Source organism: Bos taurus, chromosome 22 (assembly GCF_002263795.3).
Source record: "Bos taurus isolate L1 Dominette 01449 registration number 42190680 breed Hereford chromosome 22, ARS-UCD2.0, whole genome shotgun sequence".
NCBI classification, from domain to species: domain Eukaryota; kingdom Metazoa; phylum Chordata; class Mammalia; order Artiodactyla; family Bovidae; genus Bos; species Bos taurus.
Window position 1 is genome coordinate 54,074,788 of NC_037349.1, and position 246,650 is coordinate 54,321,437.

The 246,650-nt window shown below is 49.3% G+C and overlaps 6 protein-coding genes, 1 long non-coding RNA gene and 2 pseudogenes across 18 annotated transcripts; 4 read left to right on the plus strand and 5 right to left on the minus strand.

Moving 5' to 3' along the window:
* Positions 1-10,848: 10,848 nt before the first annotated feature.
* On the plus strand, positions 10,849-114,129 carry CDCP1 (CUB domain containing protein 1). The gene is made up of 15 exons (XM_002697118.7): positions 10,849-11,010; positions 36,826-37,029; positions 45,348-45,713; positions 46,923-47,291; positions 54,896-55,117; positions 56,095-56,475; positions 58,303-58,668; positions 60,969-61,056; positions 63,688-73,597; positions 75,770-76,331; positions 77,285-80,014; positions 90,112-90,200; positions 95,192-95,369; positions 97,593-97,673; positions 111,768-114,129. The coding sequence occupies exons 1-9, from the start codon at positions 10,929-10,931 to the stop codon at positions 64,118-64,120; spliced, it is 2,511 nt and encodes an 836-aa protein (XP_002697164.3). The 5' UTR covers positions 10,849-10,928; the 3' UTR covers positions 64,121-73,597; positions 75,770-76,331; positions 77,285-80,014; positions 90,112-90,200; positions 95,192-95,369; positions 97,593-97,673; positions 111,768-114,129.
* LOC614114 (cytochrome c oxidase subunit 6B1) lies at positions 16,122-16,559 on the minus strand (annotated as a pseudogene).
* On the plus strand, positions 23,364-24,127 carry LOC132343522 (large ribosomal subunit protein eL29-like; annotated as a pseudogene).
* CLEC3B (C-type lectin domain family 3 member B) lies at positions 84,624-90,746 on the minus strand. The gene is given in 3 exon segments (NM_001046212.1): positions 84,624-85,140; positions 88,290-88,388; positions 90,490-90,746. Coding segments are annotated over 3 exon segments (609 nt in total). The 5' UTR covers positions 90,599-90,746; the 3' UTR covers positions 84,624-84,739.
* Positions 102,391-129,616, minus strand: EXOSC7 (exosome component 7). The gene is made up of 8 exons (XM_003587655.6): positions 129,537-129,616; positions 120,352-120,453; positions 119,962-120,056; positions 113,403-113,568; positions 110,293-110,363; positions 105,792-105,915; positions 104,608-104,763; positions 102,391-102,633 (listed from the first exon to the last, which is right to left on the minus strand). Exons 1-8 carry the CDS (start codon positions 129,591-129,593, stop codon positions 102,529-102,531), a joined length of 876 nt encoding a protein of 291 aa, XP_003587703.1. The 5' UTR covers positions 129,594-129,616; the 3' UTR covers positions 102,391-102,528.
* A 69-nt stretch (positions 129,617-129,685) lies between these two features.
* On the plus strand, positions 129,686-189,256 carry ZDHHC3 (zinc finger DHHC-type palmitoyltransferase 3). 8 transcript variants are annotated; one of them, XM_059879544.1, is made up of 8 exons: positions 129,689-129,949; positions 149,803-150,132; positions 161,413-161,537; positions 167,485-167,581; positions 168,154-168,235; positions 168,346-168,441; positions 171,448-171,578; positions 186,778-189,256. In XM_059879544.1, exons 2-8 carry the CDS (start codon positions 149,827-149,829, stop codon positions 187,045-187,047), a joined length of 1,107 nt encoding a protein of 368 aa, XP_059735527.1. In that variant the 5' UTR covers positions 129,689-129,949; positions 149,803-149,826; the 3' UTR covers positions 187,048-189,256.
* A 6,935-nt stretch (positions 189,257-196,191) lies between these two features.
* TMEM42 (transmembrane protein 42) lies at positions 196,192-199,678 on the minus strand. Of its 4 annotated transcripts, none has more exons than NM_001076298.2 (3): positions 199,443-199,678; positions 197,450-197,596; positions 196,192-196,854 (listed from the first exon to the last, which is right to left on the minus strand). In NM_001076298.2, the coding sequence occupies exons 1-3, from the start codon at positions 199,632-199,634 to the stop codon at positions 196,714-196,716; spliced, it is 480 nt and encodes a 159-aa protein (NP_001069766.1). In that variant the 5' UTR covers positions 199,635-199,678; the 3' UTR covers positions 196,192-196,713. The 4 variants fall into 4 exon arrangements, with proteins under 4 accessions (NP_001069766.1, XP_010816232.1, XP_010816231.1 ...); XM_010817930.4 differs by having other exon boundaries at positions 196,197-196,427; positions 199,443-199,673; XM_010817929.4 differs by having other exon boundaries at positions 196,197-196,430; positions 199,443-199,673.
* Positions 199,679-214,808: 15,130 nt separating this feature from the next.
* LOC132343524 (uncharacterized) lies at positions 214,809-227,495 on the plus strand. Its single transcript, XR_009492406.1, has 4 exons — positions 214,809-215,098; positions 216,756-216,976; positions 224,868-224,995; positions 227,142-227,495. It is a non-coding gene; the product is annotated as an uncharacterized lncRNA (long non-coding RNA).
* A 10,842-nt stretch (positions 227,496-238,337) lies between these two features.
* Positions 238,338-242,419, minus strand: GHRL (ghrelin and obestatin prepropeptide). Of its 2 annotated transcripts, none has more exons than NM_174067.2 (4): positions 242,238-242,348; positions 241,922-242,035; positions 238,973-239,081; positions 238,338-238,491 (listed from the first exon to the last, which is right to left on the minus strand). In NM_174067.2, the coding sequence occupies exons 1-4, from the start codon at positions 242,343-242,345 to the stop codon at positions 238,472-238,474; spliced, it is 351 nt and encodes a 116-aa protein (NP_776492.1). In that variant the 5' UTR covers positions 242,346-242,348; the 3' UTR covers positions 238,338-238,471. The 2 variants fall into 2 exon arrangements, with proteins under 2 accessions (NP_776492.1, XP_005223078.2); XM_005223021.5 differs by lacking the exon at positions 238,338-238,491 and adding an exon at positions 238,648-238,733 and having other exon boundaries at positions 242,238-242,419.
* Positions 242,420-246,650: the final 4,231 nt, after the last annotated feature.

Genomic DNA, 246,650 nt, shown 5'->3' on the forward strand with positions numbered 1-246,650 from the left:
ATGTAATGAAAAATGTTAATGTTAGAGCTACTTAGGTGTGGAGTACATGGGATGTCTCTGTACTGACTTTGCAACTTTTCTGTAAATATAAAATTATTCCAAAATAAAGTTTATTTTATTTTAAACAAAAGGCACACTGATCAACTGCAATACATGAACCTACATGAACCATGTTTTGATTTTGAATCAAACTAAAACAGTAAAAACGATTTTGATGAGACGATTGTAAATTTGAACACTGACTAGATTTTTGATGCTATTGAGGCCCCATCATCCATTTAGTTGGAGGTGTGATGACGGCATTGGTTGTTGTCTTTGTTGTTGTTGTTGTTCAGGCACTCAGTCAAGTCCCGACCCTTTTCGACCCCCTGGACTATAGCCCAGCAGTTCCTCTGTCCATGGGACTTCCCAGGCAAGAATACTGGAGTGGGTTGCCTTTTCCTTCTCTAGGGGGATCGTCCTGACCCAGGGATCTAACCCGAATTTCCTGCATTAGCAGGTACATTATTTACCGCTGAGCCACCAGGGAGGTGCTGATGTTACCTTGAAAGTGAAAATGAAAGTTGCTCAGTCATGTCCAACTCTATGAGATTGTGTGGACTATACAGTCCATGGAATTCTCCAGGCCAGAATACTGGAGTGGGTAGCCTTTCCCTTCTCCAGGGGATCTTCCCAACCCAGAGATCGAACCCAGGTCTCCCACATTGGAGGCAGATTCTTTACCAGCTGAGCCACCAGGGAATCCCCTTACAATCCAGAAATTTTGCTCTGGCTATGTAAACAAAAGGACCGAAAACAGATCCAAACAGATACTTGTACCCCCATGTTCATAGCAGCATTATTCACTGTAACTAAAAGGCAGAAACAATGCAAATGTCCACTGATGAACAAAGAGATAAACAAAATGTGGTGTATCTACACAGTGGAATACTAGTCAACTATGAAAAGGAAGGAAATTCTGACACACGCTACAACATAGATTGACTTTGGAGACATTAAGCTAAGTGAAATGAGCCAGACACAGAAAGACAAATGCTGTATGATCCCATTTATATGAGGTACCTAAAATAATAAAGTCACAGAGACAGAAAGTAGAATAATTGTTGCTCAGGGGCTGTGGGGAGGGAGACTAGGAAGCTGTTTAGTGAGTACAGTAAGTACCTTACACATGAACCTTCAAGTTGCAAGCTTCAAAGACACGATCGTGCCTTCACATGTCCAATCGCATAAGCAAGTTCAGGTGTCTGGCGTACACTGTCATGTGTCATGGTTGTGCTTTTGTGTTCTTTACTGTACAGAACTATATAGAGTACAGTAGGGTAATATTTTTATTTCAAGCCCAGGATGTCTGGAAGCAAGCATAAAAGCAGTGGTGTAGCAGGTCCTGACGTGAAGAGAAAAAAAGAGCTTTTAATACTATCCAGACATCACTGGATTGTTTTTTCAAGAAGGTAGATAGAGTTGAATCCAGCAAGGAACCAGAACCTGTGACATCAACGTCAGGCATGAGTGAAACTGCAGCTTGCCTTTTGTCTCCTATTGCTGATGATCCTTCAGCTCTACCATCTCTCACCTTCTCTCCCTCCTCCAATCAGTAACTCTTCTTGCATGTTCAATTCCGGCCCCTGTATGCCAGTTCTTGTACTTTTCAAGGTAATGTACTGTAGGATTTTAAATGCTTTATTTTTTGTGTGTTTGCTTTCTATGTATTATTTGTGTGAAAAGTATTATAAATCTATTACGGTACAGTACTACATAGTCAACTGTGTTAGTTGAGTACCTCGGCTAACTTCGGTGGACTCACGAACCACTTGGACTTAGGAACACACTCCTGGAGCAGAACTTATTCTTATGTAGGGGACTTTCTGAACAGAGTTTCAGTTTGGGAAGATGAAAATGCTCTGGCGGCAGATGGTAGTGACGGTTGCACAAGTGAAGCGTGAGTCTCCTGAGGATACGGATTGGATTCTCAGTGGTGTGGGAGGGCACTGCAGGCAAAGTCTGTGACCAATGGCTCCAGGCTTGCTGAGTTAGCTGTGTCTTTGCCCATCCAGCTCCAGAACCAGTCCTAGACTACGGGAGTCTCAGAGCCTTAGCCCACGCTGCTTCCCCATCCCCTCCTCCTTCTGAAGCCATCTTCCCATCACCAGACCTGGTGTGACCACGGGGAGGGGCTTTGGCTATTCTGGAGAGAAACATTTCAGCAGAGCACTGAGAGTGGAGGCCAAGCGGCCAAGGAAGAGGGTCAGAGCGGGTGAATGAGTGGTGGGAATGAGGATGCTGGCAGAGTTAGACCAGGATTTTTTAAGAAGGAGAGCTCACGGGCTCCTGGCTGGACGCCTGGCTTCCTTCTGCCCTGAACACCACATGTTGGGTGGCTTGATGTTGTCACGTCCCCTCTCTGTGACTCCATCTATCAAGAGGTAACAACGAGATGAGCTCCAAGCCTTCAGCTCAATGGTTATGACTCAATTCCCTCTCCTGGGGGAAGAACAATCTCTGAAGGTATTCTAAAGACCATCTTCCTCCCACACTCCAAGTGAAAATATAGAAAAGAAAGAAGCAAGGCTGGCAGGCTCAGGCCTGATGTGGATATGGGTCATATCCAGGGAGGGGCAGGGTCTGGATTTCTTCACCCTGTGGGCCAGACTTACAGGGAGCTGACTACACAGGCTTGAAGAGGCAGGAGGGGAGAGCTCTGTCTCCTGCTCCTCATTTTTCTCCCTCTGTCGTTCTACCTTGACCTCCTAGGTGCCATGATCCGGGGAGGTGATGGAGCCTGGGAACTCCATGGCTTCAAGGCACCGTGCGGCGAGCACATAGGTGCTTGGCAGCCTGCTGGCGACTTCCTGAGTCACTCGGATTCAAATTCACTCAGCCCCAGTCTGCAGCAGCTGACTAGCTACTTCTGGAGGATCTTCCTTATTTTGTCATCCCAGGACTGAAATTGTACCAGGTGGCTCCCCCTTTGGGCAAATGACTTGGCAAACCAGGAACACCCATCTTATCCCCAGACCACAGCCAGCTCCTCTGTTTCAATGCTCACAAAGGGGCCTCTGCCCCAGCTGTGACTGGGAGGTTTTCTCTCTGAAACAGTGGTTGGCATTAAAGTGACAGTTAAGGGCTGTTTGTGCTCCCAAAGAATCTCCACTTTGTTAATTTGCTTAATCGCCTGGAAAGCAAAGTCTCAGAGAAGCTGCCTGATGCAGACAGATTCTTTCCACCCCTCTGTTCAAACCAGATGAAGTCTTGGCCCACCAGACACTGGCCAGTCCCATAAGACCAGGGTTGCTGCCAGACACCTGGCCTGGGCCATAATGACCTCTTTCTAGAAGCTGCCCCCCGCCCCTTTTAAAAATGAACAACTTGCATTCATCTTTTCAGGGTCCCAAGTTTTAATAAGATCCCCAGGCTCAGCTGGATAGATTAGCAGGGCCATCCACACATTCATCAGCTTGATGAATCCATTCATTGCCCAACTATCTGCTGAGCAGTGACTGTGTACCAAGCACCGTTTTTAGCACTGAGAACATCCAGATGAGTAAAGCAGAGGCAACTTCCTGTCTTGGGGAACTGATGCTTTCATGCATGAATGAGATCATGAAGATGTTGGTCTCCAGACCTCTCCAGAGCTCTCCCTCCACCCCAACCAAGCTGAAACCCTCTCATTTCACACCAACCCCCATGGCAAAAGCAATCTTGGCCACATTTATTGTGCATTTACTACATGCCAAGCACTATGCACATATTATCTCATGAATCTCTACAACACCCTCTGAAGGTCATCCTCTCATAGCCCTGGTTTGTGGCTGAGGAAACCAAGGCACATATAGAGTTGCACAAGCTGGTAAGTTGCAGAGCCAGTATTTGAATCTAGGACATCTGACTGCAGAATCACAGTGGTAGTCATTAAGCCATTCCACCATGCTCATTTAGGTTAAATTCCTTTTTGCAGCAAATCACTGGGTCTGCTTTCCCTTAACATTCCACGGCACGAGAAAAATCTCTAGTGCTGGCCTAAGGACGAGGTTCCGCTACAAGTGACTGGAAGCTGCAAATCACAGAAGCTTGAAAAGGGAGTATGTTCCTTGAGGCTGGTGTGTCACTCCATGGTCAGGCTCCTTGTCTCTGGTTGCTTAGCCATGTGTGGCTCAAGTGCATCTGAAGAACACAGGTGTGCTGAGGTGTGGATTATGTACATCTTGGCCAAACACCGCTGAGGATCTCATCAATAAAATGTATGTCTCCATTTGATTTTATTCTGTCCATGGGTTCACCTGGAAGGGGCTCCCATAATCCTTGGCCATACATTTTACAACTTGACTAAATCTGGACTCCCGTCTCTCTAAGCACAGTGCATGTCAGCCTGGGCATTCCTTACCTCTCCCTTGAGGTGGATTTTGTGCTTCTTGTGTCCAGAAGCAAATAAATCATGAAGATAAGAAAGCTTAAATAACACTGCAATCCTTCTAAAGGCACATGCTCATCTACTCCTGTTTTTTGTAATAGTCGCAAAGGCATTTATTTCAATTGCAAAAGAGTTTTTCCTCCACCTCCCCTCCATCCCACCTCCCTTTATGCAATGCAGCACTGAGTGGCTATGAGCAATTTGGGATCCGGCTAAGGAGAAGCTGAACTGGAAATACATTTAATTGGGAGTTAGTGGGATATCTTAGTGGGACATAATTCATAGTCACTTTTGGGTCATTGCTTGCACTCATGCTGTACTAGTGTCTTCTAGAAATACTCCTCAGACCCACTGGGCTGACTCATCAGATGAGGTGACCAAAAGGAGCAAGGTCAGAAGTGGTATCATATGATGAATCTGTCCTATAGTACCCAACCAGAAGCATGCGGATAGTGGAGGAGGAAGAATCAAAGAAGCTAGTCTGGAAAATTCTTTCAACTATCAAAACTAAAATATTAAGCATAACATGCAGTTCGAATGTCTTATAAAAAATGAAGGATTTTTTTCTGCCAGAAATAAATTAATAATGCAGCATATACAATTATAAATGTATCACACTACTTTGCTCTTTAGTAAGAATCACACATAGAATTTGTAAGAATTTCTGTACTCTGCATGGCACAACATTATGTTTCTAGAGACACTGCATTTCTGTGTATGAATTCATATGCTGAATGCATCCCAATACATCAAGATTGTATCTTACCTTATCTGATGCATTTTGTCATGAAATTTGACAGTTCCAGAAGAAATGATACATATATCAGTGACGTAGTATGACCTGAAGAAATGAACAAATGAAGGATATAGTGTTATGAAAAGTCAAAGCATTAGTTGCTCAGCTGTGTTCAACTCTTTGCCACCCTATGGACTATAGTCCTCCAGGCTCCTCTGTCCATGGACTTCCTCAGGCAAGAATACTGGACCAGTGACCAACCTAGATAGCATATTGAAAAGCAGAGACATTACTTTGCCAACAAAGGTCCGTCTAGTCAAGGCTATGGTTTTTCCTGTGGTCATGTATGGATGTGAGAGTTGGACTGTGAAGAAGGCTGAGCGCCGAAGAATTGATGCTTTTGAACTGTGGTGTTGGAGAAGACTCTTGAGAGTCCCTTGGACTGCAAGGAGATCCAACCAGTCCCTTCTGAAGGAGATCAGCCCTGGGATTTCTTTGGAAGGAATGATGTTAAAGCTGAAACTCCAGTACTTTGGCCACCTCATGCAAAGAGTTGACTCATTGGAAAAAACTCTGATGCTGGGAGGGATTTGGGGCAGGAGGAGAAGGGGATGACAGAGGATGAGATGGCTGGATGGCATCACTGACTCGATGGACGTGAGTCTGAGTGAACTGAGTGCGATTCATGGGGTTGCAAAGAGTCTGACACAACTGAGCGACTGAACTGAACTCATATTAGAGATATCACACTGCTTCCTAGATTTAGTGACATTTATGGCATTTTTCCGAAGGCAATGGCAACCCACTCCAGTACTCTTGCCTGAGGTATAGCGTGGGCGGAGGAGCCTGGTGGGCTGCAGTCCATGGGGTCGCTAAGAGTCAGATACAACAGAGCGACTTCACTTTCACTTTTCACTTTCATACATTGGAGACGGAAATGGCAACCTGCTCCAGTGTTCTTGCCTGGAGAATCCCAGGGACGGGGGAGCCTGGTGGGCTGTCGTCTATGGGGTCGCACAGAGTCGGACACGACTGAAGTGACTTAGCAGCAGCAGCAGGGCATTTTTCAACTTTTTCAAGTTTGTGATTTGTTGTCATCTCTTTCCTTATTATAAATAAATACTCACTTTTCACATTTGACTTTCTATTTGTAATTCTGTATTCTTTTTCTTAAGGTAATTAAGTTCAGCCCCACAAACCTGTATCCACTCCTCTCTGTGTCTCACGCATTTCCTGTTTTAATGGAATACATTCTCCAGTATTTGAGAAAAGGTGTGTGGGAGTTTGTTGTTTGGAGGTTTTATTGGTTTTCTTTCTGTTTTAGATGTTGAATGTCTAAAAGTGCTCTTTTTCTACTTTATCACTTAATTGGTAGCTTGGATATAGAATTCTTAGTTGGAAATTATTATACCTTCACAATTTTGAAGGTATTGCTTCATTGTCTTCCAGCTTCCAGTGCTGCTACTGGGAAATCCAAAGCCAGTTTGATTTTTGTTTCTTTGCATAAGACCCTGGAAATTATAAAATGTTCTCTTTGTTTATAGGCTCCCGAAATTTTGCTGTGATGTGCCTTGATGTGAGCCTGTTTTATCCATTGTACTGGACACACCATGAGTCTTTAAATCGGGAAACTCATGTCATTCCAGACCTGGGGAATTTCTTGAATTATATTACTGATGATGATATCTCTGCTTAATCTGCTATTTCTATCTGTGAAACCCACTATCCACGTTACAGCCCCTGAACTAGACCCCTAATTTTCTTACCTTTTCTCTCCTACTTTTTATCTTTATCTTTTTGCTTTACTTTCTGGGAAATCTTTCAATTTTTCTATTTACTTTTTAATATTTACTGTCATTTACAATTTTTTCTAAGAACTCTTGTAGGTCCCTGAATATTCATTTTTTTATTACTCCTTATCCCTACAGCATAAATACACTGTTGTCTGCTATTTTTCTAAAGAAGGTAGCAATTGTTTTGTTTTATTCTCTGTCTTTTCTCCAAGTGCCTTTTTCTGTTTGGTTGGTTGGTTGGTTTTGACTCTATCATGTTAGCTGCTTTCCTCAGATGTCATAAACTCCTACTGTCTGGTCATATTTAAAAGTGAGAGATCAAAAAGTTTAACTGGTGGGGCTTATCAGCTGTGAATGTCATGGGAAGAATCTGGTTAGCTTCTTGATGGGGATAAATGTCTGTGTCTTTAGGTGTTTCTCTTCAAGCTTGTCAGATTCTCCAGAAGACTCCTTCCATCTCTAGTATGAATTGAGACTACTGGCGTCTGAGGGGCAAACCGGGGCCAGGCACCTAGGGAACTAAGCATAAGGAATACATTTGTTCCTTTTATCTACCTATTTTCCAGAATGTCTCCTAAGCCTACAGCTATGCCCAGCACTCCTCAGCCCAGTTTCCTCAGTTGCAACCTCTTCAGAAAACAATGCTTCAGATTTCTGCTTAGGGGCAGTTGCCCAGCCAGGAGAAATGGAGAACAGTTTCCAGAGATCGAACTATAGTTTTTCAGCTTTCTCCCAGGTTTCATTGTTTTAGCCCCTTCTTCACTCTCCCATTACACAATACCTTCTGCTGCCAGTTCCTTAGTGGTGGTTGTTTGTTTTTTATTTCTCAACTTTCCCCTCCAGTGGCTTCCAGTTTCTACTTACCCATCTGCTTTCCAGTTTCTAAGAGGCTGTTGTCTTCTGTCTGCTCCCCTCATCTTTGTAGGCTTATGTTTTTTACCAAAGGGGGGAAAAAAGTCCCTGCTTTGTAGCTTTTGTTGGGTTTCCAGACGGGTCAAAAATGCTTAAAAGACGCTTGCTCCTTGGAAGAAAAGTTATGACCAACCTAGACAGCATATTCAAAAGCAGAGACATTACTTTGCCAACAAAGGTCCATCTAGTCAAAGCTATGGTTTTTCTAGTAGTCATGTATGGATGTGAGAGTTGGACTATAAAGAAAGCTGAGGGCCAAAGAATTGATGCTTTTGAACTGTGGTGTTGGAGAAGACTCTTGAGAGTCCCTTGGACTGCAAGGAGATCCAACCAGTCCATCTTAAAGGAAATCAGTCCTGAATATTCATTGGAAGGACTGATGCTGAGGCTGAAGCTCCAATACTTTGGCCACCTGATGCGAAGACCTGACTCATTGGAAAAGACCCTGATGCTGGGAAAGATTGAAGGTGGGGGGAGAAGGGGACGACAGAGGATGAGATAGTTGGATAGCATCAGTGGCTCAATGGACTTGAGTTTGAGAGAGCTCCAGGAGTTGGTGATGGACAGGGAAGCCTGGCATGCTGCAGTCCATGGGGTCGCAAAGAATTGGACATGACTGAGCAACTAAACTGAACTGAACTGAACAGAGGGTTCAAAATTAAATACAACAGCTTTAAAACTCATCTTTCAATGTCATTTTTCTCTGGCAACGGACTGCAGCTGCCTGGATTTCTTTCAGTTCAGAAATAACTTTTAAAAATTGATTCCTTCCATTCAGGCAAGTTTGTAAAGAGAAGACATTTCCAAAATTTGGCAAAGCTTTGCTTACATTCTTCCATGAACCAAACCATTGCCTCAAGACATCTTGATTTCAACTACAGAGGTGGGTTGTCTTGCAAAGGGTGCTGAAATGCCTCCTCATTTCCTTGACTCTTTCTCACTTGCCATTATCTGGAACTACTACCAATCCTTCACATCTGAGACTTAGTGACTCTTGTGTCATTTATGGAAAGTTCATTTAGGACTTCCCTGGTGGTCCAGCGGTTAAAAATCTGCCTGTCAATGTAGGCAACATGTATTCAGCCCCTGATCTGGGAGGATCCCACATGCCTCAGAACAACTAAGTTGGTGTGCCACAACTACTCAGCCCACACCCTAGAGCCCGTGAGTTACAACTACTGAGCCCACGTGCTGCAACTGGAGAGTAGCCCCCTCTTGCCTCAAAGAAGAAATGTCCATGAGCAGCAACGAAGACCCAGCGCAGCCAGTTTCACTCTTCCAGAGAGTTCAGTTAAACTTCGGAGAAATGAGACAGTAAAAAGATAACTTGTTGCTTAGGCTTAAACTTATCACAAAATATTTCTAGTATTTTCAATTCAACTCATTGCCACTCCATTATTATTATCAATATTATCATCATCATCACCATCATCATATATAAAAAACAATGGAGTTAGGGACGCTATGAAAAGATGCTGGGGTATATATGCCTGCTTACAATTAGGAAAACAGACAAAATCTGCTTTACTCTCCTGTCAGCATAAACATATTTAAAGGATGTTTAGATTTTCTGATAATTTTTTTCTCTTGATGAGTCTGCCTTCAATTTCTTGGGGAGAACCAAGAGCCTCCCTACTTTTCTCATCCTCTTCCTTCCCTCTAGGCCTCAGCTTCCTCATTGGTCTTCTAAGTAACTGGAAGGTAAACTCATGTTCCCTCAGCTCACAGTCCATAGGTGGAGGAGGGGCAGAGCAGTCATGTCCACAGCCCGGACAACCCTGCATCCCTCATGAACTGTGGGCTCCCTGTAGACAGAGGCTGCTTTATTCTCATCACTGAAGACACACAGAAGGAAGGGGATGACTCTCCTAAGAGATGGTTTCTCACCCCTGTTCCTGATAAGAGTAGAATCAGCCTGGAGAAGCTGTTTCCCAAGAATAAAAAAAAAAGTGGGAACTGGACACAGACCAATGCTCTTGCATGTACTCTGCTTCCAGGTTATTCTGGGTGACCCTGGCCAAGTTGCTAGCTGCCCACCGGCACAGGCAGGCCCACGGGGGCCTTTGGAGTCATTCTGATAGAACCCTGGTCTGCTAGCTGAGAGTCCCTGAACCATCCACTGTCTCTCCTTGTGACACTGTGACCCTGGACTTGGTGTGTGGCCTGCAGAGGGGAAGGAGAATCCACAGGACCTCAGAAACCAAAGAAAGGCAGCTGGGAGGAGGGAAAGAGGCCCAGGGTCATTCATTTACAGCCCAATAATTGCAGAAAATGCCTCAGGCCATACTGTTCAGAATTCAAGGAAGGGGCCCCACGGCAGGTTTCTCCTCAGGGCCCTCTCCAGCCTCCAGTATTCACTCATTTCATTCAGTCTTCAGAAATGAAACGAAGCAACTCCGGTTGTGCACACCCCTTCCAGGGGTATCAAATTCTGCCTCCGCAAGTTACTAACTGGCCCGGGGACCTTCGGAAGGTTGCGTAACTGGGTGTCTGTTTCATCTGTTCTGCGGAAGGGTTACTGTGAGCATTAGAAACACTGTCCGTGAAGTGCCTGGGGTTGGCTGCGGGCTCATCATTCTGAAAAGAGTACCAGAAGCATCGGCCTTAAAAGTCCAAAGCCTGCAGCCCAAATCTGGAAGCAGAGGCGGAAGCCACGGCTTGGGTGTTCCACAGACTTGATTTCCCCGGAAAAAGGGCTGCACAGTGGCCTCCGTTCAGTGTCTCCCAGACAGTGAAAGGAGGGCAAGTGTCTTCCCCAAGGGCGACTTTGGCCCCTATAGAGAAAGTCAGGAGAGGGACGGCGGCTAGACCCCGGGAAGGTGGCTACCGGTCCCAGTGCTCCAGGCGAGAGGCGGGAGTGGAGGCAGGAAGGGGAGGAGGACAGGGAGGAGGGGACTGAGCCGGCCAGCTCGTGCTCCCGCGGCGCTGGGCGGAGCCTGGGCGGGCCCGCCCCGCGCGCAGGTGAGCGAGCTGGGGTGGAGCGCAGCGCCTCGGATGCCAGGCTCCGGGGCCCGCGGCCGCCACTCTGCACCACGGGCCACAGTCGCTTTCCCCGCCGAGGCCCAGGCGCCTCGGAGCCATGGCCAGCCTCAACTGCGGGGTCGCGGTCGCACTGCTGGGGATCTTACTGCTGGGCGCCGCGCGCCTGCCCCGCGGAGTGGGTGAGTGCGGCGCTGAAGGGGCGCTGAGTGCTGAGGGTCGCGACCGCCCGCCAGCCGGCGCCTGGCGGAGAGGGGCGCGGGTTGCCGAGGGTGCAGGGTGGGGCGGGGGCGGCGCGGTCCCGGGGGGTCCCCGGGACTGCCCGGCGCCGGAGCGGGGTGGGCGCGGTGGCCGTGCCCTCCTGGATTCCGCGCCACCTCGCCCAGGACGCAGGCCTTGCTTGGCACGCGGGGAGCCCCGCGGTCGGGCGCCCGATTCGGGCGCCGAGGGAGAAGGAGGGAAGGGCGCGCGGAAGTCGGGCGCGGGGACCTCGCTGAGGCGGCGCGCCGCGCGCTCGCTCTACCTGGGCTGTTGGTGGCGCCGGGCGGGCCGTGAGGAGGGAAACTTCCCTCTCGGGTGCACCCTCCTACCTCAGCGCCCCGGCCACAGACGCGGGCGAGGAAACGAAACAGTGGTTTAAGCGTCACCATCTCCTAGCTTTCGCCTCGTTTCCCCCCTGTCCGCCCGGAATTTTCTCGCTGTCCCGAAGTTCGGGAACACGAATTCCACAAGGAAAGCGCTTCTGCGCCGCGGAGGCTGGGCAGCCCGGGCCCTCGCACCTGTGGGCGGTGGACCCTGACGGCGGAAGGGGGTCGGCGGAGGGGAGGGTCCAGCGCTGTGGGGGAATCCGGAGTTCCGGTGGGGGCGGGGCGGGGGCGCGCAGGGACGCCCCCATCCCGGCTGCCCGCGGGGAGGTGCCCTGCGGGTCCTGGAAGTATTTACACCATGAATACCTGGTCTCCTCACGTAAGGACTTGATTTGAAGCCTTCCCTGAGACTACTACAGGTTTTGTGTAGTGGGGCTTTTTTTCCCCCTTTGGAAAGAACTACCCAGGAAGCGATCTTTAATTATTACCCTTTGCTGCATCTAAGGGGACGTTTGCGTTTGGCAGGCAGACAAATTAGAGGAAATTAAAAAGAATGGAACTAAGCGGATGAGTTGAACTTGGGCGTTCCGGCAACTGCCATCATGACAAATCCGAGACGGGAAAGCTTCCTGGTTCTTTTCCTCAGCGGCGTCAGGCGACATATTACTGCACAGTAGATGGGATATTGAACATACTGTGCGCGTATTGACTGTATTTAAGTTAGGACTGAGTTTTCAAGATTTCCGTTGAAAAAAGTCTGCTTAAGAATAAAGAGTAACTTAGCAAATGAATAGGTGTAAATGTATGTGTGAGAAAAAAAGTGTGCCCACCAGACTTGGGAGCCCTCTTGAAACTCGGGGGAATTGTCTGAGATGTTTCTGGTTGTGTGTGATAACAGTTGAGAACTCCAGTAAGAATATGATGTAAATCAAGGCATCAGTACATTACTGATCACAATGACAGACTGCCCTGAACTGGCTTCTGTTAACGTGTCTGATTCCTACTTGTGGCCTGCGGAGGCTGCCATTTTGGTCTCCAGTGGAGCCTGTTCTTTCCAGGAAGTTATTCACTGTTGGAGCAGTGTCTCACCGTTCATTGTCTAAATACAAGGAAGCCCAGGAACTTGCCCCTTTCACTTTCTTAAATCCCTCCTGTGTTCTCAGGAACTAGACCTGTGAGGCCACATCACTGGGCTGAACTAATGGTTGTGTCTTTTTGGTTGAAGCAGGCAGAGTACATTTGCTTTGCCCAGAAGTTTCTAGAGTCTGTCCTGAAAAGACGGAGAAAATCAGAGAGCCTGGCATAGTGGATTTATTTTATAAATCCCTGAACTCTCGTAATACTCTTCTGAATGAAAATGAAGTTGGTGTCACTGCACAGATGGAACTGTAAAGGAAAGTTGACATCGCCGTGGGGTGTGTTTGAGTTCAGTATTCTTACAAGTTCCCCCACTTCTAAGAATGAAGGGCTGATTAAGTCAAAATAATCCTGTTAAAACCTCAACTTAGTGGCTTTCCAAGAACCACTCAGGTACCAGAATCTAGGTCGGTGACCCCATTCTCGCTACCATTGATTCTTGCCATAAGTATGAGTAGACATCAAATGATGTGTTCTCTTACCCTGGGTGAGTGTGTGAGTTCGTCGTTCTTCAGATTCAAATGAGGAGCTGGTGCCTGTTGTCTGGAATGTGTAACTGGCAGAACTGCTGGGTCCTCCCCGGAGCCTCCCTAACACCCACACAGATTTGTGTGAGACAGTCAGAGACCGCTGCTCTGCTGGTTGTATGATGTGCCCAGGTGCTCACCTCAGCCTCAAGCTTCACCTCAGATGCCAGCGTTTTGTCTGTGATGACCGGACTGTGCTCCTCCTCAACATTCTTCTAGGGGTTCTCCCAAGCTATCAATGTGGGGAAAGGAAGTTGAAATTATTTACATGTTTTAAGTACTATATATATTGTTGTTATTGTTTAGTCGATAAGTTGTGTCCAACTCTTGGCAACTCCATGGACTGTAATAGCCCACCAGGCTCCTCTGTCCATGGGATTTTCCCAGTAAAAATACTGGAATGGGTTGCCATTTGTTTCTTTAGGGGATCTTCCCACCCCAGGGGTCAAACCATGTCTCCTGCTTGGCAGGCAGATTCTTATACCCCATGCCTCAGCTTTGATTTTGCTCAGTGGGGCTGGCTTTGGTTTGGATTGAGGAGAAGGGGAGTTTGCTGGTCAGAAGGACCCATGATTGAGGTCAAGATGGGTGGAATGCTAGGGAATGATACAGTGCTAAGGCTCTCCACCTGGGTGATTAAGAAAAGTTCACACCCTTTCATTATCATTCTAAATTGTAAAAATTATTCCACAATCAAATTATTTCAAACCTCTTCCTACCACCTTGTAATTAACCCATTACTTTCTCCGGGGCATCTGGCAGTATTCCAGAGAAACAGGCAAGGAGAGCCAAGTTCCCTCCCTCACCTCTTTGTAACCTTGGGTTTGTATTCAGTACATCAGTGTTGTTTTTCTTTTTTAAATTACTAAGTGCTACTTGTAGTAACTAACACACATTGAGCTTCTACTCTGTGCTGGTCATTCTTCTGAGTATTTTATGTGTAAGCATGTCCCATTACTTAACATCAGTAATTCATCCCTAAAAACCAGACATTCTATGTGAAAACACTCACTGATGCCCTATGTCTCATTATTTCTTGTGGGACAAACTGTAACATCCCATTGCACAAAACCCAAACCCCCGACAGTTTCTGAAAGCATAATGAAACACTGGGAGATACCAATATATAATTAACAGCCAATTCTATTAAATGTAAAACGTGTAAGACATCCTTTCCAAATTGCAAGACGTTTATGTGGCTCTTTGTAGACAGTTACTTTGTGTGTAATAACTTCTTGCACCCCCATTTGTTGGCACTCAGAGAATCTCCACTAGATCCTGACATTCTGCCTCTGTGTACAACATATATTTTGTTTAAGGTGTTGTGTTATGTTTCGAGATGTAAATATACATGTTTCCTAAATAGACATTGGCCAAAAATAACTATGATGGATGACACAGTGTTTGCGTAATAAAAGCTCAGCTGTTTCCTCTTGAGAAAATATAAATCAAGAGTCATTTAGCTCTCCTTCTTCAAGCATGTACTCCTAGAACCCTGGGAATAGAGGAGCACAGAGAGGTGAAGTAACTTGCCCAGGGTTACCCAGCAGGTATGTAGTGATGCTGAGATGCTACATCACCAGTGCACCATGCCCGCTATGTGCAGTGGGACTCAAGACAGCATTTGCTGGTCATCTTAGAGACTGTCTGCATGCCAGACATTTTTTAAAAATGTACATATTTCTTTATTTGGCTGTGCTTGGTCTTAGTTACAACATGTAGGATCTAGTTCCCTAACCGGGGTTTGAACTGGGACCTCCTGCATATGAAGCATGGAGTCTTAGCCAATGGATCACCAGGGAAGTCCCTCTTTCATTTTTTAAAAAATCAGCACTTACTGAGTGCTGTGTTCATATCTGTTCTAGAAATGTGTATGTGGTATTTTTTTATTGAGATCACATTTGTTTATAGCATGTAAATTTCATGTATACAGCATTGTATTTCAACTTATGTATATCCTATAGCATGTGAAAGTCACTCAGTCATGTCCGACTCTTTGCAACCCCATGGACTATACAGTCCATGGAATTCTCCAGGCCAGAATACTGGAGTGGGTACCCTTTCCCTTCTGCAGGGGATCTTCCCAACCCAGGGATTGAACCCAGGTCTCATGTGTTGCAGGTGGATTCTTTACCAGCTGAGCCACCAGGGAAGCCCATGCTACAGCATGCTTACCACTAAAAGTTTATTTTCTATCCCTCCTTGTAAAATCGACCCCCTTTTCCACATTTGTGTCCCCACCCCTCATCCCTTCCTCTCTGCTAACCACTACTCTGTTCTTTGAATGTATGTTTTTGTTTGATTTGTTCATTTATTTTGGTTTTTTGTTTGTTTTTTATATTCCATATATGCATGAAATCATAGAGTATTTGTCTTCCTCCATCTGACTTATTTCACTTAGCATAATGTCCTCAAGATCCATCCATGTTATCACAAATGGCAAAATGTTTCATCTTTTTTATGGCTGAGTAGTATTCCAGTGTGTGTGTGTCTGTCTGTCTCACATCTTCTTTATCCATTCATCCATGGATGGGCCCTTGGGTTGTTTCTGTATCTTAGCTACTGTTAATAATGCTGCTGTAAACATTTGGTACATGTGTCAAATTAGTGTGTTTGTATTCTGTGGATAAATACCCAGAAGTGGAATAGCTGGATCATATGGTAATGTGTATTACTGTTAATATTTAAAAGCTGTGCTTAGAAACATAATTGTCTGTTCCTGGTAACATAATTTCAAATAGCACAAAATGGTCTGTGGGAGGAAAGAAGTATGTCCCCTTCTACGTCTGACCCCAGGCCTCCTCCCAGAGGCAGTTGTGATTTCTTATGCATTGTTCCTGAGCATGTAGAAGTTAACAAATGTATATACTGCCCTTCTTTGCACAAAGAGGAGCATAAATACAGTATATAGTGGAGGATGTATCCCATATGTTTCCTGATTTTTTTTCACTGGGCAATCCATTTTGGTGCTCACTATATAGCAAAACATACAGAGCTATCATATGCTTTTTTTTTTTTTTTCACATTTCCAATGAGCATTTATTATTAGTTATACCATGATTCAGGATCCCAGGGTGGGGATCACCATGTACCCAGGTCCCCCTTCACCACCCTGGGGAGAAGGACGGAGGACAGAGGAGGTGGGATGGAGCCAGTTCAGATCTTCCCAGGAAACGTGCCTTCTGCCTGGCGATTGTCCCAAGTTGACACCCAGGATGTGGAGCAGAGGGACTTGTACACACGCCGGTACCATTCGCACACGGAGACGTCACCCCCTTTAGCGGTCATTGCCTTCTCACAGCGGTGGAAGTCCAGGTAGTTCTGCCAGCAGTTCCTGGTCTGGTTCTGGTTGGGGAAGCGGCTGTCAAAAGGAGCAGACTGGTAGTTCTTGATTTTGGTCTTGATGTATTCTGCCATAGTGCTGACTCCTAAAGATGCCCCTGAAGTTGCTGGACGCTCAATGTGACCCTCAGCAAAGACTATCATATGCTTTTTGAGAGCTGTACAGAGGTCCTCGTCATGGAAATACCATATTATATTTAATCAGCAGCTTATAATGGATTGTTCCCAATCTTTTGTCTCTATAAACTGAGCGTCAGTGACCATCTTTGCAGTTGATTTGGTTGGATATATGGACAAGTTTATCTGTAGTTGAAATTCCTGGATGAGGAGCTACTGGGGTTTGTACAGAAAGTGAAAGTTGCTCAGTAATGTCCAACTCTTTGCAACCCCATGGACTATATATAGTCCATGGAATTCTCCAGGCTGGAATACTGGAGTCGGTAACCATTCCCTTCTCCAGGGGATCTTCCCAACACAGGGATCAAACCCAGGTCTCCCACATTGCAGGCAGATTCTTTACCAGCTGAGCCACCAGGGAAGCCCAAGAATACTGGAGTGGGTAGCCTATCCCTTCTCCAGGGAATCTTCCTGACCCGGGAATCGAACCGGGGTCTCCTGCATTGCAGGCAGATTCTTTACTAGCATATCTAGAAAACGTCAGAGCAAATGGAAGAAAGTAAGTAACAGTGGAGTAAGTTAATAAGTGGTGGTGCCATCTGTGAATCTGGGCAGTTTAATTTCAGAATACAAGCTCTTAACCGCCCCCAGCCTGCAATTTATTCCTTTCTTTATTCTTTCCAGTTGAAACTAATTATAAACTTTAGACAAGGGAAATATTTTGAATCTCCTTTCAAATATTCACTTCTGGTTATGTGATCAGAATGCCATGAGCGCTGTGTATCAAGAAGGCTGAAGATGCGCCTGGGCTCTGACAGCTTCCAGGTGAAGTGTTTGCACTGAGGGCTGATGGATCCTTAGTGACTTTTTACCTGATAAGTCTAATAGTTAAGGTGTGACGCACTTCCAGCTGCTGTAACACAAACCCAAATGTGTCTAATGGCTCAAACACAATAGATGTTTATTTCCTGCTCATAGGAGGCTGTAAACACCAGTGTGCTCTCTACACCTGCATCTCCACGTCTTCTCTGGAAACAGGTTCATCAGTACTATTTTTCTAGATTCCATGTATAGGCATTAATATATGGTATTTGTTTTTCTCTTTCTGACTTACTTCACTCTGTGACATACATACATTATCATATGTAAAATAAATAGCTGGTGGGAATCTGCTTTATAACATAGGGAGCCCAGCCTGGGACTCTGTGATGACCTACAGGGTGGGATAGGCAGGGCAGGGAGGCCCAAGAGGGAGGAGATATAGGTATAATTATGACTGATTCACGTTGATGTATGGCAAAGACCACCACAGCATTATAAAGCAGTTATCCTCCAATAAAAAAAATTACATAAATAAATAAAAAGGCCCTAAATGGGATCTCCTCCAAGCAGTGATATGGGGACACAGGCGTCTTCCACTTTAACTCTAGCATCTTCAACAAGTGTGGCCTCTGTCCATCTATATCAAACCTATGGTCATGACGAGGACTTTGTACTGTCCTACATGTTCTCTCCTGTGACCTACCTGGCTTCACAGTATCCCAGCCTGGTTTGTTTCATTTGGAATTTTCTAAACAGCAATACTGAATTTGTGATAGAATGCAGTAGAAAATCAGAATTTGTTTTACTGACTTGCACTTCACACAAACATTTGTAAAACTTAAAGTTGTTTCTTCAGATACTGTACTTAAAAAATATCTGCACTTTTCACTTCTCTCCTGAGTACAGCCCAAGCCAAGGGCACCACTGAAAGCCTTGTTGGTCTGACTTTGCCAGGGAGGGGCTGTCCTCTTGAACGGGCCGTCCATTCTGCCAGAGGGAAATACAGTATTCTTTGTGGGTTTCCTCAGTGGCTCAGTGATAAAGAATTCACCTGCAGTTTAAGAGATGCAGGTTCAATCCCTGGTCGGGAAGATCCCCTGGAGAAGGAAATGGTGACCCACTCCAGTATTCTTGCCTGAAAAATCCCATGGACAGGGGAGCCTGGGGAGCTACAGTCCAAAGGGTCGCAAAAAGTCAGACCTGACTGAGCGACCAAGTACAATATTCTCTGAGGCCATTAACCACCTCCCCTGAGAGTCTGAACATCTTTAAATACTATTTAATATTTGGAAAATATTTTGGAAATATTTTGAAAAAATACAACTGTTCCATGAGCACAAATGGGAAGCTTTCTTTGTTTTTAACAAAGTGTAAGTATTCCCTACCCTCAATGACAAAAAATCAAAGCCTTCTGGGGGAAATGTGCCATTTCTGCAACAATGAATGGGTGCGAACCTGCTGCCTTTGGCTGGGACAATGAAAGACAATCTCCAGGTTTAAGTTAATCAACTTTCCAAGTCCAAAAATCACATGGAGTTCAAGTCAAGCTGTTGTTTTTGTTTTGAGGTCTGCCCACTTGGCCACGTTCAGTGTCACACAATGCTTGGAGCCACGAGGGCGACTTCTCAATACTTGACAATGTGTGGTCCAGCCGGAGCTGGGCTAGGATGGTGTATGTCCAGGCATGTGCCAGATTCCTTCAAGCAGATGCTTTGTCTTCCATCACTGAGCTGGTCATGGGGACAGCAAGTCATTTCCAACAAGGATGTATAGCAAAAACATTTTTTAACCTGAAGACAACTCACAAGCATTTGTGAGAAGTCTCAGGACATCGGGCTTCCCTGACGGCTTAGACAGTAAAGGATCCGCCTGCAATGAGGGAGACCTGGGTTCAATCCCTGGGTTGGGAAGGTTGCCTAGAGAAGGGCATGGCAACCCCCTCCAGTATTCTTGCCTGGAGAATCCCATGGACAGAGGAGCCTGGTGAGCTACAGTCCATGGGGTTGCAAAGAAACATGAGGATGCAGAGGTGATGAGATGAAGCCCCTGCATGTGATGGGCTCAGGGCATCTCCTGGACGCATACAGACGCTTGACTCTGGTGCAGGGTGGCACTCGGCCACGGCAGGGAAGCGACGAGCCAGCAGCACAGCGGGTGAAGTTACCATATATTGCTGCCCCTGCTGGAAGTCTGCCCTATGCTGGAAGTCCGGGGCAGCAGGAGACACTGTCTCAGGAGGAGTCAGTCTGGGGCGATGGGTCATCTTCACCACCAGCCGTCTGGCTGACAAGTCTCACTGGAGAGCAGGGCCTCGGAGCATCTTCCAGGCATGGACCCAGTGAAAACAACATCCGTAAATCACTCAGCACAGTGTCTGCCCTCAAACGGATTCCTCGCTTAAGAATTGATACTACTTTGATTATCTAAATTGAGCCCAAAAAGAACACCGAGATTTTTTTTAGCAGCAGACCATCTGGACCAAACTGCCAGGCCAGGTTGCTTTGGGGAGACGTTTTGGTTGTTTCAGCCTAACTACACAGCGTGCTTCAGGCAGTATCGCAGTAGTCAGCTTTGGGCCCTTAGGAGAACATCTGGGGAAGCTCCTGGATTAAAATCTGCAAGAAATCAGTGACACAGGAACATGTTTTGCTTTTGTGTGTGTGTGTGTTTTCATCATGTGTTAAAAAAATTTTTTTTTGCTTGCACTGGATCTTCACTGCTGCACGCGGGCTTTCTCTCATTGCAATGAGTGGGGACTAATCTCCAGTTGGAGGTGCAGGGCTTCTCACTGCGGTGACTTCTCTTGTTAGCACAGGCTCCAGGTGTGCAGGCTTCAGGAGCTGCAGCACACAGGCTCAGTAGTCGTGGCTGCTGCCCCACAGCATGTGGGATCTTCCCAGACCAGGGATCATACCTGTGTCCCCTGCATTGGCAGGCGGATTCCTAGCCACTGTGCTGCCAGGGGGTCCTAGAACATGTTTTAAAAAATTGTTTTCAAGTGAGCAGCTGTGCGCGCGCGCGCACACACACACACACACACGCATACACACAAGCACGCATATTTTCTTTTAACCAAGGAACTGACCAGACCAGTTTTATATAATGTAAACATCATACCCAGTTACACATGAGAAGTGAAGAGAATGCCTCAGTGGGCTTCTGAAGTTTACAGCCATCCTTGTGAGCAGGTGTCAAAACTAAACCGAGTCTGAGCTGCAGTGTGCCAGGCCATGAAACCAGAGCCGAGTTTTCCGTGGAACCTGGCAGGGCCGCCACCTTTCACCACTGCTGAGAGGAGGAAGATTGCCCAACTGCTCTGAAGTTGCTGACAGTCTTATCAGGCACTCCAGCCGTAGGCTGTCAGGAGCAAGTTCTCAACTTACCACGACAAGGAAGATGTTTTTCAAATAGTAAACAGTGCTCGGGTCATCTTGCAGAAGCCCATGTCAACGTGGTGCAGCCAAACCCTGGAAATAACGTCTTCCAGCTTCCCTGATCTCAGCCTCTGTGGGAATACAATTCAAGTTCCAGCCAGGAACCTGACACACCCAAGAAGGTGTGTCCAGCTGGCACCTTGAAACTCCAAATAAACATCTTCTGCTCCTTCCTCTGGTCACTGGAGACTGGAAACAGCCCAAATATCCGTCCTTAGAAGACTGGTTACATTAATGATGGTGCATTTAAACAGGGGAATGCTGCACAGCCATTTAAAAGAATGGGATGTACAGATATGGTGTGGACCCCCCACTCCAACCAAGATACATTCTGGAGGGGAAAACACAAGACTCAGAACAATGAGGGTGGTATGCGACCTTTTGGCAAAATGAAATAAAACAGGAATGCCTTATGCGCACGTGTTTTATTTTGTGCTTCATGTATCATTTATCTAAAAGTAAAATACATTTTTCAGCTTTATTGAGATTTGATGTATATACCATGAGATTCTCCTCTCAGCAGCACTCTTTGATGGGCCCTGTCAGCTGATACAACGTTTCAGTCCCCCTGTGAAGTTCCTCCAGACCCCTTTGCAGACAGTCCCTGCCCCTTGGCCCCTAGCAACCATTTGTTTGCCTTCTATCAACATAGTTTTGCCTTAAAAATAGTTTTAAATTTAAAAAGAATTTAGAGACTTCCCTGGTGGTCCAGTGGTTAAGAGTCCGCCTTGCAATGTGGGGGACCCAGGTTCAATCTCTGACAGGGATCTAAGATCCCACATGCCACAGGGCGACTAAGTCTACTTAGCCACAAGTACAGAGTCCGCACGCCACAGCTAAAGTTCCCGCAGGAGGCAACAAAGATTCTGTGTGCTGTAGCTAAGCCCCAGCCAAGTAAATAAGCAAAGATAAATAAAAAAGGATTTAAAGCCAGGTAATGAACATCTCACATGCTAGTAAAGTAATGCTCAAAATTCTCCAAGCCAGGCTTCAGCAATATGTGAACCGTGAACTTCCTGATGTTCAAGCTGATTTTAAGGCAGAGGAACCAGAGGTCAAATTGCCAACATCCACTGGATCATGGAAAAAGCAAGAGAGTTCCAGAAAAACATCTACTTCTGCTTTATTGACTATGCCAAAGCCTTTGACTGTGTGGATCACAATAAACTGTGGAAAATTCTGAAAGAGATGGGAATACCAGACCACCTGACCTGCCTCTTGAGAAATCTGTATGCAGGTCAGGAAGCAACAGTTAGAACTGGACATGGAACAACAGACTGGTTCCAAATAGGAAAAGGAGTACGTCAAGGCTGTATATTGTCACCCTGCTTATTTAACTTATATGCAGAGTACATCATGAAAAACACTGGACTGGAAGAAACACAAGCTGGAATCAAGATTGCCGGGAGAAATATCAATAACCTCAGATATGCAGATGACACCACCCTTATGGCAGAAAGTGAAGAGGAACTAAAAAGCCTCTTGATGACAGTGAAAGTGGAGAGTGAAAAAGTTGGCTTAAAGCTCAACATTCAGAAAACGAAGATCATGGCATCCGGTCCCATCACTTCATGGCAAATAGATGGGGAAACAGTGGAAACAGTGTCAGACTTTCTTTTTGGGGGCTCCAAAATCACTGCAGATGGTGACTGCAACCATGAAATTAAAAGACAATTACTCCTTGGAAGGAAAGTTATGACCAACCTAGATAGCATATTCAAAAGCAGAGACATTACTTTGCCAACAAAGGTCTGTCTAGTCAAGGCTATGGTTTTTCCTGTGGCCATGTATGGATGTGAGAGTTGGACTGTGAAGAAAGCTGAGCGCTGAAGAATTGATGCTTTTGAACTGTGGTGTTGGAGAAGACTTTTGAGAGTCCCTTGGACAGCAGGGAGATCCAACCAGTCCATTCTAAAGGAGATCAGCCCTGGGATTTCTTTGAAGGAATGATGCTAAAGCTGAAACTCCAGTACTTTGGCCACCTCATGTGAAGAGTTGACTCATTGGAAAAGACTCTGATGCTGGGAGGGATTGGGGGCAGGAGGAGAAGGGGATGACAGAGGATGAGATGGCTGGATGGCATCACTGACTCGATGGATATGAGTTTGAGTGAACTCCGGGAGTTGGTGATGGACAGGGAGGCCTGGCATGCTGCGATTCATGGGGTTGCAAAGAGTCAGACACAACTGAGCGACTGAACTGAACTGAACTGAACTGCAAACCCATCATCACTTAAAAACATAAATAATTCAAAGCACAAGCCCTGGAAACAGCCTATCGCTAGTATCTACATTGGAGAATCATTTAGTTACTTTAGACAATGAACGTGCATCACTGAATATAAACTTCTCTCCTAAGGAATTCAGGAATTAAGAGGAGGAAATGAATGCGTGGACACCACGGTCCTCTGTTTTGCTAAACAATTCAACAAGTATTGACCGAGAATGCACAAGGTTCCTTTTAACATTGCTCTTTGAGGTTTATTTTATTGTGTCCATGATTGTTCTAAGAGATATGAAAATAGTAAAGTGGTTTATAATGGGAACTGTGGGTCTCTTTCACTGAGCAGATGAGAACATGATGTCCTTTGAGCTCTGAAGTCTGTGGATGTGACTCCACAGGCTGGGCCCAGCCTTGTGCATCTCTGTATGCCTGCACCTGGCCTGGACCGAGCTCACCATTCCCTGGAGGCACACGGCCACAGTCAGCCTTCTTACAAAGGCAGCACCGCCCTTCCAGTCCCAGATGCTTTGGGATCCCTGGGCCCCGGTGCGGACGTGGCTAAGTGTAAGAACTATACCACCCACAACCAGTCCTGAAAACGGCACAGAAATAGCATCAAGCAGCCCCGATCACAATGATGTGAATCTCTTAAGGGGGTGGACCCCAGCTTCCTGAGGAACATGCACTTGGCCAAGAAGCACAGGAAGAAGGGCCTGAAGAAGATGCTGGCCCACAGTGCCAAGGCCATGAGTGCATGTGCTGAGGCTGTGGAGGCTCTCACGAAGTCCAAGGAGGTCAAGTCCAAGACCCCAAAGGGTGGCTGCTGCACGCTTAGTCAGCTTACCTACATTGCTCACCCCTAGCCCAGGAAACATGCTTGTGCCCACATTGCCAAGAGTCTCAGGCTCTGCCGGCCAAAGTCCCGGGCCAAGGCTCACACCAACGCCCAGTCACTGGCAGCTGCGCCTGCGGCTCATACTCTGGTTCCCAAAGGTGCCCAGGCACCCACAAAGGTTCCAGAGTAGAGGCCTGGAGAAGGAAATGGCAACCTGCCCCAGTAGCTTGCCCAGAGAATCCCATGGACGGAGGAGCCTGGTGGGCCACAGCCCACGGGTTCCCAAAGAGTCGGGCATGACTGCAGCGACATAGCACAGCACAGAGGCCTTTATCTGCCAGTGTGAGGACAGGAGGGCGGGTGTGATCCCCCTGCTGCTGCTGTCTGCATGTCACCGCTCCTCTGCTGTTTGTACAAATGAACCCGAGGCAGGATCTGTCAAAGAACAAAACGGCTGCAGCACCAGTTGTCTTTGGGCCTTCCGCGTCTCTTGTGTGTGCCCTGGCCCTCCTCCTGCGGCTTCTTCATTGCCCTGACCCCTGCCGCCGCCCCACACCAGGGCAGTTCCACCCTGGAGTGAGGTTGTTCTTGGTCACCCCCAGGCCCTTTGTTTATAACTGTGGTCGATGTCCAGTCCTTCCTGGTGTACTGACTGATGATTGCAGTGTTTAGTGTATGGGCTTAAAGTGTGGCCCTGTTCTTTAAGGAGTCTGGGAAGCTCCTGTGCTGGCATTGAAACCATCTGTGTCGTTCCAGGAGCTCCAGAGAGCTCTGGTTCCATAGTCCTTTATGTCTCATCGCAGAGAAGAATTCGGGGAGAGCAAAGTGATAGGTGAGTGAAAGTGTTAGGCGCTCAGTTGTGTCTGATTCTTTGCGACTCTACGGACTGTAACCCTCCTTCTCCAGGAGATCTTCCCAACCCAGGGATCGAACCCCGGTCTCTTGCATTGTAGGCAGATTCTTGAGCATCTGAGCCACCAGAGAAGCACAAAAAGTGATAAATAAGAAGTGATTTGTTAGAACAGGATGTGAGGTTTACAAGGGGATGGGCGAGAAATGCGTGCCCTGAGAACTTACTGGGCTACGGTTTTTTATAATCAAAAGAAAAGCGGGGAGGAGGAGAACTTCTTTATCTTTCTTGAGTAGACATTATGCTTCCATCATCAGCTCCTCCTCCAAGTTGAGCAGGGGAGTTTTCTTGTCCCTACATGGTCAAGCTCGGTCCACAAATTGTTTTTGTGTGTGTGTGTGCAAAGAGCGTGTCCTAACTTACTGAGCTCACTGGGCAGGATGTGGGGCTCCCTGGCGCCATTGTTTCATTGTCTGGGGGCACGTCTTATGCTTCTGCTGAATGGTTCTGCTGCCAAGCAAGCCTGCTTGGTTTTGTGGTTAAGCAAACCAGCTCTCTTGAGTCATCATTAACTCACAGGGGTCTCCATATTTTTCCTACTTATAATCCCCTAGTGGGAGTAACTATTTAATAACCGGTTTTGTCCCTTCACTCTTTCCCTGTCAGAATGGCTGGCGAATTCTTCATTTGCTTTTGGGGGCTGAAATGAGGCCCTGTCCTGTGGCCTCCCGTCCCTCCAGACTTCCAACAATAGCCTGAAGCATTCCCCAGCCCCGGCCCGACCACCACGTGTGTGCTCAGCCACTCATTTGTGTCTGACTCTGCGACCCCAATGGCACCCCACTCCAGTACTCTTGCCTGGAAAATCCCATGGATGGAGGAGCCTGGTAGGCTGCAATCCATGGGGTCGCTAAGAGTCGGACACGACTGAGCGACTTCACTTTCACTTTTCACTTTCATGCACTGGAGAAGGAAATGGCAACCCACTCCAGTGTTCTTGCCTAGAGAATCCCAGGGACGGGGGATCCTGGTGGGCTGCCGTCTATGGGGTCGCACAGAGTCGGACACAACTGAAGCGACTTACCAGCAGCTGCGACCTCCATGGACTGTAGCCCATCAGGCTCCTCTGTCCATGGGATTTTTCAGGCAAGAATACTGGCGTGTGTTGCCATTGCCTTCTCCAGGGGATCTTCCCAACCCAGGGATCAAACCCATATCTCCTGTGTTGCAGGCAGATCCTTTACTGCTGAGCCACGTGGGAGGACCCACTCAGCCTCTCCGTGGGGATGCTGTGTGTGTGGGCACTCCGAGAAAGAGGATGAGGAAAGATTTGCCCTCTACTGTAAGAGGCTGGTTTTCCCACACCAACCCAGGGAATAAGGTGGGTGGGGTGGCGAGGGGGACAGGGTTGCGGTGGGGCGGGGGGTGCCTTCTCCATCAGGCCCTGCCTGGTTTCTGAGCCAGTGCATGAGGGAGCAGCTTTACAGCTCTGATGCCTGGAAGGACAGGTGGGAGTCTCCTACCAGGAGAAGGTATTTCCTCCCTAGCTAACCAGAGGTCTGGGTTGAGATTTGAAGGCCAAATAAAGAGGAAGGAGATTCGGTAGCGGGGGTTTGGGGAACTCTCCTTAAACATAGGTGTGATTTCGCCCATGAGTCCCACTGACAGTGGCCTGCAGAAGTGAGCCTCTCCAGCCTGGGTTTCTGCAGATGCTTTTCTTCCAAGACCTGGCACTAGCCCTGTACACCCAGTGCTTCATTCCAGAATGATGGCTGCTTTTTGTCTGCCACTAACTCAGCCACTAGCCTCCCATGCCCACGGCCCCTGGGCAAGCCTCACAAAGCCACCCACGTCTCAACACGCCAGGTTCCCTTTTCTCAGGTCCTTGTCTAGAGTCACTGCCAAAAAAAAAAAAATCACACAGAAGAACCGCACCCCAAACATTTTGAATTCCGGGGAACTGTCAACTTTCAGTTTAAATCCAGAGCCACATTTGCAAATGATTTTGAAACAAAGTGCCTGTTTAACTATTTTAAAGAAATGCCTGTCCCTTTTGATAGCCTGAAGAGTCTCTAGCAAGCCAGCCACTGAAAAATGTTTCATTCCGTTTCGCTTGGAGAGAGTAGACTGTGCCCATCACCAGGCCCCTGGCTGGCCGTGTGTGGAATTCTCTGGGCAGGGCTGGGTCTGCCATGAGCCAGTGTTCATGTGCTAGGCTCTGATGTCAGGCTGCAACCTGGCCCTGCCTCTTACTAATCACACGTGCCTGGGCAAGTTCCTTGACCTCTCTGAGCCTCGGCTTTGTCATCGTTAAAATGCGGGTTAACGTTCGAACCTGCTCCGTGGGGTGGCTGTGGGCATTTTATCAAGTGCAAGCACAGATCCTGCGTGTATTAAGTACTCATTGTTATTCTGAAGGCTGGCCTGGTATCTAGACTCCAAAGGCTTCTCATCCAAGGAAGACTGGTTAGTTTGTGAAACAGCAACTTCCCTTGCACTCCTTTTGGATGTGAATGTGGGAAATTAACTATTTCCAGGCCGGAAGATGGCTGATCTTCCTGCCGTTGGTGAGACTTTCCCCTTGGTTTGCCAGTCCGTGAACAGACCTGGCCAAGGCCACGCCAAAGAGATTTAGGGTGGCTACACCAGTTCTTCCTCCACAGCCTGCAGGCCGTGCAGCCCCAGGTCCACTGGATTAATAACACTTTAACTTTGGTGGTGTGAGAGTCTGGCACTCGCTCCCAAAACAGGCCCTGTTCTGATGGGTTATGTTGGTACCCATGCTCAGGCCCTTGGTGTCAGCCAACAGCTACACGTACTTGATCACAAGTACTTCCTCCCCTCCTGCTGGTTGATTCCGCCAGCTTTGGCAACTTCCCGAAGGACAGCTCAATGTGGTACCTGGGGGGTGGGGAGGGCAAGTGTGCGGAGGTCAAACCAGAATCTCCCAGTTGCCTCCTGAGCTCAGCAGACAGGGACATGAGGTCACTTCTCTGAGCCTCAAAGGGATGCTGAATTCGAATGAATCAACACACGTGGAAGGACCTTAATAATAGCTGGGCAGGGCTAGGCCAGGGCAGGGGAGGTGTGGAAAATGTAAGGAAGCACTCACCCTTGCACAACCCTGAGTGTGATGGTTTGCCCCTAGGCACCTTACCTGCGCTGCCCTCTCCCAGCCCAGCCCCACCAGGACTCTGGGCTCTAGACTGAGAGCCAAGCTGCTGCGACAGTTGTTTCTCTACTTCTCACCCTCAACAACGCCCCACGAGTACTACCCCGGTGGTTATAATGTGCTAGCTATCATTACTAATATCAACAATAACATCATTGGTTGACTACCTGGCACCGTTCTAAGCAATTCGCAGGTACTTTCTCATTTAATCCTTACAACTATTCCATTATTGTGCCCCTTTGCAGGGAGGAAAAGTAAGACACAGAGAAAGTAAGGATTTGTCTAGCGGGACACAGCTGGTAAATGGTACCAAGCCAGGAATTGATCCCAGGCAGTCAGATTCTAGCATCCAAGCTTTTCACCACGACACTGCCAAGGTATCCTAGTCCCACTGGGTGAAGCCCGAACTCCATGGCAACAACCAAGCCTGGCCCCTGCCTCTGTCTCCAGCCTCCTCGACCCACTCTCTAGGCAAACCAGACTCCCTGGAGTGGCTCCAAGGAAGGCCTTCTTCACACCTGTGGCCCTGCACCTGCCTTTCCCTCCACTGTCTTTCCTGACACCCGTTTCTCTGCAAGCAAACCCCTTACTCATTTTTCTAGACCCCACTCTTGAGTCTGCTCCGTGAAGTCTTCCTTGACCACCCCGAGACAGTTCATAGCTGACCTCAGCATCTTCAGAGTACCTTGACCTTCCTTGGTGCCCTCAAGTTGCTGACTATCCGGTGGGGTCACATGGGGCAGACAGACAGGCAAACGTACACTCAGTTCTGTGAATTCAGCAATCGCCTCCCATAAGGCAGGGGTCCTCAACCTCCAATATCCAATGCCTGATGACCCGAGGGGGAGCTGATATAATAATAATAGAAATAAAGTGCACAATAAGTGTAACACACTGGAAGTATCCCAAAACCATCCCCCTCCCCTCACCCGCAGCCGTAGGAAAATGGTCTTCCACGGAGCTGGTCCCCCATGTGTAAAAAGGTTGAGGACTGCGGCCCTGAGGAGTAGAGGCGGGAGGAATCGGGATGGTGTGACCTGTGGGGTGGGTGCGGGGTGGGAGGGTGAACCCCCTGCCTTCTGCTGGTGTCTCTTCCTCTGCCTCTTGTGCTGTGAGCATCTACAGTCTAACAAGCTGAATTTTGTAAACCTGGCTCTAAAATCAAATCATCACTTTATTTGATGCTCAGCCAGCAAAGCATGGGTCTGCTCTGTGGAGGAGCAAACTCCAGCCATCGGCCCCGTGGACTCACTGAGAGAAGGATGTGGGTCTGCAGTGGGATATCTTCCCGAAAGAGGACAGGGCTGTTTCCCCAGAAGCAATTATTTCCTTATGGGCTTGCCTGGGAATCTGACTCCCACACGGGCTGCAACTGATCAGTCACGCTGATTCGTAGTCGTACCGCCTGGCTCCTGTGTTCAAGTTCTCAACCTCCCGGGCATTCGTCCCGTGGGTCTTCGTATGTGTCTCCTGGCGCCCGGGCTGAGCCCAGACCCTGGCCGGGAGCCGTTCTGTTCATTTTCTTTGGACAGAGAGAGTGGATGAGAGCAGAGTCTCCCAGGAAACCACACCCAGAGGCAGCAGATTCTGACCCATCTAAGAAACTGTCAATCATATTTGGCAGTCTTGTAACCTGTACTGGCCACATCTGGGAACAGATAACTTCCTGGTGTTTCCCGGGTGAATCCCCTTCCTTGCATCTGCCTCCCTTACAAAGACAGACACCGGCACGGAGAAGGAGTAACAGGGGCATCTGTATAATATCCTGTGATAGGTGACTAATGAATGGTGAATAATGAATGGTGGTGATTAAAACAATTGGAAATTCCCGCCTGAGGAGCTCCTGGGGAGGCAGAAACTCCGCAAGGCATCCTAATAAGGAGAGGTCAGAAGGCAGGGGAGCGGAGGATGAGAGCTGTGACTCACGTGCCCACGTGTGGCGCCTGCAAGCTCTCCAGCCGGCAGCCCACGCACTGCTAACGTAAGGGTCGCCTTGGATTTCTTTCAGCCCCTGAGCCCTCGAAATCGTGCCGGAATCTGGAGCTTTGTCTGGGTTCCTGTGAACTTGGGTAATAGATCTTCAAAAATAACCAGACCAACGAAATACCAAGTTCCTGGGGAGACAAAAGAAAGAGATGCTGAAGAAGAAGATGCCTATCCATTTTATTTAAATTACAGTGCATTTATCAAGCGCTCAGATGTGCCAGCGTGACTGGTGGGAGTGGGCTGGGGGTTGTGGTAGGAGGTTGAGATTGCTTCTGCTGCTGCTGCTGCTGCTGCTAAGTTGCTTCAGTCATGTCCGACTCTGTGCGACCCCATAGATGGCAGCCCACCAGGCTCCCCTGTCCCTGGGATTCTCCAGGCAAGAACACTGGAGTGGGTTGCCATTTCCTTCTCCAATGCATGAAAGCAAAAAGTGAAAGTGAAGTCGCTCAGTCGTGTCCGACTCGTAGCGACCCCTTGGACTGCAGCCTACCAGGCTCCTCCGTCCATGGGATCCTCCAGGCAAGAGTACTGGAGTGGGGTGAGATTGCTTCTACAGGGTTGAAATTTTCATTTCAAGGGGTGATGAATGGTGGGGAGTGGGCAAGAGGGAAGATGTGCAAACAAGGTGTCCTTCTCAAACTCCAAGCATTTGTGATAAATGAGTTATAAGTTATTTTACTCAAGCAGTGGCAGGGGTCGGGGTCTCTCTGCTACTTTTATTATAGTGAAATAAAAGTGAAAATTGGAAGTTAGCTGCACAGTCCTGTCCAACTCTTTGTGATCCCATGGACTATAGCCTGCCTGGCTCCTCTGTCCATGGCATTCTCCAGGCAAGAGTACTGGAATGGGTTGCCATTAAAAATGCCACGGACAGAGGAGCCTGGCGGGCTACAGTCCAAAGGATGGCAAAGAGTCGGACATGGCTGAGTGATTGGGCACACATGCAAGGGGTTAGCATTGGTGGGGGGCTGGGTAAAGAGGGTCCAGGTTTCAAGTATATATATGGTTGAATCATTGTCTTCTCCCTCTGGCTGTGCCCCTCCAGCTGGTATGTTAATCATTGAGGATGAGGGGGGGAGCAGTTGAAAATGACAGTCCAGTGGGTGATGTGGCCTTGCCTTTATTATATGCTATGAAAACAGCATATAATAAAAGATCCCCTCCTTGTGCAAAGGCAGGTAGGCCTTCAGTGCTGCCTGGGCTCCGGACCCACGGTTGGATGGCATCACTGACTTGATAGGCATGAGTTTGAGTAAGCTCCGGGAGTTGGTGATAGACAGGGAAGCACGGCATGCTGCAGTCTATGGGGTCGCAAAGAGTTGGACACGACTGGACTGAACTGAACTGGGCTCTGGACCAGGGGGATACTCTGGTCTGGGGCACTGAAGGAGAGAGATGAACTAGGGCCTGACCGTAGAGCATTCCAGGTTGTTCATCTCAAAGTCAGAGTGAAGAAACATGGTTAGATGTTAAAAGTCCACCCGAGTGAGTCATTTAACTCATCTGACAAGGCTCCATCTGCTGTATTTCCGAAATGAATTTGGATGAAAATCTGGGTTATTTAGACCCCAAAATAAAGCAACAACAGAAGTAGCATGAGCAATTCATTAAGGAAGAACTGGCATACTCAATCATTAGCCTTGGGACATTTGGCTTTCCATCTGGAGAAAAACGAAAGGGAATCCCTACCTCCTACTGTAGGGATTTTAAAAAAACACAAAAGTTTCCAGTTCGGACTCCCAGGTCCCACAGAGGCCCTATTCTGACTTAGAACTTTATCATTTTTACAGCCCGTCACAGATCATTTAGTCTAGACTGTTAACCCCCACGGGACACGGACTCTGCTGCTTCTATTACATCATTTGCACCCAGGATGGTCCCTGGAACACAGTTGTTGTTGTTGTTCAGTCACTCAGTCATGCCCGACTCTCTGCCACCCCGTGGACTGCAGCACGACAGGCCTTCCTGTCCATCGCCAACTCCGGGAGCTCGCTCACACTCATGTGATGAGTCGGTGATGCTGTCCAACCATCTCATCCTCTGTCACCCCCTTCTCTTCTGCCCTCAATCTTTCCCAGCATCAGGGTCTTTTCCAATGAGTCAGCTCTTTGCATCAGGTGGCCAATGTATTGGAGCTTCAGCTTCAGCATCAGTCCTTCCAATGAATATTCAGGGTTGATTTCCTTTAGGATGGACTGGTTGGATCTCCTTGCAGTCCAAGGGACTCTCAAGAGTCTTCTCCAACACCAGTTCAAAAGCATCTGTTCTTTGGCACTCAGCCTTCTTTATGGTCCAACTCTCACATCCGTACATGACTAATGGAAAAACCATAGCTTTGACTATATGGACCTTTGTCATATGACTCTAAAAACTGTTGGAATGAATAGGTGACTTCAAAGAATTTAAAAGAAAAAACAGATGTATGGCAAAACCAATACAATATTGTAAAGTAATTAACCTCCAATTAAAATAAATAAATTTATATTTAAAAAAAAAAGAAAAAACAATGAACTTCTGAAAGAGCTCATACTTTTTTTTTTGGCTGTCATTGATAATGAGATAGATGGTCATACATGCAGAGTTATTTGGGGTACTGCTGAAAAGCAGGAGAGAGGATTTGAGTAGAGACATGTTAGTGAGATCAGCCTTTTCGTCTCAAGATTTAATTTAAAGCTATATGAAATTATTACACTTACCTTGGGAGAAACTCAGCCCACTTCAAAATATTATTAAACCATATTTTAACTGTGGTCATGATTATTCTTCTTTTCATTTATTAAGTGCCTACTTTGTGCAGAAACACAGTCTTTCTAACACAAGTTTTCCCTCTTTTTTTTCTAATTTATTAAGGCATAGCTTACACATAATAAACGTTACCAATTTCAAGTGCCCAGTTTGATGACTTTGGGCATTTGTGTGCCGCCTATAATCACCATCATGGTCAAGATACAGAACGGTTGTTTCACCCTACGCTGTCTCCTCTGCCCTCTTTGTTTCCATCCCCTCCTCCCACCTCCAATCTTAGGGAACCACTGATCTGCTTAGGGTCTAACAGTCAGTTAAAGTAACAGTAATCAGGAATTCCCTGGAGGTCCAGTGGTTAGGACACTGCCCTCCACTGCAGGGGGCCCCAAGTTCAATCCCTGGTCAGGGAACTGAGATCCCACAAGCTTCAAGGCATGGTAAAAAAAAAAAAACCCAAAAAACAGTAATTGTAAGAGTCAAGAATTTTTGAATATTTTTACCAAAGAGGAGAAATGAGAAAGAAATTGGTAACCTAGCCAGCCAGACTGCAGCCCTGAGACAAATTGCAGCTTCACTGGACAACGAGTTAGCCCCCCTGGAGACCCAGGGTAGGGGGCCACAAAGAACTGGGTGCTCCAAGAATTTTTTTTTTATACAAATAATGTGGTGAAACCTTTTTTTGTGATTACAGAAAAAGAAGGCAAGGGTTTACATATTCAGTTCAGATATACATCTGCCCACTGAGTTTCTGATCATGCATCTGGACTTATTTTTTTAAATATTTCTTTTTAAAAATTTTGTTTATTTGGCTGTACCAGATCTTCATTGTGGTTTGTGGGATCTAGTTCTCCAACCAGGGATTGAACCCAGACCCGCTGTGTTGAGAGCATGGAGCCCTAGCCACTGGACCACCAGGCAAGTCCTTGGACTCATTTTTAATCTAGTATCTTAAAGAACCCCTGGACCTTCCCCCTCTCAGAAGAGTCTCAAAGGCCATGCTGCTTGAAGATGAAGCAGTAAGTAAAGAAACTTCTGCCTCAGAGGATGTTTTCTTTTTCTGAAGCTATTAATTATAAAGCTCAGAGTCCCTGATTTATAAGAAACTAAAGAGTCCCACTAAGATTTATAGCCCAAACTGAAACACAGGAATGGTGGTAAGTCTATGAGAAATTACATGGTGCAAAGACAAGAATGTGGAGATTTTATGTGGTGCTGTCAGGCGGGTCAATTCTGCCTCCATGAGGGCACCCAGCAGGCACTGTTTGGGTCCCAAGGCTGTCACTGAGGAAGACAGGCAAACTCCTGCTGCCCTCTGGGAGGCAGCGGCTCGCGTTCTGGTCTCGGGAGGTGGGAATGAGTAACATGGGTCCTCCAGAGGATGAACAAACAGCAGGGGCAGGACAGCTGGGTTGGGGTGGGGTGAACACTTTGGGTAATGGTCAGGGACGGCTCTGAGGAGGTGATCTTTGAGCTAAGACCCCCCAAAACAAAAAGGAACCAGTTTTTGCTAGAGAAAGAGCATTATAAAAACCAGGACCAGCACATGCAAAGGCCCTGAGGTAGCAAAGAGGCTTGTGTTCAGAAAAAAGGGCAAAGGTAGCCGTAGGGCTCAGTGGCCAAGGTGGAGACGGACGCGAGCTGAGGGTAGAGAGATAAGCCCTGCTCCAGAATATGCAACACCTGAGCCCTCTTGGAAACCAAGTAGCAAAGCCAGCTGTGCCGGTGCCCCCTGAGCTGCTAGTCGCGTGTCACGGCGGGGCGGTAGTACGGAATGCTTACATTGGCAAAATGGCTTCTTATTTCCTTGGATACTGTTCATAGATGAGCTGCCTGGGAAGGTAGAGCTAGTCTAGCCCAACCTCCTCATTTTACAAAGGAAGGAACAGAGGCCCAGAGGGTAAAGTTCTTCCCTCATAACCTGGAGGAAATATTTGCAGTTCATTATTGTTACCGAAAGGAGGAGGGGTGTGCGGGGAGTCCAGCTGCTTGCTGCTCAAAAGGCAATAAACAGGCCAGGTTGGTGGAAAGGAAAGTTTGTTTTATTTCAGGTGGCAGCAACTGTAGGGGGAGGGTGGCAGACATCTGTGCAAAGGCCAACCCCCCACCCGGCCGCCACCGACAAGCGGGGGGTGAGAGCATTTACAGACAGATTCGGGGGTGGGGGGCACATGCAGAAACAGCACAGTCATCTCTAACAGCCAGCTTCAAATCGGTCATCAGTGGTCTGACCAGCACCATCTTGGTTGTTGTACGTACAGTTAATCTTCAGGTGCGGGGTGTGCTTGTTCCCATTTCTTTGCGGTCAGTTCTCAGAATTGAGGCAGCTCAAGTCCTGGGAACAGTCTGGTCAGCATGTAGTTAACTTCGCCACCTGGTGCTTTGGTATCTGTAAGACAGCTCACAGGATACACTCAGAATATTATCCCCAGCCCTTGAGAAAGAACTAAAGGTCCTTGACTGTGCTTAATGACTACGTTATTATTATTTAGTCTTCTTTGACTGTTTTCCTTTGTTTCCACATTTCTCATTTCTCTGATGAAACTTGTTCTTTGACTCTAGTTTGACTAAAGGCAAAAGGCAGGCAGAGGCCATGGTGGGGGCGGGCACAAGGACCATATGGTTCTGCTCTGTTTCATTATGTCAGATTGAGACATCAGTTTCCACCCCGTATAAAGAGCTGCTGGCGGGTGGGGCTGGCATAGAGCGAATGAGGGGGAGGGGTTCAGAGGAGGTTGACAAAAATCCAGATGTTTGATGGCACACAGCAACTGGCAGGTGGGAACACGGGCACATGTGTGCCCTGAGTGGGAGAAGTGAGCACAGCTCTTGAGCAGGCTTGCAGCTCTGGGAAAATGAAGTCACACGGTTGGTCAAAAACTGGAAAGAACTCAGTTGTCATCGAATGGGTGCCCAGATGAATAGATTGCAGTCTCTCCAGACAGTGGAATACTATGCAGCAATGAAAAGGAACAAACTGCAGACCCATGCAGTAACGTGGGTGACCCTCAGACATGCTGAGCAAAAGCAGCCAGCTGCTGTTTTGCAGGAAAGTCTAAGTCAGGCAAAACTAATTGATAGTTTTCTGGGGCCAGGAGTGGAGGTCGGTGGCTAAGTGCACTGAGGGAGCTTCTGTGGATGATGAACATTTTTATATTTAATCGCGGTGGTATACACACGTATACACATTTGTCAAAAGTCTTTTAGGTCTTTCTTAATGTCTGTAAATTATATCTCAATAAATTTGATTCTAAAAATTTTGAAAAGGAAAGGGGAAAGTAAAGCTTTTGGTTAAACTGCTGTTCACTGGCTAGGTGGTTACGGAGCACCTCTTGTGCATATGAGCAAGGTGCCATAACAGGTGCCAAGCGGCTGTTTGTGCCAAACACGGTGGGGAGAGGACTGACAAGCCCCGTGGTTCCCTCCTCCAGAAGACCGTCCCCCCATTCTCTGTACCCAGCCCATCAGCCACCCAGAGACCACAGTCAGCACCCAAATCCAGGAAGGAACAGGGATCACTAAGGAGAAAAACAGCTCTTCCTTTTGGCCTGGGAGGACCCCAAAATCCCTCAAGCAGAGGGAATGGGAAGGAGATGGGACTGGTTCATCCTGACCCAATGCACCCACCTCTCTGTTTAGTAACCAATCCCCGTCTGTCTGGCTTGATACAGTTTGCTCACGTAATTTTGCTGAGCGCCGGTCTGAGGTCTGAGCCATGTTTGGCTCTGACTCGCCAAGTTCATCGATCAGTATGTTTATATCTAATTTCTGCAAGTTTACCCAGCCTCCACTACTGCATATATGTGTGCACAGGGCAAATGAGGCATCACAGATAAATGTGTGTCTCTACAGAATGACAGTTTCTATGAGTGGACTTTTACCTACAGTCGTACTGTGAAGAGATATGGCAGTTTCTGTTTAATATTGCACAGATAGGGGTATCTGGACGCATACTGCTCTGGACATCTAGAACATGGTGCAGTGCTTTTAATTTTTCGAGAAATGAATAAGCCATATCAGAGATGAACATCAGGGCCTAGCCCTCAGTGGCCGGGTTCTGTCCACAGGTAAGGATGATGCTGTCATTTGGTATCACCCCGCTCCTCAGACCTGGAGGAAGGAATAAAAGGGTTCAGAAGACCATCCTTCTGGACCAGCTGAGGGGACGGCAGCAGGCAGGCAGCCCTAGTTCATTCTATTATTTTTCTTCCTTCTTTCTGAAGCTTATGAGATTGATCTGCCACGTGGAAGCGGCATCACAGTCCTCCTGAAGCCTGCGACCCAGGCTCTGCCAGTGAAACTCTGTTACATCATGTCTAAAAGATGGGAAACCACCCTGTCCATCAAAGCCGGAGAGAAAAAGGTCTTTTCCTTTAGCTGCCAGGATCCACATAATTACTTCGTTATCGAGATCCAGAAGAATATTGGTAAGTACTCACTCATGGACTCTTTGGCCTCCCTGTCTCTTCTTTCCAAGCTAACCCGGCCTGTTAGAGAGGTGAGACCTGTTCTGAAATTCTGCACTCTCTTTAGCTTGTATGTGGCCAGTCACAGTCCTAAGCGTTTTGCATGGTTTCAGGTTTGTTTTTTCATTTAATCCTCAAAGCAGCCCTAAGAGAAGTTCTCAAAGGAAGTCACTTGCCTAAGATGGCACAGTGGGTATGTCTCAGCAAGACAGGAACCCCAAGTATTCGGGAATTCTGGATCCAGAGTGTCTGCCTGTGACCACCATGCAACACTGTCTCATAGCAGAGCTACGGATCCTCGGGTAATGCTCTGTCTGATGTGCTAGAAACATCTGGCCGAGCAGGAGCGGAAGTCAAGGGAGCTGGAGGACAGAAGAATTGGAAGATTGAGGAGATAAGAGTGGGGTAGTGGATCCACTAGTTACAATGGGAAAAAAACAGCAGCTTTGCAGGCTGAGGGACCTGGTTTGACTTCAAGTGCCAGGGCGACTGATCATGTGCCTTGATTGCATGGCTTCATATAAGTTACTTACCTGCTTTGCGATTTCGTTTTCTAGTCTGTAAAACAAGAGTCATTGTACCAACCAATAGGGATGTTTTCGGGATGAAATAAAATAATGGATTGAGGTGTATAACATACTGGCATTCAATAAACTACAGATACTTGGCATTATTAATGATAACTTGAGTTTGGGATAGGAGATTGATGTAAGAAATACTAATCAGGCAGAGAGAATTAAAGGTATACTTTCCCAGTTATTTTAAGGTGGCATGCCAATGAGGAACTAATAGATATATTAACAACAATGAGAACACTATTTTGACTTTGTAATCAAAGTCATACTCAGAAAATTTCTTCACCTTTAACTGAAAATAGATCATGAAGGGAGAAGAAGAATAAAATAAACCTTGAGAAGAAGGAATTCATAAAAATAAAAAGAGAAATTAAAGTACGTAAAAGCAGTTTTAAAAATTGTGTTTATGGACTTCCCTGGTGGTCCAGTGGTTAAGAATCCGCCTGCCAATGCAGGGGACACGGGTTCAATCTCTAGTTCAACTGAGCCCATGCGCCACAACTACTGAGCCCGGGCTCCACAACAAGAGCAGAGCCTGCAGTGAGAAGCCTGTGCGCTGCAGCCAGAGAGCAGCCCCCACTCCACACAACTACAGAAGACCCGCACACAGCAGTGAAGGCCCCGTGCAGCCAAAAAGAAGTGTTCGTAACCAAAGCCAAAACCTGGTTCTTTGTAAAGGCCAATTAAAAAGACAAATCTCTGACTAGTCTCCAGGCAAGAAGAGAAATTGCAAATATATAACATTGAATGTATACATGTGGATTTAATGACATATAGAAAGCAGATTGCTGAACTGTAAGAGACTGGTAATAATTGTGAAAATCTGAATGACAAAATGATTTCCAGGGAAAATTTACTGGGCCAGATTGACTCAAAGAAAGGGAGGAAATATGAATAAGTATATGATCAAGGAGGAGACTGGAAAAAATGTCCAGTATGAAGGAGAAAGGGTTTGGGTTTGTCAGAGATGGTTTCACAGAAGTGCCCTATGAAACTCCAAGTAGCAGATAATTTCTGTGATATTTAAACAATTCCAGAGGAAGGTTGACAAACCTTTTTTTTGTAAAAGGCCAGAGAGTAAATATCTTAGACGTTCTATGCCAGATGGTGTCTGTCACAACTCCTTTGCTCTGCTATGATAGCACAAAATCAGCCATAGACAATAGATAAACAAATGGGCAATGAACATCCCGTGTTTATTTACAAGAACAGATGTTTGACTGGATTGGGCCTATGAGCTGTGGTTTGTCAAACCCCATTCTAGAACGTTGAAAGAGGTGAAGTTTCATAGTTCATTTTCTAAGGTCCTTAAAACCCTGATGTCAGACTCTTCCCCTGCATAAAAAGAAAATAGACTAATCTCTTATGAATATGCTCTGCCCCCCAAATCCTAAGTAAAATAGAAGTATATCAGATCCAAAAATTTCATGGAAAGACCAAAGCAACAAGAGCAAGAGGACTTGTTGGAAGACAGGATAGTTCTAACCATTAGCCAATCAGCTCAATGAACTGCAGCATGTGAGTATGTGAAAGGGAAGAACTGCAGTCGATTTTTTTTTTTCAATTGTGTTTATTTTTGACTGTGCCGGGTCCTCGTTGCTGAGCATGGGTTATCTCAAGTTTCAGAGTGTGGGGGCCACTCTTGATTGCGATGTTCGGGCTTCTCATTGCAGTGTCTTCTCTTGTTGCGGAGCACAGGCTGTAGGCGCACGGGCTCAGTAGTTTTGGCTCATGGGTTAGTTGCCTTGTAGCATGTAGGATCTTCCTAGACTAGGGTTCAAACCTGTGTCCCCTGCATTGGCAGATGGATTCTTAACCACTGGACCACCAAGGAGGCCCACACTTGATCATCTTAATAGATGATTTTAAATGATTTTAATAAAATGCTCTGGCATGAATGCTCAGTCACTTCAGTCATGTCCGACTCTGCAGTGCTATGGACTATAACCTACCAGGCTCCTCTGTCCATGGATTCTCCAGGCAAGAATACTGGAGTGGGTTGCCATGCCCTCCTCCAGGGGATCTTCCCAACCCCGGGATCAAACCTGCATCTTTTGCATTGCAGGCTTCTTTACCGCTGAGCCAACGGGGAAGCCCAAAAACACTCTTAGTAAACCAGAAATAGAGGAATGTTTTCTTAATCCAATAAATTGTATTCATCAAAAACCAATAGCAGAGACTTCCCTGGCGATCCAGTGGTTAAGACTCCATGCTTCCACTGCAGAGGGCATGGATTTGATCCCTGATAGGGGAAGTTCCGCTTGCTGCACAGTGTGGCCAAAAAAAAGCAATAACAAGTATATTTAACCATCAGACATAGAAGCATTACCAGAAAAACAAGGAACAACATAAGGATTCCCACTGTGCATGCTTTTGGGCGCCAGTATTCAAAGGTTCTGTTTAACTATTTAGAGATAATCTTAATAAATACATAGGATGTATATGAAGCAAAATATACAATTTTCCTGAAAGACCGAAGAGAAGACATAAGTAAATGGAGAGATGTTCCCATGTTACCTGATGAAAATCTCAGTATTTTTTGTGTCGTTTCTCCCCAAAATTAATTTATGAGTTTAAGTCAATTACAGTTAAAATGTCAGTGAAGCTTTTACATAGGTGAGGAGTCTAAATATACTTAGAATTCAAAGGAATGGTGTATTGCTATTACAGAAAGAAGGAAATCTATGTATTAATGTTTGACATGGAAAGATCCCCCTGGTCGTTTTGTTCCATGCAAAACAATGCAGCTTTCAGTAGGAGAAGAGTTTGTATAGTTGGTTGCTGTTATTTAGTCGCTAGGTTGTATCTGACTCTTTTTGGACCCCACGGGCTGTAGCCCGCCAGTCTCCTCTGTCCATGGGATTTTCCAGGCTAGAATTCTGGAGTGGGTTGCCACTTCCTGTTCCAGGGGATCTTCCCGAACCAGGGATCGAACCCGTGTCTCCTGCTTGACAGGCAGATTCTTTCCCACTAACCTATACAAGGAAGCCCTTGTATAGCTTAATTTCACTTTATTAAGTACACAGAATCATACAGAGCCTCAAGTCTGGAGGGTTAAACACCAAAATGCTATCCTTATATTATTTCTCTAGTGAATAGGGGAGGGGCACAGGTGGCATCCATGGTCTTCTTTCTGTTCCTCTGTACTGTCATTTTTTTACAAGCAGGCATTACTTTTATAACCAGTTAGGTCAAGAAAATGACTGCCATCTTGAAAAAAGGAAAAAGATACCACAATCGTATCTCACAAGACACATCTCATGAGCCCCATCTCACACAGTTTCCCAACTAATAAAAACCCATGCTCGCAGTTTCTGAAAATGATATGAAAATAACATTTTTGGAATTATAAATCTACACACTGGAATCAAGTTCAGTGTTCTGCTTACCTCTGGTTTTTGAAAACCTTTCTGAATAAACATTCTGAAAGTTTCAATGTTTAGCCCCTCTGCTGTCATCCCTTCTTTTTTAAAAAAGAAGTTCAATTTTTATTTTATATTAGATATAACTGATTTACAATGCCATCCCTTCTCGAAGGACTCCATTAAAGCTAATGAAGGTACAAGTCTGTGCGGGGGAACTGAGGTGTGAATCACTTCAGAAATTCCTTATCCTCTAGATAAGGAATCATTTGAGTTACATAAACCTTTTTACACTGGACGGGGAACTGAAGACTTGGAGGCTCCAAAATCACTGCAGATGGTGATTGCAGCCATGAAATTAAAAGACACTTACTCCATGGAAGGAAAGCATGACCAACCTAGGCAGCATATTCAAAAGCAGAGACATTACTTTGCCAACAAAGGTCCATCTAGTCAAGGCTACGGTTTTTCCAGTAGTCGTGTATGGATGTGAGAGTTGGACTATAAAGAACGCTGAACACTGAAGAATTGATGCTTTTGAACTGTAGTGTTGGAGAAGACTCTTGAGAGTCCCTTGGACTGCAAGGAGATCCAACCAGTCCATCCTAAAGGAGATCAGTCCTGGGTGTTCTAGTTAAAGCTGAAACTCCAGTACTTTGGCCACCTGATGCAAAGAGCTGACTCATTTGAAAAGACCCTGATCCTGGGAAAGATTGAGGTCAGGAGGAGAAGGGGACGACGAAGGAGGAGATGGTTGGATGGCATCACCGCCTCAATGGACATGAGTTTGGGTGGACTCTGGGAGTTGGTGATGGACAGGGAGGCCTGGCATGCTGCAATTCATGGGGTCGCAAAGAGTCGGACACGACTGAGCCACTGAACTGAACTGAACTGAGCTTGTGTGTCCATTTGAAAACTAAGCTCTTAGCAGCACATTAAAAAGTGTCCACACAACCTGACAGCCGCAGGGTCACGTGACTGGTGGCAGAGCTGTGGCTGAGAGACGGAGCTTTTTTGCTCCAGGTACTTGGTATGGAATTAAGTCAGAATCACTGCCTTAGTGGGGTTAAGTGATCCCATATGAACACGGAAGCCAGTAGGAGCCACTCCGAGCCACATGGCAGGTGTAGCTAAAAAGTAGACCTGGCTTAATGCAAACAGTAGAGTTTCTGTGAGCTCCAAAACGTTGATACTATCTTTACCTACACACAAAGCCTGATTTTAGCTGCATTCGCCACGTCGTTATCTCACCTTGCTTTATCACTTGAGCAGTGCAGGGCACTGGCAAGAGCACAAGTCAACAAACAACAGTCTGGGCTTTCGTCCTGGGAGCGTGTGCACTGTGAGCAGCACACAGGCCACCGGGACTCTGGGGCTCTTTGCAAAAAATGAGAGGCTTGATGTGCTGACCTCAGAGGTCCTTGACAGCTCTGAAATTCTCCCATAAGTCCTTTTCGAGTTGGCAGTAGTTTCGCATACTCCCCCGGAGCAGCAATAAAACACTTGCAGATTATTATTACAGTGGCCAGAGTGCTTTGCACCTTTCAGATTCCCTGTGCTCGAGACAGCAAAAGCCACACTGCCTTTTCCTTAGTGCCTCCCTGAGACAACCTTTCTCCCTTTGTTTTCTTTTGTTTCTTTTAAATTTCTTTTCAATGGGAGTACGATTGCTTTACCATGTTGTGTTAGTTTCTGCGTGCAGCAAGGTGAATCAGCCATAGGTATACATGTATCCCCGCCCTCTTGAGCCTCCCTCCCGGCCCTCTAGGTCATCACAGAGCACGGGCTGAGCTCCCTGTGCTATGCAGCAGCTTCCCACTAGCTATGTATTTCGCATATGGTCGTGTGTATATGTCAGTGCTCCTCTTTCAGTTCATCCACCTTCTCCTTCCCCCGCTGTGTCCGCACGTCCATTCTCTATGTCTGCATCTCTGTTGTTGTTCAGTCACTCAGTTGTGTCTGACTCTGCGACCCCATGGACTGCAGCACGTCAGGCCTTCCTGTTCCTCCCTCTCTATTCTGACAGCGTCTCTATTTGCTGTTCTGCAAATAGGTTCATCATACCATATTTTAGATTCCATATATATGCATTAATATACGATATTTGTTTTTCTCTTTCTGACTTACTCTGTAATACAGATTCTAGTTAAATCCACCTCACTGAAAATTCTCCCTTTGTTTTAAAAAGGTTTAGGAAACAAAGTACATCAAAGGATTAGACATTAGCCTTAGGGGAAAAGATTCAACAGCAGTGGTAATAACATACCAGCATTAAAGCCAGGAGGCAAGAAGATGACCTGGCCTCTGGGTTCCAGCCATTAAGGGCTTGTACACTGAGGGCATACTCCATCTGTTGATGACTGCACTGATGGGAAAACCAGTTTTAAAGGGTAGAGCTTGGCGCAGTGCCTGAAAAATTATGAAGTCATGACTTTCGGGATCAAGGAGGTAGGACATCCCAAAGCACAAGCCCCACCGCGAAGGGCCCCCCTCTGGGGGCTGAGAATGCAGCCACAAGCTGGACTCCACTGACTTAATCTGGAAAACAATGCTGGTTTCCCCTGCTCTTCAAAAGCAGAGTTCCTGTGACACTTTTTTCACAAGCTGGAACGGTGTAAATTGAAGCAGCAATTACCATAGGACATATTTTGCTAATGGAGGCACAAAGTAATTTGAAATAAAGCACAGATGCTCACAGATACAGTACAGAGCTGTGACGGCTTGTTGCTGAGAGGCTGAGTCTCATTCCAGGGGAGAGAGAGCGATGCCCACTCCCCAGGTACGCACTGCCTCTCTAATGGCTCCCTGCAAAATAAACACCAAACGCTGTTCACGCTTTCCACCTTTTTTCATAAAAGCAAAAATTCTCTTTGGATTTATTTTGGTTCGTGGAAACACGTACTAATGTAAGTCTTTCATAAAAGCGAAGTGGTATAAAGCGAAGTTGCAAAAAGTGGGGGAGACGTGTAGTTAGGAGGTAACTTTGGTCTGGTCCACTGGAAGAAGAGCCTGACATGGGGATTCTTGTCTTTAAGTTGGTATCAAGAGAGTTCCCTTGGGAGAGGACTCTCCTAGCGGTCCAGTGGTTAAGGCTTCGCTTTCCAGTGTAGGAGGTACAGGTTTGATCCCTGGTCAGAGAGCTAAGGTCCCACATGACTCTCAGCAAAAAAACAAAACAAAACCATAACATAAAACAGAAGCAATATTGTAACAAATTCAATAAAGACTTAAAAAAAAAAAAGGTCCAAAAAAAAAAACTCTTAAAAAAAAGGAGAGTTCCCATCGGAAGAAACCTGTGAAGAAGTGAGGAAAAACAGGATAAGAGGAAAACTTAATAAAATGAGTAAAGTGAGGGATACTTGTGGTTTTAGCTGTAGGCTGAATGGGAACTTGAGTGGCAGTTGCCGGGCTGGGTCATGTGAAAAGGGGCAGAGGGTCAGGCTGGTGGTGACTGGGGCTTCCCCTGTGGCCCCGTGATGAAGAACACTCCTGCTAATGCAGGAAACGCAAGTTTGATCCCTGGGTTGGGAAGATCCCCTGGAGGAGAGAATGGCAACCCACTCCAGTGTTCTTGTCCAGAGAATCCCATGCACAGGGGAGCCTGGTGAGCTGTGGTTCATAGGGTCACAAAGAGTCGGACACGACTGAAGACCCTCTGAGGGGATGCGAGTCGGGGAGCAGGGAAGTCTCAGGCTTTTCTGCCCCAAAGCAGTTCCCTCCAGCCAAGGCACTTCCCCAGAGAGGGACACACTCCTGAACCATGGGCAGGCAACATTCACGTAGCCAGGAGATGGGGGGCAGCGGGGGGAATGGTTTGGGGATGATTCAATAAATTACAATAAATTACATTTATTGTGCACCTTACTTCTATTGTTTTTTTAGCCTTTATTTTTTTTACCTTTTAAAAAAAGTATCTATTTTTAATTGGAGGATGATTGCTTTACAGTGCTGTGTTGGTTTCTGCCAGGTGTTGTTCAGTTGCTCAGTTGTGTATGGCTGTTTGCAACCCCATGGACTGCAGCGTGCCAGGCTTCCTTCCCTGTCCTTTACCGTCTCCCCAGATTTGCTCAGACTCATGTCCATTGAGTCAGTGATGCCATCCAACCATCTCATCTTCTGCCGCCCCCTTCTCCTCCTGCCCTCAGTCTTTCTCAGTGTCAGGGTCTTGTTTTTTCTGCTACACAACATGAATATTTCTACTCTTACCAAATCAGTGCCACCTCAGATCATCAGGCGTTAGATCCCAGAGGTTGGGGAGCCCTGCACTCCAGGGGCTGAAGAGGTGGGGCAGTGAGGGGCCCAGTAGCGTTTGTGACCAGACCGTTTTGTGACTGTGTTTCAGACTGCGTGTCAGGCCAGTGTCCCTTTGGGGAGGTTTATCTTCAGCCTTCCACGTCGGTGTTGCCCACCCTCAACAGAACCTTCATCTGGGACATCAAAGCGAGCAAGAATGTCAGTCTCGAGCTGCAGTTCTCCCTGTCACGCCTGAGGCAGATTGGGCTGACGGAGAACTGCCCGGATGGAGTCACTCACCGCATCAGCGGCCGCGTCGACGCCAGCACGATGGTCAGGATTGGGACCTTCTGCGGCAACGGCACTGTGTCCCGGATCAAGATGCAAGAGGGAGTGAACCTGGCCTTGGACCTGCCGTGGTTCCACAGCAGAAACGTCTCTGGCTTCAGCATCGCAAACCGCTCGTCGATAAAACGTGAGCTTGCCCACCCCCATCTCCCCCAGTAGTGGCTGAGGTTGAAACCTACAAAATCAGCCTCACTTTCCATCAGAAACAGTCTGATGGGGCGGTTTTGTGATTCCATCTGACCCCTTAAAGCACATCCCACTCTTTTGTGAACACGCGGGACGCCTGGTGTGAGCCCACCCTTCGCTGTTACACAGACCCTGTGGCGACTCTTTCCTTTGTCCTTGGTATGTGACACTTGTGTTCAAGAAACAGAACGGGACTGGCTGCACAAATCTATCGCTCCGTGACTCTGTTTCTCATGTCTTTGTCCTGTCTTCTGTCTCTTTCATATTTTCTAGAATCATATCGGTGGCCGTGTGCCAAAGCTGGCTCACAGCAGTTCTGAGTGCCAATTGCTAAGTGTTCTGGAATTTTGTGAGCTGGTAGTAAACAGAGCAATTACTAAAACTATATAAACTTATAGCTAGATAAATTAGTTGAGGAGCAAAGGTAATAAGAACTTGAAGCTCATCCCTTCTTAGTTACTGCAGTTTTCTCTATGGTCTGAGGGTGGGTATGCCAATGGATCTGTATGGTAAAAATCCTATGTTATGGGAGAGGCTGTCTATCACCTCCCACCTCCATGTTCATCCATCTCCTGTCAGCAGTTTGAAAACAGCAATAGTGGGAGTCTTTACACCAAGGAAGTGGGCAGACATTACAAATTAGGGCTTTATTTTTTTCCCCTGCTGGGCTGGTTATTAAACATTTACTCACACATGCTGATGTATCCTCATGCTCACTGTTGTTCAGTCGCTTAGTTGTGTCCGACTCTTTGCGACCCCATGGACTGTAGCACACCAGGCTTCCCTATCCATCACTATCTCCCAGAGTTTGCTCAAACTCATGTCCATCGAGTCAGTGACGCCATCCCACCATCTCATCCTCTGTCGTCCCCTTCTCCTCTTGCCCTCAATCTTTCTCAGCATCAGAGTCTTTTTCAATGAAAGGTGACCAAAGTATTGGAGCTTCAGCTTCAGCATCAGTCCTCACAATGAGTCTTCAGGGTTGATTTCCTTTGAGATTGACTGGTTTGATCTCCTCTACCTTGAGTATAAACATGCCATATCCAGACCCAATGCTCAGGATCTGAGACCTAGCCCTTCACCTCTTCTCTAGCCCTGGTCCCTCCAGCCACGAATGACCAATTCTCTTGTTTGGGTTCCACCCCTACAGGCCTATGCATCATCGAGTCTGTGTTTGAGGGTGAGGGCTCGGCCACGCTGATGTCCGCCAACTACCCAGCTGGCTTCCCCGAGGACGAGCTCATGACGTGGCAGTTCGTCATTCCCGCACCCCTGCGGGCCAGCGTCTCCTTCCTCCAGTTCAACGTCTCCAACTGCGTGAAGAAGGAGGAGCGGGTGGAGTACTACATTCCGGGCTCCACCACCAACCCTGAGGTGTTCAAGCTGGAGGACCAGCAGCCCGGGAACATGGCCGGGAACTTCAACCTCTCTCTGCAGGGCTGTGACCAAGATGCCCAGAATCCAGGCATCCTCCGGCTGCAGTTTCAAGTTTCTGTCCAACATCCACAGAATGATAGCAGTAAGTGAGCCCCACCTTCCTTCCCCTCTCCCTCCTCCTTCGTTCCTTTCTGGAATCTCTTGCCTGGGGTGAGGTTCCTTTCTACTTCTCGTCTGTCAGTCAGTCACACGTGGACTCTGGACCCCGTAAGACTTTCAGGAAGTCCGTTGCTAGTGATACCAGGTCACTGGGTGAACGAGGAGCATGCCTCCATTTCAGCACAATAAGCTGAAACGATCCTGCGTTCAGGGTGCTGAGTTGTTTTTAATGAAGACATTGGAAGGTTACGCTCTAGAGCTCATGTCTTGACTGACCCTCCAGTGAATCAGGACGTCACCAGCACTGTGAGCACTGCTAATAACACTTTTATTGGCTGCATGCCCCATACCATGGGCACACTCTGCATGCCAAGTCCTGCCCTATGTACACCACTCACGTGGTCCCAACTAATCCTTACTATAGTCTTGTAAGGGAGACAGGGGTTGTCTTCATTTGTTTTTTGAAATTGTTTGTGTATTTTTGACTGCGCGGGTCTTCATTGCTGCAAGCGGGCTGTCCCTCAGTTCCAGTGAGTGGGGGCTACCCTCCGTTGTGGTACACGGGCTTCTCGCTGTGAGGGCTTCTCCTGTTGCGGAGCGTGGGCTCCAGGCGCATGGGCTTCTCGCTGTGAGGGCTTCTTCTGTTGCGGAGCGTGGTCTCCACGCGCATGGGCTTCTCGCTGTGAGGCTTCTCCGGTTGTGGAGCATGGGCTCCAGGCACACGGGCTTCAGTAGTTGCACATGAGTAGTGACGCACAACCTCTTCCCAGAAGAGGGGTCGAACCTGTGTCCCTTGCATTGGCAGACAGATTCTTACCTGCTTTACCTGCAGGGAAGTCCCAAGAGTTATCTTCATTTATTGATGACAAACCAGAAGGTTCAGGGAGGATGACACTAGCCCAACATCACACAGCTTGCCAGGAGCAGAGCAAGCTCAGAACCTGCGGCCTGTGCTTCTGGACCACACAGAACCCCAGGTTCTGTGACAGTGAGGTTGTCTTCATTTGTTTTTTGAAATTGTTTGTGTATTTTTGACTGTATTGTGTATTTTTGACAAACGTGTGTTCCACACACGTTTGCTGAGATGCCGTGAACCTTGAGAAGGGTTGTCAGGGCCGAAACTACAGCGAGGTGACGTGCCCAGGGCACAGCATTGGAGGAGGCCCCAGCTCCGATGCGCACACTCCTACAGACCCCCTACCCTTGGATCAGTACGAGGTCGGCCCCTGACAGCAAGCACCTCCTTAATGCTTGCTCCCTGGGTTCCCTTGCCTCAAAGGAGGGGAGTCGCATGGATATTGAGAAAAAGGTACAGGATGAGTTCAGAGGGGCTCTTCCCCGGGGTTGTCTATGAGCTGGAGTCTGTGAGTTGTGATGTGTGGCCTTGAACCAGGACCTCTGTGACACATGCTAAGGATGGATCCTGCCCACAGGCTGCTTCTCATCCTTATCTTTATCAGTATTTGCTTTGGAAAGTAGGCAGAAACAGGCAGAGAATCAGGCAGAGAAAACAAGTGGGAGTGTGGACTGGCAAGCCTGGTAAATATCTGCCAAGGGATCATATGGGATCCACTCCCAGATTTGCCCATCTGAGGCTGTCTTGGGAGTGCCCGCTCAGTGCTCACTTGGAGCCCGGCTCCTGGAGAAGCCTCAGTTCCATCATATCTTGGCCCGAGATTCCTTCTAATTCACAAGAACCGTGTACAAGGCATAACATTATATATACATGTGTGTGTCCATTGATGAGTCCACTGTCATCAGTGTTAGCAGAATGTTGAAAACAGCCATCGGAGGGATCAGAAATGGACTGGGTTTGAGTTGTAGAAGACGAAGGGATTTGTTTACCATCTTGGTCATAGTGAAGTGCTGCTGCTGAATTCTGCTTCCTGTAACATCGGCTGGGTTGAAAGCTACATCTGATCAAATTGTTAAGCATGCTATTACCAGCATCAAGAAGGATACAGCTTTAGTTTTGAGGCAAATAGTGGTTAACTGCAATTTAGATGTGTTTAGCAGTGTCAAGGCTTTACATCAAGCAGGGTTTGCCTTTTTCTAGACTACTGAGTGAACCTGGCTGGCAGAAGTATCTTTTTTATTAGATTCAATTACTTTTGGTTGTGCTGGGTCCTCATTGCTTTGGGCGGGCTTTTCTGTAGTTGCGGTGAGCGGGGGCTACTCCTCGTTGCGGTGCGTGGGCTTCTCACTGCGGTGGCGTGTTTTGGAGCACGGGCTCCAGGGCACGCAGGCTTCAGGAGTTGTGGCTCCTGGGCCCTGGAGCACAAGCTTAGTAGTTGTGGCTCATGGATTTAGTTGCCCTGCGGTATATGGGATCTTCCCAGACCCGGAATCACACCCGTGTCACCTCCGTTGGCAGATGAACTCTTACCCACTGTACTATCAGGGCTGTCCAGCAGAAGTATCTTTAGAGATAAAATTAGTCGAGGCTGGGTGCCCTGAGAGCTCTGAGTCTCTGGACATCTCCGTCTTTGAAACCCAGCATGGACCCTAAATTTCAGGACATTGTGCAAGGCAGCCAGCCCTGTGCACTCACACGTTTGTCAGGCTCTATAAATATGTGTGGACAGCTTGTCTTGCAGGCAGCATAGGCCGGCAGTCAAGGGCACTCCCTCTGGAGTTGGCCTCCAAGAAGTTAAAATCCTGGCTCCTACTCACTGTGTGAGCCCAGGCAAGTCACTTCACTCCTGTGTGACTCAGTTCATCTTCCGGTGGCGCCAATAGGCCTGCCCTCGTAGGGGTGCTGTGAAAATGCAATGAGGGGGCACTGCCTGGCAGGTCGTAAGCACTGTCTGAATGTTATCCTGCCAGGTGCCAGGTCAGGGAAGGGAGGCAGCGTCAAACAAGACACAGCACTTGTCCTTAGAGGTTAGCTGGCAATCCAGAAGGCACACGAGATTTGTAGGGTGCTGGTGGTCCCCTCCCAGAGGAGTTTCTTCTATTTTCATGTCTTGTTGGTTTTATTTTAATAATTGCAGTCTTTGTGCCCTGTTGGTGTGACATGTGGTCACCGTGTGGGTGGCCGTTTCTCCACAGGCTCCTCTGGGGCTGCAGTGGATCGCTGTAGGGGCCCAGGACCCCGGTACGCTGTGCATCACTGGGACGGGCGGAGGTCTTCAGGGCCGGGTCTCCTGGTTCTGCTCCAGCCGATTCTGTCTGTCATTTTCATGCCCTCTCAGCGTCAGCTGGTGGTAACAAATGCCGTTGGTCTTGTTTCTCCCTTTCTTGCACAGATGATAGAAGTTTCAGAGGAAATTTTGGCTGGCATCTCTACCCACTTGGCTGTCTTCCCCACCTTGGCACTGTCTCTGCACTTGTATTGGCAGAGGGGTCATCATCTCCATCCTTTCCTGAGTGCTGGTGGTCAGCTATTCCCGGCTTGTGGTTGGCTGTTTGGTGCTAGGAGCTGGTTGTTCCACACTTGTGGCTGTTCTGTACCCACGGTTGGCCAGTTCATATCTGTGTTAAACTCTTATGGATTGCCAGTAACTTCAGCCATGCTGCGCCTCCCACTGTGTCTGTGCTGGGGTTCCTGATCTCCCTACATATACCTTCTCCTAGGCAATGAAGAGGGCCTCCCCGGTGGCGCAGTGGTAAAGAATCCTCCTGCCAGTGCAGGAGACCCAAGAGACACGAGTTTGATCCCTGGGTCAGGAAGATCCCTGGGTCAGAAAGATCCCCTGCAGCAGGGCATGGCAACCCACTCCAGTATTCTTGCCTGGAGAATCCCGTGGACAGAGGATCCTGGTGGGCTACAGTCCGTGGGATGGCAAAAGTCGGACACAACCGAAGTGACTTAGCACACTCGCATGCTAACTTAGGAGCAGCCAGATGGAAGAGATGCATGGGTATGTGGGAAGGAGGGCAGGGCTTCCAGGCCGTCTCCCCAGATCTCCACGTGTTCACCCACCTGGAAGCCCCTCAGAAGCAGTTTCAGGGGCATGTAACGGGATTCAGAGCAGGGAGCATGCCTCAGGCTTGGGGGGCGGGGTACCAAGAGGAGACTTGTGACAGAGCCTGGCCCTTCTCAAGCTGCCCGAGGCCCCAGACAGGACGTGCCCCTCGTGGCCACAGGAAAGAAACACATATGTGCTGTTTATGCTCTTTGCTTTTTTTTTAATTTACTTTTTTTGGCTGTGCCTGGCGGCCTGTGGAATCTTAGTTTCCCGACCAGGGATTGAACCTGCACCTCTGCACTGAAAGCAGGGGGTATTCACCATCAGACCACCAGGGAAGTCCCTCTGCTCTTTCTTAATTTTGGAGATGAGAAAAAAGCTAGAGGTTTTGGGTGAGAGGGACTTCAAGAGCCTTGACCTTGCTTTGTCCCAGCAGAAGGAAGCAAATGCTCAGACCACCACACCAGGAGCCCCCATGAGAGTGGTTTGCACTCAGCACACACCATGTCCCAATCATCCATCTGATCATGCATCTGTCCATGTCTGGGTCCTGCTAAACACCCCATCAGGCATCTTGTCTTATTTCTCTATCTTCCCACTCTCAGCAGTATCCAGCACATTCCAGGCCCTCCGTAAACCCTGCTTCACTACTCTCAGGAGGCCCCCTCTTATCCAAAGCGGTTCAGACTCAGAGCACTTTGGTGCTCCAAAAGCACCACGCCTCAAAAGGGGCAAGGGTGGCATATAGTGGCAGCACCAAGAGTGCAGCTGCGGAGAAGTCGGGCAAGGGCAAGAGAAGTAGAACCAGAGCAGAGGCAGAGCTGGGAGGCCTTCTCAGGCCACACAGGGCGGCTGTCACAGCCCCCTTGCAAAGGCAGAGCCTCGGCAAGGGCAGAGGCAGCTGTCAGAGGCACCCAGACCCTTATCATCATCCATCCAGTAGGACCTGACTACAGTCGGCTCAGAGTGCCAAAAAAAAAAAAAAACCCCAACTTAATGAATATGGACAGCAGGAAGGTACTACATTGAGCCTGACTGCCCACCAAGCCCTTTTCTCAACCTCTGTACTTTGCTGAAAATATCAACTAGGCTCACACTAGACCCAGATGGCTCCTGCAGAGATTATCTTTCCATGGCTTGACCACAAGCACCCTGTGTCTTAAGACAGTAATGTACAACCTGCCCTGGACTCGAGGAATGACTGATCTAGCCAGCTGTGACCAGATGTGTGAGCACAGATAGCCTACATTGCCCAAAACCTGCAGCTTAACCATGTCTGAGATTGTCAGAGAGCTTGATTCATAATTATCTCCACCGAGCACCAACTCAACAGACATGAATTTGAACAAACTCTGGGAGATAGTGAAGGACAGGGGAGCCTGGCAGGCTACAGTCCATGGGGTCACAAAGAGCTGGACACGACTGAGCAACTAACATTTCCTACCTTCTGGAAGATACATTTACTTGCTCAGAAAATACCAACAGACTAAGTGTATATTCAAGCCCTGTGGGTTTCCAAGTTATCACGATTCAAATAAGGTAAAGGGACGTGAGTTTCCAGCATTGTGTATCACATGCTTCCAGTGACCCATCTGGGTAAACGCTGGTTGCGGAAGCAGTTACACTGCTTCTTTTTCAGCTTTCGTAACCACCAGAAGCCACCTGGAGCCCTTAACTAAATGTTGGCTTTGTTTGTATTTTTTGTTGGGTAACTCCTGCTCTAAAAATCCAAACATCACAGACAAAGCTAAAATCTCCTTGACAATCTGTATTGTCCCTACTTCCAGGCTCCTCTCCCAGGGTAACCACAGTTATGTGTGTGCTTAGTCGCTCAGTCGTGTCCAACTCTTTGTGACCCCATGGACTGTAGCCCGCCAGCCTCCTCTGTCCGTGGAATTCTCCAGGCAAGAATACTGGCATGGGTTGCCATGTCGTCCTCCAGGGCATCCTCCCAACCCAGGGATGGGACCCAGGTCTCCTGCATTGCAGGCAGATTCTTTACCATCTGAGTCATCGGGGAGGCCCATAACCACAATTATGAATTTGTTATATTCCTCGCCAAATTTTTTTCTCTTCATTTAAATATTAAATGCAAATGTATGTACATGTAGAAACAGCTATTTCACTTTACATAGAGATTTTACAATCAAATAATGTCACAGTCTAAATATGGTTCTACAGCTTGCTATTTTGCCTCATACGACATCTTCTTAACTGCTGTGTAATATTCCCTTCATGCGTTTCATGGTCTGTTTAACTATTCCAGTATTATTCTGCTAACTATCGCTGGTGTACAAATGTGGGCATATATCCCCATACACTGCTGGAGTTATAGGGCTGAAGAGCTTTTATTTTTATCCTATGCTTTTTTTTTTGACTGCACCACGTAGTCTTAGTTGCGGTATGTGGGATCTTTGCTGACACGTGCAGCATCTTTAGTTACAGCACGTGGGATCTTGTTGCCTGACCAGGGATTGAACCCAGGCCCCCTGCATTAGGAGCCTGGAGTCTTAACCACTGGACCACCAGGGAAGTCCCACTGTATTTGATTTTAATTTGCTTTTCTCTAATTACAAGCAGTATTACAAGCGATACTAAGAACGCTTCAATGGCAGCCCACTCCAGTGTTCTTGCCTGGAGAATCCCATGGACAGAAGAGCCTGGCAGGCTACAGTCCATGGGGTTACAACAGTCAGACGCGACTTAGAGACTAACCCACCAGAGAAAGACTACCCTCGATTCGGCAGCAAGTGACAACTGTCCTTAAGATTTCTTTTTTTTTTTCCCCTGATAGAAAAAGAAAACACTTGGAAAATGAAAATAATAAATTTTCTATTCAAATGTAAAAAAAAAAAAAAAGAACCCTTCACATTTTGGATATTTGGACATTTATATTTCCTGTACTGTGAACTCCTCAGTCATTCTGTTACAAACATTTTCTCCCAGTGTGTGCCTTGTCCTTCAGACATTGTTTTTGGTACCTCAACCAGAGAGACATTTTTATCTTTTTTTTTGCTTTTATAATTTGTGTTTATTCCACATTTAAAAAGATAATCTCTTTGTTTTTATTTTGGTGACTGCTCTGAGGCACCAGTGTAACATTCCTCTTTTACTCATGGGAGACACCATTCTCTTGGCCCAGCCTATGAAGTAGTTCATCTTTTTGTCGCTTATTTGAAATGTAGCATTTATTAGAGACTATATCTGTGATTCCATCCTGTCTATGAATCCTGTCTCCCTGCACTAATACCAACAGTTGTTAATTACTATTCATAGTAGCAGAATATTTAAATAGGTGATGCTACATCCCACTTGGTTGACTAAGATTTAATGAATATTTTTAAAGATTAGTGAGTATGAAAACTGTATACTAAAGTAGATATATCTGTACAAAATAATAAAGTAAAAGCTGAATATACATTTTTATATACACTGTAATATGCATGAACAAGGACTAAAATGAATTTGAAGAAATGAAGTGCTTCCATGAGAGGGGTAGAAATGCAGTCCTGCTCATTTTCTTTTTAAATTTTGTTTCAAGCTATCATAATGTTCTCTTACTAATAAACAAACTTCCCAGCATTCCCCAGCCATGAGAGGTTCTGTGCTCATTTTTGCCTCCACGTGAGGTTGGTCCTGACCGTTCTTCAGGCCTGTTTTGTACTTGTGGTTCCAGATAAAACCTACGTGGTTGACTTGAGTAAGGAGCGAACCATGTCGCTGTCCATCGAGCCACGGCCCAACAAACTGAAACGCGAGTTTGTCCCCAGCTGCTTCGTGTGCCTGAACTCTCGGACCTGCAGCACCAACCTCACCCTGACAGCTGGCTCCAAACACACTATCTCCTTCCTCTGTGATGATCTCACACGCCTGTGGATCAACGCCGAGAAAACCATAAGTACGATTCTGCCCTGTCTCAGTGGGGTCCGCTGGGTGGGTTGTAAATAATCTGATCACCAGCAGGGCAGGGTGAGCAAGGGCAACCGGCAAGCACAGAGTGAGGTAGAGACACAGCTCCTTTTAGGACCAGCAGCCTCAGTGGGGACATGCTTCCTTCAGAAGCAGGTAGCATCCCCCATGTCCATGCTCACGTCTCCTCTGCCCAGCCTCCAGTCTCCCTCTTTTGAAGTCCTTGTAGCCTTCCCTAACCTCCCCCATGCACACCCCCTGCTTCCACTCTCACTGCCTGCTTTTCTTCTTTTGCATAAGAGCAAGTCTTAAGGTCAAAGACTTTGGCTTCTTCCATTTTTTTTAACCCCTTTAGTTACTAGCCATGCCAGACGAGTGCTTGTCACGTAAGAAATGTTCCGTCAGTGGAGAGCAGCAAAACCAAGAGGCACCTCCTCCTGGCGACCATCATCTCTCACACGGATGCTCTTAGGGTCTCCACCGAGGCATTAGCTGGGTCCAGGAGAGGTGAAGCAGCTAGCCCGAGGCCACCCTGATAGGAAGCAGCAGAGCTGAGACGCCAGCTGAGATCTCCCCAGCTCCACTCTGCTCTAATCACTAAGCAGAACTGCTTCCCCACAGGCAGGGACGCTGGGCAGTAGGGCTGGGTGCAGGAAAAATACCTACACTTGGCCCATGTGGCACTTGGCATCTAAGATATAGGTTGTCTTAGAGATGAGAACTGGCAGCAAACAAGAAGAGAAATTTTCAACCCTGACTCCTCCCCAGAAGGTGGTCTGCCAGTTTAGTGGAGAGTAAGAAAGCGAGAGCAGGGGGTGAGCTGGGAAAGGAGCACCAGGGAGGCAGGAATGAAGGAAGAGGAGAGACCAAAGGGAAAAGCGAGAAAGCCTCGGGCTAACTTGAGAGCTGGAGAGGATGCGCTGCCGGTCTCCTCCCAGCTGAGCACCACCTGCCCCTCTTTCACAGGCTGCTTGGACCACCGGTACTGCCACCGGATGCGCTACTCGCTCCAGCTGCCACCGTCCGTCTTCCAGCTGCCCGTGCAGCTGCATGACTTCACCTGGAAGCTCCTGGTGCCCAAGGACAGGCTGAGCCTGGCGCTGGTGCCGGCCCAGAAGCTGCAGCAGCACACGCACGAGAGAGTCTGCAACACCAGCTTCAGCTACCTGGTGGCCAGTGCCGTGCCAGGCCAGAACCTTTACTTCGGCTCCTTCTGCTCTGGAGGGTCCATCGAGCAGATCCAGGTGAAGGAGAACATCTCGGTGACCCTCCGCACCTTTGCCCCCAACTTCCAACATGAGAGCGCTAAGCAGGACCTGACTGTGTCCTTTATCCCCCACTTCAAAGGTAAGGGTGTCTTTCACTCTCTCCCCATCTCCATGCCCCCTTAGCTGTTCTCGTTGGAGAACTCATTTTGCTTTTGTGATCGACTTAATTGTCAATTTGAAGAGAAAGGGGTACCTGAGTGGGCTATTCCTCTCGCAAGATGAGGAATCCTAATCCTGACTTTACCATTAGGCTAGTGTAGACAATTCCAGGAGTTAGAAATAAGTCTCTGACATCACTCTCTGACAATAGGAGGTGATGGTTGGTAGGCAGCGGAACAAATAATCAGGTCTCGAGCCTTTTTTGGAAGCAGGCAGGGCATAAATGAGAACTAACCATAGTCTCAAGTCCTGGATTCTTGAGGTGGTAACATAAAAATCCTTATGCAGACATGCTTATGATTCTGCTTTGACAATTCAGAATGTGGTTCAGAGGACACAGAGGAAGGAATATGGAGAGAGAGATGAATCTTTGGAGCATTCTCTTGCATGGGGGAGCAGAACCCTCCTGGGGGGCCGGTGCATGATCTTCTCAGGCAGTAAATGAGGTTTAAATCAGTCACAATGGATGAATTCTATATGGCTGATTTTGAAATTCACAGTCACCATTACAAAGTTTTTAGTTCATTTTTAATTTGACCGAGAGTTTAATTCAAGGTTTACTCCATAGTTTTGTTCTCAGAGCCATGAGTAGGAGGGAGATGAATCTTTGGCCGGTGAGATCAAGGTCAGTCCAGGCTGTCTGGTGTCTTCTCGGTTACCAGTGAAACTCCTTCTGGGGAGTCTTTGAAAATAAGACACACCATCCTCAGTGTGGAGGGTTGGGGTTTTATCTTACCCGAAGGTAAGGAGTGGATTAGAGACCCTTTCAGCTTTGCCATTCTAGAATTCCTCCCAGAACCTGAAGTTTTCTAAATCTCCAAAATAGAAATCAGTATATTCCAGTCCCACCACGGTGCAGAGCATTAGATGAATGTTAGCTCCGTTGAGGGCATATTTCTTTCTTTCCATTTTTAACTTTTCTGGCTGTGCCGAGTGGCATGTGGGATTTTAGTTCCCCAACCAGGAATCAAACCTTTGTCCTTTGCATTGGAAGGCGATTCTTAACCACTTGACCACCAGGCAAGTCCTGCAGGCATTTCTGAAAAGAACCTGAGATAACCACCAGTTTGGCAAACTGGCCTGTTTTATGTTTGGTTGGTTTTTTCAAAAGGCCTGAGAACCTCCTTGAAGACTATTCTTTTGACCAATATGGTAGGCACAGACCACAGGTGGCAGTTTACATTTAAATCAATAGTAAATGAAATTAAAAATTCAGTTCCTCAGTCACACCAAGTACTTTCCAAGTCTTGCAACAGACACCTGTGGCTGTGACCACTCTCCTGGCCGGTGCTGATCCAGAGCTTCTCCGTCATGGCGGGATGCTCTGTGGTCTGCTGTAACATCATCTCCTCCACCTTCCTGTTCTCTCCATCTTCTTTAAAAATAATTTATTTAATTTATGTTTGCTTGCACTGGGTCTTCGTTGCTGCCTGCCGGCTTTCTCTAGTTGTGACACGCAGGGGCTACTCTTTGGTACGGTGCTCGGGCTTCTCATTGTGGTGGCTTCTCTTGTTGCGGAGCACAGGCTACGGAAGCTCGGGCTTCAGTCGTTGCAGCACATGGGTTCAGGAGCGTAGAGCTTAGTCACTCTGAGTCACGTGGAGTCTTCCCCGGCCAGGGATAGAACCCGTGTCCCTTGCTTTGGCAGGCAGATTCTTGTCCACTGTAGCCCCAAGGAAGCCCTGCGTTCTGTCCATCGTGATTGAGTGAAACAACATCTGAGTGGATTCTCTTCCCTTTCCTGCAGAAGAAAGTGTCTTCACAGTGACCCCAGACACGAAAAACAAGGTCTACCTGCGGACCCCTAACTGGGACCGGGGCCTGCCGTCCCTCGCATCGGTGTCCTGGAACATCAGCGTGCCCCGAAACCAGGTGGCTTGCCTGACCTTCCTCAAAGAGCGAACAGGTGTGGTCTGCCAAACCGGGCGTGCATTCATGATCATCCAAGAGCAGCGGGCCCACGCTGAGGAGATCTTCAGCCTGGAGGAGGAGGTGCTGCCCAAGCCAAGCTTCCGCTATCACAGCTTCTGGGTCAACATCTCCAACTGCAGCCCCATGAGCGGGAAGCAGCTAGACCTGCTTTTCTGGGTCTCGCTTACCCCAAGGACCACGGGTAAGGTCTTTTGGGAGTGGTGGTGGACAGCAAATTGTTGGCTTAAGAGTCGGGAGCAAGCCTGGAAGGCAAGTCAGAAAGCATGGATTTCAGCCCTGGCTGTCCATGTATCAGTTAGCTATTGAATCAGTAATTCTGAATAACAAACCACTCCAGAATGCAGTGGTTTAAAAACAGCCGTTTGTAATTTCTCACATGTTGGCTGGGCATTTCTGGTCTGAGCTGGGCTTATCGGATTCATTCACTCAAGCCCCTGTGGGCAGCTGCAGGTGGGCTAGAGAACTTTGTCAGTCTTGACCAAACACTCTCACATTCTGGGGCCCAGACAAGATCAGCAGGGACAACTGGGATTCCTTGGCTCTACTCCACGTGGATTCTTACCCTCTAACCCAGGCCCCTTCTCATGGCAAAGCCAGAGAGATCCAAGAGAGGCTGGGGGAAGCATGCTAGGTCACCTGATGCTTAAGATTAGAAACTCATACCCCATCCCTGTGACAGCATTGGTTTGGTCAACTCAGATTCAAGGGGAGGACAGGTAGGCTCCCCCTCTTGGTGGGAGGAGCTGCAAAATCACACAGTAAAGGACATGGTTTGGGGAGGGGGGAGAAATGGGCATTTTTTGTAGTCAATCTACTACTGACCTCTTTCTGACATAGAGAAAGTCTCTTTTGCCCTCTGATCTTCCTCATCTTCCTTCTGTAGAGAATAGATGACTGTAACTACCCTGTAAAATTTTCACTGGGCATTGAGAGTTGGTGACTCAGATGTGAGAACCTGAAAAGTGGGACACGGACGCATGGCACTGGCACTTTTTATTTAGTCCAGTGAAGCATCAGAATCCCTGAAGGCCCTTGGTCGTGAGCCATGATGAGGATTTTGCTTTTATGCCCAGGGTAGCAGCATCCACTGGAGGGTTTCAGGTAGTCTGTGCTGGGGCCATGTTTGCACTGGATTCCAAGATAGTCACAGAGCATCCCAGTGTTGGAACCATGGAGATTTGTTCCCTGACCCCTTCTCTTTTTGATGGTCAGAAAGACTGTGTGTCCATCCAGGTGGATAGATTGTGACCACCCAGGCCACACAGGTGGTCAGCAGCAGGAGCATCGACAGGGACCAGAAACCACATGTGAAAAGCTCGCCCACGCTCAGATTAGCTCCTGGGTTTTTTCCTTCTCTTCCATTCATTTTCTGTCATTTATGTCTAGTCCTGTTTTTCTCTCAGTCTCACCTTTTGTTTTCTTGTTGAGCCAGCCAGAAAGTCTAAATCCCAGTTTGGTGCAGGGCTCTCTCTCTGACTGCTTTTCCTTTTCATTTGTACAACTGCAGGAGAAGGACAGCACACATGAGACAACCCTCTCCTAACTCCTTCTCCTCTGACTTTTGACTCCCTGCTTTCTTCTACACTCTTCTCTCCTCCAACTCGGGCAGTGGCGATTGGGGGAGCACAGCTGGGATAGGCCAGGAGTAGCCTTTGGAGTAGATCTGGTAGGTCTCCCAGTTCACTGTGTAACAAACTACCCCAAGATTTAATGGCTTAGATGGTCACCATTTTTTTATGCCCACACTCCATGGGTCAGGAGGACTTCCCAGGTGGCACTACTGGTAAAGAATCCATCTTCCAATGCAGGAGAAGTAAGAGACATGGGTTCTGTCTCTGGGTCTGGAAAATACCCCAGAGGAGGGCATAGCAGCCCACTCCAGTACTCTTGCCTGGGAAATCCCATGGACAGAGGAGCCTGGCGGGCTACAGTCCATAAGGTCGCAAAGGGTCAGACATGACTGAAGCGACTCAGCATGCACGCATGCAGGCATGGGTCAGGAATTCAGACAGGGTACAGCAGGTGGCTCATCTCTGTTCTAAGATATTGGGAGCCTCCGCCAGATGCCCTGAACAGCTTCGGGGGGTAGGCTGGGATGGTTCACCTTTGTTCACTTTCAAGGCTGGGTGGGACCCTTGGGTTTTGTTTTTTTTCTCCCTCCTGGAGTCTCAACATGGCCGCTTGAGCTTCCTCACAGCATGGTGGTCTCAGCATAGTCAGACTTCTTACATGGTAGCTGGATTTTCCTCAGGAAACACAAGACGCTTGCACATTTCTAAAAGGTTAGGTGCATACCAGCTCAGCTCATATTCAAGAGGAGAGGAAGCAGATTTCCCTGAATGTGTGAGGAATGGCATGTGCATATGGGCAGGGAAGGAATGGATGGCGGCCATCTTTGAAGACTGTCTACTGAAGTTTGTCACCAGGCTAAACTAACCTCACATGTCTCCTCATCTCTCTCCCTTGTGTCTCTGCTCACAGACCTGACTGTCATCATCCTCACGGTGGTGGGAGGTGGCGCCTTACTGCTGTTTGCCCTCGGATTCATCATATGCTTCGTGAAAAAGAAGTAGGTGGAATTTCTCAAACTCTTCTCCTGAGCTGACACCTCCTCATATCACACAATCCAGAGCTGTCATTAATTATTGACTTTTTTTCCTTGCTTTCCGTTGACCGCCGCCCCCCCCCCCCCGCCCCTCCCCGCAAAGATCAATCTTAAATACTATTGCTAGGGGGGAATTCCCTGGAAGTCCAGCAGTTAGGATTCCGAGCTTTCCCTACCTCGGGCACAGGTTTGATCCCCGGTCAGGGAACTAAGATACCACAAGCTGTCTGGCATAGCCAAAAAAAAAAAGGAGCATAAACAGTAGTGCCAGATGTGAAGTATGCTTGGGGGTGGGGTTGGCGTAGAAACCCCCTACCTAGCAGGAAAAAAAAAAGAAAACACACATGTGGTGACATTGTAGCCTGCAGTGTTTAGGCAGCTGCCTCAGCACAAGCTCCCTGTGAATCATTTACTGTCTGCTCATTAGACTGTGGTCCTCATGGGGGTGATGCTGGCAGAAAAAGCTCACGTAAGCCCTGCCAGACCAGGCCTGTGAACCTGCTCCGCCGTCACCTTGAGGTACACATGCACGCTGCCCAGCTTGTTCTCCTCCAGTTTTTTAAACAAACTGTCTGTTTATGCTTGTTTGTTGGCCTCCAGACGAGTACCAGAAAGCCAGCCCTGTGGGCAAGAGCAAGGAAGAGCCAGTTAACTGACTCAAGTCTCACCTTCCACCCCCTCGGGATGACAGTTTCTTTTTTATGAGAGGACAGGGTTGACCTTTTCAGAGGTTCACCTTAGTCCACGCTGCTACCAGATTTCATCAATTCTGCTCGTATTTCTGATTAAAGCCATGGGCGGAGGGGGCAGTGGGGGGGTGCGTCTGTTTTCCTTAGCAAAAAAACTAAAAAAAAATTTTTTTTATTAACCGGGGCCATGAGCAAACAGTTGAAATTGCTGATCATCAGTGAGACTGTCTAGAAATGTCTCTGCTGATGAGGACGGGCTGGCAGGTCCAGGGGAGACGTCTTCTCGGTGAAATGGGATTGCACATGTCTTGCATGAGGGGAAAGGACTTCTTTTAATGACATATCATCGTAAGGTTTCTCTCAGGAAACTTTCCCGTCTGGGGTGCATGGTATGCTCAACCCAGATGGGAAAGCGTGTCATTAATACTGAGAGCCAGCTTCCTGCCCAGGAGGGAATTGGGCAGGGAGGGGAGGGACCTGCACTTGCCTCCATCCCTAAAGTGCCCCAGTCCGGGCCTGAGAATCCTCAGCCCCCTCCTTGCTGTGGGGGAGGCTACTGGCTGGCAGATTTACATAAGGCTCCTCCATCCCCAAGTTAGGGTGGGAGGGAACGCGGCTTCTGTAAGGGGGAAGAAGGGCAGACAGTGCCGTTGAACTTGTTCCTTAAGCATGTATTTCCTGGGACCTCCCTGGTGGTCCAGTGGCTAAGACTCCACGCTCCCAATGCAGGGGCCCTGGGTTCGATCCCTAGTCAGGGACCTAGATCCCACATGCCACAGTTAAAGATTCCGTCTGCTGCAATGAAGACCTGGCACAGCCAAGTAAAAAAATTTTTTTTTAAAAGCGTGTATTTCCTGAGGGTCTTCTGGGCCTTAGGAACCAAATGAGGTGTTGGGGATACACAGGAGACAGAAGAGCTTAGTGGGGACAAGAACGGCACTGTAGGAGCACACGGGAGGTCATCATTACAGGACTTCAGGCTGGAGCCCTGGCAGCCCGTTGTTCTGGCCGAGGAACCCAGCGTTACAAGCTACATGTGCTGGATTTATTTTTATCTCAGAAAAGTCCGGGTTCATCATTAGCGAACCGCCAGCCAGCGAACTGCGTTATGTGATCCCTTATGCTGATTGAGCTAATATCCTCCATTTGAATCTCTGATTGGCTAAAAAGTCAGCCTACCCCGCTTTTCACTGGTGGAGATGGACAGCGAGGCTTTGTTTTTGAGGCAGGGAGTGCTAATGCCTGTCCACGTCCAAGTACCAAAGAACATTACAAACCAAGCGTCACTGGTGGCGGGGGGAGTCGGGCACCCTGGGCTGACTTTTGTCTTGTTGGTTGCTCTTTCCTCTGTTGGAGGTTACTGCTGAAGGGACTGGCTCCCTCTGCTCCTTCTGAGTCCAAACTGTCCCCAACTCCAACTAAAAACTAAGATACAACCTTCCATCCTGAGTCTTGTGTGCTGTCATTTAGAATCGAAATGGACGTGGCTTGTACACGTGCAAAAGTGAGCTGAAGTGTTAGCTACAGGAAAGAATTCAAAGTCATGGGAGGCTGGCCTGGGCATGCCCATTTCTGCAAGGAAAGGGTATTATCAGACCCTCCACCTTTGGACACCACGGGAGTAATCAAAGCAAATGGAGGCACAGATGGTGTTGAGAGTGCCCACTCTACACCACTCTCTGCTCCTTAAGTTTCCACCTTAAAAACTGGAGACAGAGTTGGTCCCTCCTAAATGTTCTCTGAGGACAGCAATTTCCATTTCAAATGCTAAAGCGACCTGAGGGACTCGGGGAGACATGGGTATAATTGACCCTGAAGGATCTATTATACATTCCAGTAGGGACATACAGTTGATGGGCCTCTGAGGTCACATTCTTCCTGACTTCTGTCTGTTTCCCTCCCTCAGTAAGAAAAAGAAGATCACCAAGGGCCCGGCTGTAGGCATCTACAACGGGAACGTCAACACCCAGATGCCGATGCAGCGGAAGAAGTTTCAGAAGGGGCGCAAGGACAATGACTCGCACGTGTATGCCGTCATCGACGACACCATGGTATACGGGCATCTGCTGCAGGATGCCAGCGGGCCCTTTATCCAGGCAGAGGTGGACACCTACCGGCCCTTCCAGGGGCCCACAGGGGACTTCCCTCCCTCCCCACCCCCCACAAACTCCAAGGCCCCGACCGTCAAGCTGGCCACAGATGAGCCGCCCCCTGGCTCCCCTTCTGAGTCTGAGAGCGAGCCGTACACCTTCTCCCACCCCAAGGACGGGAAGGTCAGCAACAGAAGCACAGACACTCCTCTGCTGGACGCCCACGAGCCCACGGAGCCCGGGGAATAACAGGGACCCACCCAAAGACTTGGCATACGGCAGGGCACTGAGAAGCCCTTTAGGGTTCCCACCCAGATATCCTGAAGACAAGGAATTGTGTGGAAGGACAAAAGGAGGTTTTTCCTGAATGCCACCAACTTCTGATTTCCACGTGGACTCACTCCGCCGCTGAGACGTTGAACATGATGATTTGTGATCCGGATGCTATCATCTCCGGGCATGTCCTTTAAACTCAGGTTGGGTTGTAACCAGCCCATAATGAGAGGGAAGCGGCTGAATCACCCAGGACAGGGCTGCAGCGAGCCCCACATTTGGGTTTAGACCTCTTCAGGTTGACAGTGTTGATCCCTGGGTCCTTGCTCTCACTGGGGAGCCCCTGGATGAAAATGTCAGTGTGCTTTTTTAACTATTATTATTTATTGGGTGGTCCTGGGTATTTAAGAGGTCAAATGGGTTGCCATGCAGCTCGTCTCACCAGACATAGTGGCAGCTCATGCTCACTGATTAGATGGCTGGGTTTTGACTTCTGCCCACCACTAGATAAACATGTGCCTGTCCTCTGGGAGGTGGGAATAATTTGCAGTCTCTCCAGCCGGAAAACAGTGTGTGTGTGTTTGAGGGCACTGACGCACATCTGCTTTGAGGAGAGACTTGCTGGTTGTCTTGCTCTGCATGTGGTTCTCTCGCTGCAAAAATCCGTCTTGAGTCGCATTGTTGCCCTTGGATCTAGGAATAAGAGAAATGTCCTGGAATTGCGGTGTGTGGCTCCACCCAGCTGCAGCAACGCTTTAACATTTAAACAGAAACGTAGAGAGTATTTTCATCCTCTAGAAGCGTTGAAAGAGGATTTCCGTGGTGGCTCAGTGGTGGGGAGTCTGTCTGCCAGTGCATGAGACACGGGTTTGATCCCTGATCTCTGAAGATCGCACATGCCTCAGGTCCGCCGAGCCCGTGTGCCACCATCGAGCCAGCACTCTAGAAGCCGGGGGACGCAACTCCTGCACACTACAGCAACCAGAAAAGCCCGAGCACCGCAACGAGAGAAAAGCCTGCCCAGCAACAAAGACCCAGCACAGCCAAAAAGATATAAGCAAACAAAAGCATACACTAGAAAAATAACATTGAAAGGTACAGGAGAGAGTGGCCACTCGTATTAGTTGCTAAAGCTACTGCAACAAATTACCGCACGCATGGAGGCTTGAAACAACACGCGTTTCCTATCTGACTGTTCTGGAGATCAGAAGTGCAAAACGGGTTTCCCTGAGCTAAAATCCGCGTGTCAGCAGAGCTGTGCTCCTTCTGGGGGCTCCAGGGGCGAATCCGTCTCCTTGCCTTTTCCAGCTCATAGCAGCCTCTCACATTCCTTGCCTCCAATCATGGCATTGTGACACTGCTGTTGTTCAGTCACTCAGTGGTGCCCAACTCTTCGCAACCCCATGGACTGCAGCACACCAGGCTCTTCTGGCCTCCACTCTCTCCCACAGCTTGCATCTCTCTTCTACTGACAAGGACCTTTCACTTACAAACCTCACCCAGGTAATCCAGGGTCATCTCCCCGTCACAGGATCTTTCATTACACTGAAGATCCCCTTTGCCCTGTAAGGTAACATATCCATAGGTTCCGGGCATTAGCACATGGACCTTTCTCCTGCCTACCACACTCTACCCGCCCCAGGAGAGACTACAGAATGTTCCAGCCTACAGATGTGTTTTGTTAGGCCTGCAGCATCTTTTTAAAGAATTACTCACCAACATTTGAAATGATAAAATGTTTACATAACAAATCTGGATCGGAAGATCTGGCCATGCTGGGACTTGCGTGCTCATCAGAAAATAGCCGTCTGGAGTTGACACACAGCTGCTCTCTAGAGGGGGCGCCTGATTCACCCATTCCCTGCAGGCCACACCTCTCCCTATCGCCTCCCACAGAGGCTGAGGGTCTGTTGCTGTGGGTGAGTGCCCTTCAGGGCTGCTTCTCCCATAATGGAAAGTTCAGGACTCATACCTCAAGTGACATAAAAAGACAAGTCTTGAGGTTGATGTGTGCTTCAGGAAAGTTGTTTTTTCACACCCAGCCCACATCCTTCATTTATACTAATTACCAGCCCAGCTCCTGCAGGCGTTTGCCTTCGTGGCCCCTGCTCTCGTCCAGGAGGAAAAGGATTGTGTTATGGCTTGTCAGCACAGTCCCAAGGTCAATATTTCTGTGGCAAAACCTCCTTTAAAAAATAGATGCGGGTTGTCAAATTCAGTGGCTTCACCTTGGAAATGCACTGTCTGGACTTGTCCCCTTGCTACTTTGCCTCCATGAAAAGTTTTGCAATCATCTAAATGCTGTGAGGTCCAAGGTCTCTTGAATTCTTTCCAGAAAGAGGAATATTATTTTTATTGTGTCTTTGGTGCTCCCTGTGACGCTTTTACTCTGAAAGGCTGGCTCTGCCCACGGACCCTCATTGTCTTGGCCTGAGATGCTGGCAAAGCCCCTCCAGGAAGGACCAGAGGAGGTCTGTGGCTCCTTTCCTTTCACTGAAATTGTATCACTATTTAAAACCATCACTGGGGCCCCGCTCCTCCATTCTCTGCCTTCTCCGACCTCTTGGCCTCTTCTGAGGGTCACTCAGCGCTCGGAATTCCACCCCCAAAGCGTGGCTGTCCTCACACACATCATCTTTACCTGCAGGGGCCCCACGTGGCCATTCCCTTTTAACCAAGAGCTCAAAACTCCAGGCCACGTTACTATCTCCTGAGACCTCAAGTCAATCTCCAAAAACATGCCTCCTTGAAGGGGCCAGACCGATATACCCTTGGCTCTTCCCTTTAAAGCTCAGGCCCCATTTCTGTAACATATTTCAGGGTCACTGAAAACCAAACACATTTGTCAAAGCCTAGCTGGTGCCAGCAGATTGCCCTCCAGGCCACGTCTGCCCTCGCCCTCAAGCCCATCCTCTGACGAAGCCTGGCTCGGGCAGGACTGATTAATGCTGCAGCCATTTTGCAAGGTTGGGTGGGGCCGGCGGGGGGGGGCGGCGGGGGGGTTGGTCTCAAGGAAGAGCCAGGGGGAAAAGCAGAAGTCTATGGGACATAACCTTGGTGAGGGTTAGGACAGATTCGTGGGATCTGCAATGCTTAACTCAAAATAATTTATTTGTTGTAGATACTTTTTAGGCAGCATTTTGTTCATTTCCTATACTTTTTTAAATAAACAAATATACAGAAAAAAAGAGGTATCAGGTTGTTTAAATGCTTTGGCAGCTTGTCCCCTGGGTCAGCTGAAGCCCTCATTGCCCGGTTGTTGACTGAGACAGGTTCAGCAGGAGCTCAACGCATTCCATCTTCTCTATGTGTTTATGTTCCAGCAGGCCGGGCTTTGAGCTGCCAGTGGGTGACTCAGAGGCCAGAGTTTGTTCTGTTCTGTTCTTGCTGAGGCAGCCGGAGTCCCCTCTGCATGACCCTCCTAATACCTGTCCCCTATTGAGGCCACCTTGGCCACTAACTGCTCAGTGGCTCAGTTCAAGAACCCACCTGCAGTGCAGGAGCCGCAGGAGACTCGGGTTCCATCCCTGGGTCAGGAAGATCCTCTGGAGGAGGAAATGGCAACCCACTCCAGTATTCTTGCCTGGAAAATCCCATGGACTGTAGTGGGCTACAGTCCATGGGGTCACAAAGAGTCAGACTCGACTGAGCACACACGAAAACATATGCACACTGCTCTAAGCCCAGTGCAGCTCACCAGCCAACAGAACAGAGGCAAAGGGAGAGTGGTGGGAGGGGAACCTCCAGGTGGGCACCTGCGCACTTGGACAGGAGACCCAAGTGCTCGAGGGAGACGGAGTACTGCTGTGTAACGAACCAGCCCAGACCCTAATGGCTTAAGAATAATCGTGTATTCTGCCACAAACCTAAGCTGAGCAGGACTCAGCGGGGATGGCTTCTCTGTGCTCCATGCGGCCTCTGGGGCAACTCAACTAGAATCCACTTTCAAGATGGTGCATCACGCAGCCAACAAGTTAGCGCTGGCTACCAGCTAGGAGCTTTGATTCCTCATCACAAGGACTGCTCACTCCACAGGGCTTTCTGGACTTCACAACCCAGAGGCTGAATTCCCAGGGCGAGTGCCCCCAGAATCAGACCAGTGTCTCGAATCCTGGGCCTGGAACCTGGCCCAGTGTCACATTCATTCTAGCCTATGGGTACGTCAGTCTCAGAACCTCAGATTTAAGAGGGTACGGACACAGCATCACAAAAGAACATTAAATTCGTAGAGAAGTGACAAGACAAAGGAGAAGTACTCTGAGCTTCTAGGAGTGGCAAATTGTGGAAAGGTAAGAATATGGGGAAAACAAATGGAAAATACAGTTCTTAGCAAAGTGCATTGTGTCGATTTCTCTGGTGGTGTCTCCCGGCTAAGAGTGTAGAGTTGTCTCTGGTGATTAAGAATCGTTCTGTCCTTCCTGGTAAAGAAGGGGAGGACAGAGAGCTTTTCTTGTGTCTGTTCCTTCTTAACTGCCTTCAATTCAAAATAATCCTCATGCCAGTCTGGCATATTTTGGGGTAGAATACCCTAAATCCCTCACTTTCCCATTTGAAACGTAAGTATCATATATTAAAAGTTGAGTTGGCAGCTGTGCAAAGAGACTGGAATGAGAAGTAGCAAAATAAGAGATCTGCAGAGGCAGAGAAAAGCCTAAATGGAAGAAGGGGAAAAGAACAAACCTAAGTCTCCTGCCCATGTCTTAATGAATCAGTCTCTCAGACCCAGGAAGGAGTCACTCGGTGAAACAGCTGTGTTTCATTTTAGGAAGCTGTGCTGCAGGCAGGAGCGGGAGCCTGCTTAAGTCCAGCCTTTATATGGTGTCAGCAGTCAGGCACCTGATGAGGGACATTTCTATAGGAAATGAAGGGGAAACAAACTGTAACCTCATTTTTTGAGTCCAGAGGGTCGTTAGTGAGATTTCTAGATGTTGGGCTCAGAGCATTTTTAAATGGTGGACTGAGAACAGCAGTGCCAAGCCAACAAACTTCCTAGTTTGCAATTCCAGTGTCGGATTCGAGCGTCTCCATGAGCATCACTATCCCCAGTATTTCTCGGTCAGGCGTGGAGGTGTCCAGCTGCACTTTGCAGGGCTTCTCCTCCTGGCGCTCCTTCTCTCTCTCTTTTTTTTTAAGGTAGTCCCAAGAAGGATCTAGGCAGTCAGGTAGTTCTCAATGGCACCAAGCTGGGAGGGAGAGAGAAAAAATGGAAATGTTAATTGCTAAAATGCACGTCAGAAGCCAGTTTACCAAGAGGTCAAAAGGCTCAGAGGCAGTGAGCCTGGCTGGAGTTCCACAACCCACCCACAACAATATGCTAGATTTTGTTGTTGTTGTTGAAAAACAGAATTTCTCTCTATAAGTACCCCCATTTCTATCAAAGATAATCAAAGACTATTTTGTTTGCAAAGTAAGTCTAGTCTCATGCAATTTGGCTTAATTATTTACATTAAGTGCAGCAAGAGTGGTACCATGTCTCCCCAGACCGAAGAGATCTCGGAATTGGCTAAGAGGCCGCCATGAAACGTGACCTGTGTGACTGAGACAGGCTAACTTCTCTGAGCCAAAATTTCCTCAACTGTAAAATGCAAATCCTAATACCTACTTATTAACAAGGTGACTGCCAGGGTGGGGAAGAGATGCTGCATGTGACACTGTCTGGATTTAGTAGTCACTCTTTGTTAAATCTGCATTGAAGAGAAAAAAAATACATAGCCTATAGTCTGCTCAATTTGGCATGGTCTCATCTTCAGCAAGCTGGCTGTCTTTTCCTGTGGGCTGACAGTTCTCTAGCTAATTGTGTCAAATTTGAAGACGCTGTACTCCGCGTCCTCTCCACACTCATTTTAGCTGTCAGCTTCAGCAAGCTGACATATGATCCTCATCATTCGTGCAGCCCTAGAAAGAGATGTTCCTGGGGGAAGCATCACAGCATGAGCCATGCGGGCTCCACAGCCAAGGAACCCAGAACTATGGGCTTTCATTTTCTAACACGATTGCAGTGTGATAAGATATTTGGCTGCCTGTGGCAGGGGCAGCACCAGCTGTTTGGGCTTGCCTGAGCAGGCACCCAGACCAGAGAAGGACCTCAACAAACACATAAGAGGTGTGCAGCATTGTGGCTTGAAGTTACCATAGCAACTGTCCTGTCTTTTTCTCCTTGCTCCACTCCTACCCCATCACAGGACACCTTTCCTCAGTGACAAAGACGGCAAGAGTTGTTCAGTCGCTAAATCATGTCTGACTCTTTGCCACCCCATGGACTGCAGCACACAAGGCTTCTCCTGGAGTTTGCTCAAATTCACGTCCATGGAGTCAGTGATGCTATCTAGCCATCTCATCCTCTGTCATCCCCTTTTCCTCCTGCCCTCAATCTTTTCCAGAATCAGGGTCTTTTCCAGTGAGTTGGCTCTTCGCATCAAGTGGCCAAAGTATTGGAGTTTCAGCTTTAGCATCAGTCCTTCCAATAAATATGCAAGGTTGATTTCCTTTAGGATTGACTGGTTTGACCTCCTTGCAGTACAAGGGCCTCTCAAGAGTCTTCAGCACCACAGTTCAAAGGCATCAATTCTTTGGCGCTCAGCCTTCTTTGTGGTCTAACTCACATCCGTACACGACTACTGGAAAAATCATAGCTTTGACTAGACGGACCTTTCTTAGCAAAGTGAAATCTCTGCTTTTTAATACACTGCCTACTTTTGGCAAAAAGTATCCCTCCTTTAAAGCTGATCAGAAACTCATCACTTCTCTAATGTAGAACCAAATCAATGCCTCTAAATTGCCTCTAAGCATCGGAAAAGTTTCAAAAAGAAGTTTGAAAAAAAAATCTTATTAAACAGGAACTGTGGACAGTGTTTGCCTTTATAGAAGGAAATGGTGACTGGGAAATTTTCCCCCATATACCATTCTGTAGCTTTTGAATTGGAACTGTACAAATGTATCTTATTTTTCAGTGAAAGAAAATGGAAACAAAAACTTCCTTTTAAAACTTGTCAAAATTCAAGATTCCTGGGACTTCCCTGGCAGTCCAGTGGTTAAGACTGTGCTTCCAATGCAGGGGACATGGGTTTGATCCCTGTTGAGGAAACAGCTCCTGCTTGCAGCAAGGCCAAAAAGAATACATTTAATACATAAAAATACATAAAGAATACATTTAATACATAAAAAACAAAAAATAATAATAACAACAGAGTACCCTTTAGATTCTTTGGTGGTTCAGTCTTGCCATCTTCTTGTGAGTGCAATTTTTCAGAGACTTTTAAGCCTCCTTCCCCCGCTCCTCTGCCCCACCCCCAGTGGTGGGACCAGTTTGGCCAGATTTCACCCTATCTGGTCAGAAATCCCAGGTTACTCCGAGAGAGGCTAAAGGCTGGCGAAGACTGGAAGGCATGGTAGCTGCTCAAACACCCTGGAAGACTCTTCCATACTACCTCAGGGATCATTCCTCAATGCTGATGCTCCCAGGCCAGGAAGTTCTCTGGGAGCCGACACCAATCCTGGGACAGCAGCTGTTGCACTCGGCTCCCGCATCGGAAAGAGGAGTCCTGGGACCAGCTGGTGACCTGACGTCAGCTCCATCATTGCCCAGGATGTTCAGATCTGACCTATCCAGGAGCCAGACTGGAGGGACTAGAATCTGCTCAGATCTTAAGCCTAGGAAGTACGGTTGGGAGGGTATTGGCTGCCCCTTGGAGTTCAGGGAGAAGAAATCATTTTGTGATGCTTAATCATTTGGAAGGAAAAAAAAATTTCTTTTTTTTTTTTCAGCCAAAAAAAACCATGTTAAAGAGTGAAAGAGCCATTCTACCACAGGCTTGGGTTCAGTGTGTACTTTGGACCCTGGGCTGGCTCCCTGGGTCTCAGGATAGCAGGCGGGTCCAAGTCCCTCGTAGGTCCCTTTCTTTCCTGGACACATTAATTGCTTGGCTGCCTGCCACTGGCAGTGTCACCAGAGCTCTTGGCAGGCTGAACACTAATCCTACCTTTCGCCTGGGAGACTGGGAGGGAACCTGCTCTCCAACCTCCTCCCAAGGCTGCAACCCCCAGTCACCCCCACTGATGGCTGCAGCTGCTACCCAGGAGGCCCCTGCTGGTATCCTGAGACCCAGTGAGCCAGCTGAAAGTGAAAAAGTGAAAGCGTTAGTCGCTCAGTCCTGTCCAACTCTTTGGAATCCCATGGACTGTAGCCCTCCAGGCTCCTTTGTCCATGGAATTCTCTAGGCAAGAATAGCGGAGTGGGTAACCATTCCCTTCTCTAGGGGATCCTCCCGACCAACGGATCGATCTCATGTCTCCTGTGTCTCCTGCATTGCAGGTGGATTCTTTACCATCTGAGCCACTATGGAAGCCCAGGGAGCCAGCTGAGGGAAGGATAATTGGGAAATGTGAACTTCAGAGGTGACCCTTTCCAATCAGGAGTTAAATTGCCCTCACTTCCTCTTGAAAAGCAACCCGGTGATATTTCTGCAAATAATAGTCTTTTTGAGAAACACTGGCAACATAGGTACTTCTAATAATGAAGGTGAAAATCCCTTATACCTTTTAAAAAATGTCTAGTGTCAAATCAGTCCAATATATCCAGGATAAAGCTGTATTTTCAATTATATTTTTCTTAAACAACATGGGTAACAAGCTCCTTTTGCGATAATGAAGGCTTTGTCTTTGGTGTTAAAAAAAAAAAAATTAATCTATTTTCTCCAGGCCAGGGACATCAATTTTTAAAATGAGAATTCATACTTGCTACAGATGCTGCAAGCTGACTTTTTGCACAAATAGATCAAGATGTTTCTGTTTGTCTTCAGATCCTTGCCAAGGGTTGAGCGATAATTGAACATGGCAACAAGTCTGCTTTGATCTTCATGAGGAATTTCAGTGTGGGTAGCACTCAACTGCCTGGTATTCATTCTGCTGTGGATCCAATTCAATCCAGTTATTTCAGTGTACTCATGAAATGCCTACTATGTGTAAGACATAAGTGTGGGATTATGTGTAAGACTTAAGTGTGGGCTTCCCTGGTGGCTCAGCTGGTAAGGAATCCACCTGCATTGTGGGAGACCTGGGTTCGATCCCTGGGATGGGAAGATCCCCTGCAGAAGGGAACCCATTCCAGTATTCTGGCCTGGAGAATTCCATGGACTGTATAGTCCATGGGGTCGCAAGGAGGCAGACACACTAAGCGACTTTCCTGTGTAAGACAGTATGCTCAGGCTGAGTGCTGGTGGAGAAGAAGTTACCATATAAAGTGCTACGAGGGAGGGCTGAGACACAGCGTAGGGGAGGAGAGGAGACGACGAACCTTCGGTGGCAACATCTGCTCATTCATTCAACAAGCACTTCACCAAGTGAGGCGCTGGATGTCTCGGTTCCATTAGCTCCTTTCTTGAGTGGTTAAGACATTTCTAAACCAGAAGAGGAATGAATTGTGAGGCCTGGCTGGAGAGGCAGTCATAAAATATGGTGAGTTCTTTGCCAATTTTTAGTCACTTTTCCCAACTAATGTTTTGCTTCTCGCTCTGCTCCTGAGGCAACAGACCACATTGCAAGTATTTAGTAAACAAGCTTCATTCATCTATAAACCAAGCAATACATATTGTGCTGATTCCTCAGCTATATGCTTTTTTCATTTTGGTAATTTTATTTATTTATTACCTTTGGCTGTGCAGAGTCCTTGTTGCTGCCTGACTTTTCTCTAGTGGCACCGGGGGCGGGGGGGGGGTTCCTCTCCAGTTGCCATGTGCAGGGGTCTCACTGTGCTGGCTTCTCTCGCTGTGGAGCCGGGCCTTAGACACAGGGGCTTCCTTCAGTAGTCCTGGGACACGGCCTCAGCCACTGGGGCTCCCAGGCTCTAGAGGATAGGCTCAATAGATATGGCTCGTGGGCTTAGATGCTCTGAAGCATGTGAGACCTTCCCAGACCAGATATCAAACCTGCGTCTCCTGCTTTGGCAGGCGGATTCTTTACCGCTGAGCCCTGAGGGGGAGCCCTCTCGGTAATATTCTTACACAAAGAACTTTTCGCTGAGGATACTTAGAAAACCATGCTCTCTGTCGTGGCCCTCAGGAATGCTGAGGACTGGAGTGCTAGAATGTTCTAGATTCTGTGCCTGTAAGACACAGGTCGCCCCAAGATTTAACCTTGATTCCAGATCTTTGCACAGAACTACTGCCATTTTAGGAACAGCAGCCTACTATTCTCTCACCTGAACTGGAGACGAAACACACTTCCAGGCCACCGAGGAATAAAAGGGACCAAACAGCCTCAGCTGGGGAGGGTGGAACCCTGGGGCTTCCTGGATCTAACTCAGCAGACCCAGAGTTTGGGGTTGAGAAGGGCAGGGTCATCTACAATGCTTTAGTCCCATCTCAAGTTCTTGAATTGTCATTTTCCAGGTCCCCTTTCCCGAGTTCTTTGAAGGCCCAGAAAATTAGAAAGAGGGTTTCTGAAGATCATGGCTGTGCTAGGGCTGAGCTTCTGCAGAACAAACACTGTCCTCCTCTCTGAACAGCCATTCTCAGATGCTAAATAGGGGGTGACCTGAGGACAAGGGAAGGGAATTGAGCTCTGTCTCCTCGGTTGGTCAAGTTCTTCCAGCAAATTCCAGTGAAAGGGCTCCTGTCACAAGGGGACCATTAAATAAAGGACTGTTTGTGCTCAGGGGAGCACCTTCCTCCCACACGTGTTCAAGGACTGCCTTCAAAATGACAGCAACGACAAAAATCCCCACCCATCCAACGATCCTGGATTACCTCAGTTACCAATCCTTCCAGGTCTTCTAGCTTGAAAAGCAAAACTCTCATCTTTGGATTGTGAGGCAAGGGTCTGAGGCCAGACTCATCCCCCCAACCCCCTTCCTTCCACCCCATCTCCCTGGGGGGCGGGGATGAAACACATCTTGAGACATATTTTTAAACCAACTGCCTGGCTCTCTGCCCTGCCTCCCACTTCTAAGCCATCATTTTAAACTATGTTTAAAGTGGACCACATGGGGACAATTAAGGCAAAGAATTCCTAGGCCTGAGGGGCCCAGAGAATGAGAAAGACCTTGAGGAGAACTGAGGGAGCCAGAGGTCCAAAGAGATCTTCCCTGGTGGCTCACGGTTAAGAATCTGCCTGCAACGCAGGAAACATGGGTTCGATCCCTGGGTCGGGAAGATCCTCTGGAGAAGGAAATGGCAACCCACTCCAGTATTCTTGCCTGGGAAATCCCATAGACAGAGGAGCCTAGAGGGCTACAGTCCATGGGGTTGCAAAAGAGTTCCAGCAGCAGCAGCAGAGGTCCAGAGAAGGGGGAGGTTGTGAGCGAGGTGTGGGGAGGGGAGCCTGAGGGGAAGGGAGAGGCAGGGGGACTACTTGAGGGGGAGGTCGGCTCACTTAGCCTCCTGGCAGCCTCCCTCCAGGCCACCTGCCAGTATCCTGAGACCCAGTGAGCCAGCTGAGAACCAGGACCCACACCCTGGGCCGCCTTGTGCATGAGTGCTAAGTCACTTCAGTCATGTCCCTCCAGGCTCCTCTGTCCATGGGATTCTTCAGGCAATAATACTGGAGTGGGTTGCCATGCGCTCCTCCAGGGGATCTTCCCCACCCAGGGATCAAACCCGTGTCTCTTATGTCTCTTGCATTGGCCGGCAGGTTCTTTACCACTAGCGCCACCTGGGAAGCCCGCTGCCTGCAAAGAAGCTTCCCATCACATCCAGGTACAGGTGAGGAACCTGGGGCCCTCCACAGGGTGCGGAAGTCCAGGTTTAAGGCCACCAGCATGTGAGTAAGGACACTGCCGGACCCCTAGTTGAGGACAAGGGCAGATTCCCCATGACACTGTGCCGAGGGCCTTTCTGGTTAACATTTTCACCACTGGGGGTGACAGAGGTTGCTCCACCTAGGTTTGGGCCCCTTTCTCCTTTGGAGCTTGCACTACGCCACCTGGGGCGCTGATCCTCCCCCAGTTGAAGCACACAGCGAGAGGTGTCAGCCGTGTGGTAGGATGGGTGGCCATCCTTCCGGCTAGCAGCACCATTCAACACGGGCAGCCTCCCATAGCTCGAGCTGACTTGGCCCAGGGATGATGCAGAGAAAACCTTCCTACCGCCTTTCAATTTCTTCTTTTTGAGCTCACAGTTCCTTTAGCCTGGTTCCTTCTAGAAGAATGAGTTTTTCTAACTGGTGTCCTCTACTTCCGCCTTCGAGTTAAAAGGTGAGCTGTTAGCTTTGGACTCTTAACTCTCTGGAAGGTGACGATCATTATTGGTCTCTTTTTGCTCCTAAAAGCTCTGTGCATTTCTCTTTTAATTAAAGTACAGTTGATATACAAAATTATGTAAGTTACAGGTGTACAATATAGTGATTCACAATTTTTAAAGATTTAACTCCATTTATAATTATTATAAAACATTGGCTATATTCCTCATGTTGTACAATATGTGTTAATCGCTCAGTCGTGTCCGACTCTTTGTGACCCCATGGACTGTGTGCCGCTAGGCTCCCTGTCCCTGGAATTCTCCAGGTAGGAACACTGGAGTGGGTTCCCTCTCTAGTTGTGGTGTGAGTTTCTCATTGTGGTCGCTTCTCTTGTTGCAGAGCACAGGCTCAGTAGTTGTGTCCACAGGCCACAACCATGCATGTAAGTCTTCCAGGAGCAAGGATTGAACCCGTGTCCCCAGCACTGGCAGGCAGTTTTTTTTTTTAGTTTGGAAGATAATTAGTTTACAATATTGTGTTGGTTTCTGCCATACAGCAACACAAATCAGTCATAATTATACATATATCCCCTCCCCTCTTCTCTCCTAGCCCACCACTCTAGGTCATCACAGAGCCCCAGGCTGGGCCCCCTGTGTTATATAACACCTTCCCACTTAGCAGGTAGATTCTTAACCACTGGACCACCAGGGAAGCCCTGCAAATATTTTTTGCATGCCCGCCATTGTGCATGGCTTGCTCTCATCCTTGACTTGTTTCAGACTTAACTTTGCAGTCCTGTGAAGCTTCACTGTATTTCTAGTTGTGTACGACTTGTTCGAGGTTACAGAGCAACTTGAGTTAGAATTGGAACCCTACTCGGAGGATTCATGTACATCTTGGCTCTGTGTCCCGAAACCTTTCTTTTTCATCATTGTCTTGCCTTTCTTTTCTTCTCTTTTTCTTTCACAGGCTGGACTCAGCACCTTAGAGACAGACTCAGGAACTGATCATCTGTGGACCACCTGTGTGTGCCCTGTAGCCAAAGACCACCAAGAACAAAGTTGGGTTTACTGATCTTTTGCAGGGAGGGAGGCTGTGTACATGCAGATAAGGAGTCATGGGGCCTCTCAGCACAAGGGACTTAGAACAGAACATGGACTTGTGTTAAGTGGTGTGTGGGAAGTTTCAAGGAAGCAGGGGTTTGCTCTGGATCGAATGGTGTCAGGAAGCAGGATTCTACCACCAGGAACTTTGGTTTTTATACAGAAGGTGAGATGAAGGCATCAGACCTAAAGCCGTGGTTGTGAAGAGACAGCTGTCACTTGGGTTAGTTGAGTGATTTCTCTCGTGTGGTCAGAGGCTTAGTTTGTCCCTGTGCTCAGACATGACTACAGAATGGTCTTGTTTTGTCAGGCTTGTCTGAAGTTGGTGATGGGTGAGACTAGCTCTGTTTGAGAGGAGAACGTGGCACCTAGCTCTGAGTGCCTGGCTGGTGGGAGCTTGATGCCAGGGACTACTTTCGTCTTTGTCATTACAAACGCAAAGCTTTGATCCTCCAGTTCCAGTCTTCTTTATATCCTAGTCCTGTATCTTCATGATGGGATAAGGATCCTCACATTTGAAGAGGAGGAGGAGGGACGGATGAGAATGAGGAGGGGGATTTGCTTATGGTGGGGGTGGGGTAAAATAGTGTCTTAGCTTAGAGGATTCATATCTCTGTAACCTAAATGGATCCAGGATTCCATTCCTCTGCCTGAATAGAATGATATTCCAAAGCCATATTAAGCAGACAAGGGAAGGAATTAGGATAACCTTTGTATTGTAGGTGCCTTGTGAATTACTGGAGGAAGTTCCAGGTCGAAGGGTGGGGCAGGCATAAGAAGTGGCCATTCTTATTACAGATAACCCTCACTTAGAAAGGTAATCTACCCTCTTTGGAAACACAGGTTGATTGTACATTCCAGTTTTCTGGTATATCCTTGATTTAAGTAATAAAACTATTTGATACCCTACATATAGTTTGACTACATATTATATTGTTCTATATAATGTTTTTAGAAGTGCAAGAGATTAACTGAGGGAAACACCTGTGAAAGATCAAGGGCTCAAGGGAGCAGGAGTCGGCAGGGAGAGGCGTCTTTAATACAGGTCTGACCCTGTGTGAAGAACAGCAGGGGGAAAGCGGACTGCGTAGGAAGAACCCCAGACTGCAGCACACTTCTGAGACAATCGAGGCCAGGCCTTTGGGGAGTTCCCAGGCTAAACTTTCCACTTAGAGGGGCCGCCTATCCAGCGGGAATGGTTCTGTACTCAGTCACTGCCCAGAGCCAGCCAGGGAAAGACTGGCCCCTGCCCCTCCGCAGACAGCCCAGGCTGTCAGTCAACTCCTGCTTGGCAGCAGGCTATCTTAGAGCCGTCTGAGCTGCACCCTCCACAGCCATACGTGTCTTCGGTCAGCAATACCTTTATTTTTTTGAGTCACTGAAGCAGATCAAGTCCTCCCAGAAGCAGAGGCCAAGACAGGATTAGACATGCAAAATATTTGTTAACGGAAATGCCTGCAGAGGATAAAAGGGGGAAGAGAGGACAGGGGGGAAAAACCTATACAAATGTGACTTACACTGTGAATAAATGCGCTTCTATAAGTTCTTTGTTGTATTAAGCCTCTGTTGAGACATATGCCCTGAATTTTGGCTTGGCAACTATGGTTTCTAAGTCGTGTTAAATGATAATACTGTAATTTAGGAAGGGCAAACAAGGTGATACGGGCTTCCCTGGTGGCTCAGCAGCAAACAATCTGCCTGCAATGCAAGAGTCGTAGGAGCCACGAGTTCCATCCATGGGTGGGGAAGATCCCCTGGAGGAGGGCATGGCAACGCACTTCAGTATTCTTTCCTGGAGAAGCCCCAGGGACAGAAGAGGCTGGAGGGCTACAGTCCATGGGGGTCTCAAAGAGTCAGACACAGCTGAGCGACTTAGCACGCACTCACGCAACAAGGTGATGGAGGTACAGAAATGGACCTTCTGCAAGCTCACTTACATTTGCGCGGACCTCGACCACCAGCGGGACGCGACCTAAAAGCAGCGGTAGTGCGACTGCGCAAGGAGCAGCACATGCTGCTGAAGCGCCTGCGCAAGACCTAGAATGAGGCTCGGCCCACAGAGGAGCCTGAGGTGGAGAAGACCAGGCGCCACAGCGTCGCCCTGCCCAAGATGGCGGGCAGTATGGTGGGCGTCTACAACTGTCAGGACCTTCAGCCAGGTGCAAGTCAAGCCTGAGGTGATTGGCCACTACCTAGACGAGTTCTCCATCTCATGAAGCACGGCTGGTCCGGCATGGAGCCACCCACTCTTCCTGCTTCGACTCCCTCAAGTAGCTTGCTGGCCAGTAAAGGCACGGACTTGGCTTTAGAAAGAAAGAAACTGGAATCTAAAGCATCAAATCAAGATCTGCCTCAGCTACTCTTCTTTTCACACGGCTCCTTTCTGTGAGGACTTCGCGTGTGCCCTCGCCCTCCCTGCTTCTCCACTTTGCTAAAGGGTGGTTTTGCCTGGCAGGGGACACTGGGCTGTTAGAGCCGGTGCCTGGGTTACTGGGGGAGTAGGCGCTTCTCTTGTCCCAGAAGGAGTTCAGAGAAGAGACAGGGCGGTCAAGAAAGCAAAGTGAAGATTTAACTAAGCGACGGCACACTCTCAAAGGTGAGAAACTGCACCGAGTTTCTTGGGCATGCAGGACATGCGGGATGTACAAATGAAGGGGTGGAATATGCATTGGGGAGGGAGGGTTTTAGGGGGTCACGCACCCGGATTTTCATCCTAGCTCCACCTTGCCAGGGGAGGAGGGATTTTTGCCCTATGTAGTCTTGATGGGAAGTGTCATGACCTCGGTGCATGATAGGAACTTCTTATCTGCAAGGTTTTATTGTAATGAGAGCTTAGTAAGCAAACGGTTACATTTGGACGCCAGAAATTCCTACGTTTTTCCACCTTTCTTTAGCTGTCTGCAGGACACTTATCAGCTCAAAATGTGTGATTTCCCATGAGTCCGAAGGGTTCTTCTTTGTCTGCCTAAGGACCCTCTTTGTTTAGGAGATATGTGATTTCCTGCTGTTGGCCCGTGTGCCCCTTTTAGTTCGCACCTGGCTATCTCCCTGCTCCAACATTACTCCTTCAAGGAGTCTGGACGCTTAAAATCTTCTAAAGGCGGAAGTATCTATGGTCCATCCTCTTTTCTTTAAATTTTTATTTATTTCTTGGTTGCATTGGGTCGTCATTGCTCTGTGCAGACTTTCTCTAGTTGTAGTGAATGGGGGCTGAGACTGTAGTGGCGGCGCTCCGGTTGCAGCATGGTGCCCTGGGTAGTTGCCGTGCACGGGCTTAGTTGCCCCAGGACGTGTGGAATCTTCCCGGACCAGGGATCAAACCCTCATCCCTGCGTTGGCAGGCGGATTCTTAACCACTAGGCCACCAGGGAAGTTCTGGTCCATCTTCTTAGCCGCTTTGAACTGAGCAGGAGTGTTGTCCCTGCCTGTGGGTGGAGATCTCCTTCCTGTCTGTGAGAGACGGGGGTCTCAGGGTTGTTTGCGGTTTTGGAGGTGGAGAGTGGGGAGTAGACCCAGTGGATGGTGGCACCTCATCTTCAGGTGGGATGAATTAAAATCCCTGATGCATCATCATTTGAAGAGCTGGAATCCAAACCCAGGGTTTCTTCCTGATCGGTATTGCACTATCAATGAGTAGCTTCAACCTGGTTTAAGGTTTTCCCGGCGGAACTTGCTGACGAACGGGAGGAAACACTAGTTTCCCTGTTTGACTCTGGCCTCGTTATGTGGCTTGTGTGTCTTAATCTGAAAGACATTTTCCTACTACTACTGCGCAGTTGTTTTCCCAACAATGCAAAACAGGAAAGCTACCCTTAGAGGATACAACCAGCCCCGTCCCTCTGTCTTTGAGCAGCCTCAGAAATGCCGGGTCCCTTGCCAGGAGAGTGAACACCTCAAGAACAGGATCCAGGCCTCGTGGCCTAGCTTCTGTCAGAGCAATTGGCGTATGGAAGGAGCTCAGTACTTACTAGTTGGCTGTTTGGAGAAATGGTTTGCACAAAGCTCTTTCTACTAACAAAGTGAGAGTCTTTGGCTCATTCTTTTGCAAGCTGCATGACCTTGGCTAGTCACTTAACCTCCCTGGGCCTCAGTTTTTTCCATCTGTTTCTCCTGCGACTGTGTTCTCATGCTGTACAAAACAGCAGTGCATTCTAGTGGAGGAAATGGTTAGTTTCATAGATTGTGTCATGATTTTTAGCATGAAAGAGAGACTCATAAACCGTGCTTTTCATGAGTCACCCATGAAAAATAGGTGAAGTAGAATCTAATGTTAAGCTTTAAAATAGCCCTGGAAAATCTGGGTGGAAAATGTGTTTTTACAGAATTCCTTTCCAGCAATCACAAATACACACCAATGCACATGACCATCAACTCCTTTTCACAAAAGTTTCAGTCACATCATGAAATATCTGAAAACTTTCTTCAAGATTCAGGAAGTACTGAATGTAAATAATAGTACATGGGCCTTGGAACTCAACAGACCTGAAATCCAGCCCCATTCATGGATGTTCTTAGAAAAATTATCCTCTCTGTACTCCGTTTTCTTTTCTTTCTTTTTTTTTTTGTACTCCATTTTCTTCAACTATAAAATAGGCTTAATAAAACCACTCTCCTAGGTTAGTATGACTATTGAATGAGGTAATTCATGAGTTGTTGTCAGGACATAGTAAGGGGCTTGTGGGTCAGTGCCCAGCCCACAGTAGGAATGCACACACTGCTCATTTTCTTTGCTTTTATTAATACTTCCACCTTCTCTCAGCAAAGCCAAAATCCAAAGAATGTGCCTGGAGGTTGTACGAGGACACATGAGTGGTTTAATGTTTTCATTTGAAGCAAGTATGTTTATGTGTGTGAGAGGGAAGCTCACATTCCAGGGGCCGACTCTGACCAGAGTTTGAACCAGTCTTCTTTGCTGTGCAACTAGCAGTTATGCAGAAAAGCCTGTGGTTTAGGGAGGTTGGGAGAGATTGATGGGTGAGTTGGCAACCAGGAAAGATATTACTGACACCTTGATTAACCTCTTCTCCAAGGCAAAGAACTGGAAACAGCTGAACTTGCGAAAGGAGTTTTTACCCAGCATTTTGCGTGACCGGCACTTATAGCAATATTTCAGATTGTCCCTTTGTTGGACATCCTCAAAATTTTTGCACACCAGGGCAGCACATGGTAAAGAAGGAAATGGGTGATGATGAAAGAGGGCTCTACCATCAATTCTAATAAAGAGTAGTGGAGAAGCTGAAGATCTAGAAACCAGTACCTTATTATTGTTTATGCACCTTGGAAATTTTTAATTTTGTAGCCAGGGCCGTAAGGAATAGTAAGGTGAGTGAGGCATTTAACTAGGGTACAAAATTTAAGGAAGTGCCTAAAAAATTCAGTAATCATGATACAAAATATTTGAACACAGTGTTTTAAAAAACAAAAATTAATGCAAACAACAACAACAGGTCAAAACTTAAAGCAAGATCCCAGGGCAGGTGCACCCTAGCTTCAAGTCCACGACTCTCAGTGTCTTAAAAACTGAAGAGCTTTTGCAGCTGATTAAAAATGGTTAACGATTCTCTTGCTTATGCTGCCACCTGCTGCTGAAATCAGGCAGTGTCACAGAGGCAGTTCTCTACCAGGACCCTCTCTCATACGCAAAGGCCTGGTGCCCTCTTGCGGGCATCCACCCAGTGCAGGAACTTTGAAAACCTGTGGCCTCCTACATTCTGCTAGATAGCTGAGTGGGGTAAAAAGAGCCCAAGACTCAGCCAGACCGAGATCTGCATCTCATTTTTGCTTCTCACTTGCTAGGTCATCTTGAAAAAAAAAATCACATCGCTGTTCTGAGCTTCAGTTTCTGCACCTATAATGAATGTCTTCCATCATTACGTCTTCCTAAACTGTTGAATTACATGAGATGGTTTCCATGACAATGCCAGGCAGGCTGTGTGGCACAAAGTGCACACACAGAGTTCGCTGTAAGCTACCTCCCCCATCATGGCCCACTCCCCGTGATCAAATCAAGATATCATCAATTTACCTCTGAAGGCAGGACACACTGAAAGACGACCAGGGAGAAAAGGTATGGCAGAAGTCCCCACAGGGGATGATGCCATGGCTGATCTGGGAAGACCTCCCCTAAGGGGGTTACTAGAGCTGGGCCTACATGGTTGGATGGGCCAGAGGGGCTCACGGGGCCCCTTCTCTGATGTTTTATCTCAGGGAAGGTCCAGCACCGTGAGACAAGCATCACGGTGGTGATGGAAAGGCCAAGGCCCTGGTCATCCTGGCTCTGCTGCTTATTGGCTCTGTGACCAACGGAAGTCACTCAGCTTCCCTGAGCCTCAACTTCCGTTTCTACAAAACGGAGATAATAACATGCCTGTCCCTGGTGGATAAGATTAAATAAGATGACTTATTTAAAGTTCCTGCCATTCAGTGCGCTCAATAAGTGGTAGCTGGTATTGCTAGGATGGAACTTTCTTTGAGGAGCAGGAAAGGGGGACACACCAGTCAGGCAGTGTTGGCCACTCTCATTTTTGACTCCTATTCGGCAAGAAGGGGTATGCAAATATTCCCTGTGGGCAGACCGTACCCTCTCCCTAACAGGACTCAGCGTGTCAGTGCACCCCAGAAATGAATCCCCCAACAGAAAAGGGTGGGATGGGGGTGTCCCTTCTGCCCTGGAGTTGTGGAGGGGATGCTGAAGTGGAGTCTTATGGTAAGTAGCCTGGAAATCGGAATAAGGGCTGTAACTTAGATAACAATAGAGTATCAGTGTTCATTTCCGGAGCTTGAGGAAACCTCCATGAGAAAATGTCCTTGCTTTCAGGAAACACTTAAGTATTTAGGGGTAAAGGGGCAATCACGTCTGCAATTTACAGTGAAACGGTTCAGGAAAAAATAAAAGGATAAGCAAATAGGGGGAAATAGTGTTTGTGGAATCTGGATGAAGGGTATTCGGGAATTCTTGCAAATCTCTCTGTAAGAGGGAAATCAAATGAAATACAACGTTGTTTAATTTTAAAAAGGCAGCAGCAGTCAAGGGTTCCCGCCTCCCCGCTGTTCTCTTCCTCCCTCCCCTTCTCTGTGCACCCAGCTCACCATCCTTCCCCGCCTCTCTGCTCACCTCCTAAGAGCCTTCTCCCAGGGATCCCAGAAGGGCTCCTGGACTCTCCCCGCCCATGGGAACCGGCACAGACTGCAGCCACTCTCCAGCATGGTGCACCCACTTTATTTGCGAAAGGAGGCGCGCAGCGCGCAGGGGGCTGGGACGTCCCCGTGCCCCTCCTCCGGGGCTCAGGATCCCGCGCCCCGGCCCGGCCCTCCTGGCCCGCTAGACGATGGCGAACTGGCAGACGTAGGGCAGCTTGTCCCGGCATCGCTTGTCGAACCACTTGCCGTTGGCTGCGCCGGACAGGGTGGCGCAGTTCTCGACCTTGCCGCCGTCGGGCTGCGCGGTGATCTCCGTCTCCCAGTTCTTGTAGGCGATGTGGCCGCCGGTCATGTCCACCCAGCTGCCCTCGGACGCCATGTCGTTGAAGCCCAGCCAGACTTCAGCCTCGCTGCCCACGCTCTGGCGCAGGTACTCGTACAGGGCGTCGTTCTCGGAGCCCGTCTGCGGGGTACCCAGGGTGCCCCCGCGCGAGATGCAGTCCTCACTCGCCTCGTGGAAGGTCTTCGCTTGGACGAAGGCCAGGAAGCACTTCATGTGCACCTTGGTACCCTTCAGACAGACTGGGAGGGGAGAAGTGGCCGTCACCCCAGGTTCCCCAGCCGAGAGCCCACTGCCAGGGGCCGGCTCAACCCGCTACATCCAGCCCTGTCCAGGGGCTCCAGACCCAGGCCCGATGGCCCTGCTGTGATGGGCTCTGAATCCCAGACCTCCTATTCACAGGGGGTGGAGCTCCTGCTGCTGGGCGTGGGCTCAGCCGCCTCAGCTGAAGACAGACGGCCCCTCCCTCAAGGTCACACCCCTCCCCTGGGTGCCCCATCTAGCGCCCAGGGGAGGAGGGGGTCATCTCTCCCCCAGGCAGGATAATTCTGCCTTTTAGCAGAATTAAAAGGCCCTTTAGGGCCTTTTAGCTTGGAGGCTGCACAGGGAGGGGGCAGAAGCTGGCCTTGGGTGCCTCTGCTCAGTCTGCTTCCCACCGCCCCCTTTCACAGCTGGGACCCCAGACTTTCCCTGATGAATGAACCCCATCTCAGAGTGGGCTTCCCAGGGAGCCCCGCCAGAGCCACCTGCTCTGATCTTCCTCCCACCCCACTCTCCCTGAGATTGGGGCCAGGGGACATGGTGACCCAGAGTCCAGACCACACTCCAGGTGCACAGGACCCCAAATCCCTGCCCCAGGGGCCCAGACAGGCTCCCAGCGTCTGCCAACAGCCTCTTCTGGGTCAGTGCTCCTGAGGGCTGGTTGGAGTGGCGACTGGGAGCTCAGAGCTGAGATTGGCCAGCTGCCAGACAGAAGAGATGGCCCAGGCAGTGGGCCAGGAGCTCGCTGTCTCGGGCTCAGAACTCTGAGGAGTCCGAGAGTTCTAAATTTGATTCTGGCCTCAAAGGTTGTAATGAAGGTGTATATTTGGTCTAGTTAGGAATGTAGACTGTTTCTGCTTAGCAGTTTATTCTTTAGCTGGGTTTATAACATAAATATTTAGACAGTTGGAGTGTATGTCTCCGTTTGTCCTCTTGCTGCTGATCCTCAAAATTTTAGGGGTGGGTCTGTACTCCACCACCACCCCTGCCCCTCACTCACCCGCTCACTCTGTTACTCTCACTTAACACATGTCTCTGTGTCCCCGTGAGCACTGGATACTCCTGGAACTCTCAACTCCAGGCCCGGAGCGTCACCGAGGTGTCTTCACTCACAGACACTGTCCCAAGCCGACCAGCCCTGCCACGTGCTCTCGTGCAGTGCCTCCTAGCCAGGCTTCGTTGCCCTTCCAGCCTGGCCCCACACTCTTTCCTTCCTTCTGGGGTCACTGTGAAATGCCACCTAGACCCCCTTGGGGTGAAGGCCTGACCACCCCAGCTGCTGGGAGCGCTCAGCCTCCCTTTGGGGATTGCCTCAGTGGAAGATAGCCCCTCGCCCACAGCGTGCCCCTCCCCAGAGCAGCCCCCACTCAGGGACCGGCCCATGAGCCCCCTTGTCCTGACTCAGGACAGCTCTGAAGGGCCCTTCCGAGGTCAGGGCTCCCTCTGCAGTCTCTGGGGCCTTCACTGAGACGCAGGGCACTCTGCCCACTCCTGAGTCCTGTCTCTTCCCTTCTGATCCTGGGTGCTGATCAGGTACTGGTCTTGGGAGCTGCTCCCTCATGAGCCTCCTGCAGGCTCAGCTCCACCTCAGGGCCGCGTCCTGGGAGCCGCACCCACAGCACTAATGTAGTCCTCAGTGAGCGTCAGTCCTCAGTGCCTTGCCATTGTAACTGGCGTTTTGTCACTCTGGCCCACTTATGATCCGGTGGGTGCATGCTGGCCCTGCCTAGCTCTGCTCTTGCTCTGCCCTCTGCTTGGAATCCCTCTTTATGTTCCTACACCTGCTTTGAGGGTGCCAGGGAATACACTGATGCCGTGAATACATTGAGGCCCCCAGAGCAGGGCCCCCTGGGTCACCTGTGTTTCCTTGTGCGTGGCAGAGGCTTGCTAGTTGGGGACCTCACGTGCGTTTGTTGATTGGGGGAGAGGAAGGGCAGGTGGTGGGAGGGAAGGATTTCTCCCCTAACCCCTCATTGTCTCAACTCTTTGGCTAGGTCAGCAGAGCTCAGGAATGCTTTGTGAGGGGTTCTTGGCAAGGTGATTTGCAGATTGTCGTAAAGGAAAGGGTGATGAGAGGGAGAAGGCCCCCAAGGAGACTGGGAGCCCATGAACCTTCTGGGAATCAGCAAACATGGAGGGGGTGTTTGGATCTCTGTATGCCGTGGACTTTGCACAGTGAGGTCCCCACGACATTGCCCACCTCAGAAGGCATGTGGCATCTGGGTGGCATGGTCTTTGCATAAGTGGAGAGCTGAGTCATGAGACCTTAGAGCTTGCCCTGCAAGTCCAGCCCCAGCCCTTCCACTTTACAGATGAGGAAACTGAGGCCCCGAACGGCATTGTGCTCATCTTAAACGTTCCCCCATGTGTTAAGTATTACTGATCGTCTGTATTCTGTGTCCTCCAGGGCAAGGTCACGAAGGAGTAGGTGAGTGTGAAGTGTGTGAAAATTGGAGACAATATGAAAGGGACTCGGTGGAGAGAAAGAGAGCGGGTTGTCCAGGCAGGCTGTCCAGGAAGTGCCAGGGCAGGTGGCTGTGAGCTGACTGTGTCCCTGGGCTCCACAGCTGGGTGTGTTGTCTATCCTGGCTTAGCTGGTTCGTGCAGGGTCAGGAAGACCAAAGCCCACCTTTCCTCACACCCAGCACGCACGGGACAGGCCGCCTCCATTCCCACCCTAACCTGCACTTGCCAGCCAGGGGATATGGGCAAAACCAGGGCCTCTCTGTCTCAGCTCCCGTCTTTAGAACAGGGATGGTAAATCCTGCCTCAGTGTAGTGATGATGACTGAGAGTGGCTGCGGCAGCGCAGCAGACATACAGGTGTTGAGGCGCATGCCCTACAGGACCGCGGGGTCGGCTGAGTGCAGGGTCTCCTGGGGGCTCCAGGGCTCACGCTTCCAGTGGGCGGTAATGGATTCTTGTGGGCGAGTTTGTTGTCCTTTTGGGACATTCCTGCTTCCACACATCAGGGCATCTTCCTGAGGCCTCCTTGAATCTGGTGCCCTGGACTAGGGGAGCCAGCCAGTTCCCTGGTGCTGAGCCAGAGGCTAGAGGCGCATCCCTGACTGCGGGCCCGAGCCCCTGTGTCCAGCACACCCCTGCCTGGAGAGACGGCCACGTTCACTCACCCGTCTGCAAGGCCTGCTGCTCCTTCAGCAGGGCCACCTCCTGGGCCAGGCTGTCCAGCTGAGTCTTCAGCTCCTCCAGCATCTTCGGACTCACAGCATCTAGAAGGAAGGAAGGAAGTGGGGACAATCCTGTGATGAAGGCAGTAGGGATAGGGGCAGGGCAGGGACCGGAGGGGTGGACCACCGTCAGCCACCAGGGGACAGGGGATGACCCCCTAACCTTGATGTCCTGGCAGACTCTGTCTCTCCCTGTTCCTGCCAGTGGTCATCCAAGTGACTGCTCGTGATTTCCCTTCTGCCGGGGGCCCTCCTTCACTTGTTCTTGCTAACATGAGACCTGTGCTGCATTGTGTAGGAGGGGTCAGATGGGATGGCGACGGGCGGGGTGGGGTGGGGCTGCAGGCAGAGCCTTCAGTGACCCCCCCCCCCCCAACCACCGTCCCAGCTCCAGAGGAGAACAGAGCACAGGAAGCAGGGCCGGGGCCCTGGAGACCTCCCAGGTGTGCTTTCCTGGAGGAACAACACAGACCAGCAGGGCGGGGGCTCCGGCTGTGGAACGGGGAGAGGCAGTCGGGCACACCGCTCTCGCGCTGCCTGCTGTTGTGCGGGCCTCCAGCGCCCTGGGCCTCCGTGGGCACTGCACGGAGACCACATGGAGCCGGGGTGCAAGCGTGACAGCTGGAGCGGGCCAGGGCATTGTCTGGTGTGACCTTCTTGTCCATGTGATGAGGTCTGGGATTTACACGTTCGAATAAATACATACTACATCTTTGGTAAACTTGAGAAATTAGCAACTCTTTTCCACATTCAAAAATTCTGTTATTTGCCTTTGGAACTGGGTATCCTTTACAAAGAACATCCTTGGTGGCAATTTTAGCTAACATTCGTGGACATACCACACATGCCACGAGTCTTCTTTTTTTTAATGAACATTTTGTAGAAGGTAACACAGCCATATAATTTTTAAAGACCCAAACAGTTCAAAATGTTCAAGTCTCTTTCCCAGTCAATCTGCTCTCAGCTCTCTAGTTTCTCTTCCCAGAGATAATCACTGTTGCTAACTCTTGTGAATCCTTCCAGAAAAGTTCTATGCATATACAAGTAAATATGTATTTTTTTCTTTGAAGTAAATATATATATTTTTATATAAATCCCTTTTTTAAAACAAATGTTACCTAAGTATGCATACTGTTTTGAATTTTTTGTTGTTTACTTTATGAACTGAACCTTGGGGATTATTTCCTGTTGGCACTGGGACCCGTCCATTCTGTGTCTCCTGCCTGTGGGGCTCCATGTTCCTAACGTGCCCTTGCGTACATTGTCCGTGACCCGTGGGCAGCTGTCCATTTACAGTGGAGGCTCCGGGAGGGGCCTGAGGACAGCTACGCCGCCTGGCCTTGCCTCGTCTGTGCCCTTGGCCCCAGGCCAGCCGTTCGGCTGCCTGCATCAGCATGCTCATCTCCTGGGGGGTGACAGCCCACTGCATTGCCATGGCACTTCACTAGTTTTGTCTCAACACAGCCCGGGGTGACCTCACTGCAGGCAGGGCTCCAAGGGCAGGCCTTGCTGAGGCCAGGGCCACCCAAGGACACCCGGGCCCAGAGGCCGCGGAGGGAGAGCAAAGCCACCTCCACTGTCCTAGTTCAGCCTTGAACAGTTTCATTTCCTGAAGGCTGTGATGCACCACAGAACTACCAACTGTTCGTTTTTCCTTCCCCTGTGCATTACGTTATACCCTGTGTTCCAGACGCCTTACGTGTTTTCTATCGTTAAATCCTCCCAACCAACCCTTTGAGCCAAGGCCCCCATCTCTGTTTCACAGTTGAGAAGCCTGAGGTTCAGAGACAACAAAGTGGAGCCTTGTCAGCCCTCCCGAGAAGAGTCGGATATCTCCAGGCTGCTGAGCCAAAGGTGTGGTTTCTCTTAAAATCTTGCGGTGGTGGGGGAGGAGTGTGTGTCCATTACGGTGATCTGGAAGGTTCTTTCCAATTCTAAGAGCCCGTGACTCTGACAGTTCTGACAGCTGCCCCTGCAGCTGGAGAACTCACCTAGGTCCCAGTTGGTGGGGTGGGGGGGCGGGGGGGGGTGTCGAGACTTCACTGATGTTCGCTGGGCTCGTGGAGAAGGGAAGGGAAGGAGAGAACGGAGGGTGAGGGCCAGTCAAGGAGAGAGCTACCAGCTCCCCAACCCACCTCCTTACCTTTCTTGGCATTTGCAGCCTTCTTGGCCTTGGGGGTGGGGGTCTCAGCAGTGACCTGGGTCAGAAGAGAGAAGAGGCAGAGGAGCACACAGGGCCCCCAGAGCTCCATGCTGCTGCCGCTGCTGCCTGCGGTGGCCTGGGTCAGAGAGCACTGGCCGCTGGGGCCTGAGCTACGTGTCTTAAGGCAGTGGCCACAAGGACCTCTGTCCAGGAAACCCTCCCAAAGTTGGCTGCGGGAGTGCCAAAAAAAAAATCCTGCAAAAAGAGGAAGGCCTGGGAGCCACAAAACCTGGCTGCTGCTCCGGGAACACCCACCCAGCATCCTGGTCCCGCCCTCTGAAACAATCATTGTTTTCTAGGATTCTGAAAAATACATGCTTGTCCTCAGAGCTCACATCTGCTGGGCAGTTACCTCGGGCAGGCGCTGGGTCACGCTTTTCCCTGGCCTCACAGAGGCCTCACACCAGCAATATGAGCCGGGTGCTGGCATTTCCCCATTTTACAGTTGAGGAAACTGAGGCTCAGTGAGGTTAAGGGAGCCTAAGCTACCGGACCTGTTAGAGGCAGCGCCAGTATCTGACCCCAGCCCGGGTACAGAACAGTTACGGAACCGTGTCTCCTTAGGGAGAGAGCTGGGGCTCACTGCCAAAATGTCTGGAGTGTTTGCTGCGATTCTTTTGTAGTTCTGACTCTGTGTTCTTGATGCATGTTTAAAAATACAAAGAAGACCTTTCTTGACTCACTCTCTGTCACCCATCCTTTCCTGAAGCCGAGGTGACCACGGTGGGAAAGGGGCAGCCTGGTGTCCCAGAGTGGTGTCAGAGATGGAGCAGGGAGGAAAGAATGTCCCCAGGAAGGGGAGCCGGTGTGGGGTGTCAGGACGCAACAGGGTGGAAGGGGCACCCCCGGGGGAACAGAGGTCCTCCGTGGAGTGTTGGAGTCCAGGCGAGAAGAAGAGATCTGCGTGGGAGAGCGGGTGGGGGCACATGGGAGAGAGTGGTTACACATCAAGTAAGTGCATTTATTAAAGACCATGGGAGAAAAAAAAGACCACGGGAGCCAGGTTTCTCATTGTCGGAAAAGGGAGGTACAAATACACAGAGAAAACATAGAGAATGTTTCCTACAGTGTAGGATTGAAATTGGAGCTCTCGGTGTGCAGTTACGGACTTTGACACATGAAGCTGAATCTGCAACTGTCCATGGAAATGTGCACATCAGTCCCCCAGCTAGACGTCTGGGTGGAGCAGCGGCCCCACCAAACGCTTGAGCCTGCCTGGCATTCAAGCGCCGGCTTCTCAGTACAGCTTTCCACGAAAAGAAACCGCAGCACCTTGGAGCAACGGCTCATTCCAGGGCCGGGGCAGGAAAAGGAGAAACTAAGCCCAGCACAGGTTATTTTGCCAGAACATAAGAAAATGTTTAAAGAAGGATGAGAACGTGGCAGGACACGGAACCAGCTTGAAGGAGCTTCTTAGGGCCCAAATCGGGGACAGTTTGAGCATCAAAACAGTGACGGTAACAGTAAAATAGGAAACCCTGAGCGCATACAGATACAAATAAAGAAGTGAATACACTGGAAGTCTGACGAGCAGTGGGATATTTTCATTGTCTCAGATTATCTTCCCACAAAATACTTATTAACTCCAAAGAGGAAAGAGCCCCCTTGCAACGGAGAAGCCTGGCAGACGTCACTTTAATGAAGTGACCGAGGTCAGCATCGTCAGTAACGGACCCGACAGAGAGCCTGCAGCCCCTGAGCACCTGATGGGCGTTGGGGAGTCTCCTGCCGAGGGCACAGCGCACAAGCCCAACCAAGGGGCTCTCTCCACAGCAACTGCCCAGCAGTCTTCAGGACTATCCAGGACACGTCTGAGGACACGAAGGAGGTCGCAGACACAGAACGGCAAACGCGCTGTGCACTGGACCAGACCCTCCTGCTCTCTGGACGCCCCTGGGACGGGGTGAGGAGCATGTGGCAAGGATGGTCCATCGTAATGACGGAAGAGAGGGGCCTCGGCCGCAGGGACCACGCACTAGAGCAGGAGGCGGTGATAGGGCATCAGGTCAACGATTCCCTCGGAAATGGCTCAGGGGAAAAACGTTCTCTGTGCTGTAGTTGCAGATTTTGTGTGAGCTTTAGATGGTTCCACAAGAAAAAGCAGCCCTGTGTAACTCAGGCTTTTCTTGCAGGGACCCCCACCTTGCTCCATCTGATCTGGGCAGGGACGTGCCTGCAGCCTGCTGGGCCAGGCCCCACCCTGCAGTCCCCCAGCTCCGAAGCCTGGGGTGGACAGCAGGAGCTCTGTGCACCCGGCCCTTCCTGTCCTGGCTGGCCCTCACGTTCTCAGAGTGCAAGGGGGCTTTATATTCTCAGCTGGGCCCTCAATGGAATGTTAAGGACCAAAGATTAAGCAAACTACCAGGGAGTCTTGCTTCCTGGAACTCTGGGTGGGTAGCACACGGCAAGAGAAATTATGGTTCTTTTTCTTTTTAAAACTCCATTGCGTTCCTGATTTTCTCTCCTCGGCTCTTGGGCAGCAGGGAAACGGGAGGAGTCTGTTTCCGAGTACAAGGTCAGGACAGGCCCGATTGTGGAGGCCGTGCCCTGGGTAGGCTGGGGAGGAGGTCCTAGAGGAGCCACTCAGAAGCCTAGAACACTCTGCTCTGGGGCTTATCCTGCAGGAGCCACATGGGAGCCAGGCTGCATCCGACCTGCCTGGGACTGTTCTCAGCCGGCCAGTCCCTCGGTCACTGCACCACGTGCCCCTGCCATTGTGCGGCCCTGGGGGTGCGAGGCACCCTCTATGCCCGCAGGGCTGCGGTGGCCTCTCCAGAGGCAAGTGGCCCACCGTCCCTCAATCTCTGAGCTAGAAAGCTGAGTGGAAGAGGCTGCCTGCTTTAACCACCTCTCGATATGTGATGTCCTTTCCCATTGATCTCCATGTGTTTGCTTAAAGCCTTCCTGGAACAAGCAGCTCATTACTCTACAAAATAGCTGGTTCCATCATTAGATGCTTGGCTTGTTATAAAGTCCTCCTGTGGTGAGGCAGTTCCCTGGTTCACCAGAACAGGCATTTAAGGGGCCAGCAAATGTCAGCAATATACAGCCTTGACATACTCCTTTCCCGATTTGGAACCAGTCACCTTGCTTATTTAACTTATATGCAGAGTACATCATGCGAAATGCCAGGCTGGATGAACCACAGGCTGGAATCAAGATTTCCGGGAGAAATATCAATAACCTCAGATACACAGATGACACCACCCTTATGGCAGAAAGCAAAGAAGAACTAAAGAGCCTCTTGAGGAAAGTGAAAGAGGAGAGTGAAAAGGCTGGCTTAAAACTCAACATTCAGAAAACTAAGATCATGGCATCCAGTCCCATCACTTCATGGCAAATAGATGGGGAAACAATGGAAACAGTGACAGACTATTTTCGTGGGCTCCAAAATCATTGCAGATGGGTGACTGCAGGCATGAAATTAAAAGACACTTGCTCCTTGGAAGAAAAGGTATGACCAATCTAGACAGCATATTAAAAAGCTGAGATGTTACTTTCCTGACAAAGGTCTGTATAGTCAAAGCTGTGGTTTTTACAGTAGTCATGTATGGATATGAGAGTTGGACCATAAAGAAAGGTGAGCACTGAAAAATCAATGCTTTTGAACTGTGGTGTTAGAGAAGATTCTTGAGAGTCCCTTGGACTGCAAGGAGATCCAACCAGTCCATCCTAGAGGAAAGCAGTCCTGAATATTTACTGGAAGGACTGATGCTGAAGCTGAAACTCCAATAGTTTGGCCACCTGATGTGAAGAACTAACTCATTGGAAAAGACCCTGATGCTGGGAAGGATTGAAGGCAGGAGGAGAAGGGGATGACAGAGGATGAGATGGTTCGATGGCATTCCTGACTCAATGGACATGAGTTTGAGTAAACTCTGGGAGTTGGTGATGGACAGGGAGGCCTGGCGTGCTGCAGCCCATGGGGTCACAAAGAGTCAGACTCAACTGAGCGACTGAACTGAAATGTTGGCACCTGGCCTTCCTGTCCCTCTTTGATTGTCTCTTCTTGGTCCTTCCCCTCTTCCTCCCAACTTTCCTTCTAAGATACGGTTCCTGGACTTTGTTTTTATCTTCTTGAAAGCATCTTTGGATAAATTCTGCTTGCCACGGTCCTCCCTGTGTTTGTGTTTGTGCGTGTTCTCAAGGAGTCTGCTGTGGACAGGGGCCTGTGTCTCCTGTGTTCAGAATGGACACGCCATTCAGAAAGGCACCCTTTGTAGACACAGCACACCTCATTTGCTGCCCACATTGGGCTTAGGGCCGTTAACCCCCTGGGTCCTCTTGTCCAGGCCTAGTTTTCCCGGCCCCATTTCAGCCCCCTGCAGTGGACTCACCACCAGCCCTGGTGGGGCCTGGGGAGTTCACCCTCCCAGCATAAAAGACCTTCTCCTGCACCATCCCCCAGGCCTCTACCAGCCGGAAGGGCACCAAGCAGGGGGCGCTTCAGCCAGGAGATCCATGCGGGGTTACTGTTCACAAGTGAAAGCCAAGGTCTGTGCGCTCACACCCCACCCTCCGGGCCCAGTCTCCTCCCGTCAGTTTCCCCGTGCAAAGAATCATTTTGGCAGCAAAGCCAGAGGCAGAAAAATCTGAAGAGGGCCCGAAAGGCACATTTCAGTTTTGTTCTCTCCCTCCCGAGCTGCCGAAGATCTGAGTTATAAAACAAGCGCTGGCACCCCACCCACGTCGTGCAGGATGAAAACATCCCCCACCCCCACCCTCGTCGCGCACAGATGTTTCCTCTTGGCTCCGCTGGCCCTGGTCAACAGAAACGTGCCCGCCTGCGGAGCAGAGAACTTTCCACACTCTGTTCAAAGGTAAGAACATCCAGGCTGCACATCTCCAAGAATACTGCAAGGGCCAAAGACCAGCATCCTGTTACATGGTCTCATGACCCTCATTAGGAAAGGCACTCGGTCCTTTTCGAAGCTTTTGTTGGCCTGGTTCTGTCATTCATGCAGCGAGTACTGCCTCTGCCCCCGTGTGCCAGGCCCTCGGGCACACACAGCGCGGGAGGCGGTGCACCATCTGCCCAGGTTCTCGGCTCCGTGAGGCCACATTTCTGGTTGTTTTGTCCCTAAAGGTCAGCAGTACCCTAGCGGAAAGAGAACTGGGAGCCTTGGATTCTAAGCGGAGCTCAGACATCCAGCACTTGGGTCTTCTGGGGCAAGTTACTCCAGACCCAGATATCTCTTTCATAAAACAGGGTAATAATCTCTACCCTGCCTACACAATGGGATTAAAAAAAAAACTTTTTACTTTATATTGGAGTATCGTCGATTAACAGTGTTGTGATAGTTTCCGGGTCTCATGTATCCATTATACATATATACATGTATCCATTCTCCCCCAAGCTCTCCTCTCATCCAGGCTGCCACATAGCATTGAGCAGAATTTCATGTTATACAGCAGGTCCTTTTGGTTATCCGCTTTGAATACAGCAGTGTGTACGTGTCCATCCCAAACTCCCTATCTCTCGCCCCCATTCTTCCCGTCCCCCAACCACGAGTGTGTCGTCTAAGCCTATGAGTCTGTCTCTTCCCTAAGCTCATTTGTGTCATTTCTTTGTAGACTTCGCATATAAGGGATGTCGTCCAGTACATCTCTGCACAGTGGAACCCTGGGTGTGGTGTGGCCAGGCCGCCTGTAACGGTGTGAGAGGCTGGAGGACGGGGCTGAGATGCTGCACAGCCCTCAGGGCTCCTCGGCCTCCATCCGCCGCCTTCCTCCTCCCACCCCAGGGCTGAGACACTAAATGACCTGACCTGTAAATCTGGGAGGAGTCAGTCTTGCATGTGCAGCCCAGTTCTGCACTTGCCTGATGTCTTCAGCTGTTAATAGCTCACGCAGGAATGGAAAATCTGATTAGCTGTGTAGGATAGAATTGATGGGCATCTACCTTTTTGACACCTTTTTCCCAACCCTCCACAAATGGCCTTAAAATTCAACAAATATAAACCCGGTTGTGCGTTTAGGGATCCTAAAAATTTCACATTATTACACTAGCCATGCACAACCTCTCTAAGTTTTGCTGCTTTCTCTTTTCCCTCATAGAACCCCTCTCTGTGTACCAGGTCTGATCCTTAGCCCGTGTCCAGAATCTGTGGGTCCCAAGGGAAGAAATGGGCTGGTGGCAGATTGCTCCCATCCAAAGCTCTGCCTCCTCTGGAATTTTTCAGAGAACAAGCTTTTTTTTCATTGATTTTCTCTGTTGATTTTCTGTTTTCAATTTCATTGACATCTATATTGCTATGTTGATTTTTTATAATTTCTCTCTCTCTGCTGACTTTGGATTTAATTTGCTCTTCTTTTTCTAATTTCCTAAGGTGTGAGCTTAGATGATTGGTTTTAGATCTTTTGTTTTTCCTAATGATTTAAATTTCCTTCTAAGCACTGCTTTTGCTTAGCACTCCTGGTACACAGAGAGGGGTTCTATGAGGGAATAGAGAAAGCAGCAAAACTTAGAGAGGTTGTGCATGGCTAGTATAATAATGTGAAATTTTTAGGATTCCTAAATGCACATCCATCCCACAAATTTGATAAGTAGTGTTTTTATTTTCATTTAGTTCAAAATATGAGATTTCATTTGAGATTTTTTTCTTTGACCCAAGTATTACTTAAAACTGTGCTGTTTAATCTCCAAGTGTGTGTGTGGTTTCCAGCTATCTTTCTGTGATTGACTTATAGTATAATTCTGTCGTGGTCTGGGAGCAGGTCACTGTGATTTCTGTTCTACTAGACTTGTTAAGGTGCATTTTATGGTTCAGAATGTGGTCTGTCTGCATGAAATGTTTCCAAGAGAGCTTGAGACGAATGTGTGTCCAGCTGTTGATGGATAAAGCAGTCTGTGGGTGCTAAGTCTCTTCAGTAGTGTCCGACTCTTTGGGACACTATGGACTGTCTTTGCAACCCACCAGGCCCTTCTGTCCATGGGATTCCTTCAGGCAAGAATACTGAAGTGGGTTGCCGTGCCTTCCTCCAGCGGAATCTTCCCCACCCAGGGATCGAACTCCCATCTCTTATGTCTTCTGCGTTGGCAGGTGGGTTCTTTACCACTAGTACTACCTGGGAAGCCCAGAAGCAGTCTGCAGATGTCCGTTATATCCGCATTGATGCTGTTGGTGAGTCCAAACACATCCTTACCAATTTCCCGCCTGCTCCATCTGTTCATCTCTGACAGAGCCATGTTGAATTCTCCAGTTACGATAGTGGATTCGTGTATTCCTCCTTGCTGTTCTGTCAAAGATTTTTACCTCATGTATTTTAATGCTGTGTTGTTAGGCATATACACGTTACAGATTTTTATGTCTTCTTGGATTTTTATGTCTTTTTATTTTTATGTCTTTATCATTATGTAATGTTCCTCTTTATTCCTGATAACTTTCCTTGCTCTGAAGTCTCCTCTGTCTGAAATTAATATAGCTACTGTAGCTTTGTTTTGATGAATGTTACCATGGTTTATCTTTCTTCCTCCATTTACTTTTATTCTATATGTGTCTCCTGTTTAAAGTGAGCTTCACGAAGCTTTATTGATTTTTCTGGACTTGCCTGCGGGCCTCCCCACTTTGGGGAGCAGTGGTTGCCTTGGGTCCTGACGTATCTTCCAGCTCTGAGGAGGCCTGCTGCTCTTCCAGCCTGTTCAGTTCTGGCTCCTCCTCCTCATTTACTCCAGGGGCCAGTGAGGCCCAACTTCAGGGGCCGTCCCAGCAGTGAGTTAAGAAAACTTCAGATGTCTGTGCCAGGACATTAGGCCCTGCCAAGCCCTGACCCTGGTCCAGCGAGGCCCAGCTTCAGCGGTCGTCCCAGCAGTGAGTTAGGAAAACTTCAGATGTCCGTGCCAGGACATTAGGCCGCTGCCCAGCCCTGACCCTGGCCCAGCGAGGCCCAGCTTCAGGGGCCGTCCCAGCAGTGAGTTAGGAAAACTTCAGATGTCTGTGCCAGGACATTAGGCCGCTGCCCAGCCCTGACCCTGGCCCAGCACCCTCTGAGCCACTCCCAGCTCTGTTTCCTTGGTACCTGCCAAGCAGGTCTTGCAACTATTTTGATGAGTCATGTCTTTCTTCCCAGGGCAGGGCCTGTGTTTCCCTGCTCAGGCTGGGCTGTCATCAGTCCCTAGTTATGGGCCTGGAGCCAAGGAGGGAAGGTGTTATCACTTTATGAGAAATCTGCCTCAAGCATGGTGCCTGTGTGGAAACTGGTATAGTGTTTCTCTGGGGAACGCTTCTCTAAGGGTGGGAGCTTCTTCTGCCTGCCCAAAGCGTCCAGAGGAATATGAGGGACCAAGATGCTGTCTCTCTCGCAGGTCAGAGTCCCTTGCTTTCCTGACAGAAGCCCTGTCTCTGACAGAGGACCCTGCCAAGGGTATTCCTTTAGTTTCCTGCGCCGCTCGGCCATTCTCGCACAAGCACCGATACTGGGATGAACTTCTGTTTTTACTCTTTGGTGACATTTCCAGAACTCAATTATTAGGTCAACGGGCATGAAATTTTTAAGACTGTTAATACACACTGCCAGACTATCTTCAAAAAATATTGAATAGCATAGATTTACACTCAACCGGCAGTTATAAGATTGCTGGGAGAAATATCAATAACCTCATATGCAGATGACACCACCCTTATGGCAGAAAGTGCAGAGGAACTAAAAAGCCTCTTGATGAAAGTGAAGGAGGAGTGAAAAAGTTGGCTTAAAGCTCAATGTTCAGAAAACTAAGATCATGGCATCTGGTCCCATCACTTCGTGGCAAATAGATGGGGAAACAGTGGAAACAGTGCCAGACTTTATTTTTTTGGGCTCCAAAATCACTGCAGATGGTGATTGCAGCCATGAAATTAAAAGATGCTTACTCCTTGGAAGGAAAGTTATGACCAACCTAGATAGCATATTCAAAAGCAGAGACATTACTTTACCAACAAAGGTCCATCTAGTCAAGGCTATGGTTTTTCCAGTGGTCATGTATAGATGTGAGAGTTGGACTGTGAAGAAAGCTGAGTGTAGAAGAATTGATGCTTTTGAACTGTGGTGTTGGAGAAGACTCTTGTGAGTCCCTTGGACTGCAAGGAGATCCAACCAGTCCATTCTGAAGATCAGTCCTGGGTGTTCTTTGGAAGGAATGATCCTAAAGCTGAAACTCCACTACTTTGGCCACCTCATGTGAAGAGTTGACTCATTGGAAAAGACTCTGATGCTGGGAAGGATTGGGGGCAGGAGGAGAAGGGGACAACAGAGGATGAGATGGCTGGATGGCATCACTAACTCAATGGACGTGAGTCTGAGTGAACTCCGGGAGTTGGTGATGGACAGGGAGGCCTGGCATGCTGCAATTCATGGGGTCGCAAAGCGTCGGACACAACTGAGCGACTGAACTGAACTGGCAGTTATATGGGAGACCACTGCCTTTACTGAGCAAAACGCAAACTGCTGTCAATTTTCGAAATTCATGTGCTTTGTAGACTTGAATTTACACAATTTGAGAAACCAAGGAATCAGAGAAACAATAAAAGCAATTAGAATATTCTGTAACACTCCATTCCTTCCATGCCCACCCTCACTGAGCCCCCCGCCCACAGGCTCCCGATTGCCTTCTGGCTGATTTTAGTTCTTCTCCCCAACACTGATTTAATGGCCACTAAAGACAGCTCTAGTTCTGGATGAAGTAGTGGATTTCTCTGGGACAATATTTTCCCGAGTCTTTGCCAGTCTCTGCCTTCAGTTCTCTTTCCTTATTCTGAGAGCTGTAGTAATCAGACAATTCCAGGAAAGCCTCTCTGCGAGAGACCCTGCTCACTTTGTATTTTGTTTCATTTGTGATGGACGCTTCTTCCATGTAGGGTGGCCCTCAAGGAAAGGTATGGATGGGGCGGTAGAGACAGATGCTGACATCTGCTTCTCCGCCTAATCTGCACTGGAAGTGCTCCGCCAGCAGGCCCAGGCGGGTAGCTGTAGCGCAGCTGGACTGGGAAAGCCTCACCTGTCTGTCAGAACTCTCCATGTCTTTAATCATCGAAACTGAAGGCTTCTCAACTGTGTTCACGTTCTGGTTGCAGCTGCGCAGCCCCACTGTTAATGCTTCATCACGGGCAGCCAACCAGCGCCAGAGGAAGAGGAACAGGCCGATCGCCACCTCGCTGGCAGCACTGTGGTGGCACCCATGAGGACTCTCACTGGAAAAAAGCAAAAGAAGAAAGCCCCAGCTGTTCTGTCCACATGGCAGCAGCTCCAAGTCTAGGCAGCCACTTCTCTCCACTGGGCACACCTGGCCAGGCCGGGAGGAGGTGCCCATGCCAGGACCTCTGCAGTCAGTCTGCAAGGGCTTCAGCTCACATTATGTTCTTTCCATCTGGCAATAAAAATTCCTAATTCCTTACCCTGTTTGTTTAATGAAATGCAGTTGAGTAAATGCCAGGCTGAAACACTCTCCTTCATCAATCAGCTCCTTCCCCAGGGCTCTCTTGAAGATCCATTGGGGAGTTTCAATTCCCCGGGGAAAAGGAATACAAAGACTGCTTCAACCCATGAATAGACGAATAATTCCAACACGCTGTCCTGTGAGTAGAACACAGGCTCATAGAAAGCATGTTCTGATGGCCAGAAGAATGGCCCCCCCTTCTGTCCCCAGAGTATGAAGGCGGGCTGAGTAATCAAATGACAACATCTCTAAAGCAGCCTCCTTAATACTGATAAAACATGGAAATCTTACAAAACACCAGGGAGTGGTTATAAAACATGAAGCAATTTCCAAACAAGAGTGATAAGAAAGGCTGGCTACGGACCAGACCCTAGGGGAGCTTGGCTGGGATCTCTTAGAGGGCAAGAAGCAAGAACTGGGCTTCCCCAAAACTCGGGAAGGCTCACCAGCCAGGCAGAAGCCCTGGGTTGGTACCCAGGGCAGAATGCCTTCTCCATCTTCTCAACCAGGAGGCCCCCAAATGCACGAGTTGCATTTATATTGTGTGTGAGTCTCATCTTGAAAGCTCTAAAGGGGAGAAAATTGACAATATATATATATCATAAGCAGATGGTGATTGCAGCCATGAAATTAAAAGATGCTTACTCCTTGGAAGGAAAGTTACGACCAACCTAGATAGCATATTCAAAAGCAGAGACATTACTTTGCCAACAAAGGTCCGTCTAGTCAAGGCTATGGTTTTTCCTGTGGTCATGTATGGATGTGAGAGTTGGACTGTGAAGAAGGCTGAGCGCTGAAGAATTGATGCTTTTAAACTGTGGTGTTGGAGAAGACTCTTGAGAGTCCCTTGGACTGCAAAGAGATCCAACCAGTCCATCCTAAAGGAGATCAGTCCTGAATATTCATTGGAAGGACTGATGTTGAAGCTGAAACTCCAATACTTTGGCCACCTGATGCAAAGAGCTGACTCATTGGAAAAGACCCTGATGCTGGGAAAGATTGAGGGCAGGAGAAGGGCACGACAGAGGATGAGATGGTTGGATGGCATCACTGACTCAATGGACATGGGTTTGGATTAACTCTGGGAGTTGGTGATGGACAGGGAGGCCTGGTGTGCTGCAGTTCGTGGGGTCGAAAAGAGTCAGATACGACTGAGCGACTGAACTGATACTGATATCATAAGCATGTCCTTTGAACTATTTTTCTGCTAGGTCTTATTTTAGTGTGTGTGTTTGTTGTTCTGATCTCCTGCAGCAGGAGACAAGTCTCCCTGGGGAGGCCCGGGACCAGAGTCCTCCCCTGGAGCAGGTCTCTGGACTTAGCTGTCATTCCCTAGATAAGGGTCATTTGTGGCTAACCCTAACCCTAACCCTAACCACAAATGGCATCCTGGCGTACAGCTGAAGAAGTCAAGCCACACCACACACGAGACCAGAAAATAGACTTTAATTTTACATGTACAAATGTTGCCTTAAATTCACAGCAGTTAAGAAAACAATGTATACAAACTTCAGCTTCCAGGGAAAAGGAGAAGACGAACGTTCGGCAGTTGGAGGCTGCTGTGCACATCAGCCCAGGAATCCGACTTTCTGTCTCTTGGGCCCCAGGCTCTCCTCCTTGTGTAGAATACTCTGCAGGGAGGCATGCAGCACCTTGCCCACGCGCTTGCCAGTCTGCAGGATGGAGAAGGGCAGACAGAAGAGGGCATACGCCCGCCCATGAGGCACACGTACTCTGACCGAGAGAAGCATCCCTGCCAATCAGCCATTCCAAAGCTGCACACATTCCATCGGCCTTACAGGACTTTCATTCAATATAAAAACCCCAGGGAGTTCCTGGATGCTGAGAGTCTGCACTCCCAACGCAGGGGGCTCAAGTTTGATCCCTGGACAGGGAACTACAGATCCCACATGCCACCATGAAAGATCCTGCATGCTGCAACTAAGACCAGGTGCTGCCAAAAAAAAAAGATAAATAAAAAAACCAACCCTCCAAACCCCAACACCACAGCAGTTAACATTCTGGGAAAGCCTCTATTCTGAGAAAGGGGAAAAAGGAAAAGCCAACCCCCAAGCAGCAAGCAGAAAGGAACAAAAGCTGCCTTGGTCCTTAGCTGCTGCCACCAGAAGCAGCAGAACAGTCAACCCAGTCAGAACTTGGTTACCGCCACTGCGTTGCAGAGAGAAGGCATGGGGAGACCACGGGGAATCCAGAATCTGTCTGATGAAGGAACAGATGGTGCTGGGAACCCTTTTTAACAAGCAGTGTCTAATTTGCCTGCCACCAAAGGAGATCTGCTCAGATAGGACCAAAGTCAATACCTGAATAGAGTCTTTGATGTTACTGCCATGCAGAGATGCTAAAAGCATAAATTGCTGGGATCAAGACATGTCAAGAGGTCAGACAACCCCACAGATTTCCTAATTAGCCCCCTACACAGGGGACAGAAGGGGGTCTTGACAAAAAAATCCCAACTATATAAAAATCTTTCTTTATGCAACTGTTTTTGGGTCACATGAATCATTTCAAGAATATTATGAACCGACTACAAGTTTCCCCTTCAAGCCTTCCACGTTCCCATACCAGCTTTAGTTCACTTGTGCTCCTGGTTCCGTTCCCATCAATGTCAGGGAGAAAGACACCCAGGCCCCGGCCCCACCCCAGTCCTCCCAGTCATCGGTGGTCTCTCCCCAGGGCTGTGTGCCTTTTCCCCTGACCCCAGACTATAACAAGGGATGAGACCCCAGGTGTCACAAAAACTCATATGAAGAGAAGAGCTTAGTCTAAAGACTGGGAAGGGATAGAGTCTATGAAATCCGAAGTCAGGATTAAGGTCCAAAGTGACTTTGAAAAGATTTTTATCGCAACATTAAAAAAAGGAAAAAATGTCCAAGTAGGGGACACTGACCAGGGAAACTGATTATTCATATGAATGAAGGCAGGGAGAGAACAGGAAATGAGACAAACAGGTCACCAGGACATGCGAGATCTGGACCTGGCCTTGCAGGAGAGGTTACAGCGGCCGGGGGCGGCAGACACAACCAGCTGAGTGTAAGCTTTATCAGGAGTGAAGGGGACGGGAGTGCTGACCAGTCAGTTCAGGAGCAGCTGGAAAGCGCCCGAGTGCTGCTGCCAGGCCTGGGAAACCGAGGGGAGCAACCCGTCCAGAGGCTGTGGGGGGCTTTCCCCCATCCCTCTTCATCTCCATTTACACACTTCCAGGCCCACACGGAACAGGGAGACCACCATCCTGTACCCCCAGCTCCACCTCTGCCCACTCTCCTCAACAGGCAGGAAGCAGTCGGCCAGGATTTCAGTTCCCTTATCCAATCACTGCAGCGTGTGATTTGGGAGTTACAAGTGAGTTACATTATCATTCCAACGTTCTTATTCAGAAACGTGGCACTGGGGTCAGAGAAGGAGAGGATAAGGAACTCTTATGGGCAGCTCGCTACCTCCTGGTCCCAAGCCCCCACCCACCACCACCTCAGCTAGCTCAGCGACATCTGCCTTATACCAGCTGCTCTCCAGTCCCCAAAAGTGGGGTGAAGAGGGGAAAATGGGGAGAATTTCCATGTGACCAAGGGGGCAGGAGGCAGCAAGCGCTCCCAGCCAGGTCCCAGCGCCCACTTCAGAACCAAACTCACCTCCAGCATCTCGAAGATGCTCTCTGGGTCCAGGCTGCCCTTTCCCACCTTCCTAATGCACGTCACGACTCCCTTGCTGGTCACGGACACCAGCAAACTGGCCAAGGAGCAGGCCTCCTCCTGAAGAGTAGCGTCCACCACGTGCCGATAGCCAATCTGCAAGACGAGGGCAGCAGTGCACACGCGTGGGCAACACACACCCCGGACCCCCACTTCTGAGGGCCTCGCAGGGGGAATACCCATACCACCCATTCAGGCCTTATGTTGGATTCTGTTCACAAGAGAAATATTTGAAGTACTGTTTGCTCGTGCTGTTGAAAGGCTGTGTACACAGTGTAACAGAAGCATGAAATGGAAATACAGGGTGGGGGGAGGGTGGTCAGAATTAAAATCCAGAGACCTTCCAAGTCAGGGGCTATCCAGGGGTCTCCAGCAGAGGTCCCCTGGACGTTTCACTGATGACAGAGATGAATGCAGAGGGCCCATGCTGATGGACACACTCAAGAATGAGTCAAGGGCAGGTGGCCCTGGTCATCCCAACACTTCACCACAGCCCAGGCTCATGTAGCGATCCTGGTGGAATTAAACCTGGCCTGTCAGTCTGATCTGCGTCCAGTGAATCCCGAGTGGAATTATGACAGTCTCAATCAGAACAAGCCTCTCTGCACAGTCCTGGGCGGTGCCAGTCACGCATGAGCATCAGCCAGCTGCTCCGCTCCACAGGCCATGGTGCTCCACGCTTGATGTATTAGACACCCAGGCCCTGCTCCAGCCCTCATTTCATAGATGTGCTCATTGGGGCCCACAGAGGAGGCAGTGTCTGCCTTTCAACCACCTTTTTACTATTCAAGCAGCCCAGACACCAGAGTTGAAAGAATTAAAGGAACTAAGCATTCAAGGTACTTTGGTGAAATGCCTGGTAGACAGAAGGAGCTCTGCAAACTCTGGCTACTGCTACTATGAACCCACTCATGTGCTCCTGAGACCAGAGCCATATCGTCCCATTAAAAAGAGAAAGCTGTTTATGGTAGTGGTCTCTAATATAACGAAATTAGTGGGTTTAGGTTAAAGGTACTTCTGTGTGGGCTGTAAACCATAACTTCTCAACCTGCTGGGTAACCTTAACAGGCCAGGGTTGGAGGAGATTGACAAGGAAGAAAAAACCAGGAGATATAAGCTCTTACTTTGCACAGGGTGACGATGCAGGGGACATTCTCCACGCTTAGCTGGATGCAGTCGTAGGGGTCATCGGACAGTTCAATGTCCTTCGACCCTTCTTCGTCTTCCAGGACACGAACTCTTGGTATCCTAGAAGCAGAATTAAAATTCCCACTTACTGAAAGGAAGCATGGTAACTTCTTTTCCTTGAGTTGGAATCCCTGTGCCTCAGAAGATGAAGTCATGCTGTGCCTGAGTTCCCCCTCAGCCATGCCGAAAGTGACACGGATGCAGTGAGGAAAGGAGGTCTTTTAAAAGTGATGCTGGGCAGAGGCAAGTGGGCTAGAGGGGGAGGGTATCAAAAGGCACAAACTGAATACTGCAAATGAAATAAGCTGCACGGATACATTGTACAGCACAGAGAATATAGTCAATATTTTACAGTAGCTAAAAATGGAGTATAATATATAAAAATACTGAATCACTATATTATACACTTGAAACTAATAACACTACATATGAATTATACCTCAACAACAAAAAGTTTAAAAATGAAATTTAAAACAATACTTGGTCAACCAGATATCCAAAAATGAGCCCTTATCCCTACCTTCTCACCAAACACAAAAATCCATACTAAATGGACCACAGATGTAAAGGTAAAAGGTGAAACAATAAAGCTTTTAACTAAGAACACCTTCACGACCTTAGAGTAGACAAAGATTATTAAATAGGACACAGAGGACTCGTTGTAAAGGAAAAAAAAATAACGTTCAGTTATAACTGAATACACACACACACACATAAATATCTTGGAGATACTGCAGGTGTGGTTTCAGACATCACAATAAAGCAAGTCACATGAACTTGTCAATTTCCCAGTGCACATACAGTCATGTTTATACTATGCTAAGTCACTTCAGTCTCGTCCAACTCTGTGCGACCCCATAGACGGCAGCCCACTAGGCTCCGCCGTCCTTGGGATTCTCCAGGCAAGAGGACTGGAGTGGGGCGCCATGGCCTTCTCTGATGTTTATACTATAGTGTAGTCTATAAGCTTGGTATAAGCATTATACCAAGAAAAAGAAAAAAAAAAAGTGCACATACCTTAATTTTAAAAGACTCTTTTAAAAATAAAAGTTATTTTTAATTGGAGGATAACTGCTTTACAATATTGTGTTGGTTTCTGCCATGTATTAACATGAATCAGCCATAGGTATGCGTACGTCCCCTCCCTCTTGAACCTCCCTCCCATCTCCCACCCCATCCCACCCACCTGGGTTGTCACAGAGCACCGGATTTGAGCTCGCTGTGAAAAACACTGTTATTATAAAACGCTAAACATCATGTGAACCTTCTTGCAATAGTAACATCAAAAATTACTGATCACAGGTCACTGTGACAAACATATACATAAGGAAAAGTCTGAATACTGCAGGAGACATGAAGTGAGAAAATGCCGTTGGGAATATGGCCCTGATAGACCTGCTCACTGCAGCACTGTCACAGACCTTCACTTTGCAGAAAACGCCGTATCCGCTAAGCACAATCAAGCGACGTGCAGTGAAACGAGGTGCGCCTCTGTGCGTGTGTACGATATAATATAGATTCAGATGATGAACTTCTATTTGTCAAAAGGCATTATTTGGAAACTAAAAGATAATCCAGAATGGAGAAAACAAATTATTTCTCTGCGTGAGTGTGTGTGTATAAACTGACACATTCATTACATAAAGACTTTCTACCGAACAGAAAAGACAGACGACCCAACAGAGAACTGGGCGAGACTTCAACAGGAACCTCAAAAAAGAGGCTGTTCACATAGCCAATAGACACACAGAAAGTTGCTCAACTTAAAATACTCATCAGGAAAGTGCAAAATAAAACTACAATGTGATACCAAGACACACCTACCAGAATGGCTAATATTAAAAAGACCAATTAAAAAAAAACAAACAAAAAACCAAGGGCTAGCAAAGATGCAGAGCAGCTCAGACTCTATACAAACCTAGGAGTATCATTTGGTAAAAGCAATTTGGAAAACCGTTTCACAGTATTGCTAACACTATTTGCAGGAGCTCAAAACTGGGAAGTGCTCAGATGCTCGTCAGCAGAAGAATGGATACATCAAGTGTGGCGTGTTCACTGGCAGTGGACAGCATACAGCAAAAAAGAGGACCATGACCACAAGTCACAACACAGATGTCTCAAAACATAACGCTCGGTGACCGAGGCGAGCATCAGTGAGAAAGCACTGTGGGATTCCGCGTGTACCAAGCACAAACCAACCTATTGTTTTAGGACTGTGGTTATCCTCGGGGGTGTAGTGACTGCATGGGGGTACAGGGTGGGAGGGCTTCTGGGGGCTGGCGTTGTTCTTGTTTCTTGAGCTGGGTGCCAGAAACATAGTGACGCCATAAAGCCGGTTCATTCCAGTGTGGGGTGGAGCCAGGAAGGAAGAGGTGGTCCATCCAGCTACTGTTACAGAAGCAGTGTCAGTGCTTCTCCCTGTGCCTCTGACAAAAGCCCCCTCTGATTCAGTCCTGCTGCCTGTCCCTACACACGCCAATGTCCAGAGCAGAGGGGTTTCAGCCAGAGAACGTCCACTAGGGTCCTGCCCCAAGGAGTCCTGCTATGGTCTGTCCTGCGTCAAGTCTCCGTGCCGGGGTCCCCCAGGGTGGAAGTACTAAGTAATATTAGGTGAACAGTTTGAATTCTGATATGGTAAAAAATAAGCACGCATACACACACACACACCCCTTCCCATCACACACACACTAAGCACACACACACACACTCACATATACCCCTTCCCATCTCACACACACACACACCCCCCCCTTCCCATCACACACAAACCACGCATGCACACTCACATATACCCCTTCCCATCTCACACACACACACACACCCCTTCCCATCACACACATACTAAGCACGCATACACACTCACACATACCCCTTTCCATCTCTCACACACACATACACACAACCCTTTCCATCACACAGATACACACACACACCCCTTCCCATCACACACAAAGCACGCATACGCACTCACACATACCCCTTCCCATCTCTCACACACATACACACACACACCCCTTCCCATCACACACACACTAAGCACGCATACACACTCACACATACCCCTTCCCATCTCTCTCTCACACACACACATACCTCTTCCCACCACACACATACACACACACACCCCTTCCCAATCCTCTGGCCATAATGTGGTTCATCAGAAGGGCTACAGGATACTCTCGACAGAATGGCCGCCACCCTTCTAGAAGGCCCTGACTATACAAAGTCCTCTCCACACACCAGGGAGACCGAGTGCCTTGCAGAATCCCCACCCCTTGCTGCCTGCATGGCTGTTGTGCTCTGGGAATGGGACTTGACAGCTATGCCCATGACAGGTGTCCTCCCCTACCTGAGCAGCTGGGTTTACCATTCTGATGTACAGTTTGCCCAACACTTCCCCTACAGCCCAACAGCCTCATCTGGTTCTCCTCTCCCTTTCTGCCTTGGTGCCCATGGTAACCAGCTGGCAAGACAGGGAGTGATTTCTGAGGCTTGAGGTACAACAGATGGCAACTTCCTTTCTTCTCCAACAGAGCCCAAGGCCAGGCTGCTGCGGATAGCATCTGGGACGCGAGGCCTCACAGTGGCCACAAGGGCCAGGCCTGCCCTTGGCCAGTGTTAGCCAGGAGTCTAAAGGCCCAGCGAGGGGAAGGGGACTCTACAGCTTTCGTTCTCAACAGAGCTTCCATCCTGCAACATCTGACCTACATTTATTCAACTTTGTTTTTGTTTGTTGTATTTTAAACTGTGCAAGTGGTTTAAATTCCACCACAGGAAAACTCTAAAATAACTTTTTTAATCACCCATAATGTGGGCACTTGAAAATAGCCATAATGTCCATTTGGGGGTATTTATGTTTGTCGTTGTTGCTTTTCCAGTTGCTAAGTCGTGTCTGACTCTTTGGGACCCCATGGATTGTAGCTCACCAGGCTCCTCTATCCATGGGATTTCTCGGGCAAGAATACTGGAGTGTGTTGCCATTTCCTTCTCCAGGAGCTCTTCCCAACCCAGGGATGGAACCCACGTCCCCCGAGTTGGCGGGTGGGTTCTTGACCACTGAGCCACCAGGGAAGCCCAGAGAGCAGAGTACAAAGCAGGCAAAACCCTGGCCCCTGTGGAGCTTTACCTAGTAACAGTATTTGGACAGTTGGCTGGGTCACTGGTTTCGACTCCATCTGCTGTTCTGTGGTTTTTGAAAATTTTTCTACATGGTACGTTTACTTATGAAAATAATAATCCAAAACATAAATACAGAAATATATCTAGTTTTAACTTAGGAAATCTGTTTTCTGAAGCTTAAAATTAAATACCCCATTGCTGATGGGGAAACCCCTGGTTATCCTCTCCGACGAGCTTCAGCCGCGATGCCTCCGCAGTCCACCACAAGTGTCCTCTCAGGGTCTCCACAGGCCACGGCGCTGTCTCCAGCAGGCTTACCTGGTGTTGAAGAGCGCAGCCTTCACAGCTACGGAGATGGCATCGAACAAATTCCCACCACATTCCAGCAGCTAAGGGAGACAGGGAGTGAGGCGGGGAGAAGCAGTGAGCATCATTTCTCACCTTAAGTATTACCCCAATGAAAGCATGCTGGTTCCTAAAAAATACGGACCAAGTGTTTATACAGAGCAGAAAGCCAGGCTGCTCGGCCGGCTCACCGCCCCGCACAGGCTCTTCACGCTAACTGCAGGTGCCGCCTTGCTGCCCCGGCTGTGGGACCACCGCTCAGAGGCCCCAGACCGTGTGGAGCAGCTAGCTCCTCAGGCAGTCGGGCCTACGCTGAGGGAAAACTGCTCCCCGGCGTTTTGCCCCAGGTGACTCTCAGAAGCACTCGGCAAGCATTCCTCTCATCTCTGCTCGCATATACCCAGCCTCCAGACAAGTGCAGAATGGCGGCCACTGACGCTGCCGCCGCCACCAAGGTCATGCTGACGACCGCAGTCACTACTGCACACAACGACCGATGTAAATCTGATGCTCAAACACCTCTCACTCTATGGTCTCTGTGAAGCACAGCACAACTGAGGTCTTTCACACGTTTTCACCTGTGAGCAGACGTGCTGACTGCACTCGAGTGTTCCCGTCCAGGGAGGGCTGGAGCCCATTATTAAGTGGAGGGCAACACACCCTTCTTCCTTATTCTCAAGAAGCCTTGGCCTGAGGTTATGGAATAAAGCCAATGGGAAGAGAGGAGAGGAAGTCACATGGAGAAAGAAAAGCCGTGTATTTCCGTGTGTGTTTATTTCGAGTCTGTCTCCTCTTCGTCTGAACTACTGACTCCTGAGGCTGGACGCTGTCAGCTCTGTTTATTCCTTTCTCTTCAGAGTCCAGCAGAAGGGCTGCTGGGAAGGAGGAGCCTGGTGATTATTTATGGAAGACAGGCAGGCTCAAAGCCCGGGCCTTCCAAACTCTGAGAATCAACAGTCACACCTGGCAGGTCTCGTGCACTGAGTCCATGCCCAGTACAGACTCTAATTCCCACCTTTGAGCTTTCTGGGCAAGCCTCCGGTAGACTCCAAGCATCTCTCCTACTGCCTCGTATAATTACTGCTTATTAGAATATGATCTCCCAGCCTGTATTACCAGCTGGCTTGATAACTGCAGCATGTTTGTCGAGCAGCCAGACTAGCTCCCCTGCACCCTGGTTCACATACAGACTGCTGAATGGCTAGATGCTGGCGCTGGACAGTCTGCTTCAATTCCTGTCTTTGCTGGGTGACTGCTGACTTCTCCAGTCTGGACCTCACTACTCCAGGCTTCACAAAGGGTGAAAGCCCCTCTGTCTCCCAGAGGTGTTCAACACATGAGTCTTTGTAAAGCCCTCCAAAGTGTGTCTGGCACGCAGGAGGCATCAGCTAAGTGTTTTAAAATAAATCCTAATTTGCTCTTTCATCTTCCCTTTGTTCTCCTCACAGACTGTTCAGTGCATCCATAGCTTCTCCGTCTTCATTGTTGACAACCCCTTTGGAGAAGAAATTCCGATGCAAAAGGCATGCGGGTGACCAGGACACAATGCACCCTGAGCTGCTCCTGTTCCCCGTGTACCCCTGCTCGTGGGAGAAGCCTACTGCTTCTAAGGTGAGACAGTGTCTCTTTGATGGTCACCAGTCTTGCAAGAGGCTGCACTGAGAGGATAGGCTTCCTGCCCGAATCAAAAGTGCACGAGGCCCCCTCGCTGGACCAGCCTAACGAGCCACAAGCGTGTGGGATGGCACCTCCCTGGGCAGCTGTGAAGCCTGCCTCTTGGCAGTGACTTCAGGCTGCCAGTTCCCACCCTCCTCAAAACCGGCACCTGTAAAACTACCTGCTTAGTAGGAATCAAACTCCAAATACAGCCTGGTTATTGGAGATGAGAAAAAGCAAATGAACTTGTAACCCCAAAGCATCAGCATTCAGAACAGACCTAAACCTGCTGGACAGTTAAGCACTGCTCTTTTGGCTAGCTCTGCCCCATCTATGATCAAACTAATTTAAAAGTTTCCAGAAAGCCCTGCCCTGTTTCATGCAGGGCCAACAATTAGACAGCCAGGCTGTTCCCAGTAACAAAGCTCACTGTCAGTCCACAAGATCAGCGTTATCTTCATACTCATGAAAGGACTTGTTTGGTCCCTGGCTTCGCCCTCTGCCCTCAGTATGAAGTGGAAGATGTCACTCATCTCAAGGTTCACAAGATTAAAGGGAAAGAGACCTAATAAGAGCCTGTATGTGAGCAAGAAACTGGCAAAATAAAGTATAGCTGTAAGAGAAATTACTGCCATGTGCCCAAAACCGGGCAGACAAGTAACTGGGAGGGAAGCACCAGGAAGGAAATGGAGGGCTAGACCGGAAAGGCTCCTGCAGGCACAGACTCTGGGGAAGGCAAGGGGCAGGGCCCCGGGTCCTCATGGGAAAACAAGGGGGTCAGAGTAGGTGGGCTACTGCAGGCACAGACTCTGGAGAAGGCAAGGGGGCAGGGCCCCGGGTCCTCATGGGAAACAAGGGGGTCAGAGTAGGTGGGCTACAGTGTTTTCAAGGGAGGATGAGGTGAGGTCACGAGTTGGCTCTGGCATTAAACAGCCCTGGCTTTGGAGCCCAGGATCACTGGTCACAAGCTGAGATCCCCTGGCAGAGTTCCTTGACTTCTCTGTGCCTCAGTGCCCTCACTTATAAATGGGGAAAGCTAGTGCCCACTGGCAGAACATCTGTAAGGGCTACACAAAAATGCAGGTGAATGCTCATCTTCCTTGTCGCAACTCTGCCGGTCAACTCTGTCTGGCACCATCTAGAGAACATCTCGTTTCCTTCTTCCCCAACAACCTCTGCGGATAATTTTGGGTGCTACCATGGTACAGCTGTTGGCAGATTTACTGTCAGGTGGCATCATCCGTGCCCTACTGCACGTATGTTGTATGTAAGTTAGAAACCATATGGGAGGCCAAAGTTTCCCCAAGTAGTCTCACCCTGGAAACTGAAAGTATCCAACTGAAGACGGAAAAGGCACAGGGAGGAAAGCAGGCCCACATGTCTCCCACAGACGTGGGGCATGGCCAGTGCAGTGACGTGAGACCTACCAGCACGTCCACGTAGAGAACCCAGCAGTGCTCCCGGGGGCTAATGCACAGGGACTTGAGGTCGATGCTGCTCTTGTTGTTAAATATCCGGTACAGGGTGTTAGCAATCTCTGTCCCAAGGTCATCGCCTCCGCGACCTTCAAATTCAGGGGTAGCACTGGCGGAACTACACAGAAGGGCGACAGGAAAGGGGTGAGTCTTGTCGAATGCATGGACAGAGGGGCAGGCTTTGTTCCAGGTTCCCTGGGGGACGCTGGAAGAACCAGCGCTGGGAGGAAAGCCACTGTGGGAAGGCTGCATCTGCCACTCTTCCAGCGTCCAGACACAGGCCGTGAACCAGGCCAGGACAGTGCCCTGGCTGTGTTGCTGTGTGTGGTGGGAGTGCCCACTGACTTCTCACAGAAGCCATCTTTATCCAGAGAGAAACAAGAACACTGGTGAAATGAACCACTTCCAGCAATAATGAACTCTCATATCTTGAATGTCTACTAGACTCTTCTTTGGCAGGCCAAGGAAGTAGGAGGCCGAGAGAATGAGTCTGGTCTACAGAGCGGTGACAGTATACACACCAACCCTAGATGATGACACTCTCAAGACAAAACCTCAGTGTAGGCACAGTAACTCTCCTGGGGTTATCTAGGACATGCATATATACACACATACTTGATTCATGTTGATGTTATTGTAAAGCAATTATCCGCCATTAAAACTATTTTTTAAAAAGAGACATGTATAATAGTATGTCAGAGTTCTGTCATAAACTTTAGATTATCACGGTACTGAAAAGCAGGAAACTAAGAACTGTTTGCTGACTGAAATCTCTCTTCACTTTGGTTATCGCTTTTACTTTGTTATTTTTCAAGAGAAATGCCTTTTCCTTCGTAGCTTCCTGAATTTTATGCCGAACTACTTCAACAAAGAAGGAGCAAGCATCAGCATGGGCGCCCCCTACCCCTGCCCCAAGCACTACTGTTTTAACAGGAAATTTTTGAGGGTTTGCCTTAACAAAAATAAACTCTTGGTACATTTGTGGGATATGTAAACACTCCAGTAATTATTTTATTGTAATGAACTTAAGGCCCAGAAAGATAAGAAATCAGTTGTTTCAGTAGGTCTCTACAAAACCACATGTGGAAGCTCTCTGGTCCCTGTCCATCTGTCCATCCGCTCGTCCTCCCAGAAGGTTCCCGGCCCTGGACTAGGCACTAGCGACCTAGAGACAGTGGGACAGGTGCAGACCCAAGTCAGCAGTTCCAGGGACACAGCAGGGAGTCACATGCAAACAGGCACACAGAAACGGTCGGGGAGGGTCGCAGGGGGTGTCAGTCAGCATTGTGGGTTGGAGGGAGTCTTGAACCTGAACATGAGACAAGCTGGTCTGACCACAGACGAGCAGGGGGATTCCAGCCCAAGCAAAACCTCTGTAAAGGCCGAAGGTTGTGCCCACCCCATTTGCATATGCTGAAGCAAACCTCGCCTCACAGGTTTCAGTGTCCCTTCTGTCTGGTCCATTCTAATACAGATGTAAGATGAATCCTAAAACAATCAGAGTGTAGCGTTGTCTAATAACATTGCTTCTCTCATCATATAGTCTTCCCTGACCACTACAAGCCAGGAGAACCCCCCCATTTAAAAATCCCCAAGAGAAACTTCATCACTGCCATAGCAACCTCACTGTTCCTTCCCAGCCTTGGCCGGACTCGGGCACCAAGCCATGAAAAGGAGTTCATTGATGGTAAAATAATCAAGTCACCAGAAACCAAGTTCGTTAGTTTGCAGAGCCAGCAAAAGACAACCTGTTTCTAATGTAAACCCTAAGCCATCAACATTAAGTCCTATCTTCTGTTTAAAAGCGCATCTGTACAGAGCTCTGGGTGGACAAATCCAGCAGAGGTCCTTACGCTTAAAATGTTTATCCTTCCCTCATTACAGTAGGCTGAGTCCTCCTGGGTGTGACTAATGATGGAATGGATTCATTAACTCTTCTACAGCCCAGAGGGACAGTTTAACAACTTCCCAAGCCAGTTGGCTAAATTAATCTACCAACAAAACCACACCCACTGTTTTTTTTGACACTGGGCTGGTTTAAAGTGGAAAATTTTCCCATTTTAAATGATTTCTGCCCCCTACCCTTAAAAAAAAACACAAAAACAGGTTAACCCTTTATGCATAGCTGGCAGCCAGAGAAAGGAGGATTTAGAAGCCCATGAGACCATGGAAAGCTCCCGGGATCTGCCCGAATGTGTCATTCAGCACACCTGGCTTGTAGGCTAGCATCAGTCAGGTGAGTGCTCTTGGGCCCGTCTTATGTCTCAAGGTACTGAATGGGTGCTCTGGTCTTAGGACTTACTACTAGACCACAAATGTTGGAGTCAATGAATGCAGACCAAGGGAGTCCTAAATAAAAAAGCTTCTCTATTAAGTACCAAGTTTAGAAAGAGAGCGAGAAAGAATGCAGGCTGGTAATCCTACCCCCTGTACACAGACATCAGTGTATATTCTTCAGACGAGGAACATACACTTGGGGTTTTTTTTTGCATAAGACAAGTTCTTTCTATAATTACAGTTACTGAAACCAATTCAGGTCCTTCATAAAGTATGACCCAGGCCCTTTTCCAGGGCTGCTGGGAAATCGCTTATGGAGCTGGATAAACAGAAAAATCCTGGGAAGGCTGCCGCTCCCAGTTCTCCAGCGTCTTGACTCATCACCTCCACCCTGCTCCTCCTGCTTGGCATCTCTCTGCTCTGACTGCATTAGGCTGGGATCAAGGCCCTGTCTAGCTGGAGCAGGACTTGAGACACTAGGCCCATTGTTGTTCCCCTTGCAATGGATCTAGCCTGCAGAGCCATGAAGTCTTACAGCCAGGTGGGCCAGGGATGACTCCGGGCCTCACCCTCTAGTCCCTAGCCCCCAGGCAGGTCCCAGTTCCCCTGACTCCTCTGGAGGCACACTGCTCATTTCCAGGCCTGCTGAAGCGCCCCAATAGAAGGGGATGGGAACAGTGGCACATTCTGAGTGTTTCATCTTAAGCCCTCGTTTGAAGTTCCTGGGAGAGTTACCTCATCAGCTTTGCAGACTTTCAGAGCCCAGCGAGCCTCAAATGAGGCCTTCAGGTTACCTCTCTGCTTTGCCCCCACCCTCGACCCTTCAGCTGAGAAGGGTGACGCTTCAAGCAGCATGAAGTAGGTAAGGAAGAGAAATCGAGTGGCTCCACCCACCTATTCAGGGCTTGAAACCAATCCAGGTTCAGTGAATGAAGAAAACAATCCAGATTCAGTGAGTGAAGAAAACAAATGATCACACTTAAAGTAGTTGAGATCCCGGACAAGTGAAAAGCGTCAGACACACTGAAATGTCCATGAATGAAATGCGTTCTCCCCAACTGCCCCAGCTAAAACCTGAAGCCTCTCTGAGAACAAACAGAGTCCCTAAGCCCATCAACATGGTGGCCAAGAGCCGGGAAGTGACCTGATGGACGGCCACTGGTGGTAACCACAGTGACACACCAAGCCCACCAAATACTCACCTTCTGGCCTTCAGATGGAAACCATCTTTTCCCAAAGTTTGAACCTTCTTATAACACAGCCTACTCTTAGGCTATAACTAACAAGCCAAAGACACAGAGGCAGGAGCTAGAAGGTCCGAGTTCGCTCCCAGGTAAAGGTGCTGCCAGGTATTTCTGGAGCAGAGCTCAGGAACCCCCGCGTTTTCCTCCTCCACTGGTACAGGGATCAGGCCTGTGTCTCAGGTACCCTTCCCTAAGGGCACCACTTCTGAGACCCAGGGAAAATCACTGGGGTGGGGAAGGTGTCTACCCCAGGCTCTGTATTTGATTCCAAGCAGATGAAAAGAAGTAGAAGCAATTAGAAGAAAAGCAATTAGTTTTCCATGACCTCTCTACCACTGGAAATTGAAATAATTAAAAACATGAAGGTTGCTGGCAAGTAGTTAAGTCAAGCTGGGCTCAGGCAGGCAGGAGGGGTCCCACCACCACCCAATCACTTTCCTCCCACTGGGTAACAACTGTCTCAGCCTGTGGATGGGTGTGTGCCTTGAGCTCTCTGGCAGAAGCCCCACGCTTGGGGCCCTGGCGGGGTTGGGGGCAGCACCCTGAAGCCTGGGCACAGCCACAGGTGCCCAGAAGCCATTCCTGTTCACTGGGTCAAAGTGAAAGGGCTTTGTTTACACAACTGTGAGTTGCTCTTTGAAGATGCAAATAAGCTTCTGATAAAGGTGGCAGCCAGAGATGCTTGGTGACCTCCTGTTTGCAGGAAAATGGGCTTTTATGAATCTCACGGTGATTCCATCCTCTGGCTGATCACACAGAGTCTCTTAAAGACGCCGAAGGGTGCTACCTTGACAAACAGATTCAGGAGAACTTCCCTGGAAAGTGGGGCTTCTAGGCCTGCTGAGGTTCTATTGAGACTTACAGAGGAGAAGAAACACAGCAGCAGGCAGCCTCTCAGTCAGGAGAGAGGGGCTTACTTCTAGAACCCAGATCTGGGGAAGAGGCTGCTCAAAGGCTCCGCCTGCCTTAGAGCCACCCTCTCCAGCCAGGACTAGAAAGGGACACGGGCAGTGGGCCAACCTCAAGCCATGTTCAGACGCAGAGCCACATGGAAACGTGGCCCCTGCAGCAACCATGAGTGCAGCACTCTCCCTGGCGTGGCCGCATTGACTGCCTTTGATCTGCCTGAGATGAATGAGGTAGGAGATAACGAAGAGGAAGAAAGGAGAGCAGATGACAGCCCCTAACACATGGTATCTGCTCTTCAGTGACTATTTACTGCACCGAATCAGGCAGATCAAGTCAGAAGAGGCATTTTTTTCTTCCTCCATGAGCAAAGGAAAGGATAAGCTGGAGGCCTGAACAAGGTCACCACCATGTACAGCAACTTAAAAGATGGGCTGGTTCCACTGGATGACCCGGAATGCTGAGAGCAGCTGGGCAGAACCGAGGGGAGATTGCGCCAGGGGACCAGGACTGGGGGCAGCAACACGCTGGAAGGAAAACTAACCAGAAAAATGAAGACACATTCTGGAAACTCTACACAGGGTATCCCGCTAAGGCTGGCTTCTGCAGGCTGTATGAAATACAAGAGCAAAGGCTCAGAGCTGGATAGACCCGAGCTGGCAGAACTAGCTGTGTGAACCCAGGAAAGTCACTTACCCTCTCGGAACCCCTTGTGTCATCTCTTACTGGAGTTTTGTGAGGACCAACATCTGTGTTCGGAAATGAAGACTGCAAGTCTGCAGCTCACTGTGCAAGTGTGGGTCAGCATCTTTGCAGGAAAGGGCTGACATCACAGGCGCAAGGCTGCTACCTTTGGAAGGGCCTGCTTGCGAGGCTGGCCCTTGGCTTGCATCTGGGCACTCGGCTCTTAAGAGAGGACCCAGTCAGTGGTAAACTGCGCCGAGACTGTGTGGATAATGTATGGTGTATGCCAGACACCTGCTTTCCTTCTGGGAGTCTGCAACTTCAGTGTGTGTAAAGCAGACGGTGCCTGCGTCACCAGGCGAAATCTTGGGTGTTGAGTCTCTAATGGGTTTCCTTAGGCAAAACGATCACGCATGGGTTGCTGTGTTTCTGTAACAATCATAGCTCTGAGTACAACTACACGCTCCATGCTGAGTCCTCCCAGTCCGTTCAGGAAATCTCCGACTGTGGGGCCGTCTTGCCCCTCTACCAGTAAAGTATCAATGTTACGTATCTGCACTAGCATGAACCAATAGAGAGCCTCATCCACTTCAAGAAGGTTCACTGTCACCGCTGCTAGCTGGAAGAGGAAGTTACAGATAGATGAGACTGGGCCGGCAACCCGGTGAAAAGCCCCAAGCCTTCAAAGGGGAGGTGGAGAGAAAGAACACTTTGGAAAGCCCATGGAACGTGTAACGACTGGGTGCTCGCTCTATTTTCATTACCTAACTTCCTCATCGTCACCCCAGTATCACCATCTCCATTCTTTAGGTCACGAGATTTAGGCACAGAGGGGCTGGGTAACCAGCCCGAGGTCACCCAGCTGCCGGAGACGAAGGCGGTGACAAGGCTGGCCAGCTGGCTGCTGAGGGTGCAGTCTTTGCTCTTCCCTGAGCCCACGCAGCTTGCCCGGCTGCCACCCCCTCAGCCTGCGAGAAGCTTGGCTGGTCCTTGTCCCCGCTCTGCCAAGCGAGTCATTAAAAGTTTTCTGCAAAGCTAGAACCGGAAGACCGCCGGGGCCTTATAGCACAAGTGAGTCTTGTCAGGTATACCTGATTATTTTTCAAAGCTCAGTGACACCCATCATTTCCTATGACTCTTGTAACTACCGTGTGCTGGACGGCCTGGCACCGGGAAAATGAGGGCCGGCTTGGCTGATCAGGACAAGGGCAGGCCCTAAGCTCAGGCCTCCTCCTGCATTTCCCGGGGCCTGGCACAGCAGAGAACTCGGCACATATCTGCTGGCCGGATAAAGGATGATTAAATACAAAATAAAAATGGGCTCAGCAGGAAACCAGAGGTTCATTCTCTGAATCTTCTTTTAAATTGCTTTTCTTTAAAACCACGTGCAGAGTACTGACCAGTCAACAAAGAACTCCAAGTAACCTTCGTTTGGTTTCTCCAGCTTCGGTGTCCCCATTTCTGCCTTCACGCCCACCAATATGTCGGTGTGACCCTGTGGACACAAGCAAGAAGGGGTCTCATTTGGGGCGGACAGCATGCCACCCAACCACGCCCTCGTCTCCCAGACACACACCTCCAGGGAACTCTCTTAGGATCAGTGATGGAACTTGAAAAGGGGCCCTTTGAGAAGGAGAGGGGTCCTTCAGATCTACACAGACCCCCTCCCAGACTTGGCTGTGGGTCTTATGTTTCCCCTGGAACAAAATGCACCCTGAAAGCCCAAGGGGCTGGCTCCCGAGAGCCGACCCATTCCTCAACATCATACAAACCGTGGGCCCAGCACTCACCAGCTTGACCCTGGCAGACCCACTGGTGTTGGACACCACGTCGGTCTCCACTTCGACACATCGGTAGTCTTCACAGCCGCGGCCGTCCACACGGAGGTCTTCCTGGGTGCAACAACCAACATCCTAAGGCTGTGGGCCTAACCCTCCAAGAGGCTCCTCAACTGACTCACTCCTTTCTCCTCTAGAGAAATATGCGGTACAACAGCTCCTTTTAGGGATTCGTCCAGAAATCCTGTCCTGTGAGCTGGTAACATTACTGTCTTACATATGAGGAAACGAAGACTCAGAGAATTTAAGCAACTTGTGTTCAAGGTCCCACAGCTAGGGAGAGCAAAGCTCGGCTTCCCATCTAGGTCTGAAGTGGAAAGTCCAAACTATATACCACCATCTGGAACAGGCACACACAAAATCCGAAGAGACGTAATAAATAAGAGCTATTTCTTTCCAAATCTGCAATTCTGGAGCCACAAGAAACACGGATTGTCAGTTACAAGTTCACCTGTCTCAGCTTGTAGCCCTCCTACCCCCTAAACCCAACCAGATCTACTCTGTAAACGGCTGGAAACAATCAGCTGGTGTCTTCTAACACAGGCATTCTCTAGGACAGGGTCAGCAGCTAGGCTCCCAGGCTGCTCATTCTGGAAGCTGTCCCATGGGAACCCAGCCATGCCTGTTCACGCAGGTATTCTGTGGCTGCTCGCACACAAGGACAGAGCTGAGGGGCTGGGACAGAGACTACATGACCGGCAGCCCCCACATCACTACCACCTAGCCTTTCACTGGAAGTCTGCCGACCCTGCTGCAGAGGACGAGTTTCAGGGTGGTCTATGTACTGCCTGGCTTTATCCCCAGTTATTTACTTCCTCAATTATTTACTTCTATCTGTATAACTCATACATAACCATTTTATGTTGTGGTTTACTCCTAGCATTTATCTTGTTGCTCAACGAGTTCCAGATTTCATGGGTTGGTTCCTGCATTCTCTCAACATGCCTCAGATATCTTTGGAGCACTTCTTTACTTCTGATCACATGAGGAGTTCCAGCCTCTGAGATTTTCCCTGCCCCAGCCCCGGGATCAGCCCATTTCCTAAGAAGCGTTGGTTCCTTTTATGGGAGAATGGTACTTAAAAACCAAGATCTGGGTGCTAAGTAGATTAATTGCTATTAGGGTATCATTGCTTCTAGATCTTCTCAGTAGAACAGAGCCAGAAAAAAACATGTGTGTACTAACCCACGCATACACACACATCTTTATTTATGTGGATTATCTATCCACATGTGGATTAAAGAGCCATGTGTTCATACTGAGAGTTGGTTTCAACCTTCTTCCTTGTCTTATCTGAAACTTCTCTCAGGGAGAAACCTGGCTCTCATTATCTACAGTGTATCTCTGTATTTGTTAAGTCTCTGAATACACAGTTTCAGAATTGTTACTGCCATACCCCTATGAGAAACAAATTTACTAATACAGTTATTTGTGTAGATTTCTTTTTGTCTTTAGCCTTAAATATTGTTACTGTTTAGCCGCTCAGTTGTGTCCGACTCTTTGCGACCCCATGGACTGCAGCACACCAGGCTTCCCTGTCCTTCAGCATCTCCCGGAGCTTGCTCAAACTCATGTCCATTGAGTCGGTGATGCCATCCAGTCATATCACCCTCTGTTGTTCCCTTCTCCTCCTGCCTTCTATCTTACATAACCCACTCAAAATACCTTTTCCAATTGTCCTCCCTGCACCTTTGTTACTCATTTGCACCCCTTTCAGGTTCAATTAAAACTGCTGATGTTCCATTTTGAGTCCGCCACATCCTGGTTACTTTTAATTCCTATTTACCTTTGGGCCAGGTGGCCTATCACTAGGGCTCTAGGAGTCGCCACTGTCAGGAGAGGTGTGCTCAGACAAATGTCCCTCTCCCTCATCGCTAGTTCATGCTCCCCTCTTCCTACTTCCTCCCAGCCACTCCAGGCAGGGAACCAGTCTCTTTAGCTCCCGGTCCATGGTTCCTGTATTTCCTTGCACAAATGAACCTTTACATGAGTATTTTTAATATCCTTTTCTTTCTTATACAAAAGGATAGCATACAACAGATACTCTTTTACACTTTGCTTCTTTTTAAACACTAATGCCTGTGCAGGAAACCACTACACATCGGCTCATACAGACTGTCCTCATTCCTTGTAAACTTTTTTCCGGAAAACTCTTTCTTTCAGAAAAAGAATCATCACCTCATTAGATTCTCAAAGAGGTTAATGCTCCTCAAAATGTTAAAAACAAGCACAAAAGAAACCAAAAACAAGCAAAAAAAAATCCAAAACAAAAAAGCAAACCACTGTTCTAAAGTATGTAACTATCAGAAACTTATCTTTAAACTGCTTGGCTAACTGCATATCTGACTTTTTTTATTTTGGGAAATTAAAATACAGAAAAGGAAAACACTGCCTGCTCTCGCCACACAGTACCAACTACTACCATCTGTCATTTTTGTTTGAGCTCTTTCACTCTTTCAACTCCTATTAAAGGAGAGAAAATAAACAATCCTAAATCAGGCTGAAGTCCCTTTGCAGCCCTGCCACTCCCAGCTGTCCTCTCCTTGGAGGCAACCCCTTCCTGGAGTCTGGGGAGACAGGTTCTTAAAAAGCAACAGAATTTCATGTCTAGGAGAATGAGTCTCCTGACTCTGTAGAGAGATCTCTCTTCACTGGAGGATCCAAAACTATGTAACTTTATCTCTTTACAACCCCACCTACCCCCATCCACATGAAGATTTCCTAGGTCCATCTCTACTTGCTCCATCCCTAAGGTATGCGTGCGTGCTAAGTCTCTTCAGTCACGTCCGACTCTTTGCGACCCTATGGACCACAGCCCACGAGGCTCCTCTGTCCATGGAATTCTCCAGGCAAGAATACTGGAGCGGGTTGCCATGCCCTCCCCCAGGGGATCTTCCCGACCCAGGGACTGAACCAGCATCTCTTACCTCTCACGTCTCCTGCATTGCAGGCAGGTTCTTTACCACTAGTGCCACCCGGGAAGCCCGTCCCCAAGGTGTACCCTGATGCAAAGTAAAAATCTGGCTCAGAAACCTTTACATTGAGTCTTTGGTAGGTTATACCTACGGCACAAGGGTGAGCATCACTAGGAGCCTTAGTCATGGACTCCAGGCCGGGTCCTGCCACTGACTCGCTGCTTGACCTCAAAGGCGCTTCTCTAATTCTATGGATGTATACATGAAAAGAACCACCACTGCTTGCAAGAACTAAAATAGCAGCTACTGTTTAATATGCATTTACTATCTACCAGACTCCTCGGTGGCTCAGTGGTAAAGAATCTGCCGGCAATACAGGAGATATGCAGGAGACGTGAGTTTGATCCCTGGATTTGGAAGATCCCCTGGAGTAAGAAATGGCAACCCACTCCAGTATTCTTGCCTGGAAAATCCATGGACAGAGAAGCCTGGCAGGCTACAGTTCATGGGGTAGAAAATAATCGGACACAACTGAGAGACTAAACAACAAGAAAAAAACTACTATCTACCAGATAATGTGTTAGGAAATCCATACAGGTTAATATGTTGAATCCTCACAATAACCCTGTAACATAAGATTTTTCATTCCATTCTACAAATGAGGATCAGGTTGAGAGATGCTAAATGGCCCAAGGTCAGAGCCAGTCAATAGCTGGCTTGAATTCCACTTGAATTCCAAGCCAGAGCTCTTGACCCCGCTTCCACAGTCTCCTGTGTTCTAAAGGGTCTCCTCATTGTGCAGGTCAGGCAGCACAGGCCTCCTGTGAGGACGAGCTGCCTGGTGACCGCTTGGCCCTAGTGAGGATGCTAATGACTATGAAAGCAGCGGGCCCACAAGGCTACAGGGCTTCCAACTATGCTTTAAATCACCACCCGCTCTGGAAAGATCTAATCAGAACCCTTAGAAATGAGAAGGGATGTCAGAAAACTGGGCCACCAGGGCTTCTCTTTCCAGCCCTTAACCCACTCTCTGAGCCCTCTTCCCTCAGCTGGGAAGACTTGGGTGACACGTAAGAGATAAGCAAGCTACAAATTCCCCGTTCCAGGGATGCATATTTTTGTTGTTTTCCATCAAAAAAAGCACACAAAAGGAGAAAAACAAACAAAATCCATGAATCACTGCACACAGGACTTTTTCAAAATCTACTTTTTCACATAAAAGGCTCTAGGAATCTCCCAAACCTGGTGATCTGGCCTGGCTCAGAGCTTGACACCCTACCACAATTTTTTATCCACCTACAGTACTCAAACGAAGGAACCAATCCATGTGTGAACACTTAAAACACTGGCTGCCTTGAAGTGAAAGGTCTATTTAAAAAGTCAATGGGAAAAAAAAAATCAGTAGAAGTGCCTACAGGTGACTGACCACACCAGGGAGCAGAGCCTTGTCCTCAGGGGACAGGGGACTGAGCGCCTTTCCAGGTAAAGGCCTTATGAATGCCAGGGTGGGTCCTGGTGACTCAAGCTGTTCACTCCGTGACTGCAACAACCCCGCTGGTTGGGTGATATGTAATCACCTCCAACCTGTATTTAAAACTCTGCTGTTGCACACCAGCTTTGGGACCTTGAGCAGGTTAGTTCCTGCACATCTCTGAGTCTATCTCTTTATGCAGAAGAGGGAATAACCCCGAACCTGCAGAGTTAGAGGAGACTCTCCCACACAGGCAGCTCACAAGAGTCCCTGCTCAGGACTTCCTTCTGCTTCTGGCTACATGTATTAACTCACAGACTCCTTAAAAACAACCCAGAGAGAGGTTACCAATGAGGACACCGAGGTGCTAGGTTTAACTCCTGTTTGACACAGGACAGATGACCCAGCCCGGAGTTGCTATTCCTCACACCCAGGTAACCCAGTCCTACTCCCTAATAGCAGCTGGCAGTTGGCTCTTGCAATCCAACACACGAAGTGGTCCTCTGAGATGATGCTAACCCCTCACTACCTTGCAGAGATACCACTTTGCCGGCAAAGGTCCATCTAGTCACAGCTAAGGTTTTTCCAGTAGTCATGTATGGATGTGAGAGCTGAACCATAAAGGCTGAGCGCCAAAGAATTGATGCTTTCCAACTGTGCTAGAGGAGACTCTTGGAGGGTCCCTTCGAGTGCAAGGAGATCGAACCAGTTAACCCTGAAGGAAATCAACCCTGAATATTCATTTGAAAGACTGATGCTAAAGCTCCAGTACTTTGGGCACCTGATGTGAAGAGCTGACTCATTGGAAAAGCCCCTGATGCTGAGAAAGATTGAGGGCAGGAGGAGAAGGGGCTGACAGAGGATGAGATGGTTGGATGGCATCACTGACTCGATGAACATGAACTTGGGCAGACTCCAGGAGATGGTGAAGGACAGGGAAGCCTGGCGTGCTGCAGTCCACGGGGTCACAAAGAGTCGGATGTGACTGAGTGACTGAACCACAGAGCTCACTGGAGGAGAACGGAGACCAGATGGCCTCCCCTACTAGGAAGCCACCCCACTTTAGAGGGAGCCCGGCTCTGCAGGCCCAGGCCCAAGACCCAGCAAGCAAACCAGATGTTGTCCTCGTTCCACTCCCCAAGCCTGCTGGGTGGGCCCGCATTCCTTTAGGATGCGATGCTGTTTGCCTTGCAAAGCTGCAAAGTGCCTGACCCAAAGGCACGCAGGCCAGAGAGTGGCCAGCTCTCTGGGGCCTGAAACCGATTCTCTCCTTAGAATCTGATCTCTGATCTGGGAAGTACTTGGCAGGGAAAGAGAGTTAAAGAGGAGCTGACAGGTCATGATGTGGAGGGAGCTGGAGAGGCCTCACAGAAGTAAAGATGGGCGGGCGGCGTGTGCCCAGGTGGAGGGCACCCTGACAGCAAGTGGCTGTGGAGAAGGGAGATACTTCAGCAGAGAGAAGTAGAGGTGTCCCAGAGACATCAAGGCAGGCAGAGTCACAAAGACACGTGATCCATGCTTGAGCCCTGGAGAGGCAGTGTCCAGGAGCTGCCTAGGGACTTTCTACACCCAACAATTTAACAACCTCTCAGTTCAGTTCAGTTACTCAGTTGTGTCCAACTCTTTGCAACCTGACTTAATCTTCCCAAATAAAAAGAGCTTAAATCTCAATAGCCACAGGCCGAACCCCTCATGGGGTCACTGTGAAGGCTGCAGATGTAGTACGGATGGTTCCGGACGAAGCCACGCTTCTGACAGGAAAATCTCCACTGGGAGCGGCGTCTCTTCAGGGCTGAGTGCACGCCAGGCGGCCCATGCTCCCTTTCCTTGTCACTCCACACGGTCCTGTTCTGTCCCCTGGACGGATGTGTTCTCATTTTACACAGGGGGAGCTAGCTGACTACACTCTTACTGTGAATGGTGGAGCCAGGAGGCGCCCTGCTCAGTCCACTCCAAGTCCTCATCCAAACAGAAGCTGGAGGCCACTGACCTTGTCAGGGGAACCACTGGCAGAAAGCACCTGCCCTGGCCAGACCATTAAGGTTCCTATAATAACCATTTGCAGGAGATATGTTATCTTACAACAGGACATCCTGGTAAGGAATGCGGAACTAATAAGCTACTGCTAACTAGAAGAATTTGGGAAATTCTTCCCAAATTTGAGAGAGGGGACGCCAGACCATATATACTACTAACCTCCCCGAATCCTCCTCACTAGAATCCACCTTGGCTGAGTGATGTGTGCACCACCAGGAAGGATACTGAGTCAGGACGACTGGCCAGAGGCAACCCAGAAACTAACTTCATCACCGTGAAACCCGAGGCTGCGGGCTGCACAGCAGAGCAGCTCTCCCGGGTTCCCTCACCCTGCTGCTCTCCACCTGGGCGCCCCTTCCCAATAAAGTCTCTTGCTTTGTCAGCACGTGTGTCTCCTTGGACAATTCATTTCCAAGTGTTAGACAACAGCCTACTCGCTGGCCCTGAAAGGGGTCCCCCTTTCTACAAGCTCCTCAGGCAGAGGGGCAAAGATTTCTACAGCAGACTCCAGGCAGGCTGGACCAGGCCAGTGGCTGGTCCAAGGTCCAATGTCTAGTGACTGCATCAAAATCTCCCAACATTTATGAAAATACTCATTCCCAGGCTCCAGCCCCAGCCCCAGCCCCAAGGATTCTGATCCAGAAGGTCCAGGTAAAGCCCAGGAAGCTGTATTTTGTGAGTAAAAGGCACTTCAAGGTTTCAGAATTACTGGGCTAAGACAGAGGTTAGCAATGTCTTTCCAGGGAGGAAGAAAGCACACATTTAGCCAGTTAAGCAAACCTGAAAAGATTAAATGCTAATTCTGGAAATTCTGAAACCTGCCCCCCAATTCCTGAATATAAGAACCAGCTTGGGACTCCCTTGTGGTCCAGTGGTTAAGACTCTGTGCTCCCAACGCAGGGGGCCTGGGTTGGATCCCTGGTCAGGGAACTAAAATATCACAGGTCTCAACTAAAGATCTCACATGCTGCAACAAAGACTGAAGATCCCTCAGCTGAGACCCAGCATAGCCACATAAATAAAATACTTAAAAAACAAAACCAGTTAGATACAAGTAAGTAAAACAAAAGCTGTACAAAAAAATGCTAACTAGGGTTCTAAAGAAGCTTAAACCAACGTGGGAAAAATACTGCCTAAAAAGGTAATAGTAATATATGTCCATATACTATTTAAGGCCTAGAAAAATGGTGGGGGTTCAGAACTTGCCCTCCCTGCTCCTGTTTCGCCGACGTGCTTTCAGAGGACAGAGCAAAGAAACAGAAGTGGAAGCAGTGGGCATTCTCCCTGGCTTTCATCTCTGGGTGCCTATTTTTAAAAAGGGAAAATAGCACAACACTTGAGTTGGGCTTTACAGTCAGATCTGGATTTATATCCCAGGTCCACTGTACAAAGAAAGGGTGGGGGTTCCGGAAAAAGGGAACCAGGCATGCATGGCTTTCTGGACACAAGGGAAGCCATTTTAGTCCTCAGCCTTTTTGTGATCTACGCCTGGCCACAGTGCTTGCCCTTGAACATGCTGCAGTAATTAATGATCTTGAGGGAACTACAGAATTCAGGAAAAAATGGAAAAGCAATGAAGAAACAACAGTTCTCAGATAAAACGGAGCCCTAGTTTTTCTTCAATGGATACACCTAACAGTCTGATACAAACCTTTGAGTTGTTCTACAAGAACTCAGCTGCCCACTCAGCTGGAGGATGGTAACTCCAGGATAAGACCCCAAAGTGGTCACAACCTGAAGATGATGTTGCCCTTTTCTTCCCCTTGATGAAGTGAAGCAAAGTGAAAGTCCTTATTCATGTCTGACTCTTTATGACCCCATGGAGTATACAGTCCATACAATTCTCCAGCTGCGCCACCAGGGAAGCAGTCCCCTTGGTGACTCCAATCAACTAAAGCTTGGACTCCGCTGACTTCTGCCCCAACTGTAGGCTACCTCCTCTGCTCAAGCCCCCTCATGAATATACCTGTGCCCTTAGCTTGTTTTCCAGTTTTGCTATTGGTAGACATTGCTTCTGAAAAGATTCCCAGAGTCCCCTTCCTTGATGCAATTAATAAATTCTCCTTCTCCCATTCTCTGACTTGGTTGTGTTTTTCGGTGCAACATCCAAGAGACAACCCTGGAGAAGCAACGGCTCTACCCACTCTAGTATTCTGGCCTGGAGAATTCCATGGACTGTATAGTCCATGGGGTCGCAAAAAATCGGACACAAATGAGCGACTTTCACGACCAAGAGTCAAACCCGTTTTCCAGCAATACCACCACACACTTACCTTACGACCTCAGACAACTGACTTAATCTCTCTGAACTTAGTTCTTTATATGTAAAGCAGACATAACACTCACCTTCAGGACTTAACAAAAATTCAATGAGATAAAAACTATGACAGAGTATGTACCTAACAAAAGTGAGACAGCTCAGCCTTCAAAGGCTGAGAGGGGATTTAACAGAATCAGGGACTGCCCACCGCGTCCAGGCTTGGAACCTTGTGGACCCGGAAAGATCCAAGTACGCATACAGTCCTAAATGGATGCTCGCCGCCTGGTCCCAAAGACGCCGGCACTGGCGGCTTTAGAGCTGCACATGCCGGCCGCACAGCGGTCTAATCAAAGGTAAACCCAGCCTGCCGCAGTCTTTACGGGCGAGCCGAGGACCGGCATCGACCCGCAAGGCCGAGGGAACCCCGGAGGCCGGCGCCGGTACTGCCCGCTACCTGAACGCCATGTACAATGTACACCTTCTCCGCCTCGCTCAGCGCCACCGACGCCATGCTGCCGAGCCTCCCCCGCCGCTAGACGTCATCCGCCCGCGTCGCCCGCCGCCAGGCACGACCCCCCCGCCCCAACCCCGCGCCCATGCGTCATCAGCCTGCGCGGCGGCCGCTCCTGCAGCTGCCGCCGCCGCAGCCACCACCGCCGGGGAGCTCGATGGGCTTCTCCTGCGCGCCGCCCTGTGTCTGGCCGAGTCCAGGGAGCCGCGGCGCCTCGTGCCGGGGAGCCATCGCTGCAGCCCAGGGCCGGGTCCCAGGTCGAGGGCTGAAAGGGGAGCGACGACGGCAGCGGCAGCCGGAGCCCCACCGGGGGGGCCTGGGACTGAGGAACTGCCTCCGGCTTCACGGTCAGTCGGGTGAGGAAACTGGGATCGGGTGAGAAAGCTGGGGCGAGACGACAGGCGCGGGCCGGGGCCGGAGCTCGAAGGACTAGCGGTGGAAGAGGCGTGCGGCGCAGTTTGCTCAGAGCTGGAGTTGAAGTGGCCGGTCGTGTGTGTGCGTGTGTGTTGAAGAAAGAGACCAACCCCAAGTCAAAGGTGCCGGACGTCGCGATTGGCCTGAGAGAGGCTGTCTCTTGGCTCTCCTTCCTGCCCTCATGTGTTGTATTTCTCTGGCCCATGGGATGGTGGGGAGGAAAGAAGCGATCAAGCTCTCTTTAGGTCGTTCTCGGTGATAAGGATCTGGGCCGGGAGTGAATGCACGTCTAGTCCCGAGATGTCTTCAGCTGCACCCCAGGGATTCCCCCACCCCCACCCCCGCTGTCTCTGGGGCTGGCTGACCGAACGCTGACCCCCCGGAGCCTTGCAGGATCCCTATGCCCCGGATGGTTGCCGGAGCTTTGTCCCAAAGAGAGTAGAGGGGAGAGTCTTGATCAGCGCTGGCGGGAGGGTTGCGGGGGCGCAGTGCCCCGACGTCCCCAGCGCTTTCCAGCAGGGACTGGAAGCCCTGGCTTGATCGGGTGATCGCTGGGAACCGTGGACAAAAAAAAAAATGCCGGCCTCGGTCGTGACCAAGTAGGAATATGGGCCTTGAATACCCAGAAAGGATACCTGCAAGGTGAACGTGGGGTCACTGAAGGAGCCCATTAAGGCGGAGTTGATAAGGCAGGAAACAGATTTTAAAGGAGCCACATAGATAAATGGAGGAAAATTAACCCAAAACGATAGTAGCAACGAGGGCATCTGATGACTTTTCCAAGTGCCCCACTTTTGAGGAACCTCCCTGTTGTCAGAAGTGAAACTAACCCTTGACTGCTTGATCGTCCAAAGAATGGTGAAACTAACCCTTGACTGCTTGATCGTCCAAAGAATGGTCGGGTCCCAGATAGTAGCCTCAATACAGATTCACATATAACTCTTGGGAGCCTACTGTTGATGAGCTTTGTGCTAGCTTTGAGACACTGAGACAAGTGAAACACAGCTTCTGCCCAGAGAAGCTCCCAGGCAGAGGGAAGGCTCCAGACCCAGCATAAACGTGGTGGTGAAGAGCTGTAACAGTGGCACCAGGGAACATAGTGGGATAGGGAGGTGGTATACCCTCTGAAGAGGGTATGGAGAGGAAGTACCTGCCCACATTCTGAAGCGCTAAACTGCGGAGCCCCCAAATAAATGATCTCTGCTTAGTAGACTGGACCTTTAGTTGTTTTGGGCGTCTCTCCGTAACTCTCTGCCGGCGTACCTATAGGGAGGATGTCTTGCAGTGTTGAATTTTGCCCTCCGGGAAACTCGGAGAGGTAAACCCAGAAGAGTTTCCTCCTTCATGAGAGTACAGGTGCCCCACCTGTTGGGACAAATGCACCTTGAGGCGTTTGTGTGATTGAACACCTGGATTCTAATGAGCACCTGGGTGATGAGCTAACAGGGGACTTCTGATGTGAGAAATGGTGTCTTGCGCTCGAGATCGCTCAGAAAGAAGAGACCCGGATGTGAAATTTTAATAGGTAGGATATCTAAGAGGATCAAGGGTTTAAAAAGTGGCAGCGAATAGATCAGAAAAGACAGGGAAAGAAAATTCTGAGTTTGGATACCATGGGATCATATTTATGTAAAAATCTTTCAGTGTGTCTTTAAAACTATAGAACATACATTTGAAGTGTTTCCCAGATAAATGACTAAAGATTCTCTGCTGGAGAAGGATTGGCAGTATTTGCTAAATAACATTACAAACAATGTCTGACATGTTAGCCTAAATCGATACAAGAGATACAAACAATCGAATGTTCGTTTTAAATTCTCTGCTAAAACAATGACACCTTCACTAACTGTTGTACTTTAATGCAGCCAGAACATTTTTTATCACATTGGTTGTGATCATACATTAGATATTTCAAAACCCCATAAATTCAGAGTTCTTTTTGGTTTACTGAAGCAGTTCAAAGACTGTACGTTTGCCAGAAAATCAAAACACCAAGGATGGCATATTATTCTATTAACCAGCTTGTTTTCCCATCACTGTCAGATTCTTTTGCGTGCATACTGATTTGTAGGTCCGTCTGTCCTAAATCTCTGTATTCTTATTAATTATATCTAATAATAACTGAAGCATAATAGTGCTTACTATGTGCCCAACTCTGTTCTGAAGCACTTCACAAAGACTAACTGATTCATTCCTATTAACAATAGCCCTGTGAGGCAGGTGCTATTATCCTATTTTACAGATTGGGAAACTGAGGTACAGAGAGATTGTCTTGACCAAGGTCCCAGGTCACGTAACTGGGAAGCAGTAGAGTCAGGATTTGAGAGCAGACAACCTCGATCCCATACCTACATTCCTAACCACCCCCTTATGCAGGTGTCCCCTTTCATTTCATTCACCAGAGTATTTGAAGGAAGCCTGTGTTTCTGAGTGAACTCCCGGTGTTGGTGATGGACAGGGAGGCCTGGCGTGCTGTGATTCATGGGGTCGCAAAGAGTTGGACACGACTGAGCTACTGAACTGAACTGAACTGTGTTTCTTATGGGCTTCCCTTGTGGCTCAGCTGGTAAAGAATCCGCCTGCAATGCGGGGGATCTGGGTTCGATCCCTGGGTTGGGAAGATCCCCTGGAGAAGGGAAAGGCTACCAACTCCTGTATTCTGGCCTGGAGAATTCCACGGACTGTGTAGTCCATGGGGTCGCAAGAGTTGGACACAACTGAGCACCTTTGACTTTCACACTTCACCTTGTTTCTTGTCAGTTTCCCAGGTGGCTCAGTGGTACAGAATCCACCTGCAATGCAGGAGATATGGGTTCGATCCCTGTGTGGTGAAGAGCCCTTGGAGAAGGAAATGGCAACCCACTCCAGTTTTCTTGCCTGGGAAACCCTATGGACAGAGGAGCCTGGTGGGCTACAGTCCATGGAGTCGAAAGAGAGTCAGACACGACTGAGCAGCTAAACAATATATTTGTTATGGGAGTGGTAATGCCATATAAGCTATAGTTAGTTTTAATTCCAAAAGCAAGGAATGTGTTCCTTTCTCTAGGGGAATGTTGAGGGTGGTGCTTGTAGGAAGCCCCTGTGTCTGTTTCAGCCAGCTCTTTTAGGTAAGGGGAAAGGTTACATACAGACCAAGTAGAGCTTAACTCAATGTAGGCGAGAGCCCTCAACAGCAGAGAAGGCCAGTAGATCTGGTAGAGGGCTGAGATAGGCGTGGAGACCCAGATTCCAGCCACGTGCTTATTCCCAGAATAAATATCTAAGAAGCTCTTCAAACAATCAGGAAGTATTTGTTTGCATGGCTGTGTGTCCCTAGTGTTCCCGTGGGCCTGCAGTGATAAGGAAACTGCAAACACACACCTGCCTAAGAGAAGCTGGAGATTGTATTCTGACCGGGGAGCCCAGGCTCTTGAACTAGTGCATGAACAAGACAATAAAATAAAGTGCTCACTTGAGACACATGGCAATTAGATGAGAGGCCTGGCTAGAATGAGGTGCTAATTGGGCAGGCCAGGCATCAAGGGCAACAGGTAAAGAGCTGCTGTTAGCCACTGGCAGCAACAATAACTTTACAGCTGTAGAGGAAATCTGTCCCACCTACCCTTGTTAATTACAGCAATAAAAGTTGGTTTAGGGGAGAGCTTGGGGCATTGCTGAGTCCATGGTGCTGAAATTGCAGAGAGCTCTTAAAAGAGAGCTCTTAAGATCTCAGCAAGGGAACACTGTATTCCTGGTCTTAAGCAGAGGAAGCCAAGTTTTGGGCCTTTTCCTTTGCATTCCTCCACTTAGCAAAGCAGAGCACCAGAAAAGCAAAAGTAAGCTATTGCTGGGGACTGCCCTGGCAGAGGGGTTAAGACTTCACCTTCTGAGGCAGGGGATGGAAGTTCATATCTCTGGTCAGGGAGCTAGGATCCTTCATGCATTGTGGCCAAAGAAACAAAACATAAAAAAAAGAAACGGTACTGTGACAAATTCAATAAAGACTTTAAAAAAATGGTCCACATCAAACCAATCTTTACCAAAAAAAAAGAGCTATTGTTTTCTCTGTAGCTCTGTTTCCTTTAAACACTTTGCACTTGTCCTGCCTCTGCCTTGTCTTAAAGAACACTCAGTATAAATAACCTGTCACAGGCCCGCAGATCTGTCTGTCTCGCTATTGTAGAAACCATGCCTTGTAATTCCAGTGATAGGAAAATTGATGGGGATACACGGGTAAAGCTTATTCTACTGTAGAGGAAGGGTCTTCCTGGGTGTTTCATGTTAAGAGAATGGCAGGGTGCTGCCCATGTCTTTCATGAGGGCATGTAGTATGAGAAAGGGGCGCTCATGTGTCCTGACGAGCCTATCTAGAAACATTTTAACACACGTACATCCCGGTGGGCTACAGTCCATGGGGTCACAAAGAGTCGGACATGACTGAGCCACTAACGCGCACACATACCCCCTGAGGAAGGTGTAAAGTCTGGTCATTGACCTGTTGGGGGAGCCAAGGAGGTTAATACCACTCCACCTCGGGTTTCGTCCTGTTTTGTTTGTTTGGTTTTTCATTTTTAAATCATTTCCAGAGACAAATGACCAGGTTATTACTGGCTCTCAACTGTAAAGGTAAGAAGACCACCTTGCATGTCCCACCTAATCCAGTCATTCATCTAGGCAATTCATAGTTTCCTCCGAATTGAATGGGCTTCCCTGGTGGCTCAGTAGTAAAGATTCTGCCTGTAATGCAAGAGACACGAGTCCGATCCTTGGGTCAGGAAGATCCCCTGGAGAAGGGAATGGCTACCCGCTCTATTTTCTTGCCTGGAGACTCCCAGGGACAGAGGAGCCTGGTGGGCTACGGTCCATGGGGTCACAAAGAGTCAGACATGACTGAGCACTCATAGACACACTCCAAAGTGTAACCATTCAGCTATGTAGAGACTTGTTGATTGAACTCTTCAAATTTTCTGGTCAATTTGAGACACGAATACCTCCTGTTCAGGTTCAGTGGTTGAAATGCCCTTGGGTAGGATTGCTTTTTCACCTTTGGACAGTGGCCCTGGGGGGACAAGTGCAGTTGTGGCTGCAGTTCCCATGCAGTAAGTTTGGACTTCACTTTGTACAGAGTGTGCGTTTCTAAGTCAAGACGGGGTAGCAGAGCATCTCGAAAGATGGGTTGGCTAGGAAGATAAGGGTCTATGCTGGAAAGACTACTGGGCATCTCTTCCAGTGAGCCAGACCTTGCCACTAACTTGCTTTGTGACTTTGAGCAGGTCAAGCTCTCTAAACCTCATTTTACACGAAAATGACCTCTCTAAGCAGGTTATAGAAGCCCCAGTAGATCTTGGATTTACAGACATTTAAACATTGAAAAGTGGTCATGTTTAATTTTATATTTAAGACTTTCCTTTAACTACTTTCTAATGTTTGATGTATTTTAATAGTGCTTTTCCCACTTCACAAAACATTAAATGAGAGAACAAAGGAAGCGGTAATTACATGCCATATTTTATTGAAAAAATTGAACATGCTCAGGAAAATTGCTAACGGTTGTTGGTGGGTTTCTTTCTGAATATTAACAAAGAATAGGGGTAGGACGTTAAAGGATACTTTTGATAATTTTAAAAAAATCCAAGAAATTAACAGAGATGTTGAATTTGTTCCTGAGAACAGAGAAATCAGAATCTGAGTCCTGCAGCAGACCTTAGCAGTCAGCTTAGTCTTCCCTCTTACTTTATGGATGAGGAAATGGAGCCCATGGAGGTAACTGTCTTACCCCAAATTGTGAGTTAGTGAGCAGCAAGGTGCAGAGTAGAATTCTGGCTGCTTGACTCCAAACCAAGTCTTCATTCCACTTTCATCTGTCTCCAAAGCCCTCCAACAATTCGTCCTGGCAGACAGGGGCAGTGGACATGTGAAGCCTTGCTTCCTCGGGCCAGACTCCTCCAAGGCCCTGCTCTTGCAGGACTTACAGGACTTGGGGTGAGTGGAATCAGCAGGGACCCTCCTTGAAGCCTGGCACAAAGGTCATAACTGGTTTTCTCTTCTCCTCCCTTAATTCGTCTTTCAGATCCCTCCAAGCACTGTTGCTTTTAGTCCCTACAAAAGCCAGGTTTTTGCCTGAGTGATGTCACAGAGGCTGCATGTCTGCACATGGCACAATGTGGGGCCGGGTGCCATTTTCAGCACCCTCAGGTGGGACCCTTTGCTGGGTGCTCTCAGCCTAGCATGGGTGGGCTTTCCCCCCAAACAAGCAGCGTGCTGGAACCTGGCCCTCCCGGAAGTGTCCCCCAGCAGAAGCAGACTTTAGGACCTCGATCTTAGGGTGACTCTTCTGGCTGAAGCTCCATAGTCCTCCTGCTCCCTCAGTTAAGGCAGGACCAGTCTTCTGAACGTTGGTTGGTGTTCAGCCAAGGCCTCACCTTAGGGCCCAAAATGCTTATGTTCAGCTCTGTGGTCTGTGAACAGCGCTGCACGTGGCCCACGCGATAGTGCCATCTCTGCCGTGACCATGTGTGGGCAAGAGATTGAAACTGTAAGTAAGCCAGGGTCACTGGCAGAAACACCAGCACCCCTCCCCCTTCTGGTTCTAGGTAATGGGCAATGTTAACGATCACAGAGAGCAGTTAAAGGTAGGCTCTGGAATGAGAACAGGCCTGGGGGTGTATCCTGTCTCCACTGCTTCCTAGCAGTGTTTTTCTTGTTTCATCACTCGGTTCATGTCCAGCTCTTTGCGACCCCATGGCCTGTAGCCCGCCAGGCTCCTCTGTCCATGGAATTTCCCAGCAGTGTGAACATAGGCTGAAGTGAAGTGAAGTTGCTCAGTCGTGTCCAACTCTTTGCGACCCCGTGGCCTGTAGCCCACCAGGCTCCTCTGTCCATGGAATTTCCCAGCAGTGTGAACATAGGCTAATCTTCCCTAAAAGAGGGAGGGAAAGTGCGTGCTTATCCTACAAGGTAGGACGGGAGGCTCGAGCAGGCTGAGAAGTGTCCAGCATACAGCCCAGTAGGTGAGACCTTCAGTGAGAGTCAGGGCCCTGCTCCACTTTCCACGTGGTCTGTGCTGGAGCAGCAGCCAAGCCAGATGCCCATCTCGGAACCTACCCTGACAGAAGCCAAGGGCAGGTCAGTGTCAAGTGAGAACCATTCACCTGATTTCAGAGGGTTCCACATACTTAGAGCGTGTCAAACGGGCTGACAGATATTAATTGGCTAGCTAAATCAGTAAGATGCTTTTGCTTTTTTAAAGGTTTTCCCTACTGGGTTGCAGACTTCCTGGAAGGAGGGGTTAATGTAGGGTGATGGCCGCATAAGCAACTAGTAGATGATGTTTAGTTGCTCAGTCGTGTCTGACTCTTTGCGACCCTGTGGACTGTAGCCAGCCAGGCTCCTCTGTCCATGGGATTTCCCAGGCAAGAATACCAGAGTGGGTTGCCGTTTCCTTCTCCAGAAGATCTTTCCAACCCAGGGATAGAACCCGCATTGGCAGATAGATTCTTTACCTTTGAGCCACCGGGGAAGCCCGATTATTCGATATCATCCATTAGACCTAGAAAGGAAGTTAGCCACCTCTCTAACTGTTCTATGGAAACCAACTGACTCCTTGAGCTTCGTTTCTTTATCCATCTGTAGAGGAGCCTGGGCTAGAGTCTGGAAGGGGTCAGCTAGTCCCAGCAGTCTCTTCCCGAAAGGCCGTGGATTTGAGGGCTGGGTGCTTTGCCCCATTAAAGAGACAGCCCATCGGCAGTGAAATGGCTCACAGAAGAAAGAAGGCTCCTTTTTTTTTTTTTTTTAACAGTATTATAAGCTCCTAGGAGTGCAAGGAAAGTCTGCTTAGAGTCCATTTCTCAGGTTCTTAAAAGAAGGCCACAAAGTTTAGAGAACTGGTTGTCCCCAGTCGCTTGAAAGATAACATTAAAGCTAAGTTTCATTTAATGCCGTGACCTCTCCTTAGCACCATGAAATGTGTGCAAGGAAGTAGGAAGCAGAACTTGTGTATTCTGCTTGGTCATTCTCCTGGCCCCCTCTTGCAAAAAAAAAAAGAGAGAGAGAAAGGAAGAGCAGCCACGTACCGTTTTCAAAACGTGGTCTGTGGAGGCAGGCGGAGCTGGTTTTGGATCCTGGTTTTCTTTGACCTGGGGAATATTATTAAAAGCCTCTACACCTCCTTCTTTCCATCTCCACAACGACTGATAAAAGCTACTGTGCTAGGCTGGCCTGAGAGCTGAGAGCTGCTGGTTTGTGTGCATCCTCGGTCTTAACGGGTGCACGGTTCCTGTTAGTGCCCACCACCGTTCTTCATCTGAAAGCAGAAGAGTTTGACTAAAATCTATTAGATGGTCTTTATGGTTCTTCCTCACTCTAAAATTCTGACTCAGATAGCAACTGTTTTTACCAGTTGATCTCATGTGTGGTCTTGTTTTAATATTTTTCTCATCGTGGCAACATATGATAAAACATGCCCATAAAAAGCAATGAATGTGTGACCCAAATGAATGGTAGTTTCTACTGATTCCCCGTGTTTCTGACATGGATTGTGTGTGTGTGTGTGCGTGTGTTAGTTTTTCAGTCGTGTCTGACTCTTTGCGACTCCATGGACTGTATCTGCCAGGCTCCTCTGTCCATGGGATTCTCCAGGCCAGAATACTGGAGTGGGTTGCCATTCCCTTCCCCAGGGGATCTTCCCAACCCAGGGATTGAATTCAGATCTCCCTCATTGCAGGCAGATTCTTTACCATCTGAGCCACCAGGGAAGCCCGTGACATAGATTATGTCATCCTGTATGTGGGTGTGTGTGGTTTTTTTTTTTTTTAATAGATCCAGAAAGCCCAGAGGCAGTACACCAGCCAGCTTTAGTACAGTAGTACTCAGTTGTAGTAAGCGGAGGAACTGTTAGCCTCCATGAGTTTTCAAATCCAAAACTTTTTTCTGAAATGGAGACTCATTGTTGGGAGTCTGAGTTTGTACATGAATGGGTTTTATAAGAAGGTGTCTGATTATGAGACAAGAAGGCCACTTTAGCTTACCGACCACTTCCTGGTTCCCTTAGTGAATTTTAATGTGTATAGGATTTGCTTTTGGGGTATGATGTGTTTCTTTTCTTTCTTTCTTCCTCTCTCTTCCTCCCCGCTCCTTCCTCCCCTCCCTCTCTCCCTCCTTTCCTTTCTTTTCTTCTGTTTTTGTTGAAGTTAAGTATGACACAGACAGGAGGCAGGCAGGGGAAGCCAGACCCTCGTATATAGAGACACCGTGTAGACCCTTCGGTCAAGCCCCAGAACAGGCCAGCAGCTCTGCCTGTCTGGACGCCTTCCTGGCCTGCAGGGCGCAGTGCAGAGGGGAAGGTAAGGCACCTTGCCTTTGGGCCACATGCTTACCTTTGGGGAAAACTTGAGTGACTCGTTCTGGTTTTTATGAAGCATTTCGAACATATGCTTCATGGCTCATTCTTTTTCTGAGAATCATCCAAACATGGGTATAAAATTTACAATCCTTTTGGATCAGTATGCAAATTAACTGAAATTTAAGTAAAGACATAGATAAATCCATTTTTTACTTGATCAGATTCTTTTCCAAAGCTTCCAGGGAATGGACCTTTTATTCATCTTTGCAGTTGCAGGGCTGGCTTGTGAATACTTTCCTACTTGAAGTTCATTCTTCTAAAACATGAGAGGTTCTGAATCTATACAGTTCCAAGATCTGCTTGGATGCTGTGCTTGGTTGCATGTGTATACACGAGAGCGTGAGTGGGTGTGGTGTTTTTGGAAGGGAATCCTCACAATGTTCTTTGAGTTGCCTATAGGACTTCGGTTTAGATTTAGCTAAGCCGTGTGTGTGTGTGTGTGTGTGTGTGCGTGCGTGCGTGCATGTATATATGTGTATGTATATGTGTGTATGTATGCATGCATGAGCACTCAGTCATATCTGACTCTTGTCAACCCCATGGACTGTAGCCCGCCAGGCTCCTCTGTCCGTGAGATTTCCCAGGCAAGAATACTGGAGTGGGTTGCCATTTCCTTCTCCAGGGGATCTTCCTGACCTAGGCATCAAATCCACATCTCTTGTGTCTCCTGTATTGGCAGGCAGGTTCTGTACCAGCTGAGCCACCAGGGAAACCCATGACTTTAGTGTAGTATCTTGTCTCAGGAAAACAGCTGGCAATCTGAGAGGGTCTGGAGTTCTTTGGATATTCATTAGATCAAGAACAGTAGATATTTGGGGGCTCTAATAATCTGATACTGAACTTTTCTGTGATGGTCATGCCTTTGACCCTTGTTCACAAAGCATGGACTTCTGGTCAGTGTTCTGAGGCCAGGTGATAGATTGATAAGGATTTGCCCCTCACTCAACAAATACTGATGAATGGAACTTCCCTGGTGGTCCAGTGGCTAAAACCCAGGGGGCCTGGGTTCAGTCCCTTGTCAGGGAACTAGATCCCACACGCCACAACGGAGCCCTGGTGCAGCCAAATAAATATTTTTTAAAAAGTAAATAAAGTGATTAACTCCAGGCATATAGCTGGACTCTGCCCATCACTAAGTGTCAGCACTGGGCCAGGCCAGGGGTCTCGCCTGGCCACCAACCAGCTGTGGGCCACAGTGGAACGGGGCCTGTGAGCTTGGCCTATGAGTCACCACTTTGAAACCCTTTGAGCTGCCCAGCCATGGATAGGCAGCATGGACCTGAGTCCTGAGTGCTGTACTGCAAGGGCTCTCGGGACCCTCGGTGGCATTTCACTAAGTACATTTTGGTCTGCTTATCTGGATTTGTGGAAGGGCACAGTTGTGGTCAAGCATAAGGAAGCACGTGTGTTACAGCTGAATCTGGGGGCCACTCTCTGGACCAGAAACGGTGGCGTTTTTTGGACGTTAGCACTCATGTCAGTCATTTCTTGATTTTTGCTTCTGTATCTCCAAGAAGGAAGATGAGGTGGTTTCCTGAGACCTCCACACACTACCCGCCACCGCAGAGCTCAGATTGTCATTCTGGACACCATCTGCCTTATCATCGGTTTCACTATCTCTGGGGAGCTCCACCTGTGGGCCTGCGACTCTCTCTGCTTTACTTCCGCGGCCCCGAGGCTTACTCCTTTTACCTTTCTGGCCCTTGGGTGCGCTCCTCTGTGGGGAGGGGAGAATAGTTACTTTGGGCTTGAATTACTAACATGTGAGAAAGCCATCTCTCTTTATTTTAATTACCGTGGCTCATACCTTTGTGTTCTTTCTAAAACATGGTTATTTCTTTGCTTGGCTGCATCAGGTCTCAGCTGTGGCCCGTGATCGCCGTTTCACCACGTGGGGTCTTTCGTTGCGCAACAGACCCTCTAGTTGTGGCGCACGGGCTCAGCAGCTGTGGTGCTCTGGCTTAGCTGCCCTCGGCATGTGGGATCCCAGTTCCCCAATCGGGGATCGAACGCACGTCCCCTGCATTGAGAGGTGATTCTTGACCACTGGACCATCAGTGGTTAAGCCATCTATTTTTAATGCTACAAAACCCTTGACCAAAAAAATACAATTTTATTAAGCTTCCCAGACTTGCATTTTTGACAGATTAAAAGGTTTGTGGTGACCCTGCATTGAGCAAAGTCTGTTGGTACCATTTTCCAGCAGCATTTCCCCTCTGTATCATACTGTGGTAATTCTTGCAATATTTCAAGCTTTTTCATTATTATTGTATTTTCTGTGGTGATCTGTAATCAATGATCTTTGACGTTACAACTGTGACACTCTGAAGGCTCAGTCAGTCAGTTCAGTCAGTCAGTTCAGTCGCTCACTTGTGTCTGACTCTTTGCAGCCCCCATGGACTGCAGCATGCCAGGCTTGCCTCTCCATCACCAACTCCTGGAGCTTGCTCAAACTTGTGTCCATTGAGTCGGTGATGCCATCCAACCATCTCATCCTCTGTCGTCCCCTTCTCCTCCTGCCTTCAGTCTTTCCCAGCATTAGGGTTTTTCCCAAGGAGTCAGTTCTTCACATCAGGTGGCCAAACTATTGGAGTTTCAGCTTTAGCATCAGTCCTTCCAATGAATATTCAGGACTGATTTCCTTTAGGATTGACTTGTTTGATCTCCTTGCAGTCCAAGGGACTCTCAAGAATCTTCTCCAACACCTCAGTTCAGAAGCATCAGTTTTTCGGTGCTTAGCTTTCTTTATAGTTCAACTCTCACATCCATACATGACTATTGGAAAAACCAAAGCTTTGACTAGATGGACCTTTGTTGGCAAAGTAATGTCTCTGCGTTTTAATATGTTGTCTAGGTTTGTTATAGCTTTTCTTCCAAGGAGCAAGCGTCTTTTAATTTCATGGCTGCAGTCACCATCTGCAGTGATTTTGGAGCCCAAGAAAATAAAGTCTGTCACTGTTTCCATTGTTTCCCCATCTATTTGCCATGAAGTGATGGGATGGAATGCCAGGATCTTTGTTTTTTGAATGTTGAGTTTTAAGCCAACTTTTTCACTCTCCTTTTTCACTTTCATCAAGAGGCTCTTTAGTTCTTCTTCGCTTTCTGCCATAAAAGTGGTGTCATCTGCGTATTGGAGATTATTGATATTTCTCCCGGCAACCATGATTCCAGCTTGTGCTTCATCCAGCTTGGCATTTCACATGATGTACTCTGAATATAAGTTAAATAAGCAGGGTGACAATATACAGCCTTGATGTACTCCTTTCCCAATTTGGAACCAGTCTGTTGTTCCATGTCTGGTTCTAACTGTTGCTTCTTGACCTGCATTCAGATTTCTCAGTAGACAGGTCAGGTGGTCTGGTATTCCCATCTCTTGAAGAATTTTCCACAGTTTGTTGTGATCTATACAAACGCTTTGGCGTAATCAATAAAGCAGAAATAGATGTTTTTCTGGAATTCTCTTGCTTTTTCCATGATCCAGCGGATGTTGGCAATTTGATTTCTGGTTCCTCTGCCCTTTCTAAATCCAACTTGAACATCTGGAAAGTTCTCAGTTCATGTACTATTGAAGCCTGGCTTGGAGAATTTTGAGCATTACGTTGCTAACGTGTGAGATGAGTGCAATTGTGCGGTAGTTTGAGCATTCTTTTGCATTGCCTTTCTTTGGGATTGTAATGAAAACTGACCTTTTCTAGTCCTGTGGCCACTGCTGAGTTTTCCAAATTTGCTGGCATATTGAGTGCAGCACTTTCACAGCATCATCTTTCAGGATTTGAAATAGCTCAACTGGAATTCCATCACCTCCACTAGCTTTGTTCGTAGTGATGCTTTCTAAGGCCCACTTGACTTCACATTCCAGGATGTCTGGCTCTAGGTGAGTGATCACACCATCGTGGTTATCTGGGTCATACAGATCTTTTTTGAATAGTTCTTCTGTGTATTCTTGCCATCTCTTCTTAATATCTTCTGCTTCTGTTAGGTCCATATCACTTCTGTCCTTTACTGTGCCCATCTTTGCATGAAATGTTCCCTTGGTATCTCTAATTTTCTTGAAGAGATCTCTAATCTTTCCCTGAAAGGCTCAGTTGATAGCATTTTTTTTTTAGCAGCCCCCAAGGCTGAGCCGCCAGTCCTGCTCGTTTCTGCTTACACGAGGACTCGTGTCGGGAGTGGGTCTTTGACAAAGAGCCTCAGCCCCAAGGATTGATATTTCCCTAATTGGAAAAGGAAAAGAGCGCTGTGTTTGCCTGTTGTCCATTGTTACTAGCAGCAGGGTGAAGGGAATGTGTACAGTTTGCTTTTCATGGTGGGTTTCCCCCCACATTTCTCAAATTTTCAGTTGGCTAACATAAGGAAAGGATACCGAAAGCTCAGCTTCTCTGTACACTGGTGCTGAATCGAATCTCGGGGACCGAGATTTGGGTGAAGTAGAAATGAGTGACTTTATTGCTTCACCAGGCAAAAGGGGACACAGCAGGCTTGTGCCCTCAAAACCGTGTGTCCCAGCTTAGGGAAGATAGTGAGAAGTTTATCATAGGAATTGTTCAAAGAGGGCCTGGTCAGCTCGTGGACATTTCTTCTGATGGGCTGATGGTGAGGTCCAGTAGCGGTCAACATCACCTTTCAGGTCCAACTGGTCTGGGGTCTGCATGCTTGTGGGCAGCCTACCATTACCTTCTCCCACCTGGAGGGTTCAGTATCTGCAGACTAGCTCAAAGTTACTGTTTATGTATCCTGTGTTGGGGAAGCAGGACTCTGCTCCAAGGCTGCCCTTGGCTGTTTGCTCCTCCCTGGTCTCACATCCTCTCCCCCCCTGATTAACAACTGCATGCACCTGCCCCTTGGAACTCAGGGAAGGTCCTGGAGGCTGAGTGAAGGTTGTTTCCTGTAATCAGAGAAATGGGGGGACACAGGCCTTGTGCCCAGGAGCCCCACAGGGCCCTGCTCGGGATCAGAAAGCTGCTTCTGCCACTTTTGGAGCGGCTGGGGGTGAAGTAGAGTTTTTAGAGCAGCATGTCTTCCTGGGTTTTGACTGGACTACTTGAAGCTCTAAAGTGTGGGCTGGAACATGCTCTTCAGGTCAGCTCTTAGTGTCTGGCTCTGCAGGTGCACCCTTGCTGGGGTCCTTGCCCGGATCTCAGGCTCCCACTCACCAGTGAGGGGCAGAGCAAACACAGCACCTCTGTCCAGCCTTTGGTCTCAGGTTGTCTGAAGGTGACACATCTGGAACCACGAGTACGAGTCACAGCCCGTCTATTTCATGGTCCTGTCGAGGGCACCCTCCACCGTCTGGAACATGGCTGCAGCCCTGAGAATAATCACATGAGGCCTCCGAGAGGTGGGCCTAGGACCACCCGTCTCATGCATTTTCCTCTCGTACTTGTGTAATGAACACAGGTAGTAGATGGTTACAATGTGCCAGGCCCTGGGCTAATGGAAAGGCGAGGCTCCCTGCCCGCAAGGACTGTGTGGTAGGACAGCATAGCAAGTGTCCTCTAAAGGCCTGTTACCTAAAGTGAATACCTTTCTTCTATAAACAAGTCTAGCAAGACTTACCCACTCCAGTGTTCTTGCCTGGAGAATCCCAGAGACGGGGAATCCTGTTGGGCTGTCGTCTGTGGGGTCACACAGAGTCGGACACGACTGAAGCGAGTTAGCAGCCCAGCAAGACTTAGTTTTCTTTGCTTGTCCAGCCCACAGCCAAATACCAGTAGTAAATAAAGGGTATATTGGGGGTAGCCGTAGACACAGAAATGACAGCCAGGAATGGAGGGGGAAGACGAACAGCCATAGGAAGGAGACCCCAGAATTAGAATTGGAATAGTCTGCACAGGCCAGTTGGTTAAAACCGAGAGCACAGTGAATCTCTGCCCCCTGAGGACATCATGACCTAACACACTCCAGTAACTGATGCTCCCAGTAATGACTCTAAATCGTTCCAAAGAAATGCATGGTTACTGTGCTTGAGACAAAAGCAGCTCTAATATATATTTTTTGTTGTTTTTGATTTTACTTGTATTTTTAAGATTTCCAACTTAACCACCCAAATGGTTAAAATGTGTTTCTGCTTAGGAACAAACCACAGTTGCCTGGGACATTTACTTATGTGGAAGGACCTGTTCCTCAGGAAAATCACACATATGGAACACAACTCAGGTTTAATCATGTCGTCGCCATATGACTGGTGGTGGCTCAGGTGGTAAAGAATCTGCCTATAATGCAGGAGACCCAGGTTCGGTCCCAGGGTTGGGAAGATCTCCTGGAGAAAGGAATGGCTACCCGCTCCAGTATTCTTGCCTGGAGAATCCCATGGGCAGAGGAGACTGGCAGTCTACAGTCCATGGAGTTGCAAAGAGGTGGACATGACTGAGTGGCTAACACTTTCACTTTTCACAATAAGAATGAGCAGTTGTCAGAGGACAGATAGAATACAGTCAACGACTCTGAAAATATACTCACTGGAAGTATATAAGTTGTAGAAGCGTTGCTCTAAATTTGTTTCCATCAGAGCTCTTGGGTGAGTACACGTGTCAGTGAGAAATACTGTTTTGAAAGGAATCTTTTTTTCTGAGCAGTAGGTCTCAACAGAGGGCTTAAAACAGTCAGTAAATTATGTTGCAAACATATGTGCTGTTGGTCCAGCTTTGTTTCCATGTATAGAGCACAGGCAGAGTAGATCCAGCGTGAGTCTTAAGGACCTTGGGATTTTCAGAATGGCGAATGAGCATTGGCTTCAACTTCAAGTCACCAGCTTACTTAGCCTCTGACAAGAGAGTCAACCTATCCCTGGAAGCTTTGAAGTGAGGTATTGACTTCTCTCGAGCTTTGGGAAGTCCTAGATGGCATCTTCTCCCGATAGAAGGCTGTTTCGTCTACACTGGAAATCTGTTCTTTAGTGTAGCCACCTTCATGAGTTACCTCAGCTGAACCTTCTGGAGGACGTGCTGACGTAGCTTCCGTCAGCACCTGCTGCTTCACCTTGCACTTTTATGTTATGGAGATGGCTTGTTAACTTACACGCCATGAATCAAACCCTGCCAAGCTCAGACTTTTGTGCAGCGGCCTCGCCTCTTGAAGCCTTCACAGAAATGGAGAGAGATAAGGCCTTGCTCTGAATTCGGCTTTTGCTTGCAGGAATGTTGTGGCTGGTTTGGTCTTCTGTCCAGAGCACTAAAACCCTCTCCGTCTTGGGAGTAAGGCAGTCTCACCTGTTTATCTTTGTGTGCTCACTGAGCAGCGCTTTTCATTTTCTTCAAGCACTTTTCCTTTGCATTCACAACTTGACTGTTGCATGCAAGAAGCCTAGCTTTCCGGTCTGTCTCAGCTTTTGAAATGTCTTCCTTACTAGGCTTAATCATTTCTAGCTTTTGATTTAAAGTGAGAGGACATGCTACTCTTCCTTTCATTTGAACACTTAGAGGCCATTGGAGGCTGATTGATTGGCCTAATTTCAATATTATTGTATCTCAGGGAATACAGAGGCACAGGGGGAGTTAGAGAGAGGGGCAAACAGCAGCGTCATGGAGCAGTCAGAACACCAGAACGTTCGCCATTTAAGTTTGCCGTCTTATATGGGGGGTTGTTCACGCTGCCCTGAAACAACAAAATAGTCATATCAAAGATTGCTGATTTCAGGTCACCATAACAATAAAATAATAATGAAAAGGCTTGAAATGTCACGGGGATTACGAAAGTGCAGAGACAAAGTGAGCGGATGCTGTTGGAAAAATGACACCAGGAGACTTGCTCAACGCAGGGTTGCCACAGACACTCGATTTGTAAAGAGATGCAGGATTTGTGTTTCTTGTAGCGTAATAAAGTGAAGTGAAATAAAACAAGGCATATCTGTATTTTTTTCGGTGAGTAACAACTATCCCAGAACCAGCAAACTTCTGTAAAGAGCCAGACTAAATACTTGAAGCTAATGAGTCTTTCCATCACAGCTGCTCAGCCTTGCTATTATAATGCAGAACAGACATAGACCCTATAATACGTGTAATCAAAGTGTGGCGGTGGTCCAATAAAATCCTACTGGTTTAGAGCTTAGACAGCAATTGTGGGGGCCTGGGTGATATGCATACAAATCAGTATGGCAACAGGAAAAACCGGGAGAACCCTTGCATTTGGACATTGTCAAAATGGTGAGCCTTGATCAGCTCTTGAATCATAATGAAATTTCAGCTTTTCATTTGTTGGGTTTGGGTTGTGCAGAATCTGGAAGTTTAGAATCTCCCTGCCGTGGGTCAGCTCCCTCTGATGGCCCCGGTTCTCAATCTCCAGCAGCCCTTCTCTTCGGTGCTGCAGACGGTACCCCTGCATCTTCTAATGCTGCGAAGTCGTCCCTGGCAACACCGATCGCCACTATCTTGTGAAGAGCACAAGGCTGCGTTATTGGAAAACTGGTTGAATATGATAGTCACTCTGAATATTTGTTGAGTCGGTGTTCCTTTTTTAAATTTTTTTTTTCAGTGTTCCTTTGGAAATGCACGCAATCCACATTACCTGCCTTTCAGCCATTGATTCTCTGCCAGCCTGGGAGGGGAGGCCCTGGCCTTATTCTTTCCTGTTAGTCTGTGCAACTTTTGACTCTGGGATGTCTGTCCCTTGAGTCATAGTTACTGTTCTCCCCTCTCAGCTTTCTGGACACGTCCTTACTTTTCATGACTGTACTGTATTCAGTTCAGGTCCTCTTTCTTCGCTGGGGGTGAGGGCAGTCGAGGAAGGAGGAAAATTGGGCAAAGGGCAAGGAGAAGCCTTTGCGAGCTCACTCTTGTCCTTCAGGAAAGCAGACAGAGGGATTGTCTGTTGAGGGATTGCCGCTGTTGAGGGATTTCCTCTGCGGTGAGGGGACTCAAGTTCTCTACAGACTGAGGTGTCGCCTGCCTGCCTCAGAGACTGTGTTCCGGGGTGGTTTTCCCTCGGCTCCTACGTCTGGCAGAGAACTGGAGGCCACCATGGTTTCTGAGAAACCTGGTGGGTGAAGCGACAGGCCACAGAGTGTAAGATAAAGAGCCGGAGGAGGGGAGTCTGGACTTGCTGTCTTGCAGCACACGCCGTGGACAGATAGACTTCCGTTATCGAGTCCTTGCGATTTCACGGCTGTCTCCAGAGACTCGGCTGGAGCCTTGAGAGAGCGGGCACCTTGCTCAGCACGTGCTTCTGGAGGAATGGACGTCTTTCCTAGAGAGAGGACGTGCACACCGTCTGTGATGTGTGCAGGGTCTTACGGTCCGTAGCGTGTGTAACAGGCACCTCCAGCTCCCTCGACCTTCACACCTACCCTGTCCTGAGGAGGGGCCTGGGGCTGGGGTGTGGGTCTTGTCCTAGGTCCGGAGACCAGAACTTACCCAGCCCCACAGCCAGGTGGTGGGGACACACTTCTGGGCTTGCTGGCCAACATTCCTACACTTTGCTTCGTCACCACAGGTAGAGCCTAACTCAGAGTCTCTTCTCCCTGGAAAATTAACCATTTTGGCCAGAGGGCTAAAACAAGCTTGGCTTGTTTCTAGAACATTCCCCATGCTGCTGAGTGTCATGCCTTTACTATTGGCTAATGCACTGCAGTAAGTTAGAGCAGCTTAACCCCAGGCCTTCTGTCCTCCTACTCAAACCCAAAGAGCCTCAGCATGCGTCTTGGGTCGGTCCGCAGTGTAGAGGCAGCAGTGTAGCTGATGAAGAGAGTTTTTCCAGAGGGCGTGGTACTCCACCACCCACCCCACCCCTTGTCTTGTAGGTCAAAATGTGAATATGTCTATTAGTCCTGCCTCCCATCTGGTGTAGTGTGTGCGCGCCTGCTGCCCTGGCTGACCTTGGGTGAAGTGTTTGCCTTTTTTTTTTTTTTTTTAATTTATTTTTGGCCATGCTGGTTCTCTGTTGCTGCGAGGGCTGGCTCTGGTTGTGGCACGCTGGGGCTACTCTCTAGCTGCGGTGCCCGGGCGTCTCACGCAGTGGCTTCTCTTGTTGCAGAGCACAGGCTCTAAGGTACACGGGTTTCCCTAGTTGCGGCTCCTGGGCTCTGGAGTGTAGGCTCAGCAGCTGCGGTCCACGGGCTTAGTTGCTCCGCAGCATGTGGGGTCTTCCCAGAGGAGGGATCAAAGCCATGTCTGCTGCACCGGCAGGTGGATTCTTTACCACTGGACCACCAGGGAAGCTCGGCATTTGCCCGTTTCAAGCTCCCCGTCCTTCTTTATCTGTCACGTGACGGCTTTGGGCAAGGTGGCCCTGTCTCACAGAGGTTAACTTAGCTCTCAGGAGTAGGGACAAGAACTCAGCGTTGGAAGTGAACAGGTGTAGGCAGCTTTCAATTAGAAGTTCACACCCAGATCCTCACGGCTCCCTTGGGAAAGGTAGCTTCATCAAGTCTCCCAGACGACTAGACCACGCCGCCATTTCTGGATCCTTCCCTCTCTCTTCCAGATGCCAGTATGGACAGAATAGTTTATGATGCTTATCCCCGCCCACCACTTCCGAGACATTGAGCGGAAGCCGGAGTACCTCCAGCCGGAGAAGTGCATCCCGCCTCCCCACCCCCGTCCCGCGGGAACCATGTGGTTCATCCGCGACGGCTGTGGCATCGCCTGTGCCATCGTCACCTGGTTCCTGGTCCTCTACGCGGAGTTCGTGGTCCTCTTCGTCATGCTGATTCCGTCCCGGGACTACGTGTACAGCGTCATCAACGGGCTTGTGTTCAACCTGCTGGCCTTCCTGGCCCTGGCTTCCCACTGCCGGGCCATGCTGACGGACCCCGTGAGTATGTCTGGGCTCGTTTTCACCAGCCCGCACTCTCCTCCTCTGGCCCGGGCATGGCCGCAGCCTGCATGTGCCCCCTGACCTTGGGAACGCAGAGATAGGAGGGCCTGTTCTCTTTCCCACAGGGGTGGGAAACTCGGGCCCCTCCAAGGGGACCCCGTCTGTGCCGCGGCCTGTCTGGGTTGGTTGAACGATACTTTATATACGTGCGTGTCTGCATGAATGGAGCCTGCCGTGGGAGGGGCCTGGCCAGGGCAAGCCCAGCCTCTGGTTAGAAAGGCACGGTGAGGGCCCCAGGAGGCTGGGGCCGGATGATCCAAGCAGAAAGCACGCTGCCGCTTGGGTGGGGTTGGGGCCTCCTAGTGAAGACAGGACTGGCGCTAGGTGGAGATGAAATTAAAAATTAAAGCCCTACCCAGGCCCAGAAACCTGCACGGCAGTGGCCTTTACCTTGCTTGGACGAGGCTTATCTTTTCCTGAAAAGCTGGACAGGCCTGTTTCAGGCCATGACAGGCATCTCTCAGTGCATATCATGGGCAAAGCCACGGTTTTCTGCCCAAGGACTTAGCTAAATATACCAAGCTGTGCAAGTGGCTGTTGAGTGTCGCCTACCCTGGTATTAAATCCTCCGTTCCCGCTCATTACTGTGTATGGGAAAAGCAAGAGAGTGCATTATTTGATAAAGACCTCCTGTGGCTTAATTGTCTCAGTACGTGGGACGAGTGTGTTTAAATTAGGAAAGGGAAAGCACTCTGAATGGCAGTGGCCCCGGCCACGCAGATCTCGTTCCTCTGAGTCCCAGGGAAGGTACGGCCAAAATGCTGAGTCCTGAACTGGTTCCCTTCTCGAAGAGCTCCACTTCCTGCTGGTTCGGGGTGGGGGGTGGGGTTTCGGGGGTGGATCATTAATCCGTCCCTAGGGAAAGCTGTTTGCCCGGCTCAGTCACAAGTCAGTGCCCAGCTCGGTCACAAGTCAGTGCCCAGCTCGGTCACAAGTTTGCTCGCACATGCGCCTGTGGAGATGGCACACACTGGCAGGCAGGGGCCTGTTGACCGAGCGTTAGCACTGCTTGTGGGATTGTTGGAACACTTGTCACCTGAAGGAAACGAAGTATAAGGTTATAAGTGCCCCCAAACACAAGGGTACGAACGGTTTTCCCAGCAGCATCAACTTGACCGTACTGGAAGCAACTTACGGGCTCATTCACTGGTTTCCCAGTGCCCTTGCTAAAGGGCACAAGACTAAAAGACGTTATTTGTCTCAGCTTATAATCCTGCTGTCTGCTGGGCCCCGGGCATGCTTTCTTCCCTCACGGTGCCCTGACAGGTGAGGTCCACCCTGTGTGATGAAGGCTGCGGCAGAAGGAAGCATGAGTAGGTGTGAAAGAAATCACCAGCTTAGGAAGGGGGGCTGCCTGGAGGAAGTGGCGCCCAGGCCAGCTCTGATCAGAACAGTGGACAAGGGCAGGGAAGGTGAGGTGTGGGGGCTTGGAAGACACTGTGAGCGTTCCAGGCTCAGGGAGCAGCGTGCACAGAGACACACGAGTGTTGGGGTGTGGTGGTCTGGAGTGAAGAGAACCCAGGAGGATGGATTTGGGTTGGTCACGTGGCCAGAGTGCCAAAGAAGTGGGGTAGGAGTGGGATAATGGGGGCCATCAAGAGGCACTGAGGATTTTAAACACAGGAGTGATGAGATAGGTTGCCACTGTACAAGGATCCCCGGCAGCGGTGAGCAGGCACTGCGGGCTGGGGTCAAATGAATGCCAGTCCGTGTTGGGTGCCTACCATATTCAGGGTCCTGAGCAGTCAGTTCAGCTGTGAGCAAGGCAGACCGTGATCCCTGCCCTCCTGCCCACCTCCCAGCCTAGGGTGTCGGGCAGTGAAGAACAAGTGAAAGAACAAGGCAATTCCAGGGAGTGAAAAGGGCTTTTAAAGATCCAGGGGCTCTGGTGGGGACTTTTCTGGAGTGAACCAGACCGTTTGCAGGAAGGTGATCTGAGAAGGACCCGTGAGTCTTAAGTGACATGAAGCAGTGCTCGGGCAGCACCCTGCAGACAGAGGACAGGTACAGAGGCCCAGAGACAGGAGCGTGGTTGGCATGTTTGAGAAACAGGACTCACACCAGGCTGACCAGAGCGTGGTGGGTGGGGGTGAGAGGGCTGGAAGAGGCAGGGAGGGCTGCGGAAGCCAGGCCGGGTAGGGCCTGGGGCCTCGTGAGAACCTTGGTGAGAAGCCATCCAAGAGGCGTGATGTGACCTGGTTTTGAAAAGGGTACCGTCTGGCCTGCGATGGGGGGACTGAGGTGCAGCCGGGAGAAGCAGGAAGGTGAGAACTGTGCAGTGAGCCAGGCTGGACGTGGTGGTGGCTCAGACCAAGGTGGAAGCAGTGAGGTGGGGGGAGGAGAAGCTGCTGGGCTCCGAATATGTTTGAAGCCATCAGTGCTCAGGTTTGCCCGCACATTAGAATCCCCTTGGGCAGCTTCTGAAAAGTACTGGTGCCGTGGGCCCGCCCCCAGAGATTATACTCTGATTGGTCTGGGGTGGGGCCCTGGGGTTGGTGCTTTAGAGCTCCCAGGTGTCCCTCCTATTCAGCCAGATCTGAGAACCACCAGAGTGGCAGGAGGCGTGAGGGATCAGGGAGGGTGCCTTCCAGAGTCTTGGCTGGAGCAGCTGGGAGATCTGCTGGTGCCGCTTGTTGGATGGGAGAGCCTGGGGAGATCAGATTTTGGAGGAGAAATCAAGGCTTCTGTTCCGGCCAAACTGCAGGTCTTTTATGTGGAAGCAGGGGCGCCAGATGGGCAGTAGGTAGCCAGGTCTGGGGCTGGTGGGGATTGGGGGTCAGAGCCTAGAGTGTGGAGGGAGGTTACTGGTTTCTATGAATAGAAGGTGTTGGATGTCAGGCGGGAGGGAGAGGAGGCTTCCGCCCTGGCACTCCTGCTGCCCTCACGTGTGTATGTTCTTTAACCTCTCCATGGTGCCCCCGCCAGATCTTCCTCAGCCTGGCCCCTGGCAGTCAGATGCAGGAGAGAATGAGCCTCACTGGCCTGTTGCTTGGCTTCCAACCCCAAACTCGTGAGAGCTGGAGTTGTCATATCCCAGACGCCACCCAGCTTCTCAGAAGTGTGTCTTGCCATTGGTTCCAAAGAAAACTGGGCAAACAAGCAGTAAAGCCTCTGTCAAATAAATGCCCACAGCAGTAGGGGAGCCGCTCAGAGCACGTCCTGCCGACCTGCCCTGTCTCAGGCTCCTCATGCGGCCTCCTGCCTGTCCCCGTCCCAGCAGGTGACATCTCATGCAAAACAGAGACAGGTGGGCTGCAGAGCCCCAGGACACCCCCGTGCCAGGTTCCAAGGGGCGGAGCTGGAAGCCCAGATCTCACCCTGAAAGCAGACACTAGGGGCGCCTTATTAACACTGCAGGCAGGGTCTGGTTTTAGAGAGACATCACTTCAGGATTCTAAGGAGTTTCCTGTAGGGCTGTAATGTTTTGTAGGTCAATTCATGCTGTGTATAATTTTTCAGAAAAGTTTATGCCCAGAGGTTATAAACAATGTATCATAACGTATACATTGTATATTGGTCAGAAAAACTTGTGTCCTAAGGCACAAACAGTGTATAACAGTATGCACTGTGTATCATTTTGGTTTGTTAGTATTACTAGTAAAAGAACACCCCTTCCCCCCCCCACCCCCCACCCCGGCGCGTGCCAAAAAAAAACCCCTCCTATAGTCTCCCACAGTTACTGGTACCACTTTGAGCTCTGATATTCTTATTCCAAATGTAGCATCAGAACAAGTCACAACCACTACAGCTTTCTGGACCATGTAGGCAGTCACTTACTCCAATGTAGTTGTAAACGGCTCCACGGAGAGCTTGAACAGAAAAGGGAAGAAAGGACGGACCTGGATGCGGAGCTCCTCTTTGAGCAGCGGGGTAAGAGGGCTGGGCCTGTGCGGAGGCAGAGCGGGCGTGGAGGCGGAGCTCCCCTTTGAGCAGGGGTGAGAGGGTGCTGCCTGGAAGGGGCAGGGTGTGGGCACACACGGCAGACTGGTGTTTGAGCGATGTCCTCAGAGGAGCTCTCTGTGTTCCTAAAACACTTCAGACGTAGAGAGGTCCGGAGTGGCACCACTGGCCCAGAGGAGGCCGCCCCTTGAAGACAGCCGGGACTCCAGCTCTTACCTCGGCTCCTTCTCTCTCCCCGCCCCATCCCGATTTCACCACATGTCCTTTTCCTGTTGTAAGTACTCATCCTGGGAATGCTGGAATCCTCAGGAATCCTGAAGGATTCCGTTTAAAATGTAGTTCTGGGTGGCTTCCCTGAGGGTCCAGAGGTTAAGAATCTGCCTGCCAATGCCGGGGACATGGGTTCGATCCCTGCTTGGAGAAGACCCCCACATGCCTCGAGGCAGCTAAGCCCGTGCACCACAGCTGCTGAGGCTGCACGCCATAGACTAGCCTGTGCGCTGCAGTAAGAGAAGCCACTGCAAGGAGAGGGCTTCCAGGGTGGTCCTAGTGGTAAAGAACCCGCCTGCCAATGCAGGAGATGCAAGAGATGCGGGTTTGATCCTTGGGTCAGGAAGGTTCCCAAGAGAAGCGCATGCCAACCCTCTCCAGTTTTGTTGCCTGGAGAATCCCCTGGACAGAGGAGCCTGGCGGGCCACAGTCCACGGGGTTGCACAGAGTCAGACACAACTGAAGTGACTTAGCACAGACGCACGCACACACTGCAGTGAGAAGCCCCACACTACAGCAAGAGGAGCGCCTCCTCGCCACAGTTAGAGAAAGCCCATGCGCAAAGACCCGGTGCAGCCCAAAAATAACAACAGCTTCAGGCCTGGGACAGTGTCTGTCTCCCGCAGATGCTTAAAGCTGAGAGCTGGTTTCTTTCCGTCCTGTCTTCTGGAAGCCCAAAGCCAGGTATACTGCACGATCACAGCTGTGGCAACCTTAGGATCAGTTGCCTTTTTTTTCCCCCTCCACTCTTTGGACCTAATTGTTTATTACCTCAAATCTGAGATTAGAGAACAAGAGGACTAGAAATCTGTTCGGTTTAACCACATCGTGAAGGGAAAGAAAAGGTGTCTGTCTGCTGCCGGTGCCCCTCCCTGCCTTTGGACCCCGCCCTGTGAACACCTGGTTATAAACAGGCCTCACGTGACTATCTGAGACCACTGCAGGCCTGCAACTGGAGTTTCAGCCGCGGAAACTGGAATAACGGGCCTCACTGCAGCGTGCAGTCGCTCGTCCCTTCTGGAGTCTCTCTCAGTGAGCTTAGTGAGTGTCTGCTCAGGCTCGTCCCTCGGCAGAATGATGTCAGGCCCGTGGAAACACAGGGCGAGCAGCGCAGGGCCGCCCCGAGTGCCGTGAGGTGTGTGTGGGCGCTGAGTGCTGGACGCAGATAGAGAAGGGCCTCGTGCACTTGGCCCCCAGGCCCTGGCACTTTCCCTGGGTGGGTCCGCTTGAGGAGGGTACTACGTTCTCCCTTGTGCCTGGCAGCTTCTCATACCTGCCACTGACTAATCCATCAACCCCAGCCAGAATATGTTTCTAGCTCCAGAGAGAAGAGGGTGACGAACTTAGGGGTTGCCCAGCCCCTGCCTTTCTGTGGAGGAGACAGGTGGCCTTGCAGCTCAGGCCAGGCTGGTCACCTGTTCTGGTAGGGGCAGAGCTCCTGCCCAGACCAGCCAGTGTGCAGGGGCTGTGATCCCGTGGCCCCTGAGACAGTGTACCAAGTCTTCGTACTTGTTGCCTGAAATGGAATGGGTGGTGCCTCTTGGTAACCTGTCTCCTCTGCTTTCCAAGTGTGTCCTTTTTATATCATCGTATTATCCTGGATACTAATTAAAGGAGGCCTTATCATCTGGGGTCTGTTTCAGTCTTAATGTTCGTGTAGTGAGACAGTTCTTAGCAGGGGAATGGTGTTATGGCATCAAGGCAATTCAAAGGTCTCTTCAATCAGTTAATAGAAATATCTAATAAATACATAAGTTGTTTTTTGATTGTTGTTGTTCAGTTGCTCAGTCATGTCTGACTCTCTGCAACTCCATGGACTGCAGCATGCCAGGCATCCCTATCCTTCACTATGTCCCAGAGTTTGCTCAAACTCATATCCATTGAGTATGATACCATCCAGCCATCTCATCCTCTGTCACCCCCTTCTCTTCCCACCCTCAGTCTTTCCCAGCATCAGGGTCTTTTCCAATGAGTCAGTTCTTCACATCAGGTGCCCAAAGTATTGGAGCTTCAGCTTCAGCATCAGTCCTTCCAATGAATGTTCAGGGCTGATTTCCATTAGATTCTGGACATGGGTGTGAATCCTGCTTCTGCTACTTATTAGCCACGCGATCTCAGAAACTTGCTTAACTTTTCTGCCTTAGTTACCTCATCTATAATATGAGGAATATCGTAGTCTCTCCCTCATAGGTTTATTGTCAGAATTAATTGACAGTGTACAGCGAAGCCCTTGGAAGTGTACCTGGCATAGAAGCAATCAATAAATGTCTGTTACATCATCGCTATTAACTCGGCTTGGATTTATTGAAGACTTGCTCCCTGCTAGGCCCTGGGCAATTCACTGGGCTGCAGATTAAAGACATTGTCCCTGTCCTCCAGGAATTTACAGTCATGTAGAAGAGATCAGTGCATAGTTAAATGATAGGTGTTACGAGACAGTAGAAACTGTGGTAGCACAAAGCCCAGGTGGTGGCCCTGCTCGGGCATGGCCTGGGGCCGTTAGAAGGCAGAGGGTGTGGTCCAGGTTTGGTGCAGGCGCAGGGCCTCCCTTGTGGCTCAGGTGGTAAAGAATCTGTCTGCCAAATCAGGAGACGCAGGTTCGATCCCTGAATCCGGAAGATCCCCTGGAGAAGGAAATGGCAACCCACTCGTGTTCTTGCTTGGAGGATTCCATGGACAGAGCAGCCTAGTGGGCTGTAGTCCATGGGTCGCAAAGAGTCGGACACTACTGAGCATCTGACACACGAGCAGGAGGCAGGGACGAGCCTGAGAGACCGGAGGGAGGTGCTGGTGTGGGTCCCTGAGGGCGCAAGAGGGAGACTTGCAGAGCACAGAGCCCTGGGCTCGTCCAGGGGGTGGGGCTCTCAGGAGGGAGATGACACTGAAGGGGTGGTTCAGGGCTGGGTCTCAGTGACCTTACCTGGGCACTGCCTGGACTCTGTACCATGTGAGGGCTCTGGGGATCCAGGGAAGGCTTTATTTAGGCAAAGGGAATAACATGATCAGATTCACAATTTAGAAAGTTGACTCTGGAAAACAGTTAGGGGGAGGCATAGAGGTGAGGCTGCCAGATGCGAGGGAGAGCCTGGAGGCAGGCAGACCTGGGGACTCTAGTATCTGGGATGCACGGTGATGGGGCTCAACTAAGGCCATGAGCATGGTGTGGAGGGGGGGATATTGGAGGCGGGGCATAGTAGGGGATCACGGTGACTCAGTGGAGTAGGTGGGAGTGTGGGGCGGAGGGTTAGAAGAATTGAGGATGACAAGTGGGCTTCTGCCCCCAGTGACCAGGCAGATGGGTGTCCCGTGGGCCGGGGCGGGGGGCTGAGGGGAGAATAGGAAGGAGAGTTTGGGGAGCAAGGGGTGGGGTCAGTTCTAGCAGGTTGAATTGGGAGGAGGGGAAGGGGTTGGATTATTTTGTCTGAATGCTTTTGAACAACCAGGTAAAAGATGTTCAGCTGCAAAAGAAGTCCGAGTTGGAGCTGGTGGCGGGGGAAGGTTGTCTGGGGAGTGCAGGGTGAACGGGGTTGAGGGCAGCTGGTGGAGCCCCGAGGAACACCCAGGTCCAGGATGGGCGGAGACCCCGAGGGTGTGGAGCAGCCGCAGGAGAGTGACAGGCGAGGGATCAGTAAGAGAGGGCGGAGGACCGACCTTGGGACTTGGCCACAGGGAGTTGCTCATTGACCTGCTGAGAGTGGTTCCCTGTTACTGAGGCAATAGGGGCCAGAGAGCATGAAACGGAGTCAGGGGTGAGCAGAGCACACGCAACCCCGGAGAAGCTTAGCTGTGATGGGGAGAGCCTGGAGGCTCCTCTAAGAGCTCAAAGAAGGGAAAGCTCCGAGGTAGACGGATGAGCCCCTGGGTGTCCAGGGATGGGGGTAGGGAGAGGAGGAGTATGGAGGGGGTTACTTCAGCAGCCTCAGTTTCCTCTGACGTGGACAGGGAAGTGAGTAGGGGTCGAGGAAGGTACTGGAAGTTTGGGCTAGCCACTGAAGGGAATGGATGGTGGAGGCATATCATGCCTCCTGCCCCCAGATTCAAATGGATTCCACTGCAGGATGAAATGGGTTTTAGAAGTGTATGAGCATTTTTTATGGGTGTATCGATTTTTTAAAAAGTGTTTTAGCTTACCATGTGGGCTTCCCAGGTGGCATGAGTAGTAAAGAACCCACCTGCCAATGCAGGAGGTGTAAGAGACGTGGGTTCGATCCCTGGGTTGGGGAGATCCCCTGGAGGAGGCCAGAGCAACCCACTCCAGTATTCTTGCCTATGACATCCCATGAAACAGAGGAGCCTGGTGGGCTGTCGTCCACAGGGTGGCAAAGAGTCAGACACGACCGAAGCGACTTAGCACACACAGCTTACTGTGTACAAGGAGAAAAGACTGGAAGCCTGTACTCGAAAATGTTAGTAGTACTAATCTTTGGATGATAGAATCAGAAAATAAAACGGCTTTCCCCATTTTAATTTTCTCTTCTCTCTGCATTTTTAAAAGTCGTGAACAAGTATTACTTTGGAAATGAGGAAAAGATGAGTAAGTTTTGCTCTGCCGGGGTGTGGTGACGTGGAGCCTGGAGCCATCCCTGTGAGATATAAGTGGCGGGTGGATGTGGAGGGTGTTTCTCGTAGTGCAAGTGCGACAACCGTGCGACAACCGGCAGAAGTGTCTCGGCGGGCCTTCCAACTCAGTGTTGTCTTACCAAGAATCAAATGGAACAAACTTCCTTACCATGAACCAGTACCTTCTGGAATCTGCGGAGATGAGCCCAGAAGAGCCTGTTTGTTTGTTTGTTTTTAAAGAAGGACAGAGAGAGGGAGGAAGGACGGAACCTTCAGCTCAGGGACTGGTCGGGCTGTCTCTAGCTCTGCGAGGGGGGCTTCCTTGGTGGGTGGGGTCTCGCCTGGATGGGAGTGTGCCTCCAAGGAGATGTGTGCAAGAGGGAGTTCCACGGAAGGGAAACTTTTGGAAAAAAGGCTGTGCTCTTGAATCGATGTTTCTCTGGCTGGGATCTGGAATAGCAGGCGGTAATGAGACCAAAAAGAGAGCTCCAGTTGCCCTTGGTGATGTAAAGCTCTTGTAGCCTTTATGGGGGGAGAGGGGTCTCCTGAGGTTTACAGCAGGTTCTGGTGGCAGGGACCTTAAACACGGGACCTAGGGGAAAAACCAAAAGCAACTTCCATTTAGGAAAACCGCCCCATTGCCTCATCTCCTTGGGGAGACGATGTTCTTAGTGCTTTTCTCTCGTACACGTGACAACAGTGACTGCCAGATGTGGTTTTTGGCTTCAGGATCCATGAAAGGTCATGTGGTTGCCCAAACTCAGTTGCTTTTTTACATTAAAGAGAATTTAAAATACAGTCCTCTGGACTTTCCTGCAACCCTTCTTCCTGGGTCAGCGCCCTTCCCAGGCCCCTTTCAAAGTCCATCAGGGTGGTCTGGGCCCTGGTTTGCCTCTGAAGACTTCCAGACCCTGATGCTCCACTGGTGCCTTAAGGGGGATCCTCAGCTGTCTCAGGATGAGACACGTCACAGCACCTCGGTTACAAAATTCAGCAAAGTTGCTCATACTCCTGCTTTGGATAGCTCCTTCCTGAGTATCTATTTTTCCTGGTTTTTCAAATGAGATTTTTCCTTATTGTAGAAGCCACATGTTCATACTGGAATATTTAAGAAATATAGTTTTAAGTTAATTAAAAATTACTGTGATTTTACTACATGAGATAACCGTTAGTACTTGACATGCACATGTGTGTCTGTATTTGTGTAAGTGTGATTTTTACCAAAATGGGCTTGTAGTCTACTTGCTGTTTGAGAATCTCCTTTTCCCTTTAACAGTGTATCATAGATGTTTCCTGTGTCAATAACTGTGTACTTTTATGGCATATTTGATGTCAACTGTTGGTCGCTCATTCATGTCCAACTCTTTGTGACCCCATGGACTGTAGCCCACCAGGCTCCTCTTTCCATGGAATTCTCCAGGCAAGAACACTGGAGTGGGTTGCCATTGCTTTCTCCAGGGGCTATTCCCGACCCAGGGATCGAACCTGGGTCTCCTGGATTGCAGGTGGATTCTTTTACTGTCAGGGAAGTTCGCGCAACTCTGTCCTATATGACCTTGTATGTACCAGGTAGTCCTTGCCTACCAAAGTTTGTTTGCTTTTAAAATTTCTGTGATGGGTTCTTCTGATATCGGTTCTTCTGGTATCTGGTATCTGTATTTTACAGACCAGATTTTTTTTACTTCTCTTTTGAACTTTTAGAAAAAATTATAATGAACTACTTGAGACAGTCAAAAGGGTATCAAGGATAATATGATGACCATTCATGTGTTTACCTCCCAGCTTTGTAAATTAAAAAAAAAAAATTACAAACGTTAGCCTCTCTATATGCCCCACCCTCACCCCACTTCATTCCACCCCTAGCCTCCCCACCACCACAGAGCTGATCATTTTCCTGGGTCACGTCTGGTTTTCAGCATCTTGGTGTGGAGAGCATGTTGAATATTTGAATATTTGTGGATTCTTAAGAACTAAACACAGATTACCAATCCATGACAATAGTCCTGGTGAAAAAGAAAATAACACTTGATTCAGTAACATTCAGAGATGTGAATTTTGACCTGGGTGAACTGGACTGTTTGATGTGATAATCCCCAGTGAACATTTGCAAGAACTGAAGCAGTCCCTGGGAAATCTAATGTAGGCCAAAATAGTAATTGATGAGTCAGATCCTCAGTGAAATATTTACTGATACATAGGAGAGGATGCATTCAGTGAAAACAGTTTTAGTAGAATGGAAATAGAAGGTCATCAGAAATGATGTAACTGTCCAGTGTGGACAATTATTCACTTTTCCTAGGGTAATTTTCCCAGGGTAAATTCTTATCATCGGTGTTGGCATAACTCTGAACAGAATCCACATGTTGTTGGCATGAAGATGTCCTGTCCCCTTGCGTGGAGCTGCTACTTTCGAATGACGGCCACCTCCGTGGTATGTCACAACTGAGGGCACCCCTAGCCTGACCCCAGCGTCTCTCTTCCTTGCAGGGGGCAGTCCCCAAAGGAAATGCCACTAAAGAATTCATCGAGAGTTTACAGCTGAAGCCTGGGCAGGTGGTGTACAAATGTCCCAAGTGCTGCAGCATCAAGCCTGACCGAGCCCACCACTGCAGGTATGCCGTGCCGCCCGGGCCCCCTCCTCATCCCTGCCCCCCACCATAGCCCTCCACACTCCCCCCACGGGTGCCATCACCCACAGGACTTCTGAACATGCCCTGCTCTGGGCACGGAGTGACTGCTGCAACTCTCCCTCCCGCCTCCACAGGAGGGCAGGGATGGGAAAGGGTGTTGGGTTCGGGCCCAGGACACCTATTGCACGAGTCAGCTTTGCCATGCTGGCTGGAGGGCCCCACCCAGGCCCTCGCCCATCTCCGTTCCGTGTCCGTGTCTGAAACTGAGCTGATTTCTGCCGTTCCTACCTCACGGCTTTATTACTGTATGAAGGGTGCTCGAGGTAAAGCTTTAGAAAGTCATTCTGGGCATGTCTAGTGCCTCACATCTTTGAGGGGCAGGTCCAGTTTCACAGAAATTGGAGATTTCACCTGCTTTCTTCCTGGCATTGAGGACCATGGAAGCTCGTGGGAGTCCTCAGGATGGGCGGGTCATACTAACGTGGATGGCCACAGGGAAATGAAGGCGTTATCCTTGAAGGAAAAGAACAACTTTTCTTAAAAACAAAACTTCTAGAGGTCTGACCATTGTAGAATTCAGCCAAAAAAGCCATTTCCCCATTTTATGTGCAGTGATTTTTCCTTTTTGATTTTCAGATTTCTTTGTTCTTTTGAGTCTTCTATGCTAAAAAAAAAAAAAACTTATAGGTAAATATTGCTCTTCATCATGACAAGAGGACTTTAATGCTAAATTACAGAAATACAAGCCTGTCACTTGCTCCCATTCTCACATGAGTGTGTGTGGGGGCTGGAGAGGGGCTGCAGAGGAATGAACTGCCTCCCAGCGTCAGGAGGTATCGTCAGCCTGATGCTGTGGAAGCGTCTGGGCTTTGTGAGAGGTCCGAGTGGCTGAAAGGTGTCTTTTCTGTGTGGGCTGTGCTGCCCACCTCTCAGAGGAAGGCGGTCAGTCTCCACATCCGGGTGCCGGGGTTGGCTCCTGACAGCTGCTGTGTCCTGGGCACCTCAGCCCACCCCATTTCATCATCGTCGTTCCCATGGTCAGCCCCAGAGATGGCTTCGCCATAGCACCGACTCTCCCTGGATGAGGAATTAAGGCTGTCTGTCTTTCCGTCTGTCTGAGAGAGCGAGCTGAAGCCCTCCCCAGCTACTTGCTGCTTCTCAAGGGTAAGGGCCAAGGAGCGTGGGCAGAGGCCACGGGAATTGCCGTCTTCCATGGGGTCTTCTGTCCCTGGGTCAGCTTGTTTCTGAGATCTGTATTAGAAACTAATTCAAAGAGGGAGGCACCCAGCTAGCCTTCCCCCCGAGGCTTGGGAAGCCAGCTGCCTCCACCTCCCGGGTGCCGTGATTGCTCAGGGCATCCCGGTGTGGTGGAGCGATGCTCTGGTCAGCACTGGAATGGCAGTGCTGTCCCGGTCATACCGGGGACCATCTCTCAAGGCCTCAGCTCTCTCCTTTATAGAAAGGGTTGTTGCTCGTAGCTCATGAGGATTCAGTATGAATGTCTGTTAGTGGAGGAATGTGTGAGCGCTGGGGAGGTGCTGGGTTTACACAGGCTGGGCCAGACACGGAAGGGTGAGCTTTGTAGAAAGCACTCGGCGACCACAGTGGTCCTCTTCCCTTTCCTCCCCACCGCCAGGCATTTCCTCACCGCCTCCTCCTCACTTCCTCCCTTCGCAGGATGATCCGAGGGAGGTGTTCTTGAGTGCTAGTAAACAAATCTGCCTGGGCCAAACAAAAGCCGCGGACTCAGATAAACTCAAACGCAGAGGAACTTGAGTGATGATGCCTGTGCGTGGCCTGCTCCTGTCTCGGGAAACGTGTGCTGCCAGCCAGTCCTTGGTGATGGCTCGCGGTGGCCTGGGCCATCTAGGCACCCGTGGTTTCGGGTGAGCAGAGTCCCCAGCACACCAGACAGAGCTGGGTTTGTGGCTGGTGGAGCCGAGGGCCCTGTTGCCCTGCTGGAGAGAGTGGGCATCAGTCCTCCTGCTCAGGTGAAGGGGCCACTGTTTGTGCCCAGCTCTCTGCTTCCTCTCCTCCCAGAAGAGTGTGTGGAATTTAAAACCATCTCTTTGCCCTCAGCTCTGATGGGTACCATGCATATTCCCTGACATTGACTTGTTAGGTGTTCCTTCCAGCCTGGTGGTCTGTGAGTGGGTCTTCCTTCCAGCCAGGCTGCTTTCTTCTTGACGTCAAGGACCACAGAAGCATGTGGAAGTCCTCAGGGTGGGCAGCTCATGCTGACATGGATGGTCAGGGCATTAGGTAATGTGTTAGGTTCTTTTTGCACAAGGAGATGGAGATGTCTGACCTCGGCGAAACCTCATATTCCTCCCCTCCTCCCAACACGCACACGCACACGCACACGCACACGGACACACACACAGGCTGAGACCGCCGCGGGCTGCTTAGGCCCCTGCCAGCTTGTTTGTCTTTCTCGTGCCCTGTTTGAACACTTGTTTTTATTGTTGTTTAGTCACTTAGTCGTGTCCGACTTTTTTCTACCCCGTGGATTTTAGCCCATCAGGCTCCTTTGTCCAGGGAATTCTCTATGCAAGAATACGGGAGTGGGTAGCCATGCCCTTCTCCAGGGGATCTTCCCAACCCAGGGATCGAACCCTGGTCTCCTGCTCGGCAGGCAGATTGTTTACATCTGAGCCACCAGGGAAGCCCATCTGGGCACAGCCTTACCCCAAATTGTTTCTCCGCTGGGACCAGAATGCTGGAGATGTCTTTTTTGCTTATAATTTTAATTACAGTGAATGAGGTGTGAGATGAAAGCCTATATGCAGAGCATGGTCCCCTTGGGACCTACTAGCTGTGTTCCTTTCTCTTTCTGTGCTGTGATGTCCCCGCCTGAGGCGGTGGAACCAGTCTCCTCATCTGTAGTGTCAGAGCCTTCACTCTGCTGACCCTTGGTAAGCTAACCCCAGGCTTGGCTCTGGGCTATAGTGGTAGAGGGGAGACGGCCCTGACCCAGGAGCTTACCGCCCAGGCCGGACAGATACAGCTTGATGGGTGCCCCTGTAGGGAGGGCAGGCAGAAGCCGTCAGCCTCTTCTTGGAGCCTGAGAGCCAAGGAAGGGCCCTTGTGTCTCCCTGGAGAAGGAGGCACGAGCCCCAGGAAACCTGAATTCATGGGATCCGGTGAGCTTGTCGGGCTCTTTAAGGCTTTCTAGGAAAGTGCTTTGGGGATGGATACTGGTAGGGAACCTGGAGGAAGAGGGGAGAAGCCCCCTCCCTCATCTGATACCAGGAGGGACCTGGGGGGACGCTGAATTCAGGAGCACCCAAAATAACCTCCAGGGAGGACCCTTGGTCCTTTCAGTGACTGCCATAGCGGGCTTAGGACGTGTCTGTGCCCGCAGCATTTCGCACGAGAGCCACTAAAGCTGGCGCAGGAGAGGAGCCAGGGGAGGTGGGTTTCACCAGGAGGTGAGCGTGGAGAGAGGACCCTCTGGGAGCCCGTGTGGCCACTGTGTCGGGGGGAAGGGACACAGTGAGCCTCCTGCCCGCTGGAGACTGGGCAGAATGCTGGCTCTGGGCTATAAGTTCCCAGTCAGTGGGATGTCAGGGGCTGTGGAAGGCCCACAGTTTTTCCTCCTCTCCCTGATGGCTGGTGCCAGAGATGAAGTAGCCAGGCAGGTAAGGGCGGTCTCCCCCGGGGCCTGGAGCATCCTTCACCTGGCGCCCTGCAGACCTACCCCAGGCCTTGCCCCTGGCGCTCTCCCAGCCCCAGTCCCAGAGCCACTCAGGCCGGGCATTCTTGAGCTGCGTCTGTCGGCCTCTGAAGAGAGCCTCCAAGCCTCCGCGTGGATGGACCTCCCTGTCCACGTGCGCCACCACTCGACCCGGGAGCCCCACTTCTGAACAAGTCTGTAAGCCGGAGGGGGAGGCAGTGTCTTGGCCTGTCCTGTCTCTGCAAATAGGAAAGAGACTCAGACCGACACTCTGGACAAAGTTTGCAGCTCTCGGTTGGCTATACTCCTGCCTGCTCCCGGAAGGACGAGCTGTGTTCTGATTTGATTGCCCAGAGAGACTCACCCATTGTGAAACCCATCTTCCCAGATTCACACTTGGCCTCTTCACGGAGGCTGGGAGGGGAGAGCAAAGGACAGATTCACTTAGCCTCTGACAGCTCTCAGAGGATGCCAGGTGCTTTGGCACTTCTCTGCTGCTGAGCACACACTGTCTTGGAGCACCCACCTTAAATCCCTTTTACAAAATAGTGTGAGTGGAAGAGAAGCTGCTCAAGAGCCTAGAGCAGGGAGGTGGTCACCCTCAGGGGTTCCCTTGATGGGGTGGGGGTTAAGAAACCCCAGAGCTGAGGAAGGACGTGGAAGAGATGGTCTACAGGGCTGGTTCCACGGTGGAATGTGTTGGATGAGGCCCAGGATGCAGGGAGCTTTGCTGCCTGCTCATCGGGATTTGCAAAATTGTACACTGGGAACAAGGAAAGCCTACTCATTCATTCATTCATCCAAATTGGTGACACAGAGAGAGGTTGACCAGATGGTGCTGCTGGCACCTGGCCTTCAGTTTATTGCCCTCCCTGTCCCTTTCATGCATCCTTTTCTTACCCTGCCTTTCTGGCTCCCAAGGAAGACTCTGGCGCTGGGCTAGCATCTCTGAAATGTGCTCATTTCCCATAGGCCTGTGTTATCACCAGCCTCTGAAGCTGTGGAAAGAACGAGGGTGGAGACCATGACGCCCGTGCTGGTCTGAGCCAGTATCTCTCCTCACTTTCCCTTATACGTGTCCTCTGGGGCGGGGGGCCGGCAGGGGGAGGTCTGCCTTGCCAGCAGAGCTCATGCCGGGCTTAGGAAAGGCCACGCCTCCCCCTTCGGAGTGGTCTGGGCTTCCTGACCTATAGTCTGGGAACAGCTCTCCTGCAGCCCCCCGCCCACTTCAGTAAGAACCTAAGATAAAGTTGGTTATGGAAACTAGTGGAAATAAACGCTGGTGTGAACTCAGGGCCTTTCATAAATATATACAACAAGCTTGTATTTACAGTATTTTAAACTGTTTTGAACATGTAATGCCCCCAAGATAAATTGTTATGGAGCCTATTTTAATGAATTGAAAAAGAAACTGTTCTCAATGAGTCCATCTTGTTGGCAGATGGCTCTTCCTGAACTTGAGCTTTGGGAATAGCTGCTTTCGAGCCCCTATTTAAGCTTTGTGCTCTTGTTTCAGATTGTTACTTGTGTCGTCCAGAAGGGAATGGGGAGGGCATTTTTTTTTTTTAATCAAATATCATAGCTTCAAATAGTCCCAAGCCAAAAACTATCCCAGCAACAAGTTAATAACTGTTTGCAAATTAGTGGGACTTCTGGTCAACACTTAAGCTCAGATGACTCTATTGCTATTTTGGGCTAAGTGGATATTATCTTAGAGCTGAAAGGTCCTTAGAGGGGGACTTCCTGTAGCCCGGTGACACGCAGTTCTTGACCCCACTCTGAACTCTTCAAGTGCTCACTTTCTGTCTCTTTGTCTCTCTCTATTTCGTCAGCCACTCTGGCAAGTCCCATCAGGCCCGCCCTTAGGGTTTTTGGCCTTTGGGGGAAGTGAGGAGTAGCTCTATCCCATCTCATCCTGTCAAGTTTTCGAAACTGCCTCTTTTTTCTGTCCCCTCAGTAAACCAGAATCTCAGCCCACTCTTCCCTCAGGAGAGCCGTGTCCTTCTCAGTTGAGTCAGTTCCAGCCTTTTTCTCTGTGAAACAAGATAAGAGGCCTCGGTGGTCACCACCTGTCCCCCTGTCTGGAATGACTGTGACCTTGGGGGTCCTGTCCCTTCCAGGCCCTTCCAGCACACACGCAGCGAAACACTGGGCTGCTGAGGAGGAGTGGTGCTGGAGCGTGGGTTCTGAGTCCTCCTGGCCCTCCCGCCTCCGTGGGGGCCCCCCTCAAGGTCTGCCTTGCGGCTCTTTCAGCGTCTGCAAGCGGTGCATTCGGAAAATGGACCACCACTGTCCCTGGGTCAATAACTGTGTCGGCGAGAACAACCAGAAGTACTTCGTCCTGTTTACAGTAAGTCAGCTTCCGAATGCCGTCCCCACCCTGCGGGGAGCACTCGCCGTTTGCCTTGCTGCTGGCAGGACGGTGCCTGGCCATGCAGACCTCTGCCTTTCTGCCAGAGCTCTCCTTGGTTCCACACGGGCCCACTCCCATGCCCTTCCCTCGAGCGTCTAGAAAACTGCTTCCAGCTGATTAGCTCTAAGCAAAGGGCCGTGTTCTGGGCTCCCAGGCCTGGTGTCGAGCTCAGTAGCCAAGAAGGCGGCCACCCTCCCTCAGCTGCAGGTAGGTCGAGGGCTGGAGGGACCACAGGCAGTCAGTGCCCTGACCCTTCAAGCGAGAAGAGGCAGCGGGCCCGGAGCCCCCAGGACAGCCCGAGCCCCACTGCCCCCAGGGAATGGCCGCGCACCTCAGACCTAGGGGCGGGGGCTGGCTGGGGGGAATCACCAGGTGGCTCTCCGGCCCCTCCCTGCCCAGCCCTCAGCCTGAGCGTTCCTGAGTGGGAGGTTGCAAGCACCCCGTCCCGGGCGCCCGCACGGCCAGGCGGTTCTCACAGCAATGGCGTCTGCCCTGCTTTCCTGTTGCAGATGTACATAGCTCTCATTTCCTTGCACGCCCTCATCATGGTGGGATTCCACTTCCTGCACTGCTTTGAAGAAGACTGGACAAGTGAGTATATGCCAGGGCTTCCCTCCCTGCTCCAGGAGGGGCGCGTGACCGGAGTGGGGGCGGGCTCTCTGTCTCTGTCCTGGTGCCAGGGGCTGACCTCATTTTATTAGATCTCCTGCAAGCCTATGGACTGACCAGGGAAGAAACAGCAGAGGCCCGAATATCTCTTCATGAAATAAAGCAGCCCCTTAAAGTCAGTTCCACAGGTAAAGTCGTGAGTTGGACAGACCCTCCTGGGTCTGAGGGGGCCCAGGAAAAATGTAGGCCCCAGCGGGGAAGCTCATCCCAGGAGCAGAGCCGTGCCTTTAAGTGAGGAGCTTTAATTGAAGGTCATTGCATCCCAACCTTGCAGAAATCCATTTTTAACTTTCTGGCTAGGACATGGGTGGGGTTTTTGTTCATTTGGGTGTTTTTGTGTGCGATAATTTTTTTAGCTGCTTAATCACCAATGTATGTTAAGATGGTAGACAAATTCTTCCTGCTTTTGAAGTATCTCGTTTAAAGATGCAAATGCTGAGGAGGGAACTCCAATCACAAGACTGCATAAATCCTGAGGGGAAAAATATAGATGCTGAACGTATAATTAAAATTTGAAATTTTTTAAGAAGAATAAAAATGAGATATAAGAAAAGAATTTTTAATATAGTAGTCCCCGCTTATCTGCAGGAGGCATGTTCCAGGACGCTCCGTGGATGCCTGACACCTCAAATAGTACAGAACCCTACATATACAGCGTTTGGTGTTTTTTTTTTTTTTAAATACGGATGTACCTATGATAGGGGCTTCCTGGGTAGCTCAGCTGGTAAAGAATCTGCCTGCAATGCAAGAGAGCCGAATTCGATTCCTGGGTCAGGAAGTTCCCTTGGAGAAAGGATAGACTACCCACTCCAGTATTCTTGGGTTTCTCTGGTGGCTCAGATGGTAAAGAATCTGCCTGTAATGCAGAGACCTGGATTTGATCCCTGGGTTGGGAGGATCCCCTGGAGTGGGGGGGGGGGGGGTGGGCATGGCAACCAACTCCAGTATTCTTGCCTAGAGAATCCCCATGGACAGAGAAGTCCGGCGGTCTATGGTCCATGGGGTCACAAAGAGTCGGACATGATTGAGCGACTAAGCACAGCACAGCATACCTATGGGAAAGTTTAATTTATGAATCAGGCACAGTAAGAGAGCATCTGCGCGGCCAGCATCACTACTCTGGCACTTTGGAGCTGCTGCTAAGTAGCATAAGAGTTACTTGAACATAGGCACTCTGATACCGTGGCAGTCGACTTGGTCACCGAAACGATTGGTAGCATATGTAGCATGTACATGCTGGACAAAGTGATGGTTCACATCTCATGTGGACAGAGCCAGGTATGAGATTTCATCATGCTTCTCAGGGGAGTTTGCGCTTTAAAACTTATTATTTCTGGAATTTTCCAGTTAATATTTTTGCACCAAGGCTGACTGCAGGTAACCGAAACTGCAGAAAGCAAAACCAAGGATAAGGGAGAGACTGCTGTAGTTGCTGGAGGAATGAGGAGGCTGCCTGCCGGGCTCCTCCTTTCACACGCAGTCTGTGAGACAAACACCTCGAGCAGAAACATGGTATTTCCACCCTTTTACCATTGATTGGTCCCCTTCTTCATGTCATCATTTTTTATGAGTTTTGCTCTTCCTGCATGTACTGACTTCTTAGGTATCTTTAGCTCCTGACCAGATATTAAGAGATTTTTCTAGCCTCTGTTCCTAGCTTGCATCTGCCCCCTTCTGTCTTTCTGGTCCACCTGGCTTGACCTCATCTAGGGGAAGAAAAATCCCATGGGTACTGGTCACCTCAGGCTGCTGCAACAAGATGCCATAGACTGGGAGGCTTAAGTATTTATTTCTCACAGTTCAAGAGTCTGGAAAGTCCAAGATCAAGGTACCAGTCAATTCCATCCCTTACAAGGACCCTTTTCCCAGCTTCAAATGGCCCTATCCTCATGTGTCCTCACCCAGCAGAGAGAGAGAAAAGCAAGCTCTCTGGTATTTCTTCATAAGAGGTCATGAGGGTGGGGCCCTCGCAGTAGAATTCGTGCCCTTAAGAAGAGACGTGCGCAGTGCTGAGAGCACTGAGGGCCACTGTTGGGGCAATGGAGTTGGCTGGGACCATTGCTTCCGTGTTCCCACTTAGTGCACAGGAGACTGTCAGCGGGGCCTTATCTCAACCTTGTAACAAGCCTGCAGGGTAGGAGAGATACTCCCCCCTTTGCAGATGACAAAAGTCGGTGTTTACAGAGGTTGAGCAAGTTACCCTGTCACATGGCTAAGAAGAGGGCCTGTGATTCAGGCCTTAGTCCTGAGTGGGCTTTTCCTACCCTGTCTGGAAGACTCCACCACCCAGGGTCTTACCTGCATGCTCTGGATTGTCTGTGGTCAATCCAGATGGAGTGGATTTCCTCCAGCAGGGGATTTCCTGATGGAGGTGGCTTGAGGCCCCCAGTTCCTCTGGTCTCAGAGCAGAGGAGGTGCTGGACAGTCCCCAGAGTACAGTTAATACCATCTCTGCTCAGTTAATACCATCTCTGCTCAGCCCTGGATCAATGGGGCATCCAGCTCATGTAAGAGGAATCCCCCAGGATGAGGGCATCTTGAACTGATGTTCAGAGAAGGGTAAGGAGGCAGTTCCACCTTCCCTCGATCTGCTTCCCACCTCCCCAGACTCCACTTGCAGTTCCATGGCCAGCCCATGAGAAGGGTGCTTGCAGCTGTGGCAGGATGGTGGCCAGGCCACCACTCTAGGGCAGCTATAGGGGATCAGGAAGCACGGCACCCCTGTCTGGGAGCAGCATCAACTTGCTCATGCTGGGCCAAGGTGGAGTGGGGCAGAATTCCCCTCGCGAACCCTCGACCGTTCCACAGTACAGAAAGAAAACTAAAGCTCAGAATGCACCAACCTCTCACCCAGATTCTTTTGTCGTCAGGCATTGCTCCAAGGCTGATGGCCAACACCAAGCCGAACAGAAAGTCCCTGCCCTCCTGGAGCCTGGGGGTTGAGTAGGCAGGGCAGACATCAGACAAGGGCAGACAGAAGCAGGCGACTCCCAACACGTGGCCTGCGATGGGGTGTTAGTGCGAGCTCATGGTGTTGGAGGCTGGTGCGGGGCCTGGAGGCCAGCGAGGAGCCCGGTCCTGTGGGGCCAGAGGCAGAGTGGAGCCCCGAGCCCCACGTGTCCATTCTCTTGCAGAGTGCAGCTCCTTCTCGCCGCCCACCACGGTGATCCTCCTCATCTTGCTCTGCTTCGAGGGGCTGCTCTTCCTCATTTTCACATCTGTCATGTTCGGGACCCAGGTGCACTCCATCTGCACGGATGAGACGGTGAGCACGGGGGCAGCCTGCCACCACTCCCTCCACAGCTGGGGCTTGGGGGCGGAGGGCTGCCTGCAGGTCAGACCTGGGAGCCCAGTGGCCAGGCCGCGGGTGTGCAGGGCCCATTCCTCCCTTTGCAGTGGCCTGTGGTCTTCTTCCTCTGGCACTCAGGTCACACAGGTATGGGGCCCAACAGCCTCTCTGTTACGAGCCCCCCCAGCCTCCGTGATGGTTCAGTCTTGTCCACGGCTCTGTGTCACTCTACAAGGCACTGGGGTGCCCTTCCTGTCTAGCGGCCATGGGCCTGGAGATGGGTGATGGACAAAGGGTGCCCTGACCTGCATGGCACAGGCAGGGTCAGCTTCCCAGTGAAAGCGTCTTTATGATCCGATCCTGAGAGTGGGGTCAGGAGACAGCCCAGTGGGGGCCCCCAGAGCAGTGGGCACAAGGCTGGTTCTGGTCCCCGTCTGCGGCCTCCCGCCTGCCCCACCTTCCTCCCTGTTCACAACTCCTTCTCTGGGAGTTTCGAAACTGCTGGAGCCCACACCCCTGGCACCACTGCTGCCACCTCTAAACCCTCCTAAGGTGTCCAGAAGCCACCTGGTGACCAGTCCATGGCTGTGATGTGGGCATTTCTTCCCTCTTTGGCATTGGGGTCTCGGAGAGGGGCCCTGGGTGGAAGGGGCAGCCCTGCGCTCTATGGGGACATCGTGAGTCCATCCTCAACAGTCACCTCGGGGTCTTCGGGGGGACGTTGGCCGGTTGGGTAGTCAGCCTTAGCTGGAGGCTCATAGGAAGACTCAGCCTTTACTGCTGCTGCGGCCCCACCCCTGAGGGTGTGGAGACTCAGCATGCAGAGGAGGATGGTGTGCCGGCTGCCAAGGCACCATCATTGGGATCTGGGGCAGTTCCCGGTGGCTTAGAAGGTTGCGTGCCTCTCAGCACCTTTTTTTCTTTTATAACTATTAGTACCATTATAAAAGAGTGTCTATAAAAATAGTAGCCGATGAGGTTCATCCAGCCGTGTGTCTGTGCACCGCACAGACCAGCTTCTGTGTGTGAGACCTGCAGGGAACCCAGAGGTGACCATCTGGCCCCAACAGCTGTCAGGACGCCACTGGGCCACACAGGCTGTGGCCTAGGGGGTCAGAAGGCAAATCATGGCCCTGGTCCTAGTCGTTCTTACCCCTCAAGGCCGTTCCTAAAGGGAGCCGTGCTGAAAGGAAGGGAGAGAGGAGTCGAGGGCCTGCCGCGCGTGGGCAAGGGCGTCCCGCCCTTGACCAGTATGGTGTGGTCCCAGGGCCCTAGGCTGTGAACAGAGTTAGACTGGGCTGTCCCCTCGGGCCCGCCCCATTCTCCACTGCACAGAGGCCACCAGATAGACCCCCGGTCGGGCTCCCGCCAAGCTGCTTCCGCCTTGTCCTCCAGCTGCTCACCAGTTCCTTTCGGAGAAGGAGACAGGAAGGGACTGACCTGCTCCCCCAGCTTGTTTTTCCTGCGAGACTTGGCTGGGGGTGGTGTGGGCTCCATGACAACTGCTGAGCCTGCCTCGGGTCACACTTGTCCCCAGAGGAGCCCAGGAAGGCCTTGGCCACGGCCGCGGCCGAGGCTGAGCGGTCTGCCAGTGCGGCCCCTCTAACCTGTACTAATCCCTCTCCTTCCTCCTCTGTGCTCTTCCTCCTGTTCACCTCCTCCGCTGCACCTGGCCAGCCCCCCTACGCCGGGTGCTCCTTGGCCTCCCCGACTTTCGGGACAGACCGCGCCAGAGCAGTCGTTTCACTTGGTCCTTTTTTTTGTCTGCAAAGTGGTCATAGCAGCTTCAGAGTTCCCACGAACCGATCCTTGGCTCTCACAAGCTCAAGTTCCCCACAAGCTGAGGCTCCCTGCACCCCAGCCTTCAGAGTGCTCCCACACACAGCTCGGCCCTGGGCCCAAACTCCCCGGCCAGGATTCATTTAATACAACACCGGATTGCGTGACTAGGATCAGCGGCTTCAGGGCCTGCTGACTTTCTTATGTGTCCCTTCCTGCCTGGAGGGACTTACACAGACGTGCCTGTGTGCCCACCCAAAAGAAAAATGATGATTCCTTTTTGTCTTTAGCACTTTTTATGAGAGAAAGAGAAGAAAAAAAAATGTACTATGTAGATAAGCTTCATGGCTTTAAAAAGGAAGCATTTACTCCATTCACCTCAAGCTAATGGATTTTTCTCCCCCAAAAACCACAGCAGTAAAGTGCTTGACTGAAAGTATGATTGTTCTTGTTTTCAGGGAATAGAACAATTGAAAAAGGAAGAGAGAAGATGGGCTAAAAAAACAAAATGGATGAACATGAAAGCCGTTTTTGGCCACCCCTTCTCTCTAGGCTGGGCCAGCCCCTTTGCCACGCCAGACCAAGGGAAGGCAGACCCGTACCAGTATGTGGTCTGAAGGACCCTGAGCAGCATTGCCACTCAGACACAAACCACATCCCAGCACTACCGTCCGATCCGTTCTCATGAATGTCTAAACCGAAAAAAGCAACACAACTACTCTGAAACTTTTTTTTTTAATGCCTCAAGTTAAATGGCTGAACATTGCAGAGAAAAAAAAAAAAAGTCCCCATGGTTTTTATTTTTGAAAAGATCATCCCTTCTATTTTTCGGTGACCGAAGCTGCTTTCCTTTTTTTCCTATTTAAAATCACTTCTCTGGCCTCTGGTTTCCTCTCTGCTGTCTGTCTGGCATGACTAACGTGGAGGCCACTGTCTCCAGGCCACGCCTCCTTGTACTAATTGAGTCGTGACGCTTGTGCGTGGACGGACTGGCCCGGACGCCTGGTGGGGGACCCATAGGAGAGAGTGAAGAGGGCCCGTGACCTCCCACTGCCCAGGAGGCAGTGGCAGGTGCCTGGATGGGACTTAAAACCTCGCTGAAGTTGGATGCTCACCCCTTGTGGCCTGGGAGATCAGGGCTGGAGCCCTAAGAAGGGTCCTTGACCACAGCAGCCTCGTGCCCTGTGTGAACACGATTTGCCTCTGAATTCACAAAATCAATTGCCTGTCTTGTACTTTTTGGGCTCTGGGTGCGTAGAATGATTTTGGGGGTGGGGGGGTTGAGATGAAAGGGGTCTTATTTGTATTCCGAATCACTGGTTATATTCCAACTGATCATTTGGAAGAATGTGAAGGAAAGAAGTTTTTCCAGTTCAAAATGCCTTACACAATCACGAGAAGAAGAAAATGACGCAGCTTCAGGCGAGCTACGTTTCCTTTATTCCCTCTGCTTCCCATCTGAGCGTCCCACCTCCCTCCCTCTCCTAGCGCCATGTCCGTTCAGCAGTGTTACTGCCAAGCGAACCAGCCGCAGCCCCACAGTCAACCCGCTCCTTCCTCATTTTTGTAGATCTCCGCAGTGGGTTTACTTTCGGATGTTTTAGACCCATAAATGTGCACGTCTCCATGTCTTGTCTGTATTTTAACCTGGGAGGCTGTGGATCTGCGTGGGCTGCCCGTGATGCAAAGGCACCATCGCCAAGTTGAGAGATGCCCACCCGTCCAGTGGAACCGGCAGATTCCTAAGCCTGTGGCACCGAGACTGACTAGTGTTTCCATTTGCACACTTGTGCGTTGAGTCTAATTTGAAGGAGGGAAGGCCTGAAGACCGTGAGGGGAGGTGAGGGGACGGGAAACGCGCATCAAACGTGGAAGTCACAGAAATTTGATTGCCGACCGTCTCACACGGGGAATTGTTTTTAAATAATCACCACAAACCTTTCTTTTTTTTTTTTTAAATCTGCCTGGGGTGGGTTTTGGGGTGAGGTTCACGAAATCAGCCCGGGGTGGGGAGAGATTTCGTCTAGCTGTGTGATCTTTCAGAAAAGTAAGTGGAACATGCTGCCTCTTTTCAGTTCTGTCAGTGCTTCCACATGGAAACCAAACGCAATAAAATTTTTCCAAAACCTGTTCTGGCTGAGCCCCCTGTCTCTCACGGAGTCACCCCTTGGGTAGAGCTGATGGTCCAGTCAACATGAATGTGCTCTTTGGGCGTTTCATTCATCGCTTTTAAAGGGCATTTGTGCATGCTCCCTTTTGCGTCATCGCCTCTAAAGGATGTTTACAGCCCTCTTCCGGACGAGCTGGCCCCACCGGGCCTCTCTCCTCTGGCTCTTTCTGCAGCCTGAGTCCCTTCCCTAGTGCTTCTGGATTCCCAGTTGGAACAGAAAAAAAACTCAGCAGGTCTGCAAAATTTGCTTCTCCAGTTGGGCCTGGGAGAGAGACCTTTTTTCCCTCTGCCCACCCAGCAAAAAGCAAAGTGAAGCCAGAGGAAATGACTGGAAACTTCACACACACCGTGGGGTGTGGCTTTGAGGTGCTTTCCACCACCCCTCAGATGTTTAAGCGAAGAACCGTTTTCTTGGCAATCTCTTCTGAGGCAGTTAGACTTGACCTGCCTCTGCTGTGCTGCTTATGCTATAGTCGAGCCTGTGTTTGGGCTTTTTCCTCTCAGTGCTGTTTTTAAATCTAGTCCCTAGCATTTGTTCCCTGCGTGGTTCCCCCACCACACCAACCCCACCCCTTACGCTGATGAAAGAAATGTGGTTGTTGAATGACCCCAGAGCATTTTAGAAAGCCCTCACTCTGCTGTGTTCCCTCAAGGATCTATCCCTGGGGGGAGAGGGTGCTTTTGCTATGTTTCCTTTTGCCAGGGAAGAGAGAGTAGGACTCAGGGAATATTGTCAAGTATTTGAAGGCCTCAAAATACCCCATCTTCAAGGGCATTTTTTTTTTTAATGAATCACGTTGGTTCTTCTCCCCATGGAATTTCTAAGGAATACAGTAGATCATGCTAAAGATACATTGAATTTTGTTTTCAAGTCCTCAAAATAGAAACTCATGATTTACACCTGAGCATACCACCTATATCTTTCCCAGAGAGTCTCCTTCTGACATCCAGTGTGGTTCTGTCTCTGGGTTTTTACAAGCCCTTTGGCTGAAAGAATGAATGTTCTCCTGGTTTTCAAGCCAGATTGAAGAGCTGCACTCAGGACATAGGAAATATCCCCAAACTCCCTGTGTTCTTCCTATTTTATCTTGTTGAGATGGAGAATGTTTTGCCAGGAACCCAGGGAGTGGAGGCTTCCCAGGTGGCTCAGCGGTACAGAATCTACCTGCCAGTGCAGAAGACTCAAGAGACACAGGTTTAATCCCTGGGTCAGGAAGACCCCCTGGAGAAGGGCATGGCAACCCATTCCAGTATTCTTGCCTGGGAAATCCCATGGACAGAGGAGCCTGGCGGGCTACAGTCCTTGGGGTCGGATACGACTTAGTGACCAAGCAGCAGCAGCCAGCAATGAGGAATGTGGCTGTTCTCTGCAGCAGTGGTTGAGCTTCTGCCTGGCATCCACCCAGGAAGAAACAGGCATCCCCAAGCCCTCCTCAGTCTCCCAGGATGTCAGATGAAGAAGGACATCTCTACACAAAGGCAACCCAGCCTTTTGCTTCGGCACAGGAGCCCCGACAGCACTGAATGGTGCATGTGTGGAGAAATGAGCCAATAGTAGCCACGGTCCTCCAGAATGTGGGCTCTGAGGAGTGGAAAGGAAAAATAAAGAGGAAGGTGACTTGATCAGTTGGATTGGTGACTCCTTCCCACCTGTCAACATCTGGTTTGTTCTCATAGCAACCAGAATGAACATGCAAAAAGCTTAGGAGCAAACAAATCTGTGCATATTTACATGGGCTTGGTGACATCATGCACAAAGTAGACACGGGTAGAAATGCATGTGCTTCGTCTCCTTCTAGTCATTTACTATTTCATCTTTGTAATACTTTTTTCATGGAAGAACGCAGAGTGAGACATCTTGACTTCAGATCAGATCAGATCAGTTGCTCAGTCATGTCCGACTCTGCAACCCCATGAATCCCAGCACGCCAGGCCTCCCTGTCCATCACCAACTCCCGGAGTTCACTCACACTCACGTCCATCGAGTCAGTGATGCCATCCAGCCATCTCATCCTCTGTCGTTCCCTTCTCCTCCTGCCCCCAATCCCTCCCAGCATCAGAGTCTTTTCCAATGAGTCAACTCTTCGCATGAGGTGGCCAAAGTACTGGAGTTTCAGCTTTAGCATCATTCCTTTTTTTTTTTTTTTTTGCATCATTCCTTCCAAAGAAATCCCAGGGCTGATCTCCTTCAGAATGGATTGGTTGGATCTCCTTGCAGTCCAAGGGACTCTCAAGAGTCTTCTCCAACACCACAGTTCAAAAGCATCAATTCTTCGGCGCTCAGCCTTCTTCACAGTCCAACTCTCACATCCATACATGACCACAGGAAAAACCATAGCCTTGACTAGACGAACCTTGTTGGCAAAGTAATGTCTCTGCTTTTGAATATGCAATCTAGGTTGGTCATAACTTTCCTTCCAAGGAGTAAGCGTCTTTAAAACCCACCTTCCTCATGAGGTAAATTAGACAGTGTTTATTGAACACGTATGTAAGGTTGGTATCACACAGAAACTCCAGACCTTGGAAGGCTGGGCTGGGTTCTTTCAGCCAGGCTGATGGGTTTTATGTTTTTCTCACTTCAAAGTAGTACATAAGCCTACATAGTGACCTAGCCCACAGAAGTGAGGGGTCCCAACCTAGAAGGGGCCCTTAGTTAACAAAGATATTTGAAGAAAGGGAGATTTTGCTAGAATCCCTCTTGAGAATCTTCCTGCTGAGGGATATACTGAGGCAGTGCATCTCCAAGTGTGGTCCATAGACCAGCAGCAGCCACATCTCCTTAGGGACTTAACAGAGATGCAGATTCCCAGGTGCCACCCCAGACCTGCTGAATCAGAAACTGGTTAGGGAGCAGTGATCTGGATGCTCACAGTCCTCCAGGTGATGCTGACCCGTGTTCAAGTCTGAGGATCCACTTGGGGGCTACAGGGGTCACCCACAGGCCTGCCGATGATGTGGTCCTGGGTGCTGCCGGGCTCAGCATGGTGCCAGCTGGGGTTTTGCTCACTGTGAGCCCCTAGTCCCTCATAACCGGCAGCCTCCCTAGCCAGTGAGTGCTGAGAAAACAAGTGTTTGAGGGGGAGCCAGACTATTCACCTGTCCGGTGATCTTCCCACATATCTCATCTGACCCACTGGTTTCTGCACCAAGAGGCCATTTGGGTGAAGAACCATCCCAGAAGAAGATGGAAAAGAGTGGAGCCAGGGTCCTCCCAGCAGGAGCAGTGGCCAGTGAGTGAGGCTTGGGGCAGACACTAGAATGTCCTGGCCTTTGGTTTCTGTCTGTGGACCTCAACACCCATGTGGCCTTTTCTTGTATCTTTTAAATACATATCTGCCTGAGAATCACCTAACAGAGGATGATGGATTCACAGTGAAATGAAAATAAGCTATTAACAAGTCTACAGGCTTCCCTGGTGGCTCAGTAGTAAAGGATTTGCCTGCCAATGCAGGAGACGCAAGAGATACAAATTTGATCTCTGGGAAGATCCCCTGGAGAAGGAAATGGCAACCCACTTCAGTATTCTTGCCAGAAAAATCCCATGGACAGAGGAGCCTGGCGGACTACAGCTCATGGGTTACCCAAGAGTGGGACACAATTGAGCGACTAAACAAGTCTACTTTCCCAAACTGAAGACTTCCATTTCTCCCATCCTCTCACTCAATTAAAAAAAAAAAAAAATCATTGATGACTTGAGCCTTGTGATTATACTAGCAAAGCAGAGTGAGCCCCAGGGATCCCTCATCTGTGCAGGTGGGAGCTGAGGATGCTGATCCAAGGAATTATGAACAATGTTGCAGCATAGCTGATCCAAGGAATTATGAACAATGTTGCAGCATAGCTGATCCATGGAATTATGAACAATGTCGCCAGGATAGTGTTTGCAAAAACCTTTAGGATGAAGACACACGCTCTGACATGGATGTAAAAGATGCTCTGAATTTCTGCAGCTGAGGTCGTGTGGTGATGGGTCCTTGAGCCCTCTGTCTTTGGTTCCGGTCTGGCTCAACTCCTTCCTTCCTGTGACCTTAAGCAGTAGTTTGCTTAAGCCTCTGCTCATCTGTAAAATCCTGGAGATAATCTAACTCACAAAGTTGCTCGGAGGATTCAGAGAGAGGAATGGATGTGGATGTTAGGATGGTGTCTGGCATGTTGTATGGATCTAGAGAACGTTAGCTCTGGTGAAGCTGTGCTTTTCAGATCATGTGCACAAATGTTCATGTGCGAGATCAGTTTATTGGTTTGCAACAGCATTTTTTAAACTGAGATAAAAAATAATGCCTTACACCTTGTAAAAGACATATTTCCATGAAACTTTGGTGTGTGTGTGTGTGTGTGTGTGTGTGTGTGTGTGTGTGTGTGTAGTAGGCTGCAACAGAATAGTATTCCCTATTGTTGTTTCGTTGTTCAGTTGCTCAGTCATCACAACTCCTTGTGACCTCATGGACTATAGCCCGCCAGGCTCTGTGGGATTTCCCAGGTGAGAATACTGGAGTGGGCTGCCATTTCCTACTCCAGAGAATCTTCCCAACCCAGGGATCGAGCTTACGTCTCCCTGCATTGGCAGGCAGATTCTTTACCACTGAGCCACCAAGGAAGCCCATTTCCTATTGTGGGTTGCACTAAAAACATGTGAAACCGCTGATGAGGAGAGAGTTGTTCAGCTGTCTCCAAGAAGGGCACATTTGCATGGGCTGCAGCAACTCCAACTTTCTGAGATGCAGGGACTTCCTGCTGTTTCTCTGTGGGCTTCAGCCAAGTCCTTACAGAGCGTGCGCCTGGTCTCCGTCTCCTGGGGAGCCATAGTCCTGGTTCATTCATTCTGGGGCATTGGTCAGTTGGTTTATAGATCACTGCTCATGTGGCACCCAGGCTGATCAGGCCCAAAAGGCCGAAGTCACACACTGCCCGCTAGAAACGCTGGTTTAGGCAGTTTCCCCCTTACCAGGAATCAGCCAACCATTCCTGTTTGCTTGAACGGGAAGTGGATATCACTGCTGCCTCCATAACCCTCTAACTTAAGAACTCTGCCTCCAGGACACCTTGAAATCCACACAGAACTCAAAAGTGAGTCCTACCAGGGAAAAGAAACCCCACTGGCTCCTTATGAACCTGATGGTCCAGATCTTCAACCTTTCTCTCTTTTTTAATCTTTTGTTTGTTTGTTTGTTTACTTATTTGGCCATCATGTGGCATGTGGGATCTTAGTTCCCCACCAGGGATCAAACCCGTGCCTCCTGCAGTGAAGCACAGTCTTAACTACTGGACCGCCTGGGAAGCCCCGCTCTGCCTTTCTTTTGCATCAGATTCATTTGGAGTATTTTCTCTTCTTCAGACAGACACTCCTGGATGTTTGTCCACTTCACTTCTGAGGAAGTTCTTCTGGTGGGCAGGCCAGGCTCTGTCTGGAACATTTTTACAAGCCTGCTGAGGAGGTTGAGTATTGTTCTGTGGGCTCTCTTTTTATTTTTAAACTTGTTTATTTACTCTTTGGCCACACTGGGTCTTCATTGCTGTGCGTAGGCTGTCTCTAGTTATGGAGAGTTGGGGCTACTCTTCGTTGTGGGCTCTAGACACGTGGGCTCAGTAGTTGTGGCGCATGGCCCATGACATGTGGGATCTTCCCGGACCAGGGATCAAAACTGTGTCCCCTTTGTTGGCAGGCAGATCCTTAACCACTGGGCCACCAGGGAAGTCCCCTTCTTTTTATTTTTAATTTTAAAAATTTAATTGAAGAATAATTGATGTGTGGTATTATATGTTAAAATATAGTGATTCGAAAATTTTAAAGGTTATACTCCATTTATAGTTATTACAAAATACTGGCTATATTCACTGTGTTATATAATATATCCTTGTAGCTTATTTTATATACAGTATTTTGTACCTCTTAATAACTTACCCCTATATTGCTCCTCTCCCTTCCCCTCTCCCCATGGATAACCACTAATTTGTCCTCTGTATCTATGAGTCTGTTTCTTTTTTTGTTTGTTACATTCACTAGCTTGGGTTTTTTTGTTTGTTTTTTTAAGATTCCACATAGAGGTGATATCATACATTATTTTTCTTTCTCTGACTTATTTGGCTTAGTGAATTCAGTTATTTCAACTTAGAGTCCATCCATGTTGTTGCAAAAGGAAAAAATTCTTTTATGGCTGAGTAATATTCCATTGTGTATATATATACACAAACCACTATTTCTTTATCCATTCGTCAGTTGTAGATACTTAGGTTGCTTCCATGTCTTGGCTATCATAAATAGTGCTACTGTGAATATTGCAGTATCTTTTGAAATCAGGGTTTTTGTTTCTTTCAGATATATCCCCAGGAGTGGAACTGCTGGGTCATATGGTAGTTCTATTTTTAGGTTTTTAAAGAAAACTCCATACTGTTTTCCACAGTGATTGCACTAATTTACATTCCCACCAACAGTGCACAAGTGTTCCTGTCTCTCCACGTCCTTGCTAACACTTATTTGCATTGCTTTTGATGACAGCCACTCTTACAGGTGAGAGGTGACATCTCCTTGTTGGGGATTTTTTGGGGCTGTGTCCGGTCTTAGTTGGGGCATGTGGGGTCTTTGCTGTGGCATGAAGGCTTCTCTCTAGTGGTGGCATGCAGGCTCCAGAGCATGCAGCCTCAGGAGTTGCAGCACTTGATTGCTCTGAGGCATGTGGGATCTTAGTTCCCTGACCAGGGATTGAACCTGCATCCCTTGCATTGGAAGGCAGATTCTTAACCACTGGACCACCAGGGAAGTTGCTCACTGTGGTTTTGACTTGCATTTCCCTGATGATTAATGATGTTGAGAATCTTTTCACATGCCTATTGGCCATCTGCATGTTCTCTTTGGGGAACTATTCAAGTCTTCTGCCAATTTTTTAAGCAGGTTGTTTGTTTTTGATGTTGAGTTGTAAGAGCTGTTTATATATTTTTAATATTAACCTTGTTTTGGTCATATCATTTGCAAATACTTTCTCCCATTCTGTAGGCTGTCTTCATTTTGTCAGTGGTTTTCTTTGGTGTGCAAAAGCTTTTAAGTTTAATTAGATCCTACTTGTTTATTTTTGCTTTTATTGCCTTTGTTCTAGGAGACAGATCCAGAAAAATATTGCTACAGTGTGTATCAAAGAGTATTCTATGTTTTTCTCTAGGAGTTTTATGATTTCTGGTCTTACATTTAGCTCTTTGAGTTTGTTTTTGTATATGGTGTTAGAGAATGTTCTAATTTCATTATTTTACAGGTGGCTGTCCAGTTTTTCCAGCACCACTTATTGAAGAGACTGTCTTTTCTCCACTGTATATTCTTGCCTCCTTTGTGTTAGATTAATTTACCAAAAATGTGTGGGTTTTATTCCTGGGCTCTCTATTCTCTTCTGTTGATTTGTTTGTTTTTATGCTAGTTCCATACTGTTTTGATTACTATAGCTTTGTAGTATAGTCTGAAGTCAGGGGGCCTGATTCATCCAGCTCTTGTTCTCAAGATTGCTTTGGCTATTCAGGGTCTTTTGTGTTTCCATATAAATTTAAAATTTTTTTGTTCTAGTTCTGTGAAAAATGCCATCGGTATTTTGATAGGGATTTCATTGAATCCACAGATTGCCTTGCACAGTATGGTCATTTTAACAATATTAATTCTTCTAATATAAGAACATGGTATTTCTTTCCATCTGTTTGTGTTGTTCTGTGGACTCTTTTGCTTCATTTTCCTCTCCAGCTTTTCCCTGCCTTTGAGTGAAGATTTGCGGTAGGATTGAAAATGCAGAGGGCACACCAGTTCCCATCCTGGTTCTAAAGCACAACCAGCAGGACTTGCTTCGGCCGCTGTCACAGCCTCCCAGCACCCGTGTCTTCTCTGCCAACTGTCAATACTAACACCCACCTCCTCTCAGGGGGTTGTGAGGATCCACTGTGATAGCTTTGAGTGAGCCCAGTCAGTGCAGACCCCCCCATTCTGGCATTTCTGGATGTTCCCTCTGTAGCCTGGCCAGCCACATAGCCACACTTCAACCCCTCTTCTCTCAACAGGCTGCAACTGATCACTCAGGAAGGAATGCAGGATCCCCAGAGCAAGTCCCTCAGCTGGCCATCACTGATCCTGCTAAAGGGGGAGGCCTGGCAAGGGACCAGATTGTGAATATCATGGCTTCCTGTGCCCCAGACCCACATGAGCCTCCCTCAAGAGTTGTGTCTACATGGTCCATTTCCTGACACAGCTTTCTCGTTCTCATTATAAAAGTTACACCTGTTCATTGGTGAAAACGTGAAACAGAAATAAATCTAAAATCTCATTCCCAAACCCCAGATCCCATGATGATGTCACATGCAATGTTGCTTTCTTTCCTTGTCACCACATGGACAAGAATTTCCAGTGTGTGTAAACCTGTATCAATGCCACTTGTTTAGAATTTTTATTGAAGTATAGTTGATTTACAGTGTTGCATTAATTTCCCTGTACAGCAGGGTGATTCAGTTATGTCAGTACATATGTATATTCTTTTTCACATTCTTCTCCATTATGGTTTATCATAGGAAATTGAGTATAGTTCCCTCTGCTGTACAGTGGGACCTTGTTTATCTATTCCATACATAAGAGTTTGTATCTACTAATCCCAGAGTTCCAGTTCTTCCCTCACTCACCTTTCCTTTCCCTTGGCAACCCCAAGTCTCCTCTGTATCTGTGAGTCTGTTTCTGTTCTGTAGATACATTCATTTGTATTGTAGATTCCATATGTAAGTGATACCATATAGTATTTGCCATTCTATGACTTACTTGTCTTTAGTATGATAATCTCTAGGTCCATGCATGTGGTTGCAAATAGCATTATTTCATTCTTTGTTATGGCTGAGTAATAGTCCATTGTGTGTGTATATACCACATCTTCTTTATCCATTCATCTGTTGATGGACCTTCAGGCTGTTTCCATGTCTTGGCTATAGAGCTTCTCTAAACATAGGGGTGCATGTATGTTTTCAAATTATAGTTTTGTCTGGGTATATGACCAGGAGTGGGATTGCTGGGTCATATGGCAACTCTCTTTTTGGTCTTTTGAGGAACCTCCATACTGTTTTCCATAGCGGCTGCACCAGTTTACATTCCCACCAACAGTGTAGGAGGTTTCCCTTTTCTCCATGGTCTCTACAACATTTATTATTTGTAGGCTTTTTGATGATGGTCATTCTGGCCCATGTGAGGTGGCACCTCATTCTAGTTTTGAGTTGCATTTCTCCAATAATTGGCAATAATGAGCATCTTCTCATGTGCCTATTGGCTATCTGTATATCTTCTTTGGAGAAATGTCTGTTTAGGCCTTCTGTCCATTTCTCAATTGCATTGTTTGTTTTTTTTGTCGTTGAGTTGTATGAGTGAGCTGTTTGCATATTTTGGAAATTAAGCCCTTATTGATACCACTTTTATTAACTGCATTAGTGTTCTGCTTATAGAAAAACATAGAAAATTTACTTAGCCATCATTATTGGACATTTTGATTGTTTCTGAGTTCTCATTATTGTAATTCTGCATTCAAGACTATATTGCCTAAATTATGGTGTCTCATATTTTTTTTACCTTTCTACTGAGATATCATTTCAGATTTAATCAAGAAAATGGTAAAAATAGTACAAAGAGCTCCCATATGCCTTTCAGTCAGTCTTTCCAGATGTAAACATTTTATAAAACCATAATACAGATATAGAAACTTGGAACTTTATTGATATAAGACCAGTAACTGATGGGATACCATTAACTAAGAGTGCTGGAGAGGAAGTGACTCAGGCATAGCCCCATCTCAGTCAGTACTGTGTGTCAGTCTCTCCTGCACAACAGAGGACTGGGCCGGTTCGGTAAGGATCTTACCTGGAACAGAAAATCTAGAACTAGGTACTCAGAGGTCCTTCTGCGGTGGAAAGCACTGTCCGTGGGCAGGACGGGTGCCTGACATTTGCTCCTGGCAGAATCCCTGGGCTCCAGAAGAGATGGAGCGGGCAGCGCCCTGTTGGGGGTAGAGGGTGTTGTGGGTCTGGCCTGGCTGCGCCTTTAACTCCTGTGGCTTCTCCTCCCTCCCCAACACCCTCTCCGCGGCCTGGCGCACGGACACCCAGAGGCAGGTGAGTGGGCAGTTCGGGAGAGGCCTCAGGGCGTGTCCACCGCATGTGCAGGCCCGAGGCCTGCCCTCGCCCCCGCGCAGAGCGGCCCCGCGTGCCCTCCGGCTGCCTGTTGCATGCAGTGCTCGCTGTGCACGCGGCTGCCTCCTCCCCTCACCTGTCCCGTGTCCCCTGTGCTCCCCCTTAACCCCAGCATCCCGCTTCAGGCCGGTTTCCCTGCGCCTGCTGTCGGAGGGGGGAGTGGCCCAGGATTCTCGGGGAAGGGTCATCTTTCCAGGTGGTCTCAGGATGGGGGTGGGGGGGGGGGGCAGCTCACGCCTACAGAGGCCTGAGGGGTTACCCCTTGGTTGTTTGCCACAGGGAAGCCTGGTCGCTGTGCAGCAGCCATCTTGGGCACCCTTGGTCCTGTGGAAGGAAAGGGCGGGCAGGGGTAGGAAAGGCAGGCCCTGCTTGCTGTGCTGCTCGGCACCCCTCCCCGCCCTCTGAGAAGACCACCCGCCTCCCCGGCGCCCCTCCCCGCCCTCTGAGGAGCCCCCCACCCACCCTTTGAGGAGCGCCCCCGACGCCCCTCCCCACCTGAGGAGAACCTACCCCTGGCTCCCCTCCGCGCCCTCTGAGGAGAACCCACCCCCGACGCCCCTCCCCACCTTCTGAGGAACCCCAGCCCGGTGCCTTTCCGCGCCCTCTGAGGAGACCCCCGACGCCCCTCCCTGCCCTCTGAGGAGCCCCTTCCCTGCCCTCTGAGAACCCCCCGGCGCCCCTCCGCGCCCTCTGAGGAGAACCCACCCCCGCGCTCCTCCCCACCTTCTGAGGAGCCCCCCAGCGCCCCTCCTCGCCCTCTGAGGAGCGCCCCCGACACCCCTCCCTGCCCTCTGAGGAGCCCCCCGGCGCCCCTCCGCGCCCTCTGAGGAGAACCCACCCCCGCGCTCCTCCCCACCTTCTGAGGAGCCCCCCGGCGCCCCTCCTCGCCCTCTGAGGAGCCCCCCGGCGCCCCTCCGCAACCTCTGAGGAGCCCCCCGGCGCCCCTCCCTGCCCTCTGAGGAGCCCCCAGCCCTGGGCCTCGGCGGTCTGCTGTGCGGGGGCCCCAGCACGCTGACCCTCTGTATCCCATTCTCCCCGCAGGGCATCGAGCGCCTCCAACGAAAGAAGCAGCGCAGGGAACGCAGGGGCAGCTGGAAGTCGGTCAAAGAGACCTTCGGTGGGGACTTTTCCCTGAACTGGTTCAACCCCTTCTCCGGACCGTGTCACCCAAAGCCGCTCAGCGACAGAGACTGGGTGCGACAGGTGTCCTCGGTGTCGGACACGGAGAACACAGAGACGACGACAACGACGACAGAGGAGCCGTCGGAGGAGCCGAAGAAGGAGGACTTCGTGGAGGTGGTCGATGAGTGACGCTGCGGGCGGGGCCGGCACCGGGCCTCGCTGGCGGCAGCCCGGGGCACCTGGGCACCCCCACGCGCTCCCCTCACGCCCCTGACCTCTGACCCCCGACCCCCTCCCCACGCCGGGCCAGGTCAGGCGGCGGGGGTGGACGCAGCGTGACGGAGGCAGACGAGAGCCCTGCTGTGAGCTCCCCACCCTGTGAGGGATTGTCAGGAACCATCCTCCGAGGCTGGGCAAGCTTCTCAGCCTGCACAGCCTCACCCAGCAAAGGAAGCTCCGAGCAGGGCAGCCCCAGGGCAGAAAAGAACTTGCCTCTCTGTCCTTCCTTGGGGTGTCTGTCTTCTCTTGAGAAGGTTGGGGCCCAGGCTCCTGGCTTTTGGGAACTAAGGCTGTGAGGCGGTGACGGAAGGACAGAGCAGGGCTGGCCTTGGGAACCTGGGGGGGATGCCAGCATTAGCAGAGATGGGCCTGGGCAGGCGGCAAGGATCCTGGCTGCTCCCCAGAAAGGGCTACCCACCACCAACCCCCTTGCCTGCCTTACTAGGAGACAGCCATGGTGGCCTTGGCTGCCTCCAGGGCTTCAGCTTGGTTTGAGAGAGGGCCCCACACATGTGGGACATGCACGGTAGGCACGAGCCTAAGTTGTGACAGCAGCACCCAAACAGCTCGCATTCCACAGACACCAGAAGCCTCAGTCCACTCCGAGGCATCCTGTCCCAGGGCTAAGACTCTGTCCACTCCCGGTGGAGGGGCAGAAGGACAACCTATGTAGAGCTCCTGGAACTCCAACCTCCCCTGTGAGAACTGCATTTAACTGTCCCTCCTGAAAAGAGTCTAACCACCCACATGGGCAGAACTGACCAGAAAATCTGGCCTAAGAGTCTTAGGCCTGTTCTCCCAAGACAGTGTCCTTTCTTGGGGCGTCTCTCTCAAACCATGAATGGGGGCCAGGGCCTGCCGATTGAGAAGCAGGAAGGTCCCCTGTCACACACACAGACCTCCCACACTACCAGGCTGAGCCGGGACCCTGCTCATCCCTTGTGAAGCCTGAAGTGTCCGTGATCATTCCTGAAGGCCTGAGCAGAGCGTCCTGGGTTCACAATCCCCGTTCTCATAGCAGCTGAAGCAGCATCTTTCACAGAGTCCAGCAGAGGGTTGGCGCCCTGTGGTGACTGTGGGTAAGAAAGGAAGGCCAGGCAGTGGCCTAGTTCTGGGAGGGCACCCTTGGGCATTCCATAAAGGTGGCGATTGTCAGAGAGACACTGCCGTCCATCCCCAGTGACCTGCCAGGCTCTGGGTTTTCTTGTGGAGGGGCTGCTTCTTTCCTCATCCCAGCTCTAATGATGTCTCACAAGAGGGCGACAACAGGACTCTGGCATTGATAGAGTAGTTGGCAGGGCATGGGGCCTTCCACACCCAGGCCGTAGGCCTCTTTTCTGGGTCCGTATCAGCTTTAATATTTATTAACGGCCACATAAGGGACCCTGGGGGCTCTTAAGCCTGTTAACTCACCATCTAGGCAGGATGTGGCTACGGAGGCCTGCTAGTTTTTATCCTTACCCAAAAAAGCATCCAAGGCACAGGCTTGATGGACCGTACACCCAAGAGACTCCATGCTGGGGAAGGAAAGCCATCCCAACCCCTGGAGTCCCCAGGAGGCCGTGGTTAGAAGAAGGGGAGAGGGGTCACTGGTCACTGTTTGCAGACAGCTTCAGGGGTCTCTGCTGAGTCCAAGCCTGAGGTCAAAGGCATGTGCTGAACCACAGGGCCCCTGAGAAATGTCCCTGCATGACAGGTTTGAAACTGGTCTTCCTCTGGTCATCATGGCCTGAAAGCAGAAGTACCCACCAGGCCCAAAGCCACTTCTGCTTTCAGATTGTTGGGTGCAGAGGCCTTTCACCTGCACAGAGTGGGACCCAGCCCCGACCCCTCTCCTCGCTGAGCCCATCTTCCTCCACACTAGACACATGAGACCATGTCCCAGGAGAGGCACCTGGGCCGTGTGGGAATCACCTGCCCAACCCTAAGCCTCGTGGCCTTGCACCAGCAACCACAGTGGCCTTCTCTCCATAGTGGCTGTCGCCAGTGTGATATTCTGCTTAACCCCAAACTTACCACTGGGCAACTGATGTCAGAACAAGCTGAGGGCTGCAGGGAGGGAGGCCAGGCACAAGCCTCCACCTCTTTGTTTGAATAAAAAGCTCTGTGGTCCACCTCAGCTGCCAGAGTCTCGTGTCTTCATGGAGCTCCCAGTCTAGACCCCTGGGCTGCATCCTGCCTCTCAGGTCACCTTGAGGACATCTCTAAGCCTCTTCTCTCCCATTTGTGGCCCAGGAGACAAGTGTCACATAGCTACACCCTTGTCTTGGGATTTTCTTCCCGTGGTATTTCCAGCAGGAAGAAAACTCACCTTTTATGCACCAAACATTGATGGAGCATCTACTGTGGACATTTGGGCCAAGAGGCCCAGAACTGAAGGTCCTTGACTCTAGAGCCGAGGCCTCCACCTCTGAATTTCCTGCAAATTTCACATAAAATATCTCTCATTCAGCCCACACGGTGCTACATGGTGCCTCTGCCAGTGTGTGTCCAGTTGGGGGGGGCGGTTATGGCCTTAGAGGGAGGAGCAGGCATCCCCAACGGGGTCCAGAACAAAGAAGCCTGACCCCAGAAAGAGACAGTCCCTTGACCTGGGAAGTTCGGAGGATCAGATGGCTCTCCAAGTTCCCACATGGTCCCAGCATAAGACACTAAGAAGCTTGTTCACAGAAAGAGAAAAGTGACCCAGAGGACCACATGGTCATCTAGAAGGCATCGGAGTTTAGTTAAATGTGTACTGATCATCTGAGCAAGTCTCTGGAGGGCAGCACCCAGAGAAGAACTGCACGTAACACAAGGGCTTTGTGTTGGCACAAGGAGGTGCCTCCTTCTGGGATGACCACCATCCCCCCAGGAAGGGACATATCCCTGCCCGAGGGAAGGTGGTTCTCCCTCCCGGGCTGGGCCACCTCCCTGTGGCCAAGAGCCTGTTGGCAGGCCGAGGCCATCTCTCCAGGTCCCTGTACTCCTGCCCACAGCTCTGCTTCTAGGCCCGCCATATGGGGCCACTAGCATCAGTCAGATGAGGTGGGGCACTAGGCGGGAGCCTTCATGGAGGCACTCCTTGGGATTCTTCTTTACCCCAAAGGTCAGGATGGGTCACCCTTCTTTAACCCCCTTCTTTTCCTGGAGCTGGTTCAAGTCAGGGCCCTTCTGGCTGGCCTGCCTGCTTTCACACCCTGAGGTGGAGGCCCACGGGGTCACTGAGGCGGCTTTATCCCTGGGGGTCAAGGAGTGAATGGGAGGTACAGGGTGATAGACTTTAACCTCCTTGACCGTGAGAGGGAGGAACTGAAGCAATAGGATCAGCAAATTCACTGGCCACTCTAGGGCCACGTCCAAGGTGGTTCATAAGGGCAGGCCTTCTTGAAAAGGGAAGCTTGGGTCTGGGGGCATCAGGGGACGCAGAGCTGACCCTGCTCAGCTGGGCAGGGGCCTGTGATGGGCCGGCTGGCGTGAGGAGCAGGGGTGTAGAGGGGGATGTTTTGGGTGTTAAGAGTGGGAGTGAAATGTCTGGATGAGAACAAGGTGAGGAGCCTGTGGCTTCCTTGGAGAAAGTCCAGAGGCTGTTTGGCGGGAACAGGTAGGCAGGGTCCTGCACCAGGATGGGTGGAGCCATTCACCATCTTCCCCCGTCCCTCCCCCTGCCCCGTGTCAGCCCCCTTGAAGTTTCCTGATCTTAACTTACCATGATCAAGTAGGTGGGACCACTGGCTCACCCACCACCATCACCAGGGGGCTGGGGCTTCTTCCACGTGGAAGACTGGAAATGGCCCCTGCACTGCAGGTGCCTTGAAGGCCCACCAGCTGTGAGGAAGCGCAGGCAGGGGTCATGAATTTTGGTTTCGGGTATCACAGTTTCAAGTTGCCTGAAGTTGTCAAAAGTCAAAGGCAAGCAGACAGCACGTGGTCCTCAGTCCTGCGTCTGGTTTGGGCCTGGGCTTGGTGTTTGCTGAGGTCTGTAGGAAAGGCCCTGTCCCCCTGCTGGCCCTCGGGCCCCCTCTGGGAGGAAGGAGAGGTGGGAGTGAGGGGCAGAAGTCCTCAGACTTCAGGCAAACACAGCGGAGAGAGAAGACACCTTCAGCAGGCCCAGCCAGGGTGGGCAGAAGGCTCCAGTCAGCTGCTGCTTCCAGGGCTGATGTGCACTGGGACTGAAGAGGTGGTCCCTTCTCACGGGGCGAGTGGGCAGCAGCTTTGGGCTTCTGATAGCCTAGGGTCCAGGGAGGGCCTCTGGGGCTGTGGACGCCTTTGGTTCTGATCACAGACAGCCGTGGTCCAAAACTCAAGGTGGCAGGGCAGGACTCTGGGACCCAGGCTGGGCATTTCTACTGTCAATAAGGTGACCCTGTGATTCCACGTGACCTGGCCCAGTGCTTGTGATGCTGTGGTTGGTTGGCCTTTGAATGCTATCTTTCACCCAGCTAGCTCTTGAATCTGCCCTCATATGAGTAATCAAGCCTGATCATCTGAAATCTAATGAGTAATAAAATCTAATTATCTGAAAGCTAATATCTAAGGTTTCCTTGGAAGAAAAGCTATGACAAACGTAGACAGCATATTAAAAAGCAGAGACATCACTTTGCTGACAAAGGTCCGTATAGTCAAAGCTACGGTTTTTCCAGTAGTCATGTATAGATGTGAGAGTTGGACATAAAGAAGGGCACCAAAGAATTGATGCTTTCAAACTATGGTGCTGGAGAAGACTCTTGAGATTCCCTTGGACAACAAGGAGACCTAACCAGTCAATCCTAAAGGAAATCAACCCTGAATATTCATTGGAAGGACTGATGCTGAAGCTCCAATACTTTGGCTACCTGATGCAAAGAGCCAACTCATAGGAAAAGACTGATGCTGGGAAAGATTGAAGGCAGGAGGAGAAGGGTATGACAGAGGATGAGATGGTTGGATGGCATCACCAATTAAATGGACATGAGTTTGTGCAAACTCCAGGAGATGATGAAGGACAGGGAAGACTGGGGTGCTAGAGTTCATGGGGTCGCAAACAAAAATCCCTAGGCAAGAAATGCTTAAATGTTCAACCAAGGCTCAGAACCGGTCAGAGCTGCCACCTCCTTCCGGGGCATCAGGCAAAGTCTAGTTGGTGATGAGAACAGTCTTCTCAGCAGGAACCTGATGAGAAATTTCTTCTCAGCAGGAACTTGATGAAAATTTCTTGAGTCCAGGTTTTGTTAGGATGCCTTGTATGTGGAATCTGATGGGTTTCCCCTGGCTTCACTGTCCTAGAAAATTCAAAGACACACAACCATTCAGTTGGCGGGGAGTGCTGCGGGAGAGGGGAGGGGCGCTGTGTGAGAAGCCGGGAGTCCCAGCCTCAGCTCAGCCTCTTTGAAGGGTCCTGGCTGGTCCTGGGCAGGGCACATGGGCGTCCACACTGCGTGCTGTGAGAAGTACCTAGGAGCTGTAGATGATTACTAAGGATGAGACCCAGGCTGGAGAGTCAGTTGCAGCCGTTAGGGCTGGAACACGCTGCCAGGGCTGGGCGGGGGTGTCAGTAGTATTTCTGCCATATAAATGGCACTGCGTATAAACCGATGAGCTGAAAACAATTTCAGCCTCCAACTTGCTGAGTCTGATCCACACACCAATTTTTACAACTTGAATTATTATAGAAGACCTTCACACTGTAGAAGAACAGACATGCTCCTCTAGCTTATTCTGAAAGATCAGAAGATCCAGAAGTACAGCGCTCAAGTTCCTACACAGTCTCAGTTAGCCAAAGTGAGCAGCAGCACCTACTGTTTACAACGTACCTCAAACATCCCTAGAGACATGACTGCCTGGAGACACGTGTGTTTTCCCCAACTCCTCTCAGGAGGTGGGAGAAATTTTCTGCTAAGCCACTTAGGTGAGGGTGGGGAGTGAAATTCCCCAAGAGAAACTCTTGACGCTTAAGTCGTGAAAGACCCCTCACTACCTTTGGGGGTGGGGTGGGGTGGGGGGTGCGGGGAGGGCAGGAGGTGCGCACCTGCAGGAAAGAGTTGCTAAGAAGCTTTTCACTGTAACTTTTGCATCTTTAGAATTTTGTACTACGTGCAAATAATTACTTATTCCAAAAATTAAAATGTTAAAGATTCAGTTGAGCGAAAACTTAAAAAAAATTGCCTATTGATGCATCACTTCTTCAGAAAATCTAATTTGGAAAAGCAAAATGTTATTTGTCTTAGGAATACACCTGGCCTGAAGACTAAGCCAACCAGGGCACCCCCCAGGGGTCTTAGGGACCCACCCCAAGCCAAGACTGAGCTCCAGGCAGGAGCCCTGTCTGCCTCTAGTGGCTCACCTCTACTGGGAGCTTAGCATACTGGAAAGATACAAATTCCTGAGAAGTGGTCATTTCTTCAGACTCTAGAATTTCTGCAATGATGAAACCTTTGATGATTGGGTCATCATCAAACATAGGGAGTCCAAGTAGGTATTGGAATCCAAGGACACAGTTTCTTCAGATGCTGCCAAAGAGCTAGAGAGAAGGGATGTGGTAATTTACTACAGTCCCCCAAAACGAGTTACCATCAAGCACAGAATTAGATGAAATCTGGATGGACAGAACTGGGTTACTTTGGGTAAGTCTCTTCCTCTTTCTGGAAAACAAGCAGCTGAGCTCAAGATGAAATAACAATTGCGTTATCCAGGCTCCCATCCTGAGTCCATGGAGACATCACCAGCTTTAGGACTTTCTGCCCATTCTCAACTGCCCTGGCTACCCACAAACCTGGTTAGAGTAGGCATTTGAGACAAAATCTTTGCCATCATAAAAGACTTCCAGTGCTACTTCTAGCACCCCTGATTCATGACTGTGATGGACCCCACGCTTCTGGACTAGTAGTCTCTTTGGCCCCCATTTTCTCTGTGCATAGATTCCTTGTAACTATCAAGTGGTAGCTACTTAGGAAATGTTCATTTGTATTAACTCACAAACCGTGAAAACCAAGTCCTCTGAAGCAGGGACACACGTGCACATGGGGGTTATCATCCACCCTTGGACACAGGCAGACCAGTCTCAGGAGGAAGCTACATGGCCTAGTGGTAGGGGGTGGGGTCCTGCAAGGTCTCCACGAGAGGTTTGGAACAGTAAGGGTTGGGAGGTCAGACATGGGGGGCAAGAGTTAAGACAGGAATCAAAGAGATGTTCACTTCCTGAGCCAGCTGTGCAGGACTTCCATGGGGCAAATGTGGGACAGTCCTAGCACAAACAGTTAAGAACAGGAACAATCGTAAACCACTGGGGACAAATGAGATCCTTGAGCCCACACAGAGAGATTGTTTCATAGATGGATAGATGGTTGATAGATCAGACAGACAGATGATAGACTGGGGTGAGGGAAGGGTTTTGGTTACAGAATACCAGGGCCCAGCAGTTAAGCGTGGAGGGAGAGCTGAAGTTGGGAAATGACTGTGAAACCATCAGAGAAGGTTGGTTCAGACATGAGTCATGCATGCACACTCAGTTGTGCCCAACTCTTTGTGACCCTATGCACTGTAGCTTGCCAGGCTTCTCTGTCCATGGGATCCTCCAGGCAAGGATACCTGAGTGAGTTGCCATGCCCTTCTCCAGGGGATCTTCCCAACCCAGGGACTGAACCCACATTTTGTGCATTAGCAGGTGGGTTCTTTACCACTGAGCCACCTGGGAAGCCCCAGCATGAGCTGTCAGTGGAGACTAAATTGTTGGGGGGGGGGGGCGGGGGCGCGGCAGGGAATGACAGGAATGATTTTCATGAGGACCAGCATATTTGCATGACCTCATTTACTTGTTTACTCCAACGAACTTTGTCCTTTCTGAAATGAAATGGGAAGGAGTTGAAATGCCTCAGGGAGTGTGAAGCAGCAAAAGCTGAGATGCTGGGTGACACAGCAGAGACTGAAGTAATGCAGACATAGCCAGGGCACACTTTAAGAGCCTTAAAAACCGGAAGAGCCACAAAAGGATGCTCCAAGGAGCCTCCCAAGAGGACCTGGCAGTGATCATGCCTTGGTTTTAGACTTCCAGCCTCCAGAACTGTGAAAGAATACGTTTCTATTGGGTTAGCCACCAATTTTGTGGCCATTTGTTTCTGCCCTAGGAAAGGAATTCAGGGCACAGAGTCCATGTGTAGTACTGGAGCGTCCTCGCCCGCCGCCTCCTTGAGGCCCTGCAGTGTGACTCAGCACCCTCATGCGGGTGGGCTCACGAGGTCAGAGCAGTGCTGGGACTGCAGGAAGCCATACCTCAGCCATAATTTTTATTTTTTTTTAATGCTTTTGTTTTCTGTAGTTATTGCACCTGGGTGGGTGGAAAAGACTGAAATGTCAACTGCCCGTAATGTCATATCATAAATGCTGGGGAACCATCCCGACCAGGGTAAGCTGTGAGGGAAGTGTTGGCAGGATACGACTTCCTTGTTTTTTGCCACCAGTAGGCGAGTTGGAATTTAAATCCTCTCAGTATTAAAAAACAAAACCAGTCTGCATAATGGATGATGTTTGCTGTAACTTCTGCCTCTTGGAGTCTCAGGAGAGAGATGACAGATGGAGACACACTGGTAGGGTTTTAAAAGGCAAAGTTGCTCTTATACCGAAGTTAGCGATAGTTGCTAAGGCTCTCTTGTGAGACCATCAGCCTATGACTTTTCAGCTTGTGTGTGGATTTCTGGCGGCGGCGGGGGGCGACTGTCCAATCAGGACTCAAAAATGACAAGACGGCAACTTCCCTGGGGCAGGGGGTGGTCCAGTGGTTAGGACTCTGTGCTCTCACTGCCAAGGACCAGGGTTCAATCCCTGCTCAGGGAACTAAAATCCCAGAGGCCAAGTGGCGCAGCCATAACATAACATAAAATATTGTAAGAGATATGGACAGATATGCTCCTGAATTTGAAGAACACTTGCCTGGGTAGAGTCAGGAAGGAACTGGCAGGCAGAGAGTAGCCAAGTCCCAGGCCTGGAAGTGGGGATGGGATTTCAACTTCCCTCCGAGAACTACAGCTCACCCCAGTTGCTCTTACTCCAAAAAAATGAGGAAAGGAAAAAAATCAGGACAGAATTGAGATCACACACCTGGCAGCTTAAACTTAGAAAACAAAGCATTTATTAATCCAGTTTTTCTTCTCTTGCTTTAATACAGAAGCATGAGGCTGATGGTCTGGTGACATCGATGTGAAGCCAAAAGCCCAACCAGTCCTGATTCCAAAATCCCGTGACTGGCCTTCGTTAGGCAACAGGATTGCAGTTACAGTGTGGTCTCAAGTCCATACAGGAAGCTGACCAACCCCAGGGTCTCCTGCACCTGCCGGGGCCTGCTGGGTGGGCCAGGAAACATGAGAATCAACAGCACAGTGCAGACGGATGGAGGCGGCGGCTTCGGGCAGAACACTGCCGAGCTGTACTTCCCCTGACAGAAGCTGGAGCTGTCCACCCACAAGGCTTCTTGGTCATGGGCCCACTTCCCTGGGCAGCATCCTCCTCTGGCCCAGGGTCGGAAGGCTGAGCACCCAGATCGCCCTGAGCTGCGGTCCCCACATGCCAGCCCGAGCCTGAGCCGCCATGACTGTCTTTCCAGCGGGTCTGCCCAGCCGGCTGGTGCTACCGCTGCTTGTGCGGAAGGGGCTTCCTGGGCGGTGGGAGCTCCCTGTGGATCAGGGTGAGTCCACAGAGGATGAGGAACACTCCACCCCACCACAAGACCTCCTGGCACTCTCCGTACAACACAAAACCCAGGAAGGCCTGTGGGACAGAGACAGCTGTGAGGCTGGGTGGACACGTGCCTGCAGGGTGGGTGGGCACCACCTGACTCCCCTGTGGCCGAGTGCCTCCCAGGGCAGGAAGAAAGGTCTGGAGCTGGAAGTCTTGGGCCTGAAACCCAGCTGTGATCTTCAACAAGTCTCACCTGTAGAAGTGGGGCGGGTACCTCCTCATGGCACTGGACCAGCAGAGGGAACAAGAGAGGCCAGCAGAGGCCAGCAGCCAGGCCCTGCACACAGCCAGCCCAGCACGCCCGCCCTGCTTGGACTGCACGCTGACTGGCTCAGCCCCACTGGGAGGGAAGAACCTCCACCCTCCATGTCTCCTGCCTGAGTTCACATATCCTTGTGGAGCAGCAAACAAATAGGCTTTCGACAGCTGGACTTCCTTGCCATCTAACTTGAGAAGGTCACCAAGTTTGAGAGGTTGGAGGAGAAGCCACAGGGAGTCAAGATACCGCCCAACCTCTGCTTCGGTTCCTGTCCCTTCTCCTAGGTGGGAAAGCAGGTGTTGCCCAAGGACAACCCACCCAGAACCCAGGTTTGGGACAGAGGAACCATACACTCAGGCTACTCACCGAGTTGAGGATGTTTGAAAAAGTCACTGTGACAGATGCAATGGCTGAAGACATAGACAAACTGAGGCCCCGGCTAAAGAACGTCCACATCAGAGAATTGGTGGTAGCCATCATAATAATGCCTAAGACGCAGAAGCCCACGTTCACCTGCAGGAGAAAGGATCACTGCAGCCATGGTCAGCCCTGGACAAGCTTGACCAGCAGCCACCCTTACAGCCACCCAGGGTCACAGTCACTGCTGGCAGCCAGGCCACCACAGCCTGGGGGTCCTCAGAGCTTTCTTGCATAGGACTTCACTTAACCCTCAGCCAGTGGCACACTCATTTAACAGCTGAAACAAACTCAGAGAAGACATTTATTTGGCCATTGTACTAACCATGTGACCTTGGGCAGAAGTAAAGTGCTAATTCATATCCCGTTATCTCCTATTGAACACCAGTCTGTTATGGCCCTACAGTGACCAGCACAGCGGGGGAAGTTCAGTCCTAGTGGGCCAAGTAGTTACCCCAGTCTGAGTAAATGAGGGGCAGGGTCCTCACATGCCAGAATCAGGTAACACAGGAATTGGTGGTCTCCCTGCTGTCCGATGCAGCCTATAAGCCACTCAGCCAGGTCCCACCAGGCATTCTTGAGCTTTTACTCGGTAGCAGGCCCTGGGCTAAGTGTTACATTTTTATTTATTCCTTAACTTCATTTTACAGATAAGGAACCTGAGGCATTAAGGAGCTTGCCTGAAGTGCCACAGCTTGGGGGAGCCACCAGGATTCAGGCCCAGGCAGTGGGACTCCATGCTCTGAACTAGGACACAGCATGGGAAACCACACCTGAGAGTGTCTGACTAGTGATCCCAGGTGTCTCTTGGAGAACATGCAGATTTCATTCATTCGTTTGTTTCAGGAGAGTACTGAGAGAACAGAGGATCTTTAGAAGCCTCCTACACAAAGGACATGCGGACCCCTTACTTGGTTTTGAGTTATTAACCTGCGTGCAGAGAGCCGCTTCCCCTGGGGATGGCACCCATCTACACCTCCTCTTCTTTCTCCTGACAGTTTTCCAGCAGCTGAATATATGGTGTCTTGAGGAAGGAGTGTCTCTGTATAATTACACAGAAGCCCCATTATGTGCCAGCGGCAGCCTACTTATGTAAAGGCTTATGAAGGTCTGCTGCACAACTGAGAAAACAAGAAAACCTCATGGCTCATGGTTACTCATCTTACTTTGGACCACTTACTCCAATGAGAATTATACACGTCAGGATACCAACCTCAAGCATGGCAGTGCCCACTGGATTAGCCCTTAACAGGCTTAAACCTAAAGAACCAGACTGTCTACTGTCTCAGTTGAGGACTAACCCTGAGTTGCAGCAGCTGCAATGAAAACTCTACCAAGCAGAACCTGGCCTATTTGACTTGAGATGGGACCTTAGCAGACGTGGGGAGGCAGTTCAAGAGTTCTCAGCATTGGGGAAATATCCAGAACGGTTGTCTCAATCTTCCTTTTATAGGACATCCCAAATTCCCAAGTTTCCTGGCAGGTGGGTTGACCAGTCAAAACACCCGTTAAAGACGGAGTTGGACAACAGGCTTCTCACCTTAAGAGTCACCTGGAGAGAAATGCTCAGGCACAAAGGGCTTAAAATGAAAGGTAGAGAGTGGATGTAGGAGGTGTGCGTCTTCCCCGAGAGTGAACTAGCCCAGTCGGAGGGCAGATTTTTGGGGTCCCTGGTAAGGTAACAGGCCTCAGTCCCCAACGTCTCTTACCACCTACATTGGACGAGGGCTGGGCGTGATTCCGAGTCGAGGTATGCTCTTCTGCCCCCGCTGTTCTGCAGCGCCCGGTTACGGATGGGCCCCCCAACCCACCCCTCAAAACAGACCCGCGGGGGTCGGACGGCCCCAGCGCCGCTAGCCCCGCCCCGCCCCGGAGCCCCGCAGCGCCCCTCCTCCGCCTGGCCCCTCCCGCCGGCCCACCGCAGCAGCGCCCCCGGCTCGACCTCTCTGCCGAAGGCCAGCTTGGCGGAGGCGGCGGCCAAGGCCCCGAACGCGCCGGCGCACAGGCAGTTGAACACGCCCCAAAAGCGGCGCCGCATCGCGCCGGCCTGGAGGTGCGGGGGGAATCCGGCAGAAGTGTTAGGGTAGGCGGCGGCGCACACCCCTCCGCCTCCGGGCAGCGGTCTTCCCGCCATGGCGCTCGCAGCCACCTCTCGGGGTGCCAGCCAGCGGCTGGGCCGGAGGCGCGCGACGATTGGACGGCGGCCTCACGTGAGCGCCGCACCACGTGAGTGGGACGGCCAATTGCGGCTCCGGGATGGCCTCGAAGAGCGGGACCGCCGCAGTCTTCCTGGCGGTGGTCGGTTTTCCGCGTTAGGTTTAGGCTTTCGCAGGAGCACTCCTGCACCGATATATCCAAGGCTGACTGTGATCACTGTTGTAGTGAGTTTCAACCCCTGTTACTTGGTGGGGTCCAGCATCAGTTTCCCTTAAGAATTGTTTAAAATGCCTAATCCCAGGTTCTCTGCCCCACACCCATTGAATCAGAATCTACATTTTTAACAAAACCCCCAGGAGACTGACCTGCACCTCCTAGAAGCACAAAATGGAGAGATGCAGATAGGAGAGGGCGCTAGAGATCTGCAGGCTCAGTAAGAAAGCGGAGTTGGAGTTGAGGGCTGGGGAGGGAGGTTAGGGCTTCTGGCAGCTCAGATGGCCCAGATGGTTACATGCACATTGTAGGAAATTTAGAAAGTATAATCAGAAGAAAATGTCATCCATCATCACCCCACTGAGATACTCAGGATTGACATTACTTCCACTTTTCCATACACTTAAATACTGCTAAAATGTTTTCACTTAAGAAGTAGTACATTTCTCTGAAAACAAACTGTCGTTGGGAATTTCCTGGTCGTCTAGTGGTTAAGACTCTGCTTCCACAGCATGGAGGGCACAGGCTTGATTCTTGGCTGGGAAACTTAAGACTGGCATGCCATGTGACAGGGACAAAAATAATTTAATTTTCAAAAGATATATGTGCTTAGTTGCTCAATTGTGTCCAACACTTTGAGGTCCCATAGGCTGTTCCAGCCAGGCTCCTCTGTCCATAGGATTCTCCGGGCAAGAATTCTGGAGTGGGTTGCCATTCCCTACTCCAGGAGAATCTTCCCCACCCAGGGATCCAACCCACATCTCTTGAGTCTCATGCCTAATCCCCAGCACCTGTGAATGTGAATATATTTGGAAATGGGTCAACTGTAATCAAATTAAGATGAGGTCATTAGGGTGGGCTGTAATCTGACTACTGTCTTTAGAAGAGAGGAAGACACAGGGAAGAATGCCCTGTGACCACAGAGGCGGAGATTGGAACGCTGTATCTACAAGCCGAGAAACACAGGGTTGCCAGCAACACCACAAGGTAAGAGAGGCATGGAACAGCTTGTACTCTTGAGGCGTGAGCCTTGCTAGCACCTGGATTTTAGACTTCTAGTCTCCAGAACCGGAGAAGGCAATGGCACCCCACTCCAGTACTCTTGCCTGGAAAATCCCATGGACAGAGGAGCCTGGTAGGCTGCAGTCCATGGGGTCGCTTAAAGTCAGGCACGACTAAGCGACTTCACTTTCACTTTTCACTTTCATGCATTGGAGAAGGAAATGGCAACCCACTCCAGTATTCTTGCCTGGAGAATCCCAGGGACAGAGGAGCCTAGTGGGCTGCCATCTATGGGGCCGCACAGAGTCGGACACGACTGAAGCGACTTAGCAGCAGCAGCAGCAGCAGCAGTCTCCAGAACTGTGAGAGAATATGGTTTGGTTGTGTTAAGCCACCTGGTTTGTGCCAGTTCGTTGTGGCAGACCTAGGGAGCTCAAATAGCTGAGACAACCCAAGCCTGTGTATTACCAGCTTCCCTAGTCCACCACCTTCTCCCACCTGCAAGGCTGCTATCCCCTGTAAGATGGGGGGCCCTCCCGCTGATCCAGCTGGCCCTGTGGGTCACATAACTCCTATTGTTAAGTCAGTCACCACAAATCAGGGACCCCATTGATTCAGTCAGCACCCTTATATCACTTGACTCCCATATACTGATATTAAACCAGCCCCCTAAATCCATCACTCTCCCCTTCATGGAAGCATAATAAAGGAAAGAAAAAAGTGTCCAAAAGTAGTCAGTGCATCATCAAGGCTTCCTTTTTAGTATTCCTATAGAATGGCATTTTAATAGATTACAAATTTATTGAAGATGTACCTACATGGTAACAGTCTTGTTTTAAAGGGGGATATTAATTTTTGGTGTCTTGGGGCTTCCTCGGTGGTCCAGTGGTTAAGACTCCACACTTTGAATGCACCAATGCAGGGGCCATGGGTTTGATCCCTAAATGGCAACCCACTCCAGTATTCTTGCCTGGAAGATCCCATGGATGGAGGAGCCTGGTAGGCTATAGTCCATGGGGTTGCAAAGAGTCAGACATGACTGAGTGACTTTACTTTCTTCTTTCTTTCTTGGGAAACAGAAACACACACACACAATCATTTTCAAGATGCATCAATAGTAATTGTCTTATGTTATTGACATAGAGCTTATATATTACCTTTTAGAATGCCCTGACACTTGAAAAAGTTTTAGATCTCTATGAAGATACATATAAAATATGTATGTGTTTATATATATGCACACACACATGTTAGTTTTCAAACCCATCTGAAGTATAATTTGACTGAAGCAAAAAATAGTATGTCAAAGAATCAGTAAAAGCAAACGAACTTGCTCCAAACCTTCTGATGCCAGTGGATTTCCAGCTCACTGTGAGGTCATGTCCCATTAATCTCCATCATATCTCTGCCTTCAGCTTCTGCTCCTCTCTCCTTCCTCACTCACTGGCCTCCTTATGTACCCAAGTGATAACTGGAGTATTCCAGATTTAGAATATTTGCATTTCTTCTCTCTGGGTTACTTTCCCCCCACATCCACATGGCTTGCTGGATAACCATCTTATTTATTCAAATGTCACTTGCTCAGGGCCTTTATGGTTTCCTCTATGTTTGAAAATACAGGGAATTCCCTAGTGGTCCAGTGGTTAGGACTTGGTGCTTTCACTGTTGGGACCCAGCCTTGATCCCTGGTCAGGGAATTAGGTCTTCCCGAAGGAAATGGCAACCCACTCCAGTATTCTTGCCTGGAGAATCCCATGGACAGAGGAGCCTGGTGGGCTACAGTCCATGGGGTCGCAAAGAGTCAGACATGACTGAGTGACTTCACTTTCACTTTTCCTCATTTAGTTTTTCTTCTCACCATTATCACTTTCTAAATACACATTTTATTTTAATTTTGCTTGTTATCCGTTCTCTTGTTTAATTTTCCGCACTAGAATGTAAGGATATACGCTGCAAAAATTTATGAATTTTTTTTTTTTTGCTGTGGTTTCCCTGGAGCCTAGATCTGTATCAGTCATATAGTAGGTACACAGTAATATTTGTTGAATGAATGAATGAACAGCTATAAAACAGATACAAAGAGACAATGCACAGGGTTTTGATGCTGTACTGTGTGTGGTGAGATTGTTGGAACTAGAGTTTAGGGCCAAGAAGAAACCGGGACCTAAATATTCATCAATAGTAAAAAATTGGTTAGTGTTTTTAAAGTTATTGACAGAGACCATAATAGTAACCATTTTTTCCCCTTGCTTAATGTTTGCCTTTCTTAACATTATGTTGTGTGTATTAAAAAGGGGGTTATGATACTTTAAAGGAGGGTCAGGTTAGAATGCGCTTCCATCATGAGTTCAAGAAAGAAAGGTCTGGAACACTGCTATAGGACAAGACTGAAGGATTTGTTTTTAGAAAGAGAGAGAAAGGAAGGGAGGAAGGCAGGCAGGAAGGAAGTGATAGGGACAGAGTAAGGGATGAGGTCATTGTTTTGTCATCGTTCGTGCGCGTGCTCAGTCGCGTCCGACACCTTATGACCCCGTGGACTGTAACCCGCCAGGCTTCTCTGTCTGTGGAGTTTCCCAGGCAAGAATACGGGAGTGGGTTGCCTTTTCCTTCTCCAGGAGATGTTCCCAACCCAGGATTGAACACATGTATCCTACATCTCCTGCATTGGCAGGCGAGTTCTTTACCACTAGCGCCACTTGGGAAGTCCAGGTAATTATTAATAAATAGTTGATTCCACTAGGGGATTCTAGTAAAGAAAAAAGTACGGGAGACCCCTGTAAGTTACTGATCACTGAAGAAAGCAGGCTTGTTCAGCAACAAAACTGTGCACCATCAGCATGAGACATGCCCGAAAACAATCAGACAATTGTGGCCTGAGACCCACATCCTGCCCCGTGAGCTCAGTAAATTAATGATTCCTCTGCGCACACTAAAAACAAACATATAAGGGAAAGGTGATATACTAAAACGTGAGACGATTTACCGTTTCAGTCATGTGCCGCTGCCTTTTCACTCATTTCCATTGCGCAGTGACAGTCCTGGCTTGACATGTAGGGACAAGGAAACTCCTCCTCTCACCCGCCTGTCTGTAAGCCTCACAAGCGTCCTATTGTAGTAAATCACTTCTTATCTATCGCTTTGCCTCTTGTAGACATGGATTTGATTCCTGGTCCGGGAAGATCCCACATGCCGCGCAGCAGCTAAGCCTGTGTGACATAGTTATTGAGCCTGTGCCCTAGAGCCTGGGAGCCGCAACTGAAGCCCACGCCCCAGAGCCCGTGCTCCACAAGAGAGACCACTGCGACGAGTAGCCCCTGCCTGCCGCAGTTAGGGAAAAGGCCGAGCAGCAATGGAAACCCAGCACAGCCAAAAATAACTAAATAACAGTATTTAAAAAACAAACAAACAGAAAGCCAGGAGTCCGAGCAGATGGCAGACAAGGGTTGTAGAGAAGCATCTTACTGGGGTCTGCATTTGTTTATTTTTTTTATTTATTATAGAACAAAGAAAAAGCGGGCTGAGGAGCCGAAGTAAGAAGACCAGTGAAAGTGGTTGCAAAGATGCCCTGGTTTAGGCCTGACACCGCGAGGGAGTGTGTTAAATTCTTCTTGCTGTCAGCCATTCCCAGGTGAACTGAATAAAGGTATTGTAGTTTAATCTTCAGGCACATCGGGGGAAGGGTTCCCAGAGAGGAGCCGCTAGGAACTTATATATTTTAAGCTTATATATTTTAAGCTATAGGCAACATCCCTTTAATGACTAACTTGTCGCAAAAGCAATAGAGAACAAAGGCTAAAGTAAAAGAAGCAGACCTATTACAGAGGCAGATTTATGGATTACCTAATCCAGCCTAATTCATTTCATGAACTTTTCCTTAGGTAAAGGTTATTCTGCTGGCCTGGATGTAAATAACCATCAGTTTGTCTTCAGAATCATGTCTGAATTACCACAATATATTGAGGCTTTTCTTGCTGCATCAGAGGAGCTAATGAAAGGCAGTTCTGATCAGGCCAAAGATAAAACTGGGAAACTCACTATCATATGGAAAATACGGGGGCACCATAACTGAACTTGGTTTCATGGATTTAAGAACAGCGAGCTGCAGGATATTCTGATAGAGAGGCATGTTGTAAGAGATGAAGGGAAATTCTGGCTCTGAGGAAGGAAGGGCCCTGTCCAGAGTCTGTCAGGATAGACTCAGCAGAGCTTGAACCAAAGTGATTGTAAGAGGGTCCTAGATCCGGTGTTTGTATGCTATTTATTTTTATTACTTCATGCTTCTATTCAGCTACTGTTTTTGAAGCCCTACTATGAGCCAGTTACCGTTCTAAGCACTGTGCATATATCGCATTAAAAACAATCCCTGCTTTCTTCCCTTCTAAGGAGGGGAGACTGATATTAAGAAATAATTTACACGTGCAGAGCTGGGCTGATAGATTGAGAGCAGCTGCGGTGTAGGTGGGACTCGGCGAAGGGTTGGCTCCGAAGCTCAAATCTGCAGGGGAAGGAGGGGTGAGGAGACCAGAGGAAAGAAGACTCTAGACTCAAGAGCGAGCGAGTGTGAGTCTCCAAGGAGGGGCCACCTGATCTGTTTGAGGAACGCTGGGAGGTCAGTGTGGTCAGAGTCCAAGAAGCAACAGGGAGATTAGCAGGGCGGCGAGGAGGAGCCCAGACTTAGAGGGCCTTCGGCTGCTTGAATTGTGGACAAGGCCTGATGCCACGTGAAGACCTTGAATGGTGTATCTGAGAAGGCCCAGCCCGGCTCCTGTGTTCATGGTAGGCATCAGGGTATGAGGGTGGAAAGAAGGGGCTTGTTTGAGGTTCCTGTGGGAAGCAGGCAAGGGAGGCTGGGGGATTTGACCAGAGCATCAGTGAAGGGTCGTGTGAGGGGTACTCAGAGTTACTGACTGGATGCTTGCTGAGTTGGAGGAAAGGAAAGAGTTAAAGGCGTTTCCATAGCTTTTGTCTTGAGAACTAGAGGAATGAAGCTGGCGTTTCCTGAAATGTGTGTTGTGCTCAGTCACGGCTGACTCTTTCCGACCCCTTGGCCTGTAGCCCTCGGAGCTTCTCTGTCCATGGGATTTTCCAGGCAAGAGTACTGGAGTGGGTTGCCATCTCCTTCCAGGGGATCTTCCCGACCCAGGGATCGACCCTGCGTCTCCTCCATTGGCAGGCAGGTTCTTTATCGCTATGCCACCTGGGAAGCCTTCCTGAAATAGGAAGACCCCATGAAAGGCAAGTTCAAGTCATCTCTTTTAATATAGAGTTCCGTGTGTGTGTGTCTTCCCTTTGTAATTTATTGCTTACCTGTTGAAAAACTAGATTGTATGATGTATATGGTTTTCCACAATGTGGATTTTGCTGATTATTTCCCTGTGGTGCCGTTTAACATGTTCCCCTTTCCTCTGTTTTCTAGAAGTTGCCAGGTGGGGACGCTTGATGAAGTTCATGTCTGGTTTGTGTCCATTTCACCGTAGTGCTGTGTGTGGCCTTCCGCTCTCAGGCTTCTCAGTTCACGTGTGGCTGTGTTAGCAGCCGTGGATGTCCTCCCTGCTGTGTTCAGTCACTCAGTTGTGTCCGACTCTTCACAACCCTGTGGACTGTAGCCCTCTGTCTGTGGCATTCTCCAGGCAAGGATACTGGAGTGAGGTGCCATTTCCTTCTCCAGGATAATCCTCCTTCAGTTCAGTTCAGTTGCTCAATCATGTCCAACTCTTTGCGACCCCATGAATCGCAGCACGCCAGGCCTCCCTGTCCATCACCAACTCCCAGAGTTCACTCAGACTCACGTCCATCGAGTGAGTGATGCCATCCAGCCATCTCATTCTCTGTTGTCCCCTTCTCCTCCTGCCCCCAATCCCTCCCAGCATCAGAGTCTTTTCCAATGAGTCAACTCTTTGCATGAGGTGGCCAAAGTACTGGAGTTTCAGCTTTAGCATCATTCCCTCCAAAGAAATCCCAGGGCTGATCTCCTTTAGGATGGACTGGTTGGATCTCCTTGCAGTCCAAGGGACTCTCAAGAGTCTTCTCCAACACCACAGTTCAAAAGCATCAATTCTTCAGTGCTCAGCTTTCTTTATAGTCCAGCTCTCACATCCATATATGACTACTGGAAAAACCATAGCTTTGACTAGATGGATGTTTGTCTGTAAAGTAATGTCTCTGCTTCTTAGTATGCTCTCTAGGTTGGTCATAGCTTTTCTTCCAAGGAGCAAGAGTCTTTTAATTTCATGGCTGCTGTCACCATCTGCAGTGATTTTGGAGTCCCAAAAAATAAAGTCTCTCAGTGTTTTCATTGTGTCCCCATCTATTTGCCATGAAATGATGGGACCGAATGCCATGATCTTAGTTTTCTGAATGTTGAGATTTAAGCCAACTTCTCCACTCTCCTCTTGCGCTTTCACCAAGAGGCTCTTCAGTTCTTCTCTTTCTGCCATAAGGGTGGTGTTATCTGCATATCTGAAGTTATTGACATTTCTCCTGGCAATCTTGATTCCAGCTTGTGCTTCATCCAGCCTGGCATGTTGCATGATGTCCTCTGCATAGAAGTTAAATAAGCAGGGTGACAATATACAGCCTTGATGTTCCCCTTTCCCGATTTGGAACCGGCCTGTTGTTCCATGTCCAGTTTTAACTGTTGCTTCTTGACCTGCATTCAGATTTCTCAGGAGGCAGGTAAGGTGGTCTGATATTCCCATCTCTTGAAGAATTTTCCACAGTTTGTTGTGATCCACACAGTCAAAGGCTTTGGCATAGTCAATAAAGCAGAAGTAGATGTTTTTCTGAAACTCTCTTGCTTTTTCAATGATCCAGCAGATGTTGGCAATTTGATCTCTGGTTCCTCTGCCTTTTCTAAATCCAACTTGAACATCTGGAAGTTCATGGTTCATGTACTGTTGAAGTCTGGCTTGGAGAATTTTGAGCATTACTTTGCTAGCGTTTGAGTTGAGTGCAATTGTGCGGTAGTTTGAACATTCTTCGGCTTTGCCTTTCTTTGGAATTGAAATGAAAACTGACCTTTTCAGTTCTGTGGCCACTGCTGAGTTTTCCAAATGTGCTGGCATATTGAGTGCAGCACTTTAATAGCATCATCTTTTAGGATTTGAAATAGCTCAACTGGAATTCTGTCACCTCCACTAGCTTTGTTCATAGTGATGTCCTTTTCATCATAGGGGACTGGAATGCAAAAATAGGAAGTCAAGATACCTGCAGTAACAGGAAAATTTGGCCTTGGAGTACAAAATGAAGCAGGGCAAAGGCTAACAGAGTTTTGCAAAGAGAACACACTGGTCATAGCAAACACCCTCTTCCAGCAACACAAGAGAAGACTCGACACATGGACATCACCAGATGGTCAATACCAAAATGAGATTGATTATATTCTTTGCAGCCAAAGATGGAGAAGCTGTCTATAGTCAGCAAAAATGAGACTGGAAGCTGACTCAGATCATGAACTCCTTATTGCAAAATTCAGACTTAAATTGAAGAAAGTAGGGAAAACCACTAGACCAGGTATGACCTAAATCAAATCCCTTATGATTATACAGTGGAAGTGACAAATAGATTCAAGGCATTAGACCTGATAGAAGTGCCTGAAGAACTATGAGCGGAGGTTCATGACATTGTACAGGAGGCAGTGATCAAGACATCCCCAAGAAAAGAAATGCGAAAAGGCAAAATGGTTGTCTGAGGAGGTCTTACAAATAGCTTAGAAAAGAAGAGAAGCCAGAGGCAAAGGAGAAAAGGAAAGATACACCCATCTGAATGCAGAGTTCCAAAGAATAGCAAGAAGAGATAAGAAAGCCTTCCTCCGTGATCAATGCAAAGAAATAGAGGAAAACAATAGAACGGGAAAGGCTAGAGATGTCTTCAAGAAAATGAGAGATACCAAGGGAACATTTTATGCAAAGATGGGCACAATAAAGGACAGCAATGGAATGGACCTAACAGAAGCAGAAGATATTAAGAAAAGGTGGCAAGAATACACAGGAAAAAAAAAAAAAGTCCAGTGGTGTGGTTAATTACCCTAATAGTCCAGTCTGCAAAGTGCAGGCAGCTCTGAAAGTAAAATGCAACCACTTGGTTTTCTGGGAAAGGAAGCTAAGAATGCATGATTTTAAAAAATTCCACTGTTTCTATAGATTTGTTTTCAATTTTCTATGCGTGTGTGTGTGAGTGTGTGTGTGTGTGAGTGTGTGTGTGAGTGAGTGTGTGTGTGAGTGTGTGTGTATGAGTGTGTGTGTGTGTGTGTATGAGTGTGTGTGTGAGTGTGTGTGTGTGTGTGAGTGAGTGTGTCTATGCTTCTGGTAGTTGTTTTGGGCAAAAATTTACCAGAGTTCCTTGTGAACCTTCAAGTAATTCCCTTTGAGTTATTCATTTCTAATTCATGTCTTTGGCAGATGAAAGAATTCCAGAGCTGTCTGCAGGTAAACAAATAGCACACAGAATAGAGAGTTTAGAGCTCTTTGTTTGTTTGTTTAAGTGTTTATTTGTCTGCATCGAGCCTGTGCCATCTCCCTTGTGTCATGTGGGATCTTTGGGCTCCGCAGTTGAGGCTCTCGGGCTTAGCTGCTCTGTGGCGTGTGAGATATGAGTTCCTGACCAGGGGTCGAACTCAAGTCCCCTGCATTGAAAGGAGGATTCTTAACCACTGGATAAGCAGAGAATTCCCCGGGCAGTTGATTTTAAGCAAGTGTGAATGTCAGAATTTGCATGTTGCTTGTCACAATGCTCATTGCTGTGATTCTGACTTGGTAGAACCTGGTTGAGGCACAGGAATGTTTGCTTTTAACAAACATTCTGTGACCATACACTGAAAAATGCCATCTTGGGTTCACGGCGTGAGGTCTCTCATGTTGGATTTTAAGGTGGCAGTCCTGCATGTAGGACAAGGTTAAAGGGAACAGTAGAACTTGTCTGACCAATTGAAATAAAATGGCATATGTAACTACCTGTCCCTTCAGCTAAAATATAGTGGCGTAGCGGTATTTTTAAAATCCTTTTCAGAAACTAACTATTGTGCAGTGAATTTCAGCCTCCCCTTCTGAGTCATTTTTCACATCCCAATTCTTCTTTCCAGGCTAATTAATCAGTAGAAACCAGCTGAGACCACAAGGCGTGGTTGATACATCAAGTTTTCCTGTATTATTGTATTCTATATGTGTCATGGGGCTTTCCTGGTGGCTTAGATGGTAAAGAATCTGCCAGCAATGCAGGAGACCTGGGTTTGATCCCTGTATCTAAGTGGGACGGAACATGATTTAATATAAATCTTTAATTTGCTGTTTTAAGGAGCTAATGTTTGCTGTGATTGCTTTTCTCCCCCTCTTTCCTGGTAACATGCAATTTTAAACATCCATTTACTTGTTCTTGAAACTGCTGTGGTAGTACTTGTGACATGTGTTTGAATACAAAGTATATTTATCAGCATTGTGGCAATTAAAGTGAATATCAAATGGGTTTGTAATAGCACTTAAAATGTTATTGTTTTAAGAGTGTTACCATCAGGACTTCATTTGGGGTCTATAGTTTCTCTCGATGCTAATGATAAAGACTAGATTTTGTATGTATATGGACTTCATTTTTATTTTGATAAGTGTGTGGTTGTATCATACCATTAGCTAACAAATGTAGATTTACTCATTCATAGTTTCTCACAGCTTTTACAAGGATGGTAATACATGCCCTACAGTGTATTTCTTCTTCTTGTTCAGTCGCTAAGTCATGTCCAGCTCTTTGTAACCCTGTGGACTACAGCACGCCGGGCTCCCCTGTCCACCACTCTTTTTATTACTACAAAATTTTTAAAAAGAATCAATCTTACACTAATGATTTTGTCATTCTTAATGGTCATATCTAGTCTTGCAATGTAACTGTGCATTCCATTGTCCTTAATCAACTTTATAAAAGACATAGAAACAAGACAAAGTTATTTGACTTCATATTAGTTTGAAAATAAATCGGTTCTTCTTAAACAAACAGAAAAACATTAATAGCTGCCCCAAACCATAGGATATCAACATGTTTTATGTTTCTATCCCTAGGACTGCAGATATACTGATACCTAAACTTAATAAGGAAATGGCAACCCACTCCAGTGTTCTTGCCTGGAGAATCCCAGGGCCGGGGGAGCCTGGCAGGCTGCCGTCTATGGGGTCGCACAGAGTCGGACACGACTAAAGCGACTTAGCAGCAGCAGCAGCAGACTTAATGAAAGGCAGAAACAATGAAATTCTCTAAATAATTCTTTATAGAATGAGATCTACTTCTGAAATAAATACCTTAATGACTTGAATTTGATAAAGTAGACACCAGGAGAAAGTTTCCTGTAGATCCTACCTGAGTCAAATCTTAGTCAATCACCCTCATGCTTTTAGATGGCAAAATTATTTCTGTGTGTTTGGACAAGACCTCTTAGCCTGATTTAAAATGCTTATCTGTGTTTCTTAGATGCACTGTTGCTGTGTATTTGTTCTATGAAACATTATTCTTTTTAATTAACAGTTTTCTGCTGAAGTATTTATTCCCTACATATATAAATATTTATTTAATTGCAGAGGTATAAAGTTGATATGTTTTCTATTTTTCTGACTATACTTAGTGTTGTTTTCATTGGTTCCCAGTGTTTTATGTCTTTTAATTTCTCCCTGTACTCTTGTTCTCATAAGTCATAGTTTTATTACTACATCTGTTAAAAGAAGCAATATAAATTTTCCACCCCTTTGGGTAGTTTACTATTAGATTTTGTGTCTATTGAAAAGGAGTTATGTTCACAGTTTTTGCCTGTAAAGTAAGCTGCATAAAATTCAATATACATTAATAATACCAACTGTGATTTATTGTCATCCAGAAGAGATGAAAACATGACTGTGACATTGTATATTTTTTTTGTCATTCCACTTCCTGGCCTTGTAGTTTTAGCAAAAAATTTTAGCAAAAAATTCTAAACTTTGGTGAAGCGATCAAGAAAGTGAATGTTCTGTTTTTCATATGCATTTTAAGAAACTATGATGTTTACCTCTTGAAAGAACATAGATAAAACATTGATCAACTGCACCTAAAGACTGGCATTTTCTGTGAGATCTATTATGACTAAATAGTATGTTAATCAAAAGATTATTTATCTAATTATTTGTTAAATCATTGTACTGAGATTGGAGGGTACAAAGAAATGGGACAAGCCAACAAGAGAGTAATAACTACAAGATAATATTAGAGAATAAAATCTAGTAATATTCCACACCCAGGCAACTAGCATCTTCGTAGAGGATACCGCAGTTAAAAGAGACAGCACAGAGGAGAATAGAGGCTGTTATAGAAGTTGATGAATGTCTCAGCTGGAATAATGGATGAATCAGTCCACAAATATTTTTTGTTTCTTGTGTATCAGGAATTGTGATGTCCCTGGAGAGAAAAGAGAGTATGAAGTTTGCAAAGAATGAACACCTGCTTGGAGAAAGGAGAAAAAGGAAAGGGTGTAGATTTTCATTAAATTCTATTGATCAATGCCATCCTTCACATTTTATCTCATTTAACTCTAAAAGTTATGCAAGTGGATTTTCTTATCTCCATTTCGCAAAATGGCTTCCTTGTTGGCTCAGATGGTAAAGAATCTGCCTCAGTGCAAGAGACTCGGGTTTGAGCCTTGGTTTGGGAAGATCGCCTGGAGAAGGGAATGGCTACCCGCTCCAGTATTCTTCTTTCTTGGAGAATTCCATGGACAGAGGAGATGTTGCAGAGTCTGGCATGACTGAGTGACTAGTGCTTCTGCAAAAACAGTGCTTGAGGGGAGAATAAACTCACGGAAAGTCACTAGGTCTTAAAGAGGGAAAGCTGCGATTCCAATGTAAATTGATCTTATTATAAATATTTCTTTCTGGAACGTTAGGAAAGTATGAACACAGGTCCGTGTCCCGCCATCAAAGTGAGAGTTGAGCTAATCGCTGAAGTAATTGTACTCACCCCATCTCTTCAGCAGTCCCTGGTTTGGGAAGATCCTGGAGGAGGGCGTGGTGACCCACTCCAGTATTCTTGCCTGGAGAATCCCCGTATACCGAGGAGCCTGGCGGGCTACGGCCATGGGGTCAGACACGACTGAGCGACTAACAGCACAGCGCGTCTCTTCAACCACCATAAAAGTACATTTTCTCTCGTGTCACTTAGTTTTTCTGCCTGTGATTAGAAATAGTCCATTTCAAGTGACCTTTGGTCTAGTCCAGTGTTTCTGAATAAAAAATTAAATCTTAAGGTAAGATTGTGATAGACTGCAGTTGCCAGGGGAAAGGGATGGAGGCAGGCCGAAGGGCTGAGGGTTGTTGTTACAGCAGGTGTCCACTGGAGGGCGCCAGAGCACTGGCGAACTCAACCTGCGGGTCCAGGGCGAGACCTCAGGGCTAGGTGATGAGCTTGAAGGAACCCAAGGATGCGCCCCGAGGAGACAGGTTGTTTAGGGCGCACTTCTAAATCCCTGGCCCAAAGTGCCTGCCCTCCACAAGGGAGCAGGGATGGGCCTTCCGCACGCACTGGGGGCTCTTCCAGCCTGGTTGGGTGGCCTCATGGTCTGACTATGGATTGTTTCTCCAGAGGCAGAAAAAACCTGCCTTAGACTTTCCTGGTGGCACAGTGGATGCGAACCCGCCTGTTACTGCAGGGGATGTGGGTTCAATCCCTGGTCCGGGGAGATTCCACATACTTCAGTGCATCTCAGCCCAGGTGCCACAGCTGCTGAGCCCACGCTCTAGAGCCTGCAGCCTGCGAGTACTGAGCCTGTGTCCCACGACTACTGAAGCCCGTGGGCCCTCGAGTCTGTGCGCCACAAGAAGGGAAGCCACCTCTGTGAGGGGCCCGCGCCCCACAGCTGGGGAAAGCCCAAGGGCCCTCGAGTCTGTCCACAAGAAGGGAGGCACCTCCGTGAGGGGCCCACGCCCCACAGAGAAGAGTAGCCCCGCACACCACAGCTGTGGAAAGCCCATGCAACAACGAAGGGCCTGCAGAGCCAAACATAATTTAAAAAAAGACATACCTGCCTTGACTTCTTGTGAACGCACAGTAGAGGCTCAGTAGTCATAGGGTTAATGACTATGTGCATCATTTTCCAAATAGAGACTCAAATGTTACAGTCTTTGTTCCATAAACCTTACTGTGCTAGCCAGACATGGGATCCTTCAGGACAGGATGGTGGTCTTTAATGGAACCAACAGTAGGTGTCGTGCGATTAGGTGTTTGGTGGAAGGAGCTGAGGTGTGGCATGTCTGCTTTCTCTAGTGCTATTAAAAGTGGTCCTAGGGGAGCAGCATCTGCACAAGGAAGAAGCTTGTTAAAGATGCCAGTTCACGGGCCCCACACCAAAGCTGCAGACTCATAGCTTCTTCCTTGTGTGCTAGAATGCTTTGTATGCATGTTAAAGTTTGAGGGGCAAGATTTAAAGACGTGCTTTTCACTCTAGGCTTGCCACAGAGATGACACAGTGAGTTTTAAATACTATCACCTGTGACCTCCTTCACACATTCTGTGTATTGATCCGGATATGTAGTTGAAAATGGATAACCAACAAAGACCTGTTGTATAGCACGTGGAACTCTACTTACTGTTATGTGCCAGCCCAGGTGGGATGGACGTCTGGGAGAGAATGGATACATGTATATGTGTGGCTGAGTCCCTTGGCTGTTCACCTGGAACTATTGCAACATTGTTAATTGGCTGTATCCCAGTACTACATAACGGAGAAGGCAATGGCTCCCCACTCCAGTACTCTGCCTGGAAAATCCCATGGACGGAGGAGTCTGGTGGGTTGCAGTCCATGGGGTCGCTAAGAGTCAGACACAACTGAGCAACTTCACTTTCAGTTTTCACTTTCATGCATTGGACAAGGAAATGGCAACCCACTCCAGTGTTCTTGCCTGGAGAATCCCAGGGATGAGGGAGCCTAGTGGGCTGCCGTTTGTGGGGTCGCACAGAGTTGGACATGACTGAAGTGACTTAGCAGCAGCAGCAGCAATACAAAATAAAAAGTTTAAAGTCTGAAAAAAAACCGTAGTTGACACACAATGTTGTATTTGAGATGTATAACCTAATTTCCTGTGAGCGACATAGTTTATAGAGAATGAAAATAAATTTGTTTTCATCACATTTTCCAGGCAATTCCAGGGTGAAACCAGGGTTATGCAAGAGGGCTCTCAGATGTTTTTGTGGTGTGAGACTTGAGTCCAGCCTTTGGTTCAAGGAAAGGTAAGAGTCTGCGTGGGTGGGTCAGTTCCGTGCAAAGCACACGGCCCATTGCTGCAGCCTTAGTGGCTGACTGTGAGAGGGAAGGGCATATGAAAACAGGGAAGCAGAATATCATGTTTTGGTCTCCATGCAGGAGCTCATTTCTTCATGCCTCTGTCATGTGACAAAGGATAGGGTGCTCCACTCACGTCCATTGAGTCGGTGATGCCATCCAACCATCTCATCCTCTGTCATCCCCTTCTCCTGCCCCCAGTCTTTCCCAGCATCAGGGTCTTTTCCAGTGAGGTCTTCGCATCAGGTGGCCAAAGTATTGGAGCTTCAATTTCAGCATCAGTCCTTCCAATGAATATTCAGGGTTGATTTCTAAAGGATTGACTGGTTTGATCTCCTTGCAGTCCAAGGGACTCTCAAGAGCCTTCTCTGACACCACAGTTGAAAAGCATCAATTTTTTGGTGCTTAGCCTTCTTTATGGTCCAACTCTCACATCCGTGCGTGACTCCTGGAAAAACCACAGCTTTGACTAGACAGACTTTTGTTGGCAAAGTGATGTCTCTGCTTTTTAATACACTGTCTAGGTTGGTCATAGCTTTTCTTCCAAGGAGCAAGCATCTTTTAATTTCATGGCTGCAGTCACCATCTGCAGTGATTTTGGAGCCCAAGAAAATGAAGTCTGTTGCTGTTTTCATTTTTTTACCCATCTATTTGCCATGAAGTGATGATGGCATGATCTTTGTTTTTTGAATGTTGAGCTTTAAGCCAGCTTTTTCACTCTCCTTTTTCACCTACATCAAGAGGCTCTCTAGTTCCTCTTCACTTCCTGCCATTAGGGTGGTATCATCTGCATATCTGAAGTTGTTGATATTTCTCCCAGTAATCTTGAATAAAGCATAACTCTCAAATTTTAGGTTGCCTGCATTTTTTTAGTTTACAAGGTGAAAGTGCTGTGCTGATGCCTTCAAAGATGTACTGGTGTGGGGCTTCCCTGGTGGTCCAGGGACTAAGACTCCACACTTTGAATGCGGTGGGCACAGGTTCAATCCCTGGTCAGAGAACTGGATCATACACACCGCAACTAAGTGTGAATGCCAGAACTAAAAACAGAAGATCTCCCGTGCCAAAACTAAGACTGGGCACAGCCATATACATAAAAAAAATTGTTTTTAGTATTAAGTTAAAAAAAAACATGTACAGGTGTGATAATATCACCTGAGAGAGAGACCTAGGAATGGAGGAGGGAGGGGAAGAAACAGTAGGTTCTCATGTAACATTTGCGATTCAGATCAGCAGCTCCGTCCCCATTTCTTCGTGAAATCCCATGCATTTAGAACTGGTATAAACATTTACTTTTCTAGCTCTGGTGGTCCTGCCTAACAAATTCTTTTTTAAAATATAATCTCTTTATTATCGTGCATTTATTTATTTAAAATAGTGGTGCAGTGAAATCTTGGGGTGCATGTGTTTTTTTTTTCAAAATAGGGTTTCCTCCAGATATATACCCTGGAGTGGGACTGCTAGATCATAGGGTAGCCCTATTTTTAGAGTAAAAATTTTTGCAGATTGTTCTCCATGGTGGCTATTACCAGTTTCCATTCCCACCAACAGTGCAGGGCAGTTTCCTCTTCTCCTGCCCCCCTTACCAGGATTTATTTTTCGTAGGTGTGGACCTACTTGCTCCCTGACTTTCTAGATGCTGGTCTCTTCAAAAGGGCTTTGCATCGCAAGCTCCATGGCAGCCCGTCATAGCCCAAGAAGCTCTCTGACACCCCAAAGCAGCTCTGGGCAAACAAGCGCTTGGTAGCTGTGGAAGCAGTGTGGGCCTGAACTTGTCCCAAGTGCTTTGGCAACTCTGAAACCTTCAGTGGAAAAAAGGGGGAAAGGTGAGTGAAGCCAGCCTCTGACCTACTGGCCTGCCCTTCCCCAGGGAGTCCCAGGATGGCCGGAGGCTGAGGAAGGACAGTCAGGAGGGGTGATGATGGACTCCCGGCCCTTCCGTACCTTGCAGGTGGTCAGCGCAGCACAGGGTCAGGTACCCCTGGAGCAGCGTCCAGGGCAGAGTTCCCCCGGCGCAGCTGGCTCTGGGAGCGCAGTGATGTCTACCCTGCCCCCCAGTCAGCTCCCCGTGCTGTGTCAGGTTCAGGACGCACCAGCAGCCCCAGGCTCCTGGAAATCCAGAATGAGGACCTGTGTCCTGGGGCTCCCGCTGCAGTCGTTCCTCCTCCCCCTCCAAAGGAGGCCTGGTTCGGAGCTTCCGGGGGCTGCTTTCCTCATGGGGATCCCCTCTGTGCCCTGCCAGACCCCTGGAACAAACGGTGTGTTTCGGGGAGGGCGCCTGCAGCCTTAAGAGGCACCCAGTCCGCTTTACGGACTGCGAAGCCCTTTCCCCTTGGCTTGAGAGGTTGGATGTGGGTATTTTGGTGAGAGGATAGTTAAAAAAAAAAAAAAAAAAGATCTCTGGGGGCTTCCCAGATGTCTTCATGCAAGCTGGAAGACGCTAGGGGATGACCTGAAGTTCCAGACGGGCAGTGTTCCAACTGGGCAGCGCTTTGAGGTACTTTAAGATCCTTGCGCTGACATTCCGCTCCACCCAGGTGACTTGAGATGTCGGTGGGGCTTCGAAGTCTTTAAATAAACCCCAGGTGCTTGCGATCAGCAGTCAGGCTGCAGACTCCTTGCCAGAGAAGGTGGATGGTGTGCCCCAGAAACAAAACCATATGTATTTTATTGTAAATTTAAGGAATTGGGACTTGAACGTTGAAGCACAGAACCAGGAAAAAGAATTTGGTTCCTGGTGTGACTTTTCACCAGGGTTACGGCTGCCAGGGCGCTGGGGTCTTGTGTAGTGGGTTTGTTTTGGAGGTTCCCCTTTAGTTCCCCAGGGGGAACACAGAGGAGGTCTTCATGTTTACTGGGAGCAGACTGAGGGGTGCTTCGCGGAGAAGGTGCATTTCATCCATTTGGTTTACTTTAACTTTAAAAAGGGGGTTAATTAAAATTTCTCAGTGCGGGAGTGTGTGTGTGTGTGTGTATGTGTGCGAAAGATGATCATGAGTTTGGAAAGGTTGAGTCTCTTGCACTCAGTTAACACTTTGCTGGTTCCACACAGGAGAAGAGCCCTAGCTTACGTTGCCGGTTACTGTGTGAGCGTCATCCACCTGTTTAGTCAGGTTTTGGAGAAATAGTTACGGAAGGCCTAGTCTGTGCCACGCAGACTTTCTGGTGGTTTGGGATTTGCTCTTTAGGTTTTGGAGGTCTGGGCTTTAGAGGTGAGGAGGTCTGTATGTCGGGGAGGGGAGGCGGAGTCTTATTTGGGTGGGGCCGGCGGCTCCTGATAAAGTCATCAGAAATAAAAGCAGCGGGGAGGAAAGTGGTCTGTCCTTAAGCCTCTGCTCAGCGGTGTCTCACCTTGTCACCAAGGAGTGCGGCTGTGTTTGGCTCTGCATCTTGGCTGGCAGGCTCTTTCCTTAGGGGAAGCGTTCCAGGTGTTCCAGTGCGGACTTCACCGTCAGAACCTTTGAGTGGGCACGCTGACGTACTAAAGAAGTAATGGTGAGCTGAAAACCTTTGAAAAAGAATAATGAGTATGACCGAAATATAAATCAGGCAGCCAGAGGCTGCTTTGATGTTGCCATCTGTCCTCGCTGCAGTTTCAGTGGTCTCGGGTGCCCACGGGTAGAAGGATCAGTTGGTTAAACTTCAGTAAGAGGGTCCAGAGATGTGGAGGGGTCTTACTTAGCCTTTCAGGTGTGCTGCTGTTGCGGAAAGGTTGGGGGTCCTGCTGCTCAAAACCAATAAACAGGCCAGGGTGGTGGAAAGGAAAGTTTGCTTTATTTCGGATGCTGGCAACGGGTGGGGGGCAGTGACGGGGGACATCAGCTCCCCACAACGGACAAGCAGTGGGGTAAGAGATTTTTTAGGCTGAGAGAGGCGCTCCATGCAGAAGCGGCATGGTCAGCTCTGTAGGTCGTCTTCAATTGGTCATCTTGTTTTAGGTACAGTTAATCTTCAGTTCCCGGAGAAGGCAATGGCACCCCACTCCAGTATTCTTGCCTGGAAAATCCCATGGATGGAGGAGCCTGGTGGGCTGCCGTCCATGGGGCCTCTAAGAGTCAGACACGACTGAGCGACTTCCCTTTCACTTTTCACTTTCATGCATTGGAGAAGGAAATGGTAGCCTACTCCAGTGTTCTTGCTTGGAGAATCCCAGGGATGGGGGAGCCTGCTGGCTGCCATCTATGGGGTCTCACAGAGTCGGACACGACTGAATCGACTCAGCAGCAGCAGCAGCAGCAATCTTCAGTTCCAGAGTTAGTTTGTTTCTATCTCTTGAAGCCAGTTGTCAGAATGGTGGCTGCATATGTCATGGGTACCATCTGGTCATCACCTAGTTAATTTCTTCCACCTGGTGGGCATTTCCATATCTACAAGACAGCTCACAGGGCATGGCTCAGAATATTGTCTGTTAGCCATTGAGAAGGAACTAAAGGAGCTTGACTATGCGCTTAATGAGTACGTTATTACTGTTTGGTCTCCTTTGACTGTTCTCCTTTGTTTTTGCACGTTCTCACTTCTCTGATAAACGTATTCTTTGCCTAAAGTTTTTCATAGACAAAAGTCAGGCAGAGCACATGTGGGTGAGGGCCCTAGGGTCCTGCTGTTTCACTGTGTCCTCGGCTCGAGGTGTCAGGTGTGGCTGAATAGAGAGGTGAGGGTGTGGCCTCTGTTCGGGGTCTGATCCAATGGCAGAGACCCTTGTCTGTATCTCAGGCCTAAAGGTTCTTGTTTCTCACAGTTGGCTTACTGGCAGCCACAGAGAGATGAGGAGCCTGGTCCCGTCTCGGGAGTCCTAGGGTTCTGCCCCCTCTTGCTCTGCATCCTAAGCGCGTGCGTGAGGACTGTGTGCTGAGCACTGCGTCTGAGGTGGAGCCGTGAGATGGCTTCTGAGGAGCATCCAGTCTGGAGGGAGGGCTGAGAGGTCACAGGACTGACTCAGGATGTGGTTTGGTGGAGCGGAGTCCAGAATGGAGCTGAGGAGCCTGGTCAGACCCGTGGGTTCTTACAGAATGTTGAGTGTAGTGTCCCCTGCTGCACAGGAGGGCCTTGTTGATTAGCTGTTCTATAGATGTGAGTGTGTCTGTGTCAGTCCCAACATCCTCATGTATTGCCACCCCTTCCCTTTCCCCTTTGGTGACCTTGGGAGTGGGATTTCCAGACCCTATGGTAGCTCTAGTCTCCAGGACGTAGTGCTGTGCAAGCGAAAGCACTGGGCAATTGTGGAAGCAGGTTGTGGACTTGGAAGCTCAGTGGAACAAAGGCTTTGGTCAATCTTGGGATCTTCTGGACTTGTCCCATGTGCTTTGGGAATCCAGACATTTGGGGTGCTTTGGCATCTCTGAAACCATGAGACATGTGATGGATAATGGAAAGGAGGGGGGAAGTGAGTGAAGCCAGCCTCTGGCCTGCCCTCCTCCAGGGAGCCCCAGGATGGCTGGAAGTGGACGAAGGGCAGCAGGCAGGGGCAGCGGTGAACTGCTGGCCCCTTCTTTACCCTGCAGGTGCTCGAGGCAGCCAAGGTCAGGTCCTCTGGGAGCAGCTCATGAGGTGGCCAAAGTACTGGAGTTTCAGCTTTAGCATCATTCCTTCCAAAGAAATCCCAGGGCTGATCTCCTTCAGAATGGACTGGTTGGATCTCCTTGCAGTCCAAGGGACTCTCAAGAGTCTTCTCCAACACCACAGTTCAAAAGCATCAATTCTTCGGCATTCAGCCTTCTTCACAGTCCGACTCTCACATCCATACATGACCACAGGAAAAACCATAGCCTTGACTAGACGGACCTTTGTTGGCAAAGTAATGTCTCTGCTTTTGAATATGCTATCTAGGTTGGTCATAACTTCCTTCCAAGGAGTAAGCGTCTTTTAATTTCATGGCTGCAGTCACCATCTGTAGTGATTTTGGAGCCCAGAAAAAGAAAGTCTGACACTGTTTCCACTGTTTCCCCATCTATTTGCCATGAAGTGGTGGGACCGGATGCCATGATCTTCATTTTCTGAATGTTGCGCTTTAAGCCAACTTTTTCACTCTCCACTTTCACTTTCATCAAGAGGCTTTTGAGTTCCTCTTCACTTTCTGCCATAAGGGTGGTGTCATCTGCATATCTGAGGTTATTGAGATTTCTCCCGGCAATCTTGATTCCAGCTTGTGTTTCTTCCAGTCCAGCGTTTCTCATGATATACTCTGCATAGAAGTTACATAAGCAGGGTGACAATATACAGCCTTGACGAACTCCTTTTCCTATTTGGAACCAGTCTGTTGTTCCATGTCCAGTTCTAACTGTTGCTTCCTGACCTGCATACAGATTTCTCAAGAGGAAGATCAGGTGTTCTGGTATTCCCATTTCTTTCAGAATTTTCCACAGTTTATTGTGATCCACACAGTCAAAGGCTTTGGCATAGTCAATAAAGCAGAAATAGATGTTTTTCTGGAACTCTCTTGCTTTTCCCATGATCCAGCAGATGTTGGCAATTTGATCTCTGGTTCCTCTGCCTTTTCTAAAACCAGCTTGAACATTAGGAAGTTCACGGTTCACATATTGCTGAAGCCTGGCTTGGAGAATTTTGAGCATTACTGTACTAGCGTGTGAGATGAGTGCAATTGTGCGGTAGTTTGAGCATTCTTTTGCATTGTCTTTCTTTGGGATTGGAATGAAAACTGACCTTTTCCAGTCCTGTGGCCACTGCTGAGTTTCCCAAATTTGCTGGCATATTGAGTGCAGCACTATCACAGCATCATCTTTCAGGATTTGGAATAGCTCAACTTGGAATTCTGTCACCTCCACTAGCTTTGTTCGTAGTGATGCTTTCTAAGGCCCACTTGACTTCCCATTCCAGGATGTCTGGCTCTAGGTCAGTGATCACACCATCGTGATTATCTGGGTCGTGAAGATCTTTTTTGTACAGTTCTTCTGTGTGTTCTTGCCATCTCTTCTTAATATCTTCTGCTTCTGTTAGGTCCATACCATTTCTGTCCTTTATCAAGCCCATCTTTGCATGAAATGTTCCTTTGGTATCTCTGATTTTCTTGAAGAGATCTCTAGTCTTTCCCATTCTGTTGTTTTCCTCTATTTCTTTGCAATGATTGCTGAAAAAGGCTTTCTTATCTCTTCTTGCTATTCTTTGGAACTCTGCATTCAGATGTTTATATCTTTCCTTTTCTCCTTTGCTTTTCGCGTCTCTTCTTTTCACAGCTATTTGTAAGACCTCCCCAGACAGCCATTTTGCTTTTTTGCATTTCTTTTCCATGGGGATGGTCTTGATCCCTGTCTCCTGTACAATGTCACAAACCTCATTCCATAGCTCATCAGGCACTCTATCTGTCAGATCTAGGCCCTTAAATCTATTTCTCACTTCCACTGTATAATCATAAGTGATTTGATTTAGGTCATACCTGAATGGTCTAGTGGTTTTCCCTACTTTCTTCAATTTAAGTCTGAATTTGGCAATAAGGAGTTCATGGTCTGAGCCACAGTCAGCTCCTGGTCTTGTTTTTGCTGACTGTATAGAGCTTCTCCATCTTTGGCTGCAAAGAATATAATCAGTCTGATTTCGGTGTTGACCATCTGGTGATGTCCATGTTTAGAGTCTTCTCTTGTGTTGTTATAGTTTATATTTTATAACTTATATATAATTATTTATAACTTATATAAAATATATTTTATAACTTAGTGTGCCCGTTGCAAAATATTTGAAAAGTAGACAAATGTGTACAGATCGTTTCCTGTTCCATCAGGATGGTGACCATGACCATCAGGAGACCTTTTCCTCCCAGTAAGCTTCATTTACTCCTGTGCTTTTTCAGCTGGCTTCCTGGGGAGGACAAATTCTCCAGCCCAGCCACAGTTTCTGTCCCCTAAAAATTCTTCCTTCTTAACAGTTTTGAAATTCAGATGTGTTTTGAAATTCATATTTTTAATGTTGCTGTGCCTTGGAAAATTGCAAGGAACAGTTGGAGGCATGTCTTTCAAACACCTGCCATAGAATCAGGAACATGTGGGCTGTCTCTACATGGTTTTTAGAAAACTAGGAAAATTAAAATGAAAAAGTAGTAGTCACAAACCTTTTTTCTACTGTGAAAGTGTTCCTGCTTCATTAAATATGCTTTGAAAAATAGGCTTTTTAACAGCTATGTAATATTCCACCTCAAGGCTGTACTAGTTTGATTACTTAAGGAAAGATTTTTTAGACGTAAAAATTAAATGTAGGAATTAGAATCCTTTGCTACCTCTTGCCTCTGGAGGGGCCCAGGGCGGGTGGCTGTGTTGGTGGGGGGTTCCCACCAGCTCTAGATACTGGATCTAGCTTGTCTAGACTTGGCGAGCAGTCTATGCTCTTGGTTCCCTTAGTTGGAATCACAGATTCAGCATGAGTTACATCGGAATTGGTATTGGCTCACTGCCACCGCTCTGAGGGGAGGGAGTGTAAGTGTTGGATCTGAAGGTCTTGTCAGGTGAGCACCCCGGACTCAAAGTACCCAAAGCATCTTTTTATTTGATGCAGTGATTCAAACACGAATTATATTCCACAATTGAAAAAAAATCCATGGAAACATTAAGTTGAAGATGACATAATTTGTTTGTAAATGAATTAGTGTTTTCTTTTTTTCCTTAAACTGATCTTGTTAAAGGAAAGAATAAGTTCTAGCCCTATTTTTTCATTACAGTTACTAGCAACTTGTATATTTTACTACTGACGACTTTTAAGGTAACTAGAACTTTTAAAAATGTAATACATCTGTAGGTGTCCACCTGGAAGAAGACCTGATTTTGGTTAGGAAAGCAACTTGGAGGAAATGTGTGTAGTACTCTTTCCACACACACACGCACACCTTCCCAGAGTCGGGCGTTGTGCAGATGCGTGTATGGATGGCAGCGTATGTGTAGGAAAAGCTGTGCAGGGTGATGGATTACCTCTTGGGAGTGGGGGTAGAGGAGGGGGCAGTGAAAGGGAGGACACTCAGCTGGTAGTGGTGGGCGCCGCCCTGGCCCTGGAGCCCCAGATGCTGTGAGCACAGCCTGGGTTCAGGTTTCAGTCGTGGTGCTGGAGCTCACCAGCTGCAAGTTACATGACCTCGTTTGGAGCCTCGGTTTCTTTGCAGGATGGGCTAAGAGCAGGATCGCTCCTAAGGTGCTCGTGAGCATTGCACGTTATAATACATCTAAATACTGCTACCACCTAGGAGGGCTGTCCCTGGTGGCTCAGCTGGTAAAGAATCCGCCTGCAATGTGGGAGACCTGGGTTCGATCCCTGGGTTGGGAAGATCCCCTGGAGAAGGAAATGGCAACCCACTCCAGTATTCTTGCCTGAGAATCCCATGGACAGAGGAGCCTGGCAGGCTACAGTCCATGGGGTCGCAAGAGTGGGACATGACTTAGTGACTAAAGCACCACCATCACCACCACCTAGGAAGCGCACAGCGTTAGCTATTACTATTCTGCCTGCAATTCGCGAGACCTGGGTATGATCCCAGGGCTGGAAAGATCCCCTGGAGAAGGGAAAGGCTACCCACTCTGGTATTCTGGGCTGGAGAATTCCATGGACTGTATAGGCCATGGGATCGCAAGGAGTCAGACACGACTGAGAGACTTTCATTTTCATGCATTATAAAGTTTAAGAACAAAGAATCGGACGCAGTGGGGGTTGCCCACTGCACTGGCTGCTCTGGGGGTAACCAGAGTGACCCTGACCCACAGGCATTGTCCCCCTGTCTCCTCCCAGGTTTTCGAGAGGCCGCTGCAGCTGGCCGTGTCTCTAAGGAAGCCCTTGGTGATCCACTGCTGAGATGCGGAGGACGATCTGCTGAAAATCATAAAAAAATGAGTGACTCCAGACTATAAGATTCACAGGTGAGAGCCTAGAACTTCAGCAGGCAAGTGAAGTGAACAGGCTCCTCAAGCTAGGATGTTACTGGGAAGAAGAAGCTGAGCGAGGAGAGCATTGATAATGTCACATCTTTATATAGAATCTTTTCCCAAGATTAACTATCAGCTTGATCCATGCAAAATTTAAGGTATTTGATTCTTTTTAAATCTAAAAAAATGGCAACTTCATTTGGTTTGAGCTGATATGCTAAATCATTGTGATCCCCATCCAATGAAAGTGTGAAAAAGGGAAAGTGTTAGTTGCTCAGTCGTGTCTGACGCTTTGTGACCCTGTGGACTTGTAGCCATGCCGTGAAGCAGGCTGAAATGGGGGCTCGGTTCCCAGAGATGAGAACTGTTGCTCTTGGGAGAGGCTGGCTTCAGGGCACCTGAAAAGAAACTTTGTCTCCTACTTTGAATTGAAAAAACTCATCCTTCCCTCTTTCCCCCCTTGAAGTCCAGGATGTCTCTTCTCTAAATGGTATTTCAGTTCAGTTGCTCAGTTGTGTCCGACTCTTTGCGACCCCATGCACCACAGCGCACCAGGGCTCCCTGTCCATCACCAACTCCCGGAGTTTACCCAAACACATGTCCATCGAGTCCGTGATGCCATCCAAACATCTCATCCTCTGTCGTCCCCCTCTCCTCCCGCCCTCAATCTTTCCCAGCATCAGGGTCTTCTCAAATGAGTCAGCTCTTCACACGAGGTGGCCAAAGTATTGGAGTTTCAGCTTCAGCATCATTCCTTCCAGTGAACACCCAGGACTGATTTCCTTTAGGATGGACTGGTTGGATCTCCTTGCAGTCCAAGGGACTCTCAAGAGTTCTCCAACACCACAGTTCAAAAGCATCAATTCTTCCACACTCAGCTTTCTTTATGGTCCAACTCTTACATCCATACATGACCACTGGGAAAACCATAGCCTTGACTAGATGGACCTTTGTTGACAAAGTAATGTCTCTGCTTTTTAATTTGCTATCTAGGTTGGTCATAATTTTCCTTCCAAGGAGCAAGCATCTTTTAATTTCATGGCTGCAGTCACCATCTGTAGTGATTTTGGAGCCCCCCAAAATAACATCAGCCACTGTTTCCACATCTATTTGCCATGAAGTGATGGGACCGGGTGCCATGATCTTCATTTTTTGAATGTTGAGCTTTAAGCCAACTTTTTCACTCTCCTCTCTCACTTTCATCAAGAGGCTTTTGAGTTCCTCTTCACTTTCTGCCGTAAGGGTGGTGTCATCTGTATATCTGAGGTTATTGACACTTCTCCCAGCAATCTTGATTCCAGCTTGTGCTTCATCCAGCCCAGCATTCACATGGTGTGCTCACATATGAGTTAAATAAGCAGGGTGACAATGTACAAAATGGTGCTTAGGGGTCTTTAGTTTGGTAAAGTCACCGACCCCCGCATCGTGTGCCTGTTTTAGGTGTGGGCTGGGCTTGGGGAGGAGGGGCCCCGGAGGAGCTGTGAGAGACGGTCAGCTGGTCCCTGTCCCAAGGACGTGGGGCTGATGTGGACACTGGGTGCTCTGGGAGCCAGAGGAGGGGCCCTTAGCTGTGGCTGGCTACAGTAAGGTCAGGAGTGATGCCCAATTGGTGCTTTCAGGAGGGGTGAGAATGGGTTAACTGAGGAAACAGGGAGTCTGGATCTCAGGCCGGGTCATGACAGGTGGCTGAAGCGGGTGGGGCTGTCCGGTCACTAGACGCCTGCCTCCAGGGTCCCTGGGCCGGGAAAGTGTTGCCTCTGACCGGAGCCTCCATCAGAGACACGAGGCGTGGGCACTCAGCCCTTGTGGGCTGACGTGTGTTGTACTAAGAGTGCAGACGGGTCAGTTCAGAGAAGAGAATTCACCTGTAGGCCAGCCCCCCGTGTTCAGCTTTATTTCCTTCTCGTTCACTTGACCACGTGGACATAGTGTTTCCCTGCTGTCGTGATCCCGAGGGACTCGGGTCGTCCACTCTGCCCCTGACTGCGTGGACTAAGAGTCCGTCCCTGGGATGCGGTCTTTCTGTGTCTGACAGTTTACCCACCGGCAGTCCCATAAGCGAGGTGACGGGTCTGGAGGAAGTTGGGGCTCTGCAGAGCGGGTTAGGAGGGAGCCCCAATCTGGAAGTGTCCTTCTGCAGGCACTGCTTCACCAGCACTACCGGGTCGTCAAGCCGCTCCTGGAGCTCTTTCCCAACATGTCTGTGGGCTTCACGGCCATCCTGACCTGCTCCTCTGCCAGCGAGAGCCGGCAGGCTGTGAGAGAGGTCCCGCTGGAGAGGATCGTCATGGAAAGTGACGCCCCCCATTTCCTGCCATGATAGGTAGGGCCGTCTTCAGGCTGAGCTGAGGCTCTGAGGGGAGAGGGTGGGAGGCGGGCGGTCACCACGCGGGGCCGGCAGGACCCGGGCCACAGTACCTTTCCAGGTGCCCCGCCCCCACACCTTGGCTGTGTAGACGCCGCCTCTGTGTTGCTTTTCAGAATCAGAGTCTGGGGGACCGAGAAACTGAAGCATAGCTACTCTGTTCCAGGCGGTGCAGAGCCCCACCCTATAGAGGGTCGACCAGGGAAGCGTGGGACCTGCTCACTGGTGCTCCCATGACTGGACTCTCTGCACCTGCAGACAGGGGCGTCTACACAGTGTCAGAGAGGCCCTGCTGGGGGAGGACCGGGGAGGGGGTCGGACGTGATGGTCATGCCCGGAAGGTGGAGCGGTGTCCTGAAGGCTTGGTGTCTTCCAGGTTCTCAGGAGCGTCTGCCAGTGCGCCCACCCCGGCCTGGCTTTGGCCACAGTTCGAGAGATCGCCAGGGTCAAGGTCCTGTCACTCAGCCACACCCTGGCCACCCTCCGCGAGAACGCCTGCCGCCTCTACAGCCTCTAAGCCCAGACGTGCCATCAGGAGTCTCCCAGAAAAGGTGACGAAGGTCACGTTGCTAGGTTTTAAAATCCAAGACAAAGTGGCTGGGGCTCGACGTTTGAAATGGAGAGTGTGTAAACAGAGGGTGAGCAGCGAGCCCGGGGTGTCTTGAGTGACCTCGAGGCTGACCCTTGTCCCCATCTCTTCCCCGACCAGCGGCCTGACGAGAGGAAGGCCGTGTGAGCTAGGCCTGCGTGTCCCCCTCGAGGGTGTGTGAGAGCTCCCCGGACGGGGTGCTTCCTGAGACCTCGGTGGGCGCTCCCCTTCAGGCTGGCAGGGGTGGGGGGCGGGCAAGGGGTGCTTGCGGGGCTCCAGGGCCCTGGAAGAAGAGGGGAGGATGTGAGGATGTGGCGAGCTCGCCCGCCAGCGGTGTCTCTGCAGCTGGTGGTGTGAGTGGTCTGTGGATAAAGTCACAGCCCTTCTCAGCTAAGCGTGTGGGGGCGTGTAGCGTGGTTCCTGGTTTCTCCACTCTAAACACACCTCCCCGGTGGAACTCTCCTTTGGGGGACATTTGCCGGAGACCACTCAGGCGGAGAAGGAGCCCCTCATTTCCCTGGATGACCCTTCGGTCCGATCCTCAGTGTTACCATGTCAGCTCCCAGTCAGCACTGGCAAAAGGACCTCAGCCACTGGCCTCACTGGTTCCACTGCCGTCGATTCAGTGGGGCCAACGGGCGCTCATCATCCAGGGCACGTCCTGGCCGAGGGAGCTCCCGACAGACTGGGGGACCTGAGGAAAGCCTGCTTGAGCAAGAGGACCTCAGGGAAGGTGCTCCTACTCACAGATCCCCCAGGACTGCAGCCTACCAGGGAAAACCAACCGGGCCTGCGTGCCAGGATGAAGAGTGAGGCTCCAGTGGAGGTCTCTGCGCCCCTGCAGGCTTCCCGCAGAGTAAAGCTCACGAGGCTGCACACTTGTGTCTCCGGGTTTAGGCTCCTCGTTCCTGTTACACAGTGCACATGACCTGTGAGTGTGAAAGCTGGTTGGTGTTGGTTCTGATCTAGTTTTTGTGTGGCTGACTGGGTTGTTTTTGCTGTGCTGCCGGAATGCCTCTGTGTCTCTGCCCCCTCGCCCCCTTTGACCACCACTTTCTGAAGATAAAGTGATGGACCCATGGCCTCCACGTTTGTGCATCTTACTCAGGGTGTTACCAGTGGTTTGGTCATCGACTAGCTCAAGAATCCAAAGGTCTGGAGGCATTCTTGAATATGTATGTGCCTTAGCACAGTAAACAAGCATTCCTGGTCCCTTCTTCAAAGTTCTGCTGCTGGACTTACCTAGTGGCCCAGTGGCTAAGACTCCATGTTCCTGTTGCAGGAGGCCCGGGTTCGATCCTTGGTCGGGGATCTAAGGTCCCACATGCTGCAGAGCAGCTAAGCCCACGGGCCACAACTCCTGAGCCCATGTGCTGGAACTACTGAAGCCCGCGTGCTTTGGAGTGTGCTCGCCACGTCTGAGGAGAGTCTGTGCAGTGCAGCGAAAGATCCTGCTTGATGTGATGAAGATACCATGCGTTGCAACGAGACCCAGAGCAGCCAAATAAATAAATTTTATTTTAAAAAGAAAGTTCTGCTGCCTTTGAGCATTAACTCTCAATTTACTGCCTGGGAACACCCAGATATACTTGTGCTTCTTGGCCGTGAGAAATAGATACTTTCTTTGTTCCAGAACGGTGCAATAGGAGGAAAAAAAATTGAGGGCCCAAGGGTGTCGTTGATGACTCAGTTGTTCTGTGGGCTTTGGACTGTGAGCTCTGATGCTTCTGGGCAAACTGACTGCAGGCCCTGAAACAGAACTTCCTCCCGTCTGCCAGTGCTGCCCTGAGGTACCCTTGGACACGAGTGCTCAAGCCAGAAGTGAACGTGCCAGAGGGAGGCTCTGTTCCAGGAACAGCGAACACATTTGAAATCTGTGGCGGCCTCCTCTCGGACGCACAGCCGTTGGTTTCTGTATTTCCAGGACGTTCTTCACTCAGTCACAGCCAGACACACGGCAGCTGCATCCACCTGACGCAGCGCCAGCCTCTGTGTCTCGGGAAATCTGCTCTCGGCCTTTCTGAGGTTTCACATCCTTCTCTCTGTGTTAAGTTTGGGACCAACAGTAATCACGCTCTACTGCAAGCTCTTAGTAATGCAGGCATTTTGGTCTTTGTTTTGTTTTCAGTTAATTTATTTTTTTATTGAAGGATAATTGCTTTACAGAATTTTGTTGTTTTGTGTCAAACCTCAACATGAATCAGCCATAAGTATACATATATCCCCTCCCTTTTGAACCTCCCATCTCCCTCCCCATCCCAGCCCTCTAGGTTGATCAGATCAGATCAGATCAGTCGCTCAGTCATGTCCGACTCTGCGACCCCATGAATCGCAGCACGCCAGGCCTCCCTGTCCATCACCAACTCCCAGAGTTCACTCAGACTCACGTCTATCGAGTCAGTGATGCCATCCAGCCATCTCATCCTCTGTCGTCCCCTTCTCCTCCTGCCCCCAATCCCTCCCAGCATCAGAGTCTTTTCCAATGAGTCAACTCTTCGCATGAGGTGGCCAAAGTACTGGAGTTTTAGCTTTAGCATCATTCCTTCCAAAGAAATCCCAGGGCTGATCTCCTTCAGAATGGACTGGTTGGATCTCCTTGCAGTCCAAGGGACTCTCAAGAGTCTTCTCCAACACCACAGTTCAAAAGCATCAATTCTTCGGCACTCAGCCTTCTTCACAGTCCAACCCTCACATCCATACATGACCACAGGAAAAACCATAGCCTTGACTAGACGAACCTTTGTTGGCAAAGTAATGTCTCTGCTTTTGAATATGCTATCTAGGTTGGTCATAACTTTCCTTCCAAGGAGTAAGCGTCTTTTAATTTCATGGCTGCAGTCACCATCTGTAGTGATTTTGGAGCCCAGAAAAATAAAGTCTGACACTGTTTCCACTGTTTCCCCATCGATTTCCCATGAAGTGGTGGGACCGGATGCCATGATCTTCATTTTCTGAATGTTGCGCTTTAAGCCAACTTTTTCACTCTGCACTTTCACTTTCATCAAGAGGCTTTTGAGTTCCTCTTCACTTTCTGCCATAAGGGTGGTGTCATCTGCATATCTGAGGTTATTGATATTTCTCCCGGCAGTCTTGATTCCAGCTTGTGTTTCTTCCAGTCCAGCGTTTCTCATGATGTACTCTGCATATAAGTTAAATAAACAAGGTGACAATATACAGCCTTGACGAACTCCTTTTCCTATTTGGAACCAGTCTGTTGTTCCATGTCCAGTTCTAACTGTTGCTTCCTGACCTGCATACAAATTTCTCAAGAGGCAGATCAGGTGGTCTGGTATTCCCATCCCTTTCAGAATTTTCCACAGTTTATTGTGATCCACACAGTCAAAGGCTTTGGCATAGTCAGTAAAGCAGAAATAGATGTTTTTCTGGAACTCTCTTGCTTTTTCTATGGTCCAGCGCTTGTTAGCAATTTGATCTCTGGTTCCTCTGCCTTGAGCTCCTATTTGAGTTTCCAGAGCCATACAGCAAATTCCCGTTGGCAATCTATTTTACATATGGTGATGTAAGTTTCCATGTTACTCTTTCCATACATCTCACCCTCTCCTCCCCTCTCCCCATGCCCATAAGTCTATTCTCTGTGTCTGTTTCTCCATTGCTGCCCTGCAAATAAATTCTTCAGTACCATTTTTCTAGATTCTGAATATAGGCGTTAGAATACAATATTTATCTTTTTCTTTCTGACTTACTTCACTCTTTATAGTAGGTTCTAGGTTCATCCACCTCATTAGAATGTGTTCCTTTTCATGGCTGAGTAATACTGTATTTGTGTGTATGTACCACAACTTCTATATCCATTCATCTGTCAGTGGATATCTGGGTTGCTTCCGTGTTCTAGCTGTTGTAAGTAGTGCTGCAGTGAGCAGTGGGATACATGTGTCTTTTTCAGTTTTGGTTTCCTCAGGGTATGTGCCTAGGAGTGGGATTGCTGGGTCATATGGTGGTTTTATTCCTAGTGTTTTAAGGAATATCTATACTGTCTTCCATAGTGGCTGTATCAATTTACATTCCCACCAACAGTGCAAGAGCGTTCCCTTTTCTCCACACCCTCTCCAGCATTTATTGTTTGTAGACTTCTTGATCATGGCCATTTGGACCGGTGTGAGGTGATATCTCATTGTGGTTTTGATTTGCGTTTCTCATAATGAGCAATGTTGAGCATCTTTTCATGTGTTTGTTAGCCATCTGTATATCTTCTTTGGAGAAATGTCTGTTTAGGTCTTTTCCCCACTTTTTGATTGGGTTGTTTGTTTTTCTGGTATTGAGTTGTATGAGCTGCTTGTATATTTCAGAAAGTAATCCTTTGTCAGTTGTTTCATTTGCTATTATTTTCTCCAGACAACATTCTGAGGGTTGTCTTTTCAGCTTGCTTAGTGTTTCCTTTGCTGAGCAAAAGCTTTTCAGTTTAGTCAGGTCCCACTTGATTACTTTTGTTTTTATTTCCGTTTCTCTAGGAGGATCTTGCTTTGATTTATGTCGTCGAGTGTTCTGTCTATGTTTTCCTCTATGTTTTATAGTTTCTGGTCTTACATTTAGGTGTTTAGTCCAATTTGAATTTATCTTTGTATATGGTATTAGGAAGTGTCCAGATTTCATTCATTTACATGTAGCTGTCCAGTTTTCCCAGCACCATTTATCAAAGAGGCTGTCTTTGCCCCATTGTATATTCTTGCCTCCTTTGTCAAAAATAAGGTACCCATAGGTGCATGGGTTTATTTCTGGGCTTTCTATCTTGTTCCATTGGTCTATATTTCTGTTTTTGTGCCAGTACCATACTGTCTTGATGACTGTAGCTTTGTAGTATAATCTGAAGTCAGGAAGGTTGATTCCTCCAGCTCCATTCTTCTTTCTCAAGACTACTTTGGCTATTCGGGGTCTTCTGTGTTTCCATATGAATTGTGAAATTTTCTGTTCAAATTCTGTGAAAAATGCCTTTGGTAATTTGATAGGGATTGCATTGGATCTGTATATTGCATTTGGTAGTATAGTCATTTTCACAATATTGATTCTTCCTGCCCAGGAACATGCAATGTCTCTCCATCTGTTTATGTTGTCTTTGATTTCTTTCATTAGTGTTTTATAATTTTCTGTGTACAGTTCTTTCATCTCCTTATGTAAGTTTATTCCTAGATATTCAATTCTTTTTTTGTTGCAATGGTGAATGGGATTGACTCCTTAATTTCTCTTTCTGATTTTTCATTGTTAGTATATAGAAATGCAAGTGATTTCTGTGTTTTGATTTTGTATCGTGCAACTTTGCTAAATTCACTGATTAGCTCTAGTAATTTTCTGATACTATCTTTAGGGTTTTCTATGTACAGTTTCATGTCATCTGCAAACAGTGAGAGCTTTCCTTCTTTTCCGATCTGGATTCCTTTTATTTCTTTTTCTTCTCTGATTGCTGTAGCTTGGACTTCCAGAACTATGTTGAATAATAGTGGTGAAAGTGGACACCCTTGTCTTGTTCCTGATCTTAGTGGGGATGCTTTCAGTTTTTCACCATTGAGAATAATGTTTGCTGTAGGCTTATCATATATGGCCTTTACTATTTGAGGTAGGTTCCTTCTATGCCCATTTTTTGAAGACTTTTAATCATAAATGGGTGCTGAATTTTGTCAAAGGCTTTTTCTACATCTATTGAGATTATCATATGGTTTTTATGTTTCAATTTGTTAATATGGTTTATCACATTGATTTATTTGTGTATATTGAAGAATCCTTGCTTCCCTGGAATAAACCCCGCTTGATCATGGTGTATGAGCTTTTTTGTGTGTTGCTGAATCCTGTTTGCTAGAATTTTGTTGAGGATTTTTGCATCTATGTTCATCAGTGACATTGGCTTGTAGTTTTCTTTTTGTGTGTTGTCTCTGTCTGGTTTTGGTATCAGGATGACAGTGGCCTCATAGAATGAGCTTGGAAGTGTTCCTTCCTCTGCAGTTTTTTGAAAGAGTTTTAGAAGGATAGTTATTAGCTCTTCTCTAAATGTTTGATAGAATTCTCCTGTGAAGCCATCTGGTCCTGGGCTTTTGCTTTTGGGGAGATTTTTGATCATAGCTTCAATTTCAGTGCTTGTAATTGGGTTGTTCATAATTTCTATTTCTCCTTGGTTCAGTCTTGGAAGAGTGAACTTTTTAAAGAATCTGTTCATTTCCTCCAGATTATCCATTTTATTGCCATATAGTTGTTCATAATAGTCTCATAATCCTTTGTATTTCTGCATTGTCTGTCGTAACCTCTCCTTTTTCATTTCTAATTTTGCTGATTTGATTCTTCTCTCTCTTTTTTTTTTTTGTGATGAGTCTGGCTAAAGGTTTGTCAATTTTGTTTATCTCCTCAAAGAACCAGCTTTTAGTTTTATTAATCTTTATCATTGTTTCCTTCATTTCTTTTTCAATTATTTCTGCTCTGCACTTTATGATTTCTTTCCTTCTACCAATTTTGGGGTTCTTTTTGTTATTCTTTTTCCAGTTGTTTTAGGTGTAAAGTTAGGTTGTCTGCTCGATGTTTTTCTTGTTTCTTGAGGTAGGATTGTATTGTTATAAACTTCCCTCTTAGACCTGCTTTTGCTGCATTTCACAGGTTTTGAGTTGTTGTGTTTTCATTGTCATTTGTTTCTAGAAATTTTTTGATTTCCCTTTTAATTTCTTCAATAACCTGTTGGTTATTTAGAAACGTGTTGTTTAATCTCCATGTGTTTGTGTTTTTTTTTTCAGTTTTTTTCTTGTAATTGATATCTAGTCTCATAGCTTTGTGGTCAGAGAAGATGCTTGATACGATTTCAGTTTTCTTAAATTTACTGATGTTTGATTTGTGACCCAAGATGTGGTCTGTCCTGGAGAATGTTCCATGTGTACTTAAGAAGAAGGTGTATTCTTCTGCATTTGGATGGAATGTCCTGAAGATGTCAAGCGTTTTCATTTTTGCATCAGTGATTTCTGTTAGATCTGGGCCAGTGTCCACTGAAGTGTGCGATGCTTGAGTGAAGTTTCCAAGACGGCAGGAGAGCCGTTGGTCTGTAGCCAGGCAGGCTCCTTGCTTGCTGTCCACGCTCATCTGTCAACACCGTGTGGACGTGGATTCAGACCAGAGGGCGGTAACTAAGCTTGGGTCTCTCCTGTTGTGTCTGTTCACCATCGTGAGAGAATTTCTGACACCCCGTCAGCGTGCAAGAGGTTAAGTTTATGTGCTATTATGCTAATGTACCTGGTGTATTAGTTATAAAACACAAAAGTTTGGGTTTTTTAAAGTCTTTTTTTAAAGGAGGTTGTTTTCTCCTATGTGGCAAATACCTTGCTCAGCCTGGGGATAAGTTCACCAGCTTCAGAGCACCGGAGTTGGTGTCGAGGAGGGACGTGTGCAGGAGCAGGTGTGAGCAGGCTGACGTGGGACCAGGCTAGAAATGCTGTGTATTCTCAAGTGTGTTCCCTGTGATCAGTTTTTCTGCCAGTTATTGACTTGAAATTGTCCTCAGCCCACCCCAAGCTGACCCCATGTATTGTGAAGGAAAATGAGAAATAGAAACAAAAGGAACCCCTGGGACCTCAGGCAGCAGGGTCAGGCAGTGATGTTGGTCACCGAGTGTGCAGCTGAGTGTGCCAGTGTGGCCTGAGCCTGTAGCTCTGGGTGAGTCAGAAACTTGTTTGCTCTGTGGCCTTGGGAAGTCGCTTAATGCCTCTAGACTTCAGTTTTCTCCCTCATAAGTGGTTTTTTTGTGTGAAAATAACTTAAAGTACACTAAATTCATGTAAGCAGTAAGTGAAAGTGTTGGTCGTTCAGTCGTGTCTGACTCTGCAAGTGAGTCATGTCTGACTCTTTGTGACCTGAGACTGTAGCCGCCAGGCTCCTTTATCTACGGGATTCTCCAGGCAAGAATACCGGAGTGGGCAGCCATTCCCTTCTCTAGGGGATCTTCTCCAACCCAGGGGTCGAACCTGGGTCTCCTGCATTGCAGGCAGATTCTTTACCATCCGAGCGCCAGGGCTGCCCAGGAAGAATGCAGCAAACGCGGCCGTTAAGACAGTGTGCGGGTGTCCCACCGGGAGATGCTTGGATCATTCTTGACAGTGGCCAGTGGGGGTGGCGTTGCACGTGGGGAGAGCCTGCACAGGTCAGCGTCGTGGGTGGATCCGGCAGCTGGTGTTCACGTTCAAGCCTGAAGCCTGTAGCTTTCCAGCCCACCATGCTGCCTGGGCCGGTGAGAGCGCCCAGGGCAGAGTAGGTGCTTATCATCTGTGTGTGGGGTGAATGACCTGGGCGAGTGGGAGAGAAGGCTGGTGTGGCCCTTGAGGAAGGAGTAAGGCCTTGTCTCTGAGGAGGGGGCAGCCGGTGACCAGCGTTCCCTGGGGCCTGACACCCGTCCTCCCCTGAGCCCCATCTGGCTGCTTGTCCATCAGGTCAGGAGTGGGTTTCTTGGGCCCTTTGAACATGTTCAGGACTTAGGTCCTCCTCTGGGTGTTGAGAAGAGGGCGGTGGGCTAGGGTGGCACCCCTGCTCAACTTTGGAGCTGGGATGTGACTCAGCTCCAGGCCCGCATGTTGGTCTCTGAATCAGAGCGAGGGGCTGGAGGCTCCAGCTTCCTCCCTGCCTCCCCCAACCCAAGCCGTTCACCTGCTTTCCAGTACCTTAGATTCCTCCTGTGGGGACAAAGCTTTTCAAACTGTGATCACCACTTGGATGCAGATGCTTTCATAAGCAAGGGCTCGTTGAGCTGTTACTGGGCGGTCAGATCGTCAGTGTGGGGTGCTCTGAGAGATGGAGAAGTATGTGTGTTGCCCGCCCGATGGACAGGCCTGGCGTTGACATCAGAGCTGAGGCTTAGAGGGCTGGGGGGCGGGGGGAGGTGAATCAGAGAGGAGGCAGGACAGCTGTTTCCCGTGCGCTCAGTTTTGTTGAGGTCCACTGGCCAGGCCTGCATTTTCTTGTCACAGGAGAGTCGACACTTGCTCCAAGCCAGGTGGGGGACTGGGCTCTGCTCGTGAATAGGACCCTGTGGCCTCTAAACCACTTTATATGCACCTGGGGGTCTTGTTAGAAAGCAGATCCTTACCTGTCCTGGGGTGGGGGCGGGGCCCCAGACTGTTTCTAAGAGGCTTTCTGACACAGTGATGTTCCTCAGACCACAAGTGGCTCTTCGCTGAGGGATGATGGGATGGGTTCTGGGTGCCCACCAAGTGTGATCAGTGGTTAGTGCTTTGTCTTGAGTGCCTGGGGGGTTCCCTGGTGGTGCTAGTGGTAAAGAACTCACCTGCCAATGCAGAAGATGTAAGAGAGGCGGGTTCAATCCCTGGGTCGGGAAGATCCCGTGGAGTCAGGCATGGCAACCTACTCTAGTATTCTTGCCTGGAGTAAGTACAGTCCATAGGGTTGCAGTGAGTCAGACAAGACTGAAGTGACTTAGCATGCACACATGCTTGATTGCCGGGTGGGCAGAGCTTCACTGGAGAAGGTACTTGGCTCCTAGAGGGAGTTCTCTGTGACCAAGGTTTTTCCCAAGTGTGGCTGTGGCCCTGGCTCCACAGAGGGGTGTCCTGCATGTTGGTGATGGGTGTGCATGTCAGGTGGGTGGCTGGGTGGTGCTCCTCCCCCGTGATTGCCCACCCATCGCCACCGGCTCTTGAGTCAGCTCACATGTTTGCACCGAAGTGCAAGTGAGTGCTAAGTGACATCCCTTCCATGAAGACTGGGTCTTCGCTGGAATTAAGTTGTGTGCTTAACGATCAAGGCTCATTCAGCCCTGAGCTGGGGTCACAAGTGTGTTTGGACATCAACTTCATGTCCCAGATCAACAAAGGGACCAAGGCAGTGGTCAGTCTCAGCCACAGGAGGTGGCATCCGCTGCGCATTGGGTGAGGAGGAGGGAGGGGTTAGGTCAGCCATGTCCAGCAGTGGCCGTCACCATTGTTAGTGCCCCACTTAGGTCCAGCCTCAAAGTCAGGCTTTCCCTTTCCCAGCATCCTGTCTGCGTGAATGTCAGTTCAGGGACACTGGCTCTGATGGCGTCACCAGAAGTTTCCCTGTGCACACAGCCCTTGCTGGTTGTTAATAAGAAGCCCCCATTGCAGCTTTGCCCCTGGGAAGCTCTGCTATTTAAAGGAACTTTTGTCTTTTTCTTTTCCTCCTTCTTGCCCCTCCTTTCCCCTTCCTGTTCCGCTGTCTCCTCCACCTCCGCTCCTACAATCCCCCAGCAGCCGTATCTGCTTGTAGGAGTGGATCTGGTTTGGTTTTCTCAGCATTCACACCTCCTTGCTTTATGCTTTTCCTCAGCCTTCTTCTCTCTATTGACCACAGACCAGGAATTGCGGGGGCGCGTTGGTTTTCATTGAAATGTGAAATTTCTGTCTTTGGTGAAATAAACATTTTGAACCTTTGCATCCATCTGAGCATTTATTCACTGCCTACTCTAGTACCCCTCAGAGCCCCACGTGGTCTCGGAAGTGTCCCGGAAGCCAGGTGAGAGCTTCTGAGGGTGGGAGAACGGACAGGTGGTTGGTCCCAGGGCCACTCACTCGTTAGCCAGGGTTTCTGAAACGCAAGAGGTCAAGTCAAAGAGCTGTGTCCGGGACTTCCCTGGCGGTCCACTGGTTAAGACTCCATGCTTCCACTACAGGGGCACGGGTTTGATCCCTGGTTGGGGAACTTAAGATCCCCACGCTTTACAGTGTAGCCAAAAAAAGAAAAACCACCAAAAAAACCTCAACTGTGTCTGCTCTCCTCCCGTTGCCCTCCGGTTTGGCTTCCCTTCCACAGGGGGCGGAGGAGATGTGCTGTAACGGCGAGAGGAGCGGCCCAGAGTTGGACTGTGCCACTTCGGCCCGTCCCCTAAAAGCTGGGGCCCTGGACCCAATCCCCCACGGGTACTGAGTGACGACTCTTTGGGAAAGAGGAATTAGAAGCTCTTTTGAGAGGCAGGGTGGGGAATGAAACCTGTTTTGTTACTCATGGGCAGGCTCCCACTGGGACTCAGGCGAAGCTTGGAATTGAGCTGAGCTGGGCAAGGACTTACCTTCAGCTTCTTCCCAAAGGATGTCCTGAAGAAACTTCCCCAACGTCTGGCCATGCTGGAGGGACTGAGCCCCTGCTAGCTTGATCCCAATGTTAAAGGGGGCGTTGAACTAGGAGGAGGACCACCCAGGAATTGTCAGAGGTCACCTGCACCCTCCCACCCCTGCCCCCTGCACCCCCACCCCAGAAGAGGCCCTGTGCTCTCAGGAGGGGAAGAAGGAAAGGCCTGGGGTCTGACAGGCCCCCCGAGGGGTGGCTTAGCCAGTTTGCTGTCCGTCCCGGGCCTGATCTTACCACTCCACGATCCTTAGGAGGCTCACCTTGTACCCTCTTTACCTGGCTCTGAAGAGGTTACTGATAAAAGCTGTAGGGTCCCCTAGATCGGAAGACGTCAGACGGAATGGCCAGTGATGGAGGTACAGCTGGGAGCATGATGTGGGGTCAGGGCTCTCCCCGGTGGACGCAGCTCCGGCCCGGGGGACGGTCTCTGCACCGCCTCCCTCCCTTCCCAGGAGCTCTTCCTCTCGACTGCACTGGCCCTTCCTTGTTCCGTGTTGGACCAGATAGGATGTTGACCTCTTCCTCGATCGATGCTCCGAGCCAAGGCTGTACTTTCTGTGCCTCTGTCTCTTCCCTTCTACAGGGGGATCAGCCCACATCTCCTAGTTTCTCGGCAGCCTATGAGACGACTTGTTGAAGCTCAAAGATTTGGGTGACCAGGAAGGAACTCTGTTTGCAGCCACATGGTTGTTTCTCTCCAGAGGAGTGGAGACCGTGCGCGCCTCCGCTCATCCAGTTCCTGGCCATGTTGGTGACAGAGCTCCTGGGTGAGTCCACGAAGGGATCTTGGGGCCGAAAGGGAGCCCTCGGTCCTCCTGCCCCCAGCAGGGGTGCAGCCCTTGCCCTGCTCAGGCCCGGGCTGAGTGCCTTTCTCTCTGCCTCCCGTTTCACAGGTGAGCAGGGGTGCTCTGAGGTGTTGTTACAACAACAATAAAATGTGGGTTCCCTTTTAAAATCTGCCTCCCCCTCTTGCCTCCACCGTGAAGATGGAGCTGTGGAGATGACGTAATTAATTCGGGGGGAACTGAGGCCCCTCTGTTCTCTACCTTCAGTAAATATTCATTTCCTCTCCAGCCCTGTGGCCGATGCGAGTGGTCAGGTGACCCTAGCAGACTTTGGGGTTCCGTGGACACTGAGCTGGGGACCTGCTGGGCTGGTCTTCACCCTGGAGCCGGGCGAGGGGCAGCTGACAGGAGGTGAGGCAGCTGTCGGATGGGAGAGAGCGCGGCTTCGAGGGGCTGGAAACGGGCCCCTTGGCCCCAGTGTCTAACTAGTCCATGGGTGACCGGTGGGGCGGGACAGGACTTGGTCTGTAAGGCGTTCTGCTCTGAGACTCCATTTCAGGAAAACGTTTGGAGCGAGTGGAGGGGCCTGCGGTGCCTGAGGTGGGACCCCGGGACTGGAGGCTTTGGGGCACGCAGCCCACACTGTGTGGCCTGTGTCTCAGGCTTCCCCCACATCTGGTGGGACCCCCCAACTCTGGACATCACGCACTCCTGGTTCCAGCTGAGGCAGGGCCTGCTGTTGCCTCTGTGGAAACTGGACAGTCCCAGCCAAGAGTGGGACAGTTGCCCCATCTGAGCGGTCCCAGGGCTTCCCTTGCCCCGCTGGGCCTGGCAGTCTCATCAGGAAAGTTCCCTGGTTTTAATCTAAGAATCTGCAGGCCGCCGTGAAGTAGGAACATGACGGGTGGGGTCTCACACGTGGTGGGGGCGGCGCCTGGGGAGAGTCAGGGGCTGGGGGCTGGGGATTTGACCTCTGACCGGAGCAGAGGTGGGCAGAGGAGACTTCCCGGCACTTGCTCTCTCTGCCAGACCGGCGGTGGAGACCGAGGGCTTGGGGACCCGAGCCCCCCAGGCCGTGGGTCCCACCTCGGCACCTGCAGGCGGTGACCTCTTGGGCCAGCGGGTTCCCCTGGCTGAACCTCTGTTCCTCAACTCTACACGAGGCCACAGAGACCAGCTGTACTGACCCCACCAGTGGCTGTAGAGATTCAGTGCCAAGCAGGGTAGAAGGGCTTCCCAGGTGGTGCCAGTTGTAGAGAACCCACCTGGCAATGCAGGTGATGTAAGAGACATGGGTTCAATCCCTGGTCGGGAAGACCCCCTGGAGGAGGGCATGGCAACCCACTCCGGTATTCTTGCCTGGAGAATCCCATGGGCAGGGGAGCCTGGTGGGCTACAGTCCATGGGGTTGCAAGGAGTCGGAACAACTGAAGCGACGGAGTACGCTCACGTGCAGGAGGGCGGAGCCGTGGAAAGTGAGGCCGAGAGGGTGCGGCAGCTCGGTGGTGACTGGGCACCTTGGGGGACACTGGTCGCCCTGCACGGAGATGCCCATCTCCACCTAAACCCTTGTCAGTCCTTTCCCAGGACCACAGCCAGGCCCCCCGGCAGGAAGGTCACGTGGCGGGGGGCCCATAAAACGCCTTCATGCCCTGTCTCTCCTGGCCCTCCCGTTCTCTCCCAATGGCGCCCTTGCCCTGTGCAGGATTCCTGAGCCCAAGCAAGCCTGCAGGGCTCCATCCTGGCCTGCAGGTGGGGTTTCCCCATCCAGGGTGCCGCCCTGCCAAGATAGGGTAAGGTCAGGTCCGAGAGGGCCCTGAGCCCATCGGAAGGTTTTCTGCGGGGAGACACCTGCAGCCTGTGAGCAGCTCCTCCTTCCTGACTATCTGTGAATACTCGCTGGCAGGCCCCCTCCCCTCTGCTGGGGCTCATCCTTGTGCAGCAGATTTCCTTAGACATTGGCCTGTTGATGGCAGAGACCTAGCAGAGCCAGGGGTGTGGAGCCTGCTGTTGTCCTGCTGTTTGATGTCCCTTGAGTAGCTGCTAAGTGGGTGTCTGTGGGTAGCCGCCCTCCCCACCCCACCTCCTACTGCAGAGGAACCCACCCGGATTTCCAGCTCGTCCTCTGCACCTTCCGCCTGACTTCCCACCTCCGGGTCAAACTGGCCTTCCAGGGTCCGGGGCTTCAGTCTGCCTGATGGCTTCTTAGCTTCCTTTCTCTGCAGGAAAGAGGAGGTGCTCCCCTCAGGCCCTGAATCCCCGCTCTCCTCCGAGAAGCAAGGTGAGGTGTGGACTCACGGTCAGACCCAGAGCCCTCCTTCGGGCTCGGGGAGAAAGCTGAAGCTCAGACAGGGCGAGCCACTGCCCAGCTCACACGGCTCGGGGCATTCAGGACATGGGGCTCCTGGGGTGGCGTCTCACCTGCAGTTTCTGATGTTCGGGGCTCAGAAAGCTGGAGCCCGCCATGGCCAAGTCCATGCAGAGCACGCTGAGCAGCAGCAGGCTGCAGATGGTCCACGGGGCGGGCATGGCTCCCTGGCTGGAGGCAGATGGACCTGGAGGAGAGAGGGTCTCTGGGCCGGGCAGAGAGATGGTGGCTGGTGGACCCGGGGTGCCTGCTGTCTGGAGCAGCTCTCCCCCAGAAATGCCATCTGCCCACCTCCCCAGGTAGGAGCATGAGGGCTCCTTCCCAAGACTTCTCTCTCGGGGGCGGATGCTTGGCAGTGGGACTGTCCACATCCTTTGTCCCCAGCCCTGAGAACCTTGCACCAAGTTTCTGGAGGAGGGCTGAGGAAGGCGAACTGGCCTCCCAGGAGACACGGGGGCACCGGGGCCGCTCCCAAGTCCAGCTGGGAGCAGCCGGGTAGCACGGGGCCCTGTGACCTCCCCGTGTTCAGAAGGGCCTGCGGGTGTTGCCGTGAGTTAGACCCGTAAACAGAACCCCCATATGCAAGCGTCCCCAGAGTGCCTACCTGGGGTTCCGGGCGGAGGTGGCGCCTGGCGGCCGTCTGGTTCTTATATAGGGCAGTCTGTGTTTGTCTGAAACCAGCAGCCGTCTCTCAGGGCAGCTTGGCATCTGGGGGCTGAGTGCCATTCCTTGGGAACTAAAAATGCTTGCATCACCCACCTGGGAGACGTCACCAGCAGAGGTCAAATGCCCTGAGAGATGGCTGAGTTGGCTGGGGCGGCCCCGTGGGGCCACCTGCCCCTCCTGTGCCCAGGAGTGCCCGCCTCGGCTTGGGCGGGAGGAAGGAGAGTGTGCCCTGGGGCCAGCCCGGCGTTGCTGCTCAGCAGCTGTGACCTGCTGGCCTTTCTGCTCCCCTCCTCCTCCTGGGATAGAACCAGGTCGGTTGCTGTTGTTCAGTTGCCAAGTCGTGTCCGACTCTGTGACCCCATAGACTGCAGACCTCCAGGCGTCCCCATCCCTCATCCTCTCCCCGAGTTTGCCCAAGTTCATGTCCACGGAATCGGTGATGAACCAGGCACCGTCGCTTGATCTTGGGGGCTTGTGCTGCCTCGGGCCTCGTGAGGGACGCTGCTCTGGCTCCCATGGCCTCGAGCACGTGAGAGCCTGCCTCCTGGCATTCTCAGGCCGCCCGGAGGGAAGCCCCGTTTTTCAGATGAGGAAACTGGAGGAGCGGGGCAGGGACCGTCTCCAGCAGGGGCTGAAGGCCCGTCCTCGCCTCTGGGAGGAAGGGGGTGATGGCTCCGCTCTGCATGGTCTTTCTTAACACATGGGCTTGTCTCTCCTCCCCCGGCCAGGCCCTGAGAGGCAGCAGAGTGGCCCCAGGGGTGGGAAAGCCAGGACCCAGTGCTGCCAAGGGTGACCACATGCACGCTGGCCTCAGCAAGGTCACTGAGCGTCCCCTGCACATGGCTGCTTCTCAGAGTGCCTTTGAGGATGGACCGAGGTGACTGATGTCACATCCTTTGTAAGCTGTCAAGTATCAGACGGTAGCTGTTCTTCGTACCTTGGCCAGCCTCAGCCACATCCCATGTTCCCCAATGACGAGCTGCTCAACCACACGGGGGCTTCCTAACCTGCCCGGAGCCCTTCGTCCCACTGGATGCCCAGGCGGTGACTCCTGAGGGCTCGGTGTGTGGTCTGCGTAGACGTTCTAGTGTCAGTCAGAGCAGGAACTTGCTTCTGGCCGCGCTCGAGCTGGGAGGGTGGGAAGGCCGCCCCCGTTGGGGCTGCAGCAGCGGGGCCAGGCTGTGAAGGGAGGCCCGCTGCGGGCAGAGGGCCGGAGCGGAGGTGAGCGGCAGGCGCGGCTGTGAACCGTGTGCAGCCGCCGGCCAGGAGCTGGGGTGCTTGGAGGACGGCGGCGGGGTGGGGAGGAGTGGGTTGTGAGGAAAGGCCTGGAGGGAGGGGCGGGGTGAGGACGAGCACCCTTGGGAAGCTCCTGGCACCAGGCATCTGGGCTTTGATCTGGAGGAGGGAAGACGTTGAAGGCTCGTGGGCAGTGGAGTGAGCGGTTGACCTTGAAGACTTGGGAGGCTGCACCTCTTGTTTCATGGGGAGAACTGACTGTTTAAAGGGGCCACCCTTGCCCCAAAGCCACGCCGCCCTCAGTGGCTGTGTGGGCTGCCAGCGGGCTCCGAATCAGGAAGGGGCTGGGGCCGCCAGCAGACCTTTGGCCGTCAGATGCTGACCGGATGTAGATGGACCTCAGGGAGATGGACCTTGTGCAGACTCTAGGGACGGGGGACCTGGGAGGGGCCGGACTGAGCCCCACAGTGCAGTGTGGGGACCAAGTACCTTCTGCTGGAAAACTTCTACCAGGAGGCTCCATCAGTCCCAGGAGAGTGTAAGCGTGTCCCCTGGAGACCTTCCCCTTGTGAGCCCCCTGAGCACAGGGCTCCTGACCTTGGGCGCCCAGAAGGGCTGAAGGTGGAGTGAGGTGGGGAGATGTTCGAGACAGCCGGCAGCTTTTCCAGAGCCTCTCCTTGCCAACCCCAGCAAAAAAACAAAAAACAAAACCCAAAGCGTCTATGGTGACCAGGCCCCTGCTGCGACATGAGGCCTCCCTCCACCGTGGAGACGGGAGCTGCGGGTGTTGATCTTAGATAACAGCCCCCGCGAGCAAACAGAACACCCTTGCTCCCTGGTCCCCTCGCCCTCTGATCCTGGGAACAGGAAAGTGCAGAAAGGAGGCCTGCGGGTGCAGAGCCCAGGCGAGCTGGGGAAGGAAGGGAGGGCGGAGGGGCCGGGGAGGCTGCGCCCGGGAAGTACCCCGCCGCCCACCCCCTGCTGTGGAAGGGGGCGCGGACTGGGCAGGGCACACGCAGACCCGGCCCCAGAGTTCTCCGGAGGAGGACTGTGTCTCCAGGGAAGGACTGGCCTTCCCAGCTCATGATTCCCGTCGGAGTGCGGATGACGCTGAGGCCAGCCTGCACCTGTCTGTCTGCCCCGCAGAGCGTTCCCTGCCCGCTGGGTGGTGCTTCCCTTCCTGCCGCACGGCCTTGAGGGCCCGGCCTCGTGAACAGACAGGGACGCGGCGTCACCCAAGTACCTGCCGTGTGTAAATGGCATCTGAGAACAAAGTGTGTACACGGTCCACGGTCTTTTGTTTGTACCAATGGTTAGCTGGCTTATCAGGCACTTTTTGCATCAGTGTAGCCCAACCTTGGTGTGACCGAGGCAGAGTTTGGGGTCTAGAAACAGGTTTATTTTGTGAGATAGGGCTCTTTGGGCCAGCTTCTTCTTTCTCTCCTTCTGGCTTCTGAAATAGAAGTATCATGCAAGCCATGAGATGGAAAATTCCTTCGAAGTCACATTAAAGAATGCAGAAAGAAAGAGGTAAAATCAATTTTAATAATACACTTTAATGTACCCCAAACACTGTCAATTTGGCACGCAGTCAACATGAAAATGATTTACATGGTTGGTACTGGTTTTCTTTTTACTAAATCCTCAGAGTCTGGTGGGTATTATATTTCTGCAGCATTTTTCAGTTCAGACTTGCTGCATTTCTGGTGCTTAGTAGGGACCCATGGCTCCCAGCTACTGTACAGGGTGAGTATTAGGTCAACATGGGTGTCGCTTTTTTTTTTTCATTTTTTATTTCTATTTCTTTATTTACAGTCCATAGTAAAGTCACAGCTGTAAAATAAATGCATTTAAAAAAAAAAAAACAGAAGATACATCTGGATGACAAAAAATAGACGAAGATTGAAAATCTATGGGATTCCCCAATAGCTCGGTTGGTAAAAAATCAGCCTGCAATGCAGGAGACCCTGGTTTGATTCCTGGGCCAGGAAGATCCGCTGAAGAAGGGATAGGCTACCCTCTCCAGCATTCTTGGGCTTCCCTGTGGCTCAGCTGGTAAAGAATCCACCTTCAATGCGGGAGACCAGGGATCAGTCCCTGGGTTGGGAACATCCCCTGCAGAAGGGAAAGGCTGCCCGGTCCAGTATTCTGGCCTGGAGAATTCCATGGACTACATAGTCCATGGGGTTGCACAGAGTCGGACATGACTGAGTGGCTTTCACTTTTCACGAAAATCTACGGTATACTTTGCCAAGGGCAGCAGAATGCAACATGATAGGAAAAACTCAATATTCAAGTATATCCTTAACAAAAACTTCCCTCATGAATAGTAAAATCATCTAAGAAAATGGTATGTTTACATAAGTGGACACTTTTTTAAAAAGTGGGGTACGGGGTGCTCGATAAAAATATGTGGGCACCAGGAACTCAAGATTAATCTTCTAAAATGAAGGTTTATTTAAGAATAAAATGACCGTTTCTAACATGATAATCATATGAAACCCTTTTTTTTTTCCTTTATAGAAGTGAGATGGGCACTTAACAGGAAGAGCTTGGTAGTCATG

Bases quoted from the DNA above. Each gene is read 5' to 3' on its own strand.
- GHRL (XM_005223021.5), bottom strand. From the start codon at position 242,345: ATGCCCGCCCCGTGGACCATCTGCAGCCTGCTGCTGCTCAGCGTGCTC. The intron at 242,036-242,237 runs GTGAGACGCCAC...TCTTTCCTGCAG, and splicing joins CCGAACATCAGAAACTGCAG to AGAAAGGAAGCTAAGAAGCC. The intron at 239,082-241,921 runs GTGGGTTCCTCT...TCCTCCTCCTAG, and splicing joins AGGACGAGCTGGAAATCCGG to TTCAACGCCCCCTTTAACAT.
- EXOSC7 (XM_003587655.6), bottom strand. From the start codon at position 129,593: ATGGCGTCGGTGGCGCTGAGCGAGGCGGAGAAGGTGTACATTGTACAT. The intron at 113,569-119,961 runs GTCAGTACTCTG...CCTTCTGTGTAG, and splicing joins TTGGAGTTCTTTGTTGACTG to TTCCGCCAGTGCTACCCCTG. The intron at 104,764-105,791 runs GTAAGAGCTTAT...CTCGTCTTGCAG, and splicing joins GCATCGTCACCCTGTGCAAA to ATTGGCTATCGGCACGTGGT.
- TMEM42 (XM_024982992.2), bottom strand. From the start codon at position 199,634: ATGGCGGGAAGACCGCTGCCCGGAGGCGGAGGGGTGTGCGCCGCCGCC. The intron at 197,597-199,442 runs GTCGAGCCGGGG...TTTCTCCTGCAG, and splicing joins AGCTGGCCTTCGGCAGAGAG to GTGAACGTGGGCTTCTGCGT. The intron at 197,018-197,449 runs GTGAGTAGCCTG...CCACTTCTACAG, and splicing joins TTTCAAACATCCTCAACTCG to GTGAGACTTGTTGAAGATCA.
- ZDHHC3 (XM_059879544.1), top strand. From the start codon at position 149,827: ATGATGCTTATCCCCGCCCACCACTTCCGAGACATTGAGCGGAAGCCG. The intron at 150,133-161,412 runs GTGAGTATGTCT...TCTTCCTTGCAG, and splicing joins GGGCCATGCTGACGGACCCC to GGGGCAGTCCCCAAAGGAAA. The intron at 168,236-168,345 runs GTGAGTATATGC...TCATTTTATTAG, and splicing joins CTTTGAAGAAGACTGGACAA to ATCTCCTGCAAGCCTATGGA.
- CDCP1 (XM_002697118.7), top strand. From the start codon at position 10,929: ATGGCCAGCCTCAACTGCGGGGTCGCGGTCGCACTGCTGGGGATCTTA. The intron at 56,476-58,302 runs GTAAGGGTGTCT...CCTTTCCTGCAG, and splicing joins CTTTATCCCCCACTTCAAAG to AAGAAAGTGTCTTCACAGTG. The intron at 58,669-60,968 runs GTAAGGTCTTTT...CTCTGCTCACAG, and splicing joins GCTTACCCCAAGGACCACGG to ACCTGACTGTCATCATCCTC.